Raw genomic sequence first — 288,358 nt, 5'->3', positions numbered from 1 at the left:
GTAATTTACTTTTCTGTATTCTTATTTTTCCCGATTCCCTCACTTCAAGCAACAATGAGAGACTTACATTCTCTCTGGTATCTACTCAATTTCACCTGGTGAACCTGTGCAATACTGAAATGTGGAGGTGGCTACCTTATGTGTTAGCTCTTTTTTGATATAAAGGTGTAAGGAAGGGTTTTCGTTGTCTGCAGAGTCTTGTTCATGTTGGTTTATAGAAATTCTAAACTTTCAGGTCTTGATGTGACCCAACAGCATTCCTTATATTATATTCATTTAGTACTTGGCAGTAGAGGTAATACACAGCAAGGGAAGACGGAGATTACCCACTTTGGGGTAGGAGGTTGGGAATTGCCTGCTATATTCAGCTGCCACTACTTGTAAAGAGATACTGTACTTGCCAAAGTATACTGCCTATAATTATCAAGCCTGTCAGTTTGATTTCTGCTTTGAACAAATTGGAAAAAAAGAAAAAAGCAAAGAAAAAGCCCCAATCCTTGGTACTCAGATTGTAGCTGTTTTTCAGACCATATGCTATTTCATTTGACAAGACGCTTACCTCACTGCCCGAGAGCACTGGGAACAAATCCTGGATTTTCCCTGGGCTGTTCTCAAAGGAGCACGCACCGGCACGTGGAGCTGTTGCTGGCTTTGAAATGAATGCCCGCAGCCTGCATGTGAGAAGGTCACCCAAGCAGAGCCCCGCTCTGCATCGTGGGGGTGGGCTGACGGGTTGCCATGTGTCTACACCCCTGTCTGTAGTGTGCACTACCAGGACTCCTACTTTTGTAGATAACCAAACTGGTTCGCAAAGAAATGGGATCAAGCTATATGCACTTCTTCCATTTCACATGGAGATTCAACAACTTCTGCTTTTTGCTTTTGCTGTCTTTCATACACGGTCAGAGAGGATCAATGTTTTTCGGCATTTATACCTTGATGTTTTTTAACAGAGAAAAAAATGGCATTGTGTAGCCATGTCTGCTCTCTTGCCAAGGCTGGTCCTGATGTTCCTATGGACATACTGAACCTGGCTTGAAACAGATGACAATGTAAATACAGTAGCTCACAGCCAAAGCCTTGCCAAATATTGGGCTTCCTGGGCAGCCGCAGAGCTCACTGCCGTGGCTGCCTGCCAGGCAGCGGTTGAAATAGGTGCCTAAAGACTACCTCCTTTATGGTATGCATAAGCTTTCATCACAGCAGTAACAAAAGCTATACCTATATACGTGGGGTTATATCCATAAATACAAGAAAATGCAACTCATTGAAATCTCCCAATTTCAGAGGATGCCTTGTTTCCCTGCCTTGCTTCCCCCCCCCCCCCTCCCCCGCCAGAGTGTCCCTCTGGAAAACATGCAGCTAATTGTAGGTAGCCAAATTACTGGGGAATCTCAGATAGCTTAGGCAATTAACAGAAGTTTCATTTTGATTACTTTTGTGCAGGTTTTGTGCAGAAACGATGCTCTGAAGACTCGTTTTAGGGAGAACACTATTATATCAACATAGATGGCAATTTCTGCCTGATATAGCAACTTTTTTTGTTTCAGTGAGGACAACACCAAGACTGCCTCTTCAGGAATGAGATCTGATGACCCTAAAAATTAGAATGAGAATGTGAGAACTTAATGATCACCTTCAGTTGTAAACATTGCTAATTGTAGAAATAAAGGAATCATTAACAGCTATAAAAAAAGGGTTCTGCTACTTCTTTTCTGATGATATGTGCTGTAGTCAGATGGACCCATTTAGTTTTGGGGACCCAGCAGTTGAGAACGCTGCTCTACAACATTCATTTGGAAGTGACAGCCCAGGGAGAAATAGGTTTGAACTTGCATGGGCAGTCCTTGGATTATTTTCATGTGAATGGCAGAATGAAATAATTTGTGATTGCAGATAATGCATGAAGCAGTTACTAGAAATATGGTATTTTGGCCCAAGGAAATTCATGTTCAGGCAACAATTTCAAATATTTTAAATTCTTTTGTAGTGGGTGACACAAAGTCCTTTTTTGGTAATGACTGTATCACAAGTCTGTCCTTGCATGCCCTTCCTTGTTAGCTATTCAAGCATTAGAAAGATTTATGAACCTTGTCTTAAATTCAGTAGCCGCTTTTTCTCTACTTTTTCAGTTTGCAGTATTTGACATGCAAAATATTATATTTTTTAAAAAGAAATGCTCCAAGTAATAAACTTTAAGATTAAATCTGTGACTTTAACTCTGCTCACTTGGACCTGAGAAAGACTGTACAATTAGAGAAACCCCAACATTTCCATCCCTGGTCACACTAGTCCAGCTAGTAACATAACAGTGAAGCTGACAATATTGGATGCTCCAGGGATATAAGTACGATATTTCAAGATGAATGGTATAAAACAAACAGTTGTTGAAAAAAATGCATTAAGTATAATACGTGAATTTTTATTCTGAATTACTTTTAAATCTATCTGATGTCTTTGTGAAAATTTTTCACTCTGAATTAATAAATAAACTTTCACCAAATTTTGAAAGAAATTCAGGTCTACAGTGGCAGTATCTTCTTTCTTTTATATTATGGATAAAGGATGCATTTCTCTCAAAGTCCATTATTAGATATACCTATTGCATATCATCTCTTAGTATTTTTTTTTTTTTTAAATAACATGAGAAATACAGCATTCCATATACAACACTGGAATGAAATAGAATCAAAATGTCAAATTTTTTTCTCATTCTCTGTGCTGTCTGCATTTTGCATCCTTTCATGGCTTCTGGGTTACACAGGTGGCACCCAGATATCTTTTTCCTGAATACTGCTACTTAATTTATGTGCATAATATTTGAGGAAACCAGAATCAAAATGAATCCAGAGTAGAAATTTAAATCAGAGGGACAAATAAATGGTGCTACAATAAATGACCAGAGAAAATAAATAAGAGATCAGCCAACAAAAACCAGGCTTTTCTATTATTTGTACCTTTGGAATAAAAATAAATTGACTTTGAGGAGGCATGCATCAAAATTTTCAGCCAGTGTAAATCTTTGCATCATCACCTCCATCGGGAACGGGATACCTGTGCAGTGATGTGCGTTGGAAGCGGCCGTTTCGGCAGCCTGGAACATCTGAAGGCAGCCTGAAGGACAGCACACCTTTGGGAGAGAAGCGAGCCACAGTTCCTCTGTTTGTAGCAAGAGGAGAGCCGTGAGTGGCATTCACCTCGGCCGGTTTTTTACATGACTTGAGGCGGCAGTTGTCTCTAGCAGCCAGTGGGAAAATGGCGGTAGGAGGCATGGGCTCCCCTCCTGTACCGCCCCTGGCAGTTTTGGCACACACCGAAACTGGGCTGGGTACAAGTGCAACGTTTGTTGTTGAGGGTAATTAGTGACAATTCACACGCCTGAGGTGGTGGAGGTCTAATCGGTGCCTGAGACAGTGCGGGGCCGGGCTGGTCCCCAATGCGGCCACTCCGGGGAGCTGCTCTTCCCCGCTGTCGCTGCTGTGGGCTCCTGGCCTCGGGGAGCAGCTGGGCGATGCAGGTGGCTGCGGGCTGGTGCGGATTGGTGTGCGTCTGCAGTAATGGGTACTCTTGAGGCAGGGTCCCGCAGGGTGAGCCGGCAAGCGTGACTCTTCAGTGCTGGCTGAAGTGCTTCCCTCCTGGGAATCATGGAAGACCCTGGGGTACACCTGGTAGCCCCTGCTTTGCACAGTTTCATCCTCTGCCTGTGAGCTGCCTGCAAGGCCGAGACCTGGGTAGAGGGTTGATGAATTGGGGAGTGTGCTGCGGTCTGGTGTGCTCCTGCAGCTGGCCTTCAGCAGTAAAGGAACTCTGTTTCGGGGTCAAAAATGTGAGGTCGCTTATTTCAGTTTCAGCTTCAGCCTCAGAGAAACACAGTGAGCGTGCAGGCAGCGAACACGTGGGGAAGTGCTGCAAAGCAACCTGCACGGCCTGCGGCTTTGCTGCTGCCCTCAGGAGAGCACCTTAGGGTGGAGGGGGAGCTCCAGCAGTCCTGGGCCTTCCGTCATGGGATGGAGAAGAAACCCTGGTCCCCGAGGAAGGTAGCTGCCTTCAGCCAACAGACGGGGAGATGCAACGCACTCCTACTGTCCCCGCAGCACAGGGAAAAAGAGATTTAGGAAATCATACACTCAGAACACTCTTTCTGCCCCAAACGGGACGCTGGCAAGCATTATAACAACATGGGCTGTAATACCACTGTCTGCCCCATGTGTACGTGGCATGCTGGGGTAGGTGTTATTTTGTGCTAACCTGATACCGTCTGTAAATTTTCTTCAGATAACAGGAGTCGAGGAGCTGTTCCCCCAGCTGTGGATGAAGAAAGAGCCGAAAATAGGTGTGCATGTTGCTTATGCGCTGTGGATGTGTTAATGTGCTTTCTGCCCTCCCAGGAGCGATGTAGCGTGGCAGGGTGGAGATGTGATCAGTCGCTGGAGTTACTGTTAGCTTTACAATAACGATCTTTTGATATTTACTCTTGAACTGTCTCACATATTTTTATTCCATCTTCAACAGGTGTTAATCTCTTTGCAGAAACAGCTGAGCATTTGGCTTTGCTCAGCTGTTTCTAATCAGAGCCAAAGGCAGTCCTGAAGCGATCATAGTATTTCCCTTTTTAAATTGCCTATGAATATTTAAAAGGAAATATTGCATTTCTGTGCAGCCTCGGCTAAACGCGTTTCTCCCTCTGCCTTGGTAATATCTGCTTACAATAATGCAGAGCCAACAGGAGGCAGGTTGCACAATTTTGCTCTTTCAATACACGCTGAAACGTCCGAGGGACAAGAAGGAGGGGAAGAGCCAAGCAGCGAGCCTGCCCTTCGCTGTGAATTGCTGCAGGGACCTCGCGCTCTGCAGGGCAGCAGGCGTGGATGGGCAAGGTCCCTGAAAGATGGGGTCATCTGTGCAGTGGTGTCGGTGGCATGCACAGCCACCACGGAGCAGGGCGGCATCACTGGCTCTAGTAACCAGAGGTTAACATGCAGTGAAGCACCTCTAATATTCTTGAAAACTGATCATCTGGAGAGCAAAGAATACATTGCATATCTCTGCCACAGAAACAGACTTTCCAGGCAGAGGCTTGGGTGATGTCCGTGCCTCGCTGGGCTTGCGACTGATCTCGGGGATGCTGCTGCCTCCTCTCCTTGTCTGGTGGGTTCATCAGAGAGAAGACCCCTGTAGGACCCTTCTGAATTGGCCTTTTGGGATTTGACCGCAAGCAGAAATTTCATTAGTCTGCACCGTGTGTTTGCTGACAGTACGTTAAATGAGTTTTGGCCCTCGGTGTAGCTAAAAACTGGTGGATTTTATAAGTCCCATCAGACATTCATGTCCACCATGGATAAAGTTAACTGACTTGAAATACGACATGCATGCGTTTGAGCACCACATTGTAACAACAACAACAACGCTGCCTGGCTCTACTAGAGGGGTATTTGTCTATCTGTAAATCTCAAATTGCTTTACAAAGGAAATTCCAGAAACATAAATCCAGGAAATTCACAGTAAATGTCAAACCTGGAAGAAATCCAAACACGTACTGGTATTAAAATGCGCATACCTAAGAAATGTTATTCATTTGGTTTGCAAAGCAGAGCATGCTGGTAAGCGGTCAGTTAGGCAGGCATGCCCCTCTGTTGATCAGCAAGCGTCCCTATGGAAAAACCCTGGAGCAAGGCTACCTCGCTGAAATGGTTTGTGGTCCCGTGGCAAACCAAATCCTCACTTCCCTCTCTTTCTCACTGCAGCTGCTCTGCCTGTGCCATCTGAAATGCCTTCATCGCTTTCCTTAAAGCTGAAACCCTGAGCTACCAGTCCCGGTGGCTGCAGAGCCCTGGAGCTGCCCGCAAGGAGCTGGGGAGGAGGAGGCACCAACAAGGGTGCAGGAGATCCTCTGACACTGCCGGCTTTCTGCCTGCCCTGAGGCTCAGGGGAATTTCCCTGTTATTCCCCCTTAACCAGATGCCTTGCATGGAAGATGTAGCATGCAGGAATCAAGGATAGGAAAATTTGTGGTATTCCTGCTGCCTCTCAGTGTAACAGTAGTCCCTTGGGGCAGTTGCAGATACAGTGCCTTGCAGCATCCCTGAAGATGTCCTAATGGGTACAGATATTTCTCCACATCTGGGGGTTTTATACCAAACAGATATGGGTGCAGTCAAAGCCCCTGGTTTTTTTATCTGACATATTTTAGAGGCATCTCTATAATCTTTGTGTTCTATATTAGTTTGTATAAATCATTAAAGTGTTATTGAAGAAGTCCATTTGTTACATTCTGTCACACAGGGAAAATCATGCTCCAGGACTGTCTGTTGTTGTTTCACATGAAGTGCAAGAAGGGGGCGCGGGGGGAGTAGGATACTCTCAGACCTTGAGAGGAAACTTGGGTATCATGACAAAAAAAACCCTAATAACTCTTATCATTAGAGCAGCGAATGTAGAGATGTGGTCCACAAAATCAGCAACATCCACTCTGATTTTCTCTGTCTGCAGATAGGTTGCCTGCTCTGTGGCCACCAGCTTCTCCACATCCCTCTTGAACTGGGCGCCCAGAGCCAGACCTGGACCCTCCCAGCACAGCCTCTCTGGTGTTGAGCAGAGCAGGGTAGTAACTTCTCTTAATCTGCTTTACTGTTTGCCCACCACCCTCTTGGTTTCCAGTCTGTTTCACAGTGTAGAGGGAAATGATTTCTCTCTTGCCAGAGTGAATTCATCCAGTCCCGGCACCTGGTCCTGGTGCCCATGGAGGACGCTGCTCTGGATGTAGGGACTGAAAATATGGTTTTATCAGTTTATCCCAATCCTATTGCCTAATGGGAAGCAGGCTCTATTATTTAATGTGGTGGGCTGTGCTAGAAGGGTTGCTCAAGAGTTAGTGCATCAGTGCGCTCAGTATCAACATTGGAGAAGCCTGAGGTAATGCAGACCAAACCGGTAGTTTGCTGCAAAATGACGGGCTCTGTGTGGCAGCGTGGGAAGTGCAGATCTTTGGGCAGGGCTTGTTTGCCCTTGACTGTGAAGCCTGCCCATGTCTACTCTCTCTGTCATCATTTACTCATGAGGATCCTGCTTACTAAGTCATTAGGTAAGGGTCTTGAAGGGGCAGGGAGAGAAAGAAAATTTTAACCTTTTTACAAATGCAGGAAATAAAGAAACACAGCTGGGAAAGCTTTAAAGAATTAAACAGTATTTGCTTGTTTTCTTCTTCAAGAATTCTTAAACCGGCCAGTCTAATTGTTTTCCTTTATCGGTTTGTAGATAGTGAACAAATAGGTAACTAATGAAAATGTGCCTCTCCCATCAAGGCATTTTCAGCAGTGTTAAAACAAAGGTTGCTTCCGATCAAGTGTCAAGAGAAACATGTTACTTACTGTATACTGTCAGAAAGAGAATTTTCCCATTCTTATTTCTGCTCAGATGCTGTACTTGCGTATGCTACACAAAGAAATGAAAATTGAACACTGTGGAGACCACATAAGGTTACTTTTCTACAATAGGTAGCCTATTGGAAAAATCAATGTCTGAGTTTCTATTTGCTTTTTCCTCCTCCCCAGATCAAATAAAGCAATTAATTAGTGTTATTCGTGGTGCTGTTGCCCTTTGCTCATTACTTACTCATTAAAAACGCTTCTTGGTTCAAATGGTGTTTCATAAACTCAACCACAGTTTACAAATGAGATCGAGTTTGCAGAAAAAGTACATAATGTCCAAGATGTAATCAGACAACAGTAAATAGAAAAAGATTTATTTGTAGAACACGTGTAGTACAGTAGCATTATTATATTTCAGGCCTAAAGAATAAAATGAAGAAAATCATTAAGTAGCTATTAGGATTACCTAGAGTGGCTCTAAAGATTTGGATACCTCATTAAAAAAATCAGCATTATAAAACTGCAGCAAATTACACAGCTCAGCCTGAAGTTCATCATGGGCCTTATTGCACATACCCATCTGCAAGTTAAAAAGAGGTCTTATTACACAGCCCCTTGTGCGGGAGAGTTCTGGTCATGCAACACCTCAAAAATGGGGCCAGGGTAAATTCCCTGAAATCTGTTTCTTTACCACTTGAGCAGCTGTCTCGGGATGGCTAGACACAATGAAGTGCTATACATAATTATTTCACCCACGGCTGAACGATGGCCAGCTTTGCTCAAAAGCCAACAGCTGTTTAATAGTGTATAGTCACACGTTGTACCAGTCTATTGAGGGAAGGGATACATATATAATCCAGCTGATGTTTTAGGTCAGTTTAATAACCCAGTTTGGAAGTGAGTCAGGACAGAGAGTGCATCCTTATGGGTTCAGCAATACCATGGGGCCTTTAGTAGCACCAGGGGTGCCCAGGTGATGTCCTTCACCCCAGGTGGTGCCTGGGGAGCATAGTGCCTCAGAGTGATACCATGCTGAGTACTCAGCATAGGTCCGCTTAACAGCTGTGACACTCCTCTGAGTATCCTTTTGAGACAAACATGTTTCATACAGGATGTCTGAGAGGCTCTGTTTGTCTTGTATTCTATTTGTATCCTTATTAAGGCTCCTTACTCCATGTTTTGAAAGTACAAATATGTGTTTCCCAAATCTGGTCAGTGCTTGGTCCCACCTCAGGCACGAGGGATTAAGGTAACTGGGTTTATTAAACATTTCCCAGTTGCTCTTCCCAGGTGCCAGAGACATCTGCAGTGACCACAGTCGTGAGAGGGATGTGAGCGAGTCACATCTACGGTCTTCCTGCAGGCTAGTCTCTGTGCGGGACCCCAGAGGGGACGGGGGCCGAGCCTCTCCCCGAGATGTGCCTCTTCCCAGAGGGAGGATGGAGAGGACGCGTAGGGCTGTCTGCCCCCCATGGCTGCCGTGGCTGCAAGGCTGGATGGATCTCCAGTGGTGGGGACGGCCGCTTGCATGCCCTGCCGCACAGCAACGTGGCGCTTGGGACTGCAGCTACCTCTTTGGGGGACTGTTTTGCCCTGATAGTACCATTCTTTGCCTTTGCCCTGACAATACCACTCTTTGCCTTTCCTAAATTCAGTTATGTATTCGTTCATGTATCAAATCCTAGCCTTAAAAGTAGTAGTGTAAGTCAGGTACAGCCGCAGTCATCTCTCCCCCAGAACTTGAACAGCTTCTGGCAGCAGGTGCCCAATGCTGCTGTCCTCCTCCTTCCCTTCTCCTGGTGTTGCATTTGGTCGTCAAAGCAAAGCAGAGGAAGGCCAGCCAGTTTTCGAACCCTTTTAACAATGTGATGGATCCTACTTCTAATAAAACTTTACTATATCAGTAGAGCCTAAAGGAAGGAAAAAAACCTGACTTTCTTCTGTCTCGTCTCTTTTATTGCTACCTGTCCTGCCTCAAATTCCCTTCCCAAAACTGAGTGGTTTGGATCGTACTCGTGTCCTTCCGTCCCAGAAGGTGCTGGCACTGAAGAGGGATATTAGCTTGCTAGAAGCTGTATACTTATTTCATTTACAAGGTGTAATGAGCTGCCTCGCCATCAGTTGGTGAGTCATGCTATCAGACAAGGTGAAGTCGTTAGCCTGACAGAAGAGCAGGGCAAAAGCAGGCTCTCCGAGCGCTGCTTGAAGTTGGTCTTTTTTCTGTCAAAAGAAAAAAATAAATTAACCTTCAACAAATGAATCTTTCAGAATCCAAAAAAAACCTATTCATAGAATAAAACCATACACCCATAAAGTAATGAAAAGTCACCTTTCAGAGTTGCTGTGGAACCGTAGTACCTTGTAACACAAAAAGAGACTGTATTTCTCATAAATGATTTTTTAAACTGAAACTATGAAATATGTTATATTAAAGCAACTTTAATGCTGGTCTAAAATGTAGACTCATTTGTTCTCAGAAATATCTTTGAAAAGTAATGGCATCTTGGTAATTCCCTGTTATGCTTACCATCAGCTAAGACTATCATATCAGATTGTTATCAGTGTGAATAAAATGTCTTTCCTTTGAGACAGAGGATTTTGTAACTATGATTGGTGGTTCAGTGTGACAAACAATGGAAAAGACAATCTTTAGCATTGTCATTAAGGAAAAAAAAAAATCACAGCACTGAAAGAATAAATTATTCTCCAAGGAAAATGTGAGGACAAACGGGACAAATAGCCCTTATTTTGCAAAAGGAACATTTGAGGTCTTTCACTATTTTAAACTACATTAGCTGATAATTATAGCTCAAACTAATTTAGCCTTTTTCAAGTATTCTTTAGTGTGGGGAAGTTTCTAGCTCTGCACTTCTGGTCCAGGATCCTGTTTGAGAGGTGATGTGAAAATACAGACTGAGCTTATCAGCAAACAAAAATAAGAGATTTGTCACCGGAGCAATTAATTAACTAAAAATAATTGATCAAAATAGTCTAGGACACCACAAATGTGCATGCTCCTGTAGAGCTTTATGTCAGTAGAGGTATTGGGCTGCTTTTAATTGGATGCCATATTTCTAGAAGGATCTCTTGCAGGCAGATTTTGTGTTGAGATTGTACTCCTTTACATTAGCATCAAAATGGATGACTTTTGATCTCTTTCGTGCAGTGTAGAGGAACAGTTTCACAAAACCCAGGATCCAGTCACTGAATCACAGCAGCAAATAATTAGAAACGGAAATGCCCTGCTGGGTTATTCAGTTCTCTCCTCTTATAATGCAAATATATTTCCTGTGATACATATTTTTTTTTATGAAGTTCACTCTTGAACGATGCATCATGACCATTTCATCATTTTTCTGTGCATATCATCCCACAGATTCAACTATTAAGTGCCTTACTTATGTCTCATTAATCCTGGTTTTATCTCTTGGCTGTATCCTTGTTATGATATTCTCCAAGAATTAAGGAGAGCTGTGGGAAAATCTGTTTGTATGAAATGACATTTAGATTTCTCCAAAACCACAAATGTAACATTTTTGAGGTGCAAATATGTTTGGTTAACCTTTCACGTTTGCTCATCCTTTGAATTTTGCATTTCTGATCAGGACAAGGATCAGAAATAGCAAAATACATCAAGAAAACTGTTCGTATGGTATTTGGGGAAAGAAAGAGAATTATTATCTTAAAAAATTCCTTTCTTTAAAAGATTTTTGAGGCATGTTTTGAGAACCAGAAGGAAAATTAATGAATTTTGAGTGCTTCTAAATATCCGTGGAATTATCCCTAGTAGTGTTACACTTGGTGGGCTTTTCCCCATACAGTGGACATTAAATACGAACTATTCTTCAGAGCAAGCCTGAAAAATGGAAATAAGAAATATACATCTTGAATCACAGACATGAAGATTATTCAAAATAAACTTTATCCTCTTGGTTTGGAGATTCTCAGTTGACAGAAGATTCTTGGAGGATGCTGATCTACTGATAGTTCTGAACACAATTAAGAGAATAAGCTAGGAAATTACTGGTGCACTTTCTTGATTATTTAGTGAAGTATTTTGACAATCCTTCTATGTAAAGTAGCTACAGTCCTAATAAGTGTAAATAAGTTCCCTTAATAGGTGAGGACCACTGCGCCATGCCTTGGGCAGAGAGGTTCTCAAGGTGCAGGTAGGCGTGGGAGTCACCGCTTGGAGCTGAGCGGAGGTTCAGAAGGACCTTGCCACAGAGAACCTGCCTGGTGGGGACCCGGCAGGTTTCGTGGCTACTCACTAAGCCACACAACCACTCACTAAGAGCCAGCAGAAGCAAGTGGTAGCCCTGCAAGAGTATGGCATGTGGAGAGTAAGCAAGGACTGTTGTCGGCAGCTTTGCACACATTATGAAAAATACGTCTTTATTTAGAAATCCCACAGCTCTTCTGTGGGCAAAACAGCTATTCATTTCAGGTCTGAGTAGCAACTCCAAATTCAGGTCCTGTCTGAATTATTCATCAATGCTAGCTTTATTTCTCCAGCTCCCTGTGAATGTCTTGTGATCCTGGAAGTGAGGGATTTGATATGCCAAAGTCCTACCTAACCCTCAGCGCAGAGGGATGCCTTTCATCTCCTCTTGTCCTGAATACAGCAGCTCACCGGGGAAATGTTGGGACACCAATTCTTGTCCTTTTGTCCAGCCACACCTGATAGTGAATTGGATAAAATTTAATGGAGTTGATAATTACTTTTTCCACTCACTGTATTCTTATTTTTAATTTCGTTGTTGGCTAATGATCTGTCTATTCTTTCATCTTGCGTGTCTGCAGGGCTGGAGAAGTGCTCCTCAAATTGCTCCCAGGTGAATACATCAGCAAGTGGCTACTTCCTAGGCATTTTATGATATTCCACAACTAATTAAATCTATTTTAGGAGATGTAAATCAGGAAGGATTTTTCTTATCAAGCGCTTTACAGCTGCATAGCTGAAAACTCTCTGCAAACAGAAGGAAATGCCTTTATCCCTTTATGACCAGTGAAGCTTCTTTTTTGCTGATTTCATCTGTAACTCAGGTGTGTGCCTTGTAGGCCAGATTGACGTCCCTATTCTTGGCCTTGCTCTTAGGGACTTACCCATGTTCTGGACACTTCTGGGTTGTGGGCAGGCTCCGCAAGCAACACAGATTGCTATTATATTACATATAATTTACAGCTGGAGTCACAGAGTTATTGCATGATGCAGAAAATCTGTTGGAGAGCTAGGACTCCTGACTCAGGCTGTGCTTGACCATGACAGCTTTGCTTTTGGTCTGAGCCTCTGTACAGACACAGAAAACATATAAAGGCATAATAATTCACCAATGAAGAGCAATACTTTTGAAATTACACAAAATGGACTTCTACGTGCAGGTTTGAAGAGGACAAAGTGCTCTTTGGTCCAGTAATGGTTTTGCCAGCTTTTCATGGAGAAAACCAGTTGTTATGGGCCATTGCTTTCTTTTTTTCAGGGTTGTGCTGCCTGAGAGCAGGGAGATGGTAAACTGAAAACAGCAAATGACAGAAAAGTGTGCAGGGGTGTCTAATCAAGCTGCAGAAGCCCTGGTAAACTAGAAGAGGGGCTTCAGAAGGTTTTAGAGAACAGATAGGAATTTTGCTTACCTTTGCAGGACTACTGTTGTGGTCATTCATCATTTGAAAGGAAGGCGGAATTCATATCTTGACAAAACTATTTCTGCCTTTCCCATTTCCTGCCTTCCCCATCTTCTAACGAACGGGATGCCGTGCCATTCATTCACCATTTAGTGTTCCTCAGTAAGGTACTATCACTTTACTGAGTAGTGGCTATTATGAAATCTGGAAGGCTTATCTAAATGTTGATAAGCCAAACTTCTCCAAAATGCTGTTAGCCAACCATCCCAACATGCAGCTGCCTGTCTTCATTCATGTACAGATACAGACCTTTTTTTGTAATTGATCACTTCAAGTTCATATACCTAAATGAGATGGGTGTTCTCATGAGATGATGAATGCTTTTGTATGTTTGTGGAACCACAGTGGAGGCTTGCTTTCTTTTCTTGGTCCATCTTCTGAAGATGGAGAAATGGGAACGCAAATTATTATGAGCATCTTTTCTGTGTTTGTATGTCCAGAAAAATATTTGTAGGAGAATTTTCTTTGGTAATGAACTCTGTAGAAAATTTTCTGGTCATCAAAAAATAAGGAAACTTGGGATACAAGAGGTAGAGAGACCAGACAATGGCAGCCTGATTAGGGAACAGAAAGGGCTGATATTAAAACATGGAAAATTTCCTTTGCCCTCTAACTTAGCCAAGGGGAACCTCTTTTATTAGGATTTGCAGAGTGGCAAGCCCATTATGCAAATAGTTTATATCAATTTACTGCTGTTTTCTTCTAATTCTTTCTGTTTTGACAAAAGCTCCTGGTATATAAGCACAAAGTTGAAAGTCCTGCAGTTATCAAAACCGTAATTTATTTTATACCTTTTTCTGTAGGGCAGAGCCATTATCTTTCTTCTCAGATTAATTATGCTGTTTAACATCCCCTTGGTTCTGCCAGTGCAAATGTTAGTGGAGTCATGTTGAAGAGTGGATCAATGGAATGAGAAATCAGCAAAGGCAATCCCATGTCAGGGGTTCCCCAGTGATCCCCAAACCAGGATGATTAGTTTCGGCAGGATCACCCCAAATGAAGGGGTCAGTGGTAGTTGGGAAGAAGGATTTTAACTATGCAGCCACCCAGGAATAAAACAGGGCCACTGATTAGATGGAGAAAACTGAGAAAGGTTGGTGGGTTTTGTTTTTTTAGAAGATGCAGAAAGACCCTGGTTTTGGATTAAATCCTAACCAGCAGGGCAGAGCAGGCTGTGAATGCCAGGGAGGGAGGAAAGGATGGAGCTCCTTGCTCTTGGGGTAAGAAGGAGAAAAAGCAACAGAACAGAGACCATGGGCGGGCAGAAAGTTGTATTCAGCTGTACCAGAAGCTGGCTTGCTGAGGTCCCTTAGGAAGCAAATCTGGGGAAAAGGAATTGAGGCGAGTTGGCTGTTGCTTGCAGAAACGGTATGAGGAGCACAGCTGCAAACCACCCCTGTGCGAGGAAGGTGAGGAAGGGTAGCGAGAGACCAACTGGCTGAATCAAGTCACCCACTGGCTGACTTGAGCCCCAGAAGGATTTGTACAGAAACTGGAAACTAGGTCAACTTACTAAGCATGAGTATAAAAAGTTAGTACAGGCAAAATAAGAAGTATCTATTATAAGATTATAATGTTACTAAGACCACTTTGGAAATGACCAAAAATAGAATGTGTATAAACCACACCAGAAGGAAAAAAGATTGTACTTTTCGCCCTGTCCCTTGATTATTTTTTCTGTTATTCTGGAATATTTACTGCAGCTTAATTTTTACCTTCTCATATCCTTGCCCTTTTTTAAAAAAAGGAACAGTTCCTGTCATATTGCTATATTAGATTGGGAGCAATGGGACAGACTGGTACAATGAAGGGGGAAAAAGAATTCAGAAATGACAAAACCAGTGAGAAAAACAGGATTCTTAGTTGAAAATCCCATAGGAAGTCAGGTTATTTAAATTAAGGAGCACTTGCAAAAGTAGTGTTCCTTTATAATCTACCCTCTGAAGGGTGAAATGTGTCATGTTGACCCTTTATAAAATTTCCAAATCCCCCAGATCAAAGCCAGCATCTGAAATGCAGACATACTTGAGCAGCTTAAAACTCTCAGCTGTAGCAAAAGCGTGGGACAGACAAAGCCCCCCCCCCCCCCCCCCCCCCAGGTATGTTCCCAAGGTAAATACATAAGTGAGAGAGGGGATGGGAAAAGGTGTGCTCCAAGGGACTTCTGTCTCAGCTGAAGTGTCCCCCCCATTCTCAGGGAGCAAACATCAGGGTTTCTTAGCCCTGCTGCCCAGCTGCCCAAGTGACCAGCCCCATCCCCTGGCTCAGAAAGGGAATTCAATTGAGACTGAGTTTAATCTTTCCAAGAATCAGCTCTGGGTCTTCCCATCTATTATCTCTGACCTTCTTTGTAGCTTTCATCTACTTTCTGGTTATCTTACTTTTGCTCAGCCCTCTACTGCATTGGTTTCCCTCCTGACTTGTCTTCACCCCTTCCCCACTGTAATGACTGTGTGCCGTGCCGTACCTGCTCATCTCATTGTCTTTCACTTGCCTGGGTTGGGCTCCCCTAGATGGCTTTTTTTCTTTTTCTTCCCCCCCCCCCCCCCCAACATTATGTATTTTCTTCTTTCATCCTTCACCTTAGGCACATCTTACTCTTTTTTCTAAGCAGGTGCTTAGCAGGTAAAGTTTGGTGGCAAAAGTTGACACCCTGTGAAGAGAGGATTGATTCTTCCCAGGTATGGCTATGCAATCAGCTTTTAAGCCACAGTTAGGGGGATAACTTCAGCTCATGCTTTATATCCACCCTCATTCAGCAACAGGGCAGGTTCTGGACCTCAAGCACATACTTGTATTTGAAGTCAACATAGAGACTTGCATCCTACACATTAATGATGTTTCAAAATCTTTCCTGTTATCTTCATTTCCAGACCAGTTTTTTCAGTGTTTTGGGTGGAACATGCATTTTATGGAATTTTTAGTAATTTCTTGGTGTCTGTGTACAATAATCTATTCATGCCATTTATTTGAAGAATTTTGGGGATGAGAAAATGTTCTAAGCTATTGTCACATCAATGGCAATGAAACTGAAGCAGAAACTGTGATCAGGAGTCCTTGTCCTGTTTTTTATTTTAACAAGGGCATGAAAAAATGCCTGCAAACGGAAGCGGAGTGTTACAATGGAAGCTCCCTTTCTTCAAGCCTTCAGAGCTTCTAATTATGTCTCATTAGTAGCACATGTTAAAATCCACATGTCATATATTTCTTGATTACTGTTCTACCTATTGTGGGGACGGCAAGAAAAGTCTCATGAGTCACACACCACATATAACAATGATTTGAGTTAGGGCAAATGCTTCTTTTAAATGTACCCTGGCCTGCTCCTTCGACTACCTCATTGCTTGCTTGTTATAGATGCCTGCATGCGTGTGAACGTATGTGTATTTAAATAAAGTACGGATGGTTTCTGCAGACCTGCATTCAGTTCTACATTCATTTATACAGATATGACAGTGCTATTCATGTCATTCTTGGCTATGATAATAAAACTGTCTAAAATAACAGTAATAAAAAAGCCGGGGCTGGGGTAGGGGGAAGTGAGCAGAGAGAGTGCTACCTGATGACGCACTGGTGATCTGGCTGATGTTCTTGGCTAAAATCAGAAGATAAAAAAAAATCATGAAGCTGCTGTTTTACTTGTTAGGAGATACATACCAGGAGGTTGCCACAGAACGGAAGCAAACCCAGCCCCAAACACAAAAAGCTGGTTAGGGAGTAGATGGAAAACATTATTAATGAAAATCCAAACCCATGCAAATCTCAGGTTCTTAAGATACCATCTTGCAACATTTTACATAATTATAAGTGTAAGGAAGAAAAACAATTCACAGTTAAAATAAATACAAAATAGTAAGTAATTTACTGTGTGACTTCAGTTCATACTTGTATTACAATGACATGACATGCTAATAATCTCCTGTTGCTTGAAGGACCCTTGTCACATGGTTTCTTATAACTTTCACATTTATATATGCCTCTGGAAAGGTTTAATCATGTTATGAATGCCATTAAAAAAACCCTTTAAATGGAAAATTAGTACAAAACATGAAAAACCTCAAAACCATCAGCTTGGATGTCAATTCTTGGGCTTTTTTTCGCTATACACATTCCTTTTTTCCTTGTAAAAATACATCTAGATCTTGATCAGGGTGTATTTCCTTGTTTTGTCTAAGCCTTTATTAATATCAGAGAAACAAATGAATCTACAAATTGCTGTTATAATAAGAGTAAATTGCTTCATCTGAGGCAGGGTCCCAGTTGTCTTACCGGTGCTCTCCGTCAGATGAAAGAATAGTCTTTATATTATTATATTCATTAAAGTAAGACTAACACAGAGTTTGAGTTCAATAATAAGCGATACGCAAACACATTTTGAGAAGTAGTCCTTGTCTCTAGAGCAGCAGGAGGGACAAAAGGTAGGCAGCGTGGGTGGGTGAAGTGACAGCAGGTCTGCAGCACAACTCTTACCCCAAAGCCTTGTGGCTCACTACTAGGCCATTTAGCCTTTCAGGGTAGCAGAAACCTGCCAAAATCTCTGGGCTTGGTGGCAAAATCGCACCTTGCAGTAATCTTACTTTTCTGCCTTACCTTGTCCTGCCCTAAAACTGTTAGTCTTCCTTAAATGTGTCTCCAGCCTATCTTCTTTCTCACCTCTGTCCAGCAATCAGATATATTCCTTTCATACCTTACCTGGTGTACTGTATTCTATTTTTTGTGCCTGCCTCTCTCGTCTCCCCTCTTACCTCTCAGCTGGCGCTTCCTTTCCTCTGCCCTACTGCTCGTGGGACAGCGTGATTTCGGCAGCACCTCTGTGCCGTCTCCTCGCGCAACCTCCCTCTCCTCGCTGCCTCCAATCTCCAGCACCTCTATTAACCTCTCCCAACAAGATCGGCTTCCTCTGCCTTTCCTCCATGAAATGCCTCTTAATGAGGGAAGGGGACATTTATTTCCCCCTGCTGTCAAGTCTGTCGCTGCCTCTGTGAGACTTCGGATGCTGGAGAAGCAGAATCACCCCCCCCCCCCGCCTTCGGGGCTACCGGCTCCCTTTCATATTTTTCAGTTTATACATGATCCTTATTCCTTAGATCCTCCAAACATTAAAGCAATTTGCAATTTTTTCTTGGGAGATTCCAGGATATTGTCTTAAGACTGGAAATATTAAAGCTTTTGCACTAAACTTATTGAAGAGCCCATGGGATTCCTTTTGTTCTTTGAAAACACTAAAGATGTAGCCTCACATTTTCCAAATTTTTGGGATTAAGTTGTTTGCAATGCTATGCTGTATCCTCTGGAATGCACGTCTTCTTCAAAAATGTGCCCATATTGTTTATGAAAGATGAAAAGGTAAAATGAAAGGAGTTTCAGTCAGGTTTGTGTGTGATGGGGGATTGCTACCAAATCCTTTGGAAATGAGCCTGGAGTGAGGATAATTTCCACATTTTTGTTAATTGTCATTGCCTTTTCTACACACTTTGCTAATTTCTTAGGCGTGGGGTTCCCCCCCCCCCCCCCCCCCCCCCCAACATTGATAATTTGCTCAAAACTTGGCCAAACAACAATAATTGCATGGGCAATTTAACCACATTATTTTAAATGAAACTTAGAATTTACTGTCTAGCCTAATACTGTGGTAAGAGAAAAAAAAGAAATATTTGAGCATCCTGTTAGTAATGGGTAAACTAATTTCAGCTCAGCTGCAGAAACATTTTGAAGAATCTTTTTTTATTTGATGGGATTTATGGATTGGAAAATCAGGATCTAGATTCTCTTTCCTAAAAAGTGAGTCCAGTGGAGTAATTCAGAAACTATCTGGTATAGCTGAGAGAAGAATCTGATCCTTGTATTTCCACTGGATTGTGCACTGGCAGAGAAGAATGGGAATAAAAGAGAAAAGCAAACTCAATTTACTAACAATCTGCATGACACCATTTCCGTAAATTGTGCTAATAGAGCAATTTATAAAAATTGTGGTAGTATATTAAGGAGAACAATTTACAAAATCCATTTAGAATAATAAGCTGAGCATTGTTGGTAATGCAGCTATATTTTCCAATAGTGTTTATGTATAAAACAAATTGACTGTCTGTTCTCATTCACTCTACTTTATGTTAATACCAAGTATAGACAAGTGCAAATAATGAAATACTCAGATTTTTTGTTTATATACAGATTGCATTGATGGTCATCACATATTTCAGAGGCATTACACTTTGTTATGTGAACAAGATTTCTCAGCTGGACCATTGCTGAGGTTTTCTTGCTTGTGAGAATTAATGAAAAATGGTTTTCTGAAACTGTTTAGTTTGTCACTCAGATGTATAGCTCAGCATATGAGATGAATACATTAGAACTGCACTAAACCACTCTCAGCTAAGTGAAATGCTTTAAAATCCATTCGGAGTTTAGTTGTCCCTCCCAAATATCAATGAAGATTTAATAGCAGATGTCTCAGTGAAGTTTTACATGGCTGACGCTGCGTAAGGATTTAATATAAATCCTTAACGGACAAAATAAATGAAAAGGCTGCAGGATGTGATGCTTTTTTCCTGATCACGGAGGGATAAATCTTGCCCCATAGTTCCTCAGCTCCTGGGGGTGGACTCCCGTAAGGAATGGCGGCGGTGTCCCAGGTAGCTGGGAGGAGCAGGACGACGTGGAGAAGTCCTGAAGGCAGCTAAGTTTGCTCCCCAAGTGCAGGGGACTTCTCTTGGCCGAGCACAGAGCCACTGGAAGAGCTGGCTCCACGCCGCCAGTACTCTGCTGCCTCCGCCTCACTTGCCACCTTCTACTGTAGCACCTTGCTGCAGTGTGTGGTGCTTCTCGGCTACGCGGAACAGGCTGAAACCTCTGGCTGAAGTGGGCCAGGTGGTACTGCAAAGCGTTGGGCATATCCAGCTGCAGATTTGGCTGAAAAAGCCAAGAAGATGTGGTGGTGGGGACAACTATATCTACTACTTTCAAGACACCAATGTGCGCGGGATGCCCCAGCGCTTGTGCATAGAGTTTCCCTGTCGCTGAGCTCGAGGGTGCCCAAAGCTCACCCCAAGCAAGGACTGCCCCATGGCATGGGTGAGTTAGGGGTCAAAGGTGGGCTTGGACTCGTTTAAAAGAGAAATGTAGAGGGCAGTTGTGGGATTTTCTTTCATGTTGGTTTAAGAGGGAATGATAAACAGCAGGGCAGAGGAACAAGAGTAGGAATTGAGGTGAGTTGGTGTGCGCACATGTGGATATTATAAATAAGATGATGTACTCCAGGGGTGGGGGTGAGGTTTGCTACTTCCCATCCCTGACACACCAGGGTGGTGGAAACAAGTCTGGAGCTGCAAAGGCCCCCAGGCAATGTCTTGCCCCTCCCTGCAGGAAAACAGCGTGTACAGACTCTCACTGCTTATGGGCACTGCCTACCTTGCTCTTTGACATCCTCTCCTGGAGGGGACTGCACGGCTCTTCCCTGCAGTCTGCATGTTCTGCTACCACAAGACAAATAATTTAGTTAGAGCCCTGGGCCAAGGAGCAGAGATTCACTATATGATTCTTAGTGGCTTTGTGGTGACTTACTTACCCACCTTTAAGAAACCTTAAATCTGCTTAAAACTGTGCAAGGGATCTTTTTTTAATAATAGGACAACACTGAAATATTATGGGAGTAGTCTTCATACTCATGCTGTTCTAAAGAGCTCTACATCTAGCTCCACCAATATCAAACACCTCAATTTTCAGCAGAAAATTTAATTTAATTCTTTTTAGAAGGCATTGTTCAGTCTACTTTAACCAAGTCGCAGGATAGACGACCAGTCTCTCACAATTCAGAATAATGAAGGCAGGTATATTTGCATATTCTTTTAAAGCACAGCTGAGAGTGGACTTTTCAAGATAGCATTTTAATATAAATTAGAATAATTTGCGAGTCAGTACATATGGCTGAAAAAAATCCTACTAGACAGTGACATGAAGAAATACGTAAAGGCAATCTTTTTCAATACATAATATTTGATGTTGTGGTGTGCAATACTTTGGAACGCTGTTTTTGAACACTGAATAGTGCCAATTTATCAATTATTTCTAGGCCTACAAACACATGACCCCCCCTGCAACATCCATTTTTGTGCCTATAGAAATAAAGTATCTATATGCTTTTAAAAGCAGTCTTTTCTTTTCCACTGCCTGCAAGCTTACTTTATTTTGATTCCTTTCTTCTCTTGCACTTTGGTGTTTAAGAGATTTCTGGGCTGTTAGCTTTCCTGTCATTGCCACCGCCAGCTCCTGACAATGACTGATAAGTGGATGTCCCTACAGTCGCTGCTTTCCTCATGCAGAGCAGTGCATGGGGGGGAGCAGAAATCAGACCACATGCACACTGTGCACACGGTGAAGCGATCTCCAGCAAGAATGTGTACTCCAGCCACAAAGCCTGACAAAGAATGTGAAGACAAGAAGAAGATGTAGTGGGATTTTCTTATTAACTAAATGCAAGCTGTTATCTCAATGTAACTTTGAAGATAACATAAATATATTGCTGAAGACTACAGTTTTCAAACAAAAAAACCCTAGGACTTGTTCTGTCTTTGACTGTCAAACCGTCTACAGGAAAAAAATCAAGATTGTATACGTTATGTGTTCGGTCAGTGTTTTCATTTGTGAAAATATATTATACTGATACAGTTAAGAGCTTTATTTTCTCTGTGGGTAGAGTTACAGAATGGTCTGACTGTTATGGAAGCATCTGACACAGGAAAGGTGCATTCTTCCTGAACACAGTGCTTTTTCAGCCAGTTAATGGGCAAAAGTACCTGAACAGCCTAAGAAGCCTGGGCGTTATAGGTCAGGGAAACTATAATTAGCAATCTGTGTGTAAGATTACTGTTAATTCTGAAGTTGTCTTAAAGCTCATATCAAAGTACTCATCTGAAACAAGTGGCGACCATGGGTAGTCTTAGCATGTCCACAGGTTACAGAAGAAATAAAATGAGGATAACGCATCCTTTATCTATTATTGTTTTGGGGAAAGGACAGCTACAAGAATCTGAGTTCTTAGTTTTGTATGGGAATGGGTACGGGCAGGCAGAGTTCAAGAAAGAAGGTATTAACCAGGACTAAAGTATTAGATTTCAGGTCCATTGATTTGGTCCATAACCTTTGCAGGAGGCTGAGGTGCTTGTGCCAAAGGTCTCTCTCTTTTTGCTTGGTGTTATTTAACAGAAGCCGTAACAATAAAGTTCTTGTACCTACAAACTGAATTGCAGATAAAGCTACATCTTTGCACATAGCCTAGAAAATGAATCAGATGGTACTGGAAGATCTATTTTGATAATGCCATTTGGGTAGATAGAGTATTGAGCATAGGGCACTCAGCCAGAAGGCAAAGTATTTATTTCCTATGGGTAACCTAAACTAAAGGAATTGCTCTTTGCCACTTCTGGGTTAAAGACAGCCTGTTCTTTCAGTTAGAGATAGATTTTGCCCTCAAAATGTCCTCAAAGCACTAGATGAAGAGGCAGATTCCTTCACTGGTATAGCACTGCAGTAGCCAGGGCAGTCGCATTTTCTGGCTAGGTAGCAGGACATCTGTGTCAGCTCAGGATCTCATACTTACTGTAAAAATATCCCAAGAATTTGTTGGCTCTTGCTATATGAACTATTTACTCTTGAGAGAAGATTGGAAGTCAGGCAACCACAAGATACTAACCATACCAAAAGCTGATAATTATTTCAAATAGCTGAGGGGGGATTTCCCACTTTTAGTGGGGCTATGGAAATTTTTTAATAATCTCTTTTAAGGAAAAGAATTGATTCAGTTTAATTAATTTCAGTGAGTGAAATGGAGAGAACTGGTAGATGGTGTGGCAGGGAGTAGTTTTAGGGAGAGTGACTCGCCTTGTGAAAGCGTGACCAGGTATGCAAGAAACGCAACCTTCAGTCTGGGTTTTCAGAGGGCAAGGTAATGTTATGAGAGGACAAAGAGTATCAAATGCTATCCCCATACCCTAGAGCAGAAATGGTGAGAGCTCACACACATGTGATCATAACTGCTTTCAAAGAGCTCTAACCTTTTTCTTGGAGAAGGCATGGAGGGTATGGTGAGGCAGTAGCTTCCTTTAGCTAATGGTGCTGTGAGCCCCTTCCATGTAGGGGTGCTTTGGGAAAAGGATTGCGGATTGATGGGCTATTTTATTTTCCAGTGAAAGCACGATTTGTCCTGATTTTCTCCTACTCAAATGATCATTTAATGGGTATGATGGTAATTGCTGCTAGCTTTGTGTTTATAAATGGTTTAAAAGCTGGGCAAAGGATTTGTAGGAAATTTTGTCTTATCAGGAGAAATAAAGGACTGCTTTCTATAAAATCTAATAGAGTTGACTGCAGGGGGCGAGTGGCAAAAGACATAGTAGTGTAGGTGGAAGGAATATGAACCCGGTCATGACTCATGCAGTATGGTGTTGTCAGATCAGAGAGAAAAAAACCCTGTTTGTTCTTAAAAGAAGGAAACACAGCCACAGAGTGTATATATCCCTAGTTTAGATATAATAAAAAATAAAATGCAGAAAATCTGAATTCTGCTCTCAGCTCTCAGAGACTTCCTGAAATAACTTGGGGAATGCTTTGTTCTGAAGTATGTAGAAAATAGATATCAGAAACAGGAAAGTGTCGTGAACTTCTTATCAGATAGAGAGAGTGACCAAGGGAAGAACAAATAGGAAACTTCTGCCAGATCCTTCAACTTGTTACAAGAACCAATGGCATAAATTATATTTCTGTTAGCAGGTGCTGAAATAATGGCCAAACCAAAACAGGATGGGATTAAAGTGGAAGGGTGGTAGCCTTCCGAGCAAGCATACACACCCAGCTACAGATAGGGACTTCCGAGAAGGTGACAAGAGATAGAAAGACTTAAGGCTGGTACATGCTTGAAGACACAGGGGTCTGAACGAACATGATATCCCAAAAACATGAGAGCTTCAGCACTGAGAAATGAAGAAGTTGTTACAGTAATGACCAAAGCCTCTCAAGGGATGTTGGCACCTCTGACATCTCCTGGGTACCCCGTATGCCTAAACCTGCTCCTTTCCCCTGGCGCTCCTCTTGTAGAGACGCTGCATTTGTTTCTGGGATGGGACCTCCTGCGTGCTTCCTGGGGGCTCTCCTGCCAAGACTTACCATAGTGGTGGGTTTTCTGTGCAGGTGCTAGCGGTGTGCTCTGTGCTGAGGAAGACAAAGGCATCCCTGCTGCTGTGAACTATATGTGCAGTACTGGGAGCTGTGATCACTCATCTCAAATATATCTGGCTAGTGTTGGCTCATGTTTCCTATTAATGCAAAATAATAAAAATATTATTATTACGAAAGTCAGGCTCAATGACAGCCTGAAATAATGAGGGAAAATTCTTGGCTGCCTAACAAAGTCCTCTTCTGAATAGCATAAAAGTATTTTTATTTTAGTTACTGTTTTATTCCAAACACAAAATGTGCCCTGGAAGTAAAGGGAATGTATTGTTTTGCAGTGACTCAATATCACATTAGCTCAGGAATTCTTTTTAATTTCTAGAAGAAAAATCTCAGTTCAGGTTTTGAGGAAAACAAACTGAGAGTAACAACAACAGCTAAACCACGCTGAAATACCACACTGTTGCCTTCTGGATTTCTGTGGTGTTTTTCTTGAGCAGTCAGCACCTTGAATTTAATTGACAATCATCAGCATCCTTTCCCTCACCTATATCTGCTCAGTGTGACTAGCAGGGAAAAGTTTCAAGGGGTTGGTTTTTTTTTCCTTCTTTTCCCCCCCCCGCTAAACAGCACTGAAAGTCTATGCCAGAACCAGAGGTGTTGGGTGAGTGTTGCTGAGGCTGGAGGGGGAGCAGGCACTGCTGGTGGAGAGCTTCCACGGAAGGTCTTGTCTGAATGCCACGTCTCAAGGCGACCGTGGCTAGGGCCACATGAAATGCAGAGGACAGTTGGGTATTGTCAGCTCAGACATGGTGGTCTCAACCTGAAATAACTCCATTGACTTCAATCCGATTTTGACCATGCTGCTCTGCAGAAAGATGTACAAAGTGCAGGGTGAGGCCAACTGCAGAAGGGCAGCGGGGTGTCAGCAAGGCTGTTTATCAAAGGTTATGGCTGGTGTACTTAACTGCCCAGTGCGTTTGGTCTTCCCTGCGAATGCTTGCCTGAATTAACTCTGTGTAGAGCTAAGCTCAAGGTGCTGCCTCACATGCTGGTGCCTTAACCAAGCAAACTTTTCTTCTTCTGTGAGGAGAGGATAGCCGGTCTTGACAAAAGGTTACGTTTTGCTTAACAACTTTAAAAAGGGAAGAAAAAAAAAAAAAAGAGAGAGATAAAAAGAGGTCCAGCTTAGTTCGTCTTTATTTCAAATACCTGCAATAGGTTTTTATCAACTATAACATCCATCTGAAGATGCATCCTCCTCACAATTGCAGCTGAAAGTAAATACCTGCTTCAGGACCATCAGTGAAGGAGACCTGAGAGTTAATTTCATGTTCAAGAAAAGGTGGAAGTCAACATGCCAAAACACTGGCCTGATCTGTATGAATGGGAAGGGTCCGAAATCACCATTACCCGGTTCTTCCATGTGCCAAACTCAGCCATATTAATGAACGGACCTGCTCCACCTCGGGAAGGAAAAAAAAGGAATGAAACAAAACAATGTGGAGTGGAAAAAAGATGGTGGCAAACTTCTCTTTCTGTGGCAAATCCCCCAGTGTCCCTTCTGGTTAGCAGGGTCTCCAACCTTCAGCCACAGTTAAGTTACTGAATGAGCTTAAAGCATACCTTTCAGATAATTAACACGATCAATAAAAATGAACATTACTATTCAGCGGATTTCTGCGTTACTCCTGCTTGCTTTTGGATGCTGCAGTTTGGTGCAGAATTCAGAGGAGGTCTGAGGCAGAAGTCAGGGAATAGTGATATGAAATGAAGCCAAAGCAGAATATTCATGATAAATATAATGGGCTAAATTATCTTACGCCTGCAAGTCATGCACTGGTGACTTGGGTACCCGGCCTTTCTTCTGATCTGTCTCGGTGTGCCAGGTGTGACTGGAGGACCGTTCCCATGCACTCAGTCAGAAAAAGGGTGAGAAGTCGTAGATAGAGCAATCCAAACATAATGACTGAAATAAACTGAGATTATGTTCTATCTCTTTCATATTTTTTGCAATGGAGGAAAAAAAAGGGACAAATTGCAATCACGTTTTGCCGGAACTATTGTTTACCTGCAGCAGTGCAACCTTTATGTTGACACAAATCTATCCTCGCAGCTCAGAGCTGACCACTTGATGCTGTGCGGATCTGCATGAAACTGTAGGTCAAGAGATGGTTTTCCCAAGCATAAGAAGGAAATGCATTTGTACTATTAGTGTTAAAATTTAACTCTGTTCGCCAGTGTACTTGAGTAATTAATTGAGAATCTTACCATCGCAAAAGTAATTAATGCAAAGTTTGTCAGTGTGTTTACTTAGAGAGGATTTTGTGCATAAAATCTCCAAACAGGACATAGAAAAATGGGAAGTTCATCTCTGGAATGGATTGGGGAGCACAGGGGGAAATATAATAACAAGAAAAAAATGAAAATAAGAGAATGAAATTTGCTCCTCATAATTTATTTTAAATTAAAGCATAAAAGCTTGGGACTTGCACTCTCAAACAAATCTGCCACAGGACCTGATTAGCATCTTCTGAAGGAAAAAAAAAAATCAGTTTCTTAGATAATACAGTCAACAAATTATAATTAATGCATTTAAATGTGTGCCTTCCTTAGGGCAGATACTATGTTAGCAATTAGGGTTTTAGCAATTTTTCGAAAAGGAAGCTGCATCTCATTATATAGTCTTTTAGACCCAAGTTATTCTTTCATAAAGAAACCAGTTATCTTGTTTATGGATTCTTGAGAGCGCAGAGCTGGAAGCATTAAGTATTTATGCAAACGCATGAAAGTACACCACTGGAAATTCAAACTCTTTCTTTTCCTTCTCATCTTATTTCCTTTTTTTTTTTAAAACTGTTTTTGTTACATACAGAATGTTACATACATCTATTGAAAAACAACTCAACTTTTCGTTTACAGAAGCTATACACTGAGAAAAATCTTGTACTTTTTTACTGAGGCATAATTCCTGACTTGGAATCTTTCAATAATTAAAATAAGAAATCAAATAATTGGTAAAAAAAATTAACTTTTAAAATATTAATTATGAGAAAGGGTGCCTCATGTTAGAGTGTTAAATTTGTATTTGGTGTCTCCTGGCAGTTCACAGAACAAAACAGAAGAGGATTAACTTTGTTCTCAATTAATGTAATACTTCAGTTACCTTCAGAAGAAGCAGTTAGAACAAAAGGGAAAGGCTTTTACCCGTCTCTCAGTGCCCAGTCTCTGAATTGCATTAGATTCATTGCTGACAACTTAGAATTGCCTCTGAAATGCTGCAAGTAGAAAATGCAGGGGCGGTGAAAGCTGTTTACACAGAACAGACACTTCTCTGCAAATTTACACCAGAGTGAGTTTTATATGCTCACAGTCTTTGGAGCAAGTCCCTGAAAGGCTCATGGACCCTTGAGTGACTGCTGGTACGTGTGCTGGCCATGGTCATCCTCTTTGTTGCCCATCAATCCTTATCTGCCAGCCAGTATCGTGGGGCAACACTGGAAACTCGGAAGTGCCACTGGCTGCCCACAGGCAGGGACAAGCCCGGTGTCCCCTTGGCACAGGGTTAGGGCACAACTCTGCAACTGCTGGAGATTTCCCCAGCTGCTGTGACAGGTCCTGGGTCATGTGCGGGGCTTGCATGAGACAGCGTCGGGTCTCTTCTCACGTGTAAAATGAGAACGCTGCGTTTTCTGACTTAGTGTATGACAACTTGGAACTTACATTTAATACATTTTAATTAATTTAGATAAGCACTCGCTTTGCTCTCCATCTCCAGAGATCTGTGTAACCCAGAAGATGCACACTGGGGTGCTCAGGGTGTCTCAGGAAGGAACTGGGGGCTCCTTTCCTCGGTTTTCCCCATCACAGAGACAACTGCAGAGACTGAAAATTCCCGTGTCCTGATTCACACTTGCACCATGGTGCTACTTCATAGGGAGTGAAAAAAACCCAAACAATCCCTTTGGGACCCAGAGGTTCCAGTTCCTCTCACTTAACTTCAGATGCCCATAAAGCAGTCATCTGAGTCATGCTGTGATTACTTTATAATCAATGGAAAGAAAGAGGAGCTCCAGCAGTGTGATTTATTCCATCCTCTTGTAGAAGTCAAAAACTGGCCGGATGAGACACACCCTAAAGGACCTGTTTTCTTCCATTGACTGTAAAGACAACGATTTGGCTGAGGTGTAGATATCTCTACTTTGAATGTCTAAAGCTAAAAGAGGTGAATGTCCTCCCAGGTGACTTCAGTGGGCATTGCTGGATCAGGCCTGCCATGTGCAGTAAGAATGTGCATTTGCAACCTGTATCATTTGTTCAGATTTGCTCTTTTGATACCACTGTGTAGCTTCAGTGCTTAGCAGCCTTTTGGAAGGAGGGCGATATAACTGTGACTGCTTCTTTGGGGAAACTGCAGAGCAGACTTGGCTTAACCTAAAGGTCAGAAGGACAGAATGTAATTCACTGTTTTCTGCTCCACAGTCTGCAGGTTAAAAGGTTTCAGGGAGGGACGAATCAAATATAGTATCATTTGTGATGTCCTATGACCTCCATGAATAATATAGAGTCTAAATAAAAATTTTTTATAACTACCCAAAGATTAAAAAGTGTTTTACTCAGATGATGTTGTAAATCCTCATGTTCAGATCAAAGTCCTGTTACTTGAACTATCTGAAAGCAAGCACAAATTAGAAACATTTAAACATCAGTAAATTTGCTCATGGGCAGGAGAGATAATGTTTGCAGGATCAGGTTTTTAATTTGGAAAAATAATACTATTCCCAAGGAAAAAATAAAGCATTTCTACTGATAACATTCTATTCTCCTGTTTACTGGGATGTAAATTCCATTTTACTTACTCAACAACTGCACAGAGCACAATGGTTTTCCGAGGTAGCCATCATAGACTGGAACTTCCCTGGATAAATACATAAATGAGAGTTTATCTTAGTTACAGTATAGCAATTTTCATCCAGTATATAATAACATTTTCTTGCATTCTGTGTCTGTAATTGCCTTTTCTCTTTTATAGTATGTAATAAATTACTTTTTATAGTCAGGTACTTTCATTTAGGTGAATTGAAGTTTTATCATTATATTGCAAGTGTTCATTAAACTTTACTTTCCTACAGGTGAGAGTCATTTCTGGCCTTCCCCAAGAGAGGCTGAAAGTTGATGCCTATTGATTTAGGTGTTTCCCTGAATTTAGCCCTGCTTGTGCACGCCCAAATACTTTTAATCAGCCTCCTCCTTTTCACCCATAAGCAGTGGTCCTTCACTCTTGGGAGGTGAGGCAGGCCTGGGTCCTCCTCTGTTGCGTGGTAGCATCATGCACCAGACTTCAGATGTGATTGATTGATTTTAAATGTAGTGCTAATAAAATAGCAAAGTTTGTTGTTGATGGACTAAATTGCCCTGCCAGTCTAGGAGTCTATTTAAGCTCTAAATGTGATCTGGATAGTGGAGCTGTGTGAGTGTATATATACACATATGTACATGTACCTACAGTGTTTCTGAGGGTATGGGAAGATGTTCTCTCAAAGACTAGATTGGTTGGGATATGCGTGTGTGTGTGTGTATGTATATGTATATGTGTGTATACATATATTAAATCTGTTATAGATTCTCCTGTGAAGATGTATTTGTTGGAAGTTGTATATCCCACTTGTACAGTTCCCATGATCTTTTCTGTTATCCCACTCTGTCGCAAAGCAAGAGAGATGTTCTGCAGCTATGACTTCCCCACTACCTGAAGCGAAACTGTTTCATAGCATCTGTTGCAGCTGAGGAGACAAGGATTTATGGACAGGGTGAGGAGGAAAGGGGAGTCAAAAGGACTGCAGGTTGCCCACCAGCCCTTTGGCAGTGCACACTCCCAGCGATGTGCCATGGTTGTGTTTGCACAGACTGCTTCTTCATGTCACGGTTGTGTCTTCCCACAAATGATGCCTGTGTTACAAATATGTATATGTATAATCTTACATATCAAGGTTCTGAGGAAGCCTAGTGACCATTCAGTAGCCTTTATGTAGCTCTGGTTGCTAGGTTGTTGTTCGCATTTTGGAGAAACTCAGTAACTTAATGCTCCACAAACTATTGATGGCTGTTTTTCTGTGATCATCCTTTAAATATTCAATGAGAATGAAGAAGTAGGTGCATTTGTTAGTGATCTTCATAGATTTCAGGAACACAGAGTCTGTTCCTGAAATTCGGTAGCAGTTCAGTTATAAACAGAGAGCTTATTACCTCAGCACAGAAAAATGGTTAAAACCTGTGTGGAGGTTATAGACTGAGACAGAAGTGCTGATAATCGTCTCTTGTTATGCCAGAAAAACAAGGTCCTAACCTGACATTTCAGCTCAATACGGTCTTTATGAGGAATGAGGATATCTGTTTCCTCTAATGCTTCCAGTCTTGCTCAAATGTTCCTTTAGCTGCAGATAGAGAAATGTGAAAACAAGGGGTGATCATAACACTCCCTTCTGGCCTTGGAAATCTATGAATCTGCTTAACCACGGTGACAGACCAACAGGGCATACCTGCTCCGCTCTCTCTCTCGAGTCTCAATACTGTGCTGCACTGGGCAGTGAGTACCACAGCGCTACGTATAGCGAAGGAATCCCGTCATGTTGTAGCAACGTGTACTATGGCAGGCAGGCACACGGACACATGAAAACGCTAACAAAACACCCAGAGGAAGTCCCCATTGGGAGCACTATTGTACGGCAGGACATAGTTGATGTTTGCATTGGAGGGGAAGGGATCTTGATTACTTAAGAGTTTCCTTTAATCAAATCCATCTTAAAACTTACCTACGTAGTCTACTGCATCCATCTGTCTTTTCTTTCTGTAGGATGGGAGTTAAGAAGACAGATCTATTTGAAGGATTACATACCAAGTTGGACATGGAGTCTATTTATTTATTTGAGGGAGTTGCATCATTCCTTTTTAAAACTGTAGTATCAGCCAAAAAAAGAAATTTTTGAAAAGGTAGGAAGGCAGCGGGTTGTTGCCAGCCTTTCAGATGCTCTCTGTTCTCTGTGGGAGTTTCTCTTAGAAGATCCTGCCTGAAATTTTTACCTCCATTCAAAACTTAACAATCACCTAAATACAGAGCTGAGGACTTCTGTATTTGGAAAAAAATAATGGTTGGTTCCTTCTGTTCTTGAACACTCATGAAGTACCAGTGATTTTCCCAGAACTATTATTTTTTTATATTTGTTAGCCAAATAATTTTAAACAAGCTTCTCTGGTTTGTGGAAATTCATAAATTTCCATGCAGCATGTCTGAAATTCAGTAGTTTCTTTTAGCCTGATTTGTGATCTAAATCATAAGGTGGAAGCTGCTTTTCCTAACCAGGTGTCCAGACTCAATGAACAGAAGAGTTGATTAAGCAAATAATTGCGGATTATTCAAGCAGAGTGAAAAGGGAATAGGCCAAGACTCTGGCTCCTGGAAATAGGAAGCTGCTGTGTATTCCCCGTACAAACAAACACGTCTGCCGCATACGTGGCTTTATAAAGCCAGGTGCCTATTTTATGCCACATCCTTATCTAAGCCCTTCACTTTGTTGTGAACTCTGTAAAGGGTCCGTCCAGACACCGCTGTGCTTTTTCCATTGATTTCATTGTAATAGAAGCAATGGGCCATGCGTCAGCTGGCAAGATTTTTGGCAGTGTTTTTTGCTCAGGGAGGTGTTGAAAATGCATTTAAAATAATGTTAAATGGTTTCTTTGTGACCAATTCAACAGACAAAATGGAGAATGGTTCAGATAATTGTGAAAAGTAGGTTTTACTCAGAAATAAAATGTTTGCAAACCCCTTTAAAACCCTCAGCTGCATGTGGAGCTCTGCCTGCTGCAAGGTGAGAGTGGTGAGAGGGGAGTTCATGCAGGAGAGATGTGGCTGGGTCTCACTTTTCTCTAGCAGTCAGCATTTGGCCCTGCTTTTGCAAATCCTGTAAATTAACACAGGCGCAAACTGTTGCACCGAATAATTTTATTAAATGTATTGTTTACTGGGATCATTAGCTACTGCTGTATGGTAAAAAAAAAAATAAAAAATGCAGCCTGTTTGCAATTTGTCTTGTGCCTCTTCAGAGAATGAAGGAAAACAGTGACCCTTATGCTGACTCTTTCCGTAGCCTCATCAATCATGACTGGAAACCAAAACGTCGCAACTAGCTCTTAATAGCACCAGAGATTCATCACCTTCTTTTGGCTCCCTTCATCATTCACTCTCCGCAGTCTCTGAGGGGTATTTGTGGGCAGGACCGAAGCTGTCAGGAGTAGGATTGCATACCTGCCCGGTTTATCACCGGGCTATTGCAAACCGTGGGCCAGACTACGGCAGTATCTATTTTGTATGGCTCGCTGCCACGTTAAAGGTAATCGCATCTGGGATCAGGCAACCCCGTGAGCTCCGGAAGCCCTTACCTATAGCTTGTCTGTGGTTATTTAACATCTCTGTACACGTGCCAATGAAATCTTCGGGGTGGGATGCCGGGCTCTTTATCAAGAGCACACAAGAGACTATGCTATTAAGTAAGTATATACAGCCATGACCACCGAGAGACACAATGAAATATGAAGGCACAGGAGAGAGAGCAAAAAGAGTAGACATGCAGGCAGGTTTACTGCCAGATTTGGGTGACTTATGGCTCTCCTGGTGTCTGTGAGCTTCTGGAAAAGGTCAGAAGGTTCCTTCTGTTTAGAAACTTGGACCCAGCACTCAGGAAAGAGTTTCACATAAAGACTGCTGTACAGACAGCAAGGGAAGCATGGTATTTTAGTGAGGAGGCGAGGATGTGGGAGATAGTGAGGATGATTGCAGTTGCTAACAGTAAAAACGTTCCATGGTGTGAAAGGGGGCCAGCAACTTTTGTGCGAATCTTACTTCAAGGCAGGGACTGAGCAATGTAACTGGTGGAATACTTAGGGTGAGAAAAAAACAGACAGATGCTTCTGAAAGGCAATGGCTGTATAGAACTGGGGGGAAATCCTCCTTACATAACACAGGGCAAATGTAGAAGTGGTTCAAGAAATGCAAGTATAAAACTATAGCTTTGGCACAGACTTTTCAACTGTGTGTCTACATTTATGTTGGTATAGTAGCACGAGAAACAAACTCTAACATGAAGGAATTCAGATAATAGTAAAAATGTATTAATAATTTTGATTATTGTAGCAATAGATAGAAATTCTTCATGCAAGATAATCTCTATTATACAACTCAACGTGCTGTGCTGAAAATAAATCTGGTTTGTGGAAATTCTTCTTGAGCTGAGCAAATATTTTAGGTGATATGAGACTGACTGCATTTCTTACAGCAGGCAAAGCTCACAGTTAACTGGGAAGAGAATTTGAGTAAGTTTTGATACTTGGCTTGGATACCATCTATACTTTCTGAAAACACACCTGTATAAACTTTATACAATTGCTAGTACTATGATATCTTGAGTTTTATATATCACCAACATAAAAAGTGCAATTCAAATAAAAGCAAGATTGTGGGAGGTTTTTCATTGCTACTTGGTGTAAATGATCATTGCTTGGTTTTGCCTGCTTTTCTACCTGTGTTCAGTTTGAATACTCTCATAAACAAAAAAATGTGCTAGGCAATCTTTTTTGTAAATTGTATTAGGCACAGTTATATCATTATTTCACTGCCATTCGAGTTCTAATATTTTTTGTGAAGAAGTGAGATTTGAGGTAGGAGGAAAAGGAACTGGTTGAACGTCCCACCAGCTCTTTACTGGCTTATGAACGGGCACTTTGACATGGGCTAGAAAGAGAGCATGTAGCACAGTGTTGTAAAGGTAACAGGAAGAGTAATAGTAATAATACTAATAGCATTGCCACCCAAAAGTCCCAGCTGAGGTGTTGCCTTCATTGAATCAGTTGTTGTACAAAGTAGCAGAGCAATTGTATACTGCTCAGCTCAGTGAGCAAAAGGCGAGCGGCTGTGACGAAGTACAGCACATAATATGATTATCTGCAAAGAATATGGCATAGAAGAGCCTTGCTTATAATTTTGTGGTTTAACACAGATTTTTACCCCCCCAGCTTCATTATGTATTACTTACCTAGCCATTAATGTTCGCCTTAATATAACAATGCATCTGGAATTTTCTGGGGCACACAATCTTCTGATCAAAACCTATTGTCTTTCATTTGAAAAAGAAAATGTAGACGATAATTATAGAGCTTGGGCACATCATCTGGAACATACTGAATCGTTATCTGAACTTGTATAGAAGAGTGTAACTTTTACCGTCTACTCCCTATGGAACTATTAGCTTTAATTAACTAAAAAAGCATGATGTTCTGGGGGAATTTTCATTATTTGCCTCATTTTAAGGGTAAATTTTATGCATACACAAGTAAAAGCACAATGGTAATAGCTTAAGTGAATGAAAGAAACAACAAAAGAGGAGGAAATTAAATTACACTCTTTACATATAAAATCAAGAAAAGGAAAAGTCATAATTTAGCTCAGTTAAATCAAAGACATTTCTTCATAAAGTAACATACTTTATAAAAGTAATTCATTTAAGTAATATAAAAATACGAAACAAGTTTTAATATTCATTTGTAAAAACACGATCCTAAGCATTTAATGAATGGAAACCCTTCATAAAACCATCAGAACTCTTTTTTTTAAAACCTCTTTATGGTTTGTTAATGTGATATGTTAAAAACTAAAAAAAAAAATAAAAAAAAAAATGCGTGGAACAAAACTATACTGATATTAAGAAATGTCCAAACAGTTAAGCATATACTTATCTTGCAGCACACAGGACAGCCATTCATATTTGGCAAAGCATTTCAACATGTGTTTACTTCCACATATGTGATATATCAGCTGTATCTGTCATATGGGGATATATTTTGATCTTAAATTTAAAAAATGCATTGAAAGTTAATCATGTGCTTAATGTTTTGCGGAAGTGAGGCCAGTTCACAAGAGAAGCTTTGTCTGCTGTAATATTAAAATGCTTTTGTCAGATATAAGGAGAAAGAAAAGATATTGGAAAAAAACCCTCACTTGCTTTTGGAAAGATTTTGAATGGGTGGAGTGGAATAGCCGCTTGCTGTTTAGATGATATAAACTTGGACAAGGGCATATATAAATTCTGAAGAGCTAGAGATTCAAGGTACGGTGAGATATATTTCAGAAGGATTTCCTTTGCACAAAAGCCAAGAATGTTAACACTCACCTTCATTATTTGCTATCCTAAATGAAACTTCCACATAAGCGGTTAAGTAAAATGAAAACACCCCGGCTGAAAAATAAATGTCAGAGGACATAAAATACCTGAATATGCAGATACTTAATTGTATTTCCAGTAAATCCAATTATCTTCCCAAATTTAATACATTTATGCAGACTGTTTGGATAGTTCTGTAGATTTAAAATGTAAGAGAGGAAACATGAAGTGCCAGGAATTTTTATTTTGCAGCCTCTTAAAAATTGCCTAGAACTATAATTTCATTTAAACAAACAAAATTTCTAAAAATCACCTTACCATGCCTACAGTCACGTAAAACTATATATTCTTTTTACAGACTGTTCAGGGATAGAGGATCACTAAAAACTTTTTATTGCAAATAACTATAACTTACATTTTGGAAACAAAATTTCAAACTTACCTTGCTTTTAGAAATATTTCCTATAGCATTGCCTCAGTCTTTCCAAAACCACTAAAATTTTCCGCGTGATGTGGGTTGCTAGAAAAGATAACCAAACGTTACCTCCACCATATATCAACTACTGTTACTTAACCAGCTAAATCAGGTATAGGGAAAATGAACAAATTCTAATTCTCTTGATCAAAATAGCAGTCTGCCTAATAATAACAAATAGCATTCTTGCCTGATATATGTAAATGTGCAAATAATATTTATGGTGAATGTTATACCTGATTTTATCACTGGTTTTAGGGAGGGTGAGACAGTCTAATTCTGGTTCATCGTTAGAGATTTGAGCACCTGCGGTGACAATGTGCGCCACGTGCGTATTCAGCCACGTTGTTCTAACGTTGTTTTGAGTCCGACTCTGTAGCCTAGCGTGAAAGTTTTCGCCTTCATCGCTATTATGTCTTTAGGCACGCAGGAGATGGCAGAAGGCTGCAAGTCACAGCATCTTACCGCACGCAGGTCTCCTGTCTGGGGTGAGAGTGCCAGCGTGCAGCCTCTGCCCTTGCGTGCTGCAGCAGCCTCGGCGCAGAGGGCTTTGAGCTCCTTCAACATGCATGCCTCAGCAACACGTGTATACTTCATATACATTTAGGGAGCTATGCGGAATGGATTTCCTGCTTGTCTTCTGATGAGCTGTGTGGGTATCTGACAGCGCTGGTACCTGATACCCTACGGACTGGCTGTACAAGGCTTCCCGCAGTGCCAGACCCCTGTGACTTCTCACAGCAAGCGTAGTGCTCCAGGCACATACATTTCTTTCTAAATGGACACGGCACTCCCTTCCTGTGTACGAAAAAGGCTTCCAAAAGACAATTAACAGATTCTTTCCTGTGCTGTGGTGTTCCCGAACACATTCCCAGCTATTCCTCTGCTGGGACGCGGAGTCCTGCAGGAAGGTAAAGGCAGGAGTTTTCCATGCCCAGCATCACACAACGGAATTGTTTGCTGTGGGGTGAAACTTTTCGGCCCACTTCATTCAGACAACGTTCAAGCACAGATAAGTACATTATTTAACTGAATTTGCCCCATTTTTTTTTTCATGTACCTGTCCACAGCTACAAATTAATTTATCCTTTTCTAGGTTTGTATGCAAAGAGTTTTGTGCTAAGGTTGTGAGTAGCCAGCTGCTATTTAGTCTGTTGCCTTTCAGCATAATGTCTGCATAAGTGTACAAACCTGATTGAAGGGGTTAGATTAAATAATATCACAAGTGGCCAAAGACATGTGCCAGTGTTACACAGAAAACACATACCATGAGGATCAGACTATGTCTTCTCAGGTCATGGTGCAGGAAGAAGGCATGGGGGGCTGTCTTGATGTTGATATATATAAGGGTGGAAGGAAGCGCCACAGACTCCAGTTTCTAAACAGCATTGTTGAAAGTCACACTTTGTACTTACCTCAGTCAGACAAACTCAAGGTAAGCCAAGTGCAAAGTGTTTATCCTAGATGACTTCTAGAACTGCTGGCAACGGTGGCCTCTCCTGAGGGAAATGGTGGGTGTTGGCAGGACTGAAACGTCATCCCTTCTTTATCTGAAACATTAGAAAATGCATCCTGTTCCTGTTGCCTTGGCAGCAGATGCTGGGTGTGTGTGCCTGCATCCCAGCATATCTCATCTTTTTTGTGTCTAGCATGCAAATAGATCAAGCAAAGAGAGAGCCATGTCCGAGGGCAGCCCTGAGACAGTTATTTGCTAGGATGAGCTGAATAAGGTGGAGGAAGATTAAAGTCTCCAGGAGACACATTCCAAAATTGAAATCTGCTCTTCTGCAGAAGACTTTACATAGCAAACTGCAAAAGCTTAAATGCTTTGCTAATTTAAAACTGAATTTAACAAAAAAATGTGTGCAAACCGTCACAGCTATGAACAAGATGACCTAACTGGTATTTGTCCTATGTGGCTGTTGCACTCTTTGGGATGTTGTAGATAGTTACAGTCCATGCTGTAATATTTGACATGAAATTCTGCCACACTTACCTCTATTTGGTACTCACCTGCAGTGAGTAAACATGGAAGAATTAGTTTCTCAGTGAACAGCACTGCTGATCAAAAGCATTTTTAAAAGTTTGCATCAAACAGGAAAATAGGAAGAAAAATACCGTAGTTTTTCTTATACCACTTCTTCGTATAAGGAACGATATTTGTACAGACAGAAGTGGCATAAAATGATACAGAATTCCATTTACTAACTTGAGGACACCATGCCATGTAATATAAAGATTTCCAAAGGGCAAAGGTTAAAAGCATTAAAGGAAGTAATTGTAAGAAATTGATTGCATTTAAAAAAAAAAAATGATTTTATATAGCATTTCACAGAAGGCATTAAGCTTCACATAGTGGGATATGTAGGGAATATATGAACTTTATCTTTCTGCTAACACTGTTAACCTGGGAAAATAAAACTGTCAAAGTCACTTACAATTAAAATAGCAAAATAACAACTTAATCAAATAGAGAGCAACATACCAGCTTAGCTGCTCAAGACAATTTAGATATGCACTACTGGGGCTGCTTCCATTTGTGGACATGGCTAACGGGACACGAGAGAGCCCCTGAAATTTCCTTGATGAACCACAGATAGTAAAAAGATGATGCCACTAATAGGATTAAGCAATACCTCAGGTTTTAGTTACTACTCAGAAAATAATCTCTGTGTTTCAGTTGAAATGGAAGTGACCCTCATAATTAAGAAGGAAAAAACCAACAATGAACCCCCCCATATCCCAACAGTATATGTTGTTTATGTTGCTAAGAACAACAGTGGGAAGAAGTACTACAATACTGTGGTCTAAAGGCTATTACTTTTTTCTTTTTTTCAATAGAGTACAATGTATTTAAAATGCAAACAATATGTTTTGAAGAGAAGACAGTGTAATTCCCACTTTGAGAAGCTTCAAATCATAATTTAGAAGAACTGTTGAAATCAAAATGCATTCATCTTAAAAATATAATCTAGTCTATCTGGAAACAGCAAGCTGATATTACACTGAGTAAATGTGATCCAGGCAAAGCCGTGCAGCAGGATTTGTGTCACGTCTGATCACCAGCTGCTTTTACCGGCTGGCGTGCAGCCTGTTGCAGGAGACATCTGGAGGGGTTGTGAGCCGGGGTGCTCCCCTGCCTCGTGCCCAAGGGGTGGGCTGGTGGCAGAGGTGAGCCTTCCCAGGGGTGAACTCGTGTGTCCTCTCCAGGGCCGTGCCCGGATGTTCCAGGTCTTCAGCTGCACTGCTTGTCAATCTAGTCTTGAATCTAACTTCAGGAGGATCCTTGTTGATAATCCCTGGGGTCGCTCTTGTTCCTGACAAAACGGCAACATGTTAGCTGACAATGATGGGGATGTTCTCAAGACAGTCTGATAATGAATGAAATGGTTCCCACTTAAGCTCCTGCAGAAAGAGGAAGGACAGAGCTGACCAGGAGGACAGGCTCAAAATGAGAGGGATCGAGGGCATGGGTGTCCCAAACCAAGGTTTAAGTAATGCCTAGCTACGCTCTGGCTCCCCTGCAAGGTGGAAGTTGACCTTGGGAGACGTGATTTTTGGCATTATTCTCACTGAGAAACAACTAGATCAATTCAGTTCTGTACAAACAATTTACTCCTAAGCTGGGAACCCACTTGCCAAGATTTAACCTGATGTGAATAAAAATGGCCACATTATAAAACACTCAAAAAGGCAGGTCTTAATGGGAGAGCTGAAAGACCCTGCGACCGTTCACTGCAACTGCCCAGCTGGGTGCCACTCTCTTAAACAGCGAGAGAAAACAGGCCTTTGGAAAAAAAAAAAGCATCTTTATAAAAAAAGTTAATTATAAAGACACATGATGTAATGTAAATGCCTTTGGAACATAGAAAGTCATATTTATTTTTCTTTTCAGGGATTCAAAGAAAGGCACCTGAGAGATGGAATTGAACAGAGCTCTCTGGGGGTTAAAATAAACAGCACAACTATTATACTGAGACATAGATTATACATTTGCACTGCTTATGACTTTCAAGGAAAGTAAGCTCAATTGTGTGTTATTGTGGAAATGTTCAGCTTCCGATAGAGGAGAGTAGTAAGATATCAGTCAGCTGCAGGTTTCAAAGTAGCACAGTTACAACTGAAATAAGGGTTGCTTTGTTTTACTTTGGTAATTAAAATCAAGACTTATGCATTCCTTCCCTGATCAGTGACGGCCACATTTTTAACATAAATGCAAATGTAAATGTTCTACCATTTTCCCCTGAACACAATTTCTATTGGAACACAAAATTTATGCAGGAAGACTTACTGCAAAATAGTATCTGAAAAATAAAGTGTTTCAATTCTATTTGGAAAATATTTGTTTCCCAAAGTGTGAACTTCCATTGGATTACCACTGGTATAGATTGAATTTGCATATATATATATATACATTCTTCTACAATTATTAATTACTTTGGCAATCTTATGTATAGTTTACACTTATCTTATATGGAGCCTTAGCATCAAATGTTGGAAATGCACAAAGGTTTCAGCTATAAGCCCTCTTTTGTTAGACTAATAAATTATTAAGACTGATTCATCTATGCAGATCATACTTTCCTTTCTTGGCTTCCATCCAAATGTATATTTTTGAGGGCATGAGCAGAAATCTTTTAATTTGCTTTTAATATGGCTAAGGAGAAAATCAATTGTATCATTGTCCGCCTCTCAGCAAAGAAACAAACTCCACAAACCACCATATCATTTTTATACAAAATCCCTAGTCAACTACTTTGTAACAGGAAACTTGACATTAATATCATATAGACACTTCACTGTGTGTTGCCTGGAAAAAGGAGATAAGAGTGGCTAAAAAAGAAACTGTTTGGGTCACTGTCCATTTTTGGATGGAACTTTTCTTGCAAGAAAAGTTCTAATGGGAGGCTACTGTAAGTTAGTTGTAGACCCCAGAGTCAAATCTGAGCATGGACAATGTAAATCGGGGTTACTTTAACATGCAAGTTAAGAGAACGGAGAATAAAATGCTACTAACAGTGGCTCAGAAGTTCAAAGGTGTAATAACCAACATCATTTCACTAAATAATCACTGAAACAACAAGAGGTGATGTTTCATTAGACTTGTTTTAGGTAAGCAGTGAGTGACGTTGTAGAAGAACTGACATTATAGAAAATAACCTTGGACCAAGTTAACATGAACTAATTCCATTTGAGTTAAGTGGCGAGGCAAACACAAATAAGACAACTAAGACTAATAAATTGAAAAGCTTAATTTTGATAAAATAAGGCAGGTCATTTTCTGAGACTGGACTGGAGAATATAAGGCTTGGATGCAGAGGAGGCTCACGAAGCTGTTTGTATTATTAAGAGTTTGTATCAGAAGTGGCATGGAAAGATTTTCAAAAAGAAGCACTGGATGTAAACAGATAAATAACTAGCGTAACGATATGGAGCCTAGGGAGGTAGACAGAGAACTTCTAAGAAATAGAAAAATTTTGTGATGGGTGAAGAGAGCTGTGTGTTATAAGTGAAAAATCATAGTGCTGAGGTGAGAATTGCTAAGTCAAGCTGACTTACAACTCAGAAAGAACACACACAAAAAAAGCATGAAGTTCTTCAGCTGCATATTTTTTAAGAAAATATTGAAAGAGAAGGTGAAGTGGATACAGATTCAGAATAGTCAGGTATTACTCAAAACTCAAATAAATACTGTAACTCCCTTTCAGTACAAGAAATCAGGCTGCATATAGAAGTAAAGACAAGACTGATAGCAGGAATACATCTGGTACTGAATATATGGTATGGATGCTGGAGGTAAAACTGCAAGAGGCTCCTGCAGTCAATGAGGGGTAAATGCTTTCCCAGGATTTTGGCAGAACGTGTGCATGAACTCGCTAGTCCAACTGTATATTTCTTCAGGAAAAATATCAAAATGAGTTGGTATCATAAAGCTGGATATTAGCAAAGATAATATCTGTATTTAATAAGGGGGAAGAAAAGGAGAGGTGTTGGCAAACCTGCTTCTGTGTGCGTGGATGAGACCTTTTGAGTAAATGTTTACTCTTGCTGATGCCTTTTGGCTCTGCTGGGTAGAGGCGGAGGTAATTCACCTTTGCTGTCTCCGAGAGCAAGATGCATGAAGGGACACAAGCGTCCCTTCTCTTCCCAACAAATAAGCACTTTACAAGATAAAATTTTAATAGTGCTTTAAAAAATGTTGAGGACTTTAGTGGCAATTGATAATAGTTTACAGAAATGTACTGTGCAGGTGACTGAAGTGAAAGACAGGATATCCATCGGGAAGGGAAGGTTTGGCTAACTTTCTCAAAGCTGGAAGAAGATTCTCAGAAGACTCAATAAATGCAGAAAGTTATTGATCTAGAAAACAGGTCAAAAATAAAAAAAAATACGTGCTTTCAGTTTCCAAAGGAGACCAGAGAGGGTTAATCCCTTTGAGTTTATTTGACCCCTTCATTAGTATATATTCCTCACGTAGGAATTGAATTTTACATGTTGAGATCATCCAAAGTAAAGCTAATAGTGGTAATAAAAGATTCCCGAGGCCTAAAACTTCAAGTTTTGGAGGATGAGAAAATCTCTAAGAGTTGGGAGCAAGGAAAGAAAACTTCCTTTTTGCAGAAATGGATAATTTCAAGGGGCCTCTTTCACTGTCTTCTAAAGTAAACAGCCCCGGCTCACCTCGAGGAGGAGGCGTTGGGGCGGGAGGGTTGCAGGCTGACCTGGGGTGTCCATGAGCAGACACTGTTGTGCTCCTGGCTGCTGTGCCTGCTCCATACACCATCCATGGGGCCCTGTTTGTCACAGCATCAGAAGAAATCCCATAGACCAGAACAGGAGGCAAGGAAAACTTATGTCACTCTACTCGAGCAATAAAGCACGACAAATTTAGATTATGGACTCCTCTTGTGATTTCTCGAGTCATTCTTTTATTTCTTAGTGTCTTAATGCCATCTCTGCAAGGAAAAGGGCAATAATTCATGCTTTGTCTCCCATCGTTAGTTTGTAAACTTTCAGAGACAAGGACTTCTATTTTTTGTGTGTAAAGAGCATCTGGAAAAAAGCACTGTTGTGATCTCAGCTGGGGCCTCTTTGTGTTATTGTAATACAAATAAATCCTAAATACATATTTGCCTTTAGACATCCAGGAAAAGAAGGCCTCTTTCTATGAGAGACCTCCTGCTGTTTATGGTAAGACGACAATGAAATTAAAAGTGTGTGCGTGTGCGCATGCTCTCGAGGCCAGTTTACCAAAGCCTACAGGTCATTTATGCTGAGCATCAATTGCTACAACACTTTCTTTTCCTCAGAGGAACTCAAGACGATGGGAAAAAACTGCAAATACTCCAAAGTAAGGTGCTTAGATAGGACCAAAGGCTGACATTTCTCTTGGCTGTGGAGAAAAGATGTAATTTTTTAAACGATATCCCAACTATGCAGAAGCTTTAGGTCATACTACCAGCTACCTTTACACTGTCCTTAGTGTGAAGTCCCCTTTTCTCACATATTTTCCTTTTCCTGTGCAATTTTTTAACTGCTTTCATCCAAACTATCACATGAAGCAGCTCTTCCCTTTCCTTTTCATGCTAAGAGTGAGAGGCAGCAGGACAAACCTGATGAAGAACATCAAGGTGAGAAACTCAGAAGAAGAGGCTTTTCCTGACTATTTCCCTGCCGTCAGGGTTGTTGCCTGAAGGGCCACGTCCTGCCACCCTCACCCTTCCCAAACAGCATAATTTTCTCCAAGTCACAGCCAGTGGGGCTGCAGTCCAGCAGCGAGCAGTAGAGATTTAGAAACTTGCCCATATCAGATGGAAAGGGTTCTCCTATTGTGCTAAGAAGGGGAGGCTGAGGTTGGAGAGAGGCTTGACCTGTAACTCGTCAATATTCAAGGGGACATGAGCATTGCAAAATTCATGGCCCATATGCCATTCTTTATGGTATACATGCAGCCACCATCATTTGCTGGGTTATAATGGAGCTTTTCAATACATTATGCTTCATGGAAAAGGAGTTGACACATGTTTTGAATTAAAATGGTGACTAGTTCTCTTTTAGGAAAAAAAAAAAATCCATTGGTAACAAAGATACCTGTATTAACTCCTGCCAAACAATACTTCTGTGACACATTACTAGTAATATTAGCCAATGGTTATCTTGCACTTTGAAAACACGATTTCTTTGACTTATCAGAGTGTTTCCAAAGAATAGCACATCCTTAAATGTTTCACACCTAACTTGATGAGACAACTCTGTTTCATTCTTATATGCTGTGGAGATAATTCAAATTGATATGTATATTTGTTATTCTTATTGTAATTATTTAACAGAAGCTGAATAAGTTAATTTTTATTCTCTACTTGAAGTTTTGAGTTCTTGGTCATAAAAGGCTCAGTATGACAGTGAAGCTGTCTTTTGTGCGATTTTGCAGCTTTTCTTACAAAGAAAAACCTGTAGCATGACAGTAACTGAACTTGTAGGAAATGAGGAAGAAATTTGGTGAAAATTGTATGAAAACCTACTTGGCGGAGTTAAAATGCAGTAGCAATCTGGTCCCCTTTAGGGAAAAGAGAAACATTAAACAGCTTAGTTCAATATAAGCTTCGATGAAAGTAAATTTCTGGGCCAACCTGACATAACCAAGCCCCCTTTCCCTGTAAAACCAGGGATGATTTTAAAGAAATATTTTCCCCCAGGAAAAAAGTAATCCTTAATATTTCTCACAAGCTCTTTTACGTTGAATGTGTTTCTGATTTTACCCACTTTCCCCACAGGCCATCGCCTCCCTCTTAGCATTTCCATTGAGAAGATTAAAATGTGGAAGGATAAGAGGGTAGGAAAAAAATCAATTCACTAAATACTTACAAACCCTCATGACTTTTAACAGGAAAAAGGCATAAATAGCAGAAATTCCACTGCACGTTTCTTGCAAAATCCCCTTTCACACCTTCCTGTCAGATGAGGAGACCCACAGCCAAATGTGGTCGAATACCACACAGATGCCCAGGCTGCAGCAAGCTACGTAAACTGTGGGCGAAACTCAGAGCTCAATTAAAACTGGAAGAAAACCTCCATCCTGCGATGGGGTCCTGCCTCAAGCAGCCTCACCCTCCCGCTAGGAGTCGAGCCTTAACCAAGGGCTCTCCTCTGGCCCAAACTGTAAAACTTCCTAGCCTTTTCCCTGGTGGGTCTTCTCCTCCCAGTCAATGGGAACATCTTCCTGGACAGATATCCTAATGAAACCCTGCAATCCACCAAAGCGCAGGGTGCCCAAGCTTTCACACGGGACCTGTGTCAGGGTGTGAGGTGGATCAGGATGAGAAGGGTGGTGTGCTACGCTCCCGTCGCTCAGCTGCAAATGGAGACTCATTTGAGGCAAATTAAACGATGTGTTAATTTTCTGCATGTTTTCCTAATGCTCTCTTGGTTCTGTAAGTGTTACCAATGGCGTGTCCTGAGAGTTTAATTTCACTTGGATATGTTGCTCATCAGAAGATGACTTTTAGCAAGAAGCTAGTTGTCAGTTCTTGAGCATGGTTATGTAGGAGGCACTCTTAGGAAGCCCACCTGCTACCATTACAGCCTCACACACCCATTAATACTTATGCGCTTTCAAATGCTACAGAGATTTCAGTATCGGCCCACTAAAAGCCGTCTTTTATTCTACAAGTGCTTGCTGAAGAGTAAAGGTTAATTGCACCTGCTGTAGTCAATTTTGAGTGCATGCGTCTGAGAGGCTTGAAGAGTTGGTAGTTGGTGGATGACGGTCATCTTCTTGGGAAAAATGGTAGGGAATACATGAAAATACAGCTGAATTACAGCCTTTTTCCTCCCCGTCACTATTATCTGTTACTGCCGGGGTCCCTACTGGATCCTCTGGACTATTTCTAAGATTGGCAACAGCTATTTCAGATGCCCCGGGATATCAGCTATCTTTATATGTATTCACAGCCACATACTGACTTGCTGGTAGCTGGCTACTGCTGAAGGTATATGGGAAGAGACAGCAGGCCATATTTTTAGAGTTTCTGAGTTTCTGTCTGGATAACATTAATTCACACTTTTTATCTTCCCTTCCTTCTGGCTCTGTTCAAACTTTGCCACATTTCTTTAACACTTAGTTTGTTCTTATTTTTTTTAAATTTTTTTTTTATTATTATTATTACAAATTTAGTTTCTAGGACTCTGGTACTCAAGGTAAAGCTAGAGACAGCAGCTAATCCTTTGATTAATAATACCACTGTTAAATTAACCTTTGTTTTGCCAAATCAATAAATTGTCCTTAAGCTTACATTTGAAAATCTCTAAGATGGGAAAAGTTCCTTGCTGTAATTTAATACAGACATCAAAACCCCCAAAAGGGTCTAGCAGCTAAGCAAGGGAGTCTGCTCATCTACTGGAGGAATTTAATAACTCAGAAATTTACATAGCTGGCATTGGTTCTAGATGTAATGAAATCACATTCCAAAATTCAGCAAATAATTCAGCTTCAGGCCTCAGTTAGCGGACGTCATCTCTGAAGCGGGCAGGGAAGTGGTCACCATGCGCGCAGGTGTACAGGCTCCAACATGTCCCATGAGGGAGTTGGAAGAGGCTGCCCTTGGCTGCCTGCCCCGCTCCTCTGCCAGAGTTACTGACCCACTGCGGTGGCCAAAGAGCATCCCAGGGACCTGCCCCTCTGCTGTGGCAGTTTGCTGTTCACTGCATCAAGTCAGACCATCATTTAAGTTTACACTGAGCTTCACAAAGTACATGGAAGTCTGTGGACAGTAGTTTTAATTATTATTTTTTGAAATGGAAGAGTAAAAAATTTATGCAACAAGTCAGAACAGGGTCCTGATTTTACTCACTTGGGTAAGTACTCTTTTTTTGGACTCCTCAGTGGTACAGCCATTGTGTTTGAGGTCATACAGCTGCCCAAGTAAAGGACCAGAGTGCCAAAGAATAAGTGCATGAAGGATTACAAGGATATGTTTCATGTATTGTTCAGCTACTTAATAAAATGACATAAGGGTTTCCCCACACTCAGAAGACAAAACACCTTATAAGAATTCATAACTCTGAGGACTCAAATGAATGTATCAGCTTCACCAGTGTACGTGTCAGAGGCAATTCCTGTAAATGTCTTCAAACAAGGGTCTCTTTACCAAATAAAGAGTAACATTGTAAATGTAGGACTTTTAATAAAGGCAACATCGCTAGAGAAAAACCTGCAAAACTGGGGATTATATTTACGCCATGAATTGACTTTTGTCCACTTTTGTCCCGTTCTTTTGTAGTTTTCTTACAGGTAGCACATGGTTGTACCATACGACAGACTCCTCTGGCTTTGCCTGGTTGGAGGAAATGTTGTTGACACCTGAGGGGAACTGGAGAGCCTCCCAGGGCGGTGGGGGCTGTGTGGCAGCGGTGAAATAGTGGTCTATCAAAAGATACTGAAGCTGGTATCTGAGAGCAAGAATGAAATGTACAGATGGCAAGCTGATGTGGCAAAGCAATGTAGTGCCTACATATGAATGAAATGCCACTGGAAATGTTTGGACAGTATGTTAAGACTGAAAAATAGTTGAGGATTCTGATAGTAGAGCAAGGTATTTGTTATAAATCGACATGGAAAGAGTAGTGCCATGCTGCATTTACCTTCAGGTTTGTTAAGAGGTTAGCCTATTAACCAACATTTGAGAAAGCAAGAGATTTCCAGTGTCTCTTGAAACCGCTTTTGATGCAAAATAAAAGAGTATGTAAAAGGCCTGCCTCTCCAAAATTCTCCTTAATCCAACGTCAGTTCCTCTTCCTGTGGAGGATACACCTCTGTCTGGGTCCAGCTCCGTACTGGTTTCTGAACAGCAGCCCTTGACGGAGGCGTAGCCGGTACCTGCGCGGCCTGTGCGACAGGCAGCGGCCATAAACAGCGTTTGCACAGTATTATTCTGATTCTCCTTGACTGCCACCGACTAAAAGAAATTCATACTTTCTCCCTGGGTTTCCTTCCCAGAAGAAATCTCCTCATAACATATGAGTGGATGCTGCAGACAGTGTAAGAGAAGAGAGACAGAGAAATGCATTCAGAAAAACGTGCATTTGCATGGTGAGAAAGAACAGAGTGTCCCAGCCCGAGCCCTGGCTTTTACCCTGTGCTGATCTCTGTTTGCAGAACTGTGCAAGCATATAGGAGATTTGCCCAGACACATTTTAGCCTAATAGCTGTTATTTGGGAAATGGAAGAAAAATATTTGGCTGCCAGCAGTAATTAGAAAATTACAATCAGTAATCAAATAACTACCACCCCCTCCCCCCAAAGTTAAGCAAGCATTAATAATTAGCTGTGATACAAGGGTGTAATTCATTACAATGACAAATTATTTGTTAATGTCTGTAACGCTTTGCCATAGCAATTAGTCATTCTTGTTTGACTTATCTGGAATTCTTACAAGACAACCATGAAATTGTAAAACATAATTATTGACAGCATTGATAGCTGGCTTAAGCTTCTACATTTTTGAGGGCAGGTTTCAGAAAGATCACAATTTATTAAGTACTATGTTAATAGCTTACCACCCAAGTAAAAGAAATACATGCTCAGAACAAAAATATAAATATAGATTTTTTTTTTTCCTTTTGGAAAGAATTATGAATTGTGGTCCTTTAGGAAACAACAAAGTTTTGTTCTTTGAAAGAAAAACAAACAGACTATTTTGTCTGTACGGGATTCAGACATCAACTCAACATTGACCAACCCACCCCCTCACATGTTGAACTGATTAATTCTTTGCCAGGAGGGATCATGAGAAACCTGGATTTGAACAGCCTTTTAAAGCTTCTTTCGTCTACAAAGCCTGCTGCAGTTGGTTTGGTCAGTCAGAAACCTGATATCTATTCTCTAGTAAATACTAGAGAAGAAGAAAAGTTGTATGCTTTATTACAATATGTGGTTCACTCCGATTTGCTCCTCCTGCTCTTGTTTCCCATCTTGTGCGTATTTGTTCTTCTCAGATATAAGATAGGTAGCAAAGAAGAGCAGGCTTCATGGTATAGAACGGATGGGTGAAGGGGAATGCCCGGGATCTGAAAACCAGCCGAACCGAGTGTGGATCTGCTCCTTCAGGTGGCTCAGACCCTGTGCTCATTTTTCTGTAGGAATTGGGGAAATGAAATAACAACACTGTATGCTTCATGTAAAACTGGTGAATATTTTGAGAACTTGCTCCTTGGGCTGACTAATGAGAACTTTCATATGTGTCATCTGTATTTGTAGGTATTTGCTGCACGATTCTCACACTGTGGCAAGTTTCTTCTGGGTTAGATTTCACAAGAGCCTAAGCAAACCATGAGTTCAAGTCCAGTTCTTAAGTCTGACTTGTAATTGTACACAGAATCCGAAATGCCTAAGGATAACATTGTTAAAAGCAATTTTGCATTGCAAAAAGCATCTTACTGGAAAACGGGGACTCAATATCCATTGACTTTTAGTGGTACTTAACGATCTTAAATTTCTAATGTTCAGTGCAGAGACACTGTTAACACGGCGCGGATGCTTGCGACGGACAGTCCGGGGGGCGTCTCTGGCGGGGGTGGCCGGTGCCCGTGGAGCTGTTGCACTGCGCTGGGACAGTTCGCCTCGCTCTCTGCTCTGTGCTGCCGCAGGGACCGGGTCTGATGCCTCCCGGGGGCCTTTCCGTCACATCCCACTCACCGGGGTTGAACAGAAGCATGTTGTAAGGACATTTAAAATATCTTGAAATTACCTGTGCGAGCCTGTACAGCAGCCCCCTGCGCTCCTGCCTCCCACCCCTCCTCTCCAGCCCCCAAGCACACAGGCTATTTAGAGAGAGGATGGTCTTGTGCCTATCTGTTATTGGGATTTTTTTTTTGTCTGTTGCTTGTGGTATGCTATAACACTTCTCTCTTCAGGTAAATGATGGAAACGCTTGAGCAAAACAAGGTAATGAATGCCTGGTAGGAATATTTTACAGAGTAAACAGTTGCACTGAAATTTTAAGATTTGCAAGGACATCGAGAGTGCAGGCTAGACACTTGAATGCTTCGTGAATATTGAGTATCACGAAGCCACAAATTAGGATAGCTGAATCCTGTGCTTTTTATATGAAGAAGAAATATTCAAATGAGTTCTTATTAAAATTTTCATCCATCTTTAGTTACAGGAGTGATGAATCAGAAACAGACTAAGCTGAAAGCAAAACCTGTATCTCCTCATGTGAACATAATATCTGAGTGCCAGTGCCCATGACTATAACACCTATGCTTTAATTTGGGCCTCTATTTTATATTTTACTTAAAGACATGATGTTACTGCCAGATAATATGTTTCATTTTTAGGTCAACATTTTCTCACCACATTGGACTCCCAGCTGTTACCTAGAACTTTTACAAAAATACACAGAGAACACGCAAAAGCACAAAAATATGAGTCTGCTCCCAGGTGCCTTTTATCAGCCTGTTTCTCCTGACATATTGGATGAGATACATAGCCAGCTTCTCTAAGGGCGGGCTGAGAGCTCCCACACTTGATATTACTTGCACAAATCTTGGGCAAAGTCCTAACATTACTAAACTCTGTTCCCTGTTTATTCCCATAAAGCCAACATTTTACCTTCAGAATATGTTATTTCAGTACACTTGCAAAACAAGTTTGTCAGATGAAGCACGTACAAATTTAAGGCTTATTGTGAAGGAAAACTGTATTTACAGATCTTATTGCTTCATTAGGATCATAAAAGCCCAGAGTCCTTAAACACATTTCATTTTCTCTCTGTCACAATCACAATAGGGCAAAGAGAATTTGCACTTACCTATTTCAGACTAGGTTTTGTGAAGGCGTAAGGACCTTCTAGAGGGGCTGATTGTAGAAAATTACCTTGCATTGTATGAACATGAGTTGATTAAGTTTAAAATAAATAGAGTCATTTCAGGAGGGTGAAGTTTGAGAAATTAAAGGTAGTGGTTAGTAAAGTCAACTGGACTGAAGTGCTCAGGGGTTGAATGTGGAGGAGTCTTGAAGTCTCCCTTAATCAAAATTACAAAACCTAGCAGGAATTTGCCAAACAAGCAGAGGGAGAAAATTGTAAGGAAAGGTTCCCAAAGCTATTTGAGTCAACAACCACCTCCGAATGATGGTAGGAGTAAATGCATAGCAAATGAAAAATTATTACAGAGACACATCAGCAAAGAACTCTGTTCATGCAGATCAGAAAGCACAGGATAAAGTAAAAAGCACCAAATATGAAGGTGAAATAAGCCTTCTAAAGTAAGTGTTAAAATGTAGTAAAAAAATTATTTAGCCTTTAAGTAAAGAACTTGAGAAAAGAAGTGGGGTGGAATATATTCAATATGGGATAGATGTTCAAGTTGACTGAATGTAGCTCAAATGCGAAAGTAGTACTTTTTTATCAAGAAAGAAAAGTAAAATGGCTCCTGGGAATCAGGAGTGGCAGCAGAAGGCATGACAAGAGAGGTGGAAACCAGCTGGGAGGAGGAATTTTTTCCAGAATCCTGAAATAACTCTGAAATAGCAAATCATTGCATATCATATGTGGGGAATAGCAAATATAGCACATAAGTTGAAGGGAAGGAGAAAAAGTGATTCAGGCACCAAACAACTTGTGTGGGTACATGCTGGGCTTCCAGAGAGCAGCCTGCGAAGTGCGGATCAAATGAAGATTATTTCATTTGGCCATCCTTGTCCAAAGTTGCTGACTGCTGAGACCTCGCTGGCCACTGGTGCTCCGCTAGGCATGGAGGGAGCAGAGCACACGCGTGTGAGCTCTCTGGGATGCCCTGTCAGAGCAGCAGGAACCTCAGCCTCACACCCTGCCAATCCCAGTCCCTGTACTATTGAGGAGGAGGCACGCATTAGGCTGCTTTGTACTTTTGTTTCCAGCAGTAGCAGAAACTCTCGTCCTGGAACCAGGTCAGGCAAGAGGGAGAGATGGAGTTGAGGTGCTCCCCAGCTGTACATGAGCTCTCACTAGAGGGCATTGGTTTCTGCACACAGACCAACGCCAAGGGCTGGGTGAGAGATGAGGAGCAGACATGATACAGAAACTGGGCACACGCCACAGGTGAGAACAAGGAATTTGGCATGGGAAAGTCCTAGAGGACGGTCCTGGAGTTTCTTCTGCTCTCTCAGCGTACCCTGTGGTTTCTTTGTGGAAGAGCAGCACCAGAAAGCAAAGGCAGGAACTGAAATTTGCCTGTAAAAGCCAGTTTGTTAGTCTCACTCAACAGAAATTAAGAAACTAGCAGTGCTGAATTTCCTGTATTTTAAGTATGTTCATTTAAGGCGTAGCCTACCAAGGCTTTTCAACATAAAATTATGGCACCGCAGATGAATGGCTAGCTTTTCAGGCTAATGACTCACTAAGTGGCCTTCCATAAACAAAACTTAAAGAGCACTCAGTGGAGGAGGAGAGGATTTTGAAAGAAATAATAATGAAAAACAGAGGTGAATGGAACAGAGGACAGAATTCAACAAAGCCTTTCAAAAAGCAGTTCACACCAGACTAACCCAATATTTAAATATTGATAAGGCTCTGATTTTCTAGAGACATAAAAAGAGGTACATTAAGTTGAGTCGCTCTAACTATCAGTAAAATTTCTGTTATATGCCACTTGGGAAACCATTACCTCATCTAGAGAAGATGGGGATTAGGGCAAATACTGTGAGTTGGCTGAAGACCTGGGTTGTGCTGAAAGGGAAACAGCTGTGTGGAGGATAGATGGTGTTCATCAAGGTTCAGTCTCAGGACTGGTTCGATTTAGTATTTTTATTAATCATCCCGATGCAAAGAGTAAGCACGAAGGTGAAAGTGATATTCTCCCATCCAGGAAGAACTTTCTCATCGTGTTTGCAGTGTGCTGTGGTGCTCTCTCCTAACTGAATTTTTAAGCTGCCTTTAAAGCAAGTTGTTTCCCCTGGAAAACTTCAGGATTCTCCTAGTCAAAATCTCAAAGGCAGAAATATCCAGCCCATAACAGCTAGGAGAAACAGCCATCCTAGTCAGGATCTGCTCCTCTGTTTCCACACCTCTTGAAAACGCAAAGGCAAAACCATCATTTACCCAACCAGAGAAACAAGCAGAGAAACAAGCTGGCCCACTCGCTTCTGAGGACTGCCTCATCACGGGTCCGATGTCAGTCTGCTGGGCAGGGAGCATCCTGCTTTCCACTTCATAGCTGAAGAGCCTCTGGCTGCAATGGCCAAAGTTTATCCTTTTGATCTTTCAAATTTGAAATTGCTCAGATTAGAGAGAAGGACAGGTGATCGAGCAGAGAGAGGGTAGGGCAGTAAGGCAAGGACTTAGATCAGCCGTCAGCCACAGGTCAAAGCTGTGACCAGTTCTTGCAGCCTGTCCTCTGTTCTTGTCAAGAAGAGGAAGGCCCACACTGAAGGCACCACACATCTACAAATTTGTTAGAAATCCTTGAATGTCTTGAGCTGATTGTCTGTAGAAAGGCCCCATGGCATGCTGGGGAAAGGCACACTGCCACATTACTGACCAGTGCTCTTGAAGGGCAATGGAGCATCTCTGAGGAGTGCTAGATAAAGATCTGTGGTCTTCAGCTGCTGACCCATCCCTTCAGGACTGTATATCTTACCTGCCTCAGCTGATTTCCTTGCAAGACCAGCTCAAAGTCTGGGCATCAGAGGTGTCTGGGCATCGGACGTTGTCTCCTCGTATTCCCAGGAGGTGACAGTATAACAGAACCAGATGCACTGATCTTCTTAACCCTTTTGTGAGTTTAGCACCCATGATGGAAAATTCTCACATGGAAAATGCTGAAATGAATTGCTTCAAGTCCATTTTTTAATTTCATTTTCTCCCCAGCACAACCAAACTTTAATTTTCAAATGGTTCTAGCTGGCTTAAAGCTGCATGTGTGGTGGCTAAATATTTTTCTGGAAAATGTCTCTGTGCAAGAGTGACTTCCCTGGATCATAGTGTTTTATTTGCTATAGATCAATGAAATTATCTGGTATTCCTCATCTCAAAGTCTATCCCTTTGCCTTCTGCTCTTTTTATCTGTAAGAATCATGCTGTTTGTTTTTTGTCACCAAAAGAGGCTAGGATACAAGAAGTAAATGGGGGAAATGATTTGGGCACAAGCAATACAGTCATACATGTATTGGTCAAATATGCATCAAATTGTCCAAAAAGGCATTTTTTCAAAGTGATACCTCAGTGATCTCTACTCTCCCAACTCACCCTGGCTGTTATGAGGGGGTTTCACTCCTTGTAGGCATCAATTTGAAGAAGGAGATAAGAAACATCTTTCTGGCTTGATTCAGGGAGAGTGTGCAAAGGGATCAGTGAGGGAAATTTGCCTGAAGCTTTACAGATACACTGGCAAAAAAAGAGAGAAATATGCATTCAAGATTGGCAAAGCTGAAGCAGGAGAGCCAGAAATTATGTGACAGGAGACATGATAGATGTAACTATTATGGTAATGTTGCTTTGGTCTGCTACAAGAAAATTTAAAGCTGTACATATTTTTATAACCCATTCGCTTTACCTCGACTTTTTCAGATATGCCTTGATGTAGGGCAGGATGTTCTGCATAGTGATAGTGAGAAATTCTGTTTGCCTGCAGCTTTCCAAAGCTGCTTGTAGATAATTTCTTAATCCATTACCAGGAAGGATATTTGACACATTCACTTGCATTAATTAAACAGATGTAGGAATAGACGGGTCATTTTTCAACAACCCTTCAGGCCTTTTTGAAGAACCTGATTGAACAGTTCCTTTTTTTTTTTTTTTTTTCCTTAGGAAATAATAGGAAATGAACATTGCATAGATTATTTACATATTTAACTAGTTATCCATTTAAAAGCATTTACTGACAATTTTTTTTCCCCTCTTATTCCTGCTGATCATAACATCCACTGTTCAGTGGTTAAAAAAAAAAAAAGCCATTTTGGTGGGGGAAAGTCCCTACTAAAAGCAAAGATATTTATTGTTATTTTTAAATTATTATTTGTGTATTCTTTACATTTTCTAATATTTTGCAAATGCTTTATCAAAATTATTTTCTAACATCCTAACAGTACCTCTGCATTTCCTGGAAATGGTTCCCTGATTTAGAAATGAAGCTTTCCTATTGCCCACATTCTGAAAATAGATTCATTGTATTGATTCATGTCTGTGCTATAGTCCCCAAACCATGCCAGTGTAGCGTAGATCTGATGCCTATATTAAGGACTAATTTACTGCGATGCACAAGACTCCTTTGTTTAGAGCGCTGCTCACTTCCAGGAGGGCTCCAGGAAGTACAAGGCTTGCTACGCACCCTTCTTTCAGTTGTCCCCAAAGAAAACCTTGGGTTTGAAAACCACGACATAACCCCCACTTGTTTTTATCAGTACCATTTGCTATTTAAAAACTGTTTATCAAACTGTGCTGCAAACCCCTCTTCTTGTATATGCAAATAAATCTGAAGCATGACATGTTTCTCAAATGCGATACTGGCTCTGCCCTGAGGAAGTGTAAGGTATCTGAGCTCACAATGAACCACAAAGAAAACAAACCTAGCTCTACTTGTTGAACTTACTTAGTAGTTTGAGAACACGTCCATGTTATAACTGGAGCAGAATTTCCTGCAGATATCTGCCACAAACATCATAATCTCTTTTTCTGTGCTGTAAATGATTTTTTGATGGTGGTTTTTTTTTCCTGCTGTAGATGCTTTCAAAAAAAAAAAAAAATCCCTCTGAACTTAGGAGTCACAAACTCTTATAGGGCAATATGTACTAAGAAGGAGATTTTTATTAGGTCCAGCCAGATTCTCAAGTTCATGCTTTAGGGTATGAACGAACTTTGATCCTTTTCAGCCTGGCGACATTTTTTAGTTAGACCCTGTGCTTTTATAAGTAATTTACTAACATGGAAGAGTATACAGAGAATTTTTCACCACTTGGCTCTTTTCACTATTTTCCAAGGACCTTCCCCAGATTAATCAACACATTTCCAAGTCTGAAGACATCAGAATATCTGTTTGAAGAAATCCCTAACTATTAATTTTCCCTTTTTTTTTTTTTTCTTCTTTTTCTGTGACAGGAAGGGTTTGTAAACAAATCAAGTAAACTCAGTTACTTCTCTTGTCTTTATCCTTTTGAAGATTTTTCCCATGTGGGGATTGGTAAAAACCAGGCAAATATTTTGAAATTTGGCCGCCTTACCCTCTGTGAAGATGACGGATCCTCTCCAGGGCCTTGCCAGGAGCTCCTTTTCCATGGAGGCACGGTAGGATACATTGACCGACCATTACGGTCCCGTTAGCATGTGCTCTACATCTTGCAGCCTCATCCTATTTTGTTACTAGCGGACAGTTTATTGGATGGGATTGAAGAGGCAGATGCAGGAGGACAGTTTGGTTCACACTATGTAGGAGCTCGTTTTGGCTTTTAACAGCTGGCCTGCATTTGGGGGACCTCACAGCTGCACTGATGTAAACAAAGTCCTTGGCTGGAGGCAGGACAGCCTCCCCCACAGCTGCAGACAGCAGGACAATACACACCCTGCGCTATATGGAAGCAGCAGCTTAATTTTCTGTGTGTAACAGATGAGGTCTATTGGCCGGTCCAGTGAACACGAGACCCTGGTCCAGCTTCCTCTTTGCTCCCTCCCTCCTTCGCCATGACTCTGCACGGGTAAATCTGCACTGCTTTGGGAGCCAGCTTTGCCCGTCAGGCACGCGTGATGCTGCAAGCACGGGGTCCGGCCGTGCCCCGCGAGCTGGGGCAGCAGCAGGTGGGAGGAGAGGGCTGTGCTCCAGGCACACCGCCTCCTGCTCCTCGGCGGCTCTGCGGAGGAAATCTTTCATGTCTTCTTCCCCGCTCCCTGCATGCTCATGCAATGGCCAGAGACAAACAATCTAGCCATTATTGTATTACCCAATACAGCAAAAAAACCCCTCGACAAACCCAGCTAATCTTGTTTTGCGTCAAGGGAAAATAAAGTTGTTTTTGTTTTTTTAAAACCCAAATGAAATCATGGTGCTTTATGGATATTTGTGTCATCCTAGGAGAATGATTCCATTAAGACTAAAACAAAGGCTTCTTTTTGCTAATAACCTTTGAAATGAAATTTGTTTTCTCAGGAGTCCTTCTTTTACATAGGAGTCTTTCCCTTAACTCTAGGGTAGAAAAACTGATATTGTTTTACATAATGAATCAACAGAAATATGTGTTAACGTAAGTATGTGGCTAAGTTTTTCACCATGAACAATGACTAACGTTACTTACCTGAGAGATACATGCTTTTAAGTTAATCAATTGTTTGCCTTTAAAAGCTTAAGAAAAGATTGTTTTTTAAAGTTAGAGCTATTACCCTAAATGCACTATAGCATCAATGTGTTGAACTCAATGTAATCTTAGATAAAATTGGTAAATCATTTCTTTAAACTTGGTAGAGAAAATAATTCCGGTATGCAGTAAATGTGGTTGTAGATTAAATTAAAAATCACAGGAGAAACTTTGAAATTTGCTTACTAAATAGGTTATAGCCACACAGATGTAAAGAACATAAGAGCTACGTAGCTTTTAATCATCTCTCCTTGTGCTGTTGTTCTCAGTGCAGATGTTTGCTGTGGGAACAAGAGCTCCTTACGGGACGCAGCACTACAGATTACTTCCTGGAAAATTTGGCACAGGGTGGCTTAGAGGGAAACTTGCAGATTTTGGTTTTGTGCTGGCAAGTGGGAGAGAAAGGGAAAACAAAGTGTGTAGTAAGTGAAACAAAAGCACAGACAACTTACACATCCCTTGCCAGCTTTTAGGGGAATAAAAGCACTTGAGATTTTGCAGGGTCTTACTGGAATAATTAGAACTACATAATATTTGGAATACTCAAGCCCAATAAAAGCTTGGGAAGATTAAAGGGACGAAGTTAAATCCCCTGTCAAGGAAGGAAGAGCCCAGCCAGGCTTTGAGAGAACGCACACAAGGGAAGATCCGTGGCCCAAGCTGGATGTGCTGCCTTGCTGCTAACAAACGCACGCAGATGTGAGAAATGCAGCATGAATGAAAGCTAAGAGAAGATTCGACTGATGAAAAACATTTTAGGGAAAATAAAGTGGTGCATTTATTTGTTTTTCCAGCTTCCTAAAGGTCTAGTGATGTGGGCCTCCCAGCTTCCACTTTTGTTAAACTGATTTTATCACCTGGAGCTGTACAGCGTCAGATAAGGACGGCGCGTTGGAATTTATAGCGGAGGTTGTTTGCAGCATCTCACCTGTCTGGTCCTGCTGCCAAGGGGTCAGTGGCTGTTTAATGACAGGAACTCTCATTTTGAAAACCAATATGACAGATCTGATGCCAAGCCAGTTTCTGATAGCTTTGTTGTAAGCTGTGGGACTATTCACAAACCAGACTCTGCTCATGTCTTTATGTGCTACACACCACAAATAGCAGCAGAAACTGGATAACGGGAAAATAGTCAGATCTGTGGTGGCAACAGTGTGAGAGACCCCAGTGTCTTAAGCCCTGAGTTCAAAGACAGGGATAGAAGGAACACTGGTACCTGCAGCTCAGGAACAAGCCCATGTAAGGAGGATTACATTCAAGATTAGGCAGGCACTTTTGTTGTCTTTGATCTTGGCTTCATAGATGACAGGAGGTTGCTGAAAGTTTCGAGGCTTAAGAGAACAGAGAGGATTTTTTATAACAGGTGGGAGTCACACGGGTAAAACGCGGAAGGGATGAGTGAGGTGACTGCTGGTGGGTCTCAGCCGGCTGGCACTGACCAGCACGGCGGGTCATGCAGGACGAGGGCTGTGCTCAAACACTGCTCTGATTTCAGCATCCCTCCTTTCTTGCAGCTGGATGAAACTGAGTACTGTCTGTCTAAAAAGACACACTTTGACCACGAGTTAGAGATAGGTGTAACTCCAGCAGAGTGTGGATGACAACCACTTCCAAATATTTGCTCTGCTGCTTTCTTTCATCCAGAGTATGTGCCTTAATTTATGGCAAATCTCTCTCCTTACATCAACAGTTGCCATCAACAATTGCACAGGCATCAAGCAGAAGCACGTGAGATGCTGATGGCAAACCGGCCCTTGTACCGGCAGCCATAGCCCAGGCTCTCGCCAAGCAGACCCAGACCAAAGTCTGTGAACTGACTAAGAGAGAGCAAGGCTCGAGATGCCCTACTGGCTCTCCTGATATCACTCTGGGGGCAATTGAGGTGACTCCTCTCCTTGCCTCTTAACCTGGAAAACTTCTTTGGACCAAAGCGCCAGTTTTTACAAATTCATATTTTCTAGTCAAGAAACTCACCAGAATATTCCCGGCCAGTTCCACTCGCAGCGTCAAGTCCTGTTTGCTAATATTTAACTGAGACTAGATAGTGTTTACTTTAGTCTTAGCAGACTTAGCAAGACTTAACTGAGGAGACTGAGGTGACAGAGGAAATGCTCTGATGCCAATTACCAGCTGTCAGCTTGGCTTGCAGGGAAATGGACTTCAGTGGCATCCTTCTTTCGTTTGATGAGGGAGACACCTCTATGCTTCACCTACCGACATTCACTTCTGCAGCACTAGACCCGTTCACACTGACTGTCTCGTCCTGTTTCATGCCAAAACCCAATGGGACCACTGGAAACACAAGCCAGTGTGCTTTTCTGTTTGACCAAAGAGAGGATTAACTCCTCTTCCCAGTGTCCTAGGTTGGGCAGTAAGATGTGAACAAATTCCTTAGTGCCCCCACAGAAGTTGGTAAACTTAATTTACCTCCATTTGTGCTCCCCTGCGCTGCTGAATGCAAACCCTTTCCTGTCCGACCGCCCCGCGCTGCCCTGAGGGACTTCTTCCTTCCCCACAAAGGCTTTATGTGAGAGCTTCAGTCCTTCACTCTCTGTCAGTGCTCACAACTAGGAGACAACTTTCTGCCTCTTGCCGTCTGCTTGGGCTGATCTCTTCCCCGTGACACATGTTGAACATGTGCTGGGTGAGCGTTTTCCCTTCTAACATAAGTCACATTTCTGGTACTGCCGCATCAGCAGCGTCTGACTGGATGGGAGCAAGGAAGGAAACACTGAATGCATTTGAAAAATCACTGGCAGCCAGGCAGCTCAAGGACATGACATATAAACTTTTCAGAAAATGCTTTAAGGGGCAGACATTCACTTAACCCCATCTGGAGCACGTAGCAAGCTGTTTGCCTTTTTGTTCGTTCCTTTGGACAATTTTAGTGACAACAGCACCGGATACTATTTTTGTGAAGAATACCACGTGGTGAGCACCTGCATGAGTAAGTCTGCAGCATTTTGTCTTACATGCTCTTTGTAGTCTCAGTTTCCGTGCTGAGTTGCACAGTTTTAAAAAATGAAAATTGGTATTTTCTAACAGAGTCTGCATGACAGGTAAAAACCAGCTAAAATATAATAAAAAACCTGAGTGCTGAGAGCAAATGGATTCTTGCAAAATGTCAGATGAAAATGACTCTGATTCTGACATTCATTATGTTGTCCTCCTATAATAACAAATGCATGGGAAGGAATGGGGAACAAAACTGTGATGAGCATAGAAAATATTCGTTGTTTGTGACGAGAGAGGTTAAAATATGCTAACCAGTTATCAGGTACACAGAGAGGATATTGTGCCAGGTGCACAGATTGATGGGTTATAAAATGATTTGAAAACTGAAGGTCATATAGATGGCATACTGCAAATTAGATATTTAAGCAGATGGCATGGGTATTCACTAGTCCACCTGGCTTGAAGAGGGAATTTTCCAATGCTGTACAAAAATGTCAATGAATAAATAAAAAAAAAATTCAGATAGTTGGGCTAAACACTACTTACCTGTGATTTTCCACATTTCTGATCTTGGTCATTTCATTTTCACATTTTCATATAACAGTTTGTTTTTCTGTAACATAACCACCAGCCTAGTCATAGCCAATACAACATATCAAAAGCACAGGGGGGAAAATTCTGAGCGAAATTTCATGTCCAATTAATATTGTAACTAGCTTTGAAATTTTTCCTTTGGGAGGGGGAAAGTAATTAGAGTTAGAAGGAAAGGAAATTTAGATAGCCACTCTTGTACCTTGTCACTGACATTAATGTCAGAGAGAGGGGCACAGAAAAGTGAACAGGAAGAGGAAAATCAGCCCTGTGAGAAGGTCAGGATGAGCAAGAGACAAAGTAATGAGACAGAAAATGTGACCCTCTAACTACAAGCTCTCCCAAAACTCCCTGCATGGGGACATGGTGCGGTTGACTTAGCATGAGGGCAGCATGATGCCGACTATTTGGAAAGTGGAAGTAAATGCAATTTTGGTTTTGAGGCAGAGCTAGGAATTTTCTGGCATCTGGCCCTCCCAATAGACCACACGTAGGACCTATCGCTTGTCTGCGTCACGTATTACTCCCTAGCTGAGAGAAAACTATCTCCCTTCCACTGTCAGTTCTTGAAACAGAGGTGGCTCGAACAGAGAGGGAGGGAGGTTTCATTAGCATCACTAAGCAATGACCCATACACTTTCTGGGATGTGATTCATTGGCTTTAAAATTCAATGGCAAAGAGCCACACTTAGACAGGAGAGATGCATAGCTGTATGGGAATGGTTTATATATTCTCCTGTTGTTTTGTTGTGGGTTTTTTTGTTGTTTTTTTTTTTTTTTGTATGAAACTGAGGGCCCAAGAGGAAGTGAATGCTGAAGAGACACTACAGCGTCAGAGGGCTACGCTGCCACCAAGCAACACATTACCAAAGCAAAAACAGAGCTTCTTTCTCTGTTCCGTGAATAGTCTGAGTCAATTCCTGATAGCGGAAAGGTCAGAATAATTAGACGGAAGCACTCGGCTTCCCATTCAGTTGTGAGAGAAGGGAACTTTGAGAGTGTGGCTTTGTGCTAAGAGAGGATGCATTGCTATGTGTTCTTGTTCAGTACAGTTCAAAATAAATCTCAGCAATAAAAGTACATGTCATGGCCTCAGGATATCTTTTCTTTGTTGAAAGAGTATGCAGCTATGTTAGAGATGAAGGCATTACCTAAAAATTGAGGGGTCCTGCAACATAAAGGACATGGCAGTCCATGAGACTATGTGACAGAGCTGTTTTCCACATCGCCCTTCTCAAGAGAGAGAGGTTATCATTGCAATGCTTTTTTTTCCCCAGCTGACATAATATTATTTCAAGAAGTATTCTCAGAACTGCAAATGAGATGACAATGGCCATGCTTTGAGGACAAGCATTAACTCTCATCAGAAATAATGCCGTATTTTAAAGACCATGTCAAAACCTCAGTCTTTTGCATTTTTATTAAGAAAAGTTTTCATGCAAAAATGCATTGACATTCATGAGCTTAATTGACTAACTGCCTGCCAGCTAGTATAATGACCTTGTTTCTAGTCAGCAACCTGACTGAAGGTGCAACAGTCCTACCTGCAGGTCGATGGGATTCACGTGATGCTGGGATGTTCATTATTAGCTCTCAGAGTAAAATCTGTCCTCTGCCTTCCCACGATGAAGAAAAAGAACAAAAGGTTGGTTGTCCTGGGGCAGCTAGTCCAGTGGCCTGTCTCTGAAAGGGACAGACAGTGGATGCCTTGGGGAGAGCAGGGAGCAAGGGTCAGGTAATACTTCTCCAGAGCACTCTCCAGCTCCCAGCACCTTGCATCCCAGATGCTCTGAACCAGGGACAGTGTCCTTGCATTTAACATCCCTCGCTGAGTGCTCTGCTATTAGCACAGCATCACATGAGGGAATGGGAGAAAAAAATGCCCCCTTTGACACCAAACTGCCTAGAGGCAAGGGAGAAGGCAGGAGCAGAGGGAGCATGTCCCCCCCCCAGTTACACAGCCTGCAGCAAGCTAAACATTTGCTAACACTCCCACGCTCCAAACCTGCGTGCTCTGACCTTCTCCAAGGGCTGGGGGTTTCATGGAGTGCTGGGGACTCCCTGTATGGTAAAGGCAAAATCTGCCTGTCATCCCCAGAAGATACTCGTGGGGCTGGGTGGGCGCAGAAGGGTGTGAGGAAACACAGCTGTGCAGAGCTGCCTGCCGCACAGACGGCCCCTGGGGCACGGACGTGCCCCAAAGCTCTGCAGCTCAGCCCTGCATCCAACAGGAGTCTGTGCCCATCAGGCATCACAGAGCTTTTCCTTGTTAAAAAACTGCATTAAATGTGTCTTTTGAGCTTTGTGCTTATTTTTAAAAGCAATATCTGCCACCAAGTGGAAAACGTTATCACTTCACCAATATTTATAGATTATTACCAGTAATAATCTTGGCATTAATCTTGCTTGTTACTCCGAAAGAGTTCAAACAATCAGACAGATAGAAAAATGCAGTGCTGAAACACAGCATCAGTCGTCTTGCTGGTTCCTTTTCAGCATGGATTAGAGATCTTGCTGAGGCACAGCCTGCTGTGTGCTTAATCATGAAAAAATTACAGAGGGGCTGTGGTGTCGAGACAGCCTTTCCTTCTTAGGCTCTGTAGCTGGGTCTCTTGACACCAAAGATGGGTCTGCTGAAATACAGGAACTGCAGAAATTCACACTCAAATTTGAATCTTCAGGAGCTTTGGTTTGTATTTCTTGTGCCAAGCCTGAGCTGTTGCCTTGACTTAAGCCATTTTCTACTAACCCTAGCTACAGTGACAATTAATGGGTTTAGTTGCAGAAATCTCAGGAGGAGTGCCGTGATGTATCAGTGGTGGACGAGCCCAACCACCTTTTCCTTTCCCATCCTTTATTCTTTCTAGCAGAGCTTCATCAGGGACCAGTGCTCTGAGAAACCAAAGAGAAATTAATCCCCTGGCCTGTGAATGTGGTGTCAGCTGTTTCTGGCTGCTCATTTAACCTCATGGCTAAAAGTCATCTCTTACACTCCTAGCTTTATTCCAGGCACTTAACATATTTCAAAACACAACAGATGTGAGATAAGGGAAGCAAACATGGCATCATGGCAAAGAAAGGAGAATACAGTAAAACAGAAAGAAAAAAACTGAAAGAAAAAATTAAAATCAACAGTGTTATTTGGGTTTCAGTATCTCCAAACAGGGCCAGTGCTCTGCAGTGCTTGCTGAGATGCTCGGGTACTACAGGAGACGGTCCCGATACTTCAGTCCAAACTGAAGGACAGACCAGAGGTGGAGAAGATGGACATGGGGAAGGTCTGGTGCTGGTGGAGACCTGAAACATTTTATGAAAGCTATTGTGCTTAAACAAACACAAGATGTTTAAAGAGGTTTCATTTGCTAGTAGTGAGGCAGGAGCAAGCAAGATGCAGTGAGATATTTTCTTTTGCCACTGGCTGGACCAGCAGCTCTGCAAAACAACTTTCTTCCACCTGGGAAGCCAGGCAAAATGTGAAGGCACTTAATGACCTTTTAAAAATGGCTAGATAAGACACATTTTATTTAGCTATGGGAACTCTAAGGTAGAGTTCCCTGCCTGTGGAAAAATGCCAGAAAATGCAGGAAAATTAGCTGGGTAGTAGGGAATGTTTACAAGACTTGGCTTTTGCATAAACCAGCATCACTTTCTGTGTTTGCTTGTGGATGATGCAGGTTGTGCTCTGATGGACTCAGGGCTGTGTATTAAGTCCATCCTGGGAGGAGGGGATGGCTTTTTAAAGTAAATGCTTTTAGTCAGTTTTGCTTTGTAATTTGGTCCTCTCTCCAACGTGGGGGACAGTAAAACACTTTTCAGTTAGCAGCTGTACAGTGGTGCTGTTGGCTCTGGTTCATTTAGACATTGCTGGCTTGCTCCAAGGGGCAGGTTCACAGTTGCCAACTTCCGTGAGTATGAAGTAACATTTGATTAATAGTATAAGCTCATCCCAGAGTAGCAGCCGTGGCCCTTACCTCTAATGTTTGGGCTTTTGCATGGTAAATCCTGGACCAAGTGTCAACTGCACAGTGGAGGAGGCGGAAGAGAGACAAAATGGTAATACTGGAAATTACCTCTATTATAGAAAGAGAAAACTATCCATGATCAGTGACATTCAATTCCTTATCAACTGAAATTGGGATGCAAGAAAAATAATATGCACTGTGAATAGATATTTTTTTTTAATTATACATACACAATGGTTCACATAAGTTCATTTATTCATAATTCATAGCTGAATGTCCATATGAACTATTGAAACTGCATGTCTGTATGTGTTAGGTGCAAAAGCATAAAGCTGTTTATACCTCTGCCTACGCGGTCACCAGAATTATTGGCACAAACACCTTGTGGTGCTCTGTGTGGGCCATTTGTCTCCTAATGAAAACTCAGTCCACCTTGGACTGAGTTTTCCAGATCAAGTTAACATTCAAGCTTTCATTAGTTTTGCAGAGTTTTAGTCTATAATGTTAGCAGCTGTAGGAGAGATTCTAAGTAAACTATATTTTTCTGTCCTAATATATCACATTAACAAACTCAACTTCACAGCCTACAGGAGAAACTGAGCTCCTGATCTTTGACCCAAAACTCCTGTATGTGCTTTCGTCCCTTAAGCAAACATGTAGTCTCCCACCTCGTCCCCACCTTCCTCCCTTCTGCTGGTCCCCAAACAGAGCCTGGCCAGCTTCGGTTTCTGTGCCAGGATCTCCTTTCCATCCTGACAGAAGTCAGCTGAAACTTTCCCTTCCTTTGCCTTGCTGCTGGGAGCTCCCTGTCCCTCAAATCTCAGACTCCAAGTGAGTCCACCTGAGAAAAATGTATTCTTCTGCAAGCATCTTGCAGTTCATTGGTGTCAACAGCGGCAATGCTTTCAGCCACCTGCTCCTTGTGGGAGGAGCACAGGCTGGTGCCAACAAGTTTTGAGATCAGTAAATTTTGAGAATAAGTAAGACTGGAACCAAATAAAAAAGGAGAAAAATGCAGTTTGACTTAAACTCAGCCAACAGGTACCGTTTTGAGTTGTGTGGTTTTTCTAGTCAAAGCATATCCTGGCTGCCAGATGTCAGCCTTGGGCACCACTGTCCACAGCAGCAGTCCCTGTACCAGCCAACACCCTCAGACAGCTGGAGTTTGCAATGACACCCTTTTTTGGACAGTCCTGCCTGAGGTTTATATACGTGTCCTTAGGGCTGATGGCTCTATCTGGAACCGGACATTAATTGGCTGCTTAATAGTGGCAATTTCCTTCTAGTCCTGTTTAGGAGATGCCATGAGAGTTCTTCCTGGATGGGTTTTTGGAGCATTAAAGATTATTTCTGTAGCTCTTATACGTCCTACTGTGTAACTGATGTGAGCTGCCCCATAACGAAGTTACTAGCATTTATTAAATGTTATACAAGTATCAGTCTTTATACACCTGGAAGCTCATGGTCTCTGGTATGTTGTTAGCTCTATTTAGAGAGCACACACGGCACGTTACTAACATAAATGACAGATCTCATTAGAAGTTGCTTTGCTGGGACATTTCTGTGGGAATGAGGTTTTATTGAACTTAGAGGTCACATTACACCACTCCATCCTTCCTCTGGCTCCCTTCTCAGGATGTCCCTACCACTTAGCTTCAAGATCTAGTTCCTCCACACCTTCAGGGGCTTTAGCTGCCATTGCCTCCACAGCTCTCCTATGTCCCATTCCCTCTGTCTCTGGTTATTTCAGCCTCTTTGTTACTTTTCCAACAGCTGCTCCTTGGCTTTCAGCTATCCTGTGTCCGTCCTGGGCTGGTCCTCCAAGGCACTGCTCTCCTATCAGTCAAATCCCTTATCAATAACAAACGGCTGCGGTACTGACCTACGTGAATAGCCCAGTAAATCTGGCTGAACAATTGTATTACTTTCGTGATAACTCATCATCCATGGCTTCACTTCCTTGAACCTTATAATTGTGACATTTATAATGAAAATTTCTAAGGAAGTGATTGTGACTGATCTGCATTTGAAGCTGCTTAAAACTCTGTGGGGTGCTATACTACAAATATAAAAGTATCTGTTAAACTAGATTTGGGGGCTAGGAATATAGCAGTATTTTTGAAAGTTTAAAAGGTATGTTGTCCTTATCACAAATCTAAGCATTATCAAATTGAGAAAAATCCAGGTTTCAGATTAAGCTTAAAAAGATGTCAAATTGTTCTGCAGCACGGGAGAGAATGCTTAAAGCACCCGTACTGCCTTAACTCAGCCTGATGGTATGGAACAGCTATAGGATTGTCATTAAGAATGACAGTAAGAATGAGAAACGGGGAGGAGCTGAAGAAATAGGAAGGGAAGGAGGGAGAAGTAGAAGCTGTTCCAATTTAGTTGGATATCTAAACTCACAAATTTTGTGTAGCAGATCTAGATAAGCTGAGACAGTTTGGATAAAAGCTTACTTTAGCTTGTGAGGTGACTAGGATGTTACTTATTTCATCCTAATTGGTTCTGTAATGGCCTTCCCTTCTTAGGGTGTTGAATGAAAATGAAGGCTTCCATCTGTCACAGAATAGATGACATATTAAAAAGGAGGTTTGGTTGAGCATACAAACAACATTAAAAATGAGGACAACCTGAGTGAGTAAAATACAGAGGTTACAAGGTAGATTTATCTGCTTCAGAAAATACTTTATTTCAACATAAAAACTAATTTGAAGGAAACTCATTTCAATGATTTGATTTCAACTCATCAGTCACACATTTATTTAAAGTATTGCAAACAAATAATTCATTACTAGCATCAGAATATTTTGATGCTTAAAAAGGCCTTTTAAAATTACCTTTTTATGACATATTTCTTATGAATTATTCATCGAGTATATGGGTAGACATTGTTTACAACATATTCCCTGCCAAATTTTGTTTTTCTCTAAATGTTTAAAAACTTCAGGGAGCTCTATATTGTATATAATAACGTGCAATGGGTAACTTTAAAAAGAAAGCATTTTTCTTACTGCATTTTATGCAGAACTGCAGGTCAGTTCATTTAACACAGGTCAGCAAATGCTTTTAGAGATTATGTAGTAATTCTTATGTTCTCATGAGTAACCCAGAATTGCCATCCTACCTAGTATTGGGAATTATGCAGATCTATAGGAAAGAAGATAGGAAAGTGTTACCATGCCAACTGCATATGATTAGTGATGGCAGCCTACTATCAACCCTTCTTAGCCCAATGATCTTGCTTAATTTGTGGTATCTGTATACAGGCATTGTCTCAAAGGGGCTTCTATTAGCTATTTCTCAGGATCAGTGTCTTTTTTAAAAAAAAACAAAACAACAAACCAAAACTAAACATTTATTTATGAGTACTTGTTTTCTTGTGTCTCATTCTTTTAACCTTTGTATTGAGGAGCTGAGCCCTCAGTGATGTATAAATATCCAGTACAGACACAGGACAAGGTTCTCCAATAGTCTTTCTGTGATCCATGGGGCTATAAGGTGTTTGCCAGAGCTTGAAGTTTGAACAAGGTCCCTTATGCCAACAGAGAGTGTGAAACCTTCAGAAAACCCATCCAAGCTTGTGGTTTTTGGGGGACCTTTATAGTTGTTTCTGTTTTTGAAACCCAACAGAGCAGATGCTAACACTGCCAGGAAAACCATATCTAAGCAGCTGGGTGATTTATTTATCATTGTTACAGGTTGGCAGCTGGGTGACCCGGACTCCATCTCAGGCTGGCTGGAGCCAAGAAATAGTGGCTTCCAGTTAATAATACAGTGATAAGGAATTTTCTCTAGACTTCTACAAAATACTTCTGGCTTTCATCTTCAAAAAAGGAAACCAAGAAATCATGTTCTGCTGTGGTTTAAAATGTTGCAGTGCATGATGATCAAAATGCAACTATAAATATAGATATAAGGTGCAATGATTTTGTTGTCTTTGGCTTTGTAAAAGGCAGTGCTGTGCATGGCAACAAAATGAGAGGATGGAATAAGGCGATAAAAAAGACTTGCTTTTGGTTTACTGTTAATTGATTTTAATCTTGCTGCCTTCTTCCTGCAATCAATTGATGTCTGAGTTTTGTGTATCCTTCCAAACACCAAATCTGTGCATGGCAGAGATAGACTATATTCATGTCACAGATTTTGATAGCATCTCTGTATTCTTGCCAATGTGAATTCAGACTAGGATTCAATATAGAAATAATTCAATTGATGTATCATTATTCTTTAGAAACAGGATTTGGATATGTTTTTTATTGCACTGAGCCAATATTACTTAAAGAATACCTTCTTAAAACCAAAAATTTTATGCAATGGAATAAATATTTTCTTTTAACACATCCCAGTACAACGTTTACTTTTTTTGCAACAATGTGGGATTGATGACTGATGTTCAGCTTTTGATCAAATTCAGAGGTCCTTTTCTGCAGATTTGCTACCAAGTCAGTATTTCTACAGAACATTTCTTTAGCTTGCTAAGGTCTTTTTGAATTCTAACGCCATTTTCTAGTTTGCTGTGTCACGTGAAAATGTAACAAGCATATATTCTGCACTGTCTTCCAGGCCATTAATAAATATAATGAGTAGTATGAGCTCAAGATACATCTGTGGTGAAATCCTGCTTGATGCTGCCTTCCTTTTTGACCGTGACCCTTCCTCTGCATATCTGATCAGTTTTCCTTCCCATGTTTTGGTAGTTTCACCTGGACCAAGTTTCTCTAGCTCCTTTTTTATGTCATGTGAGACAATGTCAAGAACCTTACAAAAGTGAAGACATTTGACATGTCTTCCTCTGTCCACAAAGCCTGTTTCCTGTCAAAGAGGAAAATTGGATGGGTTCAGTTTGATTTGTGCTTGATAAATCCACCTGGCCTCTTACTTCATTGTAGTCTTGATTTTTACAAATAGTTTGTCTGTTTTTCCAGTATTTTCTGGGAACTGATGTTAACTGAACTCCCCACTCTCTTCTTTTCTACTGCTTTTGAAATAGGCTGCTTGTTTGACCTTTTTCAGTTTTCCAGACCAATCCTTCATGAGAGTTTTCTCAGGGCAATCACTAACGATTCTGCCACTGATTCACCATATTTAAGTACCTAAGGTGAATTCCACTAGGACTAGCAATTTGGAAAAAAAACCCCAGACCCAAAACTAAAGTGCTCTGTAGCTTGTCTTTCCCTTAAGTAACCTAGATTCTTATTCCTCATGTCTGATAGCTTTTGATCCCATCTGGCACTTTACTGAGGACTGAAGCAAAGGAAGATGCTAACCAATTCAGCCTTTTAGCTTCCTTTTTCTTTTTTTTTCTTTCCCCCCCCCCTTTCTCCCCCCCCCCCCCCCCCCAATGGACTTTTGGAGTGGCTTTTTTTCTCTTTTGTATTTGTTTCAAGTCATATCTCATTTCAAAAAAATGACCTTTCTAATCTTATTCATTCTAGGTAGTCGGACTTTGTTTCCACTTCTGGTACACCTCCTTCTTGTCTGAGGTGCTCGTGATTTACCAGATTGGTTTCTTTGTACCTTTCCTACCCATCCTACAGATTGGAATATTCTACAATTGTGCTTTTATTATCTCCTTAGGGGGTCAACATTTCCGAACTCCTTTTCTCTGTTTCCCAAGGGATCTTATTTATCAGTTCTGTGAGTTCCTTTTTGCAGTCCAATGTCTCGTCTTTGCTTTTTCCCACTTGTGGAGAATCTTTAACTCTTATTTCCTCATCTCTCTCCTATTTTTACCTTCCACTCTGACATTTTCAAAGAGCTCTTCCCTACAGGCTAGGCTCAGATTCAGACCTACTTCCCTTCTGGTTGTTTTCACAATTTTCTGCATCAAAAAATTGTCAAACTTCCTCTTTGGGAAGTTTCTGAAGAGCTTTCTGTGCTCTGTTCCTTTCCCAAGAGATGCTTGGCGCACTCAAGTTCCCTGTTACTGTGAAGCCCCGTACCCTGGGTGCTGTCTGCTAATTTCTCACAAAAGTCTCTTCCACTTGATCCTCCTGGTTTGATGGCTGACATTCACTAGGATAGCACCTTTGCTCTTTTTCCTCATTAATATCAAGATGCTTTTATATAAATCTCTATCTTTTTACATTCTGCCACTCAGCAGCGCCTCTTGCCTCCTTTTCCTGGCTGAATAAGCTGTTAAATATTCCAGCCATGTGAATATCCCACCAGGTCTCTATTATAGTTGACTCATAATTTTGATCTTGTTTAAGGACTTCCAGCTCTGCCAGATAGCTCCTCATGCTTTTTGCATTAATACACAGGGAACTGAGATGTTCAGAAACACGGTCTGTTCTCTCCCTTTTTGTTCTTCCTACGATGTTGTTCTCCTCTGTTCTGTTACTCTTGTCCCTCATCCAAGTCAGCATTGCTTACACTTACTTTCCTCACTTGTTCCCAGCTCTCAAGCTTTTGTCCCAAGATGCTGTTTTTCTTTTTGTGAGACAGATCCCTTTTCTTCTCAGAAATTCTTCTGAGACCCTCTTGACAAAGTTAGCTGTGCATGAAATTATTCTGAGGATGTATCTGTCTATGTAGCTATTAAAAAAGAAAGAAAATGTTATTAACCTTGGTATAAAATGGAAGTTTTGGCAATGATGCTGAAAGTATGTTTTTGTATTACATCACTTCCCACTGCTGCTTACAGTTCATCTTGTATTGTTATTATTTCAGATATTTCCTGGGAATATTTTAGTATCTTGGAGTGAAGACCTGGCCTGATTGCATATCTGTAAGAGAGAGATAACTACTAATAACTGTTCTTCGGAGTATATATCATCGCAACAGATCACTCATTCACCTGCCCACAGAGCTGCTTTCCCTAGGCTTATTTTGCTATAATGTATAATGATTTTATGCTCTTTATCCATTTTCTTTTCTTCACAGCACTTCAAACTCCCACCTTGTGCCTGGAGTTTTTTCCATGACAACTTTGATATCTGCTATGCTGACATAATTTTGTATGTACCTAGGTCAGTTAAATGTTTTCTCTTCTGCAATTTGGTTCATGCAGAGTCATGGGGAAGTGTGCCTTGCATTTTGTAGTATGACATGCAATTTTTTTCTGTATTTCTTTACCTTTTCTATTCTTTTTCCTGGCCTTCTTATCTGATGCTAGCATAAGTGACTCTTACCATACTTTGACATGATAAATATATTCTCAAATTCACTATGAAGTGCTCTTGGATCAGACCACTTGCTAAATCCTTTGAGACCACTGTGTTTTATTATTACAATAGCATGCATTTATATGGCCTGGATATTTTTTTTGTGGCCTACAAAAGAAAAAAAAGCTATTTAATTGTTTTAATAATTGTAATCTAAAAATACTTGAGGGGTTTTTTGTTTGTTTGTTGTGGTTTTTTTAAACAGGCAGCTCTTTCTAAAGCTGAGAATAGCTTCAGGGAATGTAATATTGGGGAAAGATATTTAAAAGATCACTTAGCAGTTTGCTGTAGGTGTATTATACAGACATATAGCAAAAGCGGTTTACTAAAAAGGGGAGAAAAAGTCTTGTTGTTACCCCAGCTCCTGTATTAAATTGTTATGCTACAGAAAGAAATGGTTTTTTTCATCTAACTTAGGAGAGTATGTGAATAATCATTTAAACAAAGCACTGACATCTGCATGTGCTTTACTTGGCTTGTTTTTAATCAACAAACTGTCAGCCTATGATATTGCTGTAAGTACACAGTTCAAGTGCCAAGAAATTACAGGACATTTTAAGTCTTGGGTCTAGGTTGGTTAGTGAGTTAATACAAATGCATCTAAGATGTATGCCTCATGCCCAAACAGATACAAAGTATGCTTATTTTGGCTGATGGAAGTACATCCTGGAATGTGTTATTCCACTTAGAACAGCTTGTTGAAAAAAAAGAAAAAAAAAAAAAAAAAGACAAGAAGTTTCTAAATGTCAGTTTGTCTAGTTTGGGAGTTATTAATCCACCAAGAATTTCAAAGTAGGATAGTACTTGATGTATGATGAGAAAATTTGTATAAGAAATACAGAAACAAAATCCAAGAAAAAAAGAAAACAGGAGGAGAGATTTACTGCAGTGTTACTGTTACATTAGTCTATGTATGCTCTTAATTGCCGTGGACTCACTGGAGCTGCTCTTCTTTTAATCTGGCATCAGCAGCTCAGTTTACCCTTTCAGCACGAGCTCTGCGAGGCAAGGTCTGCCCCAGGTCCCGTGACTTGCTTCAGAAAGGCAGAAGCCAGTTGGCATGACCGAGTTGGTTCATTGACTGTAGCATGATGGAAAACTTTCATGTTCGCGAGGAAGATGTGAATCTGAAACCCTCCCACATCCATCCTTTTCCTTTCTTAAAGCTTTCTCCTTCTTTTTCTCTCCTTTTCTACTTCTTTCTGTCCCAGAACAGGGAGTCAGCAGGGCTTAGGAGAGTAACCCTCACCGCTCTTCTCCAGTCTAACAGGAGAAAATAAAGCTGGAGGGAAAGAGAGGTTGGTGTCAGACCCATTTGGTGCTGATCATCTGAGAAGCAGCAGGCTTCAAACAAAAAGAGAGACTGCTGGCAGTCCTTGCGCGAGCGGGGCTTTGGAGGAAACTCCACCTCTCAGCTGATTGCGAGCAAGGTGGCAGGCCTTCAAGGCAAAGCTGCCTTGATTTTGTGCTAGGTGTCTGCAGATACTTGACCAGCTGGGCAGAGTGTGACTAGCAGCGTTTGAAAGGCTGGGCTGATACCACGACCTTCAGTAACTTCTGTACCTGTGGAAGAAACCGTCAGTTGAGAAATAGAGGACAAATAAAAACGTTGCTTTTGAAGAACCTCTTCCTTCAGGTTCTAAGAAAAAGGTTGTACTCAGTAAGAAATCAATTTCTGAGCAAAATTTTGAGGATGTGAATGTGATGCTGTATTGATAGGCACATGGATGTAGATGATATGTATAAGCTGTAGAAAGGGAAAAAGAGATGAAGCCACATTTCCCATTTAGAGAAGAAACACAAAAGTCTCTTAAAATCCTATTTCCTATAATCACAATGCTTGGTCGAACAGACAGATTTTCTACCTCCCTTCCCTGACTTCTGAGAAATCTGGTATTATCTGTTGCTAGATACAGGATGCTGGGTTAGGTATGGCAATTCTTGCATTCCCAAGGGATTGCTCTACTGGGGATACCACCGTTCGTCTGCATTCAGAGGAGGATTCGAGCTGAACTGATAAAGAAAGAAAACTGGCATAGAACATACAGTAACTCATTCTGTTAAGGATTTGGCATGGCATTCAAGGGAAACCAATTATGATTTACATCAATACAGCACAGATAATTTCTTATTGATTGACTGCCAGATCCTTGATAAAATAATGAATTAGGCCTGATGCCAGTCATTCTTGGGCACCTTCAGACCAGTGTTTCTATTTCACATGCCCTTGACAAGGCTTGTCTCAAAAATTTATAAGTAAAGTGAGTTTATAAATTCTCTTCAAATATGCAAACTCAAGCAAACATAAGCAGTGATTGCCTTTAGTGTTTGTGTTGTTTTTTTTTTTTGTTTTGTTTTTTAATACATGCTCTTATCTAGGCATTTGGCTACAGGTCTGGCAAAAGTGAGTCTTGCATTCATTACTTAAAAAACAAACAAAGGAGTTGCTCTGTTTGCTAAGGATTCCTCTTAGGAGATTAGTGCATGCCTAGATTCAAAGTAGCATTCAGAGAAAAATAACTCTCATGTTCATGCTTGAAGTTATCTAGAAGTAAATGGTATGTCTTGAGGAATAACCAGTGTGGTGACAACCCTCTGTGCTTCCATGAGAGAGTGACTTACAAGCTTTCTACTGCTGCAGCCCTCACCGATGCTGTCGCCACACAGTGCATGTCCATTATCCGAGAGACACAGAACTGAATTTTCCTACCCTAAGGATGAGGAGATGGGGGCTGGCCATGGCTGGACTGCTTGTGGTGTGGGATGAGGAAGGATCTGGAGGGAGATCTGCTGAATGTCCCTTTCCAGAGGTATGAGTGGGGTAAAGACAGCAATGGCTGCTTCTGGAGGGAACATACCCCTCTGCCACAAGAGAGGCTGCCATCCTGAACACCCACCTTCTCTCTTGAAAGCATGTGCAACCATTCTAGTTTTCTGCTCCCTGGCATAAGCAATCAAGCCATAGGCATCTGGTGTAAGCAGCGCAGCCCTTTCCTACTCCTGGCAGTATTCTGTCTTAGGCTACTGCCTGTCTTGCCTATGCCCAGCTATGTCAACATATGTTTCCATGAATGCTGCGTATCTAACTATCTGGAGAGCTCTGCAAACTTGAAGTTATTGCTTTCCAGAGCAGAAAATCCTAGAAACGCTCTCTAAGGTCAGCCTCCAACTCCCCTTCAGAAAGAAGAGCAAACCAGTTTGGTGAGGTTCACCTGGAGGCTCACAGCCCCCAGGGACTTGACTATGTATGGTGGGTTGGCCCTGGCTGTAGGCCAGGTGCCCCCCAAAGCCACGCTGTCACTGCCCTCCTCAGCTGGGCAGGGGGAGAGACAATATAGCAAAAGGCTCGTGGGTCGAGATAAGGGCAGGGAGATCACTCGCCAGTTACCATCACAGGCAAAACAGACTCATCTCAGGAAAATTAATTTCATTTATTACCAATTGAATCAGAGTTGAGTAACAAGAAATAAAACCAAATCTTAAAAAACACCTCCCCCCCAACCCCCCTTCTTCCCAGGCTCAACTTTACTCCTGATTTCTCTATGTCCTCACCTCCCAGCAGCACAGCAGGACGGGGAATGGGGGTTGTGGTCAGTTCATCACGCATTGTCTCTGCCACTGCTTCCTCCTCACGGGAGGACTCCTCACACTTTTCCCCTGCTCCAGCCTGGGGTCCCTCCCACGGGAGACAGTCCTCCACCAACTGCTCCAACATGAGTCCCTCCCACGGGCTGCAGTTCTTCACCAACTGCTCCAGCGTGGGTCCCTTCCACGGGGTGCAGTCCTTCAGGAGCAGACTGCTCCAGCGTGGGTCCCCCATGGGGTCACAAGTCCTGCCAGCAAACCTGCTCCAGCCTGGGCTCCTCTCTCCATGGGGCCACAGGTCCTGCCAGGAGGCTGCTCCAGTGTGGGTTTCCCACAGGGTCACAGCCTCCTTCAGGTGTCTCCACCTGCTCTGGTGTGGGGTCCTCCAGGGGCTGCAGGTGGAATCTCCACACCCCCTCATCCTTCCTCCATGGGCTGCAGGGGGACAGCCTGCCTCACCATGGTCTTCTGCAGGGGGATCTCTGCTCTGGTGCCTGGAGCACCTCCTGCCCCTCCTTCTGCACTGACCTGGGTGTCTGCAGAGCTGTTCCTCTCACATATTCTCTCTCCTCTCTATGGCTGCAATTGCTCTTGGGGTTTTTCCCCCCCTTCTTAATGGTGTTATCCCAGAGGCACTTCCACCACTGCTGATGGGTCTGGCCTTGGCCAGTGGTGGGTCTGTCTTGGAGCCGGCTGGCATTGGCTCTGTTGGACATGGGGGAAGCTTCTAGCAGCTTCTCGCAGAAGGCACCCCTGTAGCCCCCCCGCTACCAAAACCTGGCCATGCAAACCCAATACAGTAGGAACACAAAGGAAATAAAACCTAGGCATTGTGAAGAAGGAATGAATTTTAAAGGAGAAAGCAAAAATGTAAGAGCTGGGGCAGATGTTATATGTAGAAATGAAGTAAGTCTCACCTAGCCTGGCATTTGTTAGGGGATGGATAAAGTGAACCAGCTTAAGCTGGAATTGAAAGATTAAATATAAGGTAATGTGCATGTGAAGTGTTTTAACTGATCATGTAAAGTTTTAGTTCTTGTTCTAAGGGCTGTGTGCCCTTCAGTTAATAAATACTGCATTTCTTTCTATGGAAGAAGTTTCTTGGACACACTTAAATCAAAACTAGTCTCCCAAATGGAAACCTATTGACAATGGCAGTTATACCAGTGCTTAATATGGGTGGAAAAGCAGAGGAACTGCAGACTCAGACCCTATTTAAAAGTAGGTGAGTTATACAATTTCTTTTCTGGTAGAGGAGGACCTTGAAAAAGCTGCACTTTTAGTGCCACCAGCCTAAAAACACTGCTCACCTTGTGACTGTGAGAGGGGTGAATTGGAGGATCCATAAAACACAGCCCATTCCTGCTTGCCTTTCTCTACACACACGGGAGCCGGAGCCAAACAGGCTCCACATGTGTCCCGGCTCCCAACCAGACTTTCATATGATACTTATTCCAGCTGCCCTTCCTGCTGGCCCTGGCAGTAAGGGTGAGAACTGGCTGTGTTAACTTCAGCAAGAAGTCCTTAGTCCTAAGGCAGCTTTAATGTTTGCCAGAATTTTAGCCATTAACAGCTTGAATCCTTGTGAAACTCTCTGCTCTGTACTTCAGCTGGTGCAACGTGAGCCTGCAAATTCACACACAATTCGTAGGGGTAGCAATTTCTTCTTTGCTGCATAAAGCAGCGAAGAGGGGTCAGAGAGACTAGGAAATGAGGTATAATTCACTCTCTTCTGTGTACAAAGATTTCTGATAGATCACCCTTCCTCACCCTGGCAGCATGCTGTAAGTGTTCAGCATCACTCAAGCAAACACACTAGGTGCTTCCTTTGCATGATAATTTTTCTGGTGAGAACTGAGGCATATTGATTTTTTTACTTCATTGAGGTTTCCACAGAGGTTATGACATTTAATGTTCAGCTTTAGCTCCTCACTCCTATGTGGGGTACAAACCAAATGTGGCCCTGAAAAATAGGCTCTCTTTATAGCACCTAAGGAGATGTAAAGAACAATTTGTTACTCAAAATTGTCCAAGCACAAACAGTTTCAAAAGAAAAAAAAAGAAATCAGTTCCACCAAATTCCCATATGCAGACTATACCAATTGTCTAGAATAATAAATTTTCTCCTCTGCCCCCTAATCCCATTCAAGCAACCCTATGGGAACACCCTGAGCAGAGTGATAAGCTTTACTGGATGTCTTGCAGGCCAGTACATTTGGTTTCTGGTGGAGCAAGAAGCAGGCTGGCTTCCTTCAATGAATGGTCTTTGAACAAGGACTTGCTTTCACCGAGTCACCCAGTGTCTTAACTGTGGCACCGCTCCTTCAAAATTTGAAGTCCCTCCCATTTGTTGTTGCAGTCCACAAGGAGGGAGGAGGTTTCTGAAGTACCCCCAGCTTGTCCCATAAATGATTTAAGTGGTTTAAAAGCAATACACTTGACCAGGTAACCAATGTGTGCTGCTACAGATGCACTTTCCCTAGGAGGTACCTGGTAGATGGAGAGCAGAGGTGGAACAAAGTGAAATTTTTCAGCTGTGTTCAAAGGCAAGCTGGACAAATGCAATGTACACCATGCAGCAGTACAGCACTTGGAGTAGAATAGGCTGAGATATCTACTTGCAGGTACAGAGAGGCCACAACTGTCCAAGAGAGAGACCTCCTTTAGAGAGATGTTTCTATGCAAGGGCAAGCTCACTGGTTCCAAGTCCTCGTCTCGATGATTCTCCTGCAAAGAGGTGTCCAAGCACCCCTTCATTGGTGCAAGGTCTGGTAAAGGCTGCAAGCCATCAGGAGAGATTGAAGCTGCCTGGACATGGTTCTAACTCTGGCTGCAGTATGTCTGGCTCGAAAATTCAGAAAACAAGAGCCAATTACCCAGCACTCACCCTCTCTCTCAGGTACAGGAGAGGATCAAGCTCAATTACCTCAACTGATGTCATGCAGGATATAGGACTTCTGGAAATTGGCATTAAAAAGCAGTGGACATATGCCTGTTTTCCATTTTTAAATTTTAAATAGTTCATAGAGAAATATTTCTGTTTTAATTTTTTTTAAAACACTGTATGTTTAGCAACAGCCTCATTTTATTCAAGTGCACTGCCTAGGTGCTCTGGGACTGCTTAGGCAGTCTAGTTTGAAAGCCAAGCAGGTTGTGTGATGGCCAATTTTCTCCCATTGCAGTGGAGTGAACATCTAGCTCAGTTTTCCATTGCCAATTCATACAGGAAGAATTACAATTCACTAAATGGATGAATAGCCAGCTCATTACAAAGTAGTTATTCCATAATTTTGTTCAGACTGACAGCAAAATGCATTCAAGGGATCCAAGTGATGGCATCCCTGTATGAAAGCATCTGTACCACCACAAGCTCTTTGTTTGGATCAGTTACAGGAGTATTTGAAAGGCAAGCTATTAGATTTCTGTATTCTTTCTGAAAATTAATTTAGGTAATGTTAAAATATCTTGAAATTGTATTCATTTATAGGTCCTACATCATCAAAACTATAGAAAATGCTTTCGTCTGAACTTATCTGTCCATAAGTGTATGATCTTACTTTTTCCCTTACAATATTGTATAAATTTAAAAAGTGAGGTTAATTTCTGTATTTTCTATATTCTTTAAAACATTGAATAACCCAGTATCATAAATTATTGTCTAACATGTCATGTTTTAGGGCAGATATAAGTGCAAGAATTCTTATTAACTACCTCTGCCACCCTTGTCTTTGTTCTGTTTTCCAGGATCACCTAGATGTCTGATAATCTTACTCGTTCTCTTTTGCTTGGAATTTTTTCTGTATTTAAGAACCAAGATATTTTTGTACTCATCGAAAACAAGCGAACATACTGTTCCATATTTTTGCACCACCTTATTCATCATAGGACCCACACTACATCTGTGTTCTTGCTACCCATTACTTGCTCACCTCACCCTCATTGAGAGCTATTTTCAAGGGTTCATTCACTTGTCTAAAAAAGATTGTACAAGGCTCTTGTGTTTTTTCCACGTAACTGAAGGCTAATGGGCAGTGAATATTCTAGGCAACTTTCTTTGCTCAACTGTAGTGGATATGATGGTTTCAGTTCCAGCTGTAGGATTTTGCCACTTAAGCTGTAGCCAGCTGTGGATTTAACACTGGAAGTGCCTAATCTGGTGATGAAGCTGAGGACCACCGTTCTCGAACTTTGCAGTACACATGGAGAGGACATCATACCTGAAAAAGGTGCTGAGACTTGTAAATGGGAACAAATCTTAGAGAAGTCTGAATAGTTCCTCTTGTCATTGCAAAATCATTGCCTATTGTAGATTTGCTTATATTTTGCAGAGACTATTTTTAAAAGTTCCAGACTGTGCAACATCCACCTCATCCCTTGGGAAGCTATTCCACCAACTAATATGTGTTACCATCTGGAAGTTTTTTCCTGATATTCTCTCTTATTTTTTCCTTTGTTAATACCTTTCCTATCATAAACACCTATTAAATCACTTATAAAATTACAGCTTCTCTGCAGGTTATTTGAATCATCAGGATAAAATAAACAATTATACCTCCTGTATGGAATTCTATAGGATGATGTTAACTCCCCATCTGAGCAAAATATAGATAGTTCTGTATTGTGTTCAGCACAAATGATTTGAAATAATACAGCTTTGACACAAGTGGGGGAAAAAAAAAATCATGCTGCTGTTAAGTTATACAGAACCACAAGATCCATCCTACTGTGTCATACTCTTTTTCACGTACATCACACTTTACACATTATTTTATTACCTTAGGAGAAACCAGTGTTTCAGCGACTGTTTTTAGGACGTGTAAACAGTAAGGATTGCTAATTGCTATGTGCTCATAATACTAGTTTCTTAAGATCTGGGGAAAAAAATGCCTTTTATCAAAATACTTCTTAATTATCTTATGCTTTTTCCATCAGAGGACATAGTTAATCATTGTGGGCTGTTTTAACCCTGCATAATGTAAACTGCTCTCAGCTACCTGCCTGTTCCTCTGCCTGGGTTTTGCTGTGCTCTTCCCTTGAAGCTAGAAGAGCTGAACAAGGCATATATTTCTTCCCTGGACACACTGCTTCATGGCCTGGAGTATTAACATAAAATGAAACTGAATCCTCAAACAGGATGGAGCTGGAAATAACGGTGCAATATGAGTGTTATTGTGGGATCAATCCATGGAGAACTCAATGTGCTGTTGCTTGCATCAGGGTGAGATCTTTGAAATATGAGACTGGAGAGAATTATGTGATTGTCACAATTACCTTCTTTGTTAAATCCCTTCTGATATTTTCCAGGAAAGATGGGATTCTGGTGTCAAAAAAGGACTTTTGCGATAGATAAACTGAAGATTGAAGGGATGCGTATTCTGTACAAATGCAAGGGTACAAAAGTATTGCCAAACAATTGCTTGATAAATGTTGAATGCCGATGCTTATCAACTCATAATATACTACCAAAAAGAAAGTGTGTAAGGGAGTTTTAGACGCCATAATTTCATAAATCCTTTAAGGACCTGTGATGTTTAATCAATAAAATTAGCCAGATCTTAACTGACAACCAGTGGTGCCCATTGCAAGAAAAGTAAGTGGAAATAGACTGGTAAAAATGGAAATGATCCAGAAAAATGGATGAGCCTAATGTGTGAATCACTTTTTTTTAGAATCTAAATAAGAGAGGAAAAGAAAGAAGGAAAAGATGGTTACTTTGCCTTGGCTGGAATCCCAAAGAATGGAACAAACAGATTTGAAAGGGAACATTATCATTTACCTTCAAGACATGAGATATGGCAGAAATACACAGTATTTTAGCAAATTGGATAGTTCTGCTGCATTTTGGCAAAGTTAGCTGGACACAGTAAATGTGAAGATGTGCGCATTTCCCGTGTCCTTTTGGGAGTTACTGCTCCCACCAGTGCTCAGAAAGACTATGGGAGGCCAGCGTGTGCATGCTGTGTTCTGAGCCCCTTGCAGGTTGCCAAAATCAGAGAAATACAGTGATGAACCAGGACTTTGAGTGTAAGATGAAAGGAAGAGTAATGCCCACCTTAGTCCTCTGCTGGTTAGTTTTATTAAGTTTTAAAATGCTTTTGATGTTAATTTTATCTGATAGGTCCTGCAGACAAAGCTTTCAATGGGGTAAAACAATTGTTCTTTTATAGGAAAACAATTTTTCCCCACTGATGCAGCAGTATTTTCCTGTTGATCCTCTTCAGAGCAGTACAGAGGCTTCTCTGCCTTTCAGAGGCACAAATCAGGAGCAGCTCTATTGTGTGTAGCACCCCAATTAACACCAGCGTACTTGGGACTGGAATTTGACATGCTGTGCTGATCTGGCGATTGACTGCAGAGAGTCATGATTTAGGACCTGTTGTTCAAAATGGCCTGAAGAAAACAAGAAGGATACCTGTTCCAAAAGAAGGATCATTATACCTGAGAGAAATGATGATATTTTACGGAGCTAAATCAGAAGCTAGAGATAGGTGTGTTAAAAATGTCCAGACTTATGAGTAAAGTTGCAGCATATTCTTGCAAGGTTAAATTATTTGGTGCATTTATTCACAAACTTCACTGATACTCAAAATAGAGAAAAGTTAGTGAAAAAGGTGATAGACTGCAGTCTGAAGTATGGGATTTAAAAAAAAAAAACAACCCCAAAAAAACCCCCAAAAAACCAAACCCATGGAATATGATGTTTGTCACCATACAAAGTACTTAATATTCTAGTGTCAAGTTACCACTAGAAATGTCAACATGTCTCACAGGCTGACTCAGGAGATTTTGGACCACAATTGAGTGGTAAAGATTAGAGATTTATTATTTGAGCATATTGAAATTTGACACATTACATCATGGGTCTGCACATCATTGCAACAAAGCTGTTTTCTCTGAGTACTATCTTAAAAAAGCAACTGAGATAAGTGCATCTGTAACATAAACTGTCTGGTTGGTTATATAAATTGTGTTCCTTGTCTGGTTGATTTCTACAGCTGATCTGTATAGCTCCAGTTTCACTGGGGAGAATGGAGGGGGAATGGACAGGCTGCCTCACAGGGGCTAGAACCACCACAAGACTGCTCTAGCCTGGAATCTGTACCCAGGTCCTCAAATTGTAAATGCAAGGGAATGAAAAGATTTGAGAAAACCTTGGTCCTTTTGACATACTACCCAGGGGGGCATAAAGTAAAAAAACTCAAAAAAACAGGGTAGGAAGAAGAAAACTTACTCTGCACATTTTATTCAGCACTTTTTTTTCTAAATGATCCCCCATCATTAAGGGAACTCTTGTGTCTGAAGCAGAGGACATCTGATGCACTCTCAGTTCTGCTCCACAGCTGTCCAACCCAATCAAACCTGGGATCAGTAGTCAAGCAGTGTGAATGGCATACGTTCCTGTGGAGGGGACAGTGCAGAACACTGCCTTCCTATGTCTGTGGACAAATTCAATGTTCAAAGAAGAACATTGAATCTGACAATTGAACATGTGTGTCAGCCAGAGGTAGGGACAATGGTCTGTCATTGCCAGGGGTCTGGAGGCTTAGAGGTATTTGGGTTTCATTAACTGAGGCAAGTCAGAACATTATTTTGTTCTGGGAACAGGTTAGGACAAGTTATGTAAAAAATTAATGTTCCCTTAAAGCTGATCATTCCATAAGTACGCCCAGCTTTGACCGCAGTATTGCCCATGACAGGGGCTGCACTGACTACTCTGTCCATTCCTTACATTGCCTATGGCTGTATGGTTCAAGTTATTCACCCTGGTGATCCAGCCCTTCCTCCAGCCTTCCAGTCTTTTCTTCTGGGGGCTTAATTCCCCAGAGGAAATTCTTGATCATGAAGCATACGGTTGAGCGTAGGTAGATACCTAGTGGGGTGAGCCTCTTGAGCATTGCTCATACGCTTCGCATGCTGTCATTGTTACTCACTACTAATGGCTGGTGAGCACAACACTTGGTAGGCTTTGTTTGTGATAATACTTGGATAAATCTGTTTTCTCAGTGCCAAACAATGCTCCAAAAAGGGAAAAACATGAGCAAGTTAGAAAAAAACAAAAAATGTCTAATGAAGAAGAATGATCCCCTTGTGCAGTGTCTTTTGACTTTTTTCCAGAATTAAGAAACTGTAGGATAGCCCAAACAGGGAGAAGAAACATCTTCCCCAGCAAATATCTTTCTTCACAAGGGATTCAGATTTGATTACAAGCATATGTGCGCGTGAGCACGCGTGCACGCGCACACACACACACATAAGTATTCCACCTGTGGAAGGAGACAGTTTCCAGTGAAGTTGCTGCTCAAAAGCCATCAGTGAGAGTCAGGAAGCCAGTGCTGCTTGCTGAGACCTGCGAAGAGCTCCTCTGCTGGTTGCTGCCAGGGTGAAGCTGACCCTGGAGCACCGGGCTGTCCCAGGGCTTGTCGCTGCCCAGGTCCCTGCGTGGGCATTGCAACAGGCAGAAAGGAATGAGCAGACCCACTCCCAGTTCAGGCCCACTGGAAAAGCGCTCCTCTAGATGATATTCACTATTTTAACACTCTGAACACTGTCCTAAAATATAGATCTGTTGTTGAAAGCGTGCTTGGGTGGTCTGGCCTTTTCTGTGCCAGAAGTTGAACTCTCAAGCTTGGCATCGTTAGATTCTGCCCCGTCATATTGGATGAGCCATTACAGCCCCAAGCTTACAGCTTTCTCTTGTAAACTTGCTTAGGGCTCTGTTAAAACTTCTCAGAAACAACTATCCATCTTTATATGGACCATCACAAAGTGGGATCAAAAAAAAATGTCACGAGAACAATAACTGCATATCATTCTCTGATACTCCATAACCTTTTGTGTGCTATTGAAAAGGCACGTAGCAGATGCTCGCTTTTGCATCATTGGCAGAGGATGTGCCGAATGTGAGGGCTTTCCAGATGTGTGGGGACTTTGTGATGGAATAAAGATGGCAGTTGTCTACATACACCATGTCTCCTTAAAAAACCCCACAAAACCAGGAACGAATGCAAGTGACCAGCAAACTGCACCATCAGAATATTCTGTAAGCTTGTCCTCAGTTGTCTCCTTTTATCAGGTACATTTGCATAGGATTTTATACAAGACTTCTGCTTCGTCATGGACTAGAAAAAAAAAGTAAGAAGGGGAGCTTTGCCCAGCAGAAAGATTCAAATGCATATTCAATTTACTTTTTGCCTGGTCGAAAACTTTTGTTTAAAATAGTGGTTACTGTTCATGGAAAAGCCTCCCATCACAAAAGGTTTGGCAAGCAGGTATCGTGAAATAATTGCTACAATGCAGAGTAGGTACTTTCTTGCTCCCCAACTACACAAACTGCTAATGGGTAATTGGGAGGCAGGCTAAGTGCTAAAATCTGGTACCATTACACTGAATGACACTCTATAAAATAACATCTGTCTGTGTGTAACACAGGCTTAATTCCCAGCACACTGCCAGTCTATAATGAAAACAGTATACTGTAAGCACTGAACATACCAAAAAAAAGAAAAAAAGAAAAAAAGAAGAATGAAGTACAAATAAATTCTGTAGTACAAAAAAAGATTCTGATAGAATTCAGGGACTTTGGATAGGAAAAAGTAGGCTTATTATCTTCCTATAGTTTATAACGCATTTTTATTTAGTAAAGCGCACTTATACATCTGTCTTTCTATTCCTTTACAGTTCTTAGTAGGTCTAGAGCATATATATATATGTATATATACACATATATGTATAAATGCATATATGTGTGTGTGTGTATATATATAAAAAATGGAGTTTGATCAGAGAATTAAGTACTAATGCAACAGGCATTAAAGTCAGCACAAAGATTCCCACTGGATTTAAAGCTGGAATCAAGATGACGCTGGAACAGACTCTAAAATCTGCTCATGTCCCTTTTGAATTTTGGCCTGGCTCACAATACAGCCTTGTTTAATTATTATTTATTTTTGCTATGCCTGCTCCTATGCCTTTCTCTTCTCATTTAAAGCTTCTTGATATTAAATGGGCCACATATACAGTAAAAATAGTACATTGTGAGGACCGTATTATGGTGTATTTTGTGTTTACAGATGATGTCATGAACTGCTTGCAGTCAGACTGATCTCAGTCAGGGAAACCCAGCTTCTATTGTGTGAATTGTGTGACAGTTTCTGCAAACAACTGTCTGAGACAATGTATTGAGAGATGGGGGTTTTAGGACTCAAGAGCTGAAACTACAGAGCTGATGAACCAGTGATGAAATTTTATCTAATTTTAGATCCTGACTGCCAGACCATTTGCAATGTTGAAGTTTAGCCTTGGGTTTTTCTTTTTTCCTTATTTTAGTTGATATAAGATAGTTTCCAAAGAATGCCAGTACATGTCCATGTTAATAGTTATAATTTTTATTTCCACTGGTTATGCAGAAGGACAAGAATAATGTCTGAATATATTCCCACATGTTGTATCTTTATTCTTCTAAGCTGTGGCTCAATAATTAGTACAACATTATCTTATCAATTAGTAGAACATTATCTAATAATATTATCAGCTGTGACATATCCAGGTAATATTTTAATACATCTATTATTGCAGTTGCATCTGCATTCACATTTACCAAAAAAGTTGTATTTTTTGGCATGCATAACAGAAGGAAATATTGATATGTGCTCAATGGTAAGGAGTAGAAAATGTTTTGGCACTGTATGAGATTACTGTTGTGAAAAGTTCATTAAACAGAGCCATTTTATTAGTCCTGTCATTACAAACACATTTTAAAAAAACACATTAAAAAAAGAAAAAAGAAGAATGTCTAGAAAAATGATGGGAAGACATACTGTCATGACATTTCTGTATTTTCTGTAGAAAAACTGTAATTTAGTAGCAGAAACAAGTTTAAAGGCAGAGTTTTTTTTCCCCAAGTGCATTTCAGGAAAGTCTCATTTTTCCTACTAAGGGTGCTGAAACTTCTTATGCAGTATAATTTTATACGGAATATTTGGCAGCCTCTGCATATATCTGTGCTAGAGAAGAAAAATTTAATTTGTCAGATAACATGCATTTAGTAGTGAAAAATGTTTTGTGAAAACGCGCATGTTAGGTGACAGCATTCCGGGCTTGGTGACACAAGTATGCTCTTTCTGCGTCCTCATGCATACGTGTTACGTGGCAGTCATTGATCTGGTGATCGCGTAGCATTTTTCTCCATGGGTTTCCTACTCTTCAAGTCTCAGCTGTGTTTGTAAAGCACACACTAAAATACGGGTGAGGTATTGCTCAAGCATCACCCTTTTGGGTGAGGCAGGGCTTTCTGCTGCTCTCCCACGTGCCCTGGCATGGGTCTTCTTTGTCCATGCATTTGGTTTTGGGAACAAAGAAGATCTTACCCCTCTCATTTTTATTCTTTCTTTTATTATTTTTATTCTATTCTTCTTTTTTTTTTTTATTCTGGCAGGTTAGCAGCACTGAAGTCATAGCGTGCACTTGGCCATCTCAGATATGAAGTTATGAAGGCAGCAAGAGAAAGCACTTTTGCACCGAGATATCCAAACTGCTCTTTAATGCATAAACTGGTGCAGGTGACGTTTTTGTTATGCAGCCACTGACAAGGCTCAGGCATGAAACAGTCTTCCCCAAAGAAATCTTTAGTAGTCCTCAGTTTATGAAAAGGAATATAAAGACTACATAATGAACCAGAGCAGTGCATGACAGAGTGTTGAATGCTCCATCCCAAGGACGGTGGGTCCTATCAAGTTCTGATATTTCTGAGTCCTCAGCAATTTTAAAATCTTTGTCTGTGATGCTTAGTTTGCAAAGCTACCTCACGTGGCTGCACAGACCACTACAGGAGAGAAAAAAAATTCTCCACCAGGTCACGTTCACCCATATATTTCAAATTGCTCTTTAAAAAAAAAGTCAAGAGTAGCGAGTCCTTCAGTCATTTCTAATTATGATTCTACTTTCTCTTTTGACTTGGAAAACCATGTTTATTTCACATTTGCAGGTTATAAACATGATATTTTATAATCTCTTTGCTCAGATTCTTGCTGCACATCACTATTTTTTCTCCATGTGTTTGTAAGAAAACTCCTTTTATTGAAAGCTGCGTACTCTGCTTTTCATTTTCTTTAACTTATGATTTCCACTCTCATTATGTTTTTCAGGAAAATAAAATTAATTTTATTTTATCTATTCACAGATAGATTATTACTGGGTGCAGGGAGGGGGAGGAGGTAGAAATAATTTGGATTTATATCCAGTCACTACTTAAACCTAATGCTTGAGCCTGGAGAAAGGATGGAGATAGAATTGGAAAATCCAAGCTGGACTATTGTCTACATTCAGCTACTTTGAACACCGCAGACATTTCGGATTTTAGAAAAAAAAAAAAAAGTCAAAAAAAGAGACCATTTTCAAGTAAAGTGGCAAGGAAGCAAGTAGCAAATTTAGCAATATATCAGAAGAGGAGTGCCTGGTTGCTAAACGTGGTGTTAAGTAGATAGGTCTCCACAAACAATTTATCTGCAACATACAAACGGGTTAGTGTGGCTCCTGTTAATACTGAGAATACCCTGGGGAATGACGTGCCTTTTAGATGGAGGCAGAATATCATAAAAGTATTTCTCATGGTGGTGGGGAGTGATCAGCATGAGTCCCCTGGGGACTCCTGGAGCAACGACGTGGGGGGGGGAGGAGGAGGAGGAGGAGGGAGCGTGATGCAGAGGGTCAGTAGTGCAATGCCCATCTGTATTTTTCTCCTAAGAGTGCGTGTGTGTTTCTGTGTGACACAGAGAGTAGCAAAGCCAGAGTTTTCTACCTTAATGTGTTATAGAAGATGCACTGGAGTTTGAAGACACACAGGGGAACCAGAAAGGAAATAAAAGTGTTATTTAATTACTCAGAGGCTCAATGTAAGAGTTAAATTACTCTGAAGCTCAGGGACAGGTAAATGACTGAGGGCTCAGAGGTTGTGCCAGTGAGCACTGTGCAAATGACCAGGGAGACACAGGATTTCGGGGAGGATTCAGAAACCAGGACCCTCTCCTGCTTGCTGGGGCACTGGGAAGAGCCAACCCTTCTCACATGCTGAGATTTGAAGCACCAGCACCAGCAGGGTCCCTGGGCACGTGGTCTTGGCACCGGCTGACAATCCAGGCTATCCACCCAGATGTCCACAGTGGTTTTGCTTTTGAGCTTCAGAGGTGGGTTTCATCTCCCGAAAAGTATGTGCAGAATAATACGATATGAATTCATTAGGCTTTACGTGCAATCTTTGGAGAAAAGGTGATAGTGTCTTTTTTCACTCCCTTATGTTGGATGGAGGAAAACATTTGCTTAAAACATATTTGTGTTTTACTTTTTACTTTAGAAATGCCAGAAACATCAAGGCTGATCTTCCTTGTTTGCTGGAGGGGGCTTAGCTGTGACAAATGCAGCACTGAGGGTTTTTAAAACTGTATTGAACAACAATGCATATTAAAACTTATATAGTTTCCCTAATATTAAAAAAAAAATGCAAAGCATTTTGAAATATGCATTTCCCAACTCAATCTAATTTCACTTCTTCAATTTTGCTGTCATACCACCGTCAGTACTGATTTTCAACTAGAAACCAAGACTTTAGGATAGACTGAGAATGAATTTTGAAAAGGAAGAATCTCTGAAAAAGCTTTTTTTTTTTGCTTCTGTTAAAGGGTTAAATGCTATTTTTGGTGACTATAAAGCAGCACAGATTCAGATTTTCCCTCTTTTGTAGTTCACCTCTAAATGAAAATCCAGACCTTTTGCCTTAGTTATAGAGTTGTCAAGATTTGTCAGTCATATTTTGAGATTTCTTTCCACATCTTATTTTAGGTAATACCTTCATTTAACTCGGGTTTTGAGAAGAATCTCCCTTCCTTTAAAAGCAGAAAGTTTGCTGCATACAAGGCTGGATTTGCTTTCTTGGTCATAATATTTCAACCTAATTTTGTTTAGTAGATAATTTGTCTTCATGGTGTCAAATCTGTCGTTGTCTTCTTTGGCTGTTTTCTAAACCCATTGCTTTGATTTTAGCTAATATGTTTCTCGGTCATTCTCAGATTATTACTTTTTAAAAATCAGTTCCTAGCTGCAAACTGAGAAACTCAAAGGCTCCCAGATTTCCCCAGCCATAACTCCTCCTTGGAAATTAATCAGGTGGAATTAATGTCCATCATTAATTGGCCCACTGCAAACTCACCCTTTAACTATATTTAGTGGACTATCAATAGCCCCTGTTTTGCTCATTAAGCAATGGGTGTCCTTAACTGACATGAAGCTTTCCCACCAGGATTCTGTAATAGCACAATCTTCCTGCTTGGAAAGAGTACTTCCCTTTTTCTCTTTGTCTGGAACATAGCACAAGTGGATGTGTGTCTACACTGCAACAGCAGGCAAGGCAACCACTGGGTTTCGGTACACACAGGAAAAGTAGAACATACAGAAAACCAGGGCTCATAGATCCTGGCTCTGCTGGTACAGGACCAAAGTTGCTAAGATAAAGAATGCACCAGGTATCATCTGATCCTAAAAATGCAGGTTTGCCTTTTTTTGAATGAGAATCAGATCTTTTCTGGGGTGACCAGCCAAGCTGAGCACCCAAGTGGAAAAGGTGAAGTTGATTGGGATTGGGAAAGCTCTGCAGTTTGGACTCCCTCAGTACCTTTCCAGGGAAAGCCCGGAGTACAGTCTTGTGTCTATGGAGGAAGCCCAAGCCTCCTCCCTCCTCTCCTGTCCCCTCTCCCCACTGCTGTCCTTTCCCTGCAGCAGCAACCTTTACTCCCCACAGACAGAGCTTTGCTGGTCCTTCCAGCAGGAGATTCAAACGTTTCGTGCAGGAGTGGTGGCTTTGGTGTGTTCTAGCAATGGTCATGTCTGGAAATCCTGAAAGGCTGATGGATGTTAGAATAAACTACCATTTGCATAGAAAAATAGCTTAAATAAATTAAAGTATGGGTAAGTTGGATGATTTAACTGTCACAAAGAGCTGAGTATATCAGCATGTAAGTGGTGATGGCTGTCACATGCTGGATGTGCAAGGCTGCCAATAGCTTCAGGAACAGTCCTGAGCAGAGCAGTCCCTTCTGCATCTCTCTCTGCATGAGAATGATGGGGTCAGGTCCTCAGCGGTGATGAAAAAGGGTGCGTTTAGCAATCTTCTGATTGCCAGCCTGCTTGGGGCTACGCTGGGGAAAGCTGGCACAGCCTGTGGCAGGAGCAGCTGATGGGTGCTGCAAAGTGAGGAGACCCTGGCCCCAGCTCCTGCTGGCATCCCACATGCTGCCATTAGCTGGGGGTCTTTCCACTGTGGAAGCCTAACTGGGAACACTGCAAAACCTGCAGTGCTTCTTCGAGGCTGGAGAAATGAAGTTTGGAGTCTGCTTTAGCTTGATGTAGCTGTGTAAAATGACCATGTCATGGGCCAGGATCAAGAGCGATGTTTCATTCCTGGCTGAGGAGGTTTAGATTGGATGTTAGGAAAAAATTCTTCACTGAAAGTGTTGTCAATCACTGGAACAGGCTACCTGGGGAAGTGGTTGAGCCGCCATCCCTGGAGGTATTTAAAAGATGTGTAGATGTGGTGCTTAGGGATATTTCAAGACCCCATTTTCACAGAGCTGAAACACTTCTGTATTTTGTGCAGTTTGGGCAAAAGGGTGAGGGATAGAGGTTTCCGTAGGTGTTCGCAGATCAGGCCCTACTATTGGTGATTAATTGCCAAAATATTATAAACTCCTTGCAACACAGCTTGGCTATTCTAGCCCTTGATGTCTGTCATTTTTGGTTGTCACTTTCCCTTTAACCTCTTAAAGGAAAAGCTCCAGGAGACTGATTTATGCTCTTAAAGATATTTATTCTATTTTGACCTGTCACGCAGACTTTACCTGATTCATTACTTACTCCTGTAAATGAGCCCAGACGTGGTTCTCTGAGGTAAACACGAACTGCGTGCTCATAGAAACAAGGGTCAAAGATTTGCTACCAAAAATCCCCCAGTCATACAAAATTAAAGGAAGGGGGAAAGGTAAAAACCTTGCATAACTTCAGAACAGAGCAAGCCTGGAGCCAGCCTGCACAGAGGGAAAGGATGCTGGTGTTTCATCTAAGAGAAAGATGCCTGGCAAATCCCACATCACACTGGATGCAACTTCTGTGTCCAGAGCACTTGAGATTCCTTTTCCACCTTACCTTGAGATCGCTTTGCGGACATTTGTGGAGTGAAGGACCAGCTGCTGATGGAAGGAAAGGGCTTGCTAGCAGCATTGCCTTGTGGCTCCTTTAAGCTGCTCCCCAGGAATGGAGGAGAGCTCTGAAGCAGGGTCTTGGTGGTGACCAGGCAGCAGTGCCATTAAAAATAAGATCTCCCAGCAGAGACTGCAAGTGAGCTTGAACAGAACAACTCCAGGTCATGCAACATGGCCCACACTGCACCAAAGTCTGGGCTCAGTCCTTAGTTGCACGGGCAGTGAGACCACAGCCTCTGAGCTATGTGCTGAGAACAGGCTGGTTTCCTTCTGAGAAGAAACATGGATTTGCCTACAATCTCTGTAATCACAGTAGAGGAAATTCTACTTTCTTTATACATGCACTCCAGCAAGAGTAAGATCTAACATGCAAGCATTATCCCTGTTACGGCTTGCAGATGCAGAGCAAGTGGACTTTTTACCCTGTTACTCAGCAAACATTGCACTAGGCCTTGGGGCTGGCATATGAAAGGTGGAGAGAGAACCTTATCAGGAATTTACTGAAGTAAAAAATGTTTTATAGCATTGGATAGGATGAGAAAGACTTTAATAATGGCTCTTTAAGAGTTAGGAAGACTTAGGCATGGAAGAGACCTTGAAAACACATGCAACCCATTATATGGATATATGGAACCTCATTTTTCAGCTCTCAGAGTGGGATTAATGGAGTAGAATGGCAGTGAAAAAGAGAAACTGTCATTAAAGGAAATATAGGAGTATTACCTTGCTGCCATGGTACCATTTCACAGACATTTAGGTATCCATTGACCTGCACAGGAAAGCAAAATCACTTATGGCTGGCCCTGAATAAGACTGATCTTGCAATAGGACATCTCAGGTTGGCTCTGTTGACTACTACTGCCTGAATGGCATGGTCCCAGGAACTATGGAGGCCTTTTCATCCAGGGATGAAATATTGAGGGATAACTGTTTAAAAACATCTTCCTCTGATCCCTCTAGGAAATCCAGTTCATAGGCACTTAAAAGGTGGAGAGGGAAAAAGAATTATAACACGAAGCTGAACTGCTAAGTTGGCTTGACTTTTCATTTGTGCAGTGAGAATGAGATCTTCAGACGTATTTCTTTAAACATTTGCAGCCAGTTTTGATTATATTAATGATGATCACCCAGGCAGTGTCTGTGGATTTTGGTCTGTTACATTCTAAATGTAATTTTTTTGAAAGTTGACTAAAACCCCTTGAAACATGAAATCACCTTAAGGAAATCCTACACCTTGGATGAGTAGTAATAATAGACGCTGAGGTTCATTGTCTTTAAAGCATTCTTTGCTTTTGCTGCTGCATTTATCACAGTCATCTTGTGAAATTCTGCAGTACTGTCACCACCTTCTCAGAACCAAAACTGTCATTTAAAATCTCTTCAAATGCAATGAAGTGACATTGTGGTCTGTCTTGCCAAGGAGTCAGGTTTTTTGCAAAAGATTCCTGTATCGTTCCTAGTCAAAACATAGTTCTGGTAATCAGCAGTGTGTTTTGAAATGTTACAGGAGGTGAGTTGCTCCTCCGCACAAACCTGCTCTGGAGTAGGAATGGTTTTGATACTATTGTTCAGTTACTGAAGTGACTGTCAATAAATAGCAAATAAAGCATTGTACTGTGCAGCTAAGAGAGTGAAACAAACTTTTGGAAAATAACATATTTCTGACAGGTTTTTCAAGGTGTTACTGGATACATGAATTCCCCTATCTTGAAAAACAATTAAGCAGTATATATATATAACCCTGGTTATAACCTTTTAAATTTGTAGTCATACAACAATTTTTAGGGAGAGAGGCAAAGGTAAGGAAGCAGAAAAGTGCTTCTTTTCCTTAAATTAACCCCTACATTGACATACTTAGGCAATATCTGCTACATGGCAGAGCATGAAGGCTGCACAGACACTTTCAGTGACATTTACTCCTGTCATCCCTGCAAACTGACTTGCATATGAAAGAGGCGTAAGTCAGAAGCATTACAAGAGGGGACCTAATGAAAAGTATCCTGGATTGTAAGGATTGCAGATTGGATTTAAAATTCCCCACGTATTTTTGTTAAAGGCTTTGGCATAATCCTGTCTAGCTTTGCTGTGTGGAGAGTGGATCAAAGGTGCAGCCTTGTTAACCTCTCCTGAATTTCATTGCTCCTGGGGATTAGTTTCCTAGGGATGTCCTGAAAGTTTTCCTCTAATACAAACACAGTATCAGAGGAGCTGTTCACAGGGACTGAGAGTTTAAATTCACAGTTTGTACAAGCACATTTTAAAGAGGTAATTTATTTGAGTGTAAAGTACAGTACCCCAGGTATAAGAATTTCTCCCTTGTTATCATTACCAAATGCACATTAAACAAATTATCATGCTAGACAGAAAGGGTATTTGCATCTTGTTAAGAAACAAAACGAAGACAAAGAAATCTCTTTCCAACATCTGGGATGCCTCCATCCTTCTCCCAACACACACCAAAAACTGCTTCTATGACATTTCTCATGGGCTGTTGATTGTACTGGCAGATCGGCCATTGCCATCATTATGCATCGGTAGACAAAGCAAATATATGTAATATATGTTAAAAAATGCATGGCAGATGAGAAGGATAAAAAAACTCTCAGAAAATAATGCTATGTACTTTCATTTCTGCTCTAGAGATATATTGTAATGACACTATGAAAACTGTGCGAAGAGCTATGAAGAACTTATTCCTGTTTTCTAAAATAACAACATGCCAAGGAACTGTGTAGACTATATCATGTATTACAATTCACAGGCTGCACAGTGGGTTTCTGAAGTTAAGGTAGCAATCCATTCTCCTGGGTGTTCACTTGTTTTTTTGGTTAGTGTGGTGGTAGTGGTGGGGGCTTATGACTAGTGAATTTATGCTATTCCACATGACTAACTGATAATGACAGATTTTTTTTCCACAATCTACTACACCCTTAGAATTTTGTTGTAAGGAAGTGTTAAAGAACATCTTTCAGGTGCTTCAAGAGCTAACTGACTCTGGAGCTGAGGGCTGATCCTGGGAGATGATGAGTCCTCTAATGCTGCTGAGGCCCTTCAGCTCCTGCTGAACTCGGGTCCCACATGCCAATGTCAAGCTCCTTAAAATCACTAGGGAGACGTGGCCCAGTTGTGGTCATCATTGCTCCCCTTGATCATGCCGATAGTCACATTGACTTCATGATATTACTTCTGTGAATAATGACTTGCCAGGATAAATGAAGCTTTTATAGGCTGGTAAGAAACTGTCCTTGAAAAGGTTTTTCTTGGGAAAAAGCTTTGATTATTGCATAAGCTGTCAATACAACTCAGGCAGATGGTATTTTGAACCTGAAAAGAAGATGATGGTAAATCATTATTAATAAAGCCTCTTGATAGTTTAACAATAAAATAAACATAATAGGATATCATATGACATACAGTGTGCTCCACTATTGATGTTGCAAAACTCTATAAAATCAATGTAAACATGAAAAAGGAAACCAGATGATTTTTTGAAACTGCAGAATGGAACTTCAGGTCATTTGAAATGGAAATCTAGACAACATCAGTGCTAGTTCTGTAACTTCAGGTTTTTTGTTGGTTTTTTTTTTTTTTTTTTTTTTTCCCCAAGATATTACTCTCTCAAATAAATCCAAAGCTCTGAGATTAGACAAGCTCTGTTCTCAAGCTGGCCGACGAGACTCTGTGATACCATCAGGTGGTGAGTCTGACCAGAGATGCTGTTAGAATGCTTCATACTGGTATATGATGAGAGAACTTATCAGGGACCATGGGCCCATCTGCAATGGGCTAGGGGATGAACAACCTTTGGGAGGCAGTGGACTGAAGAATGGGGTTGGAAGGATAGCTGTGGCCTTTCCCATGTCCCTGAGATAGTCCCGCCACCAGCTCAGGGTCCTGGGGCGAACGGCCAGGGAACCACATGGACCCTGTTGTAGTTTGCCTCTCCACAGTGACTGGGGAGGGAACTGGGGAGTATCTCTGTCTTGGCCAAGGTTAATTTTATGAATTTCTTCTTCCTCCTGAAGCAGATGAGAGGCTGCTGTTGACATTCTAGAATACAAAAGCTTTGGTTAACAGATGCCCTGATCAGATCTTTCTGTATTTTCCCTTTTTTCATGATCAGTGAGATGCTACAGCACCTCTCACTGATGACCAAGGTTTTGTCTTCTCAAGGAAGTGTAATTACATAGTTCTTCTTGAGGTGACATTTAGGAGACTTCTTCCATAACCCTCGTTGGGTAGTAAATGTGTCTGAGAGTCAGAAATGCCACCCATTTTATTTGGTGGAATACAAAGGGGAAAAAAGCATTTAGATCTGTGGTAATATTGACTGCATATTCCCTTTTTAGCAGACTATATTTGTGACTTCATTATTCAGTCCTTTGTTACAGTTAAAGATCACCTGAGCTTTGCTAATTATTCTTTTCTGCTTAAAATGCTATGGTAATTTTTCTTCTTACTGTGACCAGAATCACTGATTTCAGTGAAGGCCACTGTATGAATTATCTTCCTTGCCTCATCCTGTATTATTAAAAAAGTCTTTCCAAAAGAAAATCAGCATATTTTTATAGTACATTTAATATAATTTTAGCTCTTCCTTCTTGGAGTTTCATACCATGTTTGGATTCATTGATTTGATGATAGCTCATACATACTGAAGTTAAAAACAGACCTCAAAAGTGCAAGAAATTTAACATTTATTCTTGTCACTTCTGCTTAATATACTTTTGTTCTTCCATAATTGCCATTTATAATTACCTAGCACTCAAACTTATAGAAATTCTCAGTTTACTTAATGATTTCACAGTTCAATTATTTTTAAATACAGTAGGTGGCCTATCAATCTAGTATACTATAATTGATTCACTCTGTGCAACATTTTCAATCCTGGTCCATGTGGATTGCCAGCGGACCATAAATCAGAAGTAAAGAGCAGAGCAGTGGGTGAGGTGAGTGTGTGTGTGCGTGAGGGCAGTGTGCCTCTTGTGCATGCGGCAGGACGCCTAGTTATATACAGTTGTATTCAGTATATCAATTTATGACCTGATAGGGAGAGCAAAGGTAGCCAGAGAGGAACAGCAGATAACCCGCCCCCCGCCCCGTGACTCCCACTGCTGCCTTCCTAATGTGTAAACAAATATGGGCAACTGCTCTGCAGCAATGTAGGTCTCGGGCTTATACACCACCGTGAAGTTCATTGTTCCCAGTGAACTGCCATAGCTTCAGAGTGCCTCTAAGAGCCCTGGCAAGAGGCTGGTACCCAAGGGGCTGTAGGTCTGTGTTGGCTGGGGATAGCAAATGGTTGCTTAAGTGGCAATAATGAGCTAGTAGAAGATGCAGTTGCAGAGGATGCTGAGCGAGCAGGTGCACAAACACATGCTCCCAACTCTCTTGATCCTGGGCCAGCAGTGAGTGCATCAGCGCCTCCCCAAAGGACATTTAGCGCTTTGCAGGCCGCTCCAGCACTAGTCAGGGAGCTCAAAAAGCCTACTCAGGACCTAAGGACCAGCCAGACACAAGGGAAGCCTGTCCTGGTCAGTGAATGTGGCCACATGCATTTGATGGCAGCCAAGCGACAGCAGCATGGAGATTATGGCACCAGTCCTATAACACTAAAAGCTTTGCCTACAGTGGAGCAGTGTGGTGGACACAACTGCAGTGCAGGGTGCTACCAGTTGCTATTTAGATTGGTTGTTCTTTTCTTTAATCCAAGATATTTCCATTGTTGTGCTTGCTGCTGTACAGCAGCCAAGAGAAGATCACACAAGTGTCCAAGTGTCTGTATTATGGATCACCCGATACTCCATCTGATAGACCTAGGTGTGTTTTGTGGCTTTCCTGGTGATGCTTTTCGGAAGTAATTCCACAGAGCCTCACTATATCTTTCCCAGCCATCACAGATGGCTGTAGACTAACCCAAACTGTCGTCGTGACCTAGCCAGTCAAACAAGATGAATCTTGTGTCACTCTTCATTGGCACATCATTTTTTCTGTGAGAACCTCAGCAAGAGGAAAGTACCAAGAGGTCAAATCACAAATTACAGAGCATCCTGCAAGCCTTAGGAGTCTGAGTGTATAAGCTATGATAGATTGGCTCATTTTTCTGTTGTCTCTTGCTGTAACACAGAAAGACAAAAAGATGGACAATTTCCACTGTTTTTTGAATGATACACATTTCTACATACATTTCTAATGTATGTGTTACGTGATTTCATCCGTCACTAAGTCAAGTAGGTGAGATCCTTGTGGTTAAATATGTAATAAATTTACTAGTTTTAACTAGTTTATCTGCCTGCTACTCCCTTCTCCAGAAACTTCATTCAACACCCAACCTTTTGAGCAGTTTTGAATTGATGCCTTTTTTTCCTGTTGCAATCTAACCTGCCACACATTTGTTTCCGTTCCTGAGCAAACACCTCTATTTCTCCCTAAAGGTATAGTAGTCCTAGTGCCAGAAGATCAAGAAAGAGTCCTGAAAAACTGACAGATTCCTGATATGTAAGAGCTGAATAGTCTTTAGATCTGCAGAAATGAAACTGGATATTTGGTATGACAGGAAGGGGATAATACCAGAGAGACCCAGGATTCACTTCTAGCCCTAAAAGGGCCTAGAACAGAGAATTTAGCAGTCATGAGACTGATATGCAAACTGAAGTTTCTAAGCATATACTCCTTAAAAAGTTATTTTTGTGTCTTTCAGCATTGCTGTCTTTCCCCACAGCTGTGCCCAAGACGTGATAACCATAGGGGGTATCGCCATCGCCCTGCGATGGTTCCTCAGCAGGAGGGACCCAGTGGCAGGAGGTCTGTGATCTCTGCCAGCACCGGGTGGAGTCAGAGGAGACAGGTGCCATCCTTTGGAGACAAATCAAAGCAGAAGCCAATATGAAACCCAGTACCTTCCATGCACTCCAGGTTGTCTGAGAAACACATGTACTGGCTACTTCATTTTCAGAAGTATTTCTAACTATTTTGGTACATTTTCTTATTTTTTCAGTGTATGGATATCTGTAGGCAGACATACATATATTCCCGTCCAAACACAGATGCATATTTATACAGAATATGCAGAAAAAATAGAGGCATTGCTTTATCAGAACTCACTAGGATGTAACAGTAACACTCCTAAATCTTTGCTGCTTGTGATAAATACAATATTCCAGTCTCTATACATTATATCTATAATGTGATATACTACATCATACTGTATATTCATAAGTAATGCTTTAAATATCAGTAAATAAAAAGTGATATTTTTTTTTTCTGTGAATTAAGAATGTTAATATTACCTCTACAGCAAAAACAAACCTTTTGGGTCTCATTATGCAGTGTTTAGCATAGCAGTTCAGGAAGGTTTAACTTCCTAACTGTACCTAACTTTCAGAACATATGAATAAAAATGTGTAATGCAAAGGCAGAGATTTTTGAGGATTGCCATAACTGAAACATTTACATAGCTTAACTTATGAGCAGAAATCTCTTCAGTATAGTCAACATGCTTGCTTGCTTTTGTCAGAAAGTAGAATAGATGGACAATTGAATTTTTCCATAAAGGTCAAATTATTAAACAGAAATCTTTTTTTTTCTAAAGAAAGTAATTTATCCCAAATTAAAACAAAAAAGAAAAATAACCCCCAAACTTTCACCTAGCTTTTTCATACATAACGTTCTAACAAAAGGTGACCTTTCAGCAACAATAATTATAGGAAAATAAGAGAAGAAATCCTATTCTTCCTTTATGTAAAAAGATAGCAATTTTTTTCACATATTACAAACCATTTCAAGAAGTAAAATTCAGTTGAAATTCAGACATATCATTGGTGTGAAAATAACCCAACATTTAACTGGGTTTAACAGATATTTTTCAGGCTTGCATCTCGGCAAAATCGCCTTACTTTAATCCTTGTATAGCTTGCAGCTTCGTGTTTAAAGGAATGTAGAAAACAAGACAGTTTAGAAGGGGAAAGATCAGTAATCATCTGCCTTGTCCGACCTTTGGCTCCCACACTAACTGTTTGTCTCTGGCCATGGTAAATTTTCTATCAGTGCTTTGAATTAAATCTGGTCTATTGATGGTATTTTTATTTTTTTTTCCCCTGCTTGAGAAAGTATATGTTTTTAGGGATCTGATAGGATTTTCTTTTGCCACTGGTTCTGGTATATTCCTGGGGTCACTTGTGGGCTTTCCAGTTTGCCTGTAATTATCCTGTTTGGCTGATCGCTAGCACTTCTCTCAGTGGAGTTGCACCCATTTTCTTGTTTGCATCCTCCTAGTTTTTGATGTACAGGCAGGCAGGACATCAGTCTTTTTTTATTGTCACTTGTAACACATGAAATACTGTGCCAGATCAGATTAGTTATCCAGTGTCCTGTTTCCAGCAATGGCCATTTTCAGACATTTCAGAGATTAGTGTAAGAATTTGCATCCACATTTGATGGACACATGCGAAACAACTTTAAAGTCAAAAATTCTCCCTATACCCAGGGAGGGAATAGTTGACTGATGTCCTGCACACTCAGTTAGTGCCCTCCAAGTTATTTTAAATCAGTGTAAGGTCAGTTATTAACTTTGAGTCATCTTAACTCCAACAGCAACACAGATCCTTAAATATTTCGATGCCTCACTCAATGCTGAATTTTCTGTAAGGATATGGACCAAGGGGAGGATGGCTGGAGATAAGAGCCCCCTAGGTATCAATGCACTTACATAAACATGCAAGCACATGTTTTTATAGGAGGGCATGAGCAACAGCAATCTCTCACCCCCCAGGATCCTGGTTTCCATGAAAGCATATGCAGGGATAAACTTGGAGAAACGTGTGTTCGATTTTCCTCAATTCCCTTTGGTGGCTGGGGAGGGGGTCACAGAGCATCCACTGTGCGTGAGGCTTGGCTCACCCTTTTGCTCCACCAAACAGCGAAGGAGAGCTTGGCCATGGCCTTCTGGGGCCAGTCGACAATTTGGATGCCCCTGCCTGGATGGTGCAGGTGCCTAGCCCTAATTTGGGGGTGAACTAGCACCTTGTAATCTATTTCTTCATTTTTTACTTCTGGCAATTGCTTTGTCCCCTGTCCTCCATCTCAAGGTCCCACTTCCAGGAGGGAAACTGTTCCCTAAAAACCTGCAAGCTGAGCCAAAATTTAACTGTCCCCTAAATGAGGACCAGCAGACTCCTCTATAAACTAGTTCAGTCTCTGGGAGAAAGTCTCCAGAAAAACATCTGCCCTCCCTCATAGATATCAGCTACAAGTGTATTTATCCTCCCAGAGATGCCCAGTTAATCTGTTCATCCATGCAGACAATAATGAAGTACTAAAAGAGACAGACAGTCACAATAAATAAGGGTCCAGATCCTCCCTGGATGTAAACTGGGGTTATTCCTTTGAGATGAAGGCAGTGACAAACTTTTATGCCAGCTGAGATTCTGGTCTGTAAGGGTCCTGCAGCAACATGGATACAGCTTTGCAGACTTCCTGACCAACAAAATATGATTTGCTCTTCAAGGTGTGGGATTATAGTCATAGAATTGCTTATATTTGTTAACAGTATCTTTCCATCCAGACTTGGCTGGATTTAGTATAACAAAGCATGTCTTGGGCTGTGTAAAAAGGGGAGGTGGCAGTAGTGCACATCTTTTAACCCCCATCTTCTATTATTGCTATAATATTATCTGAATATTATCTTTTATGAAGGTATCCACAAGCCTTTTGCTTGTTTGAAGTAGTTACTTTTGTTAAAAGGTTTTATATTGGCCCAGAAAACATATTTTGTGTGAGTTTTTTTTCCTAAGAAGTGAGATCCCCATGAAATGTAACATGATGATTGTATTTTTAAGTTGGATAAAAGCCATTTTACAGGGAAGAGATGTTTCCTTCTAATGACATGCCACAAGCTGATTCATCATTCACTTTTGTAGTTTCAGTGACAAAAGATTTTTCTGAATAGTTTTATCCTTTTTCATGAAGAGTTCATCCTTTTTTTTATTTTTTTTTTTTTTATTATTCCTGATAGTTAAGTATGATTTCCTAAATTGTACCTTTTAGGTGCATAATTTTCAGCATGAAACTTAACACCTCCTAAGTATTTTGAGTTCAGCTCTGCCTTTTGTTTCAGATTTTGCTTTTCTGTTATTATTGTTACTGCTGTTATTATCACTGAAAGTGCGTGGGATGCTCAACACTCAAGAATGAAAAAAAGGTTAAATATCTTACAGCCCGAAGACCAGATTTCCTGGCTTTTTCTTTAAACGGGCATTTTTTTGTCCCTCTTGGGACAACATGTTTTCAAAACCAACGTAATATTTTGCTGGTATTTTGCACGGTATTTCGCAGGCAAACATCAGCTCTCCTTGCTCACGCTGCAGGCCAGCTGGATGCTCCTCAGCGGCGAAGGGGAAGCGACGCGTTTTCAGGGAGCACTGCCCTCGGCCTGAGATAATCACGAGCCCGCTGGGAGCGGGGGTACGAGCTGGTGCACGGCAGGCACAGCCTCAGGCGGCTCTGTGGCTGTGGGTTAGGCTTAGCATGCAAAGCCTCGCTTACCTCTGCCTGCCATGAATGTACCCACGGTCAGTCTGTGGCTAGCCCAGGTGTAATAGGTTCAATCCTGCTTAATTGAAGACTATGGTTTTGTGATCAGTTTTGGAAGGCGGAACGCCAAAGGCGAGTCACGTTGAAAGGCCAGGTCTCTCTTGGCTTCGGGAAGCACCTGAAGGGATGAGTGATGCATGAGTCTTCACAACGAGGGGCCCAAACCTCCATCATGTCCTGCACTGCTATTGGTACAATGCTTGGGAATGCGAGGAGGAAAATGTGCTGCTCTGTTAATGAGCTGTCCTGTCCCAACTTTTCCCTACAACTTAAGCATGATTCATTGAATAAACAAATGGGAACCAGTCATCTGGAGTTTTTTTGCTTCCTGTGTTTGTCAAATTATACCAGAGACTGTTGTATTCCCAGCAAGGCAATTGCCTTAAGGCCATAAGCTTTATTTACAGAAGAAAAAGCAATGTCTTAAAGCACTTAAAAATACCCTGAGCTGTGGTTCTTTTAAGGTATCTACAAACTAAGCAGACATCTGGGCTGCACTTGAATTCAACTGTTTTAACAGATTTCTACAATGAAAACCTTGCTAAGTATAGAGTAGTTATCCAGCATTAATGAAGTTATACACAGACAATGAGATTTGCAACATTAATTTTTTATCTTGTTTTCTGTAATGATTTTTCTTCCCTAATGGAAACACATGCTTACCTAAGCAGATTTTTTGGACCGTTATTTTATAATTAAACTATCAGTTCCACTTGTTGTAACTCCAGCCTGAACAGGCACTAATATATCTGGAAAGAGTGGATGTATTCTTAAAGCTCTTTTAAATTTCTAACCTTGAATAATTTGTCTCTGATGCTTTTCTTAATTATAATCCATTCAGAATAAAAGAGGATGAATTTTTCCCCTCGAGCAAAGCTACGATAAATTCTAACATATCTGCTGTATATAAAGATTTCTTTTTCATTCTGCCAAAGTGAATACTGCATGCTAAACTACTTCATCGTTCATTAGTGTACAATTAGGCCTGCATTCACTGGTATGTGCTGCCTGTTTTGAGCCATTCCAGTGATGCAAAGCAGCTGTAAACTCGATTTAACAGCCTGGTTAAACCAGGTTTACAGCTGTTTTGTGTGGCTGGCTAGGAGCAACATACCCGGGGTGTACTGGTAAATCTGGCCTGTAGAAAAAGAAAGAACTTGCATTATTATTTTATCACTTCTCAAAGTGCCTCTGTCATAAAGTAGTCTTTGCTAGTTTTCATTTGGTAAGACCTGGTTCTCCACTTTGCTGCATAGCTTTATGGCGTTTTCTAATTACAACAGGGAAAAACGTGTCATAAAACTGGAGTTTAAATAAGTGATATATTAGAGAAATATATGGTAGTAGATGGCACGAATTAGGAATTATTCCTAATTATGGCAGAGAGGCAGGGAGATTAATGGCAGAGAGATTATATATGGCAGAGAGATTATATTATGGCACAGGAAAAAGAAGACACCACCCTCCATACACCCCAAATTTTCCCAACGTACAGCAATCTCCCTGTCTGAGAATCGCTGAGAGCCTGGCAACCTCCAAGTAGGTACCAGGTCCTCTGGATGGTGTGGACCCATGGAGGTAACCAGATGGTCATGAAATGCCATCAGGACTGCACCTTCTCAGACATGGTTCATCACGCCTCTTCTGTCAGAAAGGGTCTCTGCATGGCTCCTGAAAGGGATGTTGCCTTTCTGCCCAAGGTCCCCTTCCTCATCCGTCATGCACCCTTATGGATGGTCACCCTAGGATCGAGTAAAAGAGGATTTCAGTAGCTGTTTCCAATCTGATGGGAAATCCCGTGGGGCTGGTGTCCCAAATAGCAGTGTGAGAAGCTTTAGAGCCCCCTACCATGGCTGCAGCATCAGGTAGGACCATGGTCTAGGCAAGCTGACTTTAACCCCTCCAATGTGTGATACAATTCAAAAGACAATCACAATAAAACTTCCACTGAAACCAAATCAAGCTATGGCCTTTCATGCTTTCCCTTTCATTCTTCCTCCTTCTGTGCTTGCTCAGGGCTTTGCCACACCGTTCCCTGCCCTTCTTGCCATGCTGTGTACAGATCTTATTCTCCATCTCAGTCTTTTGTTCATGCCTCTCTTATCTTAGCAGGCAAACATGTCTAAGCAAAATATGAGTACACCTAAATCCAAAACCAACTCAGAACAAGAAGTCAAAAAAATTAAGAGCTTTTTCAGAATTAAATTACTTAGAAAATCAAAGGGAACAGGCAACATCAGTGCATCTAGCTCAGCTTGACCTTGGTATCAGCATGCCTGGGCTTCTTCAATGCATCTTTGCAATGTGTTTCTGAGTTTCCGTTTTCTTCCATTCCTATTTCTGAGGTCAGCTGAAACTCTGGGGATTCAGAAGAGTAAGTCATGATCAAACAAAAAGCTAGGCTGATTGGGGAGAATAAGGAAGAGTATTGTCTGGCTGCAACCCCTATCAGGCACAATGCTGGCCTAACTGGGTGCAGAAATTAATGTAAACATAAAATAAAATATTTAATTTAGATTTCCATGATGGGAAAATTCCATAAAAATTGATCTTTCCCTGGAGATATATTGATTTACATAGCCTGTATTTTCACAACAAAATCTTTCTCTAGAAATTGTTTCCATCAGCCCTTTTCAGGCCTTTTGCAATGAGCAAACAGCTTTAAAATGCAAGTCTTTTATTTCTGATTAAGGTGAAATAGTGAACTAAAACATGAAAATATTCTCTCGCTATCCCTTTGTGCCCAAGCTTCCTTAGCAATGGTGTGAATTGAGCTAAAATTTATGGAAATCCAGGCTTTACTGATGCATGCCAGTTCTGGTGGAAAGGACACTTCCAGTAGTTTATCTTGAGTGATGGAGTGCTGTAAAGGCAGATTAGACTGAAACTGGGCTCTCCTCCTGTTTCTCGGTGTGCAAACAGACGGAGAGGAAGACAGGCCCTGCCTCCATAAGTGGTCTGTCTACACACACCAGCAGCCAAATGGTGGTAAGGGCAGCAGGCATTTAAGAAGAGGTGTGCTCCCAGCAGATCAGACCAGAGACCAGTAAGAGATGGGGCACCGTCCATCCGAGCACCTGGCGGCTGCCCATCGCCTGCGGCCCCCTGGCTTTCATTTCCTGGCTGTGCTACCACCCCTCCGCAGCCAGGGACTGTGGCCATCTAAGGGAGATGGAGGGGAAAAGAGAGGATAAAGAGTTTTTTCCCTGCCCCTGTTTCCAGAATAAAAAACTAAAATGAATGTTTTTGTGCTTATCACTTTTTCCAGTGTGACAAGCACCCATAGGGCTGAAGGACCGAGCGAAGCGTCCTGTGGGCGTTCTCCTGGAAAGCGCATCCCCACTGTAACCCATGGTACCACGGCCACCAGGGAGGTCATTTGGCAGCACCTCATGCTTTTTCTCCTCAGCTGCCTTTTGAGATTCACCAGCTGCAGTAATATTTCCATGTAATTCTTCTTCAGGCCAATAAAAATCATAACCATTTTCATTTTCACTAATTATATTGCCATCAGCTTTGCTTCCAGTGCCTTTTAACCTTGCTAAACCCTTTTCTTTTGGTAGCAAACGGTCAATTATGTCTCCCTGTACCTCTACCAAATGCACGACTACTTCTACCATTTTCCCTATCCTATATTTTCTTCAATTTACTTTTTATTCGATAAGGTACTGTCAAAACTCTCTGGTCCAGGCATAAAATGCAGTGAAAAAAAGAAAATTTTCTCTGGACCTGTACGTAGGTTTCTTTGACAAGCATGTATTTGGTCTAAAAAAACAATTCTCTGAATTCAGTTTGAAAAAAAAAAGAATCACACATTCCTCTTCACCCTGAAGAGCCACTTTGCTATTTAGGCTTGGACATTTTGCGTCACTGGTCAGCCCCTGTCTTGCACTGTAACGCAAAGGGTGCATTCCTGGTTGAAAGCTTTGTAAAAGAAAAGGAATCTAAATAATGCTTTCACACTATGTCACAAATATTTGCCTCTTACATCTAACTGTCCTGTCACAGACTAATCAGTCATTCACTGAGAAGCAGAGAGGAATTCTCCCTGCGGCCGCACCAAGCTGAGACACATACATTTGTCCATCAGAAGATAATAATACCTTCTTTCCCTTTTCATCTGAATGCTCTGTAAAACACTGCTTTGGCTCTCTTCCACTATGAACAAGATAAAAGTATCTAGCTACCTGACTGTTTATGAAGAACCAGGCCTTTTTCTTTTTTTTCCATTTTACTTCAGTGTTTCTTCAGGTCTGATTTGAAATGCTGGTGAAGAAAGACATAACTGAATAACAGTTCATACAACTGAATAACAGTTTCATACAACTGAATAAACAGTCTCCCCAAGACAGATTAAAAGAAGGGAGTTATATTTTCACCAGTACTTTTAATAGTAGGACAGGTATGACACTCGGTTTTGCAAGAACCCCAGTCCTTAGCCACAACACTTTTTACTCAGGAATGGAAAATGTGGCCAACCCTTGCAACATCGTACTGTGGCAGTCATTAAATACATGCACAAGTTCCGGTAATAATGTCAAACACAGTGGACTGCAGTTGCACGTTTGCAAGCATCTTACTGTCTGTCTGTCCCGATTAGGACCGTTTGAGGAGCAGCATAGCTCTGTGTGCTTGGCATGGTTATTCAGGCATTTGCAGCATCCTCCCTGTGCTTTCTGATATCCACAAAGGAGTGCTTCTTTATGAAGACACCTTCTTCCAGGAAGATTTTTTCACAAAGGTGTCCCATCCCACTCTTTCCTTCCTCTCCTTAACTCCGGCTACTTTCTCCCACATGGCATGTGGCACTACCCCCTCACTATTTTGCTCCAAAGCTTATTGAGCGGGTTGAGACCCAGTCCTGTGGCCAGAGAGCGGGACTGTCTTGCCCCAGTGACGCTGACAGGCACACTGGTGTGTTCATACAGAAGCACTACAAACCATTTGGTTTCCTCCAGGCAAGTATTCAACAGGGGTGATGACAGGCCCAGGAGAAATTGTTTCTGCGACAGGAAGGTAAGCATGACATGGTTCCCAGGCAGCTCCCTCTGCCTCCCCCCTTGGCACACGCCAAGCCTGTGTCACAGTCTGTTAAAACATGACAGCTCGTGAGAGTTTTCGCCCTTCTTTTTGCTGCACCTTGCAGCCATTTCATAGGTTGCTGTGTACCTGTCACCTTTCAAAAAGGCAGAACTAATCAAGGTCTTGTCTCGATCACGCTGCCGTAGATGCGGAGAGAACTGTGTTGTCTGTATCTGCAGCCCTGGTAGCAGTGCTGTCACTTCCTGAGGGAACGGGAGGGGAACCCCCCTGCACAGGGAAGGGTGGCACGCCGAGTTGTTTAAGGGTTGGCGATCGAAGGTATTTGGGAATATTCAAAAAACTTTACATGCTAACCTAAAAGAAGGAAGTTTTTTTAGTACTGATCTGTCTCTGATCTGCTTTATCTTGTTCTTTAAATCTTAGTGAGGGATAAGATTTCCAAAAGTCGTGATGACCACCAATGAAATGTTCAGAAAAGACCTCCTCTCTTTCTTACCAAATTATAAAAAATAACTGTGTGGAGTTTTAGAGACTCCTGAAACTCTGGACGTCACAATGGGAAGTACCAAGGACCGATTGCAGTGGGAAGAATGGATCCACAGAAAAGCACATTGGAGTCAACAAGTGAGTGGTTGGCGGCATCGTGATCACGGTTCCTTCCAACACAGCATGCCGTGTTCTGGAGAAGGATGAAAGGCACTAATTCATTTCTAGGGAGTTCGCATCTGTTTCTTTTCTTGCATTCAAGAATTTTCCATAGCCATAAAGAACATCACATTTTCTCCAAGCTAATTTTAATAGCTGAAAAAACCCGGTAACTGGAGGTTTCTGGTAAGAAATTCCTGATTTATACAGAGCATTAAATTTCCACCTTAAAGTTTATCTTGTTGGTTTGTTTGTTGGTTTTTTTTTTCATCTAATTCTTCTTTGTATTGTTAAGAAAAATGGTGTTAGACAATTCTGGCATTTGCACCCATTTAATGTCTCATTTGGCATCATTCTCTCCCACAGCAATAACCTAGCCAATCTCTATATGTTAATTGACTACTAGCCCCCTAGCCACATTTGTCATTCTACTCTAATTTCCTTTTTAATTATCCTTATCTTACGATATTAAGAAGCACAGATATGTTTGCAGATTTCTGTGTGGAATCATAATAAACAGACTATGCATTTACCTCCCAGATAACATCTGTAGCTCGATGCAAAGTCCTTGTCTGTTTGCCATCGCCAGTCATATGTTTATACCTTGCTTGGAGCCTGGCCCGAGGCCTGCTGGTGTCAGTAGAAATCTTTCTAATTATCCTGTTGATGACCTCTGGTATGATTCAGGAATTAGCAGCAGGACATATGAAAGCCCCATAGCTATTAAATGTTACCTCATATGCCTTTACGTGCCCAGAGCTTTGCCCTATGTAGGGCTGCCATTTCTCCTTGCATGATAAGACAGTCCTTCCTCAATGGAGGTTTGCAGATGCCCTGAAGTCCTGAGCAGATTAAACTTTTACTGCCTGGCTCCCCACCCGCACACGGTGCTGAAGCTCTCCTGGCGTTGTTGCCACCCAGAGATTTTCCTCTTCTTGAGGAGCTGATTTTAATTCTTGTTACCCTCCTCCAGCTCACCTGATTAATTAGTTTGAATTTTTGCTTGGTTAAATCTAATGTGGGTTGTTTTATTATTTTCTGCTGTTGTTTCCAATATTGCTTGGGGAATGCTTTTCTTTGCACTCACAGGAATCCAGGCAATTAAGAATAGCATTTGTAACCCCTCTTAATGAATTTTAGCAACATGCATCCTGTAGGGGAGTAATGAAAGGAAAACATATGACATATACCCCTAACTGTCATCTAGACACAGTAAAGAGAAGACTGTGTCAGAGCCAATATGACTATGAAAAATATCTTTAGCGATCTGGAAAATTGCCAGGCTAAAATGAATGAACTAGACAACATTTTTGTAGAAGAGGGTTATATTACGTATTATCTTAATGAAGGGAAATAAAATTCAGGTAAAAGGGGAAGAACAAAATTATTACCAAAGATAATTAAATGAAATACTAAAATCTTCTTTGTTATACTTCAGGTTTTGGAATTGTTTATATAATTAAAATGTACAGCATTTGGTGGAGTCCATAAAAAGGCAGTCTTCAGTGTTTTGTTTTGTTTTTTTTTCTTTTTTTTTTTCTCACAGGTCACAGTGTTTTCCACAGGCACAGTTAATACCTTGGGGTTGTGCAGAAGAGTAGCTACAGTGGCCATCAACACAGTCCTTTCTTGGACAGTGCGTGTCACTGTAATGGCCCTTCTGCAATCTGGGCAACACAGAAATGTTAGGAGAGGGTCCAGGGACAGCAGGTAAAGATTTCCGTCATTCCTATAGAAGTGCATAGGGTACACATTGTTACACACAACCTGCTTGTTGTCTCTTAGTAATTTATAAATTGTTGGTACATAAATTTACGTATATGGGTGAGGTGACATTAGTCCTTACGATAGGTATCTGTGGACACAGAATTTCTATATGACCTGGTAATGTCACTTTATCTCATGCAAAACATTTTGAAGACCAAGGTCTTCCATTATCTTTTTGTTTCATGTGTATTGATTATCTTCCTGCAAGCGCAGTCAAAGGCCATATAAAAGGACAGAAGGGGAAAACAATATCTTTGATACTCTTTGTTAGATGGAGTAATAATACACAGAGCCAGATTGTAGCCGTCGTGCTCAGTTGTTAAAGTCTTACATAAAGCTCTCGATGTCATTGGGAATTGTTTCATTGATGTAGCTGAAGCCTGGATCAGAGGAAGGGAGTGAGTGCACGGCTCATACCATTTTTACATAGGAGTCTAATTTTGTCCCCAGCTTCTGTATATAAAACAAAGTGACCAACTCACCCTTCAGCCATGGAAGTCTGCAACTGAATGAGGTTCACAGCTTACACAGAATAAATGTTGTACTTGTGCCAGCGCAAGTGATGCTGTGTTGGTATAAGAAAAAGCCGAGCAGGGAAGGTAATGAGAGCACATACCCGCAGGAAGGCTACCTAAGGATTTAAGCAGTTTCTGACATGGGGAGAATACAAAGTGTGAAAGCTTACTTGTTTAATGAACCCACATAAAATCTCTAAATAATTTCAGCGATAATTATTTCGTACATTTTGAGCCAGAATTTCAAACGATAGTCCCCAATCTAACACCTGCAGTTACAATCACTTGTATATGCAGGTACCTGATTGCATCTGTAAATCAAATAGTTAGATGTTTAAGTAACTTCAGCTGTGCCTGAAAAATTGGAGATGCAAAAATGGAGTCCTTACTGAAGGCACACTGGAATTTTGGCCCCTCATTTCTGTTAGGTGCCTCTAATGAGGATAAAAAAAATGCTCACTGTTATGAAAACTGATAAATTCTTTATTCAGAATGACAGAGTAGCATGAACTCAAAAAAGAGGTTCAGCGTGACAAAAAAGAAGGCACATTTTATTTTTCTTTGATCAATCTTCATCGTACCTAATAGTTGTGAGTTGTGTTCAGAGTGAAAGGAAAGAGAGTGTGCAGACACTGAAAGCAGAAGAAAAAAAATATGCTTCTGAGTTTTTTGGGATATTATAATCAGCTGGTTCTCCAACCTAGTAAAACTTAAATTTTCAGTATCAAAGTTCATCCTTTGTTGAACAAGTACTATTAATTTATGTGCCATGTTCTGGAGGATGTACTGAAATTTAAGTTTATCACAGAAAAGAATTCTTCTTATAATACTTTTTCATATCTTGCCTCATTTTATTTATTCACTTTTTTACCAGAAAGAGAAATGCTATTTTTCTGCTTCTCTAACTCTAAAATGGGTGCAGGCCCTTATAATTCATCTTGTGCTTGAATACATTTCAAAACATAAGGTGATCTTCATTAAGAAAAAGCTATGAGTATCAAAGTTGAGAATGAGGTTTGAGGGAAAAGTATGTAATGGAAAAATTTTCACTTTAAAATGCAATTATCAGTAATTAAATTCATGAGTGTTTCATGACAAATTGATAACTTGAGTTACACGTGATTAATTTGCATGATTCACAAGAAACTCCTCTATAATCAAAGATAATACAACCCTGCGAACTTCGTGTAAGGGGTTCAGAGTCAAGCTGATAAGGTACAAATGTTATGCCGAGGAATATTCCAGTTTCACTAGCCATTTCTGTCTGCACGTAAGGATATTTTTTATGGTGTGCTAGGATAGAGTGGTTTATTTAATTGATTTTTCCCTCACCTAAGCAAGCTGCTACGGAGTTACTGATGTGTGCATGCCTTCTTAAAGCATCACAGCAAGTAATTTTCCCCCATATATTGAAAAGATCTTGTTGTCAATATACTCCAGGCTTTGTACACTGACAGAGATCTGCAATTACAGGAACCTTTCAGCTTTTTATTGGTAATGCATTCTCTGTTTAGTTTTCATACCTTTGGTCTGCAACAGCTTCTATCAAACTGTGATCTGCGGATCATTAGGAAACACATGGCCCAATATGATTAATTTAGTCAGGAACAATTGTGGCTGGTGACATTTTGGCTGAAAGGACAAGAAATAAGCATTAGCACCAACGCCTCCAATGGGCTGGCAAGCAACAGCAATAATTTCACAGTGTTATGTGGTTCTCTTGTTACTGCATTGTATGATGTCTCTTCCCCCACCTTCTCTTTCCAAGATCATTGCACGTCTGTAAAGCGTATACATAGTAGAATATTGCCAACCCATATGCTGTGGGACTGTATAATTTTTTTGCATGAATGAAAGTTTGAATTAGAAATGAAAAGGTTGTGCAATTACATATTCTTAGCTGTAGTATGGACTTTTTTACTACACGTATTTTAGCATAAGGCAAAATAAAAGGAACAATTACTTTAAAGTGTGTGCATTGTATTTAAATATTTGCGAAAACAGCAATTTAGCAAGGAGCAGCAGATGCACTGGCAGGTTATCTTAGCTAAGGCAGTTTGGAAGAGGGAGCGAAACAATGAGGTTTCACGCATATGCTATTCAGTCCTTTTGGTAGCAGATGACCTTGAAAGTGTGAACGAAGCACACACACAATGCAATAGTGTCTTAATGAGTCTACAGACAACCTGAAACAGTAACTCTGAAAGTCATAATCAGCCCCATCCCTTTCACTGGGCTGTTAAGCTTGAGACATAAAGATGAACATTTGAATGTCATCATTATTAATTAGATAGCCAGTGATTATTTTACCAGGAAAATCCAGCTAGCTTAGATTCGAACCAGTTTCCATACCTTCTGTGCACTAAAGTGTCAATAGTAATCCCTTCATCCACGGTTCCCCTGATAACTTCTACGATACTGTGAATTATATGGCCTTGCCAAAACGGAGATGAATTACACAATTATAAAGATAGTGACAGGGAAAATCCTGCCAGTTTAGTACTCAAAGAAGCAACCCAGTTCTGCTACTTTGATTATTTTACTCATCCCTCTATTTAATTCACTGGAAAATGGAGTTTTTCACTGCCTATGCCAGAATTCTGCAGAACCCAGAAAGAATGGCACAGAATTTAATTTCTATTATTTGCTATAGAGAAGTCAGGGCCCTAACTCTACACAAGCTTTTTTACTGCACCTAACAAGCATGTTGTAGTTATTAAGTAATGGTTGATAGCAATAAACATGTTTTAATCAGAAATCTTCGTTGCCCTTTCAGCTACCCACCCCATGCGTGCACTTGCTAAGCTTTCTCCATGGAGAATTCAGTGCAGGAAAAGAATAGCTCATTAGTCACCAACACAGATTGGTAGGTGGGAAATGCAAGTGTGTGTCTGTCAAAAGTTTAGCATTTAAGGAGAGAAGGAACCACTGGATCAACTTGGCAAATATGTATTTTGCAGATCCTAAAATTTCACCCTGTTAGTTTTTTGGTTCATTGCAGCCAAACTGTGCTGGACCGAAGTATTATGCTCATGAAGGGGGAAAAAAAAGAACAAAAAAAAGGGTTCTGACAGACCAGACAGATAGTACTTGAGTGACTCTGGAGGGCCAAAGCTGGTATCATTTCATCTGGGCACCCCATTTTCTGAAAAGCATTGCCTGCCAAGGACAGAGAAACACCTGAAACATGGCAGTCCTTAATTTGGCACGTTAAGATCAATTGAGATCACAGGTAGAGAGGCCACCATGGAAAAGCAGACTGTTCGGTAGACTTCCCCTTGTGACCTCCTTACCTATAAGAGGCAATGTTGCTGAATAGCAGTTGCTGTGTGTTTTTCTTTTGAGGGTAGCCTGCCAGTTGTATGCATGAAACAACAGCGTTTCTAAAGGAGGCTGAGATCTGTTGGACAAGGTATTTGTCCTTGTGGGAAAAACTTCAGAACCATCCCCATCCGGTTCTGATTCTCCAGATCTGCCACACAATTCCTAACCCACCTAATGATGATTTATAGGTATTGCACCTTGCATCATACTAATAACGCACATTATTAACTCCCTAATGTTGAGCACCTTGTTGCAAGGTTCATCATGTACCTAGCCTTCTACAGCTGTACAACTACACAAGGCTGCTTTAAGCACCTGTATTCATAGCTGCAGCTGTCTTTATCATGTTTGGAACAGAAGATGAGGCCAAAGTATATTAGTGCTGTGATATGTTTTTTCTCATTCACTTCATATAATTGCTATCATAAGTTTTTTTATATATATATATATATATGCAACAAGTTCCTTCTTTATTTTCTAGGCTGAGCATAAAAGTTACCAAACCACAGCCACATGCATTGCTGTGTTGTGTAATTGCTTAGTAGCCAAAGCACTGCAGTCAAGAATTTTCGAGTTCCAGCTAACTGTAGAAAAAAATAAAATTTTATTGCCAAACCCACATTTCTTTTCTGTAAGACTATCTTGTAAATTTGTTGAGTCTAGTGCTGGGATCCTTATAGCAATTGCAGTGTTACTCAATTATGGGTAACGGTATAATGCAGCAAATTTGATTTGCCTGTACTTCAGTAATGATCATGTCTACCAGTAAAAGCTACATTCTGACAAATGCACCAAGTTACTAAAAAATTTTATATGCATACAAAAAGTTTCTAAAGTTTTCTGTTGCACCTCTTCAGTGGAGTTTTTGATTGAGTAGTTAATACCTACCTATCTGTAACAATATTGTAGAAGCACTAGAGTTGAATTTGACATTGTAAGCCATTTCCAGGGATATGCAGTACTTCTGATCCAGGTATAATGTCTGTGACTAACTAAATAGGATGTTTGGTGATGTGTTTGAAAAAACACTGTGTCAGTGGAGAATATTCATTATGGAATTTATCTGCCTTCCTACCTTCACTTGCTTTACACTTGTATTTTTTTTCTATCAGCTTATGAGAGATTAGGTTTTTTGCATGTTCACAATACAAAGTACAGTCCTGATCTTTCAAAACCAACAAAGTGTTTTAAGTGCAACTACTGGTTCTTATTACAGGGTGGGTTTGTTTATGGGAGTGCCTTGCAAACTGCTGGGGCCCCCTCTTTTTTTCTGAAAGGGTGGCATGCCTTGGACTGGCCCAAATGCTAGACTTAAGGGTCACAACTGGCCCCTGCAATTCAGAAGAGACCAGTTCTACCTGAGGGGCTGAAGTTACGTCTCAGCACCATGCCCACTTACCAAGCCTCGAACTGCTGTGGTGCAAGTTTCCCTAAATCCCTGCTCTTGAAGCTCTTCCCAGCTGCATGGGCCAATAGTTCTTGAGGCCAGGGAGAGGTCAAGCAGGTCCCCAGCTCGGTGGTTATGGCACAGCACCAGGATGCACAGCACTGGTTTCCACAGTGGGATAGTTAGTTGGTTGGTTATTTACCCAATGTAGAGCAGGTTCAGTAGGAAAAAGGCTTGATGCAGAAAGCCTACAGCATGACATACGATCTCCTGTCGTGTAGATGTGAGTTCAAGGAAGGTCGACTGTGGAGTTTGAACATACGCACCCTATATTCAGGTTGAGCACTCAGCACACAAGGGGAGGAGAAACCATTGTCCTATGTTATGTCCCACAGCAACAGGTAGGGACCTGCTAGACTTGACAAATGGAAACTTGGCCTGTGCTTATGTTGTTTTTCAGGGGTATGATCAAACATGGTTTTGTGTAATGAGATGCAAACACTATACCTGTGAGGAAGGCAGAGATGACGTCCAGGCAGTTCCCCTGCTCTTCCCAATGGCCTTGTACCTGGAGCCTTGCTCCTGGCTTGGATCTGACGTACAGGCAGAGTGAGCTGGGCAGGGGTAGGGGCCCAACCTCACATCTAAGCACTCATGTAACACCCCAGTACAGAAACCGTCAGTACCTCCACCGGTACCTCCGCCCTCTGTCTCCCTTGTGAACTGAGCCAGACACGCTTGTGAGATCTAAATAAAGTTTCTTCTCAAATGCACTCATGTGAGAGAGACCACTATGTATTTTGGGAAGAAGAAATGAGTGTTATGTGTTTAGGTCTTGATGTCACAATGTTAGGTTTAAATATCTGTTGTCTCTGAAAGACAGATGAGATAAAAGGCATCTGGAAGAGACTGAAAAAATCTTGCCAAAGCGCCATTTTACACTTGTCGTGGTTTAGCCCCAGCTTGCAGCTGAGCACAATGTGGCCGCTCGCTCACTTCTCCCCACCCTGGTGGGATGGGGAAGACAATTGGAAGAAAAAGGTAAAACTCTTGTGTTGGGATAAGGACAGTTTACTAGGACAGCAAAGGGACAGGAAAAAACCAGCAGTACTTAGAATATACAAAGTGGGTGATACACAACGCAATTTCTCACCTGATGACCACATACTCAGCCAGTCCTGGAGCCACCACTCCTCCTTGGCCAGTCCCCTTTATATGCTGAACATGATGTCAGATGTTATGGAATGCCACTTTAGTTAGTTTGGGTCAGCTGTCCTGGCCGTGTCCCCTCCCAGCTTCTAGTGAAAATTAATTCTATCCCAGCTGAAAACCAGGACGATATTGGAATTACCAGACATTCACCTTGATTTCAGAGTTCTCTGCAAATGATTTGTTGATACCAAAATGCACATAGGTTTTTTTTTTTAAATTTTGATCCATTTTTCCTTAAAAAAAAAAAGATAGTATTTTTCATACTTATGTCATATATGTGTCATATTTCCTAAGTTTCTGTGCATCCCTATGTTGGAAAGAGGTCAGCTATTATTGAATAAGTGGAAAATGTTATTTGAAAGTTATGGAAGGACTATATCCTGCTTTTGTGTAAACTCAGATCACTAGTAAGAGTTGGTGCAGAAGCAACAGATAAAGTGCTTGGAACAAAGGCGGCCACAGACCAAAAGCCTTTCTCCTCCGCTTCATAAAATAGAAACCTGCCAGGGAGTGATGTCCCTGGCATATCATATATCAGTTGACACAGCCTTCTAATATTATTATCCCTTTACACACCCAATAAATCCCATCCAAATATGTGAGATCAGTAAAGGTGACATTTTAGGCCTTTTCTGCACAAAGTGAATTAACTGGGTTGTGCTCAGGGGGAAACCGCACAGCAGGGACCTGGTTTCAGACAGCTCTGATGCTACCAGGTGGCAACAGCTGCCTCAGTTCCTTCATTTCCCTGGACACAAAATCTGTTCAAAACTTGTTTTTGATGATTGCCTGCACTGAAACCATCTCCTAGTCTCCTCCACCAAATAACCAAATAATATAATAATAATTGTTTGTTTGGTTTCTTTATCTTTAAGTTTGCAGCAACTTAATCAAGGAGAAAAATTCCTGTATCTCAGAATCCCCCAGGGATGACATCCCTATATGGTACTTTATCATTTCATAGGGCAAGGCCAGTGCATTTAGTGGAATTTATGCAATTTAATTTATTAATTTTTAAGAATAACTACAAATGTGTACTTCACTTCACCTATAGTTCTGGCATACTATTGGTTTTTTATATCCTCTACCAAAGGAGTATCTGGTGATCAGTATAGAAAGTTATATGAAAACAAATCCTCTGACTGTCTTCAGAGATTGTTTTTAGGCAAAAATGTATGACTTTCACAGTGATCTCATTTTAAAAAGCTGAGAACCAAAATAAAAGGTTTAGCAACATTGAAGTTTTACTAATTTCTTGTATTACTGAGCCCAAGCATGTTGTCAAGTTACGGACAGAGAGTAGGGTCAATACCCAATGCGTTATGGACATAAGCATCCTGCTCCCTGAATGAGCTGCCAAGCAATTAGCAAATTCTTTTTTTTTTTTTTTTTAACTTCTCTTTATGATTTTTCATGTGGGACAAGACCTTTAGACCCGCATGACTGTTGGCCTAGGAAATTTTGTGACTTGTAATTCATAAAGATAAACATTTGATTTACCAGTGGAAGAAAAAAGAAGTCTGTTCAGGACTGAACCACTTGACCCTTTCTCTGTGCTGTTTAGAGCTTCTGGGACTGCTGCCATTGCCTGTGACAGAGAAATACCTGTCTGTGTTACTGATGTGAAGGGTATAGTATTTTTAAAAAATTGAATAACCAAGGTATTTTGAGATTATATCTCGCAGTTAGCCTCCTGCTGAGACAACATGTCCTGGAAATAGAACAAAGTGACGTCGGCACAGGCGCATTTTTTTTTTAAAAGATGGAAGATGACATAAAAGAATGTGACTGCCCATTCATCCCCAAAATGTACCTTGAGAAAAGGTGAGATCCTGTGGATCAGTGTCAGAAACTATAAATTTCAAGCTCAGAACTTAACAAAAGAGTTTCAAACTAAGAAAACTCCCATTCCAAAGTAGTGACATACTCATCATTCCTTTGGGGTCATTCCGGAGTAATATTTTAACTGCTTCCAATTTTTATGCTTCCTGCTTTTACTTTGTTATAAAAGAGATTAGTTAACAGCATAGATGATTTTAAAATGCCTATACATTTTTTCCCAGGGATTTTATTTTTTTATTTTATGGGAAAATATCAATGAAACTTTTAACATTAAAAAATGAGAACAGGTACAAAAAAATAACTAATTTGTGCAGAGTAACACCAAGGACATTTTATATCTGTACTTCTGCCTGATACTGGGATGTGATATTGTGCTGGGTTTGGTTGGGATAGAGTTAATTTTCTTCATAGCAGCTAGTAGGGGCTATGTTTTGGATTTGTGCTGGAAACAGTGCTGATATCACAGGGATGTTTCCGTTACTGCTGAGGGGTGCTTACACAGAGCCAAGGCCTTTTCTGCCTCTCACCCCACCCCACCAGCGGGATGGCTGGGGGTGCACAAGGAGTTGGGAGGGGACACAGCTGGGACAGCTGACCCCCCCTGACCAAAGGGACATTCCATACCATATGACGTCATGCTCAGCATATAAAGCTGGGGGAAGGAGGAGGAAGAAGGGTGGGGGGATGACGTTTGGAGTGATGGCATTTCTCTTCCCAAGTCACCGTTAGGTGTGATGGAGCCCTGCTTTCCTGGCCATGGCTGAACCCCTGCCTGCCCATGGGAAGTGGGGAATGAATTCCTTGTCTTGTTTTGCTTGTGTGTGCGGCTTTTGCTTTACTCGTTAAACTGTCTTTATCTCAACCCACGAGTTTTCTCGCTTTTACTCTTCTGATTCTCTCCCCCATCCCACCAGAGAGGAGTGAGCAAGTGGCTGCGTGGGGCTTATTCGCTGGCTGGGGTTAAACCACGACAGATATTCAGATAACATTCATCCAATAGTGGCTAAGATCTCTGAGTGAAATGCTACCACCATTGCTGTCACATAGTAAACTTCCATTGATTTTAGTGGGACCAGGGTTTCCTTCTTAGAAATCTTTCAAACAAGTTGAAGGCTAGTTTTGAACAAACTCTAGAAATGCTAATAATTTTTCTGAAAGAAAAAATAGGAAGAAAAAAAGTATTTTAAAATATTGTTTGTGAGAAAACAATTATATCATAGGGGTTTCTTTGGGTTTCTCTGCAATTTTAGATACACAAAGGCACATGAATATTTTTCAGCCTGCACAGAGGAAAGATTTTTTCCTGCCACATTATTAACATTTCTAGTTAAGTGGAAGAAGAAGTAAAAGTAAAAGCAGAACTAATAAATAGAAATTTTTGGGAAATAAAATTGTAAAAACAGTTCTACCACAGAGGTATTTTCAGAAATATAAGTGATAAATATGATCCAGCTGATATAACTAACTACTGAACACTTGTGCCCCCGAGAACATCCAGGTGGTTGTTTAAAGCCTGTCAGCTCCTTGGACAATATGTAAAAGAATCATATGATCAGAAAGGTTTTTGTACAGGATAGACATTTCTTTCTTACAACTAATGTCTGAAGTTTCTGACTGAAAGGCTACTCAAAAGAAATAAAAGAGAAGTTAGATACAAAAGCTGTGCCTTTAGAGTTTTTCTCACACACACAAAGGTAGAAATAGGTTTTTTTGGACAGTACTGCTGTCTGGTGTTCTGCAGAAAAAGGAAAAGCTCTGATTCCGTGCACTGGATAGTAAAGCTGCAATGTACTGGATATTCAGCATATTCATCAAGAGGGAGCATGGACCTAATTCAGAGTGGCAGCTCCCGTGTGGTTTGATTGCATTCTACACACTTAATGTCCAAGCCACTTTTTTCCTCCATTAGCAGGGAAAAGGTCTCTAATTCTGCGTGCTAGTGTGTGTTATCTTAGCCTAACTTGAATACCACCACCAGCAGACTGCTAGCAGCCACCCTCTTCAGCTGACTTCCAAGTCTAGTAGCAGAAATTCTGCCAGAATTTCTCATCATCGACCTCCAAACAGGTAATCACTTGCCAAAATATAGATTTCAAGGATTTTTCTGTGCACCATAAGGAAATCTATTAATTTCCTCCCTCAAGGGTTAGTGTCCATCATGATTGTTCCAAATCTGCTGTATTATATTATTTGCACCCATGGCCACAGAAGGAAACATGCTGACAGGTACGTGATCACAACAAAATGTATTTTCCATCTGCAGTTGGAAAAATTCCATTTTCCCAAATTCTCCATTCTCTTGTGATTCCGGATTGTACTGGGCTGTCTGAGCTATTGTCAAGTACTTTACCTGCCAGAATATTTTCTCCTCACTGTGTGGAGCTCCTTTTGGGAAAGCACCTCATACCTCACTTCACCTCATCTCCATTAGAGCTCGCATCGATGCTGTCGCTGCCACTCCTGTCTAATGGTGTTCCCTGGTGCAAGCAGTGGCTTCCCAGAAACACGGGATGGTGACTTAAACCAGCCATCTTGGTACTGGCTCTAACCCTCACAGGGCAGAAGGCAGTGGCAAAGAACCAGACATCTGTGGGGAGCAGAGACCCCAGGTTTAGTCTTTTCCACTCCAGACTTCTGTGATTTGGAGGATGAGTCTTCTGAACCAGGAATGCTTTGCCAGTGAGAGATTTCCAGACATGATAGGAGGTCATTATCAGAAATCTAGCAATCATTTGTTGGCTTTGTTGGCAATTTTGGGATTTGCAATCCCTTCACCTGTCTCTTTTGCATGGTATTTAGATTTAATCTTTGGAAAAAAGTCAAAGTTATTAAAAATATGCAAAAATATTGGGGTTTATTTTTTCTTCTTTTTTTTTGTCTTCTTTTATTAAGTTTTTATTACTCAAGAAAGTCCCTAGCAATACATAGCTTAAAACCACAAAGCTGCCACAAAATAAGCCACAATATACCACCTGACAGTTATCAGCATCCAGTTACAGGCTCAGACCATGCTTGCAGCAAGCACCTGGCCACTGTTGCCATCATTACACTCAGATAATTTCAAGTGTGCTATTTGTGGTGTGCCACAGAGGCCAAAGATTCTGTTACAACTTTTAGTTAAATACATGCATTTCCAAGGGCTAGAATTTGAACTTACAAGTATTTATTTTGGGATGAAGGTTGCCTTTAATTCTCATGTACAATTGGCAAGGTCGACAGCAGGAGTCTGCCACATAGAGAAGTCATTATACGATTAATGGCAATTACCATGCTTATTACCAACTTAACTCATCTTCAGAAATTAATCATGTTAAAAGAAAATTAATGGGGAACATTATGGGGTAGCAGATAACACACTGATGCAGCATTTTGTGGGAGCAATGCCTTTTTAAATTACTTAGGCATTTGTGGAGAACTGTGGTCTTTTAAAAAAAATTCAGTAGTCCAATTTTTTCACTGACCTTTTTTTAACTGGGCCAAGCTAATACTCCAATTCAATGTCTTCAGTGGGACAGAGAAGTGAGACATGGGTGTGGAATATGTAGGCAAGACTGGGTGATATGATGGAATTGCTAAGGACAGAGAAATGGAGTTAATTGGAGGTAGGCTAGATCACCCATTGGGTGTTTTCTCTCAGGGAGTGACTGGCAAGGCAGTCAGAAGATGTGAACCAGAATAAATACAGTTTAAAAAAGGACTTAAGGTGCTGGGAACTGCAGTAGGAGCTCTGTAGCCCAGGGAAGTGAAAGAGATGGAAAGAGATCTTGGGTCTGCTGTCAGAAAGAGGTGAGTAATGCTGGTGGGGCTGGCCTGTCTGGATGTGGTGGTTTTCCCTTCTACACTGGAGTCCTTACAGTGCTTATGTCACCAGGCAAATATGAACAGACCTGTTCTGAAAATGTCTGGTCTTTGTCACTGAAAACACACAACCTTGTCAGTAGTCTGGCTTCTAAATTTGGTAAGCCTCCAGGAGAAGGCTTATGACTTCTTGGAATCATTTGAAAGAAGTATGGTGAGAAATGAAGGTGTGGAAGCAAGTGATAATCTTGGAGCTGCGGACTGCACTGTTGTAAAAATGTAGTGTGCCTAGTATTACCAGCAGCCTAGTATTACGTGGTCCCCTTCTCAGGGTGAGCACATAAACGTTGAAGGCATTGCATGGCCTGTGGATCCATGATGAAGCTGTGACCTCTAGTAGGAAAGATATCTGGTTTTACATTATATAGAATATCTAATTTTCCAAAGAAGTGATACTGTGTGTAATAAGAGTTTAAATTACATAGTACTTTGGAAACTGGCTGGTGAAGCTGCGTCGTGATGAAAACAGACCTGTTAATAATTTTTTAAGTGAATAATATGTAGGACAGCACTGGCTACCTCAAAATTGCTCATTGTACAGCTGGATGCTTACTGTGTATGACAGGTGACAAAAACAGGTCTGCCAGCCAGATCTAATTCAGTTGCATGCTATAATTCTGGCATTTGTTATACGCTGGTGTTTAAAAGTTGTAATTTCTTCTACATAAATACAAGATTTCATTTCTTGGCATTATAATGGAGAGACTTGGGGCAAAAGCCAGAAGAAACTTTCACAACCAAACATACTGGAGTTTAAAGTTATGCAAAAGATAGCTCTGGAAGCTTCAGGGAATACAGCTGAGATCATGCAGAATTGTAAATTATATAGTCTATACAAATAGCTTGGGGCCACATGATAATTAATAACTACTGTATTTAAGTATTTGGGAACTCAGTTTCATTTATTATTAATTATAGCTTTGTTTAGCAAATGTTTTCCATGGTAATAGCCTGTTTATATTGCCAGTATATGATGTTAGCAGATAGCTTGGATGAACAAACTGATTAGTAGGAGTCTTAATTGTATTGCGACAGTCATCCCTATTCTAGCAGGTAATAGGAAAGCAAGCTGTAAAGCAGATAAGAAAAGATAAGTTGCACATTTCCATCACTGGCACGCATCACTGGGTTGTCTGCTAGAGCAGTAAGGTCAGGGTCTGCGAGCAAGTAAGAGTAAAGTCTAAGTCTGGAATAACTTAGGTCTTAAAAAAAAAACCCAACAAACAAAAGCCCCCAAACTCCCCATAAACTATCCAGTGATAACTGGGGAGTAGCTGTGATTATGTAGGAGATGCAGTGCTGGATTTTTGTACTGTAGTCCTAACAGTAACTCATGATCACATCTATAAACCCAGAAGGAATTCTCTGAAAGAGGACAAACAAAAGTAAGCACATTGGTAAGCAATTATTTTCTGGTTTGCCATCTCTGCAAATGACTACATCTGCACTCACAGATAAACTAGTTGCTTTCCACGGTGGCAATAATAAAAACTGGCTGTACAAGCAAACAGAGGGAATACATTAAAACTGCTTTACAGCTAATCTGGAAAAATAAGAATCTTTATAATCTGCTATCAAACATCCACTGCTTGGTGCAGGCTTAAAACACTGATAAAGGGCTGCAAGAGGGTTTGGATAGTCAGCTCTGAATCAGATCTGCTTTTTCCTACCCAAAATCTCCTAAAAATACATTTTTCCACTGTCCATCCTTTACTGCCTTGGGTTTTTTCTTTTTTTTTTTTCTGGGTAGAGAGGTTTCAGGAAAAAAACCCCAGACATTTGCAGGAGAAACAATAAAAATGAATGTACTGTGTATCTAGACAACTAATAACCTATCTTTATTTCTATTTTGAAGTAATTATAACAGATTTACCAGAAACTGCAACTCCTTGTGTGTACAAAGGCGGAAATATTGCTAAATGTGAAAAATATGATCTTCCCCTGGGATTCTTATAAGGTGATATTGTGGCAATTGAGGTGAGAAATTAAGTTTGAGCAAAACCAGCAAATGGACAATAATCTGCATCACTAATCACTAAAAGAAGTGAACTTTCTGCATTTTTTTGTCCAAAATTATTGTCCAGTTACTTTCTTTAACAGGCCCTAAGGGTGGCCTTTTTTTTCTTTTCTTTATGTAGGTTTTTCCTTTTCAATTTTAATAATGGATTTGTACATGCTTTTGAATGGTTTTTAACTGTCAGCAACAGCTATTTCTCTTAGTCCTGATTCTGCAAAGAGCTTAGATGACATGTACCCAAATTTGGGGGTGTGATGATTCTGGTTGGCTTTGGGGGCGCTGTGCTGGATGAGTGTAAACTTAAACTGCAAAAATTAATGCTTTGATTGAATTAGTGCTCTGAGAACTGAATCCACAAATGGACATCCAATTGCCACTTTTAGCACCATATTTAGGCACCACAGAGTATTTCAAAACCCTTCTCTCAGCAGCTACCTAAATCTATGAGCAGTCATTTTTCCGGTAGCTGTGCCAAGGCCCTGATATCACCATCATTAGCTAATATTTAAAGCTTTGCGGGAGTCTTAAACTAGGTATCCCTTTAGCTGCAGGACTGAGGTGGCCCTCTGGCCATGTGGCACAGGGGTTACTATCAATATAGCACAGTGATGCTGGGAGGGGGGCAGTGCTGTATTGCACCGGTGGCCCTCTGCCTCTCATGGTGACTCAGGTTTGAGCTCTGGTTTAGAGTGAAGACTTAAAACAGGTCCCACAAAAGTCAAGAGAGTGTACTGCCCTGGGGGTAATAATCCAGGCACCTGGGCAGGAAGGGGAAGGTGACTGTATTTCCCTTTGAAATTATACCATTCTGCAGAAAGGAACAGAAAAGAGGAAAGAAAGGTTTGAGTCACCTGCCAACATCGTACGGCATTGATGGTGAAGGGAGGAGGATTGTTTTGCACCTGTCCATGGAGGAATTTCAGCTAGGAGAAATCAAGCAAGACGCATCTTGGAGAACTGATCACTGGATGGCTGAGATGTTGCTTTGGGGCGCAGGAGGCCAAAATCTAGGCCTTGCTATGAACCTGGTGGTCTTTGGTGGCTTCCCAGTAAATTTGCTGGCCAGGGCAAGGCACCATCGCTCTCCACAAGCTCCCTAGGGAGCCTGGGTACAGATCTCAGGGGTGCATGTCCTGTTGGGGCAGGAGATGTTTGCTTTACAGCACCAACTGTCCCCTTCAGGGAGTTTATGCAAGTCAAAAAGTGATAGCACCCTGTTTTGTGACAGATGTTGCTGGTTTTGAAAAGGGTCAGCTTTTATGTCCATAAAATTAAGATGGAATCAGAATCTTTCCCCAGACCTTTTTCTGAGAAGTATTTTGCAGCTTTAATCTTTTTCCGGAACAAAAATCAATCCCAAAACCAAATTAAAACCACTGCAATTGACTGAATTTGGATTTGGATATTGAGCTCAGAGCCTGTGGTCCAAGAAGACTTGGAGCTGAGATTTCTGATTTGGCTGATGGCAGAGTGAAGATGTCTGGGCCTGCAGTTACAGTTCTGCACAAGCGTGAGTCTGAGGAGACCTACAGCAAAAACTAAGATTAAGCCCTTACTGTTGGCTGAATGAAGCTCAGTGCAGTTGGTGCTCTCAGCATAGCACCACGATTGGTCACAGCCTTCTGAGTCCCACAGAGCTGAACACTGTCAATTTAAACTGAAATACAGACTAGCTGGAACACATGTGAAAGACTTCAAAATTTGCCTTTGCCTCCTCTCTCTAATCTTTCAATCTCTTTTGGTGAGCTTTCTATAGCGTAGCCATCAGAGCACTGGAATTTATGTGAAGTACATCATTACGACTTGACCATCCCTCCTTTGCAGAACTGGCAGACACACCTTGTCTGTTTCAGCACTTTTCATGTATCTCTAAATTTACAGGCTGGATGGCTGTAATTGTAAAAGAGCTTGAAATCACAAAGTGGCCTTGAATGGCTCCGAGACTGCAAGAAAAAACTTGATTTTCAATCACAGTTCAGTAGTGGCAGGAAAAAAGAAGGAAGCAGCAGGTATGGAGGTTATGGAGGTACCTGAGGGCAGTCAATTAGTGTAATTTATCATGCTGGTTAGCATAAAACACATGTACTATCTCCTCGAATGTCCATAATATTTGCATTTAGCAACTACACACATAATCTGCTTTGTGTAAACTTTACAATATTTTTATTTTCTAAACTGGTCAGACTTTTGGTCACACCTCTTTCACATTCTCCTCTTATCTGCTTGCCATTGGGGGCTTCTATTAATTTTAGCAGAATCTAGAATGAACATGTTTCTGTGTAGCTGGGACCAGCCCAGTGTAAGTTTTTGTATTCCAGCTATTCGAGGCATCAGCTATCACCTATATCACTTTATTTTTTTCCCATGTGAACTTTAAGGAAGAAAAAGGGATTGTGGCATTTCTCCAGCACGATTTCAGGTGCTTTCTGCCTTGTCTGAGCAGAGAACCATTGAAGATGTTGCATTTACTGCATAAATGCTGCACAAAGTGTGTGTATGAATTGGCGTCTCAGAAATCGTCGACACCTAATGAACTGATCTGCCACTTTTTAAATCTCGAAAGGGTATCTCTTTGGTGGAATAGCTGCCATCACCTTCCTAAACTGACCACAGAATAAGGTGCCAGAGGAAGCAGGGGGACAACTGATGTTTTCATGGGGCAACGGGAAGGGTGAGAGGCTAAGGCACTGAGTCTGGGTCACAATGGAGAAAGTCGGAGAAACTCTCCTCACACCTCCTCCACGTGACTGCTGCCCTCCACTTGTCTCTTGTCATAGAGGGGCTGAGCCACTTGATAAAATTCAGTCATGCATCTCAAAGCTTTACATACTGGCAAGGCATATACTCTGCAGAGGATGTATGGGATTTATGATCCTGGTTGGCAAAAGCCCCTCAGTTTCTGTGTTGTGGTCACATCTCATAATTCCTAGCTACAGGTGGCTACCTTTGAGGTACTGACCAAAACATTGACAACTATTTCTGATACACCTTCTCTCTCCATAAGTCCTTGAACAGACGTGAAGGAAAGCCAATGGAAGCATGGAAGTGCAAATCGGCTCTTCAGCTAGATTCAAGCAGTTTCTAATTGAAGCAATCAGCAAGACAAGGTTAACTTCTTAAAACTACTCAAGTTTTACTGTAATTTCTGTTTTAGCTTTTATGTTACAGTATCATCCAGAGCCTTACCTATAATTAAAGCTCCATTATGCTGAGAAGTTTGAAAACAAATACCAGTGGGCGTATCCTGATGTGGAGTATCTGCAGGGTCGGAAGTAAGTTAACTAAGGGTACCCAAAGGCTAAGTGGCCAGGAAGAAAAAGGCATTTAAGCAGGCATAATATACTGAGTGGTGCTTGACACTTTCAGCGGAATATTGACACTATTAAGACACAGTTTGACTGAAGATCCAGATTATAGAGACTAGTAGAATCTATTTTAAATTACTCCAGACAATAACTCTTAGAAACTTGAAGATTTTGTAGGTCTTGAATAACAGTGGAAAAAAACAAGTGGTAGGCCTTAACATTCTCACTTTACACTTCTAGTTCTTTTGCTTCTTTACTCCTGATTATTACTCATGGGGGACGTGCAGTGATATAACCATATGGGAGCTGAATTTACTGACCTTTGTTTTAACTGTGATTTGAAAAAAAAAAAAAAAAAGATATTAAGTGTGGAAAAAGTAAATATTTTAAGCAACATTTTAAAAAGCTTTTTCCAGAATCTCACATTTACAATTGGAATGTTTATTACACCATAAAATTATAGTACTTGGGAAATGATGCTTCAGTTCCTGAAATAAAGTTTCAGGGAGGTAGGCTTTGGGTAAAATAGCTGATTCTGGTAATCAAATTCTGCCTGTCAGTATGTACCATGGTTGTTACTCTATTGTTAATGTATTCGGGGAAAAAGATCATATGGCAGATTTTTTACTTTTATAATTAGAAAGTTGTGTTTTAATTACACAATGAAAATTTGTGTTTGTAAATATAAATGATATGGCAATTTTCATTTGTCTGTAATAAAAATTTAGGCTTCATAAAATGTGCCTTTATGGACTCGAAACCTCACCCAATTTTTACACAGCTGATCTATTGGGTGCACTGTTTCTAGCAGCAATCACTATGAAAATCATCATTGTCCTCTAATTTAATGCAAAAGCAAAAAGCATTGTGACGTGATATATTGTTTCACAAAGCTTGGGAAACACAAATGAATATTCTAGGCGTGCAACCTGCATCCTTTTCTTTGCTGTGGTTTACTAGTACAGCAAGGCTCAGGGCTCACAGCTTTGAAATGTTTAGCAGCTCCTTGATAGTCTTGTCATAATGTCTAGAAAGCATAGTTAGATCACAGTGGATTTTACAGAGATGTTATTTATTGCATTCAAGATGCTGATGCTGTATGACTTATGTTCCCAGAACCAGACTTGCAAATGTGCTTCTGTTGTCCTGGATGCAGTGATTTCCCTCTTGAAATGGGCTCTTCTGTAAGGCATCTGTTTAAGTTATGGCAGCAAGAGGCAGGATGACTGACAGGCTTTCTCTGCCCATCAGTTCTTAGGATGTTTATTGATGTATGGTACTGGAGCTTAGGAGACTCAATAGCACAATGACATTTCAAGAATATGAAAAAATAATTTTAAAAGAACTAGCAAATGCCTCTGTTTGCAAAATTATGTTTTCCTTTTCTTGAGCAACTGCACCTGCAAAGACAAACGCTTTAGTTCATTCTGTGGAGAAGCATAGTTAATTTATCTATTTGTAGAAATATGCATGGAACAGATAAAGATAGACATCTGTCTTAAAATAGAACAGACATAAAAGAATTAAAATTGTGTGGAATTTTATGTTTTCAGGATTAAAAAATATATTGTATAATAAAACCAAATTAAGTAATTTCATGCTATCCTATCAAATGTTTTCTCTATCTAAATTCAAGTGGGAAATCCATGATGCTTTGGGGAAAAGCAGGATAGTTAAGATTCACTAGAGTGGAAGCAATAGTTGAATGACATGAACGACCATATAATCATTAGATTATTTTACAGCATCATGTATTCTGGACTTAAGTAAAATATTATTTAAAAAAAAAAAAAAATTGAAATTCAATTATTCTGAGACCCAGGTCATGTAAGACAACCCTGGACAATTAGTAGGCTTAAGGTGTATGTGTTATTGATCAATTGGAGGTGAACACAGAATCAGCTGTGTGCTCTTAGAAATCTCAAGTTCCATCGTAGCATTCAGGACTAGCTGCTGGTTGTGGTAAGCCCAAGGTGTCAAGTCTTGTACTCCCACCAGTGCTATACATATAGGAATATGGATGATAATTAACTCTTGCTTGTTATTTTTGCTCCTTAAGTAGTATACATACATTTCTAGCCTACACTTCCTGCTTCTATCACCTCATTCAGCAAAGCACTCAGGTACTTGAATATTTTTTAGAACCTACTGGAATAGTATACCTAAATCCATCAAACCAATGTAATTAAAAGCACATAAGCACGTGCTTAAGTAACTTGCTGAGTACATGAAAAGAAGGGGGATAAATCCACTTCTTCAGTAGAAATTGGTGTTTGTGGAACATTCACAAGGCAAAGAATATATGAAAATTCACCGTCAGCCCTGTAATTTATCCTCAGTTCCTCAGTATCACATTCACAAAACTTAGGGAGTGATTAGGGTAGCTACAGTACAGTTAAGTTCTTTGTTATGGGTTCTATTTTTTCCAAAATTTCATTCTGTCATAGCTTCAGTGCCATCCATCTTGTATCAAAAACCTCTTCTCCTTATTCCTTTAGGTCATCTGAAAAAAAAAAAAACAACAACAAACAAAACAAAACAAAACAAATCCCCAAACCCACAAAAAACCCACAACAAAAAAATCCCTATCCAAAATGAAATAGACAAAAAAACCTCACCTCAAACCAAAACAGTGGCAAATAATTGAGACATTAAAACTACTGAGACCATTGCTAATGTTCTAATAAAGTGTCTGCAAATAAAAAGAAATTTCAAATATTCAAAGCTGGTTTCAGTGGTTTATGGCATAATAAATGCCTTATGATCTCATTAATGCCATTAGGCTTTTATCTCCAGGAGAACAGAGAAAAGAAAGGGTGTAAATTCTGAGCAGGGACTATGTCAGAGTAAGTGTACAAAGAGAGGGAACGCTGAGTGAGCAGCAGCAGGTTTATTCATAAAGCAATGACTTCAGGCTTTACCCGCAGTTATCATCCTTTGGAACTACGTTCTTATTTTTCTGTCATTTTTCTATAGCTTTCAAACTTCCTTAACTTCGCTCCTTTCAGAGTCAGTAGGTACATCCGTGATTCACCACAAACGGCAGGACTTTCTGTTCCTTGCTGCTCCAGGCTTCCAGACTCTCCCTGTGCACCCTCACGGGGTGCCCAGATGTTAGCGCTGCCTCGTCCACAGTAACAGCTTTTGGGAAGCTGCAGCATTCTTGTTTTAAACTCCAAGCTTTTCAAAAGCCTGAAATACAGCTTAACCAAGATCTGAAATGTCACCAAGCTGGTTTAAAAAGAAATAAATATAATTGTAAAGAAGTTTTTAGTTCTTTTTATTTCCCTATTCTTGTGTGTGGAAGCTGCCAGGATTCTGTTTCCCAGTTTTTCTTTGTAACCTGTCAGAGATGGAAATTTTATTAATTTTAAATCTAAATCAAATCTAAGAAGCTGACAATATTATAAGAGCTATTCACTGAACTAACTTTTTCTCCACAGTACATAATGTGGAAAAGAGACTAGGATAACTGAGATTAAGGTAATGCCATTTCTTGTTACTCCAGCACATCTTGCTAATTGAATGTGCGGTTTAGATCTTAAGCTATCAATTACAGAGAGTGAATCTATATATTGCAAACTAACACACAGAATTGTGGCAACTGCAATAGTAAGCCAAGTTCTTTATGTATGGTTGGTTCTTATGCATGCTTCAGTTTTCGGATACCTAATATGAGACCTCTTCCTTCAGAAATTTTTTACACACTTTTAGAAAATAGGTATGGTATCTGAGATGAACACATACAAAAAAAATAATGGTAAAACTCCATTATTTTTTCTTACAATTAAAGATTTTATTTGTTATAAGTAATGATAATAAAACCTGGGACAATAATAAATCTGCAATTATCAAAATTCCTCGAAACTTCTTTTTTAAGGATTGATTTGTAATTTAATTTTCCATTTGCATGTGGATACTTTTTAGACCTTCAATTATGTGATGATGATAAATATCCCTGGCTCCAGATAGCCTCTACGGTGCTTGCCAAGTTCCATTCTTCTCTTCCAGCCAGCTCCCTGGTCTGCTTGGAGTACTTTGCCATGTACAATGAAGCTGCATATTCCTGATTTGGTTCTCCCAAAGTACTGTTTGTAGAGGGACATTTGTTTATCCTATAAACAGATAGTCACATTTTTACCTTGTTCCAGGATCAACTTCCACCTTTCAAACTCTAATTTTTTAGAAATTTGAGGCAGCTCTTAGAGACTGCCTTGTTGCAGAGTTTTTGGCTGGAAAATGACTATCAAGAAGCACTTTCCTGGAGACTTCCCATTGCAGAGGATGTACTGCTTATAAATGAGTTTGACTTGGCTCAGGATTGGGACATTTACTATGACAAACATGAAAATTGTCGCTTGAGTATTGTTATCAAGATGCCTGTCAGTGTTGACTCTGAAGTATAAGCTTTTTTGTACTGTCCAACTAATGAAAGTGCCACCAGTCCTATGTGGATGATCTGCAGCAGAAGTACTAATGCATGATACTCAGAAGTCTGACACGTGATTCTTCAGAATTGTAGAACCAGTAGAATTGATTGTAGATGCACCAGGATTTGGTAGCTCTATATGATAGCCTCTGAAGAGCTGCTACAAGTCAAGAAGCTCATTTCTTTTAGTCAAGGTTAGTGCTTTTAGCACTTAAAATCCTAGGTTCAAATTCTTCTCATAGACTGAGCACGGTCTGTTGTGCTGTCTTTAGGGAAATGTTATCTGCTGATGCCGGCGAGGTACAAGGAACCCTGGCAAATGGCACCAGGGTTAAACTCTGCTGAGTAGAAGCCATAAGTATGTAAGGTTTTCACTCAGCTCTTTCAAGACCAAGTTTACATGAATTGTTGCTTGAAATATTCTGGTTCTTGTCTGATTAGTTGCTATGCTCCGGGTTTTATTTCCCTCAAGTTGATAGTTATAGCCTCGATGATTTTTACAAGGTGTAAACTGCAGGAAGATGTAAATTCAGCCTGGGCAGAGAACTTGACAGCTTCAGTCCAAAAGAAAATATGGAGCACAAAATTTGGGAACAGCATTGATTTCAGAGATAACTGAAAATTTTGGGAGAAGTATTTTCAGTAGGATTTTTCCTATTGACCCCTGGACATAAATGCTTCCTCCAGCAAAAGAACATGTTGATCGTGACTCTGATCTCCGTAACAGCAACATACCAGAGCCGCCAGATGTGCTCTGAAGCACTTCTCTGCTAAAATAGTATGGGTTATTGCAGGGTAAGGGCCTATTTTCCCACCTAAGCAGGTCTTCTCCAGAAGAACATCGAATCCTTCATCCCACTAATATTTCCAGATCTGAATTAAGCAAACCCTGAGGTGTTTGCAACAAAAGCAAACTTAATATGGTGAGTACCTAAAACCCAACAGCCAGTAGACAAAGTTACCACAGGATCCTTTTTGTGCTTTAAATACAATCTACAAGCATTAAATATTTGTCTTCTTTCCTTTCCATATTTGGGAGCATGGACTCATGAACCATATCTTTAATTAGTATTTAAGCACCTGAATCTCTCTGGTTTCTCTGGGAATTAGCTGCATATGACCCATTCAGAATGTGGATTTTTGTTTCAAAAACCAACACAGAAGGAGAACATGCTGTACTATTTCTCTAACAGCATCTCCCTCCATGGTACATGTCTCCTTCTGAGTAGAAGTGGCAGGTACCTGGAAGAAAAAAATATTGTCTCTGGAAATAATAAGGACTTAAACCAGTGAAAAGACAAAAAAGTATTTCCCAATTCACAAATGAATGCCTCTTTTCACATTGCTCTTTGTCTTCTTGTGATGGATAGCCCAGTTACAGGAACCAATTAATACATTTTTTAACTCCATTAATGGGTTTCCTGTTCAGGGAGTTTCAAGTGCATGCTTCGTATATTACACATGTTCTTGTGGCAAGAAAGGTGTTTTCTGAAAAGAAAGCCAATGAACAGACATCAGTCTTTGCCTAGGCTAGAAGCAGAAATATTAAGTGCATACTAAAATTTGTTTCTAAAAATCTATTCTACAAGCAAAAAGAAAAAAGATCCTTCCTGAAGGTAGAATTTTATGTTTTTAATCTTTCTGCCTTATTTCTTGTCAGGAGGTTAATTAACCATCCAAATTTTCTTAGATTTTCTAAGTCATAATTCTGAAATCATTCACTTAAAGGAACCAAGTCAAAGCATTCAAGCTGAATGACAACACCCTCAGAAAGAAAAGCATTTATAGAAAAATAAGGTCAAACCCAAAGCTTGTGTGGTGGGTTGACCCTGGCTGAGGGCCAGGTGCCCCCCAAAGCCGCTCTATCACTGCCCTCCTCGGCTGGACAAGGGAGAGAAAATATAACAAAAGGCTCGTGGGTCGAGATAAGGACAGGGCGATCACTCACCAATTGCTGTCACAGGCAAAACAGAGTCAACTTAGAAAAATTCACCTAATTTATTACAAAACCAACCAGAGTAGAGTAATGAGAAATAAAAACTGAATCTTAAAACACTTTCCCCCCAGTTGTGGTCAGTTCATCGCACATTGTCTCTGCCGCTGCTTCCTCCTCAGGGGGAGGACTCCTCACACTCTTCCTCTGCTCCAGCCTGGGGTCCCTCCCACGGGAGACAGTCCTCCACCAACTGCTCAAACATGAGTCCCTCCCACGGGCTGCAGTTCTTCACCAACTGCTCCAGCATGGGTCCCTTCCACGGGGTGCAGACCTTCAGGAGTAGACTGCTCCAGCGTGGGTCCCCCATGGGGTCACAAGTCCTGCCAGCAAACCTGCTCCAGCCTGGGCTCCTCTCTCCATGGGGTCACAGGTCCTGCCAGGAGGCTGCTCCAGCGTGGGCTTCCCACGGGGTCACAGCCTCCTTCGGGTGCCTCCACCTGCTCTGGCGTGGGGTCCTCCAGGGGCTGCAGGTGGAATCTCCACACCCCCTCATCCTTCCTCCATGGGCTGCAGGGGGACAGCCTGCCTCACCGTGGTCTTCTGCAGGGGGATCTCTGCTCTGGTGCCTGGAGCACCTCCTGCCCCTCCTTCTGCACTGACCAAGCCAGGGAAAGAAAAAAAAATGGAAAAAATGGTGCATATATAGGCAATAGGTAAATGTAGCCATGACTTTTGCTCCCAACAAAATGTAAATAGAGCATGAAGGACATAAAGATTCACCTTTGATGTATATTTTAATTACTTGCTCAATTTTAATAAAGCATGGTAATTAAATTAATCAGGTAAAAATATGTATCCATGTGTAGGTAAATGATGTTTTGTTGAGCTATTTAGTGCTCACTAATGGAAACTATTAATAGCTGTATACATGTAATTTAACCTGAAATTAGAGGATGCTCTTGGCATGAGTTAAAGATTCAGATTTCCTTCAGTTATAACTATGGAGATTGTTGTTTGTTGGTGGTGCTTTTTGTTTGGTTTTGTCTTTTTTTTTTGTTTGTTTGGGTTTTTTTCTTGCTGGATTATCTCTGACTTTATTCTGGACCATTAATAATTCCATACTGGAAAGCCTAAAAAAAAAAAGAAAAAGAAAAATGCTTGGAGAAAACTCCAAGAGTGTTACCAACACATTTAAAAACACAGCTTCTAAAAAGCTGACAATAATTTCCTCTGTATTTTTTCAGATCATAACTGTTTATGAGTTTTTTCCCCAAGAGGAATACTTTGCCTTATGTGTTATCATGCTTTTTTTCCTGGGATGCATAAAAAAATGACAAGCCTAAAAGCAGCAATCTGGATCATGACACAGTAATTCTCATTTATGAGCTGTTTCATATTCTTCACCAGACTTCTCATGAAATGAGGGACAGTTTGGATGCTGTGGGTCTTCTGCTACTAGTCCACCATAGGAAGTAGGACAAGTTGGGGGCAATTAAGTGTGCCAAATTTTTTTTTTTTTAAAGTGTGCCTAATTAATTAATAAAAATACTAGCTTAAGCTAAGATAATGATTTGAATACTGGGTGAAGACAGAAATAAAATAACATGACATGCAGTCCAGGAAATGAAGTCCTAACAACCTTCAGCGGAGGGAACTTGGAGACAGAACAACTCAGACCAGAATTGCCTTACTTCAGATAGAAATTAATGCCTTGTGACACCTCAGCGCTTTGGATGCTTGCTTCCAAGCTCAGCTTGCTCAGCGCTTGCTTCCTCCAAGCTGGTTGATGCCATACTCAGAGAGGGCAAAAACTCTTCAACCTTCCTCCTCCTCTTCTGATAGTTGCTTGTTGTCGCTATACAGACACTGTTTTTCTCTAATTGTAGTTTGACTCCTGTAGAAAAAATTTCATCGTACATAAGACAGCATTATTGTAGCAGTAAGGGAACTAATGGGCAAGTTTTCTGGCTTATGAACTGCTAAGTACCTTTTTATTTTAGAGATAAACAGGAACAGAAGATGGAGTTTGTTTATACATGGAGGGAAATCATCAAAATGTTGTGTTCTTCACAGTGCATGATCCATTAGGACACAGGAGGATTAGTACTCAGCTTACAGGCTTTGCCTGCAAGTTACATTTTGAAGAGGTAGGGATCAGAAAACTGCACCAGATGTCCATCTTGATGTTTTTGTGGTTTTTTTTTTTTCCTGTTTCCTCTCACTAATTAAGGTTACTTGTAGCTATTAAACATCCTTGGAGAGCACTGGTGTTGCAGTCCTCTTGGTGCAGTAGATATCTTACTTTCTAGAAGCCCATCAACTCCTTTCTAAATTCAAATCATAGAGACAAGCCTCATAGTTAAAATTTTCATGCACAGTATGAGCGAGGACCGGGCATGGGTGCTGGAGAAACGTGCTGGGTGGAGTAACAGAGAGGTGCCAGCCTAAATTATCTTTTACACAGTTTACCCAAGAAGGTTAGGGGAGTCAGAAAAATGGAGACAAGAAGCCAGAATAAAGACACAAACTCAGTCACAGAGCTGAAATTTAGAGCACGTACCGACTTCTGAAAATCACAAGAGAATAGTGATGGAAAAAATGATATCCTCTGGGAAGGATTGTTTATAACTTGGCATGAGTTTTCAGCAGGCTGTTCTCATAACACTTAGTACCAAAATCCCTTGGTTAAAACCCTAGGAGGATAAGTTTTGAGCCATCAGAAGTTTATCCCCATTCATGTTGTAAGTACTTTAAACAAAAATATTGAAGAAAAGGAATCGGTATGCTGAATTCTCATCAGGTAAAATGTCTTGGTTTAAAAACATAAGAATCCACAGAAAAAAAGAGAAGACATTTTTAAATCATATTTTTATTGTAATCTAAAAATTTTGGTGGCATTAAACTTTGAATTTTGGCATAAATTTTAATTTTATGTTGATCTACTCACCTCTTTCAAATCTAAACAGCAGACAACATATAAAAAAAAGAATGCTCGTATCTCACAATATGCAAGTAAAATGAAAATATTTTTGCATAAAATATTACATTTTCAGTCAGCCTTTTTAATTTACATTCTGCATGTTATTTAACTGCTACTGAGTATGCCCTGTTGCTTTGTTTTCACTGGCATTAAGATTTAGCTAAATAAAAATATAACCTATTCCAAACAGTACAAATTTTAATATATCAAATTTTTACTACCCTTGAGATAAAAACTTTCACTGAAACTCTTAAACATGCATTGCAATGTGATATTCCCATCCCTATAGCAATTTTTGTTCTGAAGGACATCATTGTGCCATATTTACTCCCTTCCACTGAATAGCTCCACTCAATCCCGCTTTACCTTGGTGCAAAGAAGGATGAAGTAATCTTGCAAGATCCTCTTTAGACCTATATTTCTGCAAATTGCTTTTGTGTTACTTGGGCGGAAGGACTGGAAGAATCTGTTCCCAAAATTATACTCTGTGATACCACTGCAGAACACCTATTGTAAAGATCCCATGGTATTACTTTCTAAAGACATCCTTCTTCTTGTAAAACAAGAATTGTGAAAAGGAGGGAATGGACCTTGGATGGTTCCCTTTATGAAAACACCAATGTGAAACTCTGGACTCATTGTAGCTAAGCCAACTGTTATGCTTAGCTGTTGTAGAAGAAAATAAATATATTTGATGAGATCTTTACTCTGGTTAAAATCAAATTTGTGGGTCTAGACATCTGAGAGGATTGGGAAAGAGACCTGAAAGATTTCACCACTACCTTGTTAGCTGAAATTGGTCCCATGGTGACAGCAGCAAAAAATTGTATCTTTGTTGCTCATTTGTCTCTGTGAAATTAATTGGTGGTCCCAGTAAAAAGTCCATGGTGATAACAATTATTGTTGTAAAAAAAGAAAAAAATATCAGATTGAGCATTGACTATCTTATCAGCTAGTTGTTCTCTGTATACATAAATATGAGGGATGAATTTTATTTTATTCATCAGAAAAATCCAATTATTTAACTTCTGATGTGTGGTGGCAGGGTGACTAAAGCAGATAGGGACAAGGGTGTGAAAAGCAGCATCCCGTCAGCAGTGAGAATGACTGTGCTAACAAAGTGACGCTGCTAACGATGTAAGTACACGCCAACAGCTGCTTAAACCTTGGTGGCACCTGCGGTGGAGGCTGGGGAGCTTCTGAGATGCCTGAGAAATGGCCAGTGCCACAGGGCTCAGCATCGTGCTAGCGGTTGCCCCAGGGTTTGGGGCATCTCTGGTGGTGCCAAAGAGCTCTGGCTGCTCTGAGCCAGGGCTTGCTTCTGGGCTGGTGAGACTCCTGCTCCGTTGGTGGTGGTAGCACCTGGGGCAGCACCACGACCCACGCCGAGCCGCAGAAATCAGCGGGTGGCTGGAGGGGACTCGGAGGGAGGCAGAAGGTGGCATTGGGGTGGAAGGAATGGGACTGGCAAGTCCGGAGCTGTGCTTTCTATAAGTCTCTCCTATGATAATAAAGGAAAAACCTGAGGTATTTTAAAACTGTGCCACTTCTAGAGGGGTTATGCTGCTCTCGCGGGTAGGTCCCCATTGCCTGGAGTCAGATGGCAAAGCACGGACGGTGTTTTGCGGCTGCTCTCAGGGAGCGTGGGGAGCCTGAGCAGACTTTTTAATATGATGTTTTTCTTTAGGAGCAGTGAAACAAAGATAAAGTGTCACAATGTGCTGTTTATGGAGGAACATGCATGGGTATGAAAATAAATTATTGTTTGGAGATGTAAAAAAAAAAGGCATATGTATATTGACTACGTTGCGTTATTTTCCCCTGTCAGGGATGAAAACAAGCAACTTTACAACAATAACAGATGAAACACAGCACCTGAGCACCATGGTGATGTTCACTGAAATCAAAGTCATCAGCTTTTCAAGGCAAGAACAGCCATGCATTTGTGCTATACCTGTCCCAGAGAAACGCTAGTCCACAGTGAGCATTCCCATACAGTACGTAATGCAGGTAATAAGAGAGGTCATGATAAAAGTTACAAATCCTCTTGGCTTCAGTAGGCCACAATGCTTTTTAAAAACATGGAGAAGGAAAAGGAGAAGGAAAAAGATTTTAAAATCAATTTTCTGAACTTCCCTATCCAGCTCTGTGGATGTTCTCTTATTTCTCATATATTTTTCCAAAATAGAAAAGAATCAAAACCCCATGAAGTAATCAGTCTCCTCTGTTTTAGAAAGACCCATTTCATTGTCTGGGTAACATGTCAGCCTATTCTGTTAGTGATTTATATGATCAGTCAGCCTTTGAACAGAAAATTTTGTGAATCAGTTACTTTGGGTATCTAATTTATCTGCAACAGCTTTTGTCAGAAAATTACTGGTAAGAAAAAAAAATTGATGAAAAAATCACATTTTTGTTTGTGGACAAGTTTTGCATGGAAAAGAAGCACAACTTCTTCATTCTTGGAATATAGTACTTGTCTTTAGCATTACTGTGAGCTAAATAATGCTTTGTGATGGTACACCTTTGTGACCTTTAAAAGTACTTGTCTATACAGACAGACAACTAGTCTGATTTGATACATTTAATTTCTAAAATTTTAACACATGCTTTCTGAACCTCACTTAAAGTCAAGGCAATCTAATTGATAAGATATCCTTTGAACAGTCCTTAATGCAGTGGGGCGAGATATTCATATATTTCACATGGCTTTAAAGAAGTATCTTCATTTTCTCAGAAAGGCCAAAAGCCTCCTTCTAAGCACATAATAACCTAAATCTAATTTGATTGTATATGCTTCTAGTCATCTCTACACTTGTATCTTAATATTATAAAAATGATAATCTAGGTAATAGCTTGTATCTGTCCTACTCTTGCTAAACTACAGCACCAACAGGCTCCACCAGGGCTTCATTTTATCCCTGAGAAACTGACTTCAGACCACTTTGTGAATTTACCCAGGACTCCAATAGTCAAGTCTATCATCCCGTCAAGTTTTGCTGGCCACAAAGTTTCTTTAAAACCAATTGCACCAAAATGAAAACCTCACATGACTGAATCTTCCTGAATCATAAAATCTATAGGTTTAATGAAAAAAGTATGGAGGAAGGGGGACTTTCTGAATGAAGCTGGAAGGCAGCTGAAATTCAACAAAAGCAAAAAAACCAAAAAGTTCTGTCTTCCTTGTCACTGTCTTCTGTTTCCATGGAAACAGAGGCTGGCTTGGCAAAAATGGGTTAAGCGCTTTACAGTGACAGAGACTAATCACTGTTATTTTATAACATTACTATTGCCAGTGGAAGGAGGGCTGCATTCTAAGGAGATGTAGGTTTGCAGTGAGTCTGCTTGCTGAAACTGTCAGACTGCAAAAACATGTGGCATGAGAAATTTTGATGAAATATACAGTAAATCAATACAGACTATACAAAAGCCATAAGAACCTGAGAAATACTGTATATGAGAGAACACTTAATCCCAAAGTCAATGAATAGCAACCATATAACTACTTGACTTTTCTAAATACTGAGAAAACACTCAATTACTTGGTTAATACAGAAAAATTAATCTGTCCGTCCTCTTTTCCAATGTGTGCATTACTCCCAGGGGGATTTACCTCAGAGAATCTGCACCAAAAAAATTCTCAGCCAGCATCGTTATCTTGAAAATAAGTTTTATCCCTCATGGCTGAAAATCTAGACTTTCATGGGATGGAAAACTTCAGCATCAGTGTTAATTTTCCACAGCTTTACTTATGGTGCTAAACCACTTTCAGCATTTATTTTCTTTCAAGCAAGGTAGATCAGAGGAAAAAATAAACCTCATTTCCCTCAGAAACTTTGCTTTCTGAAGCCAACAAGATCCTCAGAGTTTAGGTGGGTGTTCATAACTGCTCAGAAAAAAACAGTGAGCAGCATTAGTGGCTTAGAATGGGCGCTTCTTTAATGGAAAGCAAACGATTTGTCTTATGGGAACACTGCAAAATGTTAATTGTTCAAAATGTTGTTTAAAAGTGTTGATGACCAAGCCAGAAATGTTTTATTTTGAGAGTCACACTGTGGATATCTTCCCATAGATGAAGTTACTTAAGTTATACTTTATCAAGTATCATTTAGTATCCTGGAAAACAGGAAATTGTGAAATATCCCACGTAGAGCATGCTTGTACCTACAAGGCAACTTAGGTTCCTAAGGACAACTCTTAAGCACCATCAGACTCTTTTTCAGGCCCTGTGCAACCTTGTACATATGCGGAGCCCCCAGTCCCGCGGTTTGGTGGGTGAGCCCATCCTGACTGGGGTTCCCAAACTGCCCCCTGCCCGGGGCTGTGCCACACCGCTCTGCTCCTGGCTTTCCCGAGGGATTTAACCTGGCACGAGGGAGGATGAACAGGGCAGGATGTGTGGGGCTAAGTGAAGTTCGGGCATTTCTGCATTAGCAAAACCCCCAGGGAGTGACAGGCTAGCCTGATGTTCAGAAGATCCCCATCTGATTTATTACAGGTATCTGGAACAATCTATGTACCTGGATTTTCCAAAAAGCTATGCTATGGGATACTTGAAGGTGGGGTTGCCCTTTTGAAGTTGTTTGCTGTGATTAAAATGATTAACTGCGTCTTGGTCTGGAGTGAGAAGAGCCTGTGTTTCAGGAGGAGTCTCCACCAGACCTGGGCTCCCAGTGCCAGGTCGCAGTGCCGCTGGCTAGGCGGGGGAACGACCGTCTTTTCTGCCAGGCTCAAGACAGCAGATTCCTCTGAGAACACGTATTAAATCAAGCCAAATAGGAACAGATATGAAGAGTCTGTGACATCTGCTGGGGCTTAGGGAGGAGTAAAATAAATGTTAACTTTTCATTCAGTCTTAGGTCCAATGATCCCAGGGGAGTCTCTAGAGGTTTGCTTAAAAAAGCCCAAAGTAGAACAAACACCCTTCTTCTCCTCAGTGATGATTGTCAATTCATAATTCTGTGAACCTGAATGACTGAAGCACCCTTTTTCATAATAAAATGAAAGAATATATAAAAATACCATTTAATCTTATATTGAACTCCATATGTCTAATGCACCTGTTATAAGTTAATTCACAAGATGTTTTTGTTTGAATTATATTTACATTTAAATAACAACGAAAAAGATTTTTCACATCACAACTAGTTGATTAAAACATTTTAAGAGGTGATACAGGAATAAAGATGTTCAAAGTTGGTATTAGAACTCATGGCCTTGGTAACTGGGACATGAAGGCAAAATCTGAAGAAAGGACAGAAAATGGAGGTGAAAAGGTAAAGGAAAGTTTGTGAAAACAAGAATTATTAGATTCAGTAGGAGACACGGGGCAGGACTGCATAATTGGGTGAAAAGGGGTCAAAAGTAAAACATGTCAAGAGGATTTGAAGGGTGAGGTGGAGGGCAACTTCGACTTTATCCCCTTTTTTACTTCAGCACAAATGCAAAAGAAAAGTGATGTGGAGCAGAGGAGAGACAGGATCAGGGATTCTTAGGGCAAGGAAAGCACAAAAGAACAGGAGCAGTCAAATCAAGTGAAAAGCAGAGAGACTTGAAAAGAGAAAAAAAAAAAAAGTATTGTGACTCTGGACATTGAAGAAAAAGATAGGAGAGCCAGGACCCCAAAATCATGGTTCTTGGAAATGACATTTGTTGTGAGAATGAGCACATGAGATCAAAGTACAAGAAAATGAGCTGAAATCGTGATATGGTATACAGAGCAAATAAAGAGAAAGAAGGCAGAAGTGGTAAAAGTGAAGAACAGCAAAGTCGAAGGGAAAGCATTCAGGAAAGAGAACGAGATTTTCTTTAGAGGATTTCTAGATGGTCTCTGAGAATAGTGATATTCCCAAAATGATAAAACTGTCAGCATAAAAGAGATGAGAAAATACAGACTCTGTCAACTGGAACAAGAAGAGGAGGGACTTATTCATCTGTCTGTGAATACCCCTGGCTGGGGGGTAAAGTAGTGAATTAGTAGTAAATTGACCTGGGCAAAACAGGTCAAACTGGTGAAGGAGCGAGATGCCACCTGCCTGTGAGGTCCTGGACAGGTTGTGGTTTGCCTGGAGCAGGCATCCCCCAGCAGCCAGACTGCTGCCAGCCCACCACCCACCCCGGTCATCCCTCTGATGATCCTGTCTGCCCCACAGCTAGATGTGGTTGGGAGGGGTCCACAGAAAACACCCCTGCACCCAGTTCCACCTCCATGGAGGGGCCTGGCCCAGCCATCCCTGCCCACCTCCTCCTAAGAAACCTCTCTTCTCAGCTCACCACCTCCATAGTGTCTCTCAGACACAAGCAAAGACAGCCACCTTCTGCTTTCACTCCCAGTGGTCTTTTCCCTTTGGATTTTAAACCACTTAGCAGATTACGTCACTAATTACTCCTTGTGTTCCCTTTCCAGCACGCTTTCAATCCTTGCACCTCCAGTGATCCAGCTGTGCATGTCACACTGTAATCAATTCAGTGAGGCTGTGGTGATGTGACAAGCTATACAAGGGTGGCTTTACTGGAAAATAAATTTAAAAAAACCCTTTAGCAGTTTGTCCTAGAGGGGTAGATTATCTGAGGTTAATCCCATGTGTATTACCCTGAGGTGTGAAATACTGAGCCCATTTATATGCATTTCTGTCTTTTCAGTTGTATGCACAATTGGACTCATGTATAGTCACCTCTTCCTCTGTAATTTTCAAATTTGTTGTGTGTTGGACCATTAACTCAAGGTGAGACTTCTCTTGCAGTCATTTCCTCTAACCTCATTGCATAAAGTGGTCTCCTGGGTAACAGTATTCATGGATGATCTGAACATCCCTGTTTTTGGGCAAGACTTCGTATTGCTCTGCACCTGTGTAGTCATTTACACTGGCACAATCTGAAATACACATATGGTTTTAAATTAAGCCTGGTGTAAATGAGAACACTGACTAATGGAGAATTAGTGGGTTTTTTGTCAAGTTTTTAATTCCTTTGTCACCTCTGTGAGCAAAACCAGCAATAGGCAATGTTGCTACCAGTCTCTCTTTTGATCCACACTGAAGAAATGGAAAGAGGAAGAAATGGGGAAAACAACAACAGACACAAAAACTTGAAAATAAATAAACAAAATCTGAACAAAAAAAGATTATTAACAGACACAAGGAGGTCTGTAATTGATTGTATCTTCTAGAATCAGGATAACAAAAGCACTTTCATCAGATGTTCTTTCACACTTGTAAAAGTTATATTAGGAATATGAAATACAAGAACGCCCAAGACATACCATAAACAGAGGGTGCAGGAAAGTGAGCTGACAGGCACCTTTATGGAAGTTAACGCTTCTCATTAGCTTGAGGAATGACATGCAGGTTGAGCACTTTTGGTTAACAGAAATTTCCAGGTCATATCAAGTCAAGGTAATCCATACTGGCCTTTGAATGCACTGCAGACAAGGCATCAATAAATACGTGAAGCTTGTATTTGGTGGATGGCTGAGCCGGTACCTGGCACTGGGCTACAAGTTTATTTACACACATATTATACACACTCTAGCAGAGGAAAAGAAGAGACACTGCACTCCAGATTAATACTTGCTAGGGCATCACACACTGCCTTTCGTGCGATAATGCCCAGCGCAGCACCAGAGGGGTCCTTCCCTCCCCTGCCGGCACTGGGACCAGAGCTGCTTCCATCCATGACCGACCTCCCCAGACCTATCCAACTCAGAAATGGAAATTTCACAGCTTTGTTGGGTTTTATTGTACCAAATGTGCAGATGAATTCTTTTACAGAAATTAGGGGCCAGTACCTCAGCCAGGATAAACTGGCTCATTGACTTCAGCAGAGCTTAGCTGATTGATGCAGGCTTTGGGACTCCCCCTGTTTGGTCAAACCTCATTCTGGTCATTTTGTCTGAATGAATGCAGACTGGAGGGAAGGGCTAGGAAGCATTTCAAGTGCAGGAACAGTGGAATTGTCCTATGTAAGATTCTGTGTGGACCAGCTGCCCACAGGCCGTTCACAGCTCCCAAAAATCTGTGGCCTTCCAGGGAAATATCTTACTGCAATTTCTGAGTAAATTTACAGGAGGAGATTCCCAAAAGTAAAAAAACTAGGATCAATGCTGCATTTGTAATTTTTTTTTTAAATAGTAGAATGTGGTACACCACATACACCAATTTTATAGAAATAATTATTTTTTGGATAAAATGGTAAAGACTGAGTAGACTCAGTAAAGACTGAGCACCCGTGGGGGGGAGATATCAATTACCACATCCCACTGCAAATATGGAGGGGGAGATTTCTAATTTGGTTTTTTTTGATGGTGAGTGTAGAAGAATGTAAATTGATGAATAAGCACACTTAGTGGTTGTTACCCATAGAAACATTAACTGAAACCTAATAAATACTGTTAAAATGTGGATTGCACATTTTACTGCATGTTGAGACTAATTGAAAAGTTCTTTTGGAGCTGTTTCAGGTTATTTTCTGACTCGGGAAGAGTACAGAATCTTTTTACACTCAGTTAACCTAGAAGTGTTGTTTTCATGGTAAAAAAAGAAAATATATTGCTAAAGACTCAACAATTTAAATGTACATAGCTCCACCGACGTTCAAGATGCTTCAATAATTGAGAAGAGTGGGAAATCTTTGTTCCTCACCTCTTCTTTCTAAATGAATTTCTGCATCCTAAATTGAAAGAAAACAATGTACTTTGAAGCATCTGCTATATCACCATGGTTCATTCTGGCCCCCCTGTTAGTTATTGTATTTGTGCTTTATGACTACTCTACCTGTAGCAGTCAGCTGGCGTTTTTTAAAAGCTGCTAGGTTTCTCTCTTGCCATTTAAAATTAAGATGATTACAAAGGTAAATCAAAATCAATGTCTAAAAGCAGTCATAGTCACATTGGTATCATGAGGAACTGGTGTTTTGCAAAACCTGAATGATCCTATGATAGTACAACCAATTCCTGTTGTAAGTGTCCTGGTATATTTTGCATTAATATTAGGATATTATGGAACAGTAAACAAAAGGGAGTTAGCTTTTGACTATAAAATTAAAGAAAACTAAAAATATTCCTTTTTTTTTTTTCCTGTGGAAGGATTTGACTTTTCTTTGGTCTGAGTTTTGAATTGTTATGATATATGTAATTATTAATGCACAAGGTTTTGTTATTATTTCATGTCTGGTTTATGTTCCTTTCTTTGCATTGACTTCTAATAATTGTGGAACAGAACTAGCACAAAATGTTGTTAAAGGGGATAATTTTGTCTCTAATTTTGATTTTCATGACTGAGTATCATTTTCTTGGTGAATTATTTTGACCAGAAGGGTAACATTTTTTAGTTACAAAGCCACTGCATTTTTTTAAGGGCAAGAACTTTACCTGGTGTACTGTGAAAGATTCTTAGCATTGTAAGAATGCTGCAGCTGAAAATAATAAAAATGGCCTTTTTCTTCATTTTCTATAAACATCTATTGAAAAAGAACTGAAATCCACTAAGCCTTCAAGATTTTATAAAGTTTGGTGAGGAAAACATCCTTTTGTAGTATTTTATTGCCTCAAGTATTACAGGAAAATTATTAGTATTATTCTTTATCAGTTTGAATACAGAAGGGATTTCTGACATTTAAAAAACATGTATTACAGTTTATTCAGTTGTAGCAAAGAATTCAGATTCTGTGACAGTAAAGTGATATTATTAACTGATCTGAATCTAAAAAAAAAAAAAATATCTGATTTTTTTTCATTCTTATGCTTTTCCTAACATTATTCCTGTAAGTGATGTGCCTGGTGGGATAAGAGGTTGCACGTCTTTTGTCACTGTGCTACCAACCGGGGCAGGATGTAGCTGTGATGAAGGGGAGAAGTTGTGGGTACGTACAGCTGGCAGTACGGGTGGAGGCACTGTGACATGCAGGGCTGCAGGTAACTTAAGCCCCACGTGCCCTTTGTAATAACATTTTCAGGTTTTTACATTCACATATTTTATTCATGCACATCGAGCAGAGTGTGGCAGGCTAGACTGTGACTTGCATTTTGCACCCCTGCAAAGGAAAGGGAAGAAATAAGAATTCTTGTTGTGTCCCTGGGATGGGTGTTGGGGTGAGCTGACATAAATAAATGCTGTGAACCTGCTTATTTGTCCTCCCTCAGTGCACAGGAACAGGAATGGGAAGGTAAGGGCAGATCAATACACTAAGTAGAGCAGCTGAGTCAGGCAAGAAATATTGATATTTGCTGTTGGTTTGGGCCTGCAACAAATAACCATGCATTTCCTTGAAGCCTGAAAAAATAGGGAGGGACTCATGCTGTGGAGGTATGCTATCTCTCGGGATTTCTGCATAAATGATGTAGTTTATGCAGTCTTAAAGGTTAGAGTCTCCTGAAACTTTTTGCTTGTGTTGAGTAACACTGTCCTCCACAAGCTGCTGTGGAGACCTGGAAGGATTAACCTGGACAAACTCTTCTGAGGGAAGTCTCTTTCTTAAAAAAGGTTTGGAGGAATTGCATGGAGAAGTTCCTCACCTTCTCAACGTGGGTCAGGACTTACATATTTCCTTAGTGCAGGGCTCCTCCGTGTAAAGCGACTTCTCATGGTCCTCCTTCCTTGGAGTGGGGAATGGCAGAGCTGACCAGGGAAAGCTTGATTCACAGCTGAAAATAGTAACAATCTCTGAAAAAAAATGGCACACCAGACATCGTACAGCTGGAAATATTTTTTTCTGGCACAAGAAGATAGGATGTTGTTTAAGAGGCTGGGTAATTTAGACACCTCTGGATCTAGGGGGACAATAAGGGAGGTTTAAGTTTGTGCATCGGTGTGTTTAAACATGCAAAACCCTCTCTCTGGATTTTACTTTGGCAGCTAACCTTCAAAAGATTGGTTTCCTTGTCTGGAGAAAAGAGGGTAGGTAAACTTCCCGTTCCTGCTGATTGCAATTGCCCCTAAAAATAAGCATTAATTATTGCAGTTGTTTTCACTATATTCACAAATCTTTCTGTGAGATTAATGAAAGTGTATGAAGGGGAGACTGAAAGTATACAGAATGACGTATAAGTAGCACCAACAGATATTTTTAAATATCTAGGTCTTTGGAGGCTTATGTGGCCAAACTTTCCCTACTTTTAGAGGTTAACCCATAATTTCTACGAATGTTAAAGTAAATCAACCATGATCTAAATCCTGCTCCCATGAAGTCAGTGGGAGTTTTGCCACCAATTTTAGTTGGAACAGGACCGAGCTGTGTAACTGTTATTTAATGCCTCTGCCTATAGGAAAACTGAACACATTTATTTTGATTGGAAACAACATTATATAATAATTCCCCAAAATTCTGAGGTTAGCTGGCTGGTAGGAAATATAGTTCTTGGGGGAAAAAGTTGCTCCAACAGCTGTCATTTGCAATATATCACAATGTAAATGTTAATTCTAGTTAATGTAAAAGGAAACTGTCTAAAATAATTTAAGACACAAAGAATTGCATTTAATAGGAGGGAACTTAAATATAACATTATGATATACCAACAGGCTTATGTAAAAAAAAAAAATTGGCTTGCCAGGGAGTTGTTCACATTAGGCTAAATCGTACCATGGGTAATGCCCAAAATGAAGACTCTGGTGGAAGTACCCAAACCACTGTGCCTCAGAGAAGAGCTTGTCCTCAGCGGACTCAGTAGGAACAGGAAGTAATTTGTGATGCTTCGTTTCTGTGGTGAAGCATCCTTTCCTCGTGCAAAGCACAGGCTCTCATTACTTTCACCAGTGTGTGACGGTGGTGGAGGAGGCCCTGCCAGCTGTTCACTCACCTTCAGCCTGGCCGTGCTGGAACAGGCTCTGTGGCTGCCCCCCAAGACCTGGAGGTGTTTTTCTCCCTCCTGACCTCCAATACAGATGCAAAATGCAAAACATGTCACTTAAGAGCAAGTTTTCACCTTGAATATATCCTCAGAGCAAGTACACAGCCTTATGAACAATATGTAAATATAATTCCACAAAGAGTAATATGAGACCACTCAAAAATGTGCATGCAGTAGGTACTTGCTATAAAGCAGTGTGCACCAAATCTTTGGCTAAAGTTGAAATAATTTATTTAAAGCTGAGACATCTGTGCAGTGTTATAATTGTAAAATTTCTCTTTGTGTCCAGAGATAAGTATCTGACTGAAAGCTATCAAAATTTCAAGAGTGCTCAGTCACAGACATAATAATACTGCGCTTACTTGTGTGATGAAAATTGCTGTCGGGAGCCTGATAAATCTCAGTGGATGTTAACCAGGGTAATAACCTTGACCAGTTGACTTCTTTCTAATCCGGTGCATTCATATTTACATGGGGTATATCCAGGATATCCTTTGGACTATATTCCTTGACATACTGAGAAATAAAAGTACAGCCTGCTTAGGTGCTATTTATCTCCTGACAGCTTCATGGACAATCATCTTGGGAAGCCTGGTGGTATGCAAACCAGATCTGATTGCTACAAGCATCTAAGCCTCTCCTTCTCTCTTTCTTCTTTCTGACTGTGTTCCAGACTTAAGGCCAGTTTCCACCATGGCATAGCACTGCCTGAGTGGGCTGACCTGGGTGAAGGGCAGGAATGGGGCTTCTCGGCCCCAGGTGTGGAGCTCCTGGTGTGCAGGGAGGGAGAAGTTAAGGACTGCAGCCCACCCTATCTCTTAGGCTTTGTGTCAGTGGATCGGTGCTGAGGGAGGAATCATGTCCTCATGTCCTCCATATAATCTCCCCTTTAACGCTGCATTACAAAGCTGTTTTTGTGGCGAACTTATAATGCAGTTACCTTGGTGAATCACTGTGTCTCAAGTGTTCCCATTTATATTTTTTAAAGTGGTGGAAACTAAAGTACTTTGCTTCTGTGCACTCTGCGTTCCCCCAGCAGATACCAGAAGTTCTAAGCTGCACCATTTAAAGGCAGAAGCATTTTCACACTGTAAGAAAAGGACCAATATATAATCATACCTGGAAATTTTATTCTATAGTTGCTACATGACAAAGTAGGTGGCTCTGCTGAAACACTGTGTTTAAATTAATCATGTAACAATGGTAATTTGAAAGCAATCTTTAGAAAGTCCATATATGACAGTCTATATCTATCCATATATTCACAATCTTTAGTCTCTCTCCCTCTTGTTAGGAGACTTACATTTCTAAAGGAACCTGGAGAATACTGTTTGCATAAGACTGTCATCACGGGGGATGTCTTCTTCCAGGTTCTTTGCCATTCATCCAGCAAATAATATCCTGCTTTGAAAAATAAATCTTCATGTTTCAGCACAGTTTTTGTTACACACGTGGAAGAGATATTTTGCACACACACACGAGCAGTCACACAGTCTGCTCTTCATCATGGCACTTTCCCTAGCTTGAGGCAGCTTATGGGGAAAACAGCGTGGATGCTGGGCTGGGATTCTGACAGAAGATGGAACTCTGCATGCCACCCTCCTCCTATGGAACTGCTGTACACTTGTGCGTATGAAACAGCCCCATTTACAGTATACCTCCTCTGCTGATCTGTGAGGGGTTTACTGAGTGCAAGAAGAAGAAAGATGTCATGTGGGGTGACTGGTGCCTAAGGAAAGGGCAGTAAGGCAAACGATCAGTATTGTCTTCCTTGGCCACACTTGAGGATGGCTGCCATCCAGCAATCACTGTTTATTGTGTCTGTAGGGGGGATCCTAGACAAATCCAACCTTGCACAGAGTTCTGCCCTGCTACTGCTGATAGCTGTTCAGTCAGGGCTATCCAGGAAGCAGAAGGCCTTAAAGACTTTGTTACCTCCACGGTTTTCCTCTTCTTTCCTTTGAGGCCAGAAAGGCTTATCTTCAGTAGCCGGCAGTCTTGGCAGGAAAAAATGAATACTTGTATTCACATATGAATACTTTCATTTGCACATGAATATCAGTATCTTTGGGAGGGACAGCACCTCCACAATATAAATGATATCCAAAATCTCCGTGCATGAATAATGGCAGAGAAATGATCAAGACAGAGAGATGATCATGCCAAACTGAAACGCTAGGAAGAACATACGAAAGTGTTTGTGAGTAAATTACTCCTTTCCTTATATAGGCCAGCTGCACAGCATTTTCTTTCATGTGTGTACTATTTATAAAGCTTTGTAGAGAATTCCAGTTTGTGTTATACTGACTCTTCTGTAGTCTGAGAAATAATTTATAAGAGCATAAAGACTGACTCTATATAAAGAAAGAGGCAAAGAGCCAGAGGAAAGGTTGAGCCTACAGCCTGACTTCCGCATTTCATGACATTTGAGAACTTGATTTATCAACCTTAATGTTACATTTAACATAAGCACATAATTTCCTAGGATCTTCTCATCAAATTTAAGAAAAAAAAAAAAAAACACCAAAGATCTGAGTGTAACAGCATTGTAAATTCTTTCTTCTGTATCTTTGCTTCCACAAAGAGGACCAGATTGTGCTTTGTAGCTCATTGTCTCATCAGCTCGGAAGGAAGAAAAGGTCCTCTGCTCAGCAAAATGCAGTTGTTGCCCCCGGACTCAGAAAAGTATAATGGTTTTCTCCTTAGTGCGCTGTGCCATCTGCAAGGGATGAAGAAAAGAGCAATCTCTGGTTGCTAACCATGCTCCAACCAGTTAATCAGAGGAGGTGGACAGGCACCGCATAGCAAGGATTCTGGGTGTACTGTGTGGCAGGCTTTAATGTACCAAGGGTGTACATGGACCTCCTCAGTCACACGCCAGACAGGCTTGCTCTTAACTCTGGCGATAACTCTTTGTGCATTAGTAACTCTTACAACTACTGTGGTTTTTAACATGGTCAAAGTTTACATTTAAAACATAGATTCATCAACATTGTAACCCTTTGTGATTTTGTTTTGATTTTATCAAATTCTTGCTTCGGGAATAAAACAAAATCACTAAATACAACATCAAAAATATATGAAAAAAGTCCATGTTTCATTTGAGATTTCCTAGGTTTTGATTTCTTGGTTCAAGTGACCTTTTTGTTTTGAGGTTTACTTTGTCTGTATGTAAAAATAATCATAATTAAAAATCAGATAAATATCAAACTGGCATATTTTCCTCCACAATTAATGAATCATGGCAGCTTGTAGCAAATCTTCTGGGCTACTGATCTTCCTTTAGAAGCAACTGACCATTTTACTCCCTGAGATAAATGGGATTCCAGGAGGTTAAACACCCCACAGGAGACTCCATGTTCCGTTCAAATTTCAGATAGTAAACCTCAAGCAGAAAAAACCTTGCCAACTTTTGTGCCAGATTAATCTACTTATCTCCTAGTTACTTCACAGCCATTTCTTGCTTACTTCCTATTGATTCGCTGCATGCTCAAGTTTTCCCCCATGCTTTCTTGTAGATGTGTTCTTGGAGTTTGAATGCTCTGAAGAAGGAAAGCCAGTAATTTCTGATAAGTACTCAGGTCACTGACTGTAGACTCTTCAGGGTAAATCTGTCTATTTTACATTTGCTCATTTGCTTTATGAAATTTGGCTTATGAATAACATACTTGTTTATATGCTGGACTTCTTAATAATAGTTCAGGGGGAGAGCTTCATTACAGTTTAGGCTGGATGCATTCTTATAACGCAGCAAATACAAAAGCACAAAGATATTGCATTTATATTTCATCATTTATGTATTTCATCCTGATTTTTCTCTTTCAAAATATTTTTTTTGCCATTCAGCGTCAACTCCTCTGCAGCAGTACTAGACGCTGATTATAAATGTGACACATTCTGCCAGCTGCAAGAAAAGCCCTCTACAAATCCCCCTGAACTCAACAGTGATAAACTGAGGCCAGCTATGCGAAACTTCTGTCTGAGACAAGCCAAGGTAGCCATGAAGTTCTATTGCACTTCCTTTGGTTTTGAAATGGCCGTTTTGCTTGACATCTGCATAACCTCAGGCCAAAGTAGACATGCTACTGCGAGCTCTAAAACCTGATTAGCTCCCTGTCCTGTTTGCCACAGTCAAGGTAGACCACCTGTGTGGGCAGATGAGGTCTGTTCCTGGCAAGAACTGGTTTAGCTTTGTGGAACAGCATTGATTAACCTACCAATGCTGCTGGAGATTAATTTGCTCCCCAAAATGCAGCTAACTATTAATATGTACACATTTTCATTCTCTTCCAGTAGATTTTATGTAAGTGTGCTGATACCTTTAGGGGTCTTTAAAATGCCAGGGGGCCTGTGCTGCAATCACACATTCTGGAACATTTCTACAGTCACTCTACATACTTTAGTAACCACTTCCTTAAATTCTGCCAGCATTCCTCAATATAACCACCAAAATGTTTCTCACCTTGTCCACACTGACTACACAAAATTTTCCAAAATGCTGTACTAACTCTGGTGAAATATTAAAGCATTTTCTTACCTTCTATTAAAGAAGGACAGGGAGTTTCTCACATGAGGCATATTCTCAATGATACGGATAAGCAGAAACAATGGATGTTATTACTATCATCTTGAAGAGATAAATACTTTAATTCCATCACCAGCCCCACAGTATTATTCTCCCATTTGACATATCACCCTTCCAGCTGCTTCCCCATCTATAACCTCTGTACCTACTGTCTTCTGCTTTACCAGGTTGAGAAAAGATCACAACAGCTTCAACAGAACATCACAGGCTGGCCCACACTTCTGTTTTCATTCAATGCTCCTGTTAGGTCTTTGTGAGGTATGTGTTGAAGGCTGCAAGAGGAAGGGTTGGAGGGTACAGAAGTGCAGTTCCTGCTGTAGCTGCTGTGTCTGCAATAACTAAAGCGTTAAAAATTATAGCTCCTTAATTTCACCTTAGCAAGGTTGGGACAGTGTGAAAATAAACTTGTCTGCCCCAAAAAGCTGAAGTCCTTATTGTGTTATCACAAAATTATTTTCAGGATCTGAGCCAAAAAGAATGCAACACAAGGACTGACTTTACACTTGTTGTCATTAAGTCTATATATTTATTTTAGGCTTGCCTGTTTTCTGCTATAGCAGCTTGCTCCTTTCAAACTTGGTTATCAGACACTCTGCTCTGTGTTAACCTGTATTTTTACATCTATTTTGTAGTAGATAGGCCAGAAACTTCCTTTCTGGAAAACAGAACTAAAATTCAGAGTCATGGAAGTGCAAAAGGCAATGTCATTATCAAGGGATTCCTGTGAACTTTTGCAACTCATTTTGGGATGCACAGCACCTCCAAGTGACCCTCTCTTAATATAGCTAGTAGGAAATTATGACCTTCTTAAACTTCCTCTACCCTTGCATGCAGAAAACCTATTAACTTGTGCAGAAAGCAAGTATTTATATCCACAGTTGAGGATTTTAATACAGGTCTATTACTTCAGAGGTGAATTAAACCACTTGATTTTGAACTGAAAGCAGCAGTATTATGTAATGCTTATTAGCCTTCAAATTTGTGTTGGAAAGAGGCATTCATGAGAGCTATCTCCCTTTTCCCTGCTCTGATTTACTCTAACATTGGTGCCTCTGGAATTAGCTGTAAATATGTCCTTGGCAGCTACGCTAACAAAGGTTGCTCCTGCAGCCCAAATCGTATGAGTTGCTGAGCGCTGCTGGAAAGAGGCAGAACACCTTCTGCTTCCGTTGTCTTCAGCGCAAACTGACAATGATGCCTCACCCCTTGCGTAGCTCACTGGGTTGCAGGGCTGGGCTTATAGTGAATTTGCAGGGCTTCTTCCGTGCCTTGGTCCAGATCATCAATAAGAAAAATATGCTAAATTTTGGTGAGAGGAAAGAAAAAGCGATAGCAATACTGCAGGCTAAATCCTGAGTTGTGTGAGTCAGTATGGCACAGCTGATTCCAGTGATGCAGTATCAATCTATCCCTGCTGAGGTTCTGCTTTGAAAATTTTAACGGCTATCAATTCACATGAAATACTTTGGATATATTGCTAAATAATGGCTTAGATGCCACAGCAAGAAACAATATCATGCCACTTATTATTCCATTTAAAAACAATATAAGCCATGTGTGAGAAATTAAATCTGTCACCCTGGGAAAGAGTTCAGGCTGTCAAAATGGTAATAGAAATGAAATTCAATTACCTATTTTCTATGTTACCCATGGTAATTCCCCAGAAAATATTAAAGGAAATTGAAGAGGAGATTATATTGTAAAATGTTTTCATAATATAATTATTGTTTTAATTACTTTAAGAAAAATCAGTACAATTCTGTAGAAAACCAGCTGAAAGTTATAAGAAGTGCAGGTTGTCAGACTACGATTAACTGCCATTGACCATGACCATCACTGCTGTGATGACAGCCACATGCTTGCTTCTGTAGATTTTCCTCTTGCTCAGCCTTGCTGTGGCATTAGTCTGGGAGACTGAAGGCAGGGATGAGACTGATGCTGAGCTTTCGGTGGCTGTGCAGAAGAAGAAAGCCTGCAGGGAAGTACCTTAAAGGTACCTTAAAGGCCCTTTTTGTCCAAGCAGCCCTGTTCAGCTCTGCACCCTTTCCCTGCCAGAGCTGGCCCAGCCCCACCGTAAGTGTCAGAGTCCTTAAAATGGCAAACATTCACTGAAGATCCAGCTGGCCTTCATTTTCCTGCGTGACTTTTCCAGCTATGCAGAATGGAGCTCAGAGCCTCTCCTTGGCTGTGTTTCACCATACCATGAGGAGTGGAATAATTCAGCAGGATGTACTGTGAGATACCATTCCATACTGTAGCTTCAGAGTGAGCTATAGCCCACAGGTTAACACTGCAACCAGAGGTTGCAAAGACCTGAACCTCAATCTGTGTACTAATAACTGAGCTATTGCATAAGGGGAAAGAGGGGCTCAGTATAAGATGCAGAATGGACAGTCAGCTGGCAATTAGGCACTTTTGTAGATTTAGCCCTAAAATAATGCACAAATGTTCTGTAAGTAAAAGTCAAGGACAAAATGCACTTATTCTACAAAGAAATTAGAATTCCTCAAGGCAGAAATTTTTAGAAGTGAATGATGATGATGTCAAGCATTTGAGTTATGGAAGAGTTCATATTTTTTTCCAGGTTAAGTTCACACAAGAGGAAAGAAATCCAAGACAATCAGAGGGAAAAGTAAGACCAAAAAGAGGCCATTGCATGCTGCTGCTCTCAAAGACTGATGATGTTTCCTATCCTAGCACAAGTACGTAAGTTAACGCCAGCACTGAAAACTGATTATATTCTACACATTAAGAAAAATAGCAAGAACATTGATGCTTCACTAAGTGTGGGATGAAACAGGCTGGTGTGAGTTTATGGTTATGCATTCACAATCTCCTTAATCTACCACAACATTTTCTGTTTCCTTCCCAGATCCTTAATGGTAACAAATTGGAAGTTGTGGCAGAGATTTTAAGGTTACATTGTGAGTTGTGTGTGCATCCTCTCAGTGGAGAGGCAGCATTGGGTGGCTCCTTGCTCTCAGGCATCTGATCTTTGGGGTATAACCTCAGCTGGAGGGTACAGGGCAGCGCATAGGGAAGCTGAGCAGCTCATGTGTCTGAACCTGGTTTGCCTTTGCACCACGACCTGCCAGAGCACCTGATCTCTAAGTGAGCCTGCGCTGAAATCTGCAGTGCTTAACAAGACTCTTTCTGATACTTGAGCTAAACTGTTTACAGCTCGCTTGCTAGTTTATCTACTCTTCTGAAGCCAGCAGCATAGAGATACTTTGATTATTAATTGCCTTCTTGTCACCATAGAGAGGTCTTGGTGGTACCTGGAGTAAATGGATAGCATTCGGGGAACCTGAGTCCTCATCAAAACTAGTTGTGAATGACAGGGGGAGTCTGTGCTATGAGATGAAGCCAGATGCACCCCTTATCCACCCCGAACAGGCCAGCCCTGGTAGAAGGAGCAGTCTAGCCACAGCACAGTGTCTTAGCTAACTAGCCTTGCAGACCGGCTATGCTAATAAGCCTGAGCATAGTTCTGCCAAGGCTGATTTCAGGTTCGCAGTTGCATTTTTGAGCTCTGCCACACAGTGCTGTGTAGACGTATCGTTTGCTTGGGGCTAGGTTGGGGCAATCCACACGAGACTGCGCGATACTAGGCAAGCCCTCCCTCTCCCTCTTTGCGGAAGTTGCTGAAATTCTCTGTATCCCAGTCACTTCACGGATGAGAGGGAGGCTCTTGGAAAAGGGTCTAAGTTTATCTTCTTTTGGCTCTTTCTCTAAGCGTGGTTTGCATTTCCCTGTTACCTGGTCATGTGGGAACTTAGAGCACAAGCACCATTCAGGGCTGAGTGGCCAGTCAGGATAAGGAAACCTGCTGATAATATAGCTGTAAAGAAAACATTATATAGAGATAGATCATGCCCTCAAGGCATGGACTTGTTTTCGAAAGAGTTTTCCTGGCATGAATTGGATGTACTCTGATACTTCATGCACGGTGACAGGGAAGGTGCTACGAAGGCTGCTGCATCACGCTTCTGGTTGCACCCTCCCTCCTCGGACCACCCTGGCTTCCAGCAGAGCAATTAGGGTGCAGTGACTGTGTTCCCCCAAACACCTGGGCTGCGAGTCCATCTGACCCACACGCCACAGGGGAAAGCTCCTTGTTCTTTCCCCTTTTGCTATGACCACGTAGACAAGCCAGGGCAGAACTAGCTCTGATCGCTCAGTGGTGCTATGTTGAGAAGGTCCAGAGGAAAGAACAAAATATATTAAGTTCCTTTCCAAAATGAGAAGTAAACTAAAGATCTTATGCTGTGTATCACATTATGGAAATAAAGCTGCATGGTTGCAGCTCCCCTCTTGTCTAAGCCCTCATATTAAGGAAGAGTTCTAAGAAGTTAAAGGGGAAAAACCAAGAACTGCAACCAAGTAAATCTGAGGCAAATCCTCACAGCTGAGAAGATATGGTCCTCACAATACAGTAAACTTGCTTTTAGCTTGGCTATTCAAATTGTCTTTTTTTTTTTTTTTCTCTTTTTGGTTTAAATTTTGAAAAATAATAGCTGCAAGGCTCTTTGAAGACCTCAAGGAAGGTTTTAAGCATGGCCAGGGAATATGCTCTTTGTAAAGCAAGAGTCAGAAATACTGAAGACTGATTCTGTTTCCTTAATATAAAATTAGTGCAGCTTTAAGTTTCCAGCTCCAAGTGAACGAACAATGCTGAAAGACAGTTATTTAATGGACCAAGAATTATGGGAACAGGAGTCAGAGCATAGCCTCAGCTATCATAAAGGAACAGAAATGGAGAAATACATTAATTAGATGTTAAAATAAGTCTAAGTTCATATTCTAATTTATATTTCAATGTTGAATTTCACACAAGAGTTTCATTACTTTCATTTTTGGGGTTTTCTTACGACCTTGGAAGCTCCTTGGCGTTAGCCAAGTTTAAATTAGATTTAAAACCCTTTTCATTTCAGAAACTCTCCAGCATGACACATTTAGGTGATATTATGCATTGAATGTTCTCTTCATAGTTGTATCTGGTTTATTTGGTTTTGATCATGGTTTATGTAAGGTTTCCTGGATATAACTGTATTTCTTAGGTTCCTACCCCTCAGTTACTATTGTGGGGGTGTTATATGATTTCTTTTTAAGAATGTTTTCAAGCAGAGCTTTTACCTGTTTTTTCAAGACATAATTACACTGTGACAACTGCCAGGACATTGCAGTATGTGTCATGCAGAAAGACTTCTATGAATTCAGAACAATCACCTTTACATCTTACACCTGCAAACAATAAAAAGAGCCAGCAAAGTGGCATCACAGTCTACTTTGATAGAATATTCAAAGCAAGACAATCAGCAATATACTTCAGTTTTGCAAGTCCTCTGTCAGCCCACTTCTGGCTGGTTGCAACTCTGTTTTCTAGTGTTGATGCAAATTCACCAAGTGATGGCATGCCCATCAGACTACATGAGAGAAAACAGGAGAGCCAGCACAACAAACTGTAGGAGGTTAATGACCTGTACTAGCACGGACATTTTCTTTGCTAGCAATAGTTCCAAGTCACCCTTTCATTAACACTTTACCGCTATAGTTAGAGGAGATCTTCCAGTCTATGCATTGATTTTATTCTTTGCCATTTCATTATTATTGGGTTATTCCAACTATCTAAGCCCTTTAATAATCCACATGTCTTCATCAATTCATCTTTTTATTTATCCCTCTAATTTTTACTGTAGTTAGTTATTCGTGGAAACACACACACACATGAGTGATTGAAGAAGTGAATGGCTTCCACCATGCAGAAATTATTAAATAAAATTCCAGATATCTCAACATATGAGAGACATATAACAGAAAAGAGGGAGGATGGAAATTGATAAAGAAGATGGAAATTGATAAAGAAGAATTGCAGGGAAGACACCAAGTTCAAAGACTGTAATGATGTCTTGCTGGAGTAACACATTTTGAAGGCTAAAAAAAATGCAGGGAAAATGCATCAGAAGTATTACACAGGCATGATCAAAGGCAAGATTTTGGGATTGGGAAAAAAACAACATCAGTTCTCTATGAAATCCTGTCTCACAATGAAAGCAAAAATCTCCCACAAAAATGCCTTTTATAGTTTTTGTTGCTTAAATATTCTGCCAACTCTAAAAGGTAAGGCTAACACTGAAATTCCTATCCATTAATGTCTGCAGTACATAGAGTAAAAAAAAAAAAAAAAAAAAAAAAAGAAGGGGAAGAGATGGAAGTTAATTATGCAAGCAAGCTTTGCCATCTGTAACCCAGCCAGATCGTCTATCCTATTGCTTGTCATTGAACAAAACTGTACATGCAGTGTAAGTGCAACTAGGGCTTTACTGATATTTATTAAAGACAGATGTGTGTTTTGTGCTTTGAGCACAGATATAGACTTTCAACTGAAATGACTTGTCATAGTTGAAATTATATTATAAATTAATTCTAAATGAGGTGATATTTTACCACGGAAATGTGCTTGCAAGCAGAAATAGTTCATCTGAATACACTGTTTTGTTTCAGGTTGCTGTGAAAATGAGTTTATTTCTTGATTCATATTTTGGGAGCAGTGGGTGAAATAATCCACAATGAGTAATTAATTTAATGAATTTTGCTGGTCTTTTATCTGCTGTCCATGAATTGCCACAAATATATGAATTCTAAAAAGCGTTCATGATTTGAAACAATTTTCAGATTGCAGCAGTTTACGCAAATAATTCTTCCTCTGTGTATCAGTGAAAACAAAATGGCAGTGTGGATTACAACTGGCATCTGTAAACAGGAGTTAATTAAAATGTATTGGATTACTTTTTTTTTTTTTTTTTTTGAACACTTGTATGTTTTTTCCTAGGGTATATTTATATCTTTACTACTCTGTAGTGAAAAATATTAAATGCAGTTCATTTAACCTGAAACTAGCTCAGGTTTTGCTCTGATGGTATGACTGCCGTGGAGCCCATGCCAACAAAGGCCAACAGCCCAAATGCCTACAGAGAGGTCTAGGCAGGATTTCTGAGCTTTATTACCTCGCCCCTGGCAGTCAGGCAAGCCATGGTAAGGCTAGTTCAGATAAATAAGGTATACCCTTTGTACGCACCAGTTCAGATAAAGTCACTCTGGGCTAGATTTGAGCTCAAGCAACAAGGAAGAAATGCCCCGAATTGCTCTGTCCCAGAAGTAGCCCTGTGTCAAAGCGTCAGACCGAGTTTGCTTTATGTGCTAGGCTTGTCTCTTAGTCGCATCAAAACTATTACTGAAAATCATAGAATTTCTTGGACAGAAATCAAGAAATGCAGTTAATATTTTTATTGTTAAAACTGCTATTTACTCTTACAGAGCCTGGAAAAAGCATTGTAGCACATCATCTGGAAGCATGCCTGAGAAAAGTGTTCTGAAGAGCCAGCTCCTTGAACATGCTTTCTGTACTTCTTGTTTAACTACTTCACATACTCATTTTCTAGTCATCATAGCCACATTAGTTAATAAATTAAAACACTGGCAACATAGAGGACTTTTATCAAACTTGTACAGACAGTTATTAGCATATTTACCATGGCCAAATTGTTTCACTTGATTTATTTCTAAAAGTCAGAAACAGTTTCAGCAAGTACATCAGCATTCCAGCTCAACAAAAAGCATCTTTATTTCTGCTTTAGCCAAAAATCAAGTTTATAATATTCTGAATAATACATTATCTATATCCAACCATCCATTCACCCAGAACTCAATTCTCTTAGGTTGAGCAATGTTTTAGGTTTAAATTTCCCTGTTTGCATTTCTCCAAAGGTAAAAAAGATCTTTACATAACACTGTGAGTCAAAACAGTCTATTTTCATCCAACATTGGGAAGGGAATTCTTGTTCCCTTAAGTAGGGAAATTTGTATATATTAATTTACCACTTAGATCTGTGTCCCTTAAGATCTCACAGTTACTCCAGCACCTATTTCAGTATTAATCTTATCACTTGCATTTTGCCCGCTAGGCGTTCTACTGCTTTGCTTTTACAACACTTCCTATTTTTCATATTAGCATTAGGAATTTCTACTGCCCTGCAGTGCATTCAAGGCTTTGGGTTTTATTTCACTAATGGGCCCTTCTTGAGAGGGGAATATTATTCAACTTTTAGCTTTGTCTATTGTAGAGTGATATAGTACTTTATTTTTCACCCGTGTAAGTATATGAAATGATGGGGGCTTTTTTTGTTTTTAAATTAACATAGTTTACTGGGTTTCTTGGTCTTCTGTTGCTTCAGAGGTTATACTTCATCACTGAAAAGCAAATCAGCAGGTGAAAATAACAATGAGGTGTGGGGGGTGAAAGAGCAACCCACGGAGCAGTCAAGACCTTGAGGGAAAGATTAGGGGGCAGATAGGAGGAGTGAAAATAAAGGAGATATAAAAGAGAGGGGCCTGGGGGAAAAAAAAAGTAAATTGAACCTCCCTGCAAGGTGAGGCACTTGCTTTACCAGCAACCATGGATGGTCCTCTTACCACCTTTAACATATTCTCCATAGCGTCAACTGAGAGCTCATGCACAAGAAACACATTCAACTTTAGTCCCTGTTCAGACTGGGACCTTTCCTTGTGGTTTTAGAGGCATTTCTCATGCGATTGAAACTAAGTGCATGCACAATAGCTGCTTGGTTTGAGGCCTGAATTCTGAAAGGAGAAGCACTCTTTCTTTTTTTATATGCAAGTAAGCTTGAAAAGTTACGACACAGCTATGATCTAGCTTAGGTGCACAGACAAAGTCATTACTGCTGAAGTGCCTGAAGTGCTTACACCACTGCAAGAAGGGCTCCTCACAGGGCACTGCCAAGGGGAGAAATCATATCGACTCCATGGTAGTAGAAGGAGACTACAGTGCAGATAAACATGTGTAGCCCCATGGCTCTTATTTTCTGCCTTTTTCCTATCTTTTTCTATGTGGGACCCTGGCTTTTCTTCATGCTTCATGTGTTTACACTGTGCTTTGGAAGGCAAAAGTGTGTGGGGGTGGCAGAGGCAGCTTTAAGATGCTCGTCTTCATCCAGACCACGTGAGGGACAGCACATCCCCTAAGAAGCCTGTGTCGGCAGCATGGGTAGGAGGTGCGTCTGGGCTTGGGAATGGGATTGGACCACTCAGATTGGCAGCACGGGCAAAACCCAAAAGACCAGTGAACCTTCCCAAATTCATGGGGGGAGCTGGAGGTGGAGGATGGATAGAGCTGAGATATTCCAGGATATCCAGACCCTCTTCCTCTTGGATCATCCTTCCTTACTGTGACAGGAGAAGCACCAGGGTCTGAGACTCAGTAAGAGAGAGAAGGTATTCAGAAAGTTCAGACTTAAAATACGTATGTAAGTATAGACATATCTTTCAAAAATTACAGAAGTAAATGCATATAAATTCCTATCTTCTAATAAGAACTTTTCCTCATAGACTAAGGACACATAAATTTAAAACTCCAATTTTCTTTTGTTTTCTGAAGCTAAATGAAAACAAGCTAAAGTATAACCATGCTGCAACATCAAAGAATTTACATCCAAGGAATGCATTAGCAAGTGAATGCAGTTTTCATGTGATTGCAGTCATGATGAAGAATAATGCACTGTGATCCTATTGTAGCTTATTTCTGCAATAAATTGTAGAAGCAGATTTTTTGTATTTATTTTTTTCCTAGAATTCGTGGGTTTTAAAATCTTTAGGAACATTGTACGTATAGCTAGTAATGTGTAAAATATATCTACATTTACACACATAACTTTGGAAACCTTTTTTTTTCATCTTTAAACAATAATAAATATGGTCATTTATAGAAATTCATAAAAATGTAGTTCTTGTAGACTGAGTCATGCTCCTGAGATGCTTATGAATTATATTGCCACTCTCTCATAGCTCTCCTAAAATTCTTTACTGTCTTACTTCACTGTGCTCTGGTCTGCAAATCCTAGCCAACCTCAAATTTTATAGGTATACGTTTTTATATTTAATAGCAGGTTTTATTGTTGTGTTTATTTTATTGTTGCTCTGTATTAAATCTTATTGTACTTAATTTTTCAAATGCTGTTGAAGTTCATCAAAACCATCTCATTCAATTACTCTTCTTATTTGATCAGGGACTCTTGTCATTAGTGGTCAGACAGACAGGGAGATGTCAGCCTCCTCCCCTCCATGGTTATTCATGCAGTCCTTTTTGATTCTCTGAAGGCAGAAAAAGTACCTACCCACTGCAGATGGAATAGAGAAATTCTAAAATTTTAGAACTTAAAAAACCCCCAAACCTCCAAATTTAAAAAAAATAAAAGGACACATATGCTAAATTTTAGTCCTCATAAGCCTAGAAAACTTACACCTTAGCATCTCAAGCAAATGGCCTCTCTGGACTGCTAATGGCAGGAAAAAAAACCAGGAAATTTCTAAAGCAAAGGAGAAGTACCAGCCTCCTTCCAGTTTTTAAAAAAGAGAGAGCTGACATTTGCAAATATAAAGAAGTGGACTTGATGTTTGTCTTTTGCAAAAGAGTGAACTAATCTGTAACAGCTTTCCATACCAAGACTACTGCCTCACTGTAAAAGTGCCCTACTAAAATTTGAGCAACTACTGACTATAAGGTATAGTTAAAGCAAAAGCGAGTAGAAAATTATGCCAATAAATGAGGTGTTAATCCTAAACAATTTTAAACTAAGGAATATGAATTATCACAGATAGGAGCAATGGAAGATTCATCTATTTATCCATTCATTCATTTAACTTCCTTTTGAAGGAATATTGAAGGTTCGACTGAATGAATTTATGAGACTTAAAAGGCAAAAGCTTTATTTCTAAAGTGTGGGCAAAGCTAGAGGATCTTGCACACACGTATGAGTATGCAACTACGCAAAACAAGCACTGGCATCCGTCATTTGCCATTTCTATTAACAAGTGCTCAGAAGTCTGGTCTGGGAGGCCTTGGAAGATTCAGTCCGTGCAAAGAGCCAGTAAGTAACAAGTGTGACAGTAATTTCTAGGAACATGCAAAACTTCCCTCTGCCTCACCCCTTTCCAAGACATGATGAAAAGACTTTCAAGGCTTTAAAGTGAATGTGTTTAAAATGTCAGAGAAACTGGACTGCTGGATCTGTTGGATATTTCATTCCAATAGGGGGTGTAGTCTTATTTATGCATAAAGAAATATAATCAGAGGAGAGTAGTTTTATGTGTTTGTATGAATACATAAACTGGATCTCTTAGAAACTAGCCTTGCTAGCTTCTTGCATTCTCTCCTCTAGTTTCCCTGTACTTGTTTGGAATGGGCTTACATCCCAGCTGTCCTTCATCAGGTCTCTCTGCTTTCCCAATAACAATATATTGACAAAAACTTACTTTCTCTTGTCCTTCAACTTTTCATCTTTGCCCAAGGCAGAAAAACCATTAGCCAAGAAGCAAGGGCACAACATGTGGACCAGTACATCAACTGTATTTATTTTATCTTTGCTTGGTAAACATGACTTTTGTTTCTCCTCTCTGCTGCCCCACACGCCAAAGAGGCATCCTAATTCACGACATTTGTGCATGTATCCGCTAGTGCAGAAGCCACAAATAGCTCAGAAATGAGCTCAGCCTCTCTGCTAAGCCTATGGGGAGGAAGGAGCGCTGGTGAAAAGGAAGTGCAGCTTTAATTATAGCTCTCCATTTCGCTTGATAAAACATCACAGGATATGAGGCTAACAACTGAGTGGCCCTTTCTTTGTATAGTAAGCATGCAAGGTTGTGCTAGCAAGATTAATCTGTTTCCCATTTGTCACCCTTTCATCGCAGTGTGGGGGCTCTGAATTGTTACATATCTTTAAAACAAGCTTTAGGCATGAAGCTGGGCACGTGCAAACTAAGAGACCCAGAAAACCCCTGCTGAGCACTTTTGCTGCCCCTTCCTTCCCCCCTCTTACCAGAAGCAAGCGAATACTCCCTGCTGCTGTCTGATCCCACTTCTGCTCTCAGCCCCACAGCAGCGTTCACCAGGCACCCTGCCAGGGGAGCAGCATCCCTGCAGGCATCAGGCTGTCCTGCTGTGGTTACCTGGCATGTTTGGGAAACTGCTTCCAGGCACCTGGCTTCTGACAGCTAATGCTCACCAATTACATTATGTCTCACCGCCAATCTACTGCTTGATCTATTTATTTGTCCATTTGCTGACTCATCTCTTTTCCCATTGATACCTGACATATTTAATAACTTAACTAACTCTTTCACTGATGTGCTGCTCTCTGCTACTTATCTGCTGAATCAATTCATTGCTACTTGCTTTTTTGTTCCTCTAGGTAGCTGACTTAGATGGTAACTTAACTGATTCCCTTCCTTTTAAACAGACATTGTTGTCAACTCTGCTTCCTCAGTTAATAATTTCATTTAATTTGTTGGTTCCTTTTGGTGAGCTGCTAAACTACTCTCTTGACTGCTTGAGTCTCACCCTGAAAACTCACTACCCCGTATATTTGCTCTCCTGTCATCATCCCTGTAACAAATTTCCTTTCTGTTACTCTCTGTCCCCCTTCTCCTTGGTCCTTCCTTTCCCATACTTTCTTTCATGTCATCTGTCATTCGTACTGTCTTTTCATTTTCTCTCTTTGACAACCTGTACCACACCACACCCTTGACTACCATTTTGCCACCCAAAGCAGTCCTTCCCCTCCTTGTATCATCCCATTATTTGTCGTCACCGTATATAAAGATAATGCAATTACATAAACTAACTTGTACTTACACTTTAAATATAGGTTTTTGATACTTGTAATTGTCACCAATCCACAGCACAGGTTGGAAAGTTTGCAATGTGACCGGCAGCAACTGTACAATACAGCTTAATTATTAAACCTGGACTGGAATAGCATTTGTATGAAGCAGAAGAGCTGGAGGATAATAAGTAAATAAAAGTATATGAAACCCTAGTAATAATATACAGAAAAGCAAAGCAAAAACTAATTACTAGAAGTGATGAATAGATCATTTTAAACTTGTCAAGATACCCTTTTGTACCTGGTCTGCAAAACAAGCAGTTTTTGCTTTTGCACTAAAATAAAAATTTGAAAGCAATGATGTTTTGCTCTCCGTTGTTTTTGGGTTGTTTTTTTTCCTCATTTTGAATTTTCTTTGTCACTGAATGTAAACAGGAGAATGATCAGTTTTCTCCCTCTTTTTCCAACCTCTGTGTAATTTCGAAAATGCTGATAAGTTTTAAAAGTTACCCAGAGGAAAAATAAAGGTGGCAATCCTTCCACTTTGTAACTTCTCCAAAAGTGGTAGAAAAATTTCAAAGTTAGGTAAACCAATCTGTCAGATTCTGAAGAATACAAAATTCTTTGTGAAATTCACCAACTTAAAAAAAATTACCAAAACCATTTTGAAATTTCAGAAATTCCCCTTCTGAAATTATTGCTCCTTTTATTTTTTTAATTCTATACTGCAATGCAGTATTTAGAAAACTGTAGTCAAGCAGCCTTTCAAACCTTTAAAATCTTGAGTAACCTGCTGCAGTTTTATTTAAATTTTCATTTCTAGATATTTCAAAATAGGCATGATTTCCTCTCTTCTGGTGCCAAGCCAAATCATGAAATCTCAGTAAACTTTCCACAGTACATTCCTTTTACCGATCTAGTGATGCATATGCCTTACAGGTCATGTTTTTTGCCTTCCTTTATTCCAATGCAAATTTATATTATCTGAAATAAAACCTGTATTTTTCTTGTAAAAATAAATGTACTTTTTATTACTTAACATTCTACGCAGATTTGAAATTTGCAATTTTTTCTACTTTCTGAAATTGTAAAGCAGAATAAAAATACTTGAAGATGGTCCTGAACAGTGTTTATTTTTGGTTTGGTTACTCAATGAACATATAAATGTGACTTTACTGTGGTGGGACTGTTAAACCACTCACTCACTGCCTTTTGGAATTCTGTGTCTTCTTACTCTCAGTCCATACCATTTTTTCTTGACAACTCAAATTTGGATGCCCCAGCTACAAACACTTTGAGGAAAAATGAGTTCAATTTTTACTTCCTAATTACTTTCAAGACTGATAAAAGTGGCTGATAGCTGAGAGGAGCTGGAGTTCCAGGGAACCAATATTTTCCCACAGAATCAATAGCTTTTTAGCAGAGCATTAATATTATTCATTCATTGATAATATATTGGCAAAGATCAGCATTTCTAAATATCTCATTTTGTCATTCTTTTGTTGTGGCTTTTTCGTGTTCTTTAAAAAGGCCCACTCTTAAATAACCAACAAAATATGGAAACACTCAAGGAAAACATGTTCTTTTATTTCCCACTCAGTTTCAGAATGCCTAATGATGGCTTGGGCAAACACACAAATATCTGGCTTGGTGCTGATTTTATGTGTGAAAGTAAATTGAAAAAAACCTGATATAGTGTAAAGATATCCAGCAGAGCAGCCATTAATGCAGATAAGAAAGTCTATTATTGCACAAGGCTAAACCCAAAAAAATGTGTGATTCAAATATAAATAACAACATCTGAATGGTAATTAATGAGATAAAATTAATTCTCATAATATATTTATGTAGTACGTATTGCAATTTGGCTCAAGATGCCTGACTCCAGGATACTAAATCCTGATTCGCTTACAGTAGATCTGTATCAACCAACAATGTGCATATCAAAAGAGCTTTTCCTGACTTGTACTTGGGGGGAGAGCCTGAAAACTCTTGCTTTAAGCACAAAACTTGTGAATAACGAGCTGGTTCTACAAAGCAACCTGGACACTTTTAGTGATAAGCGATGTAAGCTAACATAGATTCCTGTTGTTTGTAATCAATATTTTATAGGGTATGATACAGTGTTTTGGAAAAGATGAGTTAGAAAAGAACCTGGTGGTTGTAGGGGGTTGTAGCTGAACATGGGTTCGTGGTGGCTAAGAGCAGAGAAGGTGCCTGTGGATGCTCAAACAGGAGACTGTGGGTAGAAGTGGAAAAGTTATTGCAATAATGAGACCATTGCAGTCTGTGGTGTACTGTGTACCCTACAGAGTCCACACTTTGGAAAATAAGTTAGTAAACAGGAGCATGTATAAATACAACACAGGAGAGTGTTTACAAGTAGTTTTCTGTTTCTGGAAGATGGGTCTTCCAGCTGGATGCTAAAGAAGTTCTGTGTGTTTAGCTTAATACAGAGAAGGTTAAGTGAAAAATTTGATCTCATTCCCTCAGTACCCTCAAATCAAGATAGGATGTCTTCTCCAAAAAACCACTTCTTTTGTTCATCTAAAGCATATAAGCTCAGTGGAAGAACTACTTGGGGAAATTCTGTGTCCTGTGTTATGAAGATCAGATAGAAGAGGTAAATGTAGAAGGGAACAGATGTAACCACATTTTTGCACCTTTTACTAGCATCAAGTATTATATATATATTTAGTACTATTGGCAAAACAGATGTGCAAGCCTCCTGCATTTCTGAAGTCTCGTAGGTCTTGTGTACTGACTTCTTTCTACCTTTTTCATGATTCTCTAGAAAAGAACCTTCTCTGATGTTTTGCTATCATTTCTGTATGAACAAACAAAATCAGAAGCATCTCTATGGATATGCCAGTGAGGAATGTGAACCCTACCACATCCACGAATGAGAATGTTGATTCTGGGAGCCTACTTTGTGATTCTTTTGCTGTTGAAACTAATTTCTATTCCAAACTACTAAGTCTGCTTGGAATCATAACAGCATCCAGTCATCGAGTTTCAAGTTGCTGTATAGTAATACCCTGCTGTGCCTGTAACGCAAACAGCTTTTTTGTTTTCAGCTGTTTTAGTCAATGGTAAGGAGGTTGATCCGCAAGACGGCCAACAATTATTCCCTTTATTTCTTTCCCATTGGGGGTATAGAAAACCAGGGAAAACATATACATACATGGACACTCTTCTTTCTCTCTAATGTCATTGATACTCACGTGCAACAGGCCTCTTCTGAGAGATGGGTCACCTGTTTAATGTGGTCATTTCAGGCTTTCAGGCTATGTTTGCTGCTGCAGATAAAATAGGCCTATTCTCTGGCTCATAGGGCAAATGGCCTGGCACAGCTCCCATCTGCAGAACCTAAACTATCTTCTCTCCCAAAATACTCAAAAAGACTTCATCGTGCACCCCACTGGGAATGGTCCTGCCACATGCAACCACCTGAATGGTTCCTGGGTGCTGCATGGAGGACTGGCAGGAGCTGGCTTGCAGGGGAGCACATAAGCAATTATGCAATATGAATAGTCATGTTTCAGTATTGTAAGGTTGTAATCTTGGTGTCTTTTGAGATTAGATATGCCTAGAAGGTTTTTCCTGACTGTGGTTGCTAAGAGAAAGAAGAGAAAGAACTGCTATGGTCTGGCCTATACCTTCAAAGCAGGAAAGAAAAGTGTTCTTTCAGCATGAACATGTATCTGAAGAACTGCAGTAAACAAATATAAGGGCTCCTTGCATCTCTGCTCTACAGTTTCTTGAGCCTGGACTTTGGGCCATGTCCACCTCTAAGTTTATTAAAAATTGTCCATTTTCATTAGATGTAAAAGCACCAACTATCCAGCTGTACAGAAGACAAAATCAAAACCTGAAAGAAAATACTACTCCTCCCTTCCACTCAATCCTGTGGGCTTTACTCATAAAAGAAAAATCTCCTAATGGCTTCCATTTTCAGCTTCTCATTTGTCCCTGTGGTATACTACAGTCATATCAAACTTCTGGGACTACATGGATCTACTGCTGATTATCAAGCCACTGCAGCTGCCTTTTCTTACTAGGATGGGATCATAATGTACCCTCAGAATCAGCATAACATTATCATTGAGTGTGCCCCTGAGTAAGGGAGGTCTCCAGCCCCGGTGTGCCTGCAGTCTGATAAAACCTGCAGTGATGTGGGCCTGACGACATTTTGACACCATTTCCTTCATGACATGCTTCCCCTTGGGTGTGTTGGAGTGTGATTTGCCAGGGAGGTGAGTAGCAGCTGCATGTAGGGCTGCACAGTGCCTCAGCACTTCTCCTAGGCCAGGATAGTATGGACAGTCAGAGACATGCTGTCAGGGGTGCCTGTGGCTGAGCTGTAATAGCTGCTATCAATGATACTTTGAGATCTTCTGATGAGAAATACTACAGAAAAGCTAGACATTATTACTAGTTTTAGCTCTATGAAGAAGTGTGCACTGTCAAACTGTGATGGTGTGATAGTAATTGTTCTGTATTTTAAACACTGGCTCCAGTCAACACACATATCCTCCAAATGCCTCTGTTTCCTTCTTTCTACAGTTTTCTGGCATGCTTGTAGGTAGCTGTGTAGCAAAACAGACACATTGTACTCCAAGTACTGTAAATTCTCAACATGGATTAGGAAAAAAACCCCAAAACTTAAGTTTTCTTTTGCCACCATCTTTAAGACCATTTTCCTAGTAAAACTGTTCTAATCTCTGAACATAGGCTTCACATTTTCCCTTTTAGTCGTTACTGGAAACAGTTCATGTGTCTATTGTATAAAAGTGGGTATTTTACCTTTTATTTTTTTGTGTTTTAATTAGGAAAATTCTTTTTTTTTTTTTCCTCAGGTCTTTGCTGCTTTACAATCCTATTGTCAGTGGTGTAGTTATTGGAAGAATATATTTTCTTATGCACTGAAAGAAAATCTTTAGGACATGATTTTCAAAAACATTTGGCATTTACTTACGCCTGCCTTCTCTGATGTTTATAGCAGAGAAGACTTTTACCATTGATGAACACTGGTAAATATTCCTCCCCTTGGATTCATTCTTAACTGTGCTTGTTCAGTGCCACTGCAGATAAGACCTTGCAGGGGTTTTTTTTGGTTTGTGGTTGTTGTTTTTTTTTCCCCAGACTACTTCACCTGAAACAAAGGACAACACTCAGTAATGTAATAATCAAATCCTATATTCTCATTCGCTGTGTCTGTATTGGCCAAGACGGTCTGAGCATACTCAAAGCCAAATGCGCTGGCTACTTGGAACTTTGAACTCCAAGAGTGCCTTCAGGAGCAAGATGATGTTATTCCAGCTGGTGTGTCATACAAGCAAATGTCAGTCACAGCTGTATTACAACACCCAGGCTGCTTGCACATAGCCAAAAAGACATGATGCTCACTTAGTAATCACCCCTCCAAGGGTGCTCCATGTTCACCTGTACCAGAAGTTGCCACATCTACCTGCACTTATTCTAGAAGGACATTAAAGATAATCCCTGTCAGCACTTCCTCCTGCCATGTCCCAACACCAAGAAGCTACTATACCCAGTGCATACTTCACAAATCATAGAATCATAGAATGGTTTGGGTTGGAAGGGACTTTCATCCAATTCCAACCTCCCTGGGCAACATACACAGCATCAGTTTTACTAAGCTTCTATGTACCACAAGAGCAACTCGGTGCCTCTGAAAGGGTACCCCTACATCACTAAATAGTAGGATAAGGCACTGTGTGTATATCCAAGAGTGTCCCTGAAACCTACTTAATGAGGCAACTGCAAGTGGAGAGACATCCAGATGGACCAGAAACAGCATCCACCTGCAAAAGGTGACACCTTTCTGCAAAGCAATATGCATCTTCACATACCCACTTCTGTTTCAATTGTTCCATGAGAATTCTTGGTCAGATGTCACTGGGTTGGTGGGTGCTTTTGTCAGAAACTCCTGAGACAGATGGAGACAGATGAGTAATGATCACGAGCTGAATACACATCTCTCTCTTTTTAAGTCTGGCAGGAGCTTCACCACATATCCATTACCATTCTGCTGCATATGCGGTGAGCTGGACAATGCCTTGACTAAGGTGTCCAAGAAAGCTGGTCAACTGAAGCATCTCCAGGTTGTCTAAGGTAGAAACACAGTAAGGAAGAGAAACTTTAGTTTCTCAGCAGTTTTCCTACCCCCACACTTCTTCTGCCCTAGAAACTGTTTTCTCCCTCTATTTCTCAAGGTGCGTGTTAGAAAGTTTTGAAGGATGTTTTACAAACTCCGTATCAATCTCCCCAGCTCTGGGATGCCTGAACGTTCCTGACAGTTGCTTCATCCCTCTGCAAAGGGAGTCCTGTCTTATCACCATTGCCCTGCACTTTCTTTGGCCAATAAATACAGGAAGAAGACTAAAATTTGGCCTTGTCAGGAGAGGAAGACAGGAGACAATAATTTCAAACAAATATGCAGGAGAGCTTACGTGGCAGGCAGTTGCATTGGTGCATTTTTTATTCTCTACAGATCCTTTTCTGGGAGTTGATGATTCTCAACCTGCATTTAGTCTTCAGATACAGGATCAGGACTCAGAGAGAAGATGGCAGAAAAAAGTTGAGATCACTCCTACAGTATCTATCATTTATGTGAATGAAAATATTAATTGTACAGCATGGTTTTCTCTGGATATTTTTGGAATCAGTTTAATGAGTAACTGAAAGATAAATCCTGATTTCCTACTTGACCTGAATCACAATCTGTTCAGCATTGTGAAGTTCTGCTTTCACAGGGCCAGATACAGATGCCACAGAAGAATGCTAGTCTGAGGTTTAATTTTAAGAAGCACAGCTGCAATGGGTTTTATTGGTGTTCTTGGCTCTGCAAGCAGCCAGTTTTGATCTGTGTTTCATCCAGGAGTTAACTGACTGTTGCAGAGCATGCTACAGTGGCCCAGAAAATAAATTCCTCTATGCAAAGGGCATTAGTGTTTTTTCTAGAACCGTGGCCGCAAGAGTACTGTCCTTACTGTGGTTGTGGCAAAAGGATCCTCCTTCATGTAGCCTTAGCTGGGGAAAAGGCCAGAGGAACTTTGGGCTGAACTACATTAAAAAGAGAATCAAATTTCCTTCACTTGATGATATGTCTTGTTAACAGGGGCAAGACCCTTCGTTTCTACTTTCCATCCTCCCAAGCCCCATAGAAAATCAGAGCAGACTGAGGACTCGATGTGGGTAGGTGCAACCATTTCCTAACCCTCAGGTCTCCATGCAAGCATAGACCTGCCCTGCAGAGGAGGAAACGCAATATGAAGTCTTAGCCAAGGGCCAGAAATGGGGTAAGCTGGAGGGCTGGCTGCTGTTGTCAGTGATCATGGGTGCCATCCCTCATGTTGTGCCTGGCCGATGGCAGGCCACAGTGATACCTGAGATGTGACAGCAGGAGATGACTTCAGTTAATAGCCGTATCAGTATAAGTATCACTGCCAGGCTTCATACTGGGCTTGGGGCTTTCAGGGTATGTGTGGACCTCAGCTGACTCTCCTTCGTGAAGTCTCTGCCTGGCTACCTGTAGCTGATCAGCATATACTCAAGTCATGAGATGGATGCTTGGGACCAGATGGTGAGGTGAGTGTGACTACTGCTATGAGGTGGATAGGAGTAGTGTGTCGAATCTTGGGAGATGAGTGGAGTGTGAGTTTCTCTGTGGCCTTGCTGAGTCATGAGTTGGGTGGCCTGTGGGATCATGGCATCGCTCTCAGCACTAGAAAGAGCATGAACATGAGCAGGTCCTCCTAGAGCTGTTTCAAGGGCTGGTGGTGTGGGTGCAGACAGTGCAGTGTCTCAGGGCAGAGCCTCAGTACTTCTCAAATGCCTCTGTAGACAAAACAACTGGCTTTTTGACCCTGCTAAAGGTGTTGCAAATGGATGTTCACATGGGTGTAATATTTACTCGAAACCTAATTTTCACAGTTGTTTTTCACTCCTAGGACACTGCACCTGAGCTAGACCATAAAATGGCAGTTTATTGAGTGACTGATAACCTTGTAAGTAATCCTATGATCTCGCACAATTTAGGAGTCTTCCTCAACAAGGTAGAGGTGGGAGGCAGGGACCAATAGTGCATTGGTTTCTAATAACTTGGGAAGTCATTTGGTAAAACAAGAAGAGACAGTAACAGAAAAGGCAATGACCACAGGTTGCAGCTTGGAAGACTCAATCTGGATAGAAGGAAAAGCGTTCTGGAAGTATGAAGTGGAGCTTTGGGCCAGGTCACCAGAGAAGTCATAGACTCTCCATCCAGGGGTATTTTCATACACAACTAGGCAAAGCCTATGGAACTTGGTCTCTTGGCAGCCAAGAAGTCTTGTTCAAAGATCTGACTAGATGAGCTCCAGAGGTCTCTTGCAACCATTCAGACAATCTCTTCTTATTTTGAAAAGGTACCATAAGTCCACCTCACCTGAAATATTATGATGCATTAACTTACTGTTAATTTGTGGTTCATCATCACTGACAGTTAGTGTAAAACATAATATTGAACATCCCAAAAACTTTTGACTCTGATGCCTTTCACTGTAAAAGGTCTACCTGGAATATGCAACACATTTTATTGCAAATGTAGTCTAAGTATTGCTCTTATTGCTCCATGTTTCCAGATTGCCCAAAATATTCAGCTGCATATAGCCGATCTTTTCTCTCTCTACATCTGTAATTTATTGAAGAATCTGAGGCAGCATTCAGAAAAGAGATGGAAAGCATCATGTCACCTTTGCCTTTGAACAGCTTTGAATTACTTTCCTGTAATCATTACTGCAGATTAATGCCATCAAAGAGCAGTTCTGCAGCAGGTAAAATGAACAGCTTCTGATAAATTTATCATTATAGCAAATCACACCAAGTAGGATTTCTTTCCTCAGCTTGCAGAATGTACAAATGATTTTTTTCCTTTAAATTTTAAAGGTTTCCCTAGCAGGCAAGGGCAACCTGAAAGTCGGTATAAAAGTCCTGAAGGCATGCTATTCTGACCATCTTGGGGGAAACCTAATAAAATATATTTGCCTAAAATTTGGACTGTTATACTGTATCACTGTGTTGAAAAGGAACTCATTAGAAGTTTAATCTTCTTTAGAGAAAACTTTAGTGCCTAAATGATGATACATTTGGGAGCAAATACCGTTAGGGAATTCTATATAATTTTTTCAGTTTTGTTTTGCTTTATCCTAAATCATCATCACTTGCATTAAGTAGGATTTAGCCACCTTCCTGGTTGCACTGTGAAAAAAACAGAGACACAGTAAGGGTCACCAGGTTTCTCTGCAGAGCAAAATCTGCTGCGCATGCTTCTCTGTCTTTTATCTCTCACCCATTCCTCTAGCCATTAAACATTAATGACTATTGAGTGACTCAGAAGAAGGGCAGGGGGCACTTCTGGAAGAAGTTCAAGTACTCTATTGATGAGAGCAGTACTAGCACCTGAACAGCATAGAAGATATGCTAAGATGCATACCCAGTCATATTCCTCCTTCTACAGAGAAAAAGGAAAAAAGAATATTAATGCTAAATAAAGGAGAAGGAGCGATCATTTAGGCTGAGGCAAACGTACAACACAATCAATGGGATTGCACTATTAAATGCTATAGATCTAGCATGTAGTACTGTAAAGACAAAAGGAAGGTATTATGGGACTGGAATCTGAACTGAAAAAGAACACCTGAAACAATTCTTGTGCCTGCTTCTTTGCAGTCTTGGTTATATGGTAAGTTTGTTGGCAACTGTGGAGAAGTTGACCTGAAACTGGAGGGGCCTCCTGCAGCCTACGCTCAGCTTTCCCACCAGAAACACACAGCTACCATCTCACTGTGTTCCACCCTCTTTCTTCATGACTGTTTTCCTTTTTTCCTGATATGATAGACAGGCTCATAGCACACTGAAAAGTTTATTAATCTATATGGCTGCCAAGTGAAAAAATGATTATTACAACACATGTACAGACCTTTATGCTATGTTGCTGTATGGTAGCATTAAAGAGGCAGTAATTAAGCAGCATTAAACACCCTATTATAGCATCATAGCTTTACATTTTCATTCCAAGCTTCACTTTTTCAGTTAAGTATAGCTCAGAATAATTCTCTTTAGGTCTGACATTGGTTTAGTTTTATCCCTGTATATGATATAATTGAATTGGATAAAAATCTGTCAAAAATCTCTTAGCCATTTTTGATCTATCCTCAAACATGGTTAATCAAAGCATGCTTCATTGGTTTCAGAGAAATAATCAAAGAACTGCAAATTTTGTGATTAGACCACTCAAATTCCTTTCAGTTGGCAGGTATATTGTCTTCAAAGAGTGTATGTAATTTTTACATGTTAGAAGATAGTTGAGTTGCAAGGAGCTGAGGAAAGAAAATATTTCTTGTGCACTCTTGTTGCTACACTTCTCATATCTCCAGGAGAGGCACTGGGAAGCAATGAGGCTGAAGAAAGAATCTTGCTGTTATAAGACTCTGAGTTTTAAGTCCTGGCTTTAGTACCACCTCTGTATACAGTCAGGATCGAATTATTTTACCCTTTGGTCTTCATTTCCCCTCTGTAAAACGAGGATAATAGTATTTACAACCCTTGCCTGACTCTTTCACAGGAATCCTGGGGATGTTAATGAAAAAATATATAGCAAGACACCATACTGTGAACAACTAAGGCATCGTAACAATGATATGAGAATATCTCTGAAAAGAAGCACACCAGTTTCCATAACAGAGTACGCCTTTCTAAAGATCACATTTTCTTATTAACTCCATTTCTGTAGATGGACACTCTGAAAGCATGAGAGTAAATAGGTGAAAGCGGACAGGGAGTTTGCAGCTCCAGGAGTGGTCCCAGCTTGTCTGCTTCCTCAGATCAGAATTTGAGATGATCATACAAAAATTTGAAATTATGGTCTCCACTTTTCTTGTGTTTCTCTGTTGCCCAGCAATGTAAGGCAAAGAAATCTGGCAGGGTAAAAAGGGTTTTGCAGTTATTGTGTTTGATTCAATTAATTTTCAGTTCATTTTTGTTTAGCTAATCTCTTGGCATGTTTATGTCCCAAATGCACTTATGCCATGAAAGATGGCCCAAACTGGGGTGGGCTTAGGAGGTGGGGGAGGTTCAAAATTGCCCGTTACTTGTCAGAGTTGTGCAAGTTACTAGTCAAATAATGATAAATTCATACTTTGCAAGTATCTGCGTTCAAAGTTTTGACATGTTTTTCTAATAGGAAGAATGAAATAATGTGTGATGCCTCTTTATTCCTAGCTACCCTACACATCCACGTACTTACTCCAGTAGCTACACCAAGTCTCAGTATCGTTGGTGGCTTCAACTGTCATGTCCCTGTTTTTTTTTTTTTTTTTTTATTTGATTCCCCAAAACTTCTGTGCCCTTGAAGTTTTTCTCTTTCCTCTAACCTAGTCCTTTACATTGACACTGAAACCTGAACAGGTCTTAAGCAAACTGTTACTCAAGTAGTTTGGGAAGTTCTGGGAAGGGAGTTTGACAGCATAGTTTTCAGAATTGGACACCAGTGAATCAGGGAACAAATCTCTGTCCAGATGGTGAGATGAACTATTTTTAATGGAATTTATCTTGCTCTTGTGCACTTTTCTCTCCCAATATAATGTCTCTCATGAAATCAGGATCAAGCCACTTTCTGTGAAATGACCTGATCTGCTGTGGTATATTTTCTTCACTTCCATCTTCTTTCTTTAATGTTTTTGCCCATTATTTTCATTTAAAGGAAAGTTAAATTAAGGTAAGCCAAATTGAAAATGAACCATATTTTCCTATTAAGGGGAGTATAAAGTGGATCTACAGGGATGAGTATAAACTGACATTTGGAGTACACCATTGCATAAAGTGATCTTCCTCAGAAAACTGTATCAGCATTTTTTTCAATGTGTTGAGGCACAACTTCAGGTGAGTCTGGGTCATACTTTTTGGTTCTACTAGGCTTTTTCTTAAAATCTCAGGAAAACCACACGAGTGTATCTGCAATGATACATCACCCCCTTTACACAGTGGGCTAAACGTGACAGATCATAGTCCGATGGCTACTAAGTGCAAACAGCTGAAGGAAGAAGATGGTGAGGGTCCTTATGAGTGTTGCTTCATATGAGAGACGGTGGACTGATGTAGGTGAAGTATTAAGAACAGAGTATTAAGTTGCTAATAACACTTTTGCAGAAGTTTCCGTGGTAATGGAATAAAGGGATCCTGAATGGTCTTTATCATACAGGGCTTCCTAAGGAAGTTAATGATTCACTGGAAGTTTCCCTGTTGTGGGTTGTTTGAGCATCTGCTTCTAAATGTCAGGACAGGACAGCTGGCATATGTTATAAGTGTCCTTAGAATATATATATGTATCAGTCATTGCCAGAAGCTGCCTTTTCAAGTGTGGGAGCAACTCGTTTTAGGATTGATTTGTGAGGAGTCTTTCTTGTTCTCATACTATTTTTTAGCTACTGCCTTAATGATGGGCTTTGTTCAGAAAAGCATAATGCAAGAGTGTACTTTTTGCAGGTTCAATATGAATTATAAAGAAATAATCTTCTTCCTCCATCCACCCACAGGCTATCTCAAAATCAGGTTGAGTCTCAGGTGAGTTTTGTGGTCGTTTGTCATGCATGTGGGTATGAAGTATTTGCTTCATCTCCCATTTCTAGAGGTGTTTGTCTTCTCTCCACATCTGTCTCAGGCAGAAGTTAGAAATACTTCCATTTTTTGTTCTTCAGGGAGATTGCGAAAAGAAGATTTGGTTATTTTCCCACTGAATTGCTTTCTACAAAGGGGAGGGAAAGGAGGAAGGAGACACAGAGAAACACATGTTCACTTGAAGCAGTGACATTTACTTTCTGGTTACGTGCTTCTCAACTATTTCAGACCACTTGTCCGTGCACATGTGGTTGGATGTGGGCAGCCCACCGCACAGCTCAGAGGGCGGCAGAAGGAGACAGGCAGGAGAGGAAGGGGATCTGCCAGGTCCCCTTTGCTGCTGGGAGCCGCTGACTGGGGCGGTGTGGTGCTGCCTCACCCTGGGATCCACCATGTGCTGCCCAGTGCTCCCGACACCATTGGTGTGCATATTAGTTCACCCCCGCTTCTTTGATTTTTGTTCTCTTTTTTTTTTTTTTTCTGTCAACATTAGATTTTAAGCTTGTTTAAATATGTGACTGAATGCTAACAAAAGCTGAGCTCTGTTCCAAGCCGACTCCTTTTCTGTGGCCTTACAACAAGCCACTTTAATGTCCCCGCCTGTCATGGTGCCGTGGGACCACAGCAATGGAGCCCAGGCCTGTCATACCGCTCAGCCAGGAGCAGGGCAGCTGGGGAGCGCTGGGGCAGCACCAGCCCTGGGCACTGGGCACCTCCCTGGGGACCAGGCCGGGACATGGGCTCAGCGGGGCCCACGACCAGGCAAGGCAGAGGTGTGGGGAGCTGGAGACCAGCCATGCTGCAGCATTGCTGGGGCCAGGACCGATGGCCCTGGGGGGCTGAGATGGGGTCCTGGGCTGTGGGCAGGTGGGGGGAGGCTGTCAGGGAGGCCTATAAGTGCCCTGACACCATTGAAAAAATGCAGTAGTAACACATAAAGGTCTCATAGAGACTGACTTGGTTATAACTGTGTTTATGGTCCTACGGCTCCATCAAAATGGCCCCAGTGCTAGAAATTCTGCCAGGAGTCCTGGGGGTCGATTTTGTAAAGCCACAAGCTGTGCCTGGTCCAGCAGGACAGGGGGAACATTGTTTGGGGTTGTTCCCAAGACCCTGTCATGGTGGCAGGACAGAGCACTGCTCTCCATCCCTGTGCACACTTAGTGCAGCGGCAGACCCCGCTCTGGGGACTGGGGAAGGGGTGGCAGGGGCCTCTGCCTGCTCTGCTGAAAGTAAATCTGCTCCTCGTTCCCAGCTTCTCTCATGTGAATGATGTAGCACTGTTTGCCCAGCGAGAACAAATATTTTGCCAGTAAGCCACAAAGTCACTTCTCTGGTGTTTACAGCTTCTTTTTGCAGGAGTGCTGTAGTCACCGGAAAGCTTACTGTGAACAAACAGGCGCTGCACGCTGACATGAATAACGTCGTGAGGTGCATTCATGGTTAAGCTAGAAAACACTAATTTTATTATTAGCACAAAATAGTCATTGTACCGGTAAGCATGCTTGTATGGAAATTACTTGGACCCAAAAAAGGATTTGCCTCCGGTTATTATGATTTAGTCCTCCAAGCTGGAAGCAGAAATAATGCCATGCTATTTAGGTAACTAATTATCAGTCTTTAATTATGAATAACAAATAGCCACTGTGACTGCTTTAAGAACAAATCACAGCCTAAAATTTGTCTTCACAGCATACTTGTAAAAAATTAAGAAATAATGAATATAAACCAAACTGATTATGCAAGATTGCTAAGCGAAAAAGATGCTCAATTCATGTCAATAGTTTTTTCACAGTGAAAAATATGAACTGCAGTTTACTCTGGTCTGTGGTGGACTTTCCATGGGCCCGTACCACTGAAGGGACTATGACTTTTCATGTACCATAAAGTTAAGCACGGGTAAAAGCTTTGGAAGACTTGGAGAGAACTAATATACTTGGGCACCACTTCACTATAATAATAAATGAATAAGACGGAAAACAGTAGTTATTTATGTGATGAAGTCTGGTGACCTGGAGGGAAAGAATAAAAAAGGAAATAATTCAAGAATGATGTATTTATTAACAATTCCCTTTTCTGCAGTTTGACATCTTGTTCTGTTTTCCTCCCTTTTCCCCTCTTTCTTTTCTTTCTCTTTTTTTTTCCCCCCTCCCTTATGTGCAATATGAAGCTTTTCACACCACAGCAAAGGTACTGAGGAGCTGGATTACTGCTTTGCTCATGGTTGAAGGATCTCGGTGCGGGATCCAGTTTGCATCAAATGATTTCAGGGCCATAACAGTGGCTGAGCAATAACAATACGTCCATCTGGGACCTTCTGCTGGCACTGGGACACAGGGTCATGTCAGAGGAGCTCAGGCTGTTCTGCCTCATCTCTGAAACTGGCCAGCATCACATGTCCCCCCCAGATCAAGTTAACGTGGTCTTCAGGATGAAAGGACAGCCTGCCTATGGGGAAACTAACTCAGAATTCATAATGACTAATGTTGTGATCTTGGGAGTTTATAATCCTCCTGTTTAGTTTAACTTTTGCAAGTGTTGATGTTCTTCTATCTTTGAACCTTTGTCAGTTCTGCAAATGTCTGGGAATCAAGGCATGGGGAGGTTTCCTGCCTGCATTTGAACTCTGCCTCAAGTCACTGCTTTTAAATGTTATCAAGCAGCCTCCTGTTCTTACATTATGACAGTTTTTGCTTTTCTTTTTCAGTAATATTTCATGTCCTGAGAATGTTCTTCATCATTGGAGTTTTCTTTACAATCTTAGTTGCCATTAATGTCTCCACAAATGATGCAAGTTTTCACTAATGGGGAGAAATAATGCACAAATATTCAGCAGCAGTCGTATAAATGTTTTCTCCTTTACAATTACCCTAATCTGGCAGACAAAGTATATAGTACAGATGCAACCTGGCTTTGACACTGGATAGCTGAACTCCTCAGAAGATGCTTGTGTGGATATGTGTGAAGGATTATGAGTTTACTTGATATCATGATCTTCTAGAAAATGCTGGAAAGGAAAGGAGACGTGCAACTGACCTTGTCTCTTACTGACAGACTGCAAACATTTTATTTTTATTAGCTTGTTAGGACACAGGGACTCAGCTAATGGCTTTATAGTTAAACAGAGCAAGTGTAGTATATTAATATCCCACTTGTCCACACCAAATTAATGGCCTGGAGACTGTGAAAGCTTTATGGTAGATTTGGGCTGTACAGTGCAATTTAAAGCTCCCTTCTCTTCGATCTTTGGTGTGGGTGCCTTGGCTTTCACAGTGACTGAGGAGTCCAAAGTACCCAGAACACATAAACCCCTGAGTGAGGAGGATTTATTGTGGTTAAGTAACATATGGCAATGCTGAAATGTGTGATCCTGAAAAACAGAAGAGAAGAGAAGAGTGGTATTACAGGCAATTTTCCCTGTGAGACATGTGCAAGTTCACATAGTCCTGCAATCACTGAAACGAGCTGTTCCAGCACCTCCATGAAAATTCACATTTCAAGCCCACATTGGTCTTGGATGAGGTTCATCATGTTCTGCTGCCAGGCAATTATATGACTATGAGTTTCATTTTGTTTTGTTTTTATAAATATGTGCCCCTCAAATGAGAACTGAAACATATAGAAGTGAGAATATGGTAATTTGAAGGTAAAGGTGGAGACTTATAAAAATTAAATTTTAGTAAAATTGAACTGTCTTCACACAGTTTTTAATATGCCCTTGCCTTCCTCGCCTTGCTTCCTATAAGACTGTTAACGTTCAAAGAATTTTCATTCACTAGAGGAAAGAAACAGCAGAGTGGTTACCACCATGCACTACTATGCTGTCCATTGACCACCTGGCTTTGTATGAACAAGACAGGTTAACTGAGGATGGTATCATGCTGGTAGCCAAAGTCCCAACATTAACTGGTAAAATAACTGAGTGTTGTGCAAGGTAAAATAGTATGCTCCTAATTTTTGAGACAGCTCCACCAGTCATATTTTCTTCACACTCATTTCAAGACAGTTTAAATCGGGAGTGATTTGTGCCCCCAGTAAAAAATGTAATTGCATTTTGTTTTAACTTACTAAGTCTAGGGGAAACTACAATGAAAAAACTACACTGCTAAATTAAAGGGATGAAGCCACATGTGTTGTCTGAATGTGACACCACAAAGAGAATATAAATCTGATATAAATGTAAATTCCTTTGCTGTACTTCTTTATTTTTTTTTTTATTTTTCTCCTGCTTGAAAGTTTCTGGTTACTCTATGCTTTTGTGGATGGTAAGACAGGTGTAGATGCACATAAAAGCAGATTTTAAAAATAAGAAATAGATTCTCTTCCTTGAACCCCACTTGGACATGTTCTGGATTTCTCCTTCTCTTTTAATTTTTCTCAGTTACTTATCATATATTCTCACCGTTTTTTAAGAAGGAGAAATGAAACAAAGCTACTATAGAGAGGTCCCACATGTGTTTTCATATGAGCCATCCTTGTTTTTCTTTCCAGAAGCACATACTCTAGAGAGATGGAGGAAATGCATCACTGCTCTACAGATGTAAATCAACATCCATTTCTTATTAACAATGAGGTGGCAGAAATTGACCTTTGTCAATCAGTTTCCATGAGAAGTTGTTTTACTATTCTTTTAATGAAATATTACAGCTATTAGCTACCTTGAAAGGAATCTGCCTTTTTGGTGTCTTTCCTGAGAGACAGCTATCGCTATCTATATTGCTGCATTCTTTTCAGTAATTTGCCCCTTATTTATCCATAATGAGATTCATGACCCTTCTCACCTTTTTTTTTTTTTGTGATGTTTTTCCTTCTGCTGGCTGTTACTTCCTAAAAAATTCTGTCCTTTCTGTTGCAAAAGTTTAGGCTGCAAGCTACTTACGCACGTGCCTGTAATAGAAAATACAAGCCCTTGTTTTGCATGATGATATGTAAAGTATAAGTATCATGTATATAGCCATTTGTGATAATTTCAGATGCCTCCAAAATGGGATTTTGGGTTTTGCAGTAATTTGCATGGAATACAGTTTGGTTTCTTGAGAGGTCTTTTATTTCAAGAGGAATTTAAATTCACAGCACTTTTAACAAAGGATCTGGGGCAAAATTAGATGTTGTGTGTGATTGCTATTTTGACATTATAGAATATATATATATAAATTAAATGTTTATCTATAAACAAAAAATACAAATTTGAAAATTATAACACACATTTGTATATACTTAACAAACCTCTTTCAATGAGGTTGTGAATCCCAGTGTTCTGTATTAACTTATCATCTGTTTACACAGAGTTAAGCATAATATTTTACAGTTCAGCTGGCCGAACAATTTAAAAAGAAATAAAGTAAAATTGATCACATAAGTCTTTCTTCTGGGACTCAAAATGCTTTACATATGTTTTGGTACCAGCTAATGGTTGTCTTTAGCATTCTTTTGTATTAGCATTCTTCTGTATGTGAATCCCACATTTCAAATGGGATTTGAAAAAGGGTCATTCCAGGAAAGATCCTGAAGTACAAATTAATGAAATATTAAATATCATCAAGGTTTTTTTCTGTAAAATTAAAATTAGACATGTTGACTGTATCTCTTAGAGTTAGAGGAACATGTGGCCCTTTTAAAATATTAGATGGAAAAATAATTTGTAAAAAAAGAAATTTCAGTATGTCCTCAGTCATCCTTTCTGTGACTTTTATAACATATCTATTTTTTTACTTATATATGTAATATACATATATGCACACGGAGTATCTAGAGTGGCAGAGACAAACACAATAGAATTTCAAAATTTTCATGTTCAGAATGTTTTTGTTGCTCTTGCCTGATGAATTATTCAGGTATGACTTCTAAATTGCTTGTCAATCCTATACTGTTCATTCTGTTTCACTTCTGCTTCACAGGATGAAGATAGTATGAGATGGTTTGGGTATGCAGACTGTTTGGATATGCAACCTGTTACTCACTTCTTGCTTCTTTACTTGCTACTTCTTTATTTACTACTTCCTTCCTTGCCGCTAAACAACACTCACCTAATCTTCTTTTCCTTTTTGTTTTGGAAGTGATATTTATATAGCCCACAGCAGAAAATTTGAAATGATGCATAAAATCAATTGGATTTTGAATACTGCACTAAGAATTATCTGTATTTCCCACATAAAAAGACGTTTAACAAACTAATGACTTCTCTACAAAGCTATATAGGATCTCTAGGCATTTGTACATAACAAAAGCAGAGTCATGACTTATTTATCTTAGATTTGTATCTCAAAAGAGACTTTTCAAAACATTTGAATTCATAATCCAGACTTGCAATAAAGAAAGAATAAAACCATGTGAGACTGACTCATTGAATCACTGAAAAATATCACACAGTATCTCTATGGGGATTGTCTGAGAGAAGAACAGAAAGGTATCAAAAATCTTAAAAAACAGTTCAATCTGAACAAGATTCATAAAACTAGAATGATTTGGTCTCAGTTATACACAAGCTCATCTATGACTGTACATTCTGGAATAGTTAGCAGTTCACTGTATAGTTAGTATTCAAATCCTACTGAGGGAACCAGTCCTCTGGTAGCACTTGAGGGTTGGACTTTGTGTTTCTCAAAGGATGTTATCCAGATATGAATACATATGGAGACAGCATACTGCCCTATGTAAGTTACATTGGCTCAGTACATAAAATATGGAAAAATTCAGTTTGGCAGCCAAGCATTGCACGGCTACTTCAGAAATGTATGTCCACACTAGTCTCAAAAATACAGTATGACTTGCCTTGAAACAAGGCATGGTAGTTAAACCTCTAAGTGTGTTCTTGAAAAGTTAGATATGTGTGAATGAAATCATCCTCCACATTTTGACAGTTGGACTTGATGATCTTAGAGGTCTTTTCCAAGCTTAAAGATTCTATGATTCTACGATTTGGAAAATTTCACTGAGAAAGATTGCTCTCATGTAAATATCTGGGTCCACAAAAGTTTTCTATCAGGTGTCACAGGCTATTCAAAGCTGAAGCAAAAAAAGGAAGTTCTCATAGGAATGAATCCAGAAGTGATGGACTGTCATTTTTATGGGTCCTGAAAAGAATGAAGATAATTTTCCTTCCCAGGCAGAATACAGGGGAAACTGGAATGTTCTCTTGCAGTGATGTTATGCCAACGAGCTATACGGCCACCACAGGCATGAACCACTATGTGCTTGCTCTGCTTTTATACTCTTCTCCAGGCCACCACTGCTGGTCGCTGTTGGAGTTGAACTTGTGGGCTTGAGGGAACCTTTGGTCTGACCAGGCTCAACTTATGTTCTCGTTTCTAGTGCTCCTCAAGTAAATCCACAATCCAGGCAGGAGCACTTGGAGCCTCAAACTGTTGTTGCTACAGAGCTCTTATGCAGAAAGCAGCTGGGTTATATATACAGGGCTGAAGCATGAGCCATAAACATCAGACTATCATTAGTCCGTATCTGAGGGGCCACTGGGACTGCAGGCCTGACAACATGGCCTGATTGGCCCTGTTTGTTATATTTGTTGTCATTCAGAGCTATTGTCAGTACAAGATAAATTCTTCTTGCAACAGTGCCCATCATGATAGATTTCATGGCAGACTCCAGTGCTTTCTCTCTCTGTGCCTTAAAACACTTCGAGTGAGTCTTCATTCATCTTTATGGTAAATGATGAATGCAGCGATTTTATGTTGAAACTTTGCTGCCTTTCTGTTTAAACTTTCAGAAATTGTGCATGAGTATTTGAAATGTGTCAAAAGCAAGGCAAACGCAGACTGTTAAACAGTCACGTCCTTGCACCAGCCCCATATATTCTCAAGATAAGGTTCTTCAGCTGGATCTGGTGAATCTTGTGCTGCGCCATTAACTCAGTCCGGAGGGATGAACACGCTGTTCTAAAGATCATGCAGACATCCTGCAGCTGGCTTTTTCACATCCTACTAGTGACAGTCAACCACAATATTACCAGGCGTTCAAGAAATTCATTGAAATAAAGCATTTTCTAGATGTAGTTTCAATCTTCTGTTTATAACTAGAAAAAGAATAGCTGAATAACTTTGGGGCAGGAGAAAATAGCAGTATGGTCCTAAAGGAGGAGCTCTTCTTCAGCAATCCTAGGGAACAAACAACACCCTATTGTCTGCTTTTCCTTGCCCAATAGTTACAGCATAATCCATACAATTTAATACTTTGCTGAATATAAGTCTAGTACAAAACAAGTAAATATATGTTTCCTTGGCTTCAGATTAACTATGTTCCCTTGCTGCGTACATACCTAAACTTGTGGTTAACAAATTTGTGGTGACTGTGCAGATCCAGACTGCACTGTGTTAAGTGAATCTTAAGTCTTGTAGCCAACAGCTACCAAATACCACAGTACGAATCCATAAGAGCCTGTGACTCGACAGAGAAGAATTTAATAGAAAAAAAAAGGCTGAGGTACTTGGTTTTTATTCCACCATGCTAGTTATGAGCTCAAAAAAAAGAATAAATTCTTTTTTTAACTGTTCAGTATTTATGACAGATTGAGTTTCTGTCACCATAGCAATCACTGGACAATTTGATGGCATTTAAAAAATATTAACATTTATCTGCATGTAATAGTTTGTCTGGAAACCATAGCTATACAGAGGAAAAGGATCAACATATTTACCTATTTATTTCAATTTCTATGGATTTTATGGTAGGTATATTGATATGTTAAGGCTCAGACAGTTCTTCAGTTATGCCCAGGTAGCTGGAGCTCTGTGTACATTATTTTGTTTACTGTATTGTTAACAATGTTTTCATCTATCCTACTTTATTATACCCAATTAACATAATATACGTGAACATCTGATATCAACCCAATATGAAGTTTGGATCCAGATTCTGACGTGAACTTCTCCCAAGGAGAAGTTCTCTCTTGTTATACTCCTAATTAATCTTGCCTAGGTGTTCAGGAAATCAAACTAATTTTCTGGCTTTCTCATTTTATATCTTGCTGAAAAATTCTGTCTCAGAGTGTCTGCATCTCATTGTCCATTTTTCTTCACTGTAGAATATCCCACGTGCCGTACGTGTTGAATGATTCCATGAATGAACTGAAGGATAAAATACAGAGAATGTCAATCATATTTTCAGATGACACAAAGGAGGGAGAGATTGCAAATTCATGGCAGAATGAGAATAAAATACAGTTTAATCACCATACACTGAAGAAATGGTCTGAAATAACTTAAAGTGGATTCATTAAGGACACTGACAAAGTGGCTCACACAGGAAATAACAAAAAACAAAAATAATGAGATTAAATGTAACATGGCAAACTTTAGGTTGAAAAAATGAGAAAAAAATTGACTAAATCCTGCATAATATGTAATGGTTTCTTTGGATTTCATCCAGTTACTACAAGAAAAAATCAAGGGATGGAGATTTCCAATGGAAGTTGTAGACTCCCTAGCATTGTCTAATACTATTCAAAATGTGAAAGCACTTCTGGTTTTTAATCAGAATTTACTGTGGTGAGATCCCTGAGTACTTGCATAATGAAAAACTTCAGGAAAACTGAAAATATGTGTGAGAGTCCTTTCCATTCTTCTCCCTCTGTGAATCCTTTCAATAAACCCTTTTACATTGGAAGCCACATAATTAAATAGGAGCTAACTAACCCAAAATGTCTGCCTTTCATCCCAAAAGACATTTTATGACTGGGGAACACAAAGCCTAATTCTGTACAGTGTCAGCATATTACAAGTAGCATTCTTCTTTCATCATTCACAGCCACATAGGACTCCCTGTCAGGCCTGTGTTATAGTCCTTTCTCACTGGAATTATATCTATGAATTAATTGCATTGGAGGTCCCAATTAAGCTTTCTTGTACCACAAATACTGACTGGAGTGGTATAAATAGAGAATTCTTTATACACATTAAAAAATGGTCATTAGAGCAACGAAATGTGTTGTAGGAGCAGATTTGCCTCAGGGGAGAGGCAGAGGGAAGGGTAATAGGGGATTTAGCCTTTCCATTACCACTGCCCTGTGTATCATGTGTACCATGGGTCACACGGTGGAGTAAGAGCTGTGCAGATGCCAAACATCCCTCTCTTCTTTTCCCTCGTATCATTTCAGGTAGTGGTTGATTCCATCCCTCTATTTCTTCTAGGGTTTTGGCTACTATAAAAGCTATAGAGGGCAGAAACTGGGGCAAACCCAGCCATCAATTGTCTGAAAATAAGCCTTTATCTCAGAGAATCTGTTTGGAAAATGGAACAAGAAATTATCATAATAAAATATTAAATTTAAAGTTCTAAAAAATTCATTAAGGTAGATACTTTCTTTAATTATTTATTAGAGCACCTCAAATACACAGCCAGGTTTTTATGTCAGAAGGCCTTTTGCCAACTCTAGCTGCAGAAGGCTGGAAAGCATAATATAGTGCTATTATATAGCACTAATTACTTTTTGAAAGTTATTGTATAGCATGCTTGCATTCACTTCTTATGTGAGAGCACAACACCTACTGCTGTAAGGCCAAGATCACTAATTGTGGCATTTGGACTTACTGCAGCAAAAACATCCTTTGATGTTCCATCATAACTTTTTAAGGAGCTCCAAAAGCAAGAGCAGCACCCTAGCTCCGTCTGATTGAGGTATGGGAGAGCATTTCAGAAAAGGTTTTACTCAAGGGGGCACCAAGAAATGCTGGAGAACAGGGCAGATACCTCTGAAGCTCAGGTCCATTTTAGGTTGAAGTTTTCTTTCTCAAGGTCAGAGGGAAGTGCCTCTGACCATCCAGGATCTGGAGCACCAAACCTTCTCCTGAATCTGAGCCCTGTGCCTTTAAAATTGAGTAAGGAGAGCTAGGAGCATCCAGTTCACACTGCTGTCAAGTCCTGGTGGGTACACTTAGCCTGAAAGGTGCTATATAAAACCAAGCCTCATTTGGTTTATGCTCTTTTTTCTTTTTCTCAATCTCTCCCTCCAGATATATAACATGTACAGGAAAAAATAGGATTTCTCAAGAGCAGTGATTCAAAACTGAACTTTCTATGGTCTGTGCACAAAGATTCTTCAGGGGAGACCCTCAGGAAAGCAATGGTGCTAACTGAAACTAAAGAGGGCTTAGCACTTAGAAGACTCTGCTGCAAACATAACCAATAAATGTGGATAAGTAATAGTATTATGCCACTGAATGTAAAACTCCACCCAGTTGTCTTGACAAGGAAACTAAAGGCAGAGGAGAGGCACTGGTTCACTGGGTTGTGTCCACAGGTGCCACAGTCCTGTGTAATGAAACATTTGGCTCTGAGCTGGTGGTGTTTGCAAACAGAAGGTCCTGCTGGCAGAAAATATGGCCTTTGCTGTGTTTGGTAGGATTCCTCTCTAAGCTAATCTTCAGTTGGCTTTTATACGCTGTTGAAACTGGCCTGTCACCTTGTTAGTGGGTATTACTGCTCCCTTAACAGATGGGACCGAGTATAGGCATGCTGCTGAACCACCCTATGGATCTATTTTAATTGTAATTCCAGGATCCTTTCTGTGCAGGGCACCCAGGCATAAGGTTAAGGGGAGAAAACATCATTATGACCCTAGCAAGAGAGCTAGATTAACCTGGAAAAATCAAGCAGACTCCTAGAGGCGAGGAAAGAAATGGATGAGGCTTCTTCAAAAGGGAATGACATTAACCAGGAATGAACTGAGTCTCCTTTCTTCTCCAGGACAAAGCCACCAAAGTCTTTCTTGCAACGTACCAAACTTCAGCTGAATGGCTAAGACAGGTGCAGAGATAGGATGCACCAATTAGCGTAATTGGCCATGCAGTATCAATCACCAGTTCTCCCTAAGCAGAGAAATGGGGTTTTATGAGGCTTTTTCTGCAGTAAGGTGTTACTCAGGGTGAGTGATGCTGGTCCTTCATTGCTTCTTAAGCACAAGAAGAAGAGGGGAAAAAGGAGTGAAGAAAATATTTAAAAAGAGAAAGAGATTTAATGTACTGCTAGTACTGAAATGACTTTATTTACTTTTGTTCTAGTATGGATTTGCATTATACTTCCTATTTTCTGGAGGGGTTTTTTTGAGATGTTCCTTATTATAATTGTTTCATTCTCTTTTCAAATCTTCCTGGTGACACCTTGCTGTATACTTTTTCCTTGGAAGTGCATGTTTCCCCCATGTTTTAAAACATGTGTAGTACTAAACTGAACTAAATTACATTCAGCCTGGAGGCTGGAAGGATAGATGGGAGGAAGGTTAGTCATTTCCTTAGAAATGAGGTAGAAGATGAAGACAGGGAAAAAAATAAGTAAAATAAAAAGTACATTATATTTAGGCAAAGTTATATGACTTTTAGTTGGCTTGTGGGAGGATTTATGAATGGACCAATCAGAGTTTGAAAATCAGACTTTAAAGCCAGCTTCAAAATTACTACATTTTTTCCCCCTTTGGAAATATCTCCCAGAAAAGAAAATATCCTTCATCTTCTCCTTTATATTTCCTTAAGGAAAGTTTGATTTGTTTAGGGAGGGCAAAACTACGGCTTTAGAACTAGATTTTAATTCTCAGCAGACTACTGAGGCAGGCTTTATATGAAATCTGCCCTGAAAAGGACAAACCTGTGATTCAGAATCCCTCTCTGCTTCTTTTCCCTCCCCAAAGCAATAGTAACTCACTGCTGACCAGTGCCCAAAGTCAGCCGGGATAATTCCCTCGCCATGCATTACATGAGCACCAGCCACCCCGGGTGCCAGAGGTGGAGGGCTTTGGACCCTCGTTCCCCAGGGAGCAGCGTGGGTGAGCAGCCCTGCCGATGCCTGCTTGCAGCGCAGCGCTGGATGTTGCCCGCTGCACCGACGGCAGAGGAGCGTGTTCAGTGCTTGGCAGAGGTTCTCCCCCTGCCCTTCTCCTCGGTTTCAGTCCACTTTCCAAGTCACAAGGTAGGCTTCACTAAGAGAGACAGAGAGAATAGGAAAAGAAAAGTTTTAAAGGGAAAGCAAAGGTGAGCTAAGTAAGGCAAAGTACAGGTTTAGCAACCAAGTCTAATAAAAAGTACAGCTTCCACTAAACACCAGAAGGAAAGTAAAAGCACCTTTAAGTGTGCTGCAGTTAGAAGACATAAAAGCAAGTTAGTGGAACAAATCAAACCCCGGCAACTACTTACCCACCTGTAAAGGCAGTAACAGAATCAGCAGTACCTGAAGGATTGCCTTTATTATTTGAGGAATACAGCATCTCTTGTTAAGGAACACACAGGCAAGAGGAATACATTACAGGGAAAGAGTTAGGAAGCTGTCAGAGAAAAACAAATATTCAGTTACCTACAAAAATATTTCATATTCTAGCCAGGTAACTATTAAAAATACCTCTGTGGAAGTGAATTTCATGACAGTTATTAGCAAAGTAACTGGACTCTTCAGCATGTGATGGCTTTATGGACATAATATCTGAATTTGAAGGTATATTCGTAGAACTATGCAATTACTGAAAGTGGCAAACAGCTTTTAGAATGCATCGTCTTTATACTCTACTGAAAACACGAATGCAATGCAAAGTAAAACACTGAAATAAAGACGAACGACAGACGGGGCTAATAATTATGTTGTTGCAGGCTTGAATACATAATTAAAATGAAGCAGCTTCTGCAGAATTAAGTTTAGGTTTTTCACTCCATAAACCTTTTCCATTGAAGTTCCGTTGATGTAACACTTCTAATGTCAGGTCACAGACCAAAGGTGAATATTTCTGGGAAAGTTTCTGGAAAATCAGGCAGTCTACTTGAGCTACGAAGCACCAAGCTATTTTTGCTTTGTTGAAAGTAATGTGGCCTGGGTTTGCTTTCCCAGAACTCAAACACAGCTTTTTTTCACACTTCAAAGTTGTTGTGCAGTTAATCTTCAATGAGGATGAGTACATGTGACATGTTTGGAAAGATCCACGCTAGAAACGAGAATGTGAGGCATGTATAAATTTGTTAACCTTTTAAGCTGCATCAGTTCACAGCAATAGATATTATAAGATGTGCCAAGTGTTCCTGAAGGTTATAATACTTGCCAGGTACAGTTGTATTCTTCATGCTTATCAGTCCATCTGCTGATCTCTACATCAATTTTTACCTGCAGGCTAAAAGGGGATCTTGCAATTTGTCATGCTATTTAGATATCTTCTACAGGAAAGCCTGAGCTGAGTTTTTTAATCATACTGAAGTTTGCTCTTTTTGACATTACAAATGTGTAAATTCATGCTGGGATAAATACGAGTCACAGAAAAGCACAGTTCAATTGTCTGTTTCAGAAAAAATGTAGTCTTAGTCTGAGAAAGATGTGATTTGGGGCATCTAGCAGATGAGGTAGGAGTTTTCTGGCTATGCCTTTTTGTCTGAAAATGTTGATTCACTGATATCAAACTAGTTGATGTCAAAATGTTATTTCACTTCATTTTTGCCTATTAAAAATGAAAATAAAAAAGAAATTGATTAATATTTTCTACATGAAAATTTCCGGCTTGAATTCACATGTTATTTTTAAAAAAATTAAGCTAACAATAAAAATCAAAACCCAAATCCACAAAGATTTTTGCCTCTGATTTTCTGAGGCTTGGGCTTAGCTTGATTTTTGGATGGAGACAGCTTTCTAAATCTCTCTTGCTCTTTTTTTATTTTTTTTTTTCCCTAGTGGGAAACAAATTTTTCCACTCAGCTGTAATTACCATATTTTGTTCTTAATTGTGTGTGACACAACTTTATCAAATATTAGGTTTTTGGACTGTAATGGAAGAATAGTAGATGAAACCACACAGATCTATGTAGCTATCCATAATCGTCTCTCCAGCTACCTATCTCAGTTTGCAACTTGGAGCCCAAGAACAATATTTTAACACTGAGCCTCACATTAAGAAATTAAAACAGAAATTCCAGGTTATTTTGAAAGGAGGAGATCTTTAACATAAAAACCCAAAGGCAAGTAATGAGTAATTTGCACTTTCTGTTTAATTCCTCCCCCCCCATACTAGCCCATTTCTATTATTCAGGATGCTTCACTGCTTTTTCTGAAGGTACAAAAGATAGGAAGGTATTAATCTCTCTGCTACAGCTGCCAGCCTACCTACCAGCTATGGCTGCCTGTGGATGTCTCTTTAAAATCTCGCTTTCAGGACTTTAGGTACAGTTTGCCCAGTTATGTCCCAATTTCCAAAGTCCCTGAGCCCCCATAGCTCCACACCTATATTCCCATATTCATCCCAAAGCTCATCCCTGTTGTAGACCCTGGCTCCTGCCTGCTCGGCTCCCCGCATCGCCCACCTGCCAGCCAGCACCGGGGGGGCACGCAGTGGGGTTGGCCCCATGCAGACATGGGGGCTCCAGCTTCCACGGGAGGCTGAGGTGTCCCCGTGTTCCCCTCGCTTTGGACGCTAGTGGTGTTACCTGCCCAGGCTTTGGCACCTCTGCCAGGTCTTGCTGAAGCTACCTGAGTCTTACTGGTGGAAGGCAATGGAGATTGGGTGAAGGTGCCTCAGCGGTGAGATTGCTTGTGACTCCCTTCATCTGGCTAAACATGAATCTCACTCCTCTTTTCGTGCAACGAAGCATGCCTCTCATTTGGCAGGGAGGGAGAGCCCCTTTATAGGGTTTCTCTGAGACCAGGAAAGCAGGACTTTGATTCCTTAGGCATCCCATGTTTCTTTGCCGTGCTCACACACTTGCTCGCTGGCTGCGGCTGCACTGCTGGGAGTGCTTTCCAGCACTCACCCTCCCCATAGGTGCTTCCCATTATTTCACTGCTTCTGGGCAAAAAACTCTCAGAGCTTTTGTACATCCCCCAGGAGATGCTATCTTCCTCTCCCACACCATAGCATGGGAAGGGCTTGTGACCAAGGTGTCTGCACAAGCCCTGGCTTGCGTGCCTGCCTCGCAGCATTCCTCAGTCCAGGGCAGAGTTACACAAGCTTGTCTGCGTGCAGCTGTCGGGAAAAATCTGAATCTGCAAGTCTTTGTCTGCAAGACTTGGGTGCTGCAGGCGTCCCATCACTTTTGATCAGCCAGCCAGAGTTGTTTATTCATTCCTTTCTCACAGAGGGTTATGTCTAAGTGGCACTTTTCAAGTGGATGTGAGCTATGTTTGCTCACTCTCCAAGCCAACTTGCAGCATGCAGATGTGGCTGGTGGCATGCCTAGCCCAGCTGGAGCTGGGTCATGGTCATCATGAAGCCATTTGGCTCCTCAACGGAACTCTCTCTCAGCACCTTGTTTCTGTCTCTCCTCTCAGCTCAGAACATGGACAGAGGCCACTCTGTTGGCCCTCACATTGCCCTCATGGTTGGCTACCTTTCAGCAGAGCAGAGCGGTGATGCCCATGGGGACACCAGTGATGCCTGGCCGCTCAGGACAGCTGGAGCACAGCTTCAGTTAGCACTGTAGTCTGGACTTGGGAAGTTGGTTTCAATGGTCTGGCTGGGCTCCTTACATACAGATGCTCTGCATCCATGGAAAAATCTTTGTAAATCAGACTACATTACTTGCATCCAGGTGCAATTCTGGGTTGATACCATAGCGTCTAGCATGATCGTGATGACTTTCATGAGCCTTAAGTCCTTATTATAGCTTTATAATCACAGTCTGATCCTTGCAGAGTAACTCATGCCTTGATTTTGGGCATGAGTCATCTTCAAATCCAAAATTCCTCAAAGTTTGACCTATTTCTCTTCACATTCTTGACATTAATGTGACTGTGGACATTTATGATTTCTGCAGGCATTACTATGTTCTTTTAAAAACTGACAAATCTGCAAACACTATGTGCTAAATAATGCTTTCTTTTATGCTATACTACTAGGAGGTTTAAACTTGCCTGAAATGTTTTAAACCTTTGATACATTGTGTTACTCTAGAAAGAGAAGGAAATTGGCAGTTATTCATGATTTAGTCTAATCCTCTTACCTATGTTTTTTTCCATTTAACAATTGGATAGCCCAGTTGAAAAAAAAAATCTCTACTAAAATGTTCACTCCTTTTAAATCACTTTGCTGTTCCAAGTCATAAAACTCCTGCAAACTGTAATAAATTTCAAATTTCAGTTCCTCATAGTAAGTGACACTATATAGAGTGTAGTGTTAAAAAATGCAAAATAAGCAAATATTCAGCCAACTAATAGTGCAGAAACTTTGGCTTTAAAAGTGGCAGCAGAAGAAGCACTCATTTGCACTGATCCAGGCTGAAATGATCCTTTGTTCTTTAACATTCCTTTTTTTTTGAGGGGGCGAGGGTGTTGTTTTTTTTTCCCTTCACTAACCATCAACAACCTTCTGATAGCCTAAAAGCCTGAAATGTGTTTTCCCTCTTTAATATTAAATAAACAGTGTATTCCAAAGGTCAGAAACTATTCTTTTATGGATAAGAATTCTTCCTCTATCTGTCTTCATAATCTACCTGATTTCACAGTGCTGGCATATCTGCATCAGAAAATACCTTCTACCTGAGCTTTGTAGCTATTCTTCAGCTATGCTTTTTGAATGAGGTCTAAGAAGAAGACCAAGTATAGCCTTTGTGAAGAGTTCTTCACCACCATGAGAAAACTTCTATCTGCTTCTTTTATTTGAGTCTTACAACATTGACAACTGAGATGTTCAATTACTTGACGATCGTTTACTTAATTTCCGACCTGCTTAGTGCTATTGAAGGAAAGGCAAGAAATTTTACAGTAAATTTCACAAATTATGAAAACTGGAAGCCTAACAGGGCATGGGAAATGTACCACGTACACTTCCTAGGATCACTGAGGGTCTGGCTCATTTCAAGTCTAAAATACCTATTTCTTTTTATGGGCACACCCGAGCATGGCAGGGGACAGCAGAGGAGGTTCCCTTCAAAACTCAGACCCAGTTGGAGCCGCGCCTGGGATGCGTTGCCTAAGGTTCAGCTGGAAGACAGTACCAGAAGAAGATTGTGTTTTTGATTGAAAGGCAATCCTTGTTGCTTTCAGCCCTTCATCAATACCATGAAGCCTTTGGGAAAGACAAATGCTGTTTCTTTCAACATTACTTTGATGGAAAAAAAATTATTCTAGGATGTAAACACAGCCTATTTGTTGACTAAAGTATGAATCTTAACTCCATCTCCTTGTTCAGATGCCTTGCAGTTGCTGCACAATTTTAGCAAGGAAAAGGCATTTTAAATCTGGTTTTCTTCTGTCCCATGATGCTGCTATTCTTTTCTTATAAAATAACAAAAGTATCTGGGACCCAGGAGTGCCTTGTCAGAGGAAGAAGTGCAAAGGCATAAATAAGGTGCAGCGCCAGGTTGTTGGTGAGAGTAACTACCTTAGCTCCTCTGTCACTGAGAAGAATCTTTAAGGACTACATGTGTAATCGGGGCTTTATTCATACCAGATGTTCAATACCTGAGGACCTAGTCTGCTACGTCGTACAGCCTGAAGCTAAGTCAGAAGTCCCTTCACGAGGTGGATTTTTTCAGGATCTTTTCTCCTTTTACATGATTTTTTTGTTCCTTTGTGAGCTGCAGTCCTTGGTTATGTTTAAGCAGAGGGCGTGTGCATCAGACGATGTACTCTGCAGTCGTGGTGCCTGGCTTGCCTGAGCAGGGAGGTAGCAGCTCTGTCCCACCCGCCTGCCTGGGCTTCCCCCTCCTTGACCCCTCGCTTTAGGGACCAGGACATGGGGGGAGAAGAGTGTGGTGCTGCTGGATGCGGGATTTCAGATCATTCCTGAAACGACAGTTCAGACAGTCTTTGAAACTATGCACAACTCTCAGATAATCTCATGGCTGTGAATTTAGAAGGAATACCAAAAGCCAGATGCATTAAAAGCTCAAGTTTAATAAATACATTTCTTGTAAAAATCTAGGCAGGCTACTGAAGTTCATTCATTTGTGCTTCGACTTTCTACTGGTGTATTCAGAGAAAACTGTTGAATTTGTTGCAGAATAAACATAACTATTGCAAAGAAAGCATATGTTATTATGTTGGTTAAAGCTTACTATCCAGTCCATAAATTGCCAGAACAAAATGCTCTTTAAATTTGCTCTCTACAGAAATTCCAGATGCACGTGTAATTAAAACAGGCATGGGACTCTCCTCGTATTCGTAATCAGGGATATAGGACTTATGAAAGTCATCTAAACTATAAACATGCAAGAACATTAATTAATACTAGACTAATTGAGACATTCTTGAAGGATACAAATGAGTGTTGTTGAGATACTTAGCAGAGATCAAGCTCTCCATTTAAAAAAATATGTAAATGGTCAAAAGACATGACTTTGGAGAAGACATGACCACTCTGCCTTTTCAGGTGAGGCAATTTTGACCCAATTTCAACCACCTTTGTCCACAAAAGCTGTACGACATTTGCACCACCTTCTACAGCAAGAGTGGAAAGAGGCAGGGAAAGCTCTTACTAGTCTAAGATTGAACAGGGTGGGAAATGTATGAATAAAGTTGATACAGAAACTTTTTGAGCCCAGTTCCTCAGGCTAAGTGTCCAACTTCATTTGGTCCTTACTCCGTCACATTATTGCTTTGTATTTAATGAAAATGCATTGTATTAACATACATAATGCAATGCGTAGTTCTTCATGGAAAAACAGAGACCAATCTGAAATAGTTTGCATACAATTTGGCAATGCTTTATTTTCATTCCTTAAAACTGTTTTGCATTTGTTCCTCTTGGGCAAAACGTTGTTTTGACTGCATAACTGCTAAGTGATTATCAGTAATAAAATAAACAGCACGGGTGATTGAATGGGTTCATCTTACAATAAGAGATAAAATTCTGCATTTGTGGATAAAGGTTCCTTTTCTCTCCCTGCCTTCAGTTAAACTGAACTTCCATTCCCCTGCAGCGCAACAGTGCAGTTAGAGTGCTATTCTACGTGTGGTGCTGAGGGCTGATCCAAACACGCTCTCCTACCCGCCCTGCTCCAGCTGCTGACCGCACCACCAGAGCAGCCTCCCGCTCAGCCACATTGCTCTGTTTTTCCTTGCCCCTCAAGCTGATTAAAAGGGTTCTTCAATACTTGCTCATCAAAATGCCCACTGATTCCAACTGGTGCTTTCTGTTTATACAAAGAGTTTGAGGTCATGCCACAGAGCTGCAGCATCCTGAAACACTATTAACAGAGTACTCTAATTGCTGACAGAACACATGCCATTAGACTTTTAAAAGTACAACAACAAATTGTCAAGCAAAATGGGCCAAAATTATTCATTTTTTTTAATGGGAGGGTGAGGACAGGAATTTTGTAGCTTAGTGATTACAATTAGAATCTAAATAATTGGAATTGCAAAGGCTCCCCCTCATCCTTTCAAAGTACCATGCCATTTTAATTTTGCCCCTTTTCTCTTCTATATTATTCTTCACTTTGCCAGAAAAGGTAACATAATTGAAAATCAACACTTTGTAGCTTCTTAGTACTCAAATGAGGAAAGATGAAATTTGGGATCCCTTATTTTTGCCTGATGCAATTCAGAAGTTGATGTTGCATCAGATGGTGCTGTAAGAAAGCCAAGGAACGTGGCAAAAATACGGACAGCCACAGTTTGCAACATTTCTAGTGGCTTTAGTCATGTGAAAATATCGCCCAATTGTGGGCTGACTCCCTGGGGAATATTTGGAGAGTAGTGCCAATCAGATAGCATCCAAATAAATGTGAATATTTTTTAATGCTTGGAAAGATTATTAATATTTTGCTCAGATGCCATAGCATTAACTAGGCTTCCTGACAATACCTTAAGTATTTGTGAATTTGCAAATTCTTAACTGTGACCTGCATGATTTGGTCAAAAACACCTACACTGAATCAATCTGACGTAGAAAACTTACATTTTATACTTAACATATACTGGGGAGAAAAACCGAGCATAAAATATCACTGTCAGGTACTTCATAAATAATCCTTGGTATCTCATATGTTTGCTTGTAATGTACTTAGTAGTAGTAAGTTTGGTTCCTGAGGATGTATTAAAGACAAAGAAAGAAGGGAGAATATTCTATATGGTGGATACATGCTAAAAAAAAAAAAAAAAAAAAAAAAAACCCATGCAATTAAAATGGCTATGTCTGAGCATTAACATGGTACAGGACCTTGAGAAAGCTGTGCGATGCCATACAGCTCTGACTCTGGAGACATCAAGCAGTTGTTGAGGAGCAATCCTATTACATGTGTATAGCACCCAATCCCTCCCCATGCAGCCCTATGTATGACCAAAGGGAACTTGGAAGAGACGATAATGACTTTTCCAACCCATTTGTTTTCCTGGGGGGAGGATGGAAACACTTCCAAGTAGGCTGGTTCTTGTGTGCCAGTGCTGTGGAGTGGGGAAATGGCACCCAGGTGGGCACGTGCAGAGATGGTGAGCTGCGTTCTCGGGCTGAAACACCCAATCTTTACCTTGCCCACAGTAACGTTACAGCAGTGCAAACCATGTGAGAATGTAGCCCAGAATTATTGTTCCATTTCAGAGGTTTAAGCTCTGGCTCTTTTAATGGGCTTTTCCCTGCAAGAAATTTAGCAGATAACTTTGGTCCAAAACCTTGTATTCAAATGTAGATGAGCTAAATGTATGTGTGTGCAATCAATACTATTCACAGCTTATTTAAGGTAATAACTTCTTGCTTTTTAAATGGTAAACTTCATTAAATCCTGGGTGTGGATTCTATGAGAACTAGGTGACCGACCACATTAATAGTCTCTGGGGCAGCTTTAGAGCACAGCATAGCTGGAGATGTATTTGTGCAGAATATTCCACCCACATCTGCAAATCAAAAACACATTTGCAAAATCTGAAGTGAGAGTAATTCACTACTTGAAAAACGGGCTAAATCTCTAAGATTATTTATTCGTAACTTGAAATTAAATCTGCTGTAGATGGTATTCATTTAACATGGATGAAATTATTGATTTAAATATCAAGGAAAAAAAATCAAGTCAGATAAACTGCTTTATGGCTCTGGAGCAGAGGAAGGTGAAGCTGAATATCATTATTTTCTTTTTAAAGATGCATTATAGCCTATACTAGGTGCTCTCTAAGTTTTGTTTGTGGAGAACCACTTTACAGGTGGGAGCACAGACCGCAGGCTGCAAAGCAAAATGTATCTATCTATCATCTGAGCTGAGGAATAGCCTGTCCTGGCACTGGGAGCTTTGGGGGTTCCAGGCTGACACCCACGGAGGGGGCACATGGCTAGGAGTGGCTCTGCAGCCACTGTCTCCTTATCAGTCAGCAATTTCTGTAAGGAACGCCCATGATTTAAAACTTTTACAGGCCACCCAGAAAGGCGCTGTGGGTCACCAGTGACCTGACTGCAGGGCTGTCTGGCACACAGCATGTTTATTACTTCGGTCATAATTTTAGAAGCAAACTGTGATTCAGAGGGGCTTTTCTTTTTTGGGCGTTCACTCTGTCAAAATCAAGACATCATGAGCAAGAAGTGGCACATGAAAACCGTGGTCTTAAAATCAGACAGCAAGCATTGCTTCAAGCCTGTTGTGGAAATTCCCAACCCCATTACTCTGTTCTTCTTCCAGGCACAGGTACTTACTGACCCCAAAGGCAGTGCCAGAAATCACAAGTCTGTATTCCCTTGTAATTCTCAAATGTTTCCCATTGTGAGCTACCTTTTCATTTCAGTGAGAATTATATGACTAAATCCTAAGCAGTTGCATTTCTATCAAAATATTTTTCGTATCTTTTAAATGTTGCCAGGTTGGCAAAATCTGTGATTGGTGGGACAAACGTATGCCTTGAAAAGAATAAACATGTTTTTGGAAAAACAGCATGGCAAGCCAGGCTTCTCTACAGTGTGTTCTATAGCACAATCACTCACTTCATGTTTCTGTAGGATTTCCAGGGATTTAAAACCAAATTTAATTTTAGTTTGGCACCAATGAACTCCAGTACCAGACATCATACGAGCAGTGATCATGAAAACAAATGAAGCTCTATGGTTAAATGGAGATTGAGTAATAAATATGAGAGACAGAAATTCATACAGGCTGCTATACATATGCGTTCCTTGGGTAGGTGCCTGAGATATATTAATGGGTGATTGTTAAAATCAGGGAGTCTGGAAACTTCTCTGATCTTCAAAATGAAAACAACAAAAATCCATCAGAAAACAAAAAAATAAGGTAATTCATACATTGAGGAAGGGAAAGGGATAAGCAGTACATTGTTTGTGAATTTCCAGTGCAAATAGGTCAGCTTTTCTTTCTCTCGCAGCCCTCCCTTCTCCCTTTCACTTCTAAGTGACTTGAAAGGCCTGTTTACGACCACTGCATTGATTTCCTTTCCTCTGACTCATTGCAATCTGGCTCCAGTCATCCCCATTCAAACTAATTCACCAAGGTCTCAAATGACCTCTTTCTGGCTAACAGGGGGATCTCTGTGTCCTCTTTGACCTTCCTGTCTAATCTGATACCCTTGATCACTCTTTTCTGGCTTGGCTTTTGTGGCAGTACCCCCTTGTGGCTCTCTCTACCTTCTTTATTGCTCTTTCAGCATCTTTTAGAGCACCTCCTTCTTCCTTCTCCGCAGGACTCTCTCAAAGTCACTGCAGACTCCTGTTTTCTCATTGTACGCTTTTTTCCCTCTTGTTTTCTGCTATTATTCCTGGCTGAATATTTTCACCCCCTGTCCTGTCTATTTCTGTTCCATGCCCTGAGTTGAATTGACAGTTTGGTGCATTCAGGATGATTCCTTGTCACCCAAAGCTAAAAAGATCACAGGTAATTCTTAAATTTGAACCTGCCACTCTTCTGCCCATTGCTGTTGACAGCTTCACCGTTCCCCTTCAGCTCTCAAACTCACGGTCAGTTTTGACATTCCCTCACACGTTCCTATGTGCTTAGATAATCATGGCAGGCTTGCTTCAAGGCCTGTGGGAATTAGGGGAATCTTTCTGGTACAGTCACAAAAGTTTAGGCGCAGCTCTAAATAGCATCTCTCTCCCTATCCCCACCCCCACCTTTTAAAAACCCTACCCCACAGTTCCTCTCCAAGATCCATACCTTGGCCACCTATGTGACAATTTTTTCTTCTCCGGACGATGCTCTTCAAGTATCTAATACTTCTCAAGAGCATCTCTCTGACATTCCCTTACCAGTCCTCTCCTTCAGGATTGCTCAGGGTTATGCCCTGCCAGCTGATGGAACAGTTGTTCAACCACTGTCGTGCCATGGACCTCACAGTTCAAATCAGTTAAAGTAAATTTCTGGTTCTTGTCATCCTTTGAAACCTGAGATTGCATTTTTCTGTACCCTTTGCCCTGTCAGAAGTGGTGGGCTGCATGTCCCGTCTGCATCACAGCATGCCAGTTGCTGTACTCCTTTTTACACGGAAACTCCCTAACCCACCTCTTCTCTCATCAGACGAATAGTTATCAGGGAGGAAGCAAGTCTCCAAAAGAGTCTCCCTCTGAGGGCTTCGCTATAAGCCTTTTGGGCCAGACAACTTCATATAGCAGATAATCATACAAAATAGGGGTGTCTCTGAGCTCTGCAGTTCAGGTTTTAATCTAGCTGCGGACCTCAACAATCCTTGAATTCAGAGGTGGTGATAATGGGCTGGACCTGCCTGAAGTGAGTGGTCATATATTTAAGATAGCGACTCCTGTCCCAAAGTGTTATAAGTATTTGTTATTCTTTCTATACACAATTCAACACTTTTGATTAAAATAAATACTGTACGTGAAAATTTTAGCACATCCAAAGGCTAAAAAGCATATCTTTCAAAAATGTGCCCGTTGGGATTTTTTTGTGTCCAATTTTTGAGAAAATTAAAGACTCTGCACTAATTTTACTTTGAAGTACCTGAAAAAGACTTCCAAGACAAATGCTCCTCAGAGACTTTTGGCTTGCACTTACAGAACTGGAAGGCAAAGTAAAAAATCTTCCTTCGAACAACATGGGTGCAAATAAATCACTAGATATTTAAAAGATCAGCCCTTAGGATCAATATAATTAGTACCTTTCTGTAACAGAATTCACTCCATGGTGACTTTCCCTATTGTAGACATGCATTCACTTTTTTTGCCTGTGGTTACCCGTACCTTAGCAATTTTTGTTTCCAAAAGGTGCCTACTGAATTCCCATGAAGAAATTAATCAGCTGAGCTGTGATCTCATTTCCCTTGGCATGCCACAGCACCAGACACATTGTGTTTTCATTGCTGCAACCTAATTCCCCAAAGTACAGCATCTGGGAGATGCTGCCAGGAAAAATGTGACAACCATAGCATAATTTACCAAAAGCCAGCAGTGACATGAGTATTGAAATATACCACCTAGGTTAACTGATACCATACAGCCCTGTTCCAAGGGAAACTCCTTTTTATATGAATCATATTAGCCTTTTCTTCCTTTTTTTTTTCTTTTTTTTTTTTTGGTCATAATTTGTCCTAAAGTTTGGTAAAGCTTGACAGTTTCCAGAAACATGTATGGATATGCAAGAGCCTAAAGAAAAAGAAATCAATGCATGAAATTACTCACAGATCCTGTGATGCATTTTCATAGATTTTCCCAAGAAGGAGACATATTTGTATTAAAGATTTCAGTGTCATCCACTGAAAGACCCAATATATCCTAAGCAATGCTTTGTTCAAACCAGAAATGATTTACTGTTTTGTGCTTGAGTTAACAAAAATCAGCAATTAACAAGCAGAAGAGAAAGACTTCAATTCATAAGAGGAAAATCAATAACAATCTCATATACCTATATGAAAAAATGAAAAGAGAGACATGTTCAAAAATTTCCTAAGTAATGATATTGCATATATTTAAGGTTAACACATTAATATTTGTACGACTAGAGCCCTAGTTTCTTAGAAATAAACTCTAGTATTTTAAAAAAAAAAAAAAAGGGATGAATGCAAATGCATACAGATATCTAGATGACAATAGGAAGAAGGAAGAAGTACCTTTTAATCTTCATTTGTCATTATTCTAAATTTTACTTCTTGCCTTCATCTTTTCTAGCATATACATAGAAAATTAGATACACCCTCCTAGGAAATTGGGAATGACATAGCATTGACATCATTGCTCTCAAACACACCCTTCCAGGAGATAAGTGCAGCGTGGGAGCACTGCCAGAGCTGCACTACGTAACAGAAGTTGCTGAGGTCACTGGGACGTTGCTTCTCTCTTGTCAGCCTGCAAGCTGAGGCTTGTGATGGGCATTTTCCTGTCCTCCAGCTTAGTAGCTACAAACGATTCACAGAGGGAACAAGTAGGCAAGAGTAAGAAAGAGCATCAGCTGAAAACAGCAGCGGCAATTAGCTGGCATCCTGTCTGCTGCCTTTTGCACGCTGGACAAAGGCAGAACGGCTTCCCAGGTAAGAGCAGATAAAATAGCAGTAGGTTGCCATTGCTTCAAAAGACACTAACACCGGTGAAAAGAAAAAAAATAAAATACTAGAGTTAGTATCCTTTATGGTATCGTCTATTGAAGGCATTTCTTTTTGAATCAGTAACGCAATCTATACCTGATGTATTCTCCTGGACTTCTCTAGGGTTTGCTTACACAAACACCACAGCTCTTTCACTACCTATGAACAAAAATTGTTCACAACAGCACCGTAACTTTCAAGACTGCTTACTTTTAAATTGTACAGTCATGCAGAAAAGCACTGCGTGGAAAAGGTCTGCCTGGCTAAGGACTGATCCACAGCATGGATGGCCTCATCTCTGCTGTCTCCACTGGCTGCCTTTGAATACGTTCGCACATGGAAAGCTCCCACACTTGCCTTCAGAGCCCTGAAGCATACAGGGCGTCCAGGGGCACTTCCAGGGCACCCAAAGGACGGGCTGATTCTTAACGATGTTGACCTTAGCCCTGTGGCCGTGATACCCTGTGGAAATTATCAACTAACAAAGGAGATGGGTATGAACTGAATATCTCTTGTTTTGCCTGTCGTCACCCTGGGAAGTGGTAATGCAACACAGCGGCAGCTCCTGGGTAAGAATCTGCAAAGATGAAGATTCAGAACTCATAATCTCAAACTCTAACTCTCCCTGCTTATGGTTTCTTCATCTCTCTGTCCTCCTCCTGTGCATTTTATTAGCACTTTGGGGCTACCAGCTTCTAACAAGGATGAAGAGACAAGGAGGCCAGGTTCCGCAGAGAAAGTGCTAAATGGGAACATATAGATATAGTTGCTCAGGTTGGGAGATCGCTGGGTTAACAGCAAGTGGCTGGAAGGAGTGGAGACTGGTGAAGGAGAGAGGGAAGAGGAAAGGAGAACCTATCTGAGGGATGACTTGTTACAACTCTGCCTATCTTCCTCCTGAATTTTCACCTTCCACACAGAAAGAGGGTAAAGGATTATGTCTGTATGACATGTTAAACTGAGAGTTGTTGTAAATACAGAAATAAATAAGAAAAGTGAGAAAACAGTTTTTCTCTATTGAACTTGCAACCTTTCAGCTTCTCTGTAAGATGCAACTGAATAATAGTTACTGTGGAACAGTCTTGCATAATAATATCCAGCAGGAGCAAAAGCATCATGATAAAATCACCATTATTATTCATAGAGCTGTCATGAACAGTCTGCTTACTCTACACAATTCACCAAAGAAATACGGGTTTGCCATAGATTGAACTGTGCATTTTAAAACAGCAAAGTGCCATTCAGTGCCCTGCCCTTTCAACCATGCTCTACGTACACGCATAGCAGGGAACTCTCAAATTATACTGTTTTGAAAGGCAGTTGAGAGAGTGAGAGAGACCAATGGCATTACAATTTTTGCAAGACCGTACTTTTTCCCACACTGAAAAACATCACTAGATGTGTTTGTGTCCACTGAGCATGCAATCATTGCTCTGGAATCACTTTTTGATATTCAGCCTCATTAGAAGTAGACAGGAATTTCCTGACAAACCATTTTCCATTGCAAAAATGCAGATTCATTGAAGCCCTTTGCAAGAATGGGGCACGTTAGATGGATCTTTCATTAGGAATGATGCAACCACGGCAGGGTTGCATAACAGGGGTCTGCCCCAGGGGATGCACTAGTCCCTCGTGGGGACAATATCAGAGCCCTGCTGAAAACCAGGTGCCCCAGCAGACTAAACACCCACAACTTGTCCCTGCCTCAACTGGCAGGCTGCGCTGTGGAGACCATTCCTGTTCAATTCCCGCCTAGCTGAGGGAACAGCTGAGTGTGATAGCCTACCCATCCTAATTCTCCTTCTGTCTCAAAAGGGATTATACTAACTCGTAGTCAGGGAGTCTCTGCACCATCGAAATGAGGACTGGCTTCATACTGTAAATTATTCTATGGGTCAGAAACCTGGTATATTTGTAGTGACTGATTATACCATTATCTCCATCGGAAGCTGGACTGGCTCAGAGTAAGAAACGGGGAATTCATACAAGAGAATTAAGGAAATACTAAGGAAAGAAGGACGGGAAACTTTTTACATTGAGGAGTTAGGTTCAATATTAGTAATACATGGAGTCAGAAACATGACCCACAATTCTTACATAAAAAAGCGAAGGTGTTGTCCAGAGGCTATCCTCTACATGTTAGGTTTGGAGACCCTAAAGACAACCATCTGTCTGCATAGCTTAAAGCAACCAGCAGAGACCAAAGACCAACCAAACTACACCAAGGGCCAGAAATTCAAGCAATGCTACAGAAGGCTGGTAAGTTACTAGCTACACAAAAATATTCCCACCTACTGAAAAAAACCCTCTTAACTTTGCTGGAGACCTTTGAGACAAACATGCGTGACCACCCTCCCATGGTTTTTGCCTCAGTGTACCAAGCCAGGCAGAAACTGGGGTTCGGGGCCAGCAGCGCAGTTGCTCTTGGAGGAGAAACCAGTGGCAGGAGCAGCACCTTTCTGCAGTGAAAGCTGTTAATTCCCGGGTGGGGTACATGCACCCCACATTCCTGCACGGCCATGGAGATGAACAGTTAGGCTCCCTTGTTTTCTGTGGAGAACAGCTATGAGTATTTTTCTCCTTGATTCAGACTCTCGGTCTCTCTTATTTTATATACAAACCCTCTGCTTTCTCTGCTGTACAGCAAAGTCATGTCAGTTGAACACTCGGGAATTCACCCTTCCATTGTACAAGCATTTTTTTAATACATAATGTACTTTTCTCTGTGCGTTTGCAAGTTAGCTACTTTGATAGGCTGTGCTTATCATTTATAATAAGTTTCTCTACACTGCTTACCTATAGCCAAATACATTTATTATTTCTTGCTCCCCCACACACACACTTTTTAGCATCATTGCACGATGATTCCAGTGAACATATAATTATTTCCATGCCCTCAAGATAAGGGTTTCATTACACTAATTAATTTACAGATACAGTGTGAAATGAAGAGTTTTCAAAAAGCAAGATGAGAAATGTTGTGAGGAAAAAAGAATTGTTTTATCCATTTTATGCATGCCTGCAGCCACAGAGGGTAGAGCTACAAAGTTTTTGGTAGCTTCATTCCCATTTAGATTGAAATCCAAATTACCCACAGCCAGCTGTGTCCATATTGCCTGTAGGAATCAAGTTGGACTATAAGCTACCATGCTGCTTCCATGTTTTTCTCCTTGGAAAACCAGCTGGTTCACTCCAAACTAGTCAGAACATGAGTCATCTGAAGACATGTGACTGACTGGGGATTCTGGAATCATATAGGGAGCTACAACCATGACAATATGGATGTAAATGGAGACCGATTAACTTCAGACATATTCTTCAACTGCACGACTCAAGAATGTTTTGAGTCCATATTCAAAATACACTTGCATGGACTTGGTAATGAATAGAACAGCTTCACTCAGCCTTAATATATGTAAAAAATGCACTGGGTTACTCTCTTATTGTTGATGAATTTAAAAAATATGCGGAATATGTTAAAATATTGAAAACCTTCCCTCTGAGCCTTCATAAAGCACACTTTCTGAGTCATATCAATAATACTTCACAGTAAATATTTGTATTACTATACACACAAAGAAGAATACATACTAGTAACTGCAAGCTAGCGAGGTACTGAAAAAAGAGCCACAAAAAACAACACACAAACAACAGTAGCTGAGACACCAGAGAGGAGAGAATATGATAGATACTGACGCTTATGAGTGTTTCCAACTAACACTGACTGGGTCTGACAATGCAACTGTCCTGTAGACAGTGCAGCTAACTATAGTATATTTCCCAAGGTCTTTCCCAAGGAACTAGATGTCCTTGTGTTGTGGTTCAACCCAGCAGGCAGCTAAAACAGCCACACAGCCGTTCACTCACTCCCCCCCCCCGCGCAACCCGCACTGTGGGATGAGGGAAAGAATCAAAAACAAAAAGGTGAAACTCTTGGGTTAAGATAAAAAACAGTTTAATAGGACAGAGAAGGATAATAATAATAATAATAAAAAAATACAAAACAAGTGATGCATAGCACAATTGCTCACCACCTGGGGCTGATACTCAGCTAGTTCCTGAGCTGCGCTGCCTCCCAGACAAGCCCCGAGTTATGTGGTGAGTATGATGTCATACGGTATGGAATATCCCTTTGGCCAGTTTGGGTCAGCTGTCCTGGCTGTGTCCCCTCCCAGCTTCTGGGGTGTCCCCTGCCTTCTCGTTGGCCGGGCAGCATGAGAAGCTGAAATGTCCTTGTCTGCTTGGCAACAACTAAAATATTAGTGTGTTATCAACATTATTCTCATCCTGAATCCAAAACACAGCACTGTACCAGCTGCTAGGAAGAAAATTAACTCTATCCTAGCCAAAACCAGGATACCTTGAAACGTATGAAGAAATAAATGAAATACATGGGTGAGCACAAGAAGAAAGCTGGCAGCATAAGGAGCTATATATGCTGTACAGTGGGTGTCAACAAAGCAATACTTAGGATTTCAGCTATGCAGTTGTGACAAAAGCTGAGGTAAAAAATATTACTGCCTGGTGCCCCTCCAGAAGGAAGATGCTGAGGCACCCCTTGCTGGGCAGCAGGCAGCCAGGGTCTGGGGAGGGGGTGGCGAATGGTGTGACCTGTCTGCCGGCCACCCCGCGCGCAGCAGGCGGTCAGGAAGGAGGGGGGACCTGCCTGCCTCCGACATCAAGTAGGGACAGCGGGAGAAAAGAGAAAGGATCCTCCTACCGTATCATGCATGAAAAAGGGGTGGTGGACCTTGTTCTTGGGTTTTAAATATTTCGTGGCTAAAGCTATGGCATGCTTCTCACCAGCTGTCCTTTCATTTTGCAGCTCCTCCACAGGCTTTTATTTAAAGGTGTTTAAACATGCAATTTAGCAGCTAAATACAGACCTCTTCTGTGTTTTCCATTCTTCATCTATAAAACAAAGATGATGATAATAATGTTTTTGCTATATTCTGCCTATCTTGTCCACACAGATTAGAACACCTTGAAAAGATCCTGCTTCTTGTCAGGTGTTTAGAGAGAAAATAATACCATGGATTCCCAGTTTTGTCTAGGAAATACAAACATTGTTGTGATGGAAGTAATAACAAAGCTAAGGGGAAGAAAAACAGTTTATAGGAGAACAGTTTAATCAGAAATAAGAAAGGTTAGGGGCCTGACTATAAAAAACCCTCACTTATAATTATGTAAAAAAATTCGCACTTAGAATATTAAAAAAAGAGGGAAACTGAGTGGACACTGTTTACTATATAAACTAGTTTGGCTGATAAAAGGATGGAGAAAAATGTCAGCTAACACATGTTAAAAAAAAATGAAGAAAAATAGGAGATACGACAAATGGTTGGCCCACTGCAAGGTTTTTAAAGAGAACACTTTACTCACAGAATTGACGCACAAGAAGTAACTTGTGCAAAGATGCATATTCAGCAGACTTTCTTTTTTATTTTATTCATTGTTTGGTCAGTTGAAGGTCTGGAGGCAATAAATTCCACTTCTACAGAATTCAACAGTGATAAATAGTTTGGAAATCACTGAACCCCTAGTTGTGCTTGAGGCATTTGCATTTAGATGTTTCTAGTTTACAGCACAGTCTATTTGCTCTGTGCTGGAAAACGGGTGACTACAAAACGAGGACATTTTCTAAGAAAGTAGGTGAAAGCTGTTTCCTTGAGAATTATGTATCCATCAGTACTGTTATTAATCCTTATTGCATTTTCCTCATTATCATATTTTTCAATTTATAACATCGTATAGAAGAATATGATGTAAGACAACCTGCTAATAAATTTACTACACATCCATCTTCATACAATACCTATGAAAGTGGGGAAGCTTTTTCTTTTTCTTTTTTTTTTCTTTTGTGAGATTGATTGCAAAGAGAGCTTTGTGAAAAAATTTCTTTTTTGAAATTAGGAAGTGCCTTAAATTGAACATATATTTTCAGATTCAGATAGGGTACTTGGAAGTTACATGTAAAATATATGCCACAGGAAATAAGTGGCAAAGGTAATGTAATAAACCATTAAAATAAACATAAACAATTTGTATATTTACCAGGTAACTGGTAACACATTATAGCATTGCATTTTAGAGTTTATATATTAGCTGCCATGCCACAGCAACAGTTACAACAAGCGATAAAATGGTAAACAGCAGACTCTTGGCTACTAGTCTTTATTTCCTCTGATTTCTTATTTTGTTGTAGTCAAATTTTTACAAAGTATCTTATTTGTCAGGAATCTGTCTGCTTTTAAAGAATGACTGTTTCATTAGTTGAGAACCAATAGGTGGTAGCAGGGCAGGCAGCCCTGTAAATTAAGAATATGGAAAGAAGTGTGTAAGGGGGAAGTGGGAACTGTTCCTAAACGTAGATTGCTTAGTTATTTTCTTCCTCCTTCAAAGGTTAGCAATGCTGGTGTCTGTAGAAAAAGAACTAACAATTTGGTGAGGCGATCATCCACCACAAAAGAGATGTCATGAAAATGGCCCATAATATAATTTGGTGGGTTTTGTTGGGTTTTTTTCGTTTGATTGGTTGGGGGGTGGTGGTGGTGGTGGGGGTTGGGTTTGGTTTGTTTGTTTGTTTGTTTGTTCGTTTTTTTAAGCCAAGAACATTCCATTATGTTAAAAATAAGTTAAGGTTGCGAAGCCAAGTACTTAGAAGTTAAGAAAGGAAAATGAATGAAATTTTAATTCTTCCTGCTTGTGCGTATGAATTATGATCAGTCTTTAATTTGATTGGAAGAGCTAGTCAGATGTTTTTCAGCTCACTAATGTGGGCTGACCACTCAGATATTATGACAAAAGCTATCAAAATGATGATCAGGAAATAAGTATTAAATGAATGTTCACTTAGCAATGCTTGGGAATTGTGGGAAAGGGCTTTAACTTTTTTTTTTGTCTGTTTCACTTTTTATAGTGAAGCAAAAATTAAAAATCGAACAAATACCCCATTTAAGGACTCCTGCAACATTTAAAGTGGGAGTGTTTCAAATATTTCAACAAGCGTTGGATCATGATGAGCAAAGCTGAATGAGGCACTGATCAAATAAAAAGGAAAAATAAAAAGGAGGGGGGTTATCATCATATAATTAAAGACTACATCATTATGCTCAGGAAAGCTGTTTGTGAGCCAATCTTATTGCTGGCATTTCTTACTTTTTAACTGCTTGATTTGGCATCCTTAACAGCAGTCTTTTAACATCTTTTTTAATGAACTCTACCCGTGTTTCTGAGTGTGATGGTAGGCAGCAGTTCTATATGGTAGAAAATTATTTTATCCACAGAGCCACCGGCAGAGAACAGCATATTAAAAATGTAATTCACTTACTGAAAAATTCTCTTGTTGTTTTTTTGCCACATCTGATCTCAGAATTAGCTTTTCAGCTCTGAGGCTCATGGAAGTCTCATATAGCGGAAAAGGCGTAACACTTGCCACGGCCCCCGCTGAATGCCATCTTTGTGCTGTTGGGAGGCAGTGCCTGGGCCATATTGCCCAAAAGCATAGAAGCAATTTAAAAGTTGTTTAAGAGGCCATTTGGAAATCTCCCATGTCTCAAAGGAATCATGTCATGTTAAAAATCAATCATGTCAGGACATTGCTTGGTCCCATCCCAGCTTGGTGCCTGGTGCGTAGCCAGAGTGCTCCAGTTTCCATCAGCCCGGAGTGCTTGGAAATGAGCAGTTTGGAGCTGTTTTACAACTGGAAGGGCACAAAGGTGTTCGTATGCTGACTTTACACTCTCTGCACTGGTTACGCCCTCCGCTGGCCACCATAACATGAACTGAGCTCAGTGTTTGTTATTGTGAATAGTTCTTTACAACTGTGTGGAAGTGTACAAAACCTACATAACTGCACAAAATTACAGCTAGACAAATGGAAATAGGCAAAAAGCTTTGGCAAAACCAAAGAAAAAGCTGACTTAGGAGCGCATCTCATAACTAGCAGGGGTGTAGATTGAAATAGTGGGTGGTAGAAATAAAGCATAGACATGCAACAAAACAATTGAAAAATAGCTTACACTTTCACCCTGTATGGAGGTTTTCACAACAAGCTCCAAAGGACAAAGGAGAGGGGTGTGGGATTCAGGAAGGCACTGGGACAACACGGATCTTTGCTGTCTGATTTTGAGGGCTTCTCAAGGGAGAAGCCAAAGAGGGCTAAAATGATCCTGACGTTGTTCCTGATTTCATCTAAACTCTGATCTGCCTGGAAGGCAAGATTCACTTTACTGCCCTTGTTCTCATGCGCCATCACCTGTTTACCACCTCATTCCTTGTCCTTCCTATTTATCTCCTTCAATATAGCTATTTAAAAGTAACTCACTAAACTAATAGACTTCAGCTTAGCTGCTCCAGACTGCATCTTTTGCTGCCTCATGTCCATAAGCACTCGACTGCTCAGACTATTGTTAAAACCACCTCACAATGGTACACGTTTGCTCTATGCTACCGTCAACTATAAGACCACGTGCTGTGAAAAATCGCTCTTAAGCAGGGATGCAACAGGTTGAAACCTGAGGAAGAAGGTTCATTTTCAATCTTTCACTTGCCTTTTGTGTATTTCATTTGTATTTTCTGCGACAAATCTGCTTCAGACCTTAACAGCCACAAACCCTCTAGCACATCTCAGCTAACATTTTTTCCCCCTCATAAAAATGACTATTAAGATCTTCAATATAATTTAAAAAGAATGTCAGACAGACTTTTCTCTTGCTAAAGGGATAATAAGAAGGGATATCTCGTATTAAGTTGAAATCGTCCATGCTACTTCGCGTTGAAGTAGCAAGGACTAAAATTTTTAAAGGACTTTACAATGGTGACTATGACATCATACTGAACAGGTTGCCATCACTCCATAATGAAAACCTCCCATGTTACTCTATTCTTTAGTGTTTGGGAGGGTCAAATTAGCATTTTTGTCTGTGTGAAGCCATTTGCTCCAACAAATAGAAAACATTTAAGAAAAAACCCCAAAACTCTTTCTTGCAGAGGTGGGTGCAGAAGGGAAAACCTCTAGAATCCTGCAAGGATGCTGCTGGGTTGACCTTTTCAGAAAATGCTCTGGGTTTGTTGTTCTCTTAACATGCCCCAGCAAGAAGTGCTCCCAGCACTAGGAAACTCTAAAATCAAAGAACTTCATGTCTGACAGCTGAGAGCATTGGGAGCTGGGGAGTGCAGGTGGGAGGGACAAGTCACTACTTCTAATAATATTACGGCAAAGTAGACCTGTAAGCTAAAGTATAAAATACAATCCCAGATCTGCAATTTGCAGTTAGGTTGGTCCAAGAGAATTTAACATCAGGATCATTATTTACTTCTTATTTTTTTGTAAAGGATAAGGTTAATAAAGTCTGTGCTTTGCTAAAGCTACCGAGGGACACATTCAATGTGGGAAGGACTGCCTGTTCCCTGAAAATTTGAGCATGCCTTCTGGTTAATATTTTCCTGTAGAAATAGTTTGTCTCACCTGAGAAGAATGACTTAGAAAACACCTGATGTGAGATGTAATTAGAGCACAAATCTGTGCACAACTATGAGGCTGCTGAGACCTCACCAGGAGGAGGAGGTGTCCAGTTCCTTTGTATGCCTGCAGATGTTTAGGGTTCAAAAACATTGTCCGTGACTCACATTTGGCAGGTAATTATATGCACTAGGGCTGTAAATCATTTACCAAAAAAAGTAGGTGGCAACCTGATTAACATACACTGAGTTGGGAGGGAGACAAAAATTACTTAAAAACTTTTCTGTCTGAGTCATGTATGCTTAAACCTACAACTGCAGCAAGGTTGAACGTGATCAAACAAAAGTTCCATTGTAAGGGCTTTGTGAAAACTGTTTTAAACTGTTTAAACAATTTCTGAGAGAGAATAATAAAGATTTTCTATTTGGCTACCTACAGACATAAAAATAAATTATTTAATACAGAGTTGAATTCCCCAGTTGTTACCCAACCTACACAGTTTCAGTTGAGCAAAGAAAAAAAAAAAAAAAACCAAAACCCAAACCAACCAGGAATATCACATTACTTGCATTACCATTTGATTAAGACAGGTCTGAAGCCTCATAGGCGATAAACGTGGGCTTTTAGTGAGCAGCAAAGACATTAGTTTCAGAACTGAGTGGTTTTCCTCCAAAAGAACACGCTTCCTACTCATTAAACCCAACAGTAATGCTACCTAGGCTGAGGAAGAAGAGCCAGCCCGTAGGGGTGTGTGGTGTAAATTTGGAGTTATGTGCCATTGATGAGCCTGAAGAAGTGATTTGTTGACTCTGCTGGCCAGATTCTCAGCCCTAGCAAAGTGCCCAGTATTTGATCCTGCATCCAGTGAAATCAGTGGGAAAGCTGCCACTGCTTCAAATGTGCTCAAGCCTCAAGTACAGAGCTGGAGGTTTTTTGTTTGGGGAGATTTTTGTTTTGTTTTGTTCTGTTTTGACATGGTTCAAACAATTTTGAGGGCTGATGAGTAACCTGGCCACAAATAAGCTAGGGTGCAAGTGAAAAGAAGATTTTTGAACCAGAGCAGCGTAAATAACATGGACACATTAGGAAACAAACATCTTGCTTTTCACATTGAGTTTGAAAAATATAGAAAGGAATTTTATATTTCAGCTTCTCCAGAAAAGCAGAAAACAGCTCAGTTAGTTACCCAACAGTCTCCTACAAGGCAATTGTTTCTAAATGTTGAAGGAATATTCAATTTGAGGGAATTCTCCAGTTTCTAATGGAGTTCATGAGAAGGGCCCTATTGGAAGTGGGTTTTGGATCAGATGGGGGTAAGCCATGGTATTTTAGATCCATTTCATTTTAGCAGTAACCTATGTGCTTATAGCTCTAAATAAGCTATATTCTTCTTCCAATTGTGTAACTTCTGCAAGACTGAAGATAAGAGATAACTGTGTTATAGAAGAGATAAATAAAGTAAGTTTTTTTTTTCCTCACATAAATAATTGTTCAACATCATCAGTGTCAATTAAAGCTAATCTGAAAGAAAAAACTAATAGGACCTACCCAATATAGAGCTGCTTTCAGTGCTCCATAGTAAACAAGCACTTCAATGTTTCAATTTTCTACATGAGCTATTTTATTTTAATCAGGCATGGAAAAAAAAGTTTCAAAAATAAGAGCAAGAATTGGACACCTACCCAGGTTTCAGACACTTCTCCCTACATGCTCTGGAGCAGCTCTCTTTCACACCCCTGTGTCCAGAGCGGCTAATTAAATGCAGGTGCAAGCTCAGATATTTCTCCATCTTTTAACTATTGTAATGAATGTTCTAGCTGACAGGAGCCCGGTGAGCCCTTGGTGCTGTACTTAACCCATGGACAATTGACAGAGATAATGAACACTTAAGCTCCCAAGCTGTGCAAAACACACCCAACACCTTTTTCTGGTAAACATACAGTCTAGGGACCATGGGTTTCCCTTCCTTACAAATTGGTATACTTCTTTCCTTTCCTCTCGCTCTTTTCCAGTCTTAGTTTTATGTTTTGGGAAAAGCTTTCAATTGGGACAAATCATTCACAACAACAGGTCAGATCCTCAGCTGTTCTAAATCAGCCTAGCTCCAGCGCAGACACGCCAGCTGAAGGGTCAGCTTCACTCCTCTGTCCTACGGAGACCTCAGGCAGGCTCAGCATCTGGCAGAAGCACTCTTAATGTCTGAAATAAAACAAGGCCTCCACATCCCGCAAGGCTAATATTTCGGTCTCCCCCTCTGCCCTGAAATTCCCTCCACATGTGATATTTCAGATATGACAGACTGAAAATTACTTACGTGTTGTCTAATCTCTTGACCACTTGTGATCACAGACACAGGAACTCTTATTTCAATTTTATTCCTGTCTTCTCCACTTATCTCTTCCTAACACCTGCTTAAAAGGATATACACTATCACCTTTTATTCCTTTTCTTTCACATCTTTATCTTGTCTTTTTGTTACAAATATTTTCCTATTGGGGTCTTCACTCTTGAAATGAAATCTGATTGTGAGAAAATGTTTCTGAAAGAAGTTATCTCGTCCTTCTTTTTGGTTTGAAAAGCAGCGTAAAGAGAAAACAAAATGCTTCCTATCAAATGGCTTGTTCACATTTTTGAAATGTTTTTTCTTCTTTTGTTCTACTCAGCAGGTGAATGAAGAAATTTCCCAGCAAATTAGATGTGGGTTGGCTCAGGAGATACAAACATTTTGCAGCTTGTCATTAGGAACCCTTACTACAATGCCTAAGATAACTCCAGCTGGTACGCCACAAACACTCTCACGACTATGTTGGCAGATAGCTGAAAGCATCTGAGTACTCTGAGCATGAATCAGTCAATATGGGAAATACTTCCCTTTTCTTCTTCCACAACAGCCATATGCGTTATCTCGCATAGTTTGAATGAAAGAAATGCACCAAATTACAGAATTATTATCCTGCAGTTTTCCACTTACCTTTGTATTCAGTAATTCTTCATCCTGATCTAAACAAATCTGCCTTTTAATTACAGCTTTCCTTCTGATTAGTCCAATGCAGTTCTGGACATGACTGGGCTTAAAGAAACTTCTGTGTTGCAAGGCGAAAGCCTGAGACAGACCCCAACAACTCAGCCTGCTGTGAGCAAGGAGGTTGGAGAAGATGACCTACACTGTTCTTTATGACTCTGTGAGTCTCATCCTTGTATTTCAGACAACGTGCCTAACTTTTTTGTAAATGCAGCACTGCATTTTTAACAGGCACCTGTTTAGCATTTTAACAGGTGAACTGTTAAATCTTCATGTCTGCGGGAAAGCCCCTACCATAACCTTGTTCTTTAGAACAAGGACAAATAGTAATTAGTCTGACCAAAATAATTTTAAAAGATGTGTAAGAGTCAAATGAGAGGGTTTTTTTTGTTTGTGGGGTTTTTTTGTTTGTTTCTTCTTATGTGTGTGTCAGTCTGAAACAAAAAGTTTCAGCTGCCTCTTGAGCATAGTTAAGAAACAGAAGCAAAGTGGTCCTCAAATAGCCTGAGTGGGTACTTCCCCTGTCCCAAAGCCAGGGGATCAACCTATTGTCTGAGGGACTTTGCAGCTTGGAATAATCTCTCTGATGGTGCTAGAAAGTGTTCTCTAGTGACAGACTTCCATTTAGCATTAAATTATAAGATATTTTTCTGGATTATGAGCTAGAGCTCTCCTTGGAGTGTGTTAAGCCCTAGACTATACAATCATTCTCATTTGCTCTTTACCAGTATCCTGCCAGATTATTGAATTGTCCTAAGAAGGGCAATCTATGGAAAAAAAATTGTGGTGGGTTGACCCTGGCCGGGGGCCAGGTGCCCACCAGAGCTGCTCTATCACTCCCCTCCTTCACTAGACAGGGGAGAAAAAGTATAACAAAAAAGCTCGTGGGTCGAGATAAGGACAGGGAGAGATCACTCACTAATTACCCTCATGAGCAAAACAGACTGAACTTAGAGAGGGAATTCATCTAATTTATTACTAAGCAAAATAGAGCAGAGGAATGAGAAATAAAATCAAATCTTAAAACACTTCCCCCCACCCCTCCCATCTTCCCGGGCTCAACTTCACTCCCGGCTTCAACCTCCTCCCCCCTCAGCGGCACAGGGGGACGGGGAATGGGGGTTACGGTCAGTTCATCACACGTTGTTTCTGCCGCTTCTTCATTCTCAGGGGGAGGACTCCTCTCATCGTTCCCCTGCTCCAGCGTGGGGTCCCTCTCACAGGAGACAGTCCTTCACGAACTTCTCCAACGTGAGTCTCTCCCACAGCCTACAGTCCTTCACGAACTGCTCCAGCGTGGATCCCTTCCATGGGGTGCAGACCTTCAGGAGCAAACTGCTCCAGCTGAGGTCCCCCATGGGGTCACAAGTCCTGCCAGCAAACCTGCTCTGGCGTGGGCTCCTCTCTCCACGGATCCACAGGTCCTGCCAGGAGCCTGCTCCAGCGTGGGGTTCCCACGGGCCACAGCTTCCTTCAGGTGCCTCCACCTGCTCCGGCATGGGGTCCTCCACGGGCTGCAGGTGGAATCGCTACACCCCCTCATCCTCCCTCCATGGGCTGCAGGGGGACAGCCTGCTTCACCATGGTCTTCACCACGGGCTGCAGGGTGATCTCTGCTCTGGCACCTGGAGCACCTCCTGCCCCTCCTTCTGCACTGACCTGGGTGTCTGCAGAGTTTCTTACATCTTCTCACTCCTCTCTCTGGCTGCAAAAGCTCTCTCTAGCTGTTTTCTTCCCTTCTTAAATATGTTATCACAGAGGCGCTGATTGGCTCGGTCTTGGCCAGCGGCGGGTCCGTCTTGGAGCCGGCTGGCATTGGCTCTGTCAGACACAGGGGAAGCTTCTAGCAGCTTCTCACAGAAGCCACCCCTGTAGCTCCCCCGCTACCAAAACCTTGCCACACAAACCCAACACAAAAATCTACTCTCTGGTGATAAAGTTTGTATCCATCCTGCTAAGGCAAACTGTGGATCAGAAAGTAAATCCCCTGCTTCTTCATTCTCCTCCTCTTTGATTTTATCTAGTCTTCCAAATATATATGTATGTACTTTTAAAGTATCAGAACCACTCAGAGAATTGAATTCAAATTCAAGACTATTTACTAGTCCAACGCACCATTTTTGCAATGAATGAAATACTTGCTGAAAAGCTTTCACCAACCTACCTTTACCTGTGGTGCATGTTATCTCGGGCTAGTTCTCTGAATTCCCTCAGGTTCTGTCTTCATCTGTATATTTTAGTAGCTACCAACACACATTTTTCCTCCAAGGTCTTTACTGTGCTCGTGGCTGAAGAATCATGCACAACCACCCCAAGTCCTCTTCTCTTTGTAGTTCTAACTTCTCCCACTCCTGCAACTATTGCAGCAATTGAGATGCCCAGTGATACAAGGTCATTCTGTATGACCTGTCAGTTAACCAAAATTTTTATAGTCGTATTATATATGAACCACTGATTGCAAGATCACCTTCTTTGTTTCACAGTGAAGGCAGTGCCTGTCTGACAGAGTCTTTAGATTCTCTATCTTGGTTCTTAAATGTACAAGATGTATATATAGATGTTTAAATGGCATTGGTGTTAAAGAGGAAGAAAGTAAGGTAGGTCCAGAAGTGTAGCTATTGGGAAAAGCTCCTGCCTGTGGTGATTATAAATTCTGTGCTAGCAAAAAGTCCTCCTGGATAATTTATAGCCCATGATGGTGAAGAATATCTGAGTTTAAATAGCAAAAGGAAAAGAACCTCTCTTTCACGCAGCAAGTGTGTGATCCAAAGAATATTGAAGTCAGCGGGCATCTTTCCATTGGCTTCAGCAGATTTTGTCAATGATGTAAAAGTGGTTAAAGGGATTTTACTCAAATGTTCCAGTATTTACCCTCTGAAAACTTAAAGCAGCTGGAAAATTTCAGCCAAAAAATTCAGCATTTAAAAAAAAAAAAAGATGAGCAGCTGAAAAAAAAGTATGAAAAAATTATCTGTACCTGAAACTATCACGACTGAACACAAGTAACAAGAGAAGTAAGTGCTAGCTGTTTCAGAAAGACTCACCACAAGCAAATATGACCATGTCAGTGCAACCCAAAAAGAAACACTCAAAATCACTCATCTTGATTGTGCAATTATCTGTATAATAAAGACGGGTTAAGGACAGCTAGCTTCAAAGGTGCCAGAAGTTGACATTATTTCTTCTATTTAAACGCTTAGATTTTAGCGTAAACTTCTACCCCTGGTAGCTGGAGTCTGCATATTCTGCTATTGTCCTTGTAGACTTTGTACGGGTGCCCTGATTGACTTTTTAACACATTTTGGATTAGACTCTGAATTAATTATCCGTAAGACAGTTCTTATGTGAAGAAGGCAGATATTTTCCTTTCCTTTACTAAAGTAGCTATGACCATAAACATTGCTTATTTGTGTGTATACTTTAGGTGAGCTTTCAATTTACTGCAAGAAACCAATCAGCACTGAAACAGAAAATAATACAGTTGACCTTTTCCAGATAATATAAATACTGCTTGATATCCTTTCAACAATATTAGGAAGAGTTAATTAAGATTACAAAAATATTTTCCAACCAGCTACACGATATTCATGGTTGAAATATGGTCTTTAATGATGGTTTTACCATACACATGAAAGCTATTGATTCAGCAAAATGTGGTTTATTTTGAAACCACTTAAAAAAATCATTCTCTGAATGCCAACAGGGGAAAAAAACCCTCTCCTTTCCCCCTTCCCTTCCCTTCCCTTCCCTCAGCTTCTACAATACCTTTATGCAAATTTTCAAAACTTCCATGCAGCATACGAGAACAAAATATGTAAGGTATCATATAATTTTTTAATATCTCATTGGATTACAGAAAGTAATACAGATACCTCATGTCTTCACCAGCAGAAAAATATAAGTTCATATATACATTAATGGGGCTGTTCACAGGATTGGACTGAGGGGGAAAAAAAACAGAACAGCAATCCAGAACAGCAAACAAAACCCCTCCTTTGAGGGAGCACTGGGAAATGACAACATACTTTCATTTTCCTACCTCTGGGGAAAGATTTTCAAAACAGTTCTGGGCATGATGTCCAAAAACTACATTCAAAATAAAAGTATATAAACCACTACATTCAAAGAGCATTAAGCATCTGTCTTAAACTTACCAGCGTAAGGAAATTCAGAATTAAGGCTGTAACTCCATACTTAACTCACACCTTTGTAGCCAGCCCATATGGAATGACAGATCACCCACTGTTAAGAGACCACTGCAATTCCAGCTTTAATGTTGAATCTCTTTGCTCTTTAAGTGCTGAAATGGATCTGGAATGTTAACCTATTTGTTAGTTTTCTTTTTTCTTCCCCCCTCCCCCCCAAATGTGAATAAAAGCAAATAAAATATATGAGGACTGTATGTTTTGAAATAACTTTTCATTTTTCTAGTCTATATTTTTTTTTCCAATGAACAAATTTGAAGAAAAACTAATTATGGGGAAAAACATGGGGTTTTTTTACTATGATCTTATGCCAAGTTTCAGTCCAGAGCAAAATTTTACAGTCATTTTAACCCCTAAAAAGAGAGGTTTATAATGGAAGCATTGACAAGCCCTTAAGTACAGCAGGGCAAGTAGGTGTCTCTATAATATTACTCAATAAGAAGCTTGTAATTACAGCTCTCAATAGAAGGGGGGAGTATAGGGGGAATGAAGGATTTTCCTCCATGTGATATTTCTGGCATAATTTGTGCTGAAAATTTTCCAGGGTCTGTTGAGCCATAACCACAGCTCACTTCTCCAGTAACAAAATATTAATGATACAACTGTTTTTCACTAGACTTCTAGAAAAAAAGTTCTTGTTTTCTTACCAAAACTATATTTTATTGCTTAATCTCCAATTATAGCTGAAAAATTATTTTGAAAATTCTCTGATTTGTGAAAATGGTTCTCCTCTTGTGAGAGGAAAATGTGACATTTCAGCAAAATCACACTTCACTCCAAGGAAATGAATTTTGTGGGCTTTTATAGTATGAGTTCAAAATCTCCAATATCAAGTCCTTTGAAACTATTCTTCGTTATCAAAATTTAAACAGGTATAAAAACTTTTCAGTGATTCATTCAGTCAGGCTATCCAGCTGCAGCTTCATCTTTAAAACTTTATGGCTACAATCTTCCATCTGTAATTCTTTCCACGTTGCATTAAAGATCACGCTTGTCTGCTAGGATGTGTCACTCTTTCTCCAACATTAAGACGGTGCTCTTGTAGCATGCTCCAGGGAAGAATAACCACCAGAACAGTCCTTCCAAACAACCTTTCAGGATGGGACCACATGGAAGAATACCGTAACTGGGATCTCCTGTAGGATAGCTATCTCTAGGATAGGCATGGCAGAGGGGGAAGGAAAAGGAGAGAGACCATATAGTAATTTCATATACAGAGAGGCATGGAAAGACAGGTTAAAATTAGCAGCAGAGTGGAAATGGACAGAAACATAAATTAAGGCACTCTGGTGAGGTCAAAGACTGTGAAGGAAAAAGGCGTAGGCTTTTGGCAACTATTTCTGAAGATGAAGGTCCTTTTTTCACTGCACACTAATGGCCACCGTACTTGGCCCCCACTCAGGTCACGTTCCCATTAACCTGACTTTGAGCTGTTCTTTTTCCATATTCTCTTTGATTTACAGCGCTTTAAGTAAACTGAGATTAGGTCCCCTGAAACCAAGAGAGCTTTATGCCAGCATAAATCTCATGTAGCTGAGAAGGCAGCTCAACTTTGAGGACATTACGATTTGGCTTAAAATGACAGTATTAAAAACCCTGCAAAATTAAGTCCCTTCTATTAAACCTTGTATGGGAAAGACAAATAATACCACTTCAGATCCTGCTCTCCAGGGCTGCTGTACATGCCCATTGCTAAGCCCCACAGGTACCTTTTTTTTCCTCACTGCTGAAAGACTGACTTCCCCTCCCGTTCCTCTGCACTGGATGAAAGGCTGGCAGTGGTGTAAAATGAAGGCTAACTGCCTTCAATCCAATCAGAAAAGATCCCCTTGGCACAGAAGCTGAAGAAGACATCTTCCCCATCAGCCCCAGTCCATGAGGCACAGGCTGCGGCTCTGGGAAGTGTTACAGTTGCCTTCAAAGCTGGTAAGGTTTTGCTGGACAAAGTTGTACACAGGGAGCCAGGAGTGAGGCTGTCCCTTGGTTTAACACTCCCTTCACCTCCCAGCCTCGTTGGGGCGAATACCGTGGTCTGCACCTCGCCCAACAGCTGCATCGTCCTGAAGCCAGACAGGACTGATCACACCGACCCAGCTGCATTGACTGCTCTTGACTGCATTGACATTGAGGCCACAGATTTCCCCAATATTGTTGTCCCAGTATTATTTGTCCTCCAAAATTGTTGCTGAAGTGCAGCATGCATTTTACTGTCCATATGTTCTTCTTTTTGGACAATAATGTAAGAGCGTATAAAAACTCACATATGAATCACACACTTGCAGGTGTACATGGAAACATGCCAGCTATATTATGCTCAAAAAATAATAAATGAATACACTGTCTTCACTTGCATGGGATTAATGACCCATCTATCTTTTTTGGTTGCTATTCCACCCAGCTATACTTATTCCCATTTCTAACAGCATATGGAATTTCTTCTTTAAAGGCAAAGGCTTTTTAGTGCATTCTGTCTCATAGTCGCAAATTGGGTAAGCAACTATGGAATTGTGGCCCAGCATCTACTAAAAGTTTTGATTTGGGTTCAGTTAAAGCTTCCAGTGTGCCGTAAGAGTCTGTCATAAAATTGAAAGCATGACTAAAATGGAAGAAAATGGTTCTACCTCCATAAGCCACCTGAGAATCCACCCATATGCTCACAGGCGTACTTACATTTGGGGCCTGATGCTCATTTACCTCCAGGATGGCTAATAACATTTCAGCACAGACATGTCAGGCAGTCCTATGACAAATCCAGGTTGGGCGCTGAGAATTTAAAATGTCAGGCAATAGAAATGGAAACAGGTAAACTCCCAAAAATTATTTAAATTCAACCAGAATATACACCCTGTACAATGGATAGCATTCATGCAACAACGAAAATGTTTATATATTTACCATAGTGGAACAGCAAATGCAATGTATCTGCCCTTCTGCCTTGAAAAGTTATGTTGGTGATGCAAAAATAATTTTTTGAAAGTGGAGGATTTAATTCATAACCCTAATACCGTTTAGGTTTAAATTTCTAAAGCTGTAATTTCTCCAGAGTGTTTAAAAGTGAAGGAAAAGAGTCAGGATTTGGCTTTGCCTGAAATCGCAGAGCTGCAGGCTGCAGATTGCCCTTGGTCCGCCAGCGCGTACGTGATGCGGCTTGGTGCCTCTGCTGAGCTGCAGTCCCTGCTGGCCCCGCTCTTCCTCAGCTCCTCTTGGGAGGCTCATCCTTCAGGATTCCTCAGGACAGGTCGTGTGTGTGTCTGTGGGGGACACGTGCTCTTACAGGTCTGCAGAGATGAGGACAGAGATGCAAGTGACAGACCCAACAAAGCGCTAAGAGCCTTGGTGGCTGTTTTCATGCCCTTGAGGGGAAAAAATGCAGGAAAAATCTGCCTTAGCTGCTTGGACTTCTGAAGTAATAGTTGTGCTTATATAAAGCACAGATGCATATATATATATATACTTCAGGTAAATACTTCCCCAGATGACCAGACCTGTTTAACTGTGCACAGGGACAACTGCCTTCGATGGGCTATTTCTTTCTTCTGTGCAAGGCCATTTTTGATCTTGTGCCCAGGTTGCAACACAATCTCCGTTTACTAAACTTGGTCAGACCATTCCTCCCTTGGACATACTCCCTGGGATAGTACCAAGTCCTGCTGAAAAACTGACTGTTTGGTAGTGATCCTTCTGCCATGTTTTGCATATTAGCCTAACTGTCCGGGAAATCACTGCAAAACTCCCAGCTCAGTGTAGAAGTCACTGCAATAGTCAGGCCTTTGCTTCAGAGTTTTCTTTCTGGGTTCATGGCACTTAGGAACATGGTTTAGTGGTGCAATTGGCAGTGTTAGGTTAATGATTGGACTTGATGACCTTAAGGGTCTTTTCCAACTTAACTTAATCTATCATTCTATGATTTTATGATATTTTATTTCATAAAATAGCAGTAGAGAAGTCAAATCAACAAGCAACCAATGATGCAGAGAGGATGAAGTGTAAAAAATTTCACATTTATAACTGAGGAACGACAGAGAAGAAAAGCTACCTTATATGACATTCCTCTTTCTACAGGAGAAGGAAAAAGCCCCGTGAGTAATGGGCATTCTATTGCCTGCCACATTAATTGTTAGAGCAGGAAACATCACAAGGAAACGTGAAGAGCCAGAAGCAGTACAGGCATTCTTGAAAAACCTGGAAAATGAATTGCATTACAAGTTGGACTCCAATAAAGATGAACTCACTGAACTTGGAGAAATACCTTAAGACTGCTACACAGTAATGAAAAAAGCTAATTGGAAAAAGATTTAAAGGAATAAAGAATCTCCGGAGGAAAAGAGAGGAAATAAAAAGACAAAAAGCAGCATAATATGCAGCAGAAGAAAAAAGGGAAAGTATCGCAGGTGAAAGTTTCTACAGTCAGTGTAATTCATGGTAATATTATCATTACAGTGGTATATTGCACCCTAGAAATACCTGTTCCTCTCAAGTTTCTAGCCAGCTACCTCAGATGTAGGTGTTTTTGTTTTGGGTCTAGAGTTAGGGGAGATGAATGCCATGCTGGGTCTTCAGCACCCTTAAAAATTTATAACCACTGGACCCTAGTCAGACTCTGCAGCCCCAGAATGTCTTTACTCTTTACTTGTTACTCTTTATTCTTTCTTTACTTTTTTTTTTTTTTGGGGGGGGGAGTGCGGGGAACAACCCAAAACTAAACCCCACACTTCAGAAAGATGGTCTGAGTAGCACTGTACTAGGCATTAGTATTACTTTGTAGGTGTCATATATAACTTTATGACATAGAAGATCTGAGATAAAAACATTAGTTTCAATGAGAGGATAGACTTGAATCTTAGAATCTTGTTCTCCCATAACCAAAGTCTGTGCCGTGACTGTTGGCATGTCTATGGACTTACTCATTCCCTCTCCCATTTTGACTGGAAACATCATCCCGGAGACGAAAACACATTGTCCAAATCATTTTCCGTTAAAGTTATGTCAAAACTAGCACAACCTCACCAAAAAATTCCTTTCGGCAAAATAAAATGTCCCACAACAGAAAAAGCTTAATTGAGAGATCCATTCTTAGACCTATGATGATATTTATAGGACAAACAATGGAAAGACATGTGAGATGAGCCATAGCCAAGAGGAGATGAAAGTTTATAAGTTGCTTTGGATAGTTCAATGAAATTAAGTCTGCTGAGCCTAAGTGCAGAGGTCCAGGTATATCCAGGAATTGACTTCTTGGTGCTATGACATCAGACGGCAGCTTCAGCAGCACCTCTGTCCTATGCTAGAAAGGGAGGTAACAATTTCAGATCCTAAATCTCACTAAAAGTTGTGTGACTGCACTTGTTATGTGCTGTGAAAGAAATGATATTTGGCTCCCAGAGAGGAGAAAGTGCTGCGTTGCTAATACAGAAGCCGGCCAGATCCGGTGATCTCAGCGCTGCACTTACACCTCCGAGGGACTCTGATAGCGCAAGTGCGACCTGTTCCACAGTGTCTCTGAAGAAATCCTGTGTTTACCTGTGAGAACAGCTGTCATGCAGTTAGTGATATGTACTCCTTATTAGCTATGTTGCTATTAATACGTGCTTTTCCGGGAATATGCAACATTTTTCCTTAGGCTTCATGACATCTCTCTTCTCTCCAAATAGGGTTTAATTTCTCCTACTAATTAACCCCTTTTTGGAGAACAAAAGTATTTCATTAAAATACAATGCATTACTGGGAAGGAGTGAAGATTCAACTAATGGGGAATTACATGTCATTCTGGTTTTGTGGGGACATGGTAGACTTTGACTGGGATACTTCCAATCTCAGACTTAGAGGTGGAGAAAACTAGCTTCTTTAAGTCTCCAAATCAAATAAATAGTAATAGCCCCTCCCATTGTCTTCCAAAGCAAATGCTTAGTACTTGAAGGAGAGGTAACCATAAAATATTCAAGGCTTACCTCTCACTCCTTCTTGGGGTTGCTGTTACAGCGAAACAGTAATGATGTGAAGAAAGCGTAAATTATGGCATGGAGGCCAGACAAAGTAACAGCTGAGACTGAAGTAGGAATGTGAGCTACGGTAATAGCTCTTCAGTCTAGTGGAAGGGATTTTAATTATATCTCTAAAACTCTGGGTCTTTGCAGCATGAATAAAAATTTCAGATCAGTGTAATGTTAACATGGAACTGCCATTAGAGGTTAAGTAACTGAGAGTTTGACCCAGTGCCTTTTACTGTTGCTGGAAAGATCATGTTCACTCTATTTTGATTTGATTTAAACCATATAATATTTTGTCCTCTATTTCAACATCTTTCAACAAATTCTATACATCTGGAGGGTGGTGGTTTGTTTTTTTTCCCAGTTTTTGTTTTGCATCTGTTGTCTATGTGCAAGATGACATCCCGAGGCAAACTTTGAGGAGAACAGGAGGTCACTCATCATTCTTTTTAGCCTCAGATTTAGAGAAAAATCCCTTTCTAGCCTCTCAGTTTCAGTGAAATTGGGCAAATGAGTGTGTGGTAATTAAGCACTTAAAAATAGAGCCTTGTTTGTTTATAGATCTTCTGGATCTTAGGTTTGAAGAAGTACCAAGGAAAAAGTATATTAATGAGAACATGACTTTTCTTACAATGGGACAAAAACTGTAACAAGTAAATGAGAAATTGAAAAACTATGATTTCCAAATGGAGTGGTACAAAGTACCTGTAAAAAGAGACCTGAGAGAAATGCTTTGAGGATATAAATGTAGCATCTACTTCTGAGTGCCTAATTTATGCTGACTCCTTGCAGCCATGGTAGAAAGACAAAGTGAAAAGTCATAGTAACAATTTTCCTAAAAGGAGAGCACAGGCATGCTTGCTATGTGGGAACAACAATGGCAGATTGAAATAATTTTATTAGTGGTCAGTTTGTATCAGCTGAAGGCTTCTCTACACTTGAATTTATTTTTGGTTAGCTTGTACTAGTCTATGTTAAAATACCCAGTGTTCTCAAACAGTATTTATGTTGCCAATCCATTGTTTTCATGTACAGTGATAAACCCATGGTGGAAGCAGCTTCCAGTGAGAGGTAATGTCTTCCACAACAGTGAAACTTATTTATAAAGGGTGGCTGAGCATGTGCAAAGTCCTCTAGTGCAATGCCCTGCTACTGCCAGGTCATCCTGACCCAATAAAACTATGCTATTCCATGCTGCTTTACAGCCACAGCCTATTCTGTGTGAGTTCAGGTACCTGAATCAGATCTCATGCCTCAGCTGAGGTTGTGGATTTCAGTTCTCACATGCAGTCATGTCAGTGCTCAGCTTTCTAGGTAGCATCTGAACAAAACTGAGGTCAAGCCCATGCTACAGTAAAGGCACTCTAGATGCACACAGATGTGTGGGAGGAAAGCAACATGTTTTATGGGTGACTTCACTAAATGAATATCTACAATAAGGAGATGGACTGCACACTTGTCTGAGATCCCACTGCTGAAGCACGGCATTTGGTCAGCCCCGTGCATACCTCTGTGGTCACCACCCATGATGTGGGACAGACAGTTTGTCCCTGAAGTTAAGGAACCAACTGGACCTCTGCAGGTTCAGGGGATCACGGCCAGGAAGTCTTGCCCTCAGCTGTGAGGGCAATCATGCCTGGGAGGAGAGTCACCTGCAGGAGCTAGCGTAGGCAGGGAGACATTAACAGCTTGGTGCTGTGCTATCAGGTCTCTGCCATTGCAGAATGTGCTGCTTTGTTTCTTTTTATCTTCTTGGCTTTCTCTCCCCATTTTTTTCATAAAATAGAGGCTGCACGCAGGCAAGTGCTGGATAGAAAAGCAGGTCAACTCCATTGCTAAGTGCATGTGAGAAATTAATGTGCTCTCTATTGCCCCAAATTGAGAGGAAGCAAACTCTTCCTTATCTGTATATTCCCTTGATTTCACTTGGCATATATCCAGGAGGTATACTAGAGATGTACAGGCTTCCTAGTTTTTTTCTTTATATTGCTACATCCATACCCTGCATCTGTGTCACTTGCTGTCCCTTGCTCATTGTTCCCCATGCTTGGACATTTGCTCTTCTACTTCCTTCCTCTTCCTACCTCCAAAACCCACAAATTAGCCTCTGCCTAAATGGTGGCATTGTGTGAATTAAAGGAAATACACTTTTCCCTGTTTTAGTAGTCATGGGGAGGGGTGTGGAGGAAAAAAAAGTGTTCTAAGCCTTTAACCAACATGACGTATGATATGATAAATCAGCCAAGTCACACAACAAAAATGTTTCCAGCAGAGAAAGATATTTTGATTACTGCAGAATTCTAGCTATTTTGTAGCACCCATTATGTTGATCCATGAGTGTTTTCTTTTTAGAAAAACAAGCCAAAGAATATGCTTTAATTTGATGTACAGATTGCATGGCAATGCAGTTCACTTGGCACTTTTCCACAGTGGCCTTCTCTTTCACCCTGTTCCCAGCTCTGAAAACACCATTCTGGCAAAAGAGACCACTACAGAGTTTCTGAGCTGGACTGGTATCTCTTCATTAGATGATGTTGTCATTGTTGGAGAACACACCTAATGGGTTTTGTTCTCCAAAGCAGGGACAGCCTACTGGAGTGTCCCTGCAGTGATTAGCCTCTTTCAGTGGCATTGCCTTTAGAAAAAAATTCTATATATACCCTGAGGGAGCAATACAGAGTTGGAAGAAAGGAATGAAGGAAAGAGAGAGAAAAAAAAAAAAAAGAGATAAAGACACATTAGAGTTGTCACAGACACAGCAGGGGAAGATAATGAAAGGGTAAAGAGGTTCCCTGGAAAGCATGGTGGATACCATGACTAGGCACTATAAAACAGCCTATATAAACCTCTCCTGTTTAATTTGTGTTTAAGGTTTTAACTTGGCACATGATTGTGCGTGTTTAATAATACTTTTTACTGGTCACAGTTGTGTGTTTAATCCTTTTCTTTCCTACTGTTCCCAGCATTTAATTTGGCATCCTCATTGTTATTTATTAAAAATTCATTGAAAATGTCTTTGCATTCATGGGCTCCAGTCTTGAGTGATTCATTAAAATGCCCACCTTCACTTCACTGATTCATTAAACAATTCATTAATATGCCTGCATTCACTGAACCTTCAGATGCTTTATTTTAATCTCCAAATGTGCAGTGTTAAAATCCCCATACAGAGTGCACTAAAATCCCCACATGAAACATGATAAAAGTTTTATAACACTGTACCTACCCCTTAATACACATGTTAATCACAATTAAACCTTATACAGAAAGTTGTGCACATTGTTCACAAGTGGCCTTTAAACTTTAGAGGAGGAGTGGAATACATTCCTCATTTTATTCCTACCATTAAACGTAGCATCTCGGAGTAAACTCTTCACTGGCTCATCAGTCCAGCCATCTGCATGCTCTCTTCCTTAATTTCACGAAGGTTGAACAAGCCTCAGCAAAGAGCTGTTGTAAGAGCTTGGGTTCCCTTAACAGCCTCTTCCTTTCCACCTCGTATGTCCTTACTTCCTAATCTCTGAAGTTAGTGCATCACCAAAACCTGTTTGCATTCAACACTACAAAACTGCTCACCAGGGTTTCTTACATGCTTCCTCAAAAATGCCCATAGAGTGATGGGATGAAACATGAGATACGCACAGTTTGGCCTCCAGCCCTCCAAATTGCTTTGTCTTCAGGTCAGTGTCCCAGAACATGCAATATGCAAAATGTCAGATGCAAACGTAAGATGTGTACAGCACAACGGCAGAGCAAGGGGGCTTTGAAGGCTTGACCAGCGAAGGGAGTGCTGATTTCAAAATGTCCCAGTGCTGGGTGATCGTGAATGACTCCAAGTGAAAGAACGTTAGCCGTGGCACAGCGTGGCGTGCGCTGCACATGGAACTGTCCTTGTGAGTCACTCAGTGGAAGTTTGGAAGAGCTGGACCATGTTTCAATTATAAACATGTGCTAAGAATGGAGATGTCTCCTACAGATGAGTGTCTGAATAATTTACAGCTGCTGTTTCAGTGAGACTCCCTTGTAATGTCTTCTTACATAAATATTAGTTTTTGCAAACATAGGGATGGAAAACCATCTGGCCAATTCAATTTCTTTGCTTAGCAGTGATGGTAGTGTAGCACAGGTGTGACGTGTGAAGGCTTGGCTTTCAATGTCCATTTCTGCTGTCATCTTCATTTGTTATCCACTGGAAGATCCTATAAAGACTTCAAAATACCAAAACACACAATATAATGACCAGAATGTTTGGAGTAGAAAGTTTGATTTTAAGGAATGAAAAAGGGTACATTCATAGGAGAAAGAAAGTAGATAGGATTTTAAAAAACTTCGGTCTGAGAAATGACCAGAGTAAATACAGATCTGTGGTGTGTGAATGAACACCTGATTGTATTTTCCTGCTTGGTGGTGAAATGAGAACAGTTTTGCATTTTGGAGGAAAGAATCTTCCATGTTATCAAATAGACATAAGTCACAGAAATCATGAATATCCTTCGATTCAGACCAGAATAGCAGGAATCAGAGAGTAAAGAAAAAAAATGTGTATTTATATATTTTTTGGCAAAATATGCAAAATTATATGCTTGCTTTGCATATTCATACATTACCATGTCTGACAACTGGATAAATCATTTGTTTAAGTAGTTAATGGCCATTATTCTCGTGCATTGTTGAACAATATGTGCAGTGATCTATAATGATTTTTCAGGCATGTGAGGTCTATAACTGTTTAACAAACTTTTAAAGAAATTATTCCTGGTATGGATTTACATAGAGTATAAAATCTTCCCATTTGTAGCTTTTAAAACCCATCAGCCTCTCAGCACTGGGAGAAGGGTGTCATTTTCTGACTTCTCCAAGCTGTGAGTGTGAAGCAGCATCCTTTCTGGGAAGCCTGGGGACTAATTATTCCCACTGGGTAGAATTGAGCAATGCTTTTGAATAGTCAGTTCATCAGAAATGCAGTTTGGAGGATACTGAAATGATTTGTGATAAATCAAGCCATAATTTCAGCCAAAAAAAAAGGGGGGGGGGGGGAGAGGAGGAGATGGAAAAGTTGAAAAATAAACCACAAATTTTCATTTTGAAACTGATCAACAGGTCAGGGGAAAAAGAATTTACAAGAAACAAAACAAATAAGAGCTAAAGAACCCCAAATGATTCAGTTCAGCCTAACATAATTTCTTGCTGTTGTTCAGTCAACAAACAGAAAATTCAGATATTCATATAGCCTTGCTCCCAAGGGGCTGGTAGCAAGTGGAGTCTTGAGGCAGCCTGTTCACTTGCACAGCCAGATGTCCCATGTGCTGGGTAGAAATAGTAGAGCTATAGTAACACCTTCTAACATCACCTCTTTTTAGCTTAACCTCAGTTGCCTCAATTCCCCAATTTTTTCTAAGGGCCAAGATTACCTCTGTGACTTGTCTTCACAGAAGTAAAGAATAAACTTTTTGCATAAACTGCAGTGCTCCCACTCCTCTCTTCCCCAAAAGCTGTTTCAGAGCCTGTCAAAACCTGTGCCTTCAGGGTCAGAGGATTAATGCAATCAGTGCTACCGCCTCTATGGACCTGGAGAGACCTGTGTGACCACAGTCACACACTGGATGTTGTAATCCTACCCTGAAAATATCTTTTTTTACAGAGAAAAAAAAAATAAATGTGGGTCTATTCCACAAAACTGAAACAACTCACTGTGCAAACGTGGCGAGTAGTTATTTTGGTAAATACGCGTTTTTGAAGATTGGGATTTTTTTTCCTACATAATTACTGGTGTCTGTTCAGCAGCCTGAGACATGTTTGCACCATTGACTGTAGAAACTACTTTTAACTTTTACTCTGCTGCTTCCTTTGGCGGCTTGAAGCATGCAAATATACTCACTCACCCAACCCTCTTCTGTGCCAGATTTGACAGAAACTAGTTCTCACTTCTCCCATCTTTATATGGGCAGTGTCTTCTTCTTTATGCTAAAAAGAAAGTCACATTTATAATATATACCTTCATTTGCATAAGGTGGTCTATTTGTGGCATGGATATTTCCTTGTTCTGCAGATCAGCGGCGCTTCATGGTTTCACATTCCCTTTTCCCCTCAACTGTCCATGTCGAATGTGATGGACTCCTCTCTCTGCAGAAGTATAATTTGACAAACCATTGCAATACATTGTACTCCATAGTACTATGAAGAATTTCTTAGCAGCTAAATTCTCTTTTGACAACATTTTGCAAATCAATGGAAATCTATGCCCAGTAGAAGATTGCTATCAAAACATGTCTTGCTGATGACCACATGCTATTAATGGTTCTTGCTTTCACTCCTGTACTGCAGGTTATCTTTTATTCTGTGTCTGTCTGGAAGCTTATTTGTGCACAACAACTCATTCAGTTGTTTATGTAAATATAAAGTTCAAATTCACTTTATAGAGTAGTTGATTTCAGAACTAAACAGAGCTAATAAGAACTATGAAGGTTTCTATTAAATTATATTTTTACCAACATATCAGATCCTGAATTTGAATGTGAAGTTGCTTGTGTATAGCGATATATTGCATACTAATTTCCTCCAGATATGCCCTTAGAGGGATAATAAATCTAGTCTTTCAATCCATCCAGAACCTTTACTTTAAGTGCCTGCAATTTTTCATCTTGATGGCAATGGGTATAATCCAAAGCCCAGTGAAGTCAACAGGAGTCTGTTTGTCAAGTGTTTGGAATGTGGGCCAAGGATCTGTCTTGATTTTTTTTTAAGGCAAGCTATTCATATGATAACCAAGCAAGTCCATCATCATTATTTTGTTTGAGTTCCTTACTGAAACCCAGTTTCTGCTATGAGAGCATAATGGTTAGGTTTTGTTTAAGAAGGAGAATACAACCTATACAATGTGCCTTCAGAGTGAACCCAAGGTGGCATTGCTGTAGACACAAATTTCACCACAAACCCTTGAGTATTTCGTGAGTTTACAAAATGGATGGCAAGCAAGAGGTGAGAAATAGCACCTCTAGCTGCCCATCCTGCAGTCTCACAGGCTTTTTCTGCTGTGAAAATTATTGGCTTGTATAAGAGATATTTCCATTGCATATGCTGAAGACATGTTGAATGGACAGAGAAGATTTATGGAAAATTTTCTTTAGAAAAATCTTCATAGCATGTCACTAAAATACAGTGGTTCACGTAACCAGTGTTCTGGATATTGTATAACAAGGTTGGCTTTGTTTTAATGTGGTTGTCATTTGCACAGAAAATCTTGTTTGTTAGTTGTCAGCTGCTCTGGGCAAAGAGTATATGGTATTTCACAAACTCCTGAAGTGACATGCTGGATGAATACTGCTGAACTGAGACAGGACAATCGCCTAAAAACTGTGGCAGAGCATCACAGAGAAAAGATTTGCTAGGTCACCCAGTCCGTGTTCTATCCCTCCCAGCAGGCAGTATTAGACATCACGCAGTCCTATTTTAAGTGTTCAAAGCAACAGATTTAAACAGCTTCTGCAGCTTCACAATATTCTTTCATTTATCAGTTTAACTTCATCCTGTTGTGCCTAGTTAATTCTTGCTATAGCATCCAGCGTCATCTTGCTTCCCTGGCTACTTTTTTGTTTCAGCACATGTATTTGCCAAATTTTGAACTGCAGCTGATAGTTATTTAGCACGGAAAATAATTTTGAGATTATGACCCCTTTGACTATCCACACTCTTGTTCTCTAAAAGCTGGATTTTATCACTTGCTTCCATGTTCTTCCCTTCTCTCTGCTCTTGTCCTTGTCCTTTCCGTGCCTTTCAGACTCGCTTATAGCTTGTGGTACGTTCAAGCAAGGGAAAGCAGTTCTCCAGGACATGATACCTTCAGGTCAGGAAGGTAAAAAAAAAATGCCTAAAAATGTGTGCTATCCAGATACCACGCTGTGTAGTCTTCCTGAGTTTTAGATTTGATGCAGAAGCCTGTGTATGAAGTTTTGTACCTTATGTTATGAAGGAGGAAAGGCAGAATAGTCAGGAATGCTCCTTCAGACTATAATGCTTCTGTGCCTCGTGCATTTCTGTAGTACCTTACAAAATGAAATGGACTGGGTACCTTGGCCAAACAGCCATACTTATTAAAAATATTAAAATTAAAAATGAGTACAGTAACCTGAGTTCTAGAAAGGCTTTCAAGCACTTGATGCTGTTACTAGTCATGCTCTCCTGAAACAAAAAAACCCATTGCTATTCTGAACTGCATGCTGAGCCTTACTCCCTCCTCAAAAGAGAGTCCAGACGTTGTCATATAACCATTTTTGTTATCCAATTCTATTTGTCATAAGCGATCCCCAGATAGAAAAGACATTAGCTAGGTTTGAAAATATTTTTCTTTGACACTGTAAGCACTAGGGCTTTCAAACTGAGTTTTCAACAAGGGCTGATCATATCTCAGCTTGCCTGGCTTCCTAACTGCCATCAGGATATTTTTGTTCCAGTTGGCTTTGGGACTTGTTCTATCATAACTTAGCATGAGAGCATTTGGTTTTGTGCTGAAAGATGTTGACGCTTTAAAGTTTTGTGAGGACAGCAGCAGCAGCACCGCCTCTGCTTCTCCGCCAGGAGACACATGCCCAGCAGGTGCCCAGACCCTGAAACATATCTTGGAGTTAGAGACTTATCCAGAAACTTTCCAAATGTCAGGGCAGTGCAGTACTGGGTGACGTAGCCATTTCAGAGGTACTTTCTAGAGGGGCCCTTTCATGTTTACACGGCTTATGTGACTTTCCCTGCCTTAAGAAAATGGTGTCCACATCTTTCTGTTACCTGAAAACACATTCATTCCTTTCATCTCACAACTATACTTCGATATGCAGTGCACTTTACATATAATGATCCATCTACAATTTTCTCTTGACCCTGTGGTAGTATAAATTCAGATTCCTGTCTGCCATCCTGCAGTGGTTTTGGTCACCGGTTTTCCTAACCAGACACTCATTGTTGCCCTCTTTGTTATCAAGGACCGGTGGATGTCACTGACTTACAAGATATTTTACAGTAACTTTTAGGTCTGTTTTCCTCAGGTCATCTGTATTTTTCTGGGCTTTCTCCTTTCGATGACTGTAAGTTTTGGCAAACCTTTTGTATTTTTTAAGCTTTCTGAAGTTCTTTCTACACATTACTTCCTGCTGTCTCTCTCATTTACTGCTGCAGGAATGGTGACTGATCATTGAGCTGGATTTACTTTTTATGTGTATTTTCTTTTCCTCTTTTGTATTAATTTTGGAGGGGAAGAGTTAAACATTTTTTGCCGTTTCTCCATTGGCAAGGGCCACATCTTTTCAACACTGATTCTGCAGATGACATTTTGCATATGGCATATCCAATCATCCTCTTCATGAACTGATCCTTTATCTTTGGAAAGATAGAAGAGGAGCAACAATGCCAGTCTGTTAATTAAGTCAACGGCAAGTGTCTGTAATAGTTGACTTATGTGCCGTGTTGTGCTGCATATTACTGTGCTCTAAGAATATTCTTTATTCAGACTGTCAAAGTAAACCACTAAGGGCACCAGTTCTTAAAAGATACACTACACAGGAAAAGATTTTGGGTAGTTGTAAGTAGATTAAAAAGCAGCATGACACAAATGGAGCAAAAGAGATTCTGTAGGACCTCATGTGATTTTGCAGTTACCTAACTAATCAAATGAAATAAAAATATGCCATGCAGAGTTTAGGTACTATTTTGCCAAGTGTTTGACCTGGTACAGGATCCTTGACACAAAGGTCTTACACGAGAGCACGAACATGACATAGGCTAGGGTGGGATTTTTTAGAATGTCAGAGCTCTTTCATGGTAGCGGCCAGTGTATTTGCTTTGACCATGTGATAGCTTGTTCCTGCACTCAATTTTCTATGAGATATTCAATGTACCTGTGCTGGTTTTGTCTGGGATAGAGTTAATTTTCTTCACAGTAGCTAGTACGGGGCTGTGTTTTGGATTTGTGCTGGAAACAGTGCTGATAACACAGGGATGTTTTCATTACTGCTGAGCAGTGCTTACACAGAGCCAAGGGCTTTGCTGCCTCTCACCCCAGCGGCTGGCTGGGGCAAAACCATGACAGTACCCCAAGAGCAGCAGCCACAGGGTAGCAATGAGCTGGTCATTACTAGCGTAGGAAGCAGAATTCTAGCACAGCACTGCCTCCCCCTTGCTGCTTCTTTCCAGGTTTCTGCTCAAGCTTCTGCCACTCCTGTTTACGCAGAGAAGCACCTTTGCTCTCTAAGTAATTTGGAAAAAAATTAAAAAATAAAATAAAATAGAGAGGAATGTGATTACAGTAAGTATAATTCATCAGGAGTGATAGGGAGAGAACTGACCACTCAGCATTGTTAAAGGCCACTGCCTAGTTATACAATATGCAGGGACAACTGCATGTGTTTCCTGAGTATCTCAAGGGTCTGGAGTATCCTGTCTTTTAGAGGTCTTTCTTTTCAGCTGTTTTCCAATTTTCCTTTCCTCCACCTCCGAGCAAAAAATAAAAATATGTTAGAGAGATCTTTGCTTTCCACAGGGGCTGGAACTGGAACACGTTAGCATGCTTTTTACCCACTCCCAGCATTTCTTTCATTCTTTCCACAAGTCCAGTGCTTTCTCCGCTTTTCAGAAACCTTCAGACAGAAGCTACTCAATGGTAGATGTTTTCATACTTTAGGGCTTAAAAATAGAAGCAGCTTTAATGAATCCAATATGCTCAGAGAGCAAACATTACATTTTCTGATATCCTTTAGGGCAGTATACTAACTTTAGGTTAGTATACCATTTGTAAACAACCACACCCATTGCTTTGCACAGAGTAGTTCACTTTCTGGTCAAAAAATCATATTGTAGTTGTGAAGGAATATCTGTTAACTTCCAAAGACTGTATTATTGCCAGTTTATGCCCATGCCTACTCATGTTAAAAAAGAAGTCACATGAGTCACGACAACCATGTCACTAGTTATAAAGAACTGCCTGATAGGGTGTTGTTTCTGACAGCTGTCTGAGCCTGAAAATGCAAGGAGAACATGCTGCTGAGAAAGGGAAACATGAAAAGGAGACCAATAGGAGCTGCGTTTGCTGAATTAGGAGCTTTGGAAATAAGGTGCTGCTGGACATCACCATATGCTCGAGAGTCAGAGCTCAGAAGAAGTGTAGTTGAAACATTTAAGAGCTGGTGTTAAACTAAATCCAGCTGTCTCTGTGGTGAAGTCTATTTTGAAATTAAAGGTCTACAGATTTTCAGTATCACTCAGTTCCAAAGTTCCAAAAGGGATGTTGATGTAATGAAAATATTAAAACAAGATGGAAATTTCTTTAAGGCCTACTGTTCAATGAGAAATTTTGCTTGAAGAACACATAGAAATGATTGCTATATTTTAACAGCAAGGTCAAGTTGAACAAATACTTCTGTGTTATATCTGGGATGTTTTCAAAGCAACCATAGCAAACTGCATATTGGCCTAAAGTAGAAATATATCCTTTCTGGCAGATTACATTGCAAATCAGTTGCTTATTGATCTTGTAATAAGATTTGTGTCCCTGTCCCTTGCTTGGAGGTGTGTTGAGAGCAGTAATCCCTAACATAAATGCTGAAGAAGTTATGGAGCAGAGTCTGTTTTAGTCTGCAATTATCCTGTTGCAGTAGACCTGGGAGAAGTCACTGTCATTTTCATATTTCCTCCAAAAGGCAGCTTAAAAAGAAGCAAAACCAACAAAAGACGTTATTTATTATGTTTGTATGAAGCATCCAATTCTTTGAATTAACCGCTGTATAGATCAGGGTATATACAAATAGGATATGTGGTCAGCCAAGGCTTGGAGCCTACACAAAGACATTCCTGTACGTATAGGAGCCCCAAAGTGTCTTGTATGCATATGGTATGTTTATATGTTTATCCAGTGTCTTTGCACTCAGCTAGACTGAAGCTTACTCAGAAGATAGTCAGTTGTCCATATCATAATCAAAATAAACAAAAACAGTAACTGGCATTGACTAGAGAATTATAAAGCTAAGTTTATGTCATTTCCTTAACACAGCAACATCTTCTCTGAAATTTCTGCAATACGTAACCTGAGTAGGTAAGAAAAAGCTCCTAATTTTTATTTCAAAATTTGGAAAATGAAAATGTCTGTTTGTGCTACACTGAACCTATTACAGGGAAAAGCAAAAGGTAATAACAATGTGAAAATTAGACAACCATTTCCTTTATAACTTATGATAAGTATGCATTAAACCAAAACTGTTATAATAATTAATCCTGAATATTTTTATCCCAATTAAATATTGATTATGTGCTACATTCCGTATATATTACTTTTGGAATTTGAAAGACTATTTATATCAAAACATAACATTAGTATCCTTCCTTCAGATATAAGACTTTAAATAATTTTCTAAATTAAAACCTCGCCTACTTTGCCACTGCAAGTTTATTAAACAATGTGTATTCATCAATGAGAAAACTGGCAAAGGGATTTTCCATACAAAATATCTTTTGGTTTTCATTTTTCATCTCTATTTGTACCTTAGTCAGATTAATAAACCTGTATACACAGTCAATTGCAGAGGTTCAGCCAGTAATTTCTTTGGGGGTGGACAGTTTTCTTGTAATTGAAACACCTGTGATGGTACCCCACATCTCTCACCAACAGTGATGCAACGCTGGTCTGCAAGCATGTGAAGGAGAAGGTGCTCAGCTCCTTGCTCTGCGCTGATATAACTTCTGACCAAGTATCTCTCTGTGATCATGGGCACTGCTGATCTTTAGAAAAAATTAGTTTCGCAATGAGATATTTAATTGTACAGAGACAGTTTCCCTGATTCACCTTCCTAACTGCAGATTAAGAGCACTCCTAACTAAAGGTTGCATCCAGATGATCATATTTAATAGACAGCTGTTAATGGACCTGTCTTCCATGAACACGTCAAATCTTCTTGTGATCTCACACTTTCAGCCCTCAAAAATCCAGTGGCAGTTGTTCCTTGAAATTTTGTCTTGCTTGGAAAATGCATTTTCTTATGTTGGTTTTATATCTGCTGCCTAACGAATTTGTTGTGTAGCCTTAGTGCTGGCAGAAATTCTAAATTATTCCTGTTTCCTTTCCTATTCCCCTACCATTCATAATTTGCTATTAGTATATTTGTCACTGATTTCTTTCCTAAGTGGGAGAAACTGCTCCATACTCAGCATCATGCTCATAATCATTTGCTCTACCTTTTTTTATTGTCTTGCATACTGCGCTCAGTAAACAAGGTATGAGTACATGACAGTTATACACTGCCATACAGTGGAATAATGATGATTTCTGTTCTAATTTCCATACCTTTCTGAATAATTTCAGGCACTATTTTCCTTATACTTTCTCCTTTTAATTTCATGTTGTTACTGTTTAATTTTAATTTTAAGCTACTTCAAACTTAAACATATTTCAAAATGAATATGTTGTTCTTCTCAGCACTCTTCCTTCTTAAAGTTAGGAAATGAAGACATGCAGAGCAGGAACATTTAGGTAGGACCATTCTGTGTTCAGGGTACTGACTAAGGAATTACCCACTGTACGGCTGCCACAGATAGTAATACACACATTGGTTCAGTGGTATGATTAAGACTATGTAGAGAACTGTCCCCCTGTGGGGGTCTGAAATCAGAAATCTTTCATAGGACCAGATTTTCAGATGTGAAGACAGTGAATGAAGCAACCCTTTGTTGGATTTATTGGCTAGGAGTGATTGTTGACCAATATGCGACACTGGGAGAAAAACAAACTAAGCAAGTATGTGGAGAAGGGAGTGGTTTGTAATGTTACCACGGGTGGAACACAGTTGGAACACACCTTTATCTGCAAGCAACATGTGTTAGTCAAAAAGAAGTAACAAGCTTTAGATATGACAAACTTAATGTTTTAAGTGCCTTAAGACAGTAAAAGACACCAATTGTAGTACTGACCGCTAATGAATACCTGAAACAAGAAGGATACATTTTCAAAGAGTGGGCCAAAGAAGATGAACAACTGAAGAGGCTTTGATGGATCTGAGAGGGAAAGTCAGTCTTTCTTACAGTACTAGAGGCTGAGTCCCCTGCAAAAAAGGTCAGATCATGGCTATGACCTTGGTCAAACCACAAGAGGAATTTCTGGAAAATAGTAATTATTCATTTCTTACAAAGCAACTCAGAGATACTGAAGAAAAGGCAAATCACGATCCAGAGTGATGTTATGGAGTGCAGATGATGCTCTTGAAAATGAGGAGATTGCACAGAATTTAAAATATTTCCAGTGAAGGGACCTGTAACAGGAAGCTGGCAGCCTCAAAAAGCAGCACATGAACATGTACATCCTGTAGCAAACAACACTCACCACTGTAATTGATAGTTTTTGGAAGAAGATATAAGAAGTGCAGTAGATTTTTTATCATGTTGCCAGAGGTTGCAGTACCAGCAGAATATGAATAGATAGCAAGGACAAAGAGGATGACTACAGAGCCATTAGCTCAGAGCTGTTCTTCATTGCAGTAATGGCCAAGGTAGCAGCAGAAGATGAATGAACTGTCAACCTGAAAACAAATGGAACACTTTTTTAATTTTAAGTTGGACACAGGTGTTCAAGCCAAGGTGGTACCCAAAACTGATATTAGCTCTGCAAAAAAAAAAAAAAACAAAAAAACCAAAAAACCAAAACCAGCACAACAACAAAAAACAAACAAACAAAAAAACCACACAAAAAAACCCCATCAAAACAAACAAACAAACAAAAAACAAAAACAAAACCCCACAAAACCAGGGGCAAATTAATAACAGGTAAAGCTTGGGTTTACAGCACTGCATGTATATCTGCTGAGGGTGCCCAAGTATTAAACATGAAGAATAATTGGAAAGACACATGAATCACAACAGTACCTCAGAATGAATGTATATCTTTTATTTTAAAGCATGTCTTCCTGTGCTGTCAAAAAGGAGGGTGCAAACATTAGAAGGACAGTAAAAGATGTCTCTGCCCATCGTAGTGGAGTTGGACTAGATGATCTTTAAAGGTCCTTTCTGATGCAAACCATTTTGTGATTCTGTAATTCTGTGATGAAGGATCAATGCAATTGCTTTACATCCATCTTCCAGAGGTGAGAAATACAGAGCTAGGTTGGAAAAGCCTTATCATTCCATAGCCCCAGTGAAAGTTTCTGTCACTCCAAGGCAAATACACAAAGATCTAAATGCACACACTTCTTGGAGTCTCAAGAGGTAAAGAAAGAAAGAAAGAGAGATTAAATCCTGATTTTACACATAGATTCACTGCCTATAAGATAAGATATTGGGGGGAAAGGAAGGTATTAAATATTTTTTTAAAATATTTTTTTTTCTAGGTTTTCAGAGAAGGAGAAGGAGACTATGGCTTGGTGAGTTCATCACCAAAATAAGGCAGCCCTAACAAAAATGGGTAGACTATACAAAATTTGTCAGATTATCAACATGATGACAGAACTGGCCTCATTTCTCCTCTGCTTGTCTACATTAAATTGTAGGAAGGGACTGCTGTAGTCACATTAGAAAATTGGAGATGCAACTACTACTGCCTCCTGATTTCTAAAAATATGGTCAAATAGGGAAGACTTTGGATGAGTTAATATACAATTTTATGTCTGCGTTTCTGAAGACTGGTGCTGTCTGAGACTGACCATGATGCAGTGCAGGTACTTTCCTCCATGGGGGAGGGCTGCAAAGTGTAGCTCAAAGGAAGCAGGAGAGAGTCCAGGAGTGCTCTCAGAGGGGTGTTTACAAAATACAATATATCAAGTTTATATTTATATAAATATAAATGTTTATCTAAATAGTCTTTATGACATTGATATTGTTTAACATTATTGTTAAATATTTATATTAAAATGTACGTATGTATATCTATGGGATTCATTTATACATATCATGAAATAGATTTATAAAGGAACAAAGAAATAAAGAAATGAAAATGTTTAGTATGGACAAGAAACAGGTTTGGAAAAAAGAAGGGGAGTTGGTAAGATGTAAAAGCTGAAATAATATGTTCTCCAAGAGCTTAAAACCAGGCTCCCCAATTCTTTTGAACTGGATCCTAAGTCAGCATTCTCAGAGAGGTTTCCTGTTATTACAGCTCCAAGAAAAGAAAAGGGACAAAAAAAAGATACCAGATCTAAAAATGCAACTGACTTAGGAAAACAGTGATTCTCCAGACATGCCAGCTACATACACTAAGGCATCACTAAAGTGTTTAATGCAATAAATGGATCTTAGTCTGTATGTAATCTGTGATAATGCCCACTTGCAAGTGCTTTGTACTTCCCTCGTACATCTTTCTAGTTATAATTATACTTTATACTGTGTGGCTGGATCTAAAGGTAAAGGAGAATCGGGTCCTGTTTCTTCTATTTACTTAAATGTATTTTCAGCCCTTCTAAACTTCTCTGCGCTGCATGTTTCAGGTTGAGATAAGATGACTGAAGTAGGAATCCCATCAGACCAGAGAATAATGATGGTCGTATAAGGAAGTGCATGTTCCCCCATTTAGTCAGTTAATGAGCAAGTGCTATACATATCTTGTTAGAGGCTGAAAAATAAATTATGTTGACAGAGGATTATTTCCCCATGTTTGTTCCTTGGGTACTGTGACTATTTTAGGTAGTGCTGATATGTAGGATTAAAATTCAAGTTCATTACCAGCCATTTAATCTTTAGAATTAGCTATATGAAGACTACCTCACAAAGGTTACTTAAGATGAATGAATAAACCTTTTTTATTATTATATTTGTCAGACTAATTGCTCCATAAAATCACAAACTGGATAAACAGGTGGAAATTTAGACTGAATTTATGAAAGATAATGAATAATTTCAGATACACGGCTCCCGCTGTGAAGATAACTAGATTTACATAACTGAGTAGATTGAAAGCCACACTCTGGGGCATGTAAATGGTCAATGTTCAGTATTCAAATTTACATTATAATATATCTGGGTCACTATCAAATTATGGACAATTAGTCAGAAAAGATATATTTAAGTATAGAGATTTTGTGTACATATCAACAGAAGTTACGTGTCATCTAAGAGTGGGCTATTTGAATACATTTAAGATTTCTCTTTACATATTTTAAGATTCTTATTAAATAAATTATATGAAAATATTTTAAAGGTACCAGCAGCCACTGAGGATATACAGGGTTTTTTTATTCTAAAATGGCAGCAAGAAATACAGCAGGCAGAGAAAGAAAGCAACAAAGAGAAACTGCAGCAATAAACAGAAGCTTCACAGTAGAACAGATTCAGTCAGTGGTTGCAAGTATAATATTGTTTTCTTTACCATAATAAGCTTTGTTTCATGTTATTACAATAAAAGAACCATTGCCCTAAGACACAGTACATGTTCATTCCCAGAATCGTGTAAGCTAGTTTTGTCATTAGTCTTTTTAAAGCATATACGAGGAGTTTTCAAAGTCACGGATAATAAAAACTATAAAATTTCTTCACATGAGATCAAAGTGTGAGCAAGATTTAACTATAGGCATCGTTCCAAACATATTTTCATTTTAGAGAATGAAGACACCCCTTTCTGCCTATAACTCTGTAGATAGCTTATTTGTTAGAAGATTTATGCATTAGTATTGAAATGTACTTGGTCCAGTCAGTGCTATAAATCATTCCCAGACAATTTTTAAGCACATTTTAAAACGTCCAAGAAGAATAAGGTTTTCCAGCTCTAAGAGGGCTCAGTTCTGCAGCACTTACTGAGAAGGGTCATTTCAGCAAAGTCATAATAAAATACTGCAGGTTCCAGTTCAAATGGACTAATTGACACAAGCTGAATTCTCACCAGTTCTGTGAAGTAGGAGTAAACAAAATTTGGTGCAGATTTGTGTGAAGATAGAAAGATAAACTCCTCTGACCTTAATGAAGAGCTGCTCTGGAATCTGGATGTGAGACTTTGTCCTCTGCTGCTCCCAGGGACCATGAGGCTGGGGCACCCAGGAGCCCACACTCGGCTGCCGTTCTTCCTCGTCTTGTAGCAGAACAAGGCACATCTACTGCTTTTTAGGCCCTACATCTGGAATTTTCCCTTCAGAAATTTTGTAAACAAGTTCTCAGGTAAGATGCTTACAAGGACTGAGCCACACTTGCCAATTACCAGGGCAGAAGCTGCCTTCAGGTATATAATAGTCATCTTTGTACTGATATGTTTTTTGATTTTTCCAAGTCTCCAAGAAAGTGGAGGAAAAGCTTCATTATAAACTATTACTTTTACTGGACTTCTAATACATGAAGGCACTCTATGGACATGGAGACAATGCTGTGGAGCAGGTGTAGGTAAGTTAGTTAGACAGGGTAGATTCACTGGGGGGAGGTCCTCTGAGCCCCCTCGTATGTCATGTGCCGGGGCAAAGCCTGTCCTACAGCAGAACAGTTCTGTTGCCGTCAGAGCATGCCCCGTGTCTTCCTGGATGTAGAGCATCCCAACAGCAGTCCCTAAGCAGCAGCAGCCTCAACTGCCAGGGACAAGTTTGACTATGCAGTGTGAGGGAACTGCTATAAGTATCAATATTCACAAGAGTTAGCAGATAATCCAGCAGCAATTAGGGAAGGGATAAAAAAAGAATTTAAAAGTTTAGTGTGTTTAGTGTCCCACCTTACCTCAAATACCTAATGAAACCATGCTGTGATTACTTTTTGGCATATGAAGGTGGGTTGTCCAATGAAAGGATAAAATAAAGGATGAGGCACATTAAATGTGCAAACTGTTGTCGCAGTTCTGTGTTTTTGCACATTTTTTCAAAGCCACTTCGTAATGATACTGAAAAAATGATTGAGGCTGATCAGAAGAAAATGATTGCAGACCCATATTGCATTCATTTATTCAGGTCTGACAAATTTAAAATATTTGTGAAAGCGGATAACATTTTAAAAAGATTGCTTTGGGAATAGAAGTAAAAACTCTGACAGACCGTCTTACCACACTGTTTTCCTGAGAAAAACATTCAAATTAATCTTTGAATTAGATGTTTAGATGGAAATGCTTATTTTATATTGTTTTATAGAACAGCATGAAAACTCCAGCACTGAAACACTGATACTTCAAACATTTACATGAGTTTGGGGTTTTTTGTTGTTTTGTTTTAATATACTGACAACAAAATAATTAGCTTTCACAAATTTGCATTTTGACCATTACAGTTGAAGGGGCAGTTAGGAAACAATTTTCTGAGGGAAGTTTGTCTTATAATGCTGGGTTTTCTTTTACCCTTTTTCATATTTTCTTTGCTATTGGCAAGACAGCAGACGACTGGTCAAACCACTGATTAGATCCAGGGTTGTCAGTCTTGGTGCACCCCCAGATGGACAGTTCATATGACCACATCTTGAAGATCAAATTTCCATGTACAATTGTCCTGACATAGTTGTCAAGACATAGATATACTACTGTGATCTATTAACTCTGCTAAAGTACTAAAGGAACAAACATCCTTCCCTGAAATGCTTTAGAGACAGGGAAGGGAAAGAAAAAGAGAAAGAAAAAGTAAAAGCCAGAAACCTAGCCAGAAAACAATGGAAGTAAAATGAAATAGAATGTAGGAAAGCACTGCCATCAAACATGAAAAATAAGTGAACGATGTGGACTTTATCAAGGATCTTTTAAAAACTTCTCAGGTGAGGGATGGAGATCAAATTACAGACTCAAACCACAGCCAAGAAATAGCCTTTGACTTCCACAAGACTTCCTGACAATGTGAAAGTAAAGGATAACTAGATTACAATATAATTCTTCATTTCCCAGAATAAGAATCTTCTGGGGTGTATGAGCTCAGGCATAATGTGTTTTCATGAATTAAATCAACCGATTGGTTTTCCAATATAAATGGAGGAATGCATCACATTGTGGTAGAGACACTCTCTATACAGTGTATGAATTCTGCAGCTTGCTTTGGTCTGTTCACAGGGAAGCACTGTTATTTTGTTTAGTTTTTCAAAAACTTCAAGGGCACAGATTCTATGGTCTCCCTCCACCTTAGACTACTGCTGGTCTAAGGAAGATATTCCTTCCTTCCACAACTAGAAATTTGTTATTAATTTAATTTTTCCCTTCAGCTTTCTATGTTATCTGGGTTTGTAATTCATTGCTCAGAGACTACTGATACTTGAAGCCAATAGATAGACAGCTTTTGTGTGTATTCCAAAAGACCTTCAGTCTACTGGAGCCAGGATAGGAACTGCAGAAATCTATTCAAGATAATAAATGTCAGCACACGTTTCCTCTCCTCGACAACCTCAATTTCATTTGAAATTAAGTCAGACACTTCCAAGAAGTCAGGAATTTTCCCAGGTGGCTTTTTCAATAAAGCACACTTTTTCACTTTCCTGTCCCAGTGGATTCCTTCTTTGCTGACTGGTCCCCTGTTTAAGCCTCAGGTAGAGGAAAGTGAGTGCTTGCTGTTCTGACTCACCCAAGCTTCATCCCCTTAATTCCTAGAGTATATTATATACAGTGTTTCTTAAATCCAGCATTAGTAACTGGTTTCTTTATTTACACTTTCCCAGTTTTGTTTTACCCTCTTTCTAGTCTGGGGTAACAAAAGTGAACTGGCTATTTGTAGGGTATAGCCAAGGGATAGGTATCTCTTAGATTCAGGGTAATTGCATCTCAGTGGCAGCCATCAAAGAGTTTTCCCTTTGTTCTTGGTCGGGGAGACAGGTAACACAAAATATTGCTGACCCTACATACACTGAGACACCCAAAGACACGGCAATTGTACAAGAGCTAATAAGTTGTGTATGCATAAAAATATGGGAAATCTATTTCTTGGCAACTATAATGCAGCTCTTTGGTATGCACATACAACAGGCGGTGAAGATGCAAAGCTGACTGCTACTGGACTCACCCATCCCTTCTTCCTCAGTCATCCCATCGTAGCAGGCTGTCAAGTTGGTCAGGCATGATTTCCAGTAAATCCATACTGACCATTCCCAACCATCCTTGTCCTTAATATGGGTGGAAATCTTTTTCTGAATTTTTTGCTCTGTCACCTTCCATGGTGAGACTGGCTGGCCTGTAATTCCCCAGACACTCCTTCTTTACCTTTTTTGAAGACAGGAGTGACATTTACTTTCTTCCAGTCCTAGGGAACCTCTCCTGACTGCTAGGATCTTTCAAAGATAATCGAGAGTGGCCTTGCCTTGATATTCACCAGCTATGTGTGTATGACCTCAGGTCCTAAGGTCTTGTATATGTCCAATTTGTTTAAGTGTTCCTTAATCTGATCCTCCTCCACCAAAGGTAAGTGTTCCTTGCTCCAGACTTTTCCACTGGTCTCAGGGACCTGGAATTTCTGAAGGCAAATCTTACCAGTAAAGACTAAGGCTTTCCAAAACCCATCCCTGTACACTCAGACAGTGTCTGTGTATTCCTCTTAGGTGACCTGATCTTGTTTTCACATCTTGTGTGCTTGTTTTTCATGTCTGAATTTAGTCAGGAGCTCCTTGTTCATTCATTTGGGCCTCCTGCTACCTTTGCTTTCTGCTCATCAGGATGGCCCACTCTTGACCTTAAAGGAGGTTATCCTTGATAAACAATCAGCTCACCTGGACCCCTCCTCCCTCCAGGACTGTCTCCCATGGGATTCTTCCAAGCAGGTCCCTGAACAGGCTAAGACTCCTTGTTCTGCATTTGTTGTTTTGCTATTTGCCTCATTCCCTTCTCTCAGGATACTCATCCCTACCATTGCATGATCACTGCAGCCACAGTGGCCTCAGCCTTCACATCCCCAACTGATTCTTCCTTGTTTGTACTAGGTCCAGCAGAGCACCTCTTCTCATTGCCTTCTTGATCATCTGTGTTAAGAAGTTGTTATCAACACACTCCAGAAACCTAACAGCAGATACGGAGGTGGTTAAAATCCCTCATGAAGGCCTCTGAACATGAAGCTTCTTCCAATTGTCTAAAGAAGGTTTCATCTAGTTCTCCCTGGTCAGGGTATCTGTAGGAGAAACCCAGAACAATGTAACTCATGTTGTCTTCCTCCTAATTCCAACCCACGGGCTCTCAGCAGGCTCGCCGTCCATTTTTTGGCAGAGCTCCAGGCAGTCCTGCTTTCTCCTGCAAAGGATGACTCTCTCTCCTTGCCTTCCCAGCCTGTCCTTCCTAATTCTCTTTGATCAGTCCACGCTGACATCAACCAAGGTCCCAAATCTGCTAGATAATCACAGAATCATAGAATGGTTTAGGTTGGAAGGGACCTTAAAGATTGTCTAGTTCTAACCCACCCTGCCATTGGCAGGGACACCCTCCACCAGATCAGGTTGCCCAAAGGCCCATCCAACCTGGCCTTGAACACTTCCAGGAAGGGGGCAGCCACAACTTTTCTGGGAAACCTGTTCCAGTGCCTTACCACCCTCACAGTAAAGCATTTCTTCCTCATATCTAATCTAAATCTACCCTCTTTCAGTTTAATGCCATTACCCCTTGTCCTGTCACTACATGCCCTTGTAAACAGTCCCTCTCCAGCTTTCTTGTAGGCCCCTTTAGATACCGAAAGGCTGCGATAAGGTCTCCCTGGAGCCTTCTCTTCTCCAGGCTGAACAACCCCAACTCTCTCAGCGTGTCTTCCTAAGAGAGGTCGTCCAGCCCTCTGATCATTTTTGTGGCCCTTCTCTGGACTTGCTCCAAGAGGTCCATGTCCTTCTTATGTTGGGAGCCCCAGAGTTGAACACAGTACTCCAGGTAGGGTCTCATGAGAGTGGAGTAGAGGGGCAGAATCACCTCCCTTAACCTGCTGGTCACGCTTCTTTTGATGCAGCCCAGAATATGGTTAGCTTTCTGGGTTGCAAACACACATTGTGACCTCATGTTCAATTTTACATCCATCAGTATCCTCAAGTCCTTCTCCTCAGGGCTGATCTCAATCCATTCTCTTCCCAGTCTGTAGCTGTGTTTGGGATTGACCCAATCCATGTGCAGGACCTTGCACTTGGCCTTGTTGAACTTCATGTGGTTCACACGGGCCTACCTCTCAAGCCTGTCAAGGTCCCTCTGGATGGCATCTCTTCACTCCTGTGTGTGTCGACCACACCACACAGCTTGGTGTCGTCAGCAAACTTGCTGAGGGTGCACTCGATCCCACTGTCCATGTTGCTGACAAAGATGTTACACAGTGCTGGTCCCAATACTGAAATACCGACCCCTGAGGAATGCCACTCATCACTGGTCTCCACTGGGGCATTGAATAATGAGATCACTTAGACTGCTTACTTTGCTAGGAAAAGGCCAGGTATAATATACAATGACATGATTTGAACACTGATGTGCCTGTCTTTGGGGAAAATTGCTCATTTTTTACTGTTGGAGAAATTTTTTAATTTCTACTAGGGAGCAATTCCAGAGAATTTAAAAATGATGTTTAGTACTATATCAGGATTCAGATTATGTAGAATAAGGATGCATTAAAAAGCCAAGCAAACAACTAAACATATCGGAATGAGGCAGCTCATATTACTCAAGTAAAAGAAGGCAACAATATAAGTTAAAGCAATCCCAAATCAATATTTCTTCACCATGGAATTCATTACCAAGTTAAGGCATATGGCTGGAATTTAAACAAGGACCTTCAAAATGTTATCAGTAATAATAGAAGATGTTCTTGGCAAATGTAATGCTAATTATACACAGAAACCTATTTAACTGCTCTTTACAATGATAATGATTAGGATATAAGCCATTTTCAACTACAAACCATTTCCAAAAACAGATCTTTGGCCACGATTCCTACCATGGGATTAGGAGATTTAGATTTGGATTTAGTTCCTTTCCCTGCCATTAGCTTTATTTGTGACGTTGAGTAAATCACCTACTTTCTCTTTCGCTGTAATAAAAAGTCCTCATCCTTCCCCTGTTTTTGGTCACAGGTTATTTACAGTGGGGACAATCTCTTATTAGGTGAATATACTCTGTCCAGATCAGTACGGTCATGGTCAGATCAGAGGGCTCTCAGTCTGAACTTTCATCTGAAATTTCACTTGTCCATCAAAATATTGAATCCCTATGGCCATATCAAAACAATTTTTTTTGCAAGTTGGCTAATATAAAAATTTGTGATAAAATGATGATTTGGAAAAATAATTAGTATGCCAAATAACAATCTGACACAACATATTAATGAGTCATTATATTTGTCTTATTCTATTATTTAAATCGTTTGGAGGTTTCAGGATATAGCAGGCTTTGTTCGTCTTTCTCCCTCAGTGAAGAAGTGCTCCTCACTGGTAACATACGTTTATCGCTTACCAGATGCATAAGGATAAATCAACCCTAGGTTCCTAAAAAATCATATTCTACAATTTATTCACCTATATATTAGAACTACCTTCACTGTGTGACCTACTAGCAGTAGATGATTCCAAGTAGAAAGGGAGGAAAATACCTACAAAAAATTTAAAACATTTCCATTTTAAAATGATGGTCCATTTCTGACTTTTTTTCTAGCCAGTATAAAGAGGGATGAATCCAGTTATCTTCCAATAATAAAGTTTTCTCAGGGCTTGTCTACACAAGAACTCAAAGGAAAGTTAATCTGAATTAAGTGACAGATATTTGGAATTAAAATGTGTCTGCACAGAGCTTTAAAGGGTTTTAACTAATTGGATTTAAATTCAAAGAAAATGAATCCAAATTAAGTAAAGCTACGAAGTTAATCTACATGTAAAAAAGCCCTTAGGTACACTGCTGTGCCAAGCCCCAGAAGGTCACTTCCAAATGGGCAATCAGAACACGCAAACAGTAGAGCCAAAGACTAAAAGAGTCTCCAGCATATAAGCAACTAGTAGAGCATTTTGAAAGCTCAAAGCAGGCTCTGGATCAGAGGAGAGTCCTCCATGCAAAATTTCCTTTGGGAGAAACTGGATTTGAGCGAAGTGGACACATTTCTTTCAGTAGGAAGGAAAGGCCCTTTTCCAAGTTCATGATTATTCTGAATCAGATCTGGAAAGAGCCTAGGGGACGAAGAGGCCATTTCCATTCAGCTACACAGATGTGCTAATTAACATTTTAGAATGTGAAAGCCTTCAGACTTTACAGTCCAACATTCAGAGCTCAGAAACTCAGCTGCTGTCTAACTCTAGGGACTCCAAAACACCACAAACACCCATTGGGCTTTTTTCAGCAAAGTTCTGTTAGTTTTGGGGGTCATTGGAATCTCATTCTTGTTAGAGCTGAGTGGCTCCAGAGCTCCTTCATAGATCTACTCTCTTTGGATTGAAAGTTTAGTGGTTTTTTGACCTGCCTTGTCTTTTATGGTCCAAGGCAGGACAAATTCTCAGAAGATGCCTTATGGAGAGAGTCAATACAAAAAATTTGGTGGTGGGTTATAGTTCCCTTTTCATCACCATTCATGGAAGACAATTCTCTGAAACGTTAAAGGTTCAGTTCCACCCCTTATTGTATTAATTTGAGATGAAACAGATTAATAGCAATAAAGACAGTGACTGGTCTCAGGTCTCCCCCTCATTCTGGTCAACACTGGTAATATTGGTCAATATTGCTCAGCTTCCAGGATAAGAGGATCCATGCTGTCACTCCCTCTCTTTCTTTCCACTTCCTTTCTCCTGGCTGAACAAATAATTAACTACACCAAATAAACTGACACAGCTTTAACATGAGGTGCTGGAAGCATGCCCTACTTATTCCCTATACCTTGAGGCTTAAGGCTCCCTGTACCTTGTGATGAGATAGCTGGAAATGCACCTGTGTGTCCCGCAAGAGCTCGGTCAGTGAATGCGCTGCTGACAAGCTGGACAGGAGAGGAATCCCACAGCTCGCTTCAGTGTTTTGGCATAGGCACCTGGCTCCAACAGAGGTTCAGGGCTGTCAATCCCAAGTTGGGTGATTCCTGAAGAGGAACACAGTGTAAGAGAGTGGTCTGCTTCTCCACACTTGCTGTTGGCCCTCTCTGCTCACAACCTTACTCAGGGGACTGCTTTAGGCAAACAACTCTTCTGCAATGCATAGGTACTGTAGGAGCATTTTGCCAGATGCCAAAGCACTCGAGAGCTAAGTGCCTAAGAGTTAAGTCCTGCAATGCTTATTACAAATTCTTACTCCTTGACGGCATAAGATGGGCCTAAAGCATTTCCTCTTTTGACCTACACGTCTGTATGAGCCAGCCACAGATTGGCAGACAAACTGGCAGGCAGAACAGGTCCCCGGGGATGGGGTGAGCACTCTTCTACAAGGAGAGCCTGCCTACTCATGTGTGAAATGGCTGCATCCTGTCACTTGCTCATTAACTCGTTTTACAGATGTGCTGACATGGAACCAGTGATTCCCAGAATGTCACCAACCACCTAATGCAGGGTACGCTAGCCAGGCCTATCCTTCAGCATTTTGCGGGTCAAGTTCAGGTGGGTATTTTAATTTTCCTTTGCAATCTGTTTCCCTACTCTTATTCAAGGCAAGAAATACAGCAATCTGCAGACTGCCCCATGACAAGCTTTCTGTACATTTTGCAGAAGCTTTAATGCTAGTGTATCATTTACTTCTGCCTTTTGTACTAATGCCCGGATCCCTTGGATTATTTTGGTGCATGCAGCTAATTATCTACAAATACACACGCCAACAGAATGACATGCTGGAGGTGATTCAGAACAAGGACTCTGATATGTTCACTATATCAGGACTTGCTCCTTTTGGAACAACAGGGATTATATCTGCCTGTCAATGGAACAAAAGCAGGAACAAATGCAAAAGAGAATCAAAATATTTTTTCCTCCATTTTCCATTTTGAATGGGCAAGATAATACCATTAAAAATAGAGGGGAGGAAAGGGGGAAACGAAGGGATGGAGGACAGAACCCTTTTTCTGTTTTCCTTCCTTGATCTTTCTTCCTTCCTAATAGAATTAAAAGCTGATCTGCTCTGCAAAGAAGAACCCATCACTTGTGGCAAGCATGTGCCAGGCTTGTCTAGCATGACAGCAGTTTTTTCACGATTTTCAGCACCTGTGTGAAGCTATAAATGATTCATGGTTTAAATGATTCACTATAAAAATATGGTACAGTCTGTCAGCTTATTTTGTGATGAGCTGATATTACTGCAGAGTTGGTTTTATGAATTGGCAGTGCACTGACAACTCAATTTGAAAATAAATATCTCTGAAATTCATCCACTGCAGCATTTCAGAAAATCAGTCAGTTACTAACTCTACGCATATCTGAACTCTGACTTTACTGAATCATAGATTTGCATCAATTTCTTATTTTCCCCTCAAAGCCACACATTTATTTCCAAACAGAAGTCACTTACATAATGTGTCTGTGTAAAGAAACAGTTAATTTCTAACATTACCAGTTATTTTTAGCTTTAAGTAAGTTATGTGAACTTTCCAAATATTCCTTTACCTCATTCCAATGCTTCGGGCTACACAGATGGACCAATTCAGAATTCAAGAAGCAACAGCTTGTATCAATCACTTTCTTTCTGCTTCCTCTTATGGGCTTTCTTGAATTCAATATTACTTTGTCCTTCTCATGCCTTTTTTCCATGTGACATGTAGCTCAGTCACAAAAGTACCAGTAACTTACTGCATGACCTTCACCATATTTTGGTAGCTTACAAGAAAAGACTAAACCTAAACAACCTGAAGGAAATAATTCTCAGGCTATAAAACATTCCTGAGAAATTAGAAAGGTTGGTAGAATTATTGCAGAAAGATTTAAGTATTAATGTTTGAGGGCCAAGAAGTGAATAAGTTTAATGATCTAAGTTTGTCTTGAAAACTTCAGAGATAAACACCTCAGTTCTCTGAATATATATACGTATGTGTACTTGCGCAGTGCAAGAAGTTCCACTGAAATCACTGGAACTAATTTCCTGCGTTAACATTTGCAGTCCTGGGGCCTCGGCAAGCCTGTGATCAGAAAATACATAGACAAAGACAGTAACTTGTGACAGGGGAACCAGGGTGGCCAAATGCCAAATAACAGGGCAAAATGAAGAAAACATTTCATATCTAAGAGTTTCTAATAAAATCCTAGTTACTGCGTGGTCTTTGTTTTTAAAGATTAATTCCTTGAAATAGTTGCTATCTTGTAAAAAATAGAAGAGGTGCTGGAATACAGTAAGTATTGCAATGGCAAAACTACTATGATCAGTGCCTTTTTCTGGGTGAAATGAAGGCAGATAGATATACATTGGATCAAGAATCTCAGTTGTAACAACAGAATGGTTTTTTAACTCAGCTGATGATAGTTGCACAAAAGAGGTGAATCCTATATTCCCTCCAAGTCAATGGGTGCTTTTTAATTGATGTCATTAAATCTGAGATTTCACACCAGGTGTAAAAAGTTTTAGATGACGTGCCTCCCAAAAGTGAAAAACTGTGATTTTTTTAAAGGCGTCTCATGGACCCAAAAGGCAAACCACCTTAAAAAGCAGGGAATCAAATGGAAGAGACTTTCAGAGGAATGATTCAGGGCTAGTTTTCTTAAAACTACTTCATTAATGGTATAAAATAAAAACTGGTGAAAACACTTGCAAATATACATTAGGGAACAATTTTCCATTGACAGGGAAGTCAGTAGAATGAGTTTACACTACTTTTCCACACCCTACTTCTAAGGGTACAATTGTTCTCTGCATTGCACAATGATAATTTACTATAAATTTGGACTGTATCAAAAGCCACAAGCAATGATGTCAGATTGTTATGTAGTACTGTAGCATCCCCTAAAATCACCAGTACGTGAAATAATGCAATTGAAAACCTCTAGTCCTAAAGGACTGCATTACATGAAAAGTGGCTCTTACTAGTTTTTGGCTCAAATCAAAATTCTAGGCTCAATTTCTTTGTGCAAAATGCTCTATTTACATCCTTGGACCATTGTAAAAGTGTCGTTATTCAAAGTATTCATAAGATATACTTTTAAAATGCTCATCACTCAGCTAAATTGAAACTAATTTTCCCTTGGAATCTGTAAAGCATCTCTCATTCCCCAAATTCTATCTTCCTGCCAAATTTCAACTTTCTGCTCCAGTCTGCTAAGGATGTGCACAAATCGGGTCAATGTTTGCTTGTTATTGTTTATTTGTTTGTTTTTTAAATAAAGGAGCAAACGGATTCTCCCCTTACATTAGTCTTAAAAATCAACATGTTAAAGAACTTGTCTTTGCATCGTAACTTTTTTCACCTACTGGGAGAAATGCCTCAGCAGCTGAAAGTTTTGGGAAGTTTAAAGTGGGAAGATACAGATAATTTTAAATATAGCTGTCTGTTTAAAATACACTTCCTCACTTGCAAATATTTGCTATGTAATATCAAAGTGTTACTGTCATTCAGACATATGCATTTTATGTTTCATATTCTCTTGCCTGTGAATCTTGCTGAAGCAATGTAAAAAGCTTGCTTTCTGGTGTTTGATGTCATGTTTCCGTGTGTGTCTGACATTTTGCAGCAAATAACTCAGTGAGACCACAGTTTGCCTTTAAAGTGAGCTAAACTCTCTTCTGCCAAAGGTTTGGAAGCATTGTTCTCTGTTGTGCCACATTTTTATTCTGATTTGGTGAACAAATGATCTCTGAGCTTCGTGTAATTGTGCTAGAGATGCTGAGCATCTTAAATCAAACAGATTTTTTTGTCCTTATCAGAAAGCACAGTCTGGAATATGTTCCATAAATTCTGAATTGGTATGTTCCCACAGGTCCATGCATGATGTCTGTCCTCAATTCATGCCATTTCTTCCACATTAGTCATTAAGGTTTTAATCATCATGAGGCAACTTTTACCCCCCCTCCCCCCCAATTAAAAAAACCTGTAAAACCTTGTTTTTCTCTTAAGGCAGTTATTTCCTCCATGTTTCAGCTGACAAATTGGGCCATAAATTGAATTTAAACCCATGGGCAAAATGTATGAGTTTGGAATCACTTTGAAATAAAATGGGCAATAGTCATTCCGATTAGATTGGGTATTTGAGTTCTCGAAGCTGATTAAAGCAAGTTTTTCTGATTAGAATTGTTGAAAATTTAATATCTTAAGAGCATCTGGAAATCATACTTTGCTGGCAATGCAGTTAACGGGTGATATATCTTTAGAGACCATTGTCCGTAAATGTCTACATTGTGGTATTGATTATTTACTTATCAAAATTATGTAGACTGACTGATGTTAGTAACATGAATTCAGCAGTCTCCTAGGGCTTATTTCTCTTTCTCTTGTTAACCTGGGCGGTTGCTAATGCAGCCTTCGTGGTTTTTCTCTTGCTCCCTCCTTCAAATGGTAGCAGTCAGCTGTTTGTTTTCATTCTCTCTCTCATTAAGTTTTTTTTTTCTGCTTAGCTGCCTTGTGCTTTATGTCAGAGTGCTGCAGGGGCCACAGTGGTGGGGAGCTCCCTATGGCCGGGCAGGGCTTTGAGGAGCTGGAGACCTGCCTTGCTGCGGTGTCGCTGGTGCAGGGGCCGATGGCCCGGGGGTCTGAGATAAGGGGTCCTGGGATGTGGGCGGCGGGGAGATGCTGTAGTGCGGCGCTATTAGTGCCCTCTGGGCACTGACACTTTATCCCATGCTCACCGCGTTATATTGAGGCATTACAAAAATAGTAATTCAAAACATACACATAGTCATCTTCTTCCTGTTCTGTGACATCTGAGTCTTTTCTTTGGATCTCATTCAAAACTTGTTTGCACAAACTAGCACTGGCCTGGAAATGGGATTTCTGTCTGACCATGTTGAGGTTAGTGACAGCTTAATATTTGCAGTGACAGTAAATAAAAGAAGCGATTTGAAAGCCTCAGCATGTTTGCTGTTGATAACAGCAAGGCATTGTCATATAGATAATGTTTAAGATAAGACTAAAAATTGAAATTTAGACTAAATATTTAAACTAAGACTGTAAACATATTTATGAAAAGATCAAATTGAGTCTTAAATTCAAAAGAAATAATTTTTTTGTCACCTGAGGTCAGGATGTTGAGGCATTCTCAGACCGGGAGAACTATTTTCAGGGAAAAAAATGCCAAATCTCATCACACATTTTGGTTTTGATGAAGCTGCACATGCTGATGCAAAAATACTAGTATCCTGAGGATGGAAAGGTAACATGGCATTCAGGTACAATCAGAGACCATAGGTCATGAAATTGAACCATCCCAAAGATGGCACATAACGATGGCACATGAGCATGATTTCCCCATGGGGGGACACCTACAGTTGATGCACAATGTTGTGAAAAATAAATGGGTAAGGCACAAATTTGAGCTAAAAATTCATGCTGAAGTTCTTGATTCTGTATGCACAAAATAGTCACAAACATTCTACTGGTTCTTGAAATCTCACAGATAATGATATTTTAGATGAAACAAAAGCTCCCTAACATTACTTTAACAAAGGAATAGAAAAGCTGTCTTCTAAGCTCAAGGGGGAAAACAAGGAGTACAAAGAAAATGCACACAAAGACAGAAGTGAACAAGACAAAGAAAAGACCATCTGCTTTTGTATAATTTTTGACCATGATTTGATGTAACTGTAACACAGAGTTCTTTCTCTTAGCAGCACCAGAATCTCCTGGTATCTCTAAAGCTAATGAAAACACAATTCAAAGACAGTCCTGAGGTCAAAATTTGTTACATGTTTTTTCTTTCCGTAGCACTGTCAGTTGCTGCACAAAGGTTTCCCAGAAGTCATTAGTATTTCAGCATTCAATTTATACAAGGCAAAATAGAGTAAAAGTTCACAGTCAAGTGCTGCCTGTAGCTTATGACCAGTTCAAATACAGCTTTTATTAAAATAAAATTGATCAAGTTATGTTACTCCTACCTAGGGCCAGGCAAAATATTTTTGACAATTGGTTATTTTTTAAAGAATGTGCTTAGGTTCTTCCAAATATTTGAAAATTCAGATTTTTCCTGGAAAAAAAAGGAAGCATTCAAATAAAAACCCTAAATAATTCCAGTAAAAAAAAATGGAGAACAAGTGATAGAGAGACTCTTGAGGAAAGATGGGAGACCTTGGGTCATATTCATATTGCAAGAAGGGGACCTGACTTCAAGCCTGTTACCTTGGAGTTCCTAACCATGCAAATATGGTTCTTTTTTCTCTTTTACATTTTTAATAAAATGTGCAAGCAATTGTTGAAAGACAGTGAGCTCTCATTCCAGCTGAGGAATTTGAAGGAAGAATATTTCAAAATCCTGTTTTGATCTAGTATGTGGTGATCCTCCTCAAATCTTCCAAGACACAAGTTCAGATCTCCTTTCCCAGGCTAGGCAACTGGGAACACATGGTTATATATTAAATGGATTAAAAAAAAAACCAAACAAACCCAAACCCACCAAAAAAACTATCCCCTCTTTTTAATTCACAAACTTCAGCTTTTGTTTCCATTTCACTTCTTACAAGCAGCTGTTAATGCAACATTTTCTTTCACATTAAGAAATGGTTCTTCAAAAAAAACCCAACAAATGACTGCTTGATTGTTTGTTTTTTTATTTCAGTCAGAAAAACAGAGAATAATAAATATTTGTTTGGATCAAGCCTCATTTTGGGTTTTTTTTTGTTTGTTTGTTTTGGTTTGTTTTTTTTTCCCCCTGCAAATATTTTGGTTTCACTGCTGAAGTCTTTTCACGCAACTTTAATTTGGTCACCAAAGTGTTCAGCTGGACATGTGTTGTGAGTTTTATTTATCTGAATTTGACTAAGAATTTCAAAGGATGAGTCTTGAGTAGGTAATTCAAAGCAGATATGAATATTTATTTCTGAGTCAATCTTGTTCATGGAGGGAAGTGAAGGTACTGAAGGAGAGCTGGTTTTATGCTTTCGGTTACGGCATCTGCAGTGGGAGGAGAGGAGATTTGCTGCATTTCTTCCCACTGGCTCTTCAAGTAATACTTCCAGTATTACAGAAGCACAAAGTGGCCAGCCCCCTGCTAGGGTTAATGGGAGCAGCAGCATTGATCCTGTGCAGGCTAGCAAAGGAATTGGGATGCTTTCCCTGCACTGCCAGCTGGAAAACTCTTTTCCTTGTGGACAGCACAAGCATTAGCTTTGGTCTTCAACACTCCTGCGCACTTGCTCCTCTCCCCTTCTTACCCAGGCCAACTTCCCACTCAACTACCCAGGCCAACTGCAAAGTTAGATCAGGTTTCTCAGGGCCATGTTGAGTCAGTTTTTGAATACTGCATGCATCACAGTCTTCCCTTTTGGAAGACTCCATTTTTGGACACAGTTGGATACTGAGTTATGTGAAGGTTTGGTTTGACCCAGTGCATCTATTCTTGCATTCTTATTCAAAAAAGTGCCCTATTCTTGGTATTACTAGTGCAGCATTGCTCTCCTAGGAACGGAGGAGTGGTACCTGACTTTGCTTGAAAGCGCTTTTTTCTTTTTAAAACCGGCAGACCAAGGAGGCTGTGCAGATTGCCTGCTCTCAGAGGGAGTTCTATCTGCAAGTCATCATTTTTACATGCATGTTTTGTGACAGGAAGGTAAAAAGCTGAAGCATAAGCTTGCTTGTCATGGGTGAAGTAGTAGGTGGTAAGTGGGCTGAGGCAGTGGATGTTCAGAGCCGGTAGCATCTGAGGAAGTTTTCCCTGTTCACTTAATCCAAATCCCATATTCCTACTTAAAAGTCTTGTTCTTTCTGCTCCCTCTTTTGCGAGGTGGTGTTTCAAAGCAGTCCCCTGACTGGTAGTGCTACTTATTTGAACCCTCTGGCTGATTACTCTGTGAAATAGAGGCAGAAACATTGCAGCTGGACCCCAATTTTGAAATGGCATGACTCTGTGGCTAGCTAGCTAGCTGTGGGGCAAAAGGAGAATGTGCCAAATGGAGGGAAAGAAAAAAAAGATTAGTTGATCAAAGCCATAGTGGCTTTCCTTCATTTCCAATTGGTATGCAGAATATATGAACATTCAGGTCAAGCTGTTATTTTATTCCATTTTATTTGTGACATTATGAGTCATGATTATATGTGCAATAGGATGACTCAGTGTCACCTCTACACACCAAACCACATCTCACTTTTTTACTGCATATAGGTGGCATAAATGACAAATTATTTTCCCGTCTTATTGCAGGCCTCAGGATCACATTTTCCTGAATACAGCTCCTGGGTGGCAGAGCACACTAACATTTTCCAATGTCTACCGTTCATCCCCTCTCTCATTCACAAAATAATGAGGCCAGTAAGATTTCCCCAGTCAGTTGCTGCAGGTTAAAAGTCACAGTAGGATGCTTCCTATTGCTAGGAAATTGCTAGTTACAGCACAGATCACAGGGTGGCATTCACAGTTGCCGAATTCCAACTAAGAAAGCCCTTACACCATGGACTAGTAGATATAACATGTACTGATGAGGTTGTAGGTAGAATGCTCTTTAGAATTTAAGATATTCAGTGACCTCTAGCCATAGGTCAAAGGATAAAATGGAGCAGGCCTAGAGAAAGCAAAACAACCCACAATGAATCTCCCTTCCTTCCCAAAGCTGTAGCCATGCCTTGGAAAGGAGCAAATGTACTGATGGTACGTAAATGATTGTGCTGACAGTGTGTGCTCCTCACATGGGATGTAGCGCCCATCCTCAAGCAGAGCTTCTTCCGCAGTAGACCCCAGGGCTGAGAAGTCAGATACTAGAAGAATGGCTGTTGTTCCATTGCTTTCCTCTTCTGTAGAAGGCATTCAGTCTACTACAGGTTGTTTTAACCTATAAAATGGAGCTTTGAGAAAGACATCAAAGTAGAACAGGACAGAATCTGGACAATGGAGACAGCTGCAGAACCCTTTATGACTTGTGGTCAACTGTCCTGAACTTGTGGTCTCAAACCCAGGGTATAGCTAAAACTCAACTTTAGCTATCCACGTTTCTCCTTTTGATTGCTCTGATCAACATGCCTACAAATCCCATCTGCTACAGCAGTAAGGATTTCAAGGCTTTTCCAGACAAAAATCTTGAGCTTATTTCTGCCCAATTTCAGTCACTTGATATTGCATTGAGAGATGGCCAATGCATATGCTGTAAAGGAGATGTGATTATTCAAATTTCTCCCCCTGCAGAACTGCCTGTCTTCAGTCCTGGCTCCGAGCACGCTCCTCTGCGTAAGCAAAGCATCCTGTCAGCAAATGCAGCCGTGGAATCCTCCTCTCCTAAAGGAGACAAAAGCACAGGAGTACTCCTCATAAAAGGCGTGTACAGCAAATTTGGGATGCAGCACCTGGGTCCAGGGGGCTCCTTCCACTGTAGATGCAGGAGCTTGAACTTGTCTGGAGCTTTCATGCAGCCCTTAGGGCTAGGATAAGGAGTCCCTAAATACTGGGAAGGACGTAAGAAATGTACCTCCCTGTGCAGGCTGTCTGGGCATCAGGCGGGCTGGCAGTTCTTGGGAGGCTGGGAACCAGGGGACATGGAGGCTCCCATGGTGGGTGCAGCAGGGCCAGGTCTGGCAGACAGGGCCCATCCCGCCACCCCAGCCGGGAGCAGGGCAGCTGAGGGCAGCCACAGCACCGGGCGTCGGGCACCTCCCTGGGGACAGGGCCGGGCAGAGGCTGGGCAGGGCTGTGGGCCCACGGGTGGGGCAGGATCAGGCCCGGCTGCAGCATGGCCACTGCATTCTTTCTGTGTGGACCCTGCGCCCCGGCAGCCAGACCTCCAGGAGGGTGGGATGTGCTCAGGGCCCTGCGAAGGGGCTGGAGGAGTCTCATGAAATCAGATGAATAAAAGGGAAGCACCGCCCCTCCAGAAAGTCTGAGAAATGGTGACTGATGCTTCCTTTTCTACACTGCCTGCTCCCTTCCATGCATCATCCATTCTCTTTGTACCATCCTCTGTGGTATAGCATCACCCCTATTCAGTCTGTGGTTATAATTCACGTATTTTTAAAGTAAAATTTTAAAAAAATCTGAACATGTGTGAAAGGAAAACAAATTTAAATTCAAACGTTCCCCATGCTCTGTAGAAATAAGGCGGTTCAGCTACACAGTAAATGAGCTTCAACTTGAGTACAGGATGAAACTGATGGGGGAAATGTTAGGTTGAATACTCTGGAAGAATTCCTACCAATGAGTTTTATGGAATATGTTCTTCAGAGATAGTGGTGGGATCCCCAATATTTGAGTTATCTGAACTCAAACTCACCCTCCCCCCAACTCCGAAAATATGTGTGAAACAGTCCGGCAGCCTTTCCATCTGTAATTGCCTTGATTTATGTTCAGCTAGTCTCCATCTTCCACAGACACAGAGCTCGAAAGCGAGCAGGGGCTCTTTCATGCTTACCTCGGCTCTCCACAACACAAAAGGCCCTTTGTAGGAAGACGCTGCACAGTACTATATATCCTAAGGCACTCAGGAGCTGCTAAAGAAGCAAAATGTCAACTTTTAAAATTCAAGAGGAATTTTTTTCTTAGGGCCACCCCTATCCCCATAATAACAGTAATTCAGTAAAACACATTTTCATAAAGAATACCTTGTGGCAGAATGCTTTACTTTCAAGCTCTAACTTCATTTTTTAGAGGGATCAGAAGAGCCAAAGTGAGTATTTTCAGCATTCCTTAAAATCACAGGCATTTCCCTCAACTGAAAGTGACATAGATGTCTCCTGCTACTGAGGACAGGGCTAAGGGAACGACATGTTCCTCTATTCGTACAAAACATACTTAGTCTGTGGTTGACACATCTGTCTTTATTTTAGGCAAAGATGTAACAGTCTTGATGGCTTTTCCTTCCCTTCATCCCAGAGATAAATGTTCTTTAACTGAAACTTTACCAGCAGAAGCAAACTGATTAACGAAACAGCATTACCAGAATCTAAACCAGAGGTCTGCATTCGAGCTGCAGCCACTTAGCCAGGGACAGTTTATTTTGGATTTAGCATGGTATCGTAAGTTTTTTAAGCTCTCAGCTGAGCAAGGAGATCTTTGCATGCATAAAGTGGCCTGTAAGTGCATTGTTGAGTCTGTTCTTAAGGAAATTAAATAAATGACTTGTTCGGAAGTCAATCTAGTATAGTGTGAAAGGTGAAACACACACTGTTCAGGTTAAGTGTGTGATTTATTATCATGCCAGGATATGAGGGTTGGGGTTTTTTTAATACTGTCCTTATTTATCTAATGGTAATTATACAGAAAAATATTCTCAGCTTTTGCTTTTAAATCATCCTGAACGAGGCATCTCTTTTATACTTGACGGCAGGAAAAAGAGTAGCTTGCCATAGTGTGCAGGTATTTTCATTCGCTACTGGAAGCAGTGACAGTAACTGCCCTGTTGTTTGGTTATGTTTAGCACAATTAGAGAAGGAAAAGAAAAGTTAAGTATCCAAAAATGTTACATCCACTTGAAAAGAAAAAAAAAGGAAAAGGGACCATCACTTCTACTAATTACTGTTTTCTAAATTTAGCCAGAGCAGCATCTTAAGTAGCACAACTGGAGAAACTGGAAAAATCCCAGACATATATCCAGTGTTCAATTACATGGCAACTCCAGTAGCTTCATTAACGCAGCTGTGTCAATACTGGGGGGAAAGTCAGGAGAAGTATCTTTTGGCAATGCTAGTCTTTTCACAAACTCTAAGAATCTTTTAATATCTCAATGAAAATCATATGCTAGGTTTAAAAAAGGTGAAGCAATATTTTAAAATAATTCCTCTTTAAATATACAAAGGATCTTGAAAACAGTGCAACATCATGCATCACGATATGAAAAGTGGTTGTTTAGGTTTCTGAAGGAGCTTTGGCATCAGTTTATCAATAGTTAACAGGGTTATGATTTAATGTATTTTTAATTTCTGAGATTGAATGTAGTTTCAGAGATGGCAAGATGAGAAAAAATCTTGGGTTTGAAAGTATGCAAGCACGGTCATCCCTCTGAAATATCATCTTTAGAGCCACCCTATCTCTCTCCCTGTCCCGATTACTCCAAAATAAGATACATGCCAGAAATGAGAGTAACCTTTGTCTGGCTGAATATTTTTCTGTGTCTAATTCAGTCACTAAATGCCACTGCCATGGACAAAGAGTAAAATGTAAATAAGAAAAAAAGTCCACCTATAAATAAGGACTATAAATTTTGTGGTTAATCCTACTCAAGACAGCATGAACACCCATTTTGTGCTCTATGCCCTTTATAAGAGCATATATCATAGGAGCAAGGGGAATCAATGTCAGACTAGCTTCCAAGGGATCTGTGCTGCCCAGCATAGTCAAGAGGCAACACCCAGAGGTTTTGGCTTCTTTTCGTTGCAAGTCTCTCAAGGATTAACTGGGTTGCAAGGCCAATCCATGTGAGCTCAACGAGAAACCATGCAAGCTTCCTGAGTCATCCTCCTTCTCCATGTGGATTTTATCATGGATGAACACATCATAGTCTTTCAAACTCTTTTCTCTAATATCCCAGGTAAATGTAAACTGCAAAGCAGCTCAAGTTAAACAGATCTATTAGATTCTTTCTCAATAGGAGGAATACCACGCAGCTGTCACAGACCCTTGTCCACACTCATTTGTACTAACTGGGCAAAGATAATACAGTGCAGTTATTCAGCCTTCAGAATTCAGATTTTTAGGATTGCCTAACTGAGTTTTGAGTGTTAGATAGATTCTATCCAGCCCATTGTAACTCAGAAAATACCTTTTGGACTCCAGGAAGCTCAGGCTTAATTAAAGAAGCATCTCTTTCCTCTTTCTTTCAGTCTAAGAAAGTACAAACTAGATAAATATTACAAAAAAATAGCATACAAGATTCTGAAATACCATGAAAGTTGGAACTTTGGCTTGGATGTCATCTGAGAGACACCTGCAAGTACCATTTCTACTCCATTGGCATGGAAATAATTTCAAGGACAATAAAGGTTTGAGATGACTGAGTTGTTGGGTTTGGGACTGCAGCCCTGTATGTAGACAACAGTAATGCTGTCCCATCCTGGCCAAACTGAATGCACTCTCAGTTACCTGCAGCAGATGGACAGAGCACAGATGTGTACAACTGCAACTCAAACCACAATCCAAATGAAACCTAGAAGGAGCAGTAATCTACAAAGGAGCCATGTCTGTCATAGCCTTAACACTACTAGGCTGAGAATAACACAGAAGAAAGATAAAAATGCCATCTTCCAGTAAAACCCCATATATTAAGGATCCTAAAGGAAACTGATAAAACTGAAGAAATCACTGAATCTCTGGAGAAGGGTGGGATTCAAGCTATTTTATTCTCAATATTGTCCTATTGATTAATTATAGCTAGTTCACTCATTAGGGGCTTGAAATTTTAGCAGCTCTTTTTAATTTTTTTATACATTGTGCAGTGAGCCCAAGCACCTGGCCATTACTTCAGTGTAACTCTAAGAAGCAAGCGCCTAAAAGACAGGAGGTTCCACAGGGCTGCTATGCCAGTCCTTTTCTTGTCTGCTTGTGGACATAATCCATGACAGCCTTGAGGTCTGCATGTTAGAGCCAGCATACAGTTTTTACATAGCGGTCATTTCCACTTAAAACCTCCCGCTGTCTTCATTTGTATTTAGTTAAGAGATTGCAGCTGCAAATAAAACATTGTCTTGGACCTTCTTTTTTTTCTTGTCCTTTCAAAAACACAGAGGGGGAATAAAACCTCTGATTTTAAGAAATAGTCAATAATTGCCCAGACTACAAAGAAACATAAACCCTCTAAATAATAGAATCTAAACACATTGTGATAATTGTTCCAGTTACAAACATCACTTTATTCATTTGTCACTCTCAGTTGTTTTTCACTTGCAGTATTGCTCACTAGTAACACTCAAATTAGGCTTTCCAAATGCATTGGAATGATAATTTAATGGCACTGCAATTAAACACTTCCAACATATTTAACAACTATTGAAATGGCTTATATACCTACTTTACCTGCTCACAGATGACAGTAAGTCATGTCATAACATCTCACTTCAAAGTAGAAAGCATTTTTAATGGATGATAATACTATGGTAGGAACCAACAATAGTAATGGATTTAAATATCCTAATTATAAGAATTGAAATTTCAAAGCTATTCCTTGGAAAATTTGCATTCATCTATATGCTTTCAGAATAGCCTGCATTTACAGTTAAAACTTAACTGAAAATAAAAAGAATCCTAATTGTATAACGTATTTCACCAATGTCCCACCTGTCACAGCCTTTACAGAAAAAAGGAAGAAAAAAAGCTCTCCTATTTGTTCAGCATCATTTTACTCTCTTTTCTATTTTATTAACAATTAATTTGAAATTTTGTGTTCAACAAGCTGAACAGGACTGATCTACTATCCTTAACAACTGAAACTCATTTTAAAAGTAAACACATATCCCCATTCCTCCACCCCTCCTATGAGTAGAAATGTAGACCATCTCACTGGAGAAGAAAAAAATTAGGCCCTAGGATAGAAACAAGGCAAGACCCAGCCCTTTCTTTTATTCCTATATTGAAACTATGCTGTAAGAAATAGGGAAATAATATACTGAAAACACAAATAATTTCATTTGTCAACAAGAAGTCTGACATGAGCCTGAAATGTTATGACAGACACTAACGACCTCTATGAGAGCAAATAGAGATTCAGGCTGGCAGAAGATAAAAGGGAAAGCCATTGGTCAGTGAGATAGCAGAGTACTTGACTACTAGTAGTTATATACTAAAATACTTTACTGTACAGGAGCTTAAAATGCATAAACCAGGAACTCATCAGAGCTAGGTAGGTTGTTTGTTTGTTTGTTTGTTTTAGAGCAATAATTATCTTTCACTATAAAGATATTGGAAGTGCTTGTAACCCCAAATCATGCTTTGTTCAGCATTTAAACTAAAAGAAGTATTCCTGATTTCAGCTGCAGCCCATTTCTCAAATGATTGTCTTTCTTTGAAGTACCTGCAGCTGGAGATGAAGCAGCTCTCAAAAGAGAGAAACAGGATGTTTGAAAACAAATAGCCTTTAAATCTATTTCCAGTTTAGCACCTGGGGCAGTACTAGTCACCTCACAGAAAGCAGATTTAAAAGGTATTTTTAAAACTAATGGTCTTATGGTAATTCAAAGGCAAAAGATGCTATGAAAAGTGTGAAGCATGTCTTACCTTAGAAGTGTTTGACTCTTCTCTGGGACTTGTTCTTAAGAAGCTAACTCAACACTAAAAATGAATTATATTTTCTTTTGAATTGATGGGAAGATAAACTATTGTAAATTAGTTTCACCATAACCGTGATAGAGGCCAGGTTCTCAGTGATATTATAGGCAATTTGCTCTATAAACTGAAACAATTACTGCTGTATTTGCAAAAGTAGTATTAGGCTACTTTTGGTACATAAAAATACTAAAAAATGGTTACCAAAGTATTTGAATTCTGAATCTCAGAAAGCAACCTCTAACAAACCAATTGTTCATTTGGTGGTTGCAGTTGTTTTAAAGGAGAACAATTTCACGGCCATGAAGGGCTGGTGGATTAACAGAGGGTTCATCATCAAGGGTGAAGTTAAAGTGGTGAGAAGTAGCTTTGCAAAGTACTCTTTACCCTTTTGTTTGCCTTTTTTGGAGTCATTCTTACTGCAAGTTTCCTAGCTGGTAGGTGTTAATATACACCCCTCCCTAAAACCTGTATCTGCAAACCAGATTACATTTAACTCTTTGTAGTGGAGGATGAGAAGAGAAAATAAGCATAGGATTCTTGGTTTTAGTAAGACTTAATCAGAAATAGAAAGTTGTAGGCTTAAAAATTAGGAGAAAAAAAAGCTACTAACGTTATATTTTCCCAAATGACTCAAGGGCTTAAGACTGGATTTTTTTCCCCATATCACACTTTGTCTGTAAAACTATCTGCTTGCTTTCAGAAGGACCAGTAAAGAAGAGATTATTCGAGACTGTGAAGAAAAGTAACAGGAACTGAATCAAAATTACTGCTTATTTGGTTTTGTGTTGCCTTTTGTACACATTTCGTGCCTAACTAACTGTAATGGCAAGTCATGGATGTGGTAGCCATGTAGTGGAGTGTGGAGGGATGTCCCCATGTGTGCATGTCTGTAGCTCAAGAAGCAAGACCTGATAACGGCCTGTGCAGCTCACCTATACCTTCCCAGTGTCAACTGCGAACCATTTTTCCAGCATTACATTGCTAATGCACATCTGCGCAGAGTTCATCGAGCAGCATTCAGTCCACTGTTTTGAAGTCTATTTAGATAAAGATGGAAGTTATCATTCTCTTTTGCTATGCGTCCTATGTATATGACTATGGTAAGTACCTTTTTATTTATCCAGTTGTCTTGCTTTTATTAGCGCTGGTTTAATTCCATCACTGCCAGATGTACAATGAGGCAATATTAAATTCAGAGACACGTACACCCTTTTATTAGCAGAGCTGCAGAGGCCAGAGCATACAACCCACTAACAGCTTTTAAAGCTAGCCCCATTACCAGAAGAGCTGAGGACTCCAGGTTACACCATTATGGTGATCTTAAAGGAATGTATCATCATTATGGAGGACAGCCTAAAACCAGGGGGTGACAGAACGTCTTGTCAGCAGTACTTAAATGCAGCTTGCAAGGGCTTCAGTTGGGAATGAACTTGATGAGAATGCACTCGATTCTCAAAGGCATCGTGTTGTTAATGGAAGTAAAAGTCTCAGGGATAAGCACCAGGGTAATAGGAGGCAGGAAGTGCTGGCTCTTCAATATCAGCATTTGCAACATGACTTGCAGTTTGTTCTGAAAAAGAGCTCTTAAAGACTCCAGGACAGTGCAAAGGAGAGCTCTGCATAAGCAGTCTTCCACATTTCTGAATATAAGTGATGACTTTGGGAAAGAATAAGGACAGAGATGATCAACAAGACTTTGGCTTGATATATAGCAGGCTGAACTGTCAATTTCAGACTAAACATGTGGAAATGATCGTAAAAGCCTGCAGATGGACATTGGCTGAACTAAACATAAGCAGTAAAATAACCTCACAGAAATGAGGGATGGATAATATCCACCTGCCTCAAGTGTCATAAATTTATTCATGTACTCTTTCAGGAGACAAATTCAGAGCTCCACTACTCTCCACACCTATTAGGTCCAGCATATATATTTATTTGTACCTGAAGAATGGAACTGGCCTCTCTGCTGGATGCCAGATATGTTTGGATGGCTGCTTACAGTTCATAATTTCTCCATACTTCAGATCTGAAGTCCAGGTTTAGGACAGGCTGTCTATACCGGTGATCTGGCGGAAACTGTTTTTTAAAGTCAGCCTCTCAGGGCCGAAGCAGTTTATAGCAGCCTCCTTGTACAAACCATCTCTGTCCCACAGTGAGTGACATCCCAGGGCAGATGTGCCAGGCCCTATGCGCACTCATGGGTCCTGACTACCCTGACCAGTGCCACCAGGGGCTCCACTCAGGAATCCTCTGCCTCCTACCTGAAAGCCCTGGTGGGGATTGAGCTGGGTCATGGGTATGCTTATGGCCAGACCTGTTCTTCAGCTGTTGATAAGGCTTTCCAGATTGACATAGGACCTGAGGTACCACCTTGAATTCATCTGAGGATGGCTGGGCTGTTGATGGGACCTGTCGCCCAGAACACCCAGCCATTCTGCTGCGGGATGGTAGCCATGAGTGAGAAAGTTTCTACGGCCCATGTTGTGGCTACCCTCAACCTCCAGATTGGATCCCTGCCTGGGGTAGCCCCATGGACATGTGTCAGCTCCCGAGAACTTACAGTCCTTCCCTCCACCACAAAAATCCCCCCATTCTCTAGCAAATAAACTACAGCAGCTGGCTGTTTGGTTGCCACAGTGGGTCTTTCCTCAATGGGTGACATTGAATAAATTACTCATAGCATTGCTTACCATGTGGCCACTGCCACTCCCCAATACCAGCAGGCTGTGGGGAATGTGCAGAAGCTCTTTGTTAGCAGACAAGACAACGGCAGGAAACAATGAGGTCACTGATGAGTCTCAATGACATCACATCACTTCCCTTACTTTTCCCTCTCTTTCTTTTTCTGAAATAATAAGTGTGCTAGATATTTTGAGTGACTGTATCTGGTCTCCTAAGGTCAGGGGTCTTGAGAATGGATGGCATGCAGGCAGTTGTAAATTCTTAAACAAAAAACACAAATATTTTTGAGTTATGAGCAGTTTTCAGAGCTGGCTGCACAAACTTTCCATAGCACAAGAGAATACGTGCTGTTCATCTATATTCATTTAAAATGGATTTATTATATGTTATGCCTTGTCAACAATGGCTTCCATATTTTTACCACTCTTCATACTGTCCACCAAAATATTTATGCAATAGATCATTGTCTTCCAGTCAAGGACTTTGCATTTGAAAGAGAAAATAAAAATACTTATAAATAATTGGGGTTGTGGAGATGACTTGCAGCTCTACATAATATATTGTAGCAACTCACTCTGTTTTGGGAACAAAAAACAAACATCAAGGTTTGCTTTTTAGAAACACTTGGCAGAAAATAACCCTTCATTCCCAAAACAATGGAGACTTATGATTTTAATTTACTACTTCTGTTTTACTCCTGTTTCAAAGCATATCTCCAGAAAATAGGCTATTCCTAAAATATATTGAATATTTTCAACTGAAAACGTATGCTGGAATATTGGCAGAGCTTACATACCATAAATGCAGACTCAGTTCGCACACCTGTGCACCTCAGCCAAAACTCTCTCAGAAGTTGTATTCTACTTTCAATGGATGGCCAAAATGAAAACACACTTCTGAATGTCTCCTTAGATACCTCATACCCCACCATGCTCGCTAACTCTCATCAGTGCTGTTTATTGGCTTCCCACCAGCACTGTGTAATGCTGTTCTTGAATCGTTCAGTATAGAATCATTTAGGTTGGAAAAGACCATTAAGATTATCAAGTCCAACCGTTCGCTATTAACCTTCTCACAGTGTCTACTGCTTTGCCTACTTTCTGCCAGTTTTCCTTCTGAAATTTTTTTTTTCTTTTTTTTCAGTCTCTCTTTATAAACTCAACCTCCAAAATAACATACTTTAACTCATGTGCTTTCTAACTTTGTTCTTATGGGCTCCCACTGACTCTGTGGAAAGCCATGTCCAGGATATATTAGCTTCCCATAGTAAGCAAGCTAATATCTTGACCCAGTGGTCTGTGGAATTTTATTTTTTTAAATGCTTTACAAGGACACAGAAGGCCAGAGAGCTGACTTTCAGTCTAGGTAAAACTAGGTGATGGTGCTATCTTAGAGGAAGCAGTTGGTAGATATAGAGAGCACTGTCCCTTTAAATGAGCTGATTTTTTGTTTGTATAACCTAATAAATGCCTGTAGACTTGAGAGAGTTAGGCTGATATAGACTCTATGAATTTGGTCTAAAAAGAGTGATTTTCCTGTACATTTTCTCAAAAGGCAAAATCCTTTAGGGGTTCTTTGTTCACAGTGTACGTGCAATGGCAGATAAACAGATCTTCCTTCAGTATTTCCATCTTTCTACATGCTTTTCCTGTAGGCTTGTCCCAGCTGAACACACTCTTGGTGGTTTAGCAACATGAAATATGTCCCTCCTGGCAGAGGAAGCTCTTGCAGATACTTTGCTGCCGCACAGGTAATTACCCAGGAGATGCAGGCAGGAGCTTCTCTAGCTTCTTGCTGAATTCAATGTTTCAACATCTACACATCTCACATTAAATTATGCCTTGGATTTTTGTTTTACTACCAAAGAATCGAGAAACAGTTTTTGAGGAGTTGCTAGTTAATCAGTATGCAAGGACTGGCTACCTCCTTCACTTTATGAGTTTTGCACACTGACTTTATAGTATGAGCATTAGTGCTGTACTGGATTACATAAAATCTAGACACTTACGGATTTTCGAGGTGCTTCATCTGTGGAAAAAAGGCTTTCATAATTACTTCATCAAGCTTTAGTGATTTGTCTAGCCTGGACAACCTTGCAGTGATTTGCCCCCTAAACCAGGCAGTTATAACAAAGCATTTGTTGAACACTTTATGACAAATATTTCTTAATAAAGTGCAAGCACTTTTCTACTGCGTGTCAGGGCCACAGTGAGATGCTGTTATGAAGGAAATACAGCTTGGTTTTGTTTTTTTTCTTTAAATTGGGAGATTATGCTTATTTTATATTTAGGTTGTAATTCAAGTTTCGTCTAAAAATAGGAGTTAATTGAAGTTAGATTTTCAATATGTAAAACTACTTCAACTGATCAGTAGTTACTGGTTGTATGTTATAAATACGTAAGTTAACTTAGTTAACAGGTGCACAATTTTCACTGATTTTTTTTTTTAATGGAGTCTTAGAAGTACAGTCAGTGTTATATAACTAAGTACAATTAAGCAGGATGTTTTGGTAATTGTCTAACTAAAAATCTTTTATCTCAGAGGATTCCACAAAAAGTGGCCTTTGAAGCTTTCTATTATCATTCATACTTTTAGCATTGACATTATTTCACTCACCTCAGTGACACTGGGCCCTTAAAGGTGATTTTGAAATTATTTTCTTAAACACAATCCACATTCCTAGGTGAAATCAAAGCTGTAGTAAATCAATCTGTTTGCCTGAACCTGGCGCGTATCACAAGGCACGCCATGAAACACTGGCTTCTCACAGAATGTTTTACCCAAACTTGTTGATCCAGCTGGGGAAACCACATTAAAACACATAGTTTACCATGTTTCTGCTTTTCTAGCTTTGGCAAACAGCGCATTGGCTTCAGCACCTTTTTTTTTAATTCTGAATTACATCAGTTAGTGTAAAACAAGAACTGATTATTTGGCCTGATTAAAGTCAAGGTCAATCAGAAGTGATTTCTGAGCATCACTAGGGGCAAATAAAGCTGTTTGTCCCAAAGCAATATCTTGCTGAAGCAGTCTATTGGTTGAAACTTCCTCCTCACACCTTGGAAAGTGTACCTTTACAGGATCCTAAAGACAGCTGAAAATTACAGAACTGTCTGGTATGCCATTAAAACTATGCCAGTATGTATGATAAACTTATTTTCCTGACATTTTAACAAGAATTTATTATCAAGTTTGATTCATATAAAACCAATATAAAAAGCTCAAAACCAAAACCATAACCCAAACCTATGAATCTGATTATTGGAGGAAATTGGTATATAGAGTCATATTAAAAGCAGAATTTCAGTTTATAATATATTCACATTTTCTTATATAGAAGAGAGAAAGACATCTTAATATGATCAAACATCAAACGTAAAGAAAGTCTTGCAATTTTTATGCAAAAGAAAAGAAACCAAAGACATCTTCCTTTGACCTTTGAAAAGATAAAAGTAAAGCTGAGAGTTCTTCACTTGGCTTTTACATGCAGTGATATCAGCTGTATCTTTAAAATTACCCTTCTTTCTCTATGTGTTATTGACTATCGTAGATGGAACTACTGTATTGCCTTAGAGTTCCAGAGGGAAAAAAGCACAAATTCCACAATTACGTCTCTCATCTCCAAGAAACTGTTCACAACAGAGCTAGGTTATCATCCACAGTACTTTCCTGGGACCTTTTTCCTCTTCCATGAAAACTCTCACAGACGTTTCTGCACACCTTCATTGTTTGGGCATCATGCTCAGGTTTGCAATCTCTTCAGCCCAGTCACCTTGGGCTGGGCTCAGGTGCAATTCCTGATGGCAGCACTGGTGCAACCCAAGCTAAAAAAAAAAAATTAGAAAGATTTAACTTTTGAAAATTAGAGCCTGTGACTGACACAGGGCAATTACAAGCTGGCTAACAGACCTTGTCCAAGCAGACTTCAGGAGACCAGGTAGCACTCCTTTTTCTCTACATTGGTATGAGCGAAGGAAGAGATCCCATAAAATCACCTGAGCCAGGAGCCATCATCCAACACAAGGTTTCCAGGCTGATTAGAGTGTACACCTTGAATCGTCATACAGAAGAAAAGTGAATAATCTTTTGTCTGACCTGTGATTAAATTGAAGCTGTAGAAGGTAGATTGTAGATTTGTGATACAATCTGGAGAGGAAAGGAGAAAAATGCTGAAAATAATATGAAAGGTGAGAAAGGAAATAGGGCAATAGGAGAATATTTGAAGTAAGTGCAATTATTTTAAAACATCACTAAAATATTAAAACTGCCATCCACAGAGAAAAAAAAAGAAAAAAATATAACTCATTATAACTGTGCTAGACAGTACACACTTTTAATCTACCTCTCCGGTCACATACGTCCTATCTTTTCAGAAGTGAAAAAGAGCAGTAGCATACTTCAGGGTTTGTGAAAGCCATATTAATAACATTCGCTACTCAGTAACTAAATAATTCTTCCCGTGCAGATGTGATTTTAGACCTAATTTTCACATTTAAATGAGAAGACAAATGTTGCCTTCAAGAAAAAGCTCAGTTGCCAGACAAGCTACCAGAGAAAACAAATACTTGACTTTGCCTAAAATTGTTCAGGGAAAACAAACTCTACTGAAGCACAATGCTGTATATGTAATATCTACACCTCTAATACAGTAATAAGGGATATTTTATTATCTGCTGAAAACAAGCAGGTAAGCAAAAAGGGCCAGAAGAAAACCCCTGAGAATGGATTTACTAGTGTAGTCCAAGGGCCAAGAAGACATAATGAGGTCTTTGCAAGGTCTCCCTGAAGGTCTCTGATGTGCCTTTTGGAGTAACATCTCCCATTGACCCCTCAGGGAATTTGATAATTCCAAATTACATTTTGGTTGGATGCTTCAGCTCTTAATGCCAATAACCTCCCTATCCCGCCTCCTAATGCATTATTTTCTTGGTTTTACCACTGAGCTTCAGCTTTACAAACCTTTCATTCCTCTTAACTCTTCACCTTGCTCACTAGGATTATAATATTTGTAGATTGTGTTTGTGTACAACGTAGAAAAAGAGGGCTCCAATCCTGCATATTTCTTGTAGGCATTACTGCAGTAACCATTAAATAACTCAACCGAATTCTTTCTGATCTATACAAGTGAAATGAGGCCCCATAAATTTGTAGACTAGCTAAGGCTTTTGGGAGGTGAAAAAGCACTATTAATTCTACCCCACTTATTTCATTGATTTGAGCTGGGAATCTGACAGTTGCATATGTTTTGTGCCAGAGATAAATGCTATGCTTGGCATATTACTCCACATCCATTATTTATTTTAATTGAACTAAAGTCTTGTATTTCTTTTGGGACATTAGATTTAGAAAAAAGAACTAACTGAAGGATACATGAACTATGAAATGTCAGGACTAGCTGTACAAAATGATAGGAAGTAGAACATTGGGTTAGCACTAGTTGCTAAATGTCTCTGAAAACATATGTTAGAAAGAGATATGGTAATATAATAAACACCAGAATACAGATGATCCAATAAGTTCCACTTGAAATTTCATTGTGATATTTATGTATGATGTAATGTGAAAACTCATTCTTTTTGCTTATTCATCATCTCTAATGCTATGAAACTGGACACTGTGTGAATGCTTTTCTTTGAAAACACTGGAGAAGTCAAGACATTATATATGAGCTGTATGAGCCAGATATCTAGCCTGTTGTATCTCTTAGACTTTCTTCTGATTTAGGCCACTTCTTTCTCCAAACTCTGCTTTTCAGAATTTTTCTACATTTTGGATTATTTTATTGCACAGAAACGTACTGCATTCTGTATTTATCTAGTTAAACTGTTGCATATAATGGCCTAACTCAAAGCAGATAGTGATGCAGAGCTGGCAGAAAATGGCCCTGGCCAATACAGGTTATACCAATTGTCTGTTCCATGGACAGACAATGAGGATTCATTTAAACTTGAATGGTGGGAAAATTCTTGTTAGCAAAGGGTCTTCCTGGTTGTAGCATTTGTCCTGGCTGTAGTGGGATACTGTACAGCTTAATACAGAACGACTGCAGGGTGTTCTTTGCCAAATTTGTGCTATTTGCTGCACTTGTAATTTAGAGAAATTTCAGGACTCCCACAAACCAGTGTTTAGCTTCCTTCTGCCAGGTGGATAGTCCAACAAAAATTTCAGAGTTGTGCACAGAAACATTAGGTGGCATTAAAGCGTACAGCTGTAAGCCATGAAAGGCTACTTGCTGTGCTGCTAGGATCTTCTGCTAAAACAGGCACAGATAGAAGCTTTGTCCCTTTGGAAAACCAGGACCTCTGTGTGTATAATGCTACTAGCCATCTTTTATACTCCACTCTCTATTTAGCATAGGTCCAGCTGTTTTATTTCACAAAAAATTTTCTTCCCACTATATAGCCAAAATGTTTCTGCCTCTGTAGTACTGCTAAATCTAACTTAGTATCTCACACAGCTTTATTTATAGAACTCATCAAGTTTTTTTTGTATTGCAGAAGATGTGCAGTTCTAAACATTTGCATGATAATTCTCTTTTAAAATAATCAATATTGCATGTTGGGCTAAGCTCCTTTACTGTTCTGTAATGGACAAGAAGATGTTGCTATGTATACATATCAAATTTATTCTATAATTATGAATTAAAGTTATGTTAGTGAAACGATGTCTTCTGCTAGTTAGGAATGTGTTAACATAGGAAAGGACAGAATTAAATTTGGCTGACTGGCCTTGGTGCATGCATTCTCATATGCTTTGTAATTACACGCATAGCTGATATTTTTCTCACAGTTTCTCTCCCTTAGCCAGTGGTGCAGGTGGTTACACCTGTGGCAGCGCATGCAAGATCCAGCGTCACTCTCCATCACTCCAGACTTCTTGTTTCTGTCTGTTCTCTGGTTCTTCTCAAAATTGACTTGTCCTCTCATCCTCTACAGCTCGTTATCCTCCCTCTCTGCCCACTTTCACAGCAGCTTTATTTCTCCATCCTGCATTACAGTATTATTGCTAGGTTGTTGGCATATGTGCTTGACCCATTTCACTCTATGGTTGTCAGAACTGTCTTTTTCCTTACCCATCAGCTGCAGATGTTACAGTCAATTTAGAGTTTCCACTATACATTATAAGTGTCTAGAGATAGGAAAATCTTCATCTTTCAATACAGAAATCTTTCCAATGCTTATAATTTGCTTATAATTTCCTGTGAACACTGAAAGGAACAGGAAACAAAGAATGTTTCTTTGCAAAATATGAAACCCTTGATGAAAAACCTTCAGAACTATGTACTGGAACACAACGGTTATCTAATTTTACTCGATTTTACTTAAAATTGGCCAAATAAGAAGTTGTTCTCATAATGTTATTCTCAGAAACAGCTGAACAGTTTTGTCTGAAATTTTTCTCAACTTGAAGTGGCGCAAAGGGTGAGAGTTTGGCCAGATCAAAAGAAAGAGTTTCTAATAGTGGAAGGAATAGTTTTATAACAAGTTGTAGCAACACTGCAACTTGTAATATGTTTTCTTACAATCACGTACATGTTGAATGTACCCCAAGTATTTGTATATAGCATAGGGGGATAACAATAATATTCGATATTTAGCAGCAGTCATTTAAAAGTAATAAAGTAAAAAAATCTTGTTGGAAAACCTTCTCACAACTGTTTAAAAATCTCTCCGTCATTCAGTTATCTATCATTGTTGGGGTTTTTGTTGTTGTTGTTATGAGCATACTAGAAAGAAACTAATCTTGCCCTGGAGTGATTATTGCTTTACATTCATAACATTTGAAAAACCTGTCACGGAAAATGTTGAATGCATACATGAATGATTATAGGGATTTTTTCACCAGCATGAATGAGAGAGCATAAATCTGGTCAGTCATATATTTATGCCATGCACATTTTTTAATTGCATGAAAAATAGCTGTAGCTTAAATCATAAGGTAGCTTTAGTGATTCACTTCAGCTGATAGACACAGCTATTGCAACACTGCAGCAATAACACTTTAATGTATATTGCTTTGCTCATGACTAAGCTCCAAAAGCAGTAGGCAATGGAAAAGAACTGAATAAATGAACACTGAGAAAAGAAACAATTTAAAACTCTGTCTTTAAACAGACTGTAGCTATGAGCTCCCCAGGCAGCATATTTGACAGTATGCACTGAGAAGTAAAAGAATTTACAACAGCTCAGACCTGAACACCTAATCAATAAGACAGCAAACAAGTCCAAGGTAGCTGACCACAGTACATACCACCTACCCGTGCGTACGATATACGATCTAAATTTAGTAGAGCATACTGCAGTCAGTTGGCTACCACACTGTTTTGCCCTACATAATCACTCAACTGTTGCTGTGTGTTCTCTGTTTATTGGTATAGTCCACTTTAATTGGACTCATTTTCAGTTTTATACATGCCGCTGAGAGAGAATATTTCCAACAGTGGGAAAGCAGGATTAGTCATACACCCTCCCACTCCTGCTTGCAGACGCTGTGCCCATAGCCTACCCAGAGGACAGACGTGGGCTGGGGATCATCTGGGGTCCTGCAAGAAAAGTTCATCTGATCTCCTCTGAGATAAGTGGTATGAAGAAAAAAAACTAGCTTCAGATCTTCAAATTAAGGAACCTTGGGGAACCAAAGACCTTTTCTGTGCCCTGTACAGAAGACATGATGAATACGTATCCTTCTCCATGCGCTGTTTTGCCATCCTATACCTTTCTACAGGTTTAGGATGCGCCAATACATTCTTTTACAAGATAGTCCTGAAGTGAAGCTGAGGTTAGATCATGCGCATAGTCCTGCAGCTATCAATGGTGTTAAGTGTGAGCCTAAGCGCTACACCAAACTGAATGCAGTTGCTTGGCTCAATTGCTGCAAAGAGACAGTCATCTGTATGATTACAGATGATTTCAAACTCCAGAATGATAACATATTTATCCTTTTCTGAAAACACTGTCAATTTGTGAAGTTAAGGAGCACTCCCTGCCACTTCCAGTTACCTGCCTGCAGGTCCTTGTCTGACATTTGTGATAGAGCCATGTCTCTCACTAGGATGCCATCATTTTTGTCACCATGCATTACTTCACCTATGTAAGAAGTCCAGTCTACCCACATACGTGATATTCAGCCTTTGAGCTTGTGTTGTGCATCTGCTGGTCCCAGGACCTCCCTGTTATTTAGGACAGCCCTGCTGATGCAGCAGCTGTTCCAAACCCCAGTCTCCTGAGTGGACAGTCCACATCTGATCACAGTGTCATTTCACTTTCACTTTTGATCCTGAAAATTTAAGTTGATTACAGTTCTTTGGTGGGAACAAAATCAAGTCTCACTTAATTTTCGTAAAGACTTAATGTTAGACTTAATGTTTCAATGTCTTAGACTTATGGTCTTAGATTTAATGCCTTTTTAGCTAAGAATTCCCAAAAGCACTTATTTCCAGCTGTGTGTAAAATTACTATCCAAAACATAAGGACCTACATAGCTGAGCCAATCCCTTAGTTACAGTGGAAGAGAGTTAAACACAGTAAATGAAGAAAGTATTTACAGTACAAAGGTGTCTAAGAAAAAAATTGGAAGTGTATATGCTAACGATAACAAAACACAAGTCAGTCAGAAATATCACTGGAAACTGGTATTACATCAAAACAGCTAATTTACAGCCCCCCAGAAACGAAGACAAATGATGGCTAAATAGCTCCATAACAAATATTTTCTAAAATTAAGGGTTGGAGTAGCTAATAGAATTTTGCATATAGTTTATTTGGACTGCAACTAAAGTATGAAAAAAGCAGCAAACACAATTTAAAAACTTAACAGATCTAGTTGAAATAAATGTATTGTCAGTATGGCAACAATGTGCTTTAGCTTCAGAAACTAACTGCTTTTTTTATCCATGATTTTAAATTCTCAGTCCTCAAAACCCATTACCTTGACCTTTGTCTTGAATATATGTTTTTGCCACACTATTTATTTCACACACATTTTAAATTACCTAAAAATATCCATTTCGTATAGGGAAAACAAGGTCATCAATTTACTTATCGATCTCCTCTTCTAACTAAACAGGCATTTGTATAACAATCCAATACAGCCGTCAAATCACAATTGGTTAATATTATACAGCAAATAACCAAACAAGATTAGATAGAAAATTATTCTGTTCCACATATGCATGTCTCTGTGCCTTACAGACAGGATCAATGCTGCTCAGCCTGAGCAAGAAGCTGCCACAAGGGCGGGATCACATGGAAAGGGAGGAAAGGGGTCTCTTGTGGCCGGGTTTCATCCAGTTTTGGGCAAAGAAGCCGGAGATTTGTCAGAGGACATGTCAGAGGACTTGGAACTTGGTTACAGATACTCATGATTGCTGACACCCTGCAGAGATCTTCTAAGGACCGTGAGTGCAGGTGGCTTTTTGGAGGTACTGTTTTGGCTTGATATCTCAAACAGCAAAGAAAGGCAGCTGCTTTGTCACTCTTCCCCCTCCAAAGAGGAAACAGGAGATTCTTCACATGGCTGGTACATTTTGAGATTGAGAGCTAAGAGAGCATAAGCTTGGGGTGAAGGCAGAAAACATCTTGTTCTTGTAGTCCTCTATCAGTGTAGTTTTCTTTCTTTCACACCTAGTACTAAGCCTTAGTTTGAGAAACCTGTATAAATTAACACTTTGATGCAAGAAAAATGGGCACAAAAGCACTTTCTGTTAATAAAAACTATTGGAAGCCAGGAGAGGAATTCAAGATCTTTCATTAGCTTCTCACCATGTTCCTTCCAGGAGTCTGATCTGCAATGAATTAAACAGGATGCTGTTCAGACACTTGGCACAAGCTGAGTATGTAGCCATGCACACTACTCACCAAAACCCCACACATCTGAGATGACTTAGGGAGAAGAGGTCGTAAAGAGTTGACTATGGAAGATGTGTTTTCTTTGCTACAGAGAAATTCCCAAACAGTGCTTTTCCTTCTTGGTGCTGCCATGACAGATCAAACCAGGGAGCATGAGAGACTGCATTTCTCTCAGTACAGATAGCAAAGTCTGGCTGTGCCTTGACAATACCAAGCTGGAGATATTTATAATGCAATATAAAAATATTGCTCTTATCATCTTGTGTTCAGCATTGCAAACCTCCCTGGAAATAATCTGACAAAAAAATGAGCAAAATTTTGACAGGCCTGGAGGGAACAACAGTTTATATGGATGACATTTAGTTTAAAGGAAATCAGAGAAGGAAAAGAAGTCAAGCAAAAAAATTCAATACATTTCTCACGAATCGAGTCTACGTTTTGAGATCAATAGCAAACATGGATGATTATAAGCCATCTGACCATTTGCATTTGACAAACAAATTTACCAGTTGACATATCCATGACTTCTATACTCAGTTCTTTTCTTTACTAAAATCTGTACCAGTAATTGGTGCCACACCTCAAGGATTCAGTGCATTCTCTGCAAGATTACAAAAGGCTCCTTCTCTATTTATATAGAAGACTGAATCAGAGCAAATCAAATGGCTAAGCCTTATGAGGTAAGTTAAAATTTGTTCAATACTTTTTCTACAGAATCTTGGAGGAAAGTTCTGATCTCCTATGTAGCATGTGATGAGGTCTTAAACTTCGTGTTTTCTGAAGGTGCTGGAAAATAACATTTTATCCACTCATCCACTTACCTCATATTCAGTTCTCTAAGGTGAGACAAATTTTTATTTACACCACCCCAGTAAGAATCCTGTCCAAAACCGTAGCTGGGGTCTAGAAACCTGATCAGCTTCTATAGCAGGAGAATGATCTAGGAACAGTCACATCTACCCTCTGTTTTTTGAATGGCTTCATAGAGTTTGAAACAAAATGCAAATGTGAGCATCAGATCCATACATGTAGGCATGGTGGACAGATTTTCATAAATTATACCATACAACAAACACTTTAGAAACATAAAAGTAGTTATGCTAATCCTTAATATGCATCATGGTGTATAATAGTCAGGACAAGATGAAAACTCATAATGTCTATCAAAAAACAGTGCATGTAAACAACAACAAAAACTTATATGGGAAAGTAATTTAAGAGAAAAATTACATATTTTCTTTCTGTTTTTCTCTCTGGCACATCTTCTTGTTCCTGTAGTTCTCTTCGATCCAGATTATTTATCTTCAGAAAGTAGTTAAGGTTAGTATATTTATTAAACTTGATGCTTAAAACAAGAAAACCAGCACATATTCTTGTAAATTGATGCTGAAATATACCAGATGTTATATGATTTATATACCATTTCAATTGCAGAGATATATTTTTAAATCTAGTTATTTTATTTTGCATTTAAGGAGGGATTCATATTTATCCAGTGCAGTTAAAGGCCCAAAAGAGATTAGCATACTAGGTTAAAGAGAGCTTCTTAGAAAAGCTTTTTTTTTTTTTTTCTTTGAAGAGCTAAATAGGTAGGAGCAACAAGGGTTGGAAAGGGGAGCAAGTATGGAAGAGGTTTGATTAAGGTCTCAGTTTCAAAGGCAGGATTCAGAATAATACATATATATTGTAATATATAATCTTTTGCTCTGTGCTGTATACAAAGCAACACCTTTCTCCCCACAATACTACAAATACCCTATATGCACGTGAACCTACCAAAGGAATAGGCCCTCTTGTCAGTCTCCTGTATCAGTTTTTTCCCTCTAGCTGCCTCGCTTATCTCTTACAGTTTCCTTCTCTTTTGAGACAGCCCAGTATGTCACCATGCCAGTTTGATTTAGACTGTAAGCTCTCTGGGGCAATGATTGGAGATAGGCACATTGGGATCCCAGCATAGCTACAATTTTCAGCGTGATCAGTATTACTGTTCAATAATAACAATTCCATAGGAATTTTTCCTTAGTTCCTGTGGAATGATCTTGGTGTTTCCCATGCCTTGCCTATGGAGATAATATTAATTTCTCTTACCCAGTTGTTTCACTTGCCATGTTGTACCTTTGCAAGTTAATGAAGGTGAGAGGCAAACGTGGAGCCAGTGTAAGTGAAGAGGGTTCACTGCAGAGGGGGGCGGCGGTGGGTCGGGATATCGGAATGGACAGCTGGAAGATGTTTAAGGCAATTACCTAAGAGTTCCACAAGGAATGCACAAGAGATGGTGGATGGCAACAGTGGGACTCAGCTACCCTCAATCTAATCTCCTTTTGCCCCTCAGTAAAACCTCTCCTAAACGGCCTGGAAAACTGTTCACATCCTAATTACGTATTTCTGTAGGTAAGCATGTCTACGTCTAGGCAAGTATTTCTAAGACAAAACTATCTTTACTAGAGTGCTCAGATCCTTACAGTGTATCCTGAATTCTACTCAGTACAAAGAAAAAGGATTATTGTGGATGTCAGAGTTCCTTCTGCAGCAAGATATTTGTGCTGCATCTTTAACAAACCCAGGCTCTTTCTGAGTGACAGAGGATAAACACAGACATAGCCCTCTCTTTTAACTGTGTTTAAAAGGTGCCGATTCTCATGACATTTCATGAAACTAGGCACATTTAGCAGGGTAGTTGAAAGCTGGAGTGAGATGTTTTACAAGGGCATGTAGTGATAGGACAAGGGGTAATAGCTTTAAGCTGAAGGAGGGTAGATTTAGATTAGATATTGGGAAGAAATTATTCAGCATGAGTGTGGTGAGACACTGAAACAGGTTGCCCAGAGAAGCTGTGGGTGCCCAGTCCCTGCACGTGTTAAAGGCTAGGTTGGATGGGGCTTTGGGCAACCTGGTCTAGTGGAGGGTGTCCCTGCCCACGGCAGGGGTTTGGAACCATTCTATGATTCTTTGGTTGGGCTTTTTTTATTATTATTATTTTTTAAGCTACAGAGTCCTGGATGCATGTGAGCATCCATCTTCATTAAAAAGAACAAAACAACCGAAAACTCACACAATTCATGAGGAAAAAATGGGCCAAACACATTCAGTTCAAAATCCAAGAGACTAACAAAAATTTCTAAAATGTTATTTTTGATTGATGACTTTAATTCAGTTCTTAGGAATTTTGAAGATCTGGCTTGTATGCTTTAAACTATTGGAGTTGCCAGTACTACTGCCAGTCAAATTTCCATCCTTGATATATTAAAGTACGGCTTCTGGGTCTAGTCCTACTACAAGCAAGGGGAAGTATTCATTTGCCTTTCTGTCATATGCCTGCATGTAAGTTAGGTCACTATGCCTTGCTTACAATTATTAATTAAAAAATAAAAATAATTAAAAAAAAGATGATCACTGAGGGTAAGGTGAGTGCTAAAACCGTATTAATGCTGGAAGTAACCCATGACTGGCCCAATACTGCCATCTAACAGAGGGGGGATGCAGAACATTTGGAGATCTTTCAAGTGCGTTTACAGAACACTGACGGATACTAGCATTGATAGAGGATGAGTGCTCACAAACCCCAATAAACCTTTTTTATGCTAATGTCTTCTAATATGTCTATTTTTTTCCCTGTGTATCAACAAATTCCTCTACAATATATCAGTTCCTTGAGGTTTTACCTTAAAGTACTTGCTAGCATCTGTTCTTGAAGGGATCAGCTTCTTACACTTGCCAGTTTTACTTAAAACAAGTCTTTTTATACTTATTATTTGATATGGTTTACAGTCTGCTTAAAAGAATTAAGTATTTCAAATTTTTTTTCCAAAATTTTTTTATCCTTTTCCCCCATCTATTTAAGGATGCTTTCAAGGCTTGATCCAGTCTCATATCCTCAGGTTATTTAACCTGATCAAAGTCTGTACTTATATGCATTTGGAGTCACTGAATTAATAAGGGAGGCAATGAAGCACATCTCCCTGTCTGAGGGTGAGACTGAACAACTGAACCATTTATGTTCACTTTTCATTAGACATAGAAATAAGTGTTTTAGTCCTTTTTTTTTTTTCCCTCCACTGGTCTTTCTGTCTTTTTCCAACACATGGGCCACCTTGTTGATTCATCTGTGTAGCTGCCATTTACTGCTGTTTATTCTGTTCCTAATTGCCCTTTCCAGATCTTCAGTAATAATGTGTAATGAGCAAAGAATAACTTAATTAATTTAGATTAACCAAAGTCCAGATCAATTAGAAGACTGTAACAAGACTGTAAGACTGTCTTGTTCTTCCATCACCCATGACTAGCATTGAACAACAGAAAAGACCACACTGCTGTTTTCAAGTCAGGGGTGGTCCTTTATGATTTATATAACTGACTGAATCGAGTGATCATCTTTGTGCACACTTCACAGTAACCTCACTTCACCACCAGCCCTGCTCCTCTTCTCTAGGGCTAGAGCATTAATAATTCACTTCTCACTGAGAACAAAGCTCCTGTAACTTAACTTCAAACACTGAACATTTGGTTGAGTGTTATAGCAAGAGCAGTGAAGGGGCATGCTGAAGAGCAGAGCTAGTGTGTCTCAGAAAGCACCTTCGCTCCCCATCTTCCACATGTCTTGTAAACGGCAAACAGGACTGTCAAGGATGCATGTAAATACAGTTTCAAATCTCCAGCAAGGGAGACAGAGGAGTTGGAAAGGAGTATCAAAGAAAATATGATGATGATTACTGATAAAAAAATTCTACCTGAATTTTGAACTTAGCTGCCCCACAAAATCCACTAACCACTCATATGAGGCTTCCCGAGGAAAACTCCTTGCCCAAAATACAAAGCAAAGCAAGTCAGAAAAGTTTGCATAAGTGGAAAGAGGAAGAAAATCAAGCCTTTCTTTCTTTTTTTTTCTTTTTTTTTTTTTGCCTCTGACAAAAATGAAATGGTTATACTATAGTTGGAGATGTATCTGGCTAATCACTTTTCAGATGCTGGCATAAACTGGGAGTCTCATCAACACCCTCGCTACAACAGATGCAAGGATCCCGGCCCTGCTGTACCTCCCTCTCCTGGCTGTGAGCTGGACTCAGATCAGAAGAGAGAGACGTTTTGATCCTTTAGAAAGATGGGTACACCACTGTCTCAGAGACTTTTATGTGCCCAAGGGCCTTCTAGCACAGAAATAATCAAATCACAAAGCATTTAGCAATGAATTGAATGTGCTACATGTCTTCAGATTTCATAGGTAAATATTGTAAATAAATTCTTATTTTGAATGCACAGTTTGACCTGTGCAGCCTAGAAGACGGTGGAATAAAGTATGTAATTCACCACAGAATACAAATTTAACAGCAGAAAACCTCATAAAATAGATGTGGCTGATTGATAGGGGTATTCTAATGGTTACATCCCTGGGAAACACATCTCTAATACGATCCCAGTGTCTGGGGGTCTAAGCACTGTGGAAGCGGATTCAATAGCATCATCAGTCAAGCTCCAGGACTTGGGGAGCAATGTGAGCCTGATCCATGGTTTCTCAGATGCTGCATTAGTGTACGTTTGGTTTTACTTGCAGAACATTCTCCCCTCGAAGAGAGCTGGCTAGCGTGGCAGCAATGCAGTCAGCACTCCCAGCTGGGACATATCTGCTCTCACGCTGCAGTCACCTAGGGTAAGGATTGTCCATTTAAAACCCGGGTGTGCAGTCCTGGAGAGGAACTACAGCTAATTAATAATAAACTGATGACTTAGGTGGCTACATTTGGCCGGGAAATTTTTTCTCACCCATTAAAACCTGTGACTACATTTTTCAAGCTGTATTTGTAGAATTACTGACCGTGATTTTCTAAGCATTAGTTTATTCTGCCTTTTATTTCCTTCTTATTATTTTTAATTTTTTCTCTCCAAGCCGTAACTTAACTGACTTGAAAACTGTATGCAGCCTTGTATAGTCCATAATGAAAAATGTGTTTAAATCAATGTAGTAATGCTTCCTCCTCCACCTAAGTAAACTTTCCAATTTCTTTGGCTCTAAAATTCTCTTTTTATTAAGACTGTACTCTGCATCAGCTGGAAAGTTTTGATCTCACTTAAAGTACCGTCATTCATTTCCTTCAACAGGAGGCCATTGCTGGTAAAAACACTGTTTATCCATCATAACTGTATTACATCATAAGATTTTATTGCATATACATATGCAATATTTTGTGGTCTTTTTTCCCTAGGAGAAAGATGTTTATTATTGAGTGAGTATACGGAGTCTGAAGTTAAGTATGCAGCCCGATTCCCTGCTCTCAGTGAATACTTTAATATGGTTGCAAGCCATGAACGATTTCGGAATGTTTGCCACAGAGGGAGT

General features: G+C 40.3%; 2 long non-coding RNA genes across 6 annotated transcripts; one reads left to right on the top strand and one right to left on the bottom strand.

Annotated features, from left to right (window-relative positions):
- The first annotated feature begins 59,818 nt into the window (after positions 1–59,818).
- LOC142601060 (uncharacterized) lies at positions 59,819–183,460 on the top strand. Of its 5 annotated transcripts, XR_012834628.1 has the most exons (8): positions 135,531–135,739; positions 138,260–138,317; positions 138,401–138,582; positions 151,933–152,019; positions 152,261–152,408; positions 155,584–155,701; positions 178,223–178,300; positions 180,525–183,460. It is a non-coding gene; the product is annotated as an uncharacterized LOC142601060 (long non-coding RNA). The 5 variants fall into 5 exon arrangements; XR_012834625.1 differs by lacking the exons at positions 135,531–135,739; positions 178,223–178,300; positions 180,525–183,460 and adding exons at positions 59,819–60,163; positions 163,740–166,304; XR_012834624.1 differs by lacking the exons at positions 178,223–178,300; positions 180,525–183,460 and adding an exon at positions 163,740–166,304.
- LOC142601059 (uncharacterized) lies at positions 93,978–102,581 on the bottom strand. The gene is made up of 2 exons (XR_012834623.1): positions 102,265–102,581; positions 93,978–95,772 (listed from the first exon to the last, which is right to left on the bottom strand). It is a non-coding gene; the product is annotated as an uncharacterized LOC142601059 (long non-coding RNA).
- Positions 183,461–288,358: the final 104,898 nt, after the last annotated feature.

This window comes from Balearica regulorum, chromosome 3, assembly GCF_011004875.1.
Source record: "Balearica regulorum gibbericeps isolate bBalReg1 chromosome 3, bBalReg1.pri, whole genome shotgun sequence".
In the NCBI taxonomy this organism is placed as follows: domain Eukaryota; kingdom Metazoa; phylum Chordata; class Aves; order Gruiformes; family Gruidae; genus Balearica; species Balearica regulorum.
The sequence above is the reverse complement of the archived record's forward strand: the minus strand, read 5'-3'. Positions and strand labels throughout refer to the sequence as shown.